The sequence below is a fragment of the Phacochoerus africanus genome, chromosome 4 (assembly GCF_016906955.1).
Source record: "Phacochoerus africanus isolate WHEZ1 chromosome 4, ROS_Pafr_v1, whole genome shotgun sequence".
NCBI classification, from domain to species: Eukaryota; Metazoa; Chordata; class Mammalia; order Artiodactyla; family Suidae; genus Phacochoerus; species Phacochoerus africanus.
The window spans coordinates 147,117,719-147,388,217 of NC_062547.1; the positions used below are offsets into that span (position 1 = coordinate 147,117,719).

The window sequence follows — 270,499 nt, forward strand, 5'->3', positions numbered from 1 at the left end:
CCCTCCCTCCAAGTTTAGGGACTGTTCTCTATGACCCTCCTCCGTGTTGGGAGTTTCAAGTGACAAAGGCCCATGACTGCATTACTCACAGGACCGGGCAGCTGCCTCTGAGGTTTAGGTTAGGTCTCAAGGACTTAAAAATTGGCTGTATCTGCACGTGCCTCCGTAAGGCAATGCCTATGCCCATTAAACACGATGGCGTTAAACACGATGGAGCAAGGAAAAAAGGGCTACGAAAGGGATTTTGAGTGTGCTTCACTCCACTGCACAGATTTTACAAGAGGAAGCGAGTGAATCCGTTAATCCGATACCTTCTTTAACATATTATTTCCTGAGCACCTCCTCTGTGTCAAGCACTCTGCTGGATTGACAGGCTCTGGATCCAGCAGTAAGCAAAGCACAGTCTCTGTTGTCGTGCAGGATGGATGAGCCAGATGATTAAACACCCGATACACACAAATAGGAGGAGAAGCAGGATAACAGGTCAAAGTTATAGGTGGCATGATTTTCGCTAGGATGAAGAGGAAGTCTCCGGGGTGGTGGTTTTGACATTTGTAATTTCGTAATCTCACTTACCCTGACACACAGTCATACCTGGCTGGCAAAACCCTAGCCTTAGATGCAGCTAGTTCTCCACTTACTGCCTTACCTAAGCCCCTGAACAAGCCTGGAGGCAAACTGATAGTTTAGGCCTCTCTTTACATTCATAATCACTAACCTCAAGGGGCCTTTTTAATGGTGCTTAGACAAAAACACTGCATTTCTCTAATCCACTTACTGTCCCAAGCTCTTCTCACTTCAAATCTCCAACACCTTCTCCCCAGCCTTATCCTCACTGGTAAATAGGAAACCTCTCTATACCACATCTGTCTGCCCACCTGTCAAATGCCCTGCCTTCTCTCCTGTTCTCGTGGATGAACTGTTAGCACTTAATTTGGTCCACCAAGTCCAGTTGTGGGCTGCAGCTGGTTAGCAAATACCTCTCCTTCAAAAAAAAAAAAAAGGAGTTCTCATCGTGGCTCAGCGAAAACAAATCCAACTAGTATCCATGAGGATGCGGGTTCCATCCCTGGCTTTGCTCAGTCAGTAAGGATCTGACATTGCCGTGAGCTGTGGTGTAGGCCAGCAGCTACAGCTCCAATTCGACCCCTAGCCTGAGAACCTCCATATGCCACGGGTGCAGCCCTAAAAAGACAACTAAGTAATTAATTATAACTAGTTTAAGAGTAAATTTACATAATTTAATGTTTAATAACAGCCGTGTTTAATAACCACCTGATGGGTTTCAGAACACAATATCCCAAAACAGGGCACCTTAGCACATAGGATATTTCAAGCTGAAGAAGTTTCCCAAAACAGCAGAAGCAGGAAAATCTCTCCGGCTTCTCCTCACCCTTCGCCCCTGAGGCAGGTCAGTCGGAAGCTCCTCCCAGGCCCAGCGGCGCCCACTCTACACCTGGAGGGAAGGGGCATGTTCCTGTCCAGGATGAAGGGTCACCAGGAAGAGTCTGAACAAACAGGCCGTGCCGAGTTTCCCCGGATTTACCTAATTTTCCTCTTTTACCCTTCGTCTTATCCCTTTTCTCCACAACTGCCCACTCTTCAGCAAACCCAGGATAAAAACACTTAGATTTACCATTTCTTCAGGTCTTCATTTCCGTGTCACTTACAAAACTCAGAGTAAACAAGTGTGTATCCTTTTCTCCCATTAATCTGTTTTCGTTTGGGTTTGGGTTGGGGTGGGTTTTTTTGTTTTTTTGTTTGGTTGGTTTTGGTCGGTTTACTTTTCACATCCAGCCGGGACCCTAAGAGGGTCAAGGAAAACTCTTCCCTCCTCCACAGCTCCACCACTTTCCTAAAAGTTTCTTTCCTCTTTCTGGTTCCAGGACGTCTCTTAAGCCATAGCTACTCCCTCTTTCATATATTGTCAGTTTCGCCTCTACTCAGTCATTACAACCAGCATACAAGTATTTTGCGATTTCATTCCTCTTCAAAAAAATCCACCTTTAGGAGTTCCCACTGTGGCTCTGTGGAAATGAATCTGACTAATATCCTTGAGCACGCAGGTTCCATCCCTGGCCTTGCTCAGTGGGTTAAGGATCTGACGTTGCTGTGAGCTGTGGTGTCGGTTGCAGACACGGCTTGGATCTGGCATTGCTGTGGCTGTGGGGTAGGCTGGCAGCTACAGCTCTGATTCGACCCCTAGCCTGGAAACCTCCATATGCTGAGGGTGCAGGCCCCTGCCCAAAAAAAGTTCACCCTTAACCCCTTATCTTCTTCCAGCCCCAGCCCCGTGTCAATTCCCTGCTCCATTTTTGCTCCTATAATCTCTTGAACCTGTTCCAACAAGTTCAGGCCTCTGAACCTACTGTTATCAAGGTCAGTCATGACCAAATTGCTAAACCTATTAGTTAATTCTTGATTCCCACCTTAGTAAACATATGGGCTGCATTATCCAGGAATACTGAATGAGGAATGGGGTGGGGGTTAAGTGCCAAAGCTATTACCTGTGTAAAGGGACCCTACACCACCACCCTCTCCTTCTTACAGGAAAAACAAACAAACAAACAAACACCGGTGTCCCTAGGGGATCACACAGAAATAATCACTTACTTGTGGAGATTATGGGGTCCCTTACCTGCCTCTGCTGCCAGACAGCAGCTGGAGACAGAGTATGAAACAGAAGCCCAGCTCCAGGATGGGCCCTGTGCCTCTGCTCTTCCCTAACCCCCGATTTCTTCTAGAATGTGTCTTGGACAGCTGCCCACCCACTCCTGATTAACTGGGCAAAGATTAAAGGACCCAGCACTGTGCTTGGGCAGGTTGGCTGAGTGACTCATGGAAGAACAAATGCCACCTGCCCATTCCAAAGACACCAGGGCTCTCCGAAGGTGAAAACGGGGAGGCCACTGCCGAGCAGTCTTGTGCCGAGACTCTCAGCCAGTTGTTGTGTCCCCAAAGAAGAGAGAAGCGCTGAGAAACAAATTCCCTTTTCTTTGAAACTGGGAGGTTTGACCAGTCAGGGACTGGAGTTTGCAAATTTGCTGGCCAACCTCACATGTCCATGACTTTATTTGGTCTTTAAGATACCAAACTCATCTTGGGATCTTCAAGGCGAAGTCCAGTAGTTGGAAGCCAGCAGGCATCTAACACTGTTTGATGGAGTGAATGGACGACTGACCCTTTATGAATGCTCTGAGGTTTAAGGAGCTGAAGAGTTTCGGCCCTGACCCTCTCCCTCCCCTCTGACCTCTTTGCTTTTCTCACCCCCCTCATGCTGCTTCAGTTCCCTCTTCCGACCAGCTCTCTTTCACTGATCTTTTTTTATCCAATCTCACACTCGTCTCTTGGCGTGAACGCGCCACTGAACTGTGAGGCTGTCCAGACTGGAGAGAAATGTGTGTTACCCACGCCTCCCTCTACAGCAATACAGCACCAAGTACGAAAAACCTCCGTCGTCCTCTCGGTTTGTTTGTCTTCCTTTCTTCTCACGCCACTACCACACTCACAACACTTCTGACACCAAATGTGTGGGAGTTTCTCTGTCACCCCGTTGAGCGTCCTCCAATTTAGCTCACTTCTGACACTATCTGTCTGGGGATAGCATCGGACGCCATAGGTTAAGGGCTCAGGCCCACAAGACTGTCCCTCCCTTCACGGGCCAATCACAAGTCCAGGTAGGCACCCCTACTTCAGATGGATGGGCAGAGCTTCCCACGACCCCCGCCTTGGCTCAGTTTGCTAGAGCAGCTCACAGAACTCAGGGAAACAGTTTACTTACTACTCCCTGGTTTATTATAAAAGAACATGATAGGAGTTCCCACTGTGGCCCAGTGGGTTAAGAACCCAACTAGTATCCATGAGGATATGGGTTCGATCCCTGGCCTCGCTCAGTGGGTTAAGGATCAGCATTGCCACAAGCTGCAGAGCTGCGGTGTTGGTCTCAGATACAGCTCCCATCTGGCATTGCTGTGGCTGTGGTGTAAGCCGGCAGCTGCAGCTTCAATTTAACCCCTAGCCTGAGAACTTCCATATGCCACAGATGTGGCCTTAAAAAGGAAAAAAAAAAAAAAAAGGGCGTGATACAGGATCGAGATGAACACCCAGATGGAAGAGATGCAGAGGACTAGGCGGGTGGAAGGGGCACCAAGCTTGCCTGGCACTTTCTCAGGGCGGGCGGCTCCCCCAGCACCTCCACGCTTCACCAACCTGGAAGCTCTCCAAACCCCACACTTGGGGGATGTTTATGGAGGCTTCATCCTGCCTGGAGGTAGGATCGACCATTAACTCCATTTTCAGTCCCTCTCCCTCCTCTGGAGAGTGGGAGGTGGAGCTGAAAATGTCAAGCTTCGCATCCTGGTTTGGTCTCTCCGGTGATGGGCTCCCATCCAGGAGCCCACCCAGAGTTGCCTCATTAGAAGAAAAGATGCTCCTATCACCCAGGAAATTCCAAGGGATTGAGGAGCTAGGTGTCAGGAACAGAGTCAAAGACCCAATATTAGGACACAACGTGTTCCCAGTGCTCTGATCACTTAGGATATTACAAGGGTTTTAGGAATCGGTGCCAGGAGGAGGTTAAGGTGAGGAGGAGGGGATACGGGGCGGGGGAGGGGGCAGAGAGAGTTTTTTTCTGTTATTTCACAAGGGCCGAGTAAAAATGTGTGGCACATAGTACATGGTGAATTAACTCATGAATACTTAACCTGGACTAGGACCTTGAGCAGTTTCCTTCCTGTCCCTGCCCCTCAGTTTCACCATCAACAAAATGACCGAGTGGGTCAAGATTATCTCTAAATTCCCTTCTGCCCCCTGAGATTTCCGAGCGGGATTAGAGAGAGACTCAGGATACCGGGATGCAAAGCAGCAATTTGCAGGGATAAGAAGGCAAAATCTCAGAACAGGTTCGTGATGTCAGGGTAGGGTACACCCATGGCATCAGTGAACCAGGCTTCTTTTCCCCTAGTTAAGGATGCGATTGATTCTCCAGTGAAGTGTACGATCAGGGCCACCCACCGTGGCTGTTCTCTTGCTCCCTGTCCATCCCCTGCTCAACCAGTTCCTGCTTCACCTACACCCCGCTCACCTGGCTAATCTTCCCTCGAAATCATAGAGCCTCATCAGAAAATACCTACACACTTGCCCCCTGACTCAGCTGGTGACTGTTCTAATCTTTAGATCTGAACTCCCTGCGCTCTGCCTGTTCGTCAAAGGGGCGTGACTTTCTGCCGGTTTCCCTGGTACCCTGACATCCATTCCCTCTACCCTTACCCTCTGTAATAGGTAGTGCACCCTGCCACCATGGCCTGCCCTCTGTGTGCCGCACCCAGTGGGGTGTCACCCTGAGACCTGATTCAGACGCGCAAGTCCTCCTGTCCATTAAAGCCCTGATGACTCTGTCCCTGACTCCAGGCTCTCTCTTCAGTCCTGAGGCTGGGCTGGGAGGCCTGCAAGGTGCAACCCGACACAAAGGAAGTTCCTGAATTTTAATCAGGCAGAGAGGAAACATTTCAGGGCAAGGAGTCAGCAAGTTAGACGCGTTAGAGAGGAGCTTAGAGGTCTGTCAAATCCCAACGCTGAGCAAAAGAAACATGTATAATGTCCAGTCTTACACAAGCAGGTGTGCCAAGGAGGAAAACTCAAGCGGGGAAGAAGGGTGAGAAATGAGGGTAGGGCAGAAGGGAAGAGCTCCCAGGGAAGGACACTCTGAAATAAAAGACTGGGAAGAAGAGAGGGAGCAAGTCAAGCTCAGGTTGGGGGGATGACGGGTCCAGGCGGAGGGAGTAGCCTTGAGACAGCCTTCCTTTGCCTGCTGTTTTGAGCACCAAGGCCAGGGAACCTGGAGCAGGGTCCTGGGAGCTATGATCAGCAAAGCCAAAAGGTCACAGAGGGTCTTCTAGGCCACTGGGAAGGTGGCTTTGTCTCTGAGTGAAACAGGCAGCTGCTGAGAACTTTGAGCCAGGGAGGGGCAGGACCTGAACTACAGCCACCATGAAAATCCTTGTGGGTGGGTTTTTATCAGCATGTTTTATTGCTTTTTCAGAACAGAGTCCTTAAGGGTAGTCATTGAGTAAAAAGATAGGACCATTTTTGAGGAGTATTTTAACCCTGTCAGCACCTTGATCTTAGACTTCCAGGCACTGGAACTGTGAGGAAATGAATTTCTGTTGTTTAAGCTGCTCGGTCATAACTCATCCTTTGTTATGGCGGCTGCAGCAAACTCATACATCATCTTAACTCACCCCTCTGCTAAAATCCTCTTTCCAAATGAGGTTGCATTCACATGCACTGGGTGTTAAGGCTTCAACCCCTTCTGGAGGACAAATTCAACCTGCAGCAGCAGACAAGAACAAGGTGAAATATGAAAAAAATCTGGTGGAACCAGATCTCCAGGTCTAGTCTTCAAATCCCACCTGTTTCCCATAGCTGAGTTTCTGGAGACTCCTTCCAATAAATCTCCTTTTATGCTTAAGTTCTCCATCGCTTTCAACTGAGACTCCTACCTCATATGACATGGAAAAAAATTAGCTGTTATGAGGTCCTATGCCAGGAAAAAAAGAAAGAAAAAAAAAATCACTCTTTCTTGGCTGCCAGGCTTCCTTCCTTCTGCAAATCAGCCCAACTCCTGAGACGCTTGAAAGTTGGGCTGCCTTTCACATCTATATTTTCAATTCTGTTTTTACGTTTTCCACCTTGGTTGTTTAGAAATCCAGTAAGAATTTTATTCATTTGTCTGGTAAAATTGTCTCCTTTAAGACCAATTCACCTTACGATATTAGTACAAAAGGGGGAATTTTCTTTGCAACAGCAGTCGCAACGAATGGCATGCCTTCTAAAAGAATCTATTTAAGGTATTTCCTGTCTGGGAAGACTGATTTTAAAAGATTGATCTCGACCAGACTGAAGACCAGAAATTGCTGAAGGGCAGCTGTGGTCACAACAGAGAGAACATAGTAAGAAAACCAAAGGCCCACAGAGAGAGTTTCAAAAGAAGTGTAACTTAGAAAGTGAAGGGGTAACATATTCGGCCTCGATGCAAGTAAGTTTACCGGGTCTTTCCCCTGCCCGTCTTTTATTCCAGGGGAAGTAGGTGTGAGCAGTTAGGGATGGAAGAGCTGGAATGGCCAGAGGGGCGACCAGGAAGAGCCCGAAGCAAAGAAAGAGCAAGTCTGGGGACAGATCACGACCTTAACACAACCCAACTCTGCCTTGAGCTAGTTCCTACTTTCCCCAAAGGACTCTCTGATGGATGAGATCAGGCAGAAATGAGAAGACAGGAGGTTTGGGGGTGCTTCGGGGAGACACAGCCATCAGGCAGTGAGGAATGCAGGATTGGGATTGGGCCCCCAAATATGGTTCCACCTGAGGCTCAGCCAACCCTACAGGAAGCTCTGGTGCTGGGTGACAGGTGAGGCAATCCCTCTGCAGTGGAAGCCAGTTCCCAGGAAGGAGCATGGCTGTGGGGGTGGGAGCTGGGGGAGCACAGGCCCTGAAGAGGGGGTCCGGGTAGAGTACCACATCCATGAACTTTATCCACAGGTTACAGATGAATAAACTGAAGCTTGGAGAGGTTAATTAATCCATCCAAAAGAAGTAGAATCCAGGAGTTCCCGTCGTGGTGCAGTGGTTAATGAATCCGACTAGGAACCATGACGTTGAGGGTTCAATCCCTAGCCTTGCTCTGTGGGTTAAGGATCTGGCGTTGCCGTGAGCTGTGGCATAGGTCGCAGACACAGCTCAGATCCTGCGTTGCTGTGGCTCTGGTGTAGGCCAGCGGCTACAGCTCCAGTTGGACCCCTAGCCTGGGAACCTCCATATGCCACGGAAGCGACCCTAGAAAAGGCAAAAAAAAAAAGTAGAATCCAGAGTTCCCTGGTGGCCCAGTGGGTTAAGGATCCTGTGCTGTCACTGCTGTGGCGCAGGTTTGATCCCTGGTCCAGGAACTTCCACATGTTGCAGGTGCAGCCAATGCGGGGGGATAGCGGGGAAAAGAATCCAGTCTCCCCAAATTTTTACTAATAGGTCAACTAATAGACACAAATTAGCTGGAAGAAAACTGAAATGATTTGAAGACAGAACACACAAGAGTGTTCATATTAAAGGCACTGATAGCTCTAAAGAAAAAAATAAACCAATCAAAAGATCTACCAGTGACTTATAAAAGCATGAGAAAATAAAATTAAAGAGGTAAATACAGGTTTTGGAGAAATTACCCCTAAAAATAGAGAATTCGTACAAGGACCTTGAATAAATTCTTTCCTTATTGGAAAAAAATTTGTTTCCTAAAATAATCACATCAAAATTAACCTAAGCCAGGAGTTCTCGTTGTGGCTCAGTGGTAACAAACCCGACTAGGATCCATGAGGATGCAGGTTCGATCCCTTGCCTCACTCAGTGGGTTAAGGATCCAGCCTTGCCGTGAGCTGTGGTGTAGGTCGCAGATGTAGTTTCCACTCAAGCCTTAGCCTGGGAACGTCCATATGCTGTGGGTACAGCCCAAAAAACAGAAAAAATAAAATTAACCTAAGCCATCAAGCAACTGCCTATGTTTTCTCACCAAGCCAGCTAATCTTATCAGTAAGAGCATATCCAATTAGGGTGGTAGTGATGTCTCAGAATCAAGTGGTTTCTGACCTTGCTGTTAACTTCCCAATGGCTTCTGTGACTACTGAGGATGATATTATGCGGTGGTTGCGTGTACTTGGTGACCCCAAGTCTACCCCTAAGACTTGCATCTTCTCTTAGAGATGATGTAACATAGATGCAGAGCATGCCAGTCAGAGGGTTAATTCCACGGATGGAACTATGACACATGCATGCACCTAACCTGATCCTAACTTGAGACCAAGTGTAACAGACTTGCTTTTTTTTTTTTTTTGCTACATTGTCATTATACATGGTGACCAGAGGGCTAGGCCAGCCTGTTGTTTCTACATGAAATAACATTCCAGTGAAGCTCTCAGAGTCTCCCTAGGACAACCAATTAAACAACAGTTAAAGGATGGGGTGACCATTCCTAGACCTCCTGAGATGCTAACTAGTCCAACAACATCTGCTTCCCTGACCTCAGAGCTGGAGTAAAGAGGAAGCTTCAAGGGCAATTTCTCTGGGCACAAATCTTTAAAGACCGACTCATCTACCACCACAGATGATATCAACCAGCCAAAAGATGCCCCATGACCTGGGAATGAATGAGGAACAGCGCGGCTTATAATTAATCAATGATGGGGTTCCAGAAGAAAGGGACAATCCATGCTTCCCCTCCAGCGCCTCTGGGACTAGATGGGGTTGGTGGCAGGTGGCCAAGGGAGAAGGCAATTAAGCGAGAAAGAACTGGTCAGGCTGGTTCCTTGGACAAACATTTCTAGGACTCTGGAGGCCTATGTAAGGGGAATAAATAATTCTTCCTGGGTCTATTCATTCCTTCTACCAGCATCTATTAAGCATCATCTGTGCAGCTGGTACAGAAATGTTAGAACATAAAGAAAAGGAGGAGTTGGTTCTCTCCGCAAAGCATGGGCTGGGGATGATTGGTCGTTTACTCTGCATTCCTTCTGTCCTCTGTCTTCAAATGAGAACCCTGTTTTCCTTTGGGTTTTCACTGCCTTTGCCAGCTTTGGTACTGGGCCTTACTGGCCTGGGAATGACCTGCATTGCCAGTGATTAGCCATAGAATGGGTATCTGACCAGTTTGGACCAATGAGACATGAAAAAAGTGGACTTTGGCCTTCTGTTAATTAACTCCTCCTCCTCTGGATATGAATAAGGACGGGTCCCTCCCTAACTCTGGCTAGCAGACATCCTATACGGACTCAGCCTTGGTGAAGACAGAAACCAACAGGGGGAAAATCTGGGCCTTCAGTGAACACCCTGGAGCCCCTGATCAATGACTCCCAAATTCCACACTCTTTTCATCGCCCCATAACATAAGCAAACAAGCCCGCTCAAGCCAGTTTGAGCTGGATTCTTTTACCTGCAACCTGGAAAATCCTAACTGGTAAAAAGCGAACCATCTCAAGTTAGCTCCCCTGGAGAGGTATCTTCTAAAATCAAGCCATTGGATAAAGTACTTTGCTGGAACTCGATTGCAAATTTCTCAAAGATGGGACTGGGTCTAACATTTCTTTGTATTTCTGGCACCCTGCAAACACTTAGTGCTGAATCTTTCATGCAATTCAGATACAATAATGTATAAATAAGTGCTCTGGTAGGGGAAATTGCTACTTAAATAAAATAATAAAGGAAAAAAGCACTCATACAATCTGTTTGTAATAACAGGTAACATTTCTTGGGCACTTAATATGAGCAGGGCACTGTTCTTTGTGTAATTGCTTTGGGTAATTTGCATGTGTTAACTTATTTCTTCCTCATCACGAAAGCCAGGTACTATTATTATCCACCGTTTACAGATGAAGTTGAGACCCAGTATGTTTACTCAGATACTAGAAGAAAGTTTGCTTAAGACAAAAATTCTCAGAAGTTAAACAACTAATGACTAATAAAGGTAAAATCTTAAAACTCTGCATACTTCAATCAATAGGACCGATCTCAGCCAGTTCATACCAGGATTATGTTTCACCTAGACAGAAGGAGAGTATGAAAAGTATAGATGTATTTATGTGGGTTTTTTTGTTTGTTTTTTGTTTTTTCCTTTTTAGGGCCACGCCCTTGGCATACAGAGGTGCCCAGGCTAGGGGTCTAATCAGAGCTACAGCTGCCGGCCTCCACCACAGCCACGCCAGATCCTTACCCATTTATCGAGGCCGGGGATCGAACCCACAACCTCATGGTTCCTAGTCAGATTCGTTTCCCCTGCGCCACGATGGGAACTCCTATTTAGGGTTTTTTTACATTTTAATATGCTATGATGATTTATAGATTTTTGGAAAGTTGTTTTTTCACTTTGCTGCAGTCCAAAGTTTATTGTAGGGAGTTTCTGTTGTGGTTCAGCAAGTTAAGAAGCCAACTAGTATCCATGGGACACAGGTTCGATCCCTGGCCTCACATGGTGGGTTAAGGATCCAGTGATGCCTCGAGCTGTGGTATAGGTTGCAGACTCAGCTCAGATCTGGTGTCACTGTGGCTGTGGTGTAGGCAGAAGCTGCAGCTCCATTTCGACCCCTAACCTGGGAACTTCCATATGCCACATGTGTGGGCCTAAAAAGAATGAAAAAATAAAATAAAAAACAAACTTTATTGTAGAGGCATTTGATAATCCACACTGTTATCCAATCTATTCCCTGTTCTGTCTTTTACTAAAATGAGACGTACCAGGCCATCCAACTTTGAGCCAAAATTCCCCAAATTCTGTCCCACGTTTTTATCTTAAAATCTGTAAGTACCCAATGGGTAGTATTTGATGTTATTTCTTTTAATAAATAAATTTTGGGAGCCACCTTGTGCTGGGCAGTTTTCCAGATACTAAGGAAACATCAATAAACAAAATAGATAGACAGTTGACCCTTGAACAACATAGGTTTGAACTGCTCAGGTCTACTTATAGGCCAATTTTTTAAATAAATTAATACTTGCATTTTCATTTTACAGCTCTTTAAATTAACTAAGTGTGGCAGAAAGTTTGTGTTCCTTTAAAGATCACAATATGGGGAATAATAATAAAAAAAAAAAACCTAAAATTTGAGTCTATCCAAATCATTTCACCTGCCTGCCCTTGGGTGAGTTATTTATTAATTCCTTCGTGGGTTGTTTTTTTTTTTTTTTTTTGGCAGAACTGGCAGTGTGCCGATTTGCAACTGTGTGGGGTCCGCACCCTGAACCTCACGTTCTCCAAGGGTCAAATGTCATTCCTGCCCTCAAGGAGCTTACCTTCTAGTAAGGGAAATAGACATCAAACAAATCACCACGCAAATAAATACAAAATTACATCTTCTTCCTTGAAAGATAAGTAAAGGGGCTGCTGGGAGATAACAAAAGAGGTATCTCGTTCAGTTGGTGTGTGCACCAAAGAAAGCCCTCCCAAGAGAGGGACATTAAACATGAGAGCAGAAAGAAAAGAGTCATGGATATATCTTTTGCTATTTTCTTAGCCAGCATCATTTCAATTCTTCTATAACCATCATCCAAGTCTCTCTCCAGAATATTTGCACACTCTTTCCACACTCACTGCAGTGGTGCTTTGGAGAAATTTCTGCCACCTGTCGATGCTGGGATGGGGCCGAGACGTGGACAGTGTATGCCACCTTCCTGGCCAGTTATGCATTCAGGTGGTTCAAGGACGGCAACCTGGTCTCTGTGAGGCCAAGCACAGCAGCAAGGCTCCATCCATCCAAGGCCTTCAGTTTAAGCTGCCTTATCCATTGCATTGAGTGTGGTGAAGACATGACCTTGCAACTCTAGGAGGGAGATGACATATACCTGAGAGACAAATATCGAGAAATGGATCCCCTTGTCATTACCGGAGATCTAGGTTTTTTGTTTTGGTTTGTTTTTTCAAGCCACACCTGCGGCATATGGAAGTTCCCAGGCTAGGGGTCCAATCAGAGCTACAGCTGCAGGCCTACGCCACAGTCACAGCAACACGAGATCTGTGACACATCTGCGACCTACACCACAGCTCACGGCATCGAGCTCCAGTTTAGACTATGCCTGACTATATCCACCCATGAACTGCTCAGTTATGTGAAACACAGCACACTCCTCTCTGGCGAGAGCTGGTGGGATAGGCACAAGTGTTAGTCTTTTTTTTTTTCCTGGACCTGCTCCTCCTGGACATATGGTAGGACTGCATTTCTCACCCCTTTAAGTTAGAAACAAGACTTGATTCGGCCATTATAATGTGAGCAGACTTAATGTGTGCCATTTCCAGGCAGAAGTCGCTTTCTTTCCTTTTTTTTTTTTTTTCTTTTTATGGCCACATCTGCAGCATATGGAAATTCCTGGGCTTGGGGTCAAACTGGAACTACAGCTGCAGGGTACACTACAGCAACACTGGATCCAAGCTGCCTCTTCGACCTAGGCTGCAGCTTGCAGCAACACCAGATCCTTATCCCACTGAGCAAGGCCAGGGATCGAACCTGCATTGATATAGAAACAACACCAGGTCCTTAACCCACTGAGCCACAAAGGGAACTCCTAGGCAGAAGTCGTTAAGAGCTGGTATACACCGCCCACGTTTTCTCCCCCAGCCAATCAAATACATCCAAATGGTGGAGACTCTGTCAACCCAAGATCCTGGCTGAGCGTCACTGAGGGCAGAGCTCCCATCAACCAAGACAGAGAAATGACAGCTTGGACGTCTCGGAGTTGTTCCTTATTGCAGCGTAACTCGGCCCCAACTGACTTATACCCATCACTTGAATTGTGGTTTTCTGTCTTTTGCAATAGAAATATGATGAGTACAAGGAAGGTGGTAAAAATAAATAAATAGATAAAAGATAAAGCATTCCAGTGAACGTGTCAGGTGAAGGGAAGAAACTGAACTGGAGGCTGAGAAGGGGAGGATTTGTTTTGAGGCTAATGCAGTGATTCAAGCAGGAAGTGGTGTTGATTGGACTGTGGTGAAGGTACGGACTGTGGAAAATGATAGAGAGATTCAAAATGGATTTTAGGGGTAGAAAATGACAGGAAATAATTTTTCACTGCCAAGACCCATTGCTTCCTCATTTTGACTTTAAAAGGCCCATGGGGAGTTCCCATTGTGGTTCAGCAGGTTAAGAACTCATTGTAGTCTTCTTGAGAATGTGGGTTCCATCCCTGGCCTTGCTCAGTGGGTTAAGGATCCGATGTTGCCACAAGCCACAGTGTATTTTGCAGATGCAGCTTGGATCCAGTGTTGCTATGGCTGTGGTGTAGACCGCAGCTGCAGTTCCATCTTGACCCCTAGCCCAAGAACTTCCATATGCTGGAGGTGTGGCCATAAAAAGAAAAAAATAATAAAAGTAAAACAAACAAAAAAATTATTAAAAGGCCCAGGGGCAGCATTAAAAATTAATAAGCTGAGAGTCAGGTGCCCTCCATTCTGGGGTTAAGCCCGTCAAGTGGGACGTGACCTTGGGCGAGTCCGTTCCTTTTCAGACCTTTGCTTCTCATCTTTATAAAAGAAGCAGGGGGAGTTAAGAATGTCTCTACTTCTTCCTGTAAGCACTGCCATTCTACAGAGCTTGATCATAGGACGTTCCCCTATCAAGATATTTGACTGTGATAAGCATCTCTGACTCGACTCAGGAAATGAAGAATTGAAAACTCGTAAGACTTTGCCTGAGGACAGGAATTTGGTTTGTAAAATGAGGGCAAGATATCACCCAGTGGCATTAAAAGGGCTGGAAGCCTCTGATGATGATGCCCATTTATTTAACACAAGTGTCTGAAAAGTGGCCCCGATGGTGTATGTGGGACCCTGTCGCTATGACTCACTCTGACTTGGATGCAGACTCTTGTACATTAAACCTGTTCCTCCAAAGATAACAAATAAATCGAGATGCAGAAAAGGTACCCAAGCCGTGCTGGACACCGTGACCTTCACAGGCTCTTCATCCCAACACTGGTCACGATGGTGGGGTTTCCCAAAAGGGGCACTTAGATGCTTTGACTTGATATATGGACAAGCAAGTATTTTGAGCAGTTATCTCCCCTCTATTTATTTACAGAAGTCTCCATCAGCTTACTGATGCTGCCCCCTCTCTCACTTCTGCCCGGATGGCGAGTTTGGAGGACAAACTAAGTTGAGCAGCTCAGGCTTCCTCTCCCTACCTTTCTGAATCTGCCTCCTGCTGGGAGTACTTGTGTGCTGTCCTTGGCTGTGAGGGAAATGGGGCCGTGAAAATTCCAGCACTCATACCTCCATCCTAATGGATGCTGGAAAAATACGGCCCCTTGATGAAACCCTATGTTTCTACTGATTTTTTTTTTTTTTTTTGGCTTTTTAGGGCTGCGCCCATGGCATATGGAGGTTCACAGGCTAGGGGTCCAATCAGAGCTACAGCTGCTGGCCTACACCACAGCCACAGCAATGCCCGATCTGAGCTGTGTCTGTGACCTACACCACAGCTCCTGCCAACGCTGGCTTCTCAACCCCACTGAGTGAGGCCAGGGATCGAACCTGCATCCTCATGGATCCTAGTTGGGTTCAATAAACGCTGAGCCATGACGGGAACTCCTCTACAGATACTATTGCTTAGTATGAATATAATTCTTTATGGGGTTCAGTTTAATGTGGATTAGATAAAAATAGTAAGAAAACAATAATATAACTAGTACAAAATTATGAACTTATTGGCGTATGTGCAGAAAAAAATTATGAATTATATGACCTGCAGAAGTTTGGAAATTTTTGTACCAAAGAGCAGACTGTGATATGAAAGCATGTCTTGGCCCCATCCAGGAGCTTCATCATACTGAAAAGATTGTCAATTCAGGAGAACGGGTGGTTGTGGATGAAATCTTCGATAATACAGGAAACATATTGACTAGCACTATTGTAAGTTACATTGGAACTACCGGTGTGAAATGATAAGCTTAACAAGTGTGGTTCCAGCTCTCAGTGATGCGACGCAACAGCAGCGCCCTCGTGCTCACCACCCACTCCCACCTGCATCGTGGGGCTCGGACCCCGCTCTTTGGAGTCATTTCCCATTTTAAAAAATCCATTTAAAAAAAACCCCAAACAACAACAACCAAAACCAGAATCCTTTGGAAGGTAGCTAATCTCATGATATAGGACAGAAGAGACAGTTCAGAACTTCTCTCCAACATCCTATTGTCTCGAAAAAGTAAAACTGCTTCAAGAAGGTCCAGGGCAGTGTATGAAGGACAAAGGAGTGAGTCTAAAAGGCCCCCCACTGACCATATGGTGACAGGGGTTTTTTAATTCTTATTATAAAAATAAAGCAGATACAACACACACACACCCACACGCACACGCACACATCAAATGTATGCTGCCCAGGTGAAAAAAAAGAACTTTGCCTCCCATCCCATAAACTCCTTCCAGGAACCTCAGTCGGATCAACCCCCTTCCCCTTCTGCACATGCGCACTTTTATAAGAAGGGCTTTCATGTATTTTTTGTGTTTTATCACCCAAATATGCATCCCTAAACCCTACAGTTTACTCTTGCCCATGTGAAAAAAGATATGTCTCTTGAGATAAAATTAAAATTTGAGCGTCAAAATCACTGTCCCCAACGCCACCGCTGCCACTACCATGCTCGACAGGACAGGATGAGTTTAGTGAAATTCAGTCTGTGAACTCCAAAATGGCTCAAAACAGAGAAGGTCACATGAAGTTGGCCCCCAAAGAGTACTTTAATAGAAAATGGTGGCTCTCCTAGATCACATTTATTTTTTATTGATTTTAATAATCAGAGGTTTGCTATTTCTCCTATTAATCATACGTTTATGCCAACGTTATCCATTAAGAAGAATAAACATGGGAAACCGTAAGTCAAATAGCCCCAGGAAAAGCAGATGCCGAGAACAGAAAGGACTCTGTGGTTTGGGGGAGCACCCACAACAACCAACCAGAAAGATGGTTCCACGGTGTTTGCCAGACGACCTGCAGAAGAACACTGACTGTGCAGACTTACTCTCTCGAGTCCTAGCATGTTACATTTTGGTGCTAATAAGGGAGATGTAACCCTTTAATGCTAGGGGACAACATCAATATTTGACTAGGACAAGATAATAGGTTAGATGACGATGGCCAAGTGATAATTTTTTAAAAATTGGAGATAGATGTTAGGTTGCAAAATTAAAACCCTAGGCATAAGATAAGGACGGAAATAGTCTCATGGATATTAACAGATATAATTTAAGTATAACAAAGCCTACTATAAAAAGGTGGTTTGGGTTGGAATCACCTTGGGAGAAACAAACAACAATGACCACGAATTAATCAGTCAATAAGTCAAGTCCTGTCATCTAGGCTGCTCTGATAAAGTAATCTTTTCTTCAGGATCTGCTAAGGATTTTGTGACCCAAGGAAAGCAATAAAAAGAACAATGCTGAAAGCCTGAGGATATATCAAAATATACACAGAAAAACAGGAGAGAAAAAGAAAGGCATTAAACCCATGATACTGGTGCTTTCAAGTAAATTTACAATGAGCTCTACAGGCTCTGTTTTATATGTTTGTGAATCAAGGTTTTGAAGTGTTTAAAGAGATAAGCCGTTCCAGATATATAACTGAAGTTAGTTTCCATTGCTTAAAATGCCATGCTTAATAAATTTGTAATCACTCTTTTAAAGGCCCCAAGAAAAACTGGTTTTCATTTTTGGGTATTAGATTCATGAGTTTACTAAATGGAGCATTAAACAAAGAACAAATGATTATGTGTAATTCCACTCCAAGGGAAAACCCTTTGGATTGAAATGATCTCTCAATAAGGACCGAGACAGAGGTGGTCTTACCTTATGGTAATTATCTCTTCCTACGTAACTAGTGGCCCCCAAACTTACTGGCTTAAAACAACATTTATTATCTCAAAGTTTACCATCCCACAGGCCAGGGATGTGAGCAGGGCTTAGCTGAATGGTTCTGGCTCCAAGCCTCTCACAGGCTGCTTTTACGACCTCAGCCATGGCTGAGTCTCAGGCTCACTTAGGAAAGGAGTGTCTTCCAAGCTCACGTGCACAGCTGTCTCCAGGATTCAGTTCCTGGCGGGTTGTGGACTGAGGGCCACCTTTCCTCCCTGGCTGTTGGCCAGAAGCCACCCTCTGTCCCTGGCCGTGTGGCCTCTCCACAAGGCAGCTGACAACACAGCAGCTGCTGCATTAGTTAAGGAGGCAAGAAAGACCAGAGAAAGAGTGATAGTCTTTTTTTTTCTTTTTTAAAGACCTATCAGTTTTTTTGTTTTTTGTTTTTTGTTTTTTTTCTTTTTCCGGCCACACCTGTGGCATAGGAAGTTCCCAGGCTAGGGATTGAACCGGGGCTGCAGCTGCTGGCCTAGCACACCAGAGTCATCGCATGTTATAACACGGTGGACCTAAAAGCAGACCCAGTCAAGACTCCACTAGCCATTCACATCTTAGTGTGAATTAATGGCCCCAATCTTCTGAGAAATAATCATTACTAGGGAAAGAAGGGCTTGGGAGCTGGACAGACGTGCTGCTGAGGGGCCTGAACAAAAGGAATTTCGGAGTTTCCACTGCTTGCAGCTCTGCAGGTTGATCACCCACCTAGTATCCATGATAATGCAGGTTGGATCCCTGGCCTTGCTCGGTGGGTTAAGGATCCTGTGTCGCCACAAGCTACAGTGTATGTCACGGATGCAGCTCAGATCTGGCATTGCTGTGGCTGTGGTGCAGGCCGGCAGCTGCAGCTCTGATTCAACCCCTAGCCTGGGAACTTTCATGTGCTGCAGGTGCAGCTCTGAAAAGAAAAGGGAAAAAAGAGAGAGAGAGAGGAATCTTATGGTGTTAGAAGAGGTAAAAGCAGTTTTGTCAAGGCCTGATTTAACTGCCCTCTCCCTACCTCTGCCCCCACTATCCCACCCTCCAGCAATGGGGAAGTTCCGCCAAATGATGGTTCTAAGTCTTTCCCTCCCCACATGTTCTTTAAGGCAGGCAGTCATTACCTGCCTCATTCTGACACTGCCACAACTCCCTTTCTCCCCCTGACGACTGCATGAATGTGAACTCTCTATAATTACTGGGTTTCATTAGAAAATGAGGAGAGGCAACTAATGAGGACAGGTGATAAAAACAAGTGCGAACATTCCTGTCAAATTTACCTTTATCGTAAAACTCCGTCACGTGACGCTCTAGTGAACCACAGGAGTTTTTCCTAAGTGTCACTGGCGCAGGTCTAAATGAGTATCTTACCGCAGTGATTCATATTTTCAGAAGACTTAAGGTAAGAACATCATCTTCTCTATAAAGGTAAGCTCAACTGATGTCTTTGGAAAGGTAAATTATGTGGATTTCAAAATAAATACTTTAAACATGCAACACTCTCTTCAAAAAGGATCTTATCTCAGAGGGAGGGAGGGAGGGTGCAGGGGAGAGGAAGCCAAATAAAAAGAGAAAAAAGTGGGAGCCCCTACTGTCACGCAGTGGAAATGAAAGCAACTAGTATCCATGAGGACGCAGGTTCAATGCCTGGCCTCGCTCAGTGGGTCAAGGATCCAGCATTGCCTTGCACTGTGGTGTAGGTCACAGAAGTGGCTCGGATCCCTCGTTGCTGTGGCTGTGGTGTAGGGCAGCAGCTGCAGCTCCGATTCAACCCCTAGCCTGGGAACTTCCATATGCTGCAGGTGCACACTTAGAAAGCAACAAGACAACAAAACAAAACACCAGAAAAAGTAGTTGTTCTATGCCCTCCTCACCCCACAGAACCCCCTGGACAGGAAAGGACAGGAAGATAAGCCATTTCACACGTCCAACCACAAGTGTCTTCCGAGAAAGGACACCACTGGCTGTACAGATCTTTGTGGGGGGCAGACAGGCTCTGAGGCTAAGACACATTTGGGAACAGGGGCGGTGAAGATGAGTTATCCCAGCTAACAAATTAATAAAAACAGACGGTAAACCAGGATGGAAAGGCAGAAAAGAAAGGAAGAACCAACGAGGTGGTTGTACGTGGCTGGCAAGTCAGCAGAAGGAGTCTGGCTAAGTCAGGTGTCTCAAGACTATAACACAGCATCGGCCCCCATTTTCATCCTGTCTGTGACTTTCGCAAAGGCCTAGTAAGGCAAGGTGTTTCTAAGGAGCACAGAAACGGGCTGGGTGGATGTGGCAGTCAGTGGAAGGAACACCCTGTGGCAATTACGAGGTGATCCCTAAACTGAATTAATTCAGTTGTTAGGACGATGCAAGGTGTTAGTGAGTGTGGCGAGTTTAGAACTGTGTCCTGCATAAAGTACAGTCGATAGGCGCGTGTTAAAATAAATAATTGAGTAATCAAATTCTGCAATTCAGCCCCACGCTGGCCCAGCTGGCCTTGCAGAGCAGAGGAATTGAGTCACTGGTGAAAGATCAAAGGTGGGTTCCTCCCTCCCCGCCCCCGCCCAAGGTACAAGGCCAGGATCATTCATTACGCTGGTTATAATCTCATCAATGATAAGTAATCAGACTATTTTCACCTTCAGATCCTGAGGATTTAGTCCAAAGGCCTGAAACACAGGTGAGAGCCAGTGAAAAAAATGCTTGATCAATAAATGGATGGATAGATGTGTCTTTTGAAAACATATATTCATTTAAATTTTTTCAGCTTTCTGGAGTTCCTGTCGTGGCTCAGTGGTTAACAAATCTGACTAGCATCCATGAGGATGCAGGTTCAATCCCTGGTCCTGCTCAGTGGGTTAAGGATCCAGTGTTGCCATGAGCTGTAGTATAGGTCACAGACAAGGCTCAGATCCTGCATTACTGTGGCTGTGGTGCAGGCCAGCAGCTACAGCTGAGATTTGACCTCTAGCCTGGGAACCTCCATATGTCACAAGTGAAGCCCTAAAAAGCAAAAAAATAAAATAAAATAAATAAAAAATTTATAAAATGAAATTATTTGTTTCTGGCTCTGAAAGAAGTCTTGGAGTCTTAGGAGTCTTAGTTGGCTAACTTCCCACTATACTTACTCACCCCTGACCTGCCAAGCCCACTGGTGATGCTTGTAGAACATACATCAGAAAGTGGATTTTTTTTTAAGCAAACTTATGTCCACTAGTAGGCAAAAAATTCAGACATGTTTTGCAGGCAGGTGGCCATAAGCAATATTTCTGGGTACAAAGGACCGGAGGTAAACCTCATAGCATTACCTTCAAAATACATGCACAGTCCCACCACTCTGACCCCTTCCTGGGAACTACGCTGGCCCGGGCCACCCTTAGCTGTCACCAGGCTTACGGCAGTGGCCTCCCTCTGGCCTCCCACCTCTACCTTTGCCCCCACAGCGTCTTCTCTCAACACAGCAACGGGAGTGACTTAATACACAAATCGGGGAGTTCCCTGGTGGTCCAGTGGTTAGGATTCAGTGCTTTCACCACTGCAGCCTGGGTCTAATCCCTAGTCTGGGAACAAGATCGCCCGTCAAGCACTGTGCACCTCAGCCAATAAAAGCAAAAACAAACAAAAACCACACGAATCAGAGGGCGAGCCTCCTCTGCTCAAAACATTTACATCAATTGGCATCTAGTCGAGAAACCGGAAACCACTCTAGGTGTCTGTCTCAAGGAGGGGGAACATATAAGGAACTGGGTGACATGGAGGCGTAACGGCAGGAAGCCACCCTCCCGCTCCCCATCGGCTGAAGGAACCCAGCTGTACAGTGTGACAGCAAATCTGCAATCAGAGCTGCTGAAGGGACTCCGCACGGGAAAGGCTGCCAGGATGCTCAGCTGGGAATAGAGGAAGCCTGTTCCTTCCACCCTTCTCCCAGCCCCGCTGGCCAGTCCCTCCCGGTGCAGACCCTCACAGGACACCAGGGGACAGGAGCTCTGGGAAGGGTGTTTACCAGCCTCCAGCCCCAGCGGTAAGGAGGGAATTGAAGGAGAGGGTGAGGGGGTCAGAAAGCCATCCAGAGCAGCACCTGGCCAGGTAACGCCCGAGTTCCTACAGTGGGTTCACGAGAAGGTGCCCACTGCTCCCAACAGACATGCACCTTCCTTTCTGATCGCTACTCGCCGTCTTGCTCACCGCTCCAGCCACACTGACTCAAACACGCCACGCTCTCCTTCTTGTGCTGTTTCCTCTGCCTGGAAGACTCCTACCCCAGACACCTTCACAGCTCACTCTCTCATCTCCTTTAAGCCTTTACTGAAAGGACACCTTCTCCAGGATGCCTCCTGAAAACTCATTTACAATTGCAACCCCTCTCAACTCACCATCCCCCCCCCCGTTGTTTTATTTTTCATCAAAGGATTTCTCCTTTTCTAACACACTCTATATTAAATATGTACATTTATAGCTTCATCAGATACATAAATATATTTTAATTCTATATTATATACTTTTGGTTGTCTCTAAATACAGACATCTTAGTTGCCAATATCCCCCCACCAAAACATAAGCCCCCTGGGGAGTCGGGCCTGCTTTGTCTGCTGATAGGTCCCCAGTGCTCCATAAATATTTGCTGACTGAGTAAATAAGTGTGATATATTTATTATGAGATGAAAAGCGTTAAAGGCTCTTGAGAGCACAGGGCAAGGAAAAGCAGACCAACCTCACCCCTCTTCCTACGGGTGGCCTCTCTAACTCCACTCGGGCTACCTTAGGTGTCCCATCGCTGGGTTCCAAACGCTCCCTAGAATTCCCCTTTCCTGGAACTTGTCGCACTACAGCATAATAATCTGTTTACATCCCTTCTCGGCTGAAACCTTAAGTCCCAGGAGATCCCATCTGAGGAACGCTGCCCAGCAAGCGCCTGGCGGTACCATCCTGCATGCCCAGCAGACAATGTCTGTGTCCATGGCTCCTGCCAAAACTCGGAAGAATAGCCCTAAAAGGTCTTGAAGTCTTGCGATATCACTCCTTCCTCTGGTATTCTGGAAAAACAGAAGAACCAATAGCTCAGAGAAAGGATAAACAGAGTCGGGAAAGAGTTAAGAAATTTGGTAAGTCACAATTCCATCATTTTGGCTGGAAAAGAACAGGAAAAACTACCATGGTTTCAAAAAATATTTTAATGTTTTTATGGGAAGTATTTATATTGTTTGAAAAGCACCCCACTGCTGAATTATTTGAATAGCTGACTACGCGAGAATAACAAACAAAACTTGAAAAAAAATAATTTATGAAAATCAAAACAATTACCATCGAAAAGCGTGTCTCAGTAGATAACAGATCTTGCAAGGTTATTCGCAAGGGGGAAGGGGAGTGGCTGTTAGAGCCACACAAAAAAGTTCTCTGTCAAATTTTACAACCACCTTGACGAGGAATACACCTCCTTAGTATGTGTATGCATAGGCAGTAGAAACATAATTGCTAAAACTCAGGCTTGGGTGGGTTTTCTTTTAGACGTTTACGGTCGATACCTATAAAACATTCAAAGTCTTTTAGGAAGAGATCATGGCTCTGTCTTAGCCTTAAAATAAACATATTTTGTGGTAATAATTTGGGGGCTGGAAGAAGTCATATCACACACTCACACATTTAAGCACCAAATTTATCATATTTAGTTTTCACTTGGCTCATAACCTCAGCAGTTTAGAGGCACACAGAAATGTCTTATCTTGTCCTAAGAAGTAGCAGTGCTCGTTGCACATCACCCAAGCACATCACACAGGAAAGACTCAGGACTTTGAAAAAAAGACCTCCTTGGTTTGCCCATCTTCAGCAAAAAGCACACGCGTCCTGCTTTGTTCTCAGTGGCCTGCTGGTGCATATTCAGCATTGTGCATTCCTTTCCTCTTCTGCTTAATTAAAAACTCAGTTGACCAATAACGATTGGAAACGCAACAGGAATTCTGTTCATCAGAAGCCTGCCTTTGATATTCCTCTCTCACCGCATACGTTTGCAAAGTAACCTCCAACCAGAAAATGACTTCAGCCTGCCACCTAAATTGTGTATTTATTTGTTCACTAGTGCAGGGAGAAAACTGAGTGAAGTCGAGTGAGATACACGCACACAGGCCTGGAAGGATCATCCGAGAACAAAGCAGACTCTAATTCACAAAGGCCTCTGCCACTTAGGCCTCACAAAATGTCATCAAGTCACTGAGTTTCGCCAGGGGTGGAAGGGATCGCAGCCACTGTGGCTTCCTTGCTGGGAGAGGAGGAGGAGGTGGAAGAGGGGCAGTTTATTAGCAATAACTTCAGGGAGGGTGCCGTAAAAGCGGATGCACAAAGCCACAGGCTCTACTGATTGCAAATCTGGCAAGGCTGCAGGCCATTCTCATTGCAGGCAGGGCACCGCAGGGCCCGATAGGACTCCTTAAATCTGTTAGCCAGCATGGAGAACTTGCTGCCGTGGCACAGAGAGCAGGTGGCACTGCCTGACCCTCGGCAGTGAAAACAGTTGTCCTCCGGAAGCTCCCCTTCCTGCAAGAGACAGGCCAGGGTTACATTAGAGCAGCATCTGAAGTCCACTGTTCACACCACACACATCAAAAGAGCACGGGGCGGCCACGAAGGCCGGGCAGAGCTAGAGAAAAATGCTTCCGACAAATGCCACCGGAGGAACCGGAGGGAGGCAAGGAGTAGGGGCAGCATCTTATCAGAGCCTTCCCCGATGGCGCTCTCGAAGACAGCAGTTCCTGCCGCCAGGCTGGGCATTCTGCTGCCTGACCTTTTCCACTGCTCTTGTCACCTAGGAGGTAGCAGGTGTTGTTTTAAGAGCTTTCTCTGGAGTTCCCATTGCGGCTCAGTGGGTTAAGAACTTAGTGTCTGTGAGGGTGTGGGTTTGTTCCCTGGCCTCCCTCAGTGGGTTAAGGATCCGGCGTTGCTACAAGCTACAGCATAGGTCACAGATGCAGCTCGGATCTGGCATTGCTGTGGCTGGGGTGTAGGCCGGCAGCTGCAGCTCCGATTCCACCCCTGGCCTGGGAACCTCCGTATGCCACGGGTGCAGCCCTAAAAAGGAAAAAACGAGAGCTTTCTTGGTATCCATCCATCTCATCCCCACCGCACGCAGTGAGGTGGCAGAAACAGCACCATCCGTAGGTTACGGTGAGATGTGCAGTTCTGTGTGCAGGGGTCACAGAGCTTGAGGAGGAGGAGCCATGCTTGGACCCCAGGGAGTCGGGCACCAGAGCTCACATGCAGCCCCGCATGGCAGCCGTTCCAGAGCAGGCGCTCCAGGAAGACTGCTCGGCGTAATGAGAGCCTGAGTGATGAAAGAGTGGGTGCCACAATGCCTTTGAAGCTTAGCTCTGCCTTCCTGCAGTGTGTGTCTTTCCGCTCTTTGAGAACTTTGACGAGAGGCAGTGAGTGAGAGCTCTGCTCTGGAGTCAGCAGCCTGGAGCACAGGCTGGCCTCCGACTGGCACCAGCTGTGCACGTGGACAGTTCCCTTAATGCCCCCTAAACCTCAGCTTTGGTACCTGGGATCTGGGAGGGACATCTGGGAATATTAAGTGAGAGAGTAAGCACCTTAATATAGGATCTGGCATATTACAGGTGCTCTACTTCAAAGGTTTATGTCTAAGTCTTGCCCATAAATCTCTACTCTAGTCCTGACTCCCAGCTTCCCCGGGACACCAGAATATGCCCCTTGGCTGCTGTCCTGCTCTTCCTCATTTTTTTTTTTTTTTTTGGCTTTTTAGGGCTTCACCTGTGGCTTATGGAAGTTCCCAGGCTAGGGGCTGAATCGGAGCTGCAGCTGCTGGCTTACACCACAGCCACAGCAGCGCTCCAAACCACATCTGCGACCTACACCACAGCTCGTGGCAACACTGGATCCTTAACCCACTGAGCAAGGCCAGGGACCGAACCCGCATCCTCCTGGATACTAGCTGGAAGCATTTCCACTGCAGCACAACAGGAACTCCTGCTCTTCTTCTAAGTCAATCTTTGTGCTCGTGTGCAGTGACCAGGCGTAGCTGTGAACCTTCTAAGAACAAAGGGGGGGCAACACATTGATTAACTTTGCTGCTATGTCAATTAGTACAAAAAGATTCATTACTGTTATATTTCACTATGGCCGCAGTATTTTCTATTTAGTCTATTTTTGCTTTGAATTCAACTTTATCTGACAATAAGCTCGCTCTCTCTCTCTCTCTCTCTTTTTTTTTTTTTTTGGCTTTTTAGGGCCGCACCCACAGCACACGGAGGTTCCCAGGCTAGGGGTTGAATCAGAGCTGCAGCCACAGGCCTACACCACAGCCATGGCAACACAAGATACAAGCCACGTCTGCAACCTAAACCATGGCTCACAGCAATACTGGAAGCTTAACCCACTGACCGAGGCCAGGGATGGAACCTGCATCCTTGTGGATACTACTCAGATTCATTTCCGCTGAGCCACGATGGGAACTCCCTGACAATAATCTCTTAACCCTGATTTTTTGTTTGTTCACAGGCCTAGCACTTATTTTCCCATCTTTGCATTTTCCACTTTTCAGAGTCAGTATGTTGTTAAATTGTCTCAAATAAAAAACCCATTTGATGTTATTTAAAAAAAAAAAAAAAAGGAGTGATACCAGATTGATAGACTCAGCACCAAATCCGGTCCATTTCACCTTTTGAATCTCTCTCGAATCCATCCAGTTTTCCCCATCTCACAGCCACAATCCCAGGCTAGACACCTACCAATTCTGGCATGAATTCAGCATAGCCCTTGCTTTTGGTCTTATGAGCTGTTCTCCCATGGATGCCAGTCCCATCAAGTTACCTCAATTTTGACTGCCACATAGAAAGCACCTAAGGAACCTTTAAATAAACACCCGCCCACCAGAAAACTCCAGATTAAAACCCAGGGTCCTTAGCTGAATCTTGTGTTCAGTTACTTCTCTCATCATGCTCCCCTCCTTAGACCTCGCTCCAGCTAGCCTCCAGGGAACTTTCCCCACTTCCAGCCCAGCCAGCTCCTACCAGTTCTTAGATGTCAGCTCAGCAGCACTTCCTCCAGGAAGCTTTGCCCACCCACACCTCTGGACCAGAAGTCCCACCCCACTTCGACTGCCCCTTGCAGGGCAGGTCTCACACACCCATGAATGCTCCTGCTGTCTAGACAGGAAGTGCTCTGGGCTAGTTCCTTTCCTCGTCACTTCCTGACATCTAGCTGCAGTGCCTGGAACAATATTTGCTGTTCACATACTTGCTGAATGAATAAACAAACAAAATAATAATGTCTAGAGAACACACACTGTTCTTAATTTCTAGGAACTAACAAGACAGCTGGAGTCCCTGGGAGGCTCAACAAGTGGATACGGCTTTCCTTTGTGACCTAAGAATAAAAATCATCTCTGAAAAGGGAGGCCTAAGTTCTGAAAATAGTCCCATCATGCTACAAAGTGCCTAGGGATGTGTTAGATTTTATTTATTCTGGATGTATGGAATAGGAGTGATTATCTAGCTGACAAAATCCCACATGTGGACTTACTAACAATGGCCATTCTGACTGGTGTGAGGTGGTATCTCATGGTAGTTTTGATTTGCATTTCTCTAATAATCAGAGATGTTGAGTATTTTTTCATGTGTTTCTTGGCCATCTGTATATCTTCCTTGGAGAAATGTCTATTCAGGTCTTTTGCCCATTTTTCCATTGGGTTGTTGGCTTTTTTGCTGTTGAGTTGTATAAGTTGCTTGTATATTCTAGAGACTAAGCCCTTCTCAGTTGCATCATTTGAAATTATTTTCTCCCATTCTGTAAGTTGTCTTTTCATTTTCTTTTTGGTTTCCTTTGCTTCGCAAAAGCTTATCAGTTTGATTAGGTCCCATTGGTGTATTTTTGCTTTTATTTCTGTTGCTTTGGGAGACTGACCTGAGAAAACACTTGTAAGGTTGATGTCAGAGAATGTTTTGCCTGTGTTCTCTTCCAGGAGTTTGATGCTGTCTTGTCTTACGTTTAAGTCTTTAAGCCATTTTGAGTTTATTTTTGTGCATGGTGTAAGGGTGTGTTCTAGTTTCAAATGCTGGAGGGGGTGTGGAGAGAAGGGAACCCTCCTGCACTGTTGGTGGGAATGCAAGCTGGTACAACCACTATGGAGAACGGTGTGAGGGTACCTTAGAAAACTGTGCATAGAACTATCATATGACCCAGCAATCCCCTCTTGGGCATATATCCGGACAAAACTTTCCTTAAAAAAGACACATGCACACACGTGTTCATTGTAGCTCTATTCACAATAGTAAGACATGGAAACAACCCAAATATCCATCAACACATGATTGGATTAAGATGATGTGGTATATATACACAATGGAATACTACTCAGCCATAAAAATGAACAAAATCATGCCATTTGCAGCAGCAGGGATGGAACTAGAGACTCTCATCCTCAGTGAAGTAAGTCAGAAAGAGAAAGACAAATACCATATGATATCACTTATATCTGGAACCTAATACACGGCACAAATGAACCTTTCCACAAAAAAGAAAATAATGGACTTAGAGAACAGACTTGTAGTTGCCAAGGGGGAGGGGAGGGAGTGGGATGGATTGGGATCTTGGGGTTAATAGATGCAAATTATTGCTTTTGGAATGGATTAGCAATGAGATCCTGCTGTGTGGCACTGGGAACTATGTCTAGTCACTTATGATGGAGCATGATAATGTAAGAAAAAGAGTGTATACATGTATGTGTGACTGGGTCACCTTGCTGTACAGTAGGAAAAAAACTGTATTGGGGAAATAACAATAAAAAAAACCCACATGATGTCCATGCACCCTTTCATTAATATTTTATTGATTGTCGCCATATTCTAACCCATTAACAAGAGGGAAATTTGTTTTCTTCCCTTAAAGTATGCAAAATAAAAATATTTGCCAAAATATTCTTAAAGCAAATTGCCACTTTTCTGCCAAATTCGTCATATTTTTTGTTTTGCACTTGATCCCACTGTGACGTAAATAAGTCAAGGTTGCAAAGAAAACACACTAAAATGCAACCATAAGGCTATGCTTGTGATTCAAAAATTCATTTGCATAGAATGCCAGGTCAGATATTGAAAGATTAATGAAAAGACCTGGTGAGACTGCCATAAAGAGCAAGAACAAATCGCCAGTCAAATTTCACCCCATGCCACACCTTGGGTTCCACCCTTTTTCCAACCGTTTGCTCTCAACCTGCAAATTAAGTCAACAGGTATTTATTGAGTCTCTACTCTGTACAAGGCAGGCATGATAGAAGCATCTGTTTACCATTCTCAATATTTTATTTATTTGTTTTGTTTTGTTTTTTGTTTTGTTTTGTTTGTTTTAAAGGAGTTATTTATTTTACAAAAGAACTGTATCTAAAAATATGGAACGCTTCACGAATTTGCGTGTCATCCTTGCGCAGGGGCCATGCTAATCTTCTCAGTATCGTTCCAATTTTAGTATATGCGCTGCCAAAGCGAGCACTATTCTCAATATTTTAAAAAAATTCCCCTCAGAAACATTGAGTAAGAGGTCATAGAACACAGTTGCACAGCATAACCTCGATTTTAGAACCCAACCACTATCATGAAAAGGAGCCTCAGCTTCCATCACGGACTCAAAGATGTGTGTAGCCCTGAAGAGGGTAGCCAGCACCAATCTAGGGGCCCGTTGGCAGAGCAGATAAGATCCAGAGAGTGGTGGCCAGATGGCCCTGGGTTTGACTGTGACCCTGGGACTGCAACTTCTCTGAGCCTGAGTTTCCCCAGCTGCAGAGCGAGACATGTGATAACACCCCGCTCGCAGAGTCCCTAGGGGAGTGAAACGGACTGTTGCCTGGAAAGCACTGGGCATGGTGCCTGGCTATCATGAACCCTCAAAAAAATGGCAGCTATTATTATTATTTTTTTCAAAGGTAGGATCACATAAAGCATAAAGAAGCCCAGATGACGTATGGTCTCAAATCCACTGAACAAAGCCCAGATTCTTCCTCTTGTACTTTTCACCATGGCTCAATTCAATTATTCCCCTTCTTTTCTTTTAAGAGTTGACACAGAGGTTCAAGCACAGCCTGGCTTTTAGCCTTGCCCTGCTCGTTCATCAAAGTCCTACCGTTTCCCTGTTCCATATAACACACCAAAGAGTCACTTGGTCAGAATGGGCCCCTTGATGTTCTCTGACCCTCTGCTTTAGAATCAAAGTTGTCTGGGCATTTGCTGCATGAAGGATGGGGCACACAGACAGCAATTTAAAACAGAGCTTAAAGGACAGGCGAGAGAATATAACCTCTCACGGCAACTTGGTGCCGCACACCTCTGTCTTAGTTTATGGCAATATAGCTAAAAAACACAATTCTCTCCAAACTGAATGTAAAAGTAATTGTCGTAGCAGGCCTGCTGCTTTCTCATTCAGGCCCTCAGCATGACCTGCATTTCTGGGCCTCTTTTGAAAAAAAAATATGCTCCTTCAAGTTACAGTCTGGTATGGAAAAGCATAGAATTAATGAATTTTAAAGTGCGAAAGTAATGCTTTGGGCCACAGTGTTGAGGTGTCTGCCTGGCAGCTAGGCTGGGTTCCAAATGGTGCTGTGTAGACGGCAAGAGAAGCGGAGGCAGAATATTTCCTACCAGCTGGCACCTTGGTTCCAAATTTCAAAAAAGTATTCCTTTTTTTCTGAGACATTTTAAAATTTTTATTTTACTATTTTATTTTATATTTTGGCCATGCCAGTGGCATGCGGAAGTTCCCAGGCCAGGGATCCAACAGAGCCACAACAGCAATGACGCTGAATCTTCAACCTCCAGGCCACCAGGGAACTCCCTCCAGTATTCTTTCCACAAACATTTAACTAATATTTACTGAGCACCGGAGTTCCCATTGTGGCTCGGCGGGGGGGGGGGGGGGGGTTAAGGACCCGATTTTGTCTGTAAGGATCCAGCATTGCCACATGCTATAGCTCAGGTCACAGATGCAGCTCAGATCTGGCGTTGCCATGGCTGTGGCATAGGCCTGCTGCTGCAGTTCTGATTCGACCCCTGGTCTGGGAACTTTCATATGTTGCAGGTGCAGCTATAAAAAGAAAAAAAAAATTAGCATAGACAGAACATTGTAAATGAACTGTAATAAAAATTAAAATATTATATGTTAGGCTCTATTTTTTTAGTGCCTGGTCTAGTGGATTTACAGATGATATAGCCTAGTTTTTTGTTTTTTGTTTTTTTTTTTTCTTTTTACAGCTCCACCCACAGCATATGGAAGATCCTAGGCTAGGGGTCAAATCAGAACTGCAGCTGCCAGCCTACACCACAGCCACAGCAACAATGGATCCGAGCCACATCTGCGACCTATACCACAGCTCACGGGAACCCTGGATCCTTAAACCACTGAGCGAGGCCAGGGACTGAACCTACATCCTCGTGGATACTAGTTGGGTTCTTAACCCACTGAGCCACAGTGGGAACTCTGATATTGTCTCGTTTTAACTAATATCCATGAAATCCAAAGACAAAGAGCTTTATTCGATTTCTTCAAGAAAACTGCGGATTGAGGATTTCCACCAATGACAGAAGCACAGCAAACCCATGAGAAAAGGACAGGGCTATTTTTTTCCCTCTCGAAGACAAGCTGTTCCAAGCCACGATGCAATGTGAAAACAATAAATACCAACTCAGGTCTTAAAGGAAACCATTCAAAACAATTCAAAGTATGAGTGTTTGAAATACGGACTTATAACTATGATTGCTAGCGATAAAATATGACAAACCACTAAAATAAACTTAAAATTCCTCAACCTCTTTAACATTGAGATGCATGAAGAATCATAGCGAAACGTTCTTACTTAAACAGTTCCCAATCAAAACACTTTGGAGACCCCTGCCACGGGGCCCGCTCTGCCCAGCGCAGGGGGCATCCCACTCACCTGTGGGTACCGGTTATGCGGGAAAGTGCCTTTGGCCTCCGGCAAAGGCCCATCGTTCCGGTCTCGATAGCTGTCGCCTTTTCTCATCAGAGACTCTTCCTCAGCCTCGTCTTCCTTCCGCATCATTTTCCGCATGAACTCTCGCTTATCCACGGGAGTTCGGATGATTTTCAGGTTATTCGTGTAGATGATTATCTTTCCAAAATCTATAATAGGCGCGGACTAGAGGAATGAAGAATGAGCACGGTGATTCACCACCAGCGACCAAATACAGGGCTGATGGACCTGTTCACCATCCCAGGAAAAGAGAGAGACCGGCCCCCACCTGAGAACCCATCACACCCAAAGCCACTGTTCCTTCCCTGGCATCTTTGCGCTCTCTGAAAATCTTTTTTTTTTTGTCTTTTTTTTGCTATTTCTTGGGCCGCTCCCAAGGCATATGGAGGTTCCCAGGCTAGGGGTCGAATCGGAGCTGTAGCCACCGGCCTACGCCAGAGCCACAGCACCGCGGGATCCGAGCCGCGTCTGCAACCTACACCACAGCTCACGGCAACGCCGGATCCTTAACCCACTGAGCAAGGGCAGGGACCGAACCCGCAACCTCATGGTTCCTAGTCGGATTCGTTAACCACTGCGCCACGACGGGAACTCCTGAAAATCTTAAACACCAGCTTCTTTCTTCCTGTCGATGGTAACCAACCAAAGCTGGACTGACCATAAAACTAGAAAGTAGGACCCTACAGGATGGGGTCCAGAGTGCTTGCTCCTACTCCCTGCCTTGGGAGCTGGGGAAGGCTGGGCACGTGAGTGTTTGATGAATACAGTGGGATGCTTTTAAAAAAAAAAAAAAAAAAAACCCTTCCAAAATTTTTATGCACAAGTAACAATAGTAGGTACAATTTATGGAGTTATTATTATTATTATTATAGTGGATAGGACTTTTTCTGGCCACACCGGCAGCATATGAAAGTTCCCAGGCCAGGGGTGGAACCAGCAGCCATCCACGCCACTGCAGGGACGACACCAGATCCTTAACCTGCTGCACCACAGGGGACTCCACAGTGGAGAGCATTCATTGTGTGCCAGGCATCCACACTAAGCATTTTACAAGCACTGCCCCACTTTCCTCCCAAACACCCCTGTGAAGCAGATGCTGTGATTCATACAATTTTCATATGAGGAGACTGAATCTCAGTAGCGTTAAGAGCCTTCCAAGGTTACAGAACTACTCAGGGTTCGTGGCTGGGATTCAAACCCAAGTCTGTCTCACTCTAAAGTTCGTATTCTTTTTCTTTGCGGGGTGCGGGGGGCATACACGTGGCATGTGGTAGTTCCCAGGCTGGGGATCAAACCCATACCAAGCAGTGACAACATCAAATCCTTAACCACTAGGCCACTAGGAAACTCCTAAAAGTTCATATTCTTAACACCAATAACGCACTATTCATAAACAGCCCCCCTTCCAAAATAAGATTGTTATATATATTCTGTTTTGTTTTTCATTATTCATATGATATGCAAATATTTTATATCAACAAATATACCTCTGTAGCATCATTATTAATAGCTTATGTTCCCGTGTATGGATTTATCACGTGCCATTTAATCATTTGCTGAGAAGCAATTTGGGCAATACTACAATGCAGTAGAAAAGCATGGGGAATAAACATTCAGATATTACTTAGGAATGCATATCTCTTCCAGAGCTAGAATAGCCTACGGGGGGACAGTGCTGGGTCCCAATTCCACTGTTCACCAGCCGTGACACAGGAGAGCCACGCGGCCTCTCTGAACCTCAGTCTGCCCGTCCAAATGAACTGACATCTAATTTCTAGGCACCACCACAAACTAGTTATTAAAATATACAAATAAAGAGTTCCCGCTGTGGCTCAGCAGTAAGGAACCCAACTAGTATCCCTGAGGACATGGGTTCAATTCCTGGCCTTGCTCAGTGGGTTAAGGATCCAGTGATGCCGTGAGATGTGTAGGTCACAGATGCAGCTCGGATCCCGCATCTGTGACCTACAGGCAGCTGTAGCTCTGATTGGACCCCTAGCCTGGGAACCTCCATATGCCACAGGTGCGGCCCTAAAAAGACAAATATATATATATGTGTGTGTATATATATATACATATATATATATATGTATATATATATATATATTTCCACTGAGGTTTTTTGTTTGTTTGAGCTGTGCCCGTGGGCTTACAAAGTTCCTGAGCCAAGGATTGAATTGGAGCCACAGCAGTGATGATGCAGAATCTTTAACCACCAGGCCACCAGGGAACTCCCAAATATCTTCACACTGGGTAGTACACAGGTGCTGTCCTGAGACTCCCGAGGGCCTTCCTGTTACCCCGGCGTCTCTACAGGGAGCCTCCAGCACCCCGAGCCCAGCAATGTATAAGTCAATGCTTAGGACCCAAGTCTCAGGACCTCGCCCCAAAACCCTGCTGGTTTCTGTGCTCAACTAGCCATGTTCCTGCAGTAAAATATTCTGAGTCTTGTCAATGAGGCTAATATATCACCTGGTGGGGGGCGGGAGGAGAAGAATACCCAAGACAGAGTTTGCCAAAGCAGAAGACACTAAGCAGGTGTTGGGCACTGTCGCTGCCGCTAGTATTAAAAGTGGTTCTTGAGCAGGGCATGTACCACCGAGCTACACAACCACATTCCCCAGCATGAAATACTTTGCCCCACTTTCACAGAACTGGATTAAGCCAAATCTGTTGAGATGCCACAGTTAAGCGGCCTCCTCTGTAAAGCCCTCTTGCATTCAGTCAAAACCTGACTTGAGCAGGACTTCAATTCTTAGGTCCTCTTCCTTGAAAGACCCACGGAGTCTTGGATCATTTTTTACGAAGCCACAAGCTTCCACCTGGCCCTGTTTGCTCTCCCTCTCTTCAAGGGATCAGGTGGCAGGTTCCATTTCCTACTGTTTGATGCCTGCCGGGTTCCTGTTTCACACTCTGGACTATTAGTTTCTGAGCATCAGAAGATAAAGACAGCGGCACTTTTGGAAGGTTCCATTTCCAGTAATAGCCGAAGAGATTCAGTTACGAGGAAGCTTTTTTCACATGTAGGGCTGGCTTTTTCAAGGCAAAATTCTCAGTATACAAAAAAAAAAAAAAATTCTGTCATCCTCTGGTCCAACCTCCTGCCTCTAGGCTGGCCCATATCTCAGACACCCAGGAAAGTAAATTTATTTTTAATGCGCTCCACAGATGGAGGGTCCCAAATCACCTTTAAGGTGTGTTTAAGTTTCAGGCACCCTGACAGCCAAGTTCTTCCTTGTGTCTAAGGAAACTCTGGGTGTAACTAAAGTTCACATTATCCGGTTACACACAACCGCCCACAAGGAACACCCTCTGTTACATTATAGAGGAGAGGATGGAGCCAGCAATTTTTTCTTTCCTCCCATAGTGCCCAGAATGGCAACTTAGGTGACTGATCATTAAAAAATATTCTGATATCAAAAGCAGTAGGACTGGGGATTGCTCTTCATGGACCGAGAAACCTTTGCACAACTCTGTACTTAAACGCAGTCACGGGGAGTTCCCTTGTGGTTCAGTGGGCTAAGGATCCCGTGTTGTCACTGCAGCAGCTCAGGTCACTTCCGTGGTGCAGGTCCCATCCCTGGCCAGGGGAACTTTCATATGCCGTGGGCATGGCCCCCTGAAAAAATAAAATAAAATAAATGGTATTAGAAACTTGGTGGGCTTTGGAGGTGGGCAGGGTAGACGGAGTTCAAATTTTATTCCAATGTGATTTGACAGCTGTGCGAGAGCTGCAAGTTATTTAACCCCTGTCACCTTCTGTGTTTCCAATCTGTAGCTCTCTCTTCTCACAGACTCACTGTGAAGATGAAGGTGCATCCTACGCATGAAGCACACGTTCAGTAAATGTTACTTTCTTCCTCTTTCCCTTTCATTTTTTAAACGAACCTTATAAAATTCCGTCTTTTAATTCCTTAAAATAGCTCAGTGATTAAAACCTATCTCCATCACATAAAATTGTTAAAGTCTCCATGTTTCCTTAATAAGAACTTGGCCATGAGCACAGGTAGCATTGACTGAGCATATACCATGTGCCAAGCACAATGCTAAGTACTTCTTAGGTTTTATATATATATAAAAAAAATCGATGTAATTTTTTTGGGTGGCACCTGCAACATATGGAAGTTCCCAGACTAGGGGTCTAATCAGAGCTGCAGCTGCCAGTCACAGCTGCAGCCACGCCAAATCCGAGCCACGTCTGTGACCTACACCACAGCTCATGGCAACACCGAATCCTTAACCTACTGAGTGAGGCCAGGGATCGAAGCCACATCTGCATGGTTACTAGTCGGATTCCTTTCCACTGCGTCACGATGGGAAGTTCCAGGTATTACATATTTTTTAATCACCACAATAGTCTTTGCACGTAGATGCTTTTATTATCAAGGTGAGTGGCTTGCAGAGTAAGTGGGTAGGCAGGACATCAAGCCCAGGTTTAGCTGCCCTCTGGACCTTGCCTTTTATTGTTATAATTTTATTGTGATAAAATAGACATAACATAAAATTTACCACTTTAACCTTGTGTGAGGCTCAGTTCAAGGGCATCGGTACATCCACATTGCTGGGCAACCACCTCCTGAACTTTTTCTTATTCCTGAGCTGAAACTCTAGATGCATTAACTCCGCTTTCTCCCTCCCCCACCCCTACTTTCTGTCTCTACAAACTCGACTATGATAATACTTTGTATAAGTGGAATCATTCAGTTATCTTTAAAAAAAATGATTTTTTTTTTCCATTTTGTGTGTGTGTGTGTGTGTCTTTCTAGGGCCGCACCTGCGGCATATGGAGGTTCCCAGGCTAGGGGTCAATCACAGCTGTGGCCACTGGCCAACACCACAGCCACGCCAGGTCCAAGCTGAGTCTGCGACCTACACCACAGCTCCTGACAATGCCGGATCCCCAAACCACTGAAGGAGGCCAGGGATCAAACCTGCGTCCTCGTGGATGCTGGTCAGATTTGCTGCCACTGAGCCACGACAGAACTCCCAGTTATCTCTGTGTAACTGGCTTATTTCACTTAGGATAATGTTTTCAAGGTTCATCCACGTCGTAACATGTATCTGAATCTCCTCCCTTTTAAGGCTGAATAATATTCTATTGTATGTATGCGCCCTATTCAGTGTGCCATTCACCTGCTGATGGACACTTGGGCTGTTTTCCACCTGTGGGCAGTTGTGCTGCAATCAACACTGTTGTGCAAATATCCACTCAAGTTCAGAGGCCTTAATGTTCATTGTTGTGCTTAACTGCTGCTCAGTGTTGCTGCAACGCCAGTATTTGCTAAGGATTATTTTATGGTTGGATTCACTATTGAAAAATCATGCCTTCCCAGCTTTCATTTCCTTATTTTCCTGAGCAGCCCACTGGAGGAGGGGCGTGAATCCATCCTGACCACTCTTACCCCCAGGGGTTTGCTCGCAGGGTTTTGTGGCGTTGGTTCAGGCCGTACAGATCAAGGATAACCGGATCCAGCAGACATCAAACCCCGAACCCGGTCTCTAGAGTACCGTGTTTAAACCTGTGTGGTGCTGCTATGAAGACTGGGTTATTTGGTTTTACTAAGGCCGTGCCTCATCATGACTTTACAGAAATGCCAAGTGTGACAAGTGACTTATGAAGGTCACGCAGTCCAGTGTTACAAACCACGGCCTTGTATGGGATTTGCGTAAATGATGACTTTGTAAATCCTGAACCTACAGGTGAGGTCTAGTTAAAAAGCGATACTCCGAGGATACGACGTACGCGAGGTCCTAGGACGTCACAAGCACTCAGTAAATGGGGACCCACTGTCACCATCACCATCCGGATTAATGGGCCTCTTCTCTGAAAAGAAACACTGCATTGGGCCAACCGCATGGGAATCGGAAGACCCGCGCTCTTGTTCTGACTCCGCCCCTAGTGACCCTAAGGGTTGGGAGGGTCCTTTATCACGTAGCTGTCAACCTTCCCCATCTCCAAGATGGAAGTGACCAGACGCTGCCTCGTGGTGCAGTGGGTTAAGGACCCGGCATGGCCGCAGCGGTGGCGCAAGTCACAGCGAGTTCAATACCTGGCCCAGGGACATCCCTATGCTGCAGGGCACACCCCCTTCACCCTCCACCAAAAAATAAGTCAATTTAAAAAATGGAAACGACCCTACTCCGCCTTTCTCCTCAAGGTTATGCAAAAATCCCAATGCGAGAGAATGTGGCAGCGCTTGGCGATGCGTAAGTCACTCCACTAACAGGAGGGGAGTGTTTACTCCAGCCCCCTTCCATAGCATAAAGAAACCTAGCATTATCTTTGATAAATGTGGACATGCTCATAATTACACTTTTACCAGCGCCAGCAAGGCCAGTACATTTGTCTGCTATAGAGGTATAATCTGTTCCCTTAGGAAGCGAACAATGAAAATGATTAGAGAGTAATTACCTGCATCTCACAATTTAAACATGAAAACATATTTTGGTGGGCTATTGATTAAAACCTAGCACATTATATCACTGTATTGGATCTCTTTTTTAGGGCACTCATGTTCCTGCGGACTGAGACCATACACACCTCTCCTGTTAGTTTGTGGAAACTGGTGGATATTTTCCAGGTTCTTCTAGCTTTAAAGAAAATCATGTATGGGCTTTTGATTATCCATGGTACTGGGGAAGATAAATGAAATTCGCAGATAAAATACAATGTTTCCAACGACCCATCAGCTCAAACATGTCCTCTGGGTGATTTGCTTCTCACCATTTCTCCCCAGGACTCCAGCTACCCCACGTTCATGCTAATGAGCAATGGAAAGGCAAAATAAATAAATCAGCACATATTTTTTTTTTAAAGCTGGCAGCAGGAGGGAGATAAGAAATAAAACAAGACACGGATAAACCACAAACTGAATAACTGGCTGGAGTAAAATGAGCACCTTCAAACTCTACGCTCTTTCAAGAAACAAAACAACCCCCTGGCCCCACAATTCTCTAAAACAGCAGCCTGCATCTCTATTTCATGTATTTACCGAGATGACCCCAAGGAAGGGCCAATTACCATTTGTTACCCTGGATGGACTTGGAATACTATCTATGCGTACGGCCCTTGCCAGTAAGTAGTTAGGAAGAATGCTATTTTTGCCCCAGAAATAATATTCTGATCGCAGCCTTGCATCTGCAGCACCTATAACTCTGGTTGGTCCCCGAGATACAAGTCGGAACCATTGCAGGATTTCTCCAAACGCATTTCAGTCCTGAGAGCTCAGACACCTTGTGTTATACCAACCTTGTGGTCATTCGCCTTGTAATCATTGAAGAAAGGCTGGCTGCCCGCCAACGTGTAGGCACTGCCCTCTCTAAACACGCTGATCCTTTGAGCCGTCAGCTTAGGGGAGCACGGCCGGGGTTTCGGGGCGTCCCCAGACCCGTACACGCCATCCACTGGTTCGAGGGACTCCTGGAGAAAACTGTGCGGGTATTCCTCCTTTGGCGACTCTAACTCCTGCCCATCCTCAAAGACCTGCTTCAACACCCGGCCACTGTAGGAGGAAGAGATTTTAAATCGGACCTTCCGGGGCTTGCCGTCACTCTTCTGCTCTAGCTTCTTGTCGGGGTCCTCCATCAGCAGAAACGGCACCCCGTGGGTTCCAGGCTGCAGTGTAGCCAGTACAACTTGGGGCTCTGACGCAAAGGCATTTTTATTTTCTCTCCTCCTGCGTATAATTAATTCAGGTTGACGCTGGGGTAGGCTCAGTTTACAGCAACCGACACCCACCCATTAAATATGGATAGGACCTCAGGCAAAGGCAGGGGATTGCAGGTCTATGGAATGGATGGAGCAGCGGACAAGATTGGGTCCCCTCTCCATTCCAAACCCACCCGTCCCTTCACCCCAACCCTGGCTGTTCTTAACCTGAGCATGAGTAGGTTTATTGAGACTGAACAAGTAACAAGCTCAATAAGGATCCATTCAATAAGGATCAATAAGTCTTGCTATTCTTAACTACTAGGAGCTCGTGATCGTGGAATGGGTGCCAGGGATTTTTATAGGCATTATTTTACTTTGTCCTCACAATAAACCGACCATGAAAGTGTTATGGTCCCTGTTGTACGGAGGGGGACGTGAGGCTCAGAGCAGCGTCTCCATTTGTCCACTTACAGCTAAGTAAGCAGCAGAGCAGGGATTCCAACGCGGTTCCAACACCCAAACTCACGACCGGTCCACCAAGCCCAAAGTTTTCACACAGCGTCTCCTGGAGCCCTAGACAGGAGGGCGTCACGGGTCCTGGATTCCGAGGCTTCTACCCCTGTATTAACCAGAGCGCCTGCACTTTAATCTCTGTCATAGTTAGATTTCACCTGCAAGCACTAGGCCCCGCTCCCTACTGCAGACAGTACCTTGTAAAGGTTCAACACAGTGAGGCGGTCTCGGGGTGAGTGTCAGAGAAGCAAGAGTGACAGGCCTACGATCTAGTGCAGGAAGCAGACCGAACACACAGGAAATATCAGCCTCCTGCTTCAAGAGCCAACTGTCCCCTGCCGACAGCCAGAAAAGCTATTCTGGGAAGAGAGGAGTCCCCCAGGAGGCCAGGATGGAAGAAGAAGGCTGGGGAAGGAAGGGCCCTGGGGTTGAGTCTAAAAGGAGGAGTTGGATTGGAGGGGCCGAAGTGGTGGGGTTAAGCCTCTCTGTCTCTGCCAACGACTTCGCCTTCGACGTGGTTGCCCAGACTGGCTCCCCTCGTACTCCTGCAGCCGCTCCCACGGATTCTATCACCACTGCCTTCTTCCACCCACCTCCGCCTCCCCGGCGCTAGCTCAGGCCTCATCACTTCGGCCTGCAGCGCTGTAGCAGCCTCCTGGCGACCTCCCCGCTCGCCCGCTAGTCCCTTCTCTGCACAAATGCCAGAGCCATGCTTCCAAAGAACAACTCTGTGGATGTCAGTGTCCTGCATAAAACCCCCTAACTCTTCATGCAGCAGGCCAGGTTTCTCGAACTCTGACCCTGCCTTCCCTTCCAGACAGGTCCCCTGTCACCCGTCCAAGGGCCGCCTGGAATCTGTGTGCCAGGCATACCGACAGGCTCACCTATTTCTCAAAACCATGGGTTTCTGTCTCCTATCCAGTATGTATCCTGTTTCCCGGCTGAGCTGCCAAACTTTCACTCAGCTTTCAGGTCACACCTCACATGTCACAGCTCCTGGGAGGCCTCGCCGCCTGCCTCAGGGGAGGGCCATGGGAGGGGGGACCGGCCACTATTCACTGCATCTTGCTTTCTCTAACCATTCCCATGTCCCCCTCCAGGGAACTCTGAACACCTTAGAGTCGTGAGCTGTCTCAGTCATCTTTCTATCCCTCGGATTTATCGAGGTGTCTGGTGTTTAATCAAGCTCAGTCAATAACTGTTGAAGGAATGACTTCCAGGTGAGAGAAATCAAATAAACTTTTGGAGCAGGAGTTGAGTGCATTTGTGGAGGACAGTCAAGAGGGAGGATCAGAACGTTGTCAAGAAAAACATCTGCATGTCTACTAAGGAGGTTTTCCATAGGTCTCTGTGTAATCAGTGCAAGGAATAGGTTGCACACACGCACACAGGGGGGGCGGGGGGAGAACATTTAAAAATAAGAAAGAAAACAGATATTCCTTTCTCATATCAGAAGCCACACCCCTGTAGTTCCCTAGGAGGCAGAGCTGGCCATGCTGTGCCATGGATGGATGGCAGGAGGCTGGAACATGGGGCCCTCAGCCCTCAGGACAGCCAGGTGGGCCCCAGACTCCCGGTGGTGACACCTGAATACATCAGCCTCCCTCACTTCCTCCAGTTCAAAGAAGAGATACCATTATTTCCTACGTTTGTCACATGCCATGGAAAAGACCAGGAAGCCCTAACCAGGAGAAGGTTTTCTTCCGTTCATCCACGTGAATGACAGATAGCCTATCTTCATGGAAGGACCAGTGAGCAGACTTCCCTGCACTTGTTAAGCAGGCATTTTCCTCTGCCCACAGAAAAAACGCCACTAACAAAGGGAGCCTTTCAAAAGGCTTCCACCAGAGTGTATACATTGATGCATTTTGTACATCTTAAAAATTTGTACTTTTGCCATCTTGAAAATTTGTTAAGCTTAAATTAAGTTAGAATTACAGGAGCAATTGAATTGGATCCTGACTAGGGAAAAAAAATCCTTTAGTTATATGAGGCAATCAAGAGCTGGCAACGGAGTTCCCATGTGGCTCAGTGGATTAAGGATCCAACATTGTCACTGCTGTGGCTCAGGTCATTGCTGTGCTGTGGGTTCGATCCCCAGCCTGGGAACTTCCACGTGCGGCGGCCAGGACCAAAAAAAGTGGCAATGAGGTTTCCAAGTTACATTTGTTTTGTACTATTTCTGCATGTTCACAAACAGACTTGCATGAGCCAGAGCAAAATCATGGAAGTTTTGAAACCATCATGCTTACTGGGTAATTTTTAGACATTAGAATTTTCAGAATAGTCATAACTTACACACTTCCAGAAGGAGGATACATGGGTGACGCAAAAGCAATTTTAACACCCAAAGCCTTAAAAATGCTCACACACTTGAATCTTCCTAAAAGAGAAAATGACTGCATAAATCAGAAGAAATAATGTTAAAACATGAACATGAGTTGCCCCTGGGTGCAAAACTCTGAATGGCTGTTTCTTCCTTCCCAGTTTCATTATATTTTACTTGACTGTGATAAACTTATCTTACTTTGATAATCAGGGGGAAAAGAAATGGGAAAAAAAATCATTACTTTCAACCCAATAATTTCTCTGAAGGAGATAATTTTTTCTTTTTTAATTTTAAGGGCTTATTTGAGCAAAATTGATTTGAATCAGTCAGCACCAATCCAGAAGGACCAGGGGAGAGACTTTCACAGGGAAAAGGCAGGAGCAAAATAGAGAAATCATTGACTTTCATGCTAATTGGCTGTTTGTGACTGGTTGTCCTTAGCATTTTGATTTTCTAAGTGTGGGGCATTTCCAGACTCTGATTTGCTTACATAGGTCACCATGGCATTAAAGCCACATCAATTTAATGGCCTCCTTGTTTTTTTGGTTTAATAAATCCTCCCTTTGTGCCCTCTTCTCATACATGAGAGGCCAACCAAACATTTGGTATTAAAGCCACACTCAGTCCCCACCCAAGGTAAGTTGTTTTGCCTCATTATGAAACTCGTAGATAGTGACGTCAGATCCACAGAAGAACTGCTTTTGTGGTTTATTCCATCATTCATCTTGTTTCTGTTTCTCCAAGTGCAGCAAGACCATTTGATGTACTGCTGATGGCTGCAAACATGCATTTAAGACTTTTGATAGAAAACAGCACACCCCGGAGTTCCCGTCGTGGCGCAGTGGTTAACGAATCCGACTAGGAACCATGAGGTTGCGGGTTCGGTCCCTGCCCTTGCTCAGTGGGTTAAGGATCCGGCGTTGCCGTGAGCTGTGGTGTAGGTTGCAGAAACGGCTCGGATCCCGCGTTGCTGTGGCTGTGGTGTAGACCGGCGGCTACAGCTCCGATTCGACCCCTAGCCTGGGAACCTCCATGTGCCACAGGTGCAGCCCTAGAAGAGACAAAAAAAAAAAAAAAAAAACCAGCACACCCCGGAGACTAGAATGATAACTGTTAGGAGGAAAATACCAAGAGACAGAAGTGTGCTCCGTAGCCAGGGCCCCCGTGAACCAAACCAGTTGGTGTCAAATAAATCAAAGAATGTACCTGAAAAGGCACCACCCCATTTTAGTCAAGTGGCTTATTTGCTAATTTCTTGCATTTGCTACAATACCAGAGGTGTTGGCCCAGGTACAAGAAGAGGTATTTGCTATTGGCACTGTTTCCTTGTTCAACCAACACAAGAAATCCAAAGCAATTCTACTACCTAAAACCGCCCTCGTGAGAAAGTCTAGGGACTTGTGCTGTGCAGCTATGGCCTTATTGGCAGATTCCAGGAGAGGCGAGAGGGTGGAGGAACATGGCCTTCTCGGGCATTAACAGAGAGACAAAGCAAGCAGTGAAAAAGAAAAAGGAACAAAGTTTTCGCAGTGGAGGTGAAGGTCCTGATCCACCGTCTCGGAAGAGCTATCCGCTCGAACATGACCTCTGCTTCTGGGAAGGAACTTCCCTAGAAGTTGCAGTAGGAGATCTCCAGGCGGTGTACGGTCCTAAGAGCCTGGAGGAGCCCTTTTGAACTGTGAGACGTAGACCCAGGGTTCAAATCCTTGAAGTCTGGCTGCCGTCTGGGTAATGAGGAGCACGCGGTATGGTCCCTTCTAAGGAAGTTCAAAGCAGTCTCTGCTTTTAGTGACTCCAGATCAGAAGGATGGAAGAAAACGGGAAACAATACTTTGGAGAGTTGTAGCCAGATGTTTGAGGAAACTAGAGTTCAGGATCCAATTGGTTTCCAGGTATATCACAAACATCAAAGACAATGAACAAGACTAGGTCTGATATCCACAAGGCTGCATTGTAATTTTCAATGACACACACTTACTTCCTCTAAAATCACCCTCATTTCAGCCATATGGATGGCCAACGGGTACATGAAAAAATGCTCAACATCACTAATTATTAGAGAAATGCAAATCAAAACTACAATGAGGTGCCATTTCACACAGGTCAGAATGGCCGTCAACAGTAAGTCCACAAATAACAAATGTTGGAGGGGGTGTGTGGAAAAGGGAACCCTCCGACAGTGTTGGTGGGAATATAAATGGGTACAACCACTATGGAAAACAGCATGGAGGTTCCTCAGAAAACTAAATATAGAACGACCATATGACCCAGCAATCCCACTCCTGGGCACATATCCGGGCAAAACTATTTTCATTCAGAAAGATACCTGCATCCCCCTATGTTCACTGCAGCACTATTCACAATAGCCAAGACCTGAAAACAACCTATATGTCCATTCACGGATGAATGGATTAAGAAGATATGGTACATATATACAATGGATTATTACTCAGCCATAAAAAGAACAAAATAATGCCACTTGCAGCAACATGGATACAACTCAAGATTCTCATAGTAAGTGAAGTCAGAAAGAGAAAAACAAATACCATATGATGTCACTTACATCTGGAATCTAATATATGGCACAAATGAACCTATCTAAAGAAAAGAAACAAACTCATGGACTTGGAGAACAGACGTGTGGTTGCCCAGAGGGAGGGGGTTGGAGTGGGGTGACCTGGGAGTTTGGGGTTAGCAGACGTAAACTGCTGCACTTGGAATGGATAAGCAATGAGCTCCTGCCATGTAGCACAGGGCACTATACCCAAATGCTCATGATGGAACATGATGGAATATAACGTGAGAAAAAGAATGTACATATGTGTATAACTGGGGCATTTTGCTGTATGGCAGAAATTGACAGAACACTGTAAATCAAGTATAATAAAAAATTTTTAAATAAAATAACCCTCATTTCTAGCAAAAATAATCATAAAACACATTTGTTTGCAAGTGTAGTCTCACGAGACTTGGCCTGATTATTTACATAAAGGCAGCAAGAACAGTGATTGACAATACCGGCTTTCTTTAAATCTCCTTTGCTAGAACTTTTCATAAAGAATCTTCGATTGGACTTTTCAAAGCCTCTCCAGGCTAAGAAACCAAGCCAAGAACTCTAACACTAGACTTGGCCTGGAACACCTACAGAAGTAGGTCAGTTCTCTCCTGTTGAGGAAAGAACTGTCTGGTCAGATCTGATTTTATGCTTAGTCTGAAATATGGCATTCTAGCCAAAGCTTTGGTTTCCAATTGTGCCCTATTATAAGGCGAACAGTTTCTTATTGAAGTTACGCAAATAATGATCGCCATGAAATTAAGAATACTCAACACATTTCCGAATTGGGGAGGGATTGAAAGAAGAAGTCTGTTTATAAAGGTATACTTTAAAAATTATTCTAGGAGTTCCCGTCACGGCGCAGTGCTTAACGGATCTGACTAGGAACCATGAGGTTGCGGGTTCGATCCCTGGCCTTGCTCAGTGGGTTAAGGATCCGGCGTTGCTGTGAGCTCAGATTCCGAGCTGCTGTGGCTCTGGCATAGGCCAGGGGCTACAGCTCCGATTAGACCCCTAGCCTAGGAACCTCCATATGCCACGGGGGCAGCCCTAGAAAAGGCAAAAAGACAAAAAAAAAAATGATTCTAAGTCATAGGTAGCTTAAGGGAAGAGAGAAAAAGTATTCCTTAAATCCCCAGGGGCTGGGGGTGGGGGAGGTGGAAAGAGCATCAAAGATCCAGTAATATTTCAAAGGGAAAGTTGTAAAAAAAAAAAAATTATAATCATCCTCATCAGTTCATTCGGCCTAGGTTTTTAGTTCTTCTGCGAAATACAGTTTTTCCATTCTTCCTGGAAATTCTTACCCAATTCAGTTTTATAGTCTTTATCAAAAACCAACATTAGGGAATTCCTTCTGTGTTGTGGTGGGTTAAGAATCTGACTGCAGTGGCTTGGATCGCTGCTGAGGTGCAGGTTCAATCCCCAGTCTGGCACAGTGAGTTGAAAGATCCAGTGTAGGATATAGCTTCAGGATTTGATCCCTGGCCCAGGAACTTCCATATGCCTCAGGTGCAGCCACAAAAAAGAAAAAAAACAAACCTGTATTCTTTAGTACTTCTCAAAGTCCTTCCCATAAATCTTACTAAAGATCAAACACTGTTGCAAAAGCATCACAGTAAGATAGTAACTGTTTGTAAATGATTTAAAAAAAACTTTTTAGGAGTTCCCGTCGTGGCTCAGTGGTTAACGAATCCAACTGGGAAGCATGAGGTTGCGGGTTCGATCCCTGGCTTTGCTCAGTGGGTTAAGGATCCGGCGTTGCCGTGAGCTGTGGTGTGGGTCACAGATGTGGCTCAGATCCCGCGTTGCTGTGGCTCTGGTGTAGGCCGGTGGCTACAATTCTGATTCGACCCCTGGCCTGGGAACCTCCATATGCCGAGGGAGCGGCCCTAGAAAAGGCAAAAAAAAAAGAAAAAACTTTAAAAAAATGGCCATGGTTAAAGATCCGGTGAGAGTTCATTTGATATGGGAATGTAATTCATTCTATAGTATACAATAATTTAGGATAATAACTGGACAATTAGACTGTTGATAAACTTCTGGAAATAAACTTCTGGAACACCTATGTTAGTAACATATACCCCCAAACATATAACCTAAGAATACTTATCCACATTATTTGGCAATGCCTCCCACATAATTTAACATACCAAATTAACATAATTAGTTTAACATTTCTCTTTTCCAAGGTGAGAGACAAATTCTTTGAGATTTTTCAGGGGTCCTCTGGGAAATGTCAAAGTTACTTTGAGGTCAAAAAAGTCTGCACTTATGGTGTGATTTTGCAAAGTTGTCAAATGACAAAAGATCTGAATGTTTGACTAAACAGGATCTCAGATCATTATAAAATAATTCTTACTTTTTAATTTTTAATTTAATTCAATTAAAAAAATATTTTTGGTTGCACTTGCAGCATGTGGAAGTTCCTGGGCAAGGGATCAAATCCAAGCCACAGCAGTAACAATAGTGAGTCCTTAACCACGAGGCCACCAGGGAACTCCTTAGAAGATATTTTTAAGTAGACATCCTTAAAGCATTATTATTGTTGAAAAGTTTATTTATAAGCTTTAACCTTACTTATGTCTATTTAATTTCCTTGTTCTTAACAATTATGTTTAAATTACTCATGAAAATTTCATGAGACGTTAAACAGCTAACCATCATCTTAAGTTACCTTTCTTGCTGACAAAATCTCTAAGACATAAAATGGACATATTTGAATTTTAGTAAACTAGGTAGAATGGAAATATCATATTTAATGCTATAACTCTAAAGACAAGCCTGTTTTAAGTAAATATGCTTAAGCTAGCTTTATTTGCCAAAGATTATACTAAATGACATGAACTTGAAAAATATTTGGGTTGGCTTCCACATTTGTGAGTATATTTAAAATGTATAAGTGTTTGTCTTTAAATCAATCCATACAGCTCTTTACAAATTAATTTTGGAAATAACATTAGGAGGTAGGAAAATATCACACATTTATAACATACATGAATAGACATAAACATACAGAGAAATGCACAGATCTTTTAATTTTAGCCATGAGACAGGTACAATAATACAAAACTCACTACTCTGTAAAAGAACAAATGGGTCAAAATTGTGTTTCCGGAAGTTCCCGCTGTGGTGCAATAGGAACAGCAGTGTTTCTGCAGCACCAGGACACAGGTTCGATCCCGGGCCCGGCACAGTGGGTTAAAGGATCCAGCACTGCCACCACTGCGGTGTAGGCACGCATAGGTCACAGCTGTGGCTCAAATCGGATCCCTAACTCAGGAACTCCATATGTCCCTGGGACAGCCAAAAAGGGAAAACCAAAAACAAACTGTGCTTCTGGTGGATAGTACAAGTTAAGCTTACCTCTCAGAGGGCTAAGGCAATTTCTAACATCCGTGGAAAAGACGTCATGATTTTTTATTCATCTAATTTCCAAATATCCTTTTCAATTTTCTGCATCAGAATTACCTCCTTGAAGTCTGCATTTCAAGACATGGCTGTAGGTTCCTAGAAAAGGCCAGGGAGAAAGGATGTAAGTATCTCCAAGAAGGGATTTTTTCCCACCCCCCCAAATCCAGATCTTCTACAACATCTGCAAGACTTTTGAGAGGAACAGGGGAGATTGCGGAATTAGTAAAAAAAAAAAAAAAAAAAAAAGTGGCTTTGAATTGTTTATAGAGCCCAAGTTTTGTTCTTGTAAAAACTCAATTTATAAAATAAGTACAGTTGGTTTTAATTCTTGGAAGCATAGGATTGCAAACTGAATTGAAGCAAACATCAGGAGGCTGAGACAGCCATCCAACTGCATTATCCTCAGTTTGCTACTTTATAAAATTCCTAGGTTCTAGATTTGGACCAGTGTGTCTGGAATGCTTTAATAAATCCTTCCACAAAGGCTTCGGGATGTTTTTCTTCCCTCTGGATACATGTTTCATTTTACTTTAAGGAAGAAGATCTTTTAAAAAAAAAAAATCCCTACCGGGGGAATATAAACTGGCAAAACCACTATGGAAAACAGCATGGATGTTCCTCAGAAAACTGAATACAGAACTACCGTATGATTCAGCAATCCCGCTCCTGGGCAAATTCCCAGACAAAACTACAGTTCAAAAGATACCTGCATCCCTATGTTCACTGCAGCACTGTTTACAATAGCCAAGACATGGAAACAAGCTGTATGTCCATCCACAGATGAGTGGATCAAGAAGGTATGGTACCTATACACAGCGGATGATTACTCAGCCATATGCCATTTGTGGCACCATGGATGCAGCTAGAGATTCTCGTAGTAAGTGAGGTCAGTCAGAAAGAGAAAGACAAATGCCACGTGACATCACTTACATGTGGAATCTAAAATTTGGCACAAATGAGCCTACCTACACAACAGAAGCACAGACTCACAGACACAGAGAACAGAACTGGAGTTGCCAAAGGGGGCGGGGAGGGAGTGAGATGGGCGGGAGTCTGGGGTTAGTACACGCAAATGATTACATTTAGAAAGCGTAAATAACGAGGTCCTACTGGAACAAGGGGATTATGCCCAATCTTGGGATAGAATATTGTGGAACATAATATGAGCAAAAGAGTGTGCATATATATGTGCATGACGGGGTCACTTTGCTGTATGGCAAAAATTGGCACAACATTGTAAATCAACTATACTTACATTAAAAAAAAAATTTTTTTAAGTCCCTACCAGGCTCTGAATGTCAGCCTCCAATCTGGCCAACTTCTAACCATAGAGTTACTTAAAAAAAAACAAAACAAAACAAAACAAAACAAAACAAAAACAACCAAAAACCTTCCCAATATCCTTCTAGGCTTCAGCCGGGACAAACAGCAAATGTCTCTGGCAGTACTGAACACCCCCTCGGATGAAGAGACATCATCAAAGAAGGTGCAAAAGGCACTACCCTCCCAAGACCCAGAGCCACTCCCAAAGATAAGCAAAAGAAAGAAAGACAGAAAATTCCCTTGAGAGCTGACAATGGTCGTAGGACCCTAGCTGCAAATGGAGCTCAACTCACAGCTCTGTCCGGCCATATTTTGGGGGCCTCCCACCCTGACAGCTGTCAAGCCAAGTTCTCAGGACCCAAAATGAGATGAATAACAAAGCAACAGATGTCCCTGGAAGAGAAGGGATTGATAACTTTTTCCCTGCCGAGCTGAATTTGGAAAAGAAGGGATATAGGGAATTTTATCTTCCCCTCTCGTCCAGGCACCATAGACAGAGATCTGGGCCAGCCAACCATGGTAAGGATACTAACCCTTTGGGGGCTCCTGCCAGTTTTCCCAGGGTGCCATCTGCAGGCTCCAGAGAGAGTGGGGGTGCCCCAGTAGGTCTCATCCTGATCACCAGAAACAGGTTGTCTCATACCAGACCCAGTTCAGACTAAGTCAGACCCAGTCCAACCCTGGACCCAGCCTAGTTTCTAAAGTAGACCCAGTCCAACCCCAGCAATTTCCAGAAAGACATGTTCAAGTAAAGTCTGGAGGCTTCTAACACACAAGCTGTGGATGGAGGACCGAGGGACCTTACCCACCACCTCCAGAGGCAGCCAGAGAGCAGCGACTCAAGGGCTCTTCAGGTACCTTTGCTGCTGCTGCTCCTCACTCCTGAGGGCTGTCGGGGGGCGGCTTGGGGTCCTCCTCTGTCACTAGACCCAGGAAAACATAAACTGAGGCATATTAAAAACTTTGAGAGTTATGCACAAACGTACAGAACAGACTTGTGGTTGCCAAGGGGAAGGGAGGAAGATGGATTTGGGGGTTGGCAGATGGAGTGGATAAGCAATGAGATCCTGCTGTAGAGCAATGGGAACTCTATCTAGTCCCTCGTGATGGAGCACGATGGAGGATAATGTGAGAAGAAGGATGTATTGTGTGTGTGTGTGTGTGTGTGTGTGTGTGTGTGTGTGTATATATATATATATATGGGTCACTTTGCTGCATGGCAGAAACTGGCACGACATTGTAGATCAACTATAATTTTTTAATGTAATAAATAAATAAGATAAAAACTTTAAGAGTCTATTTGAACAAAAATCAAATCAACCAGTGCTAAACCAGAAGTGGCTAGAAGCACTCCTAAGGAGATACTTTCAAGTAGAGTAAAATATTTATATAGATAAATGTTTTCTATAACATTATTCACAGCAGGAGAAAAAAACTGCAAACAACTTAAATGTTCAACAGTAGGAATTCCATAAAATGAAAGACTTACAAAGTTTGAAATAATATAGAAACATACTTACAAGTTAAGTGGGAAAAGGTGTAACACAAAATTTTTTGTTCTGTGATATAGAATTTACCATGTAAAAGTTTGTAGGAGGAGACTCAAAGCAAATCCATTAAAATGGTAAAAATGATTTTAGGAAGATAATTGGGGTGATTTTTGTTTTCTTTTTTATATTTTATGTATTTTTCTAAATTTCCCATATTAGCTAATGCTAATATTGATCTCAATTTTAGAGGAAAAAAAAGCTCTATTTTTTTTTCTTTTCTTGGCCATGCCTGCAGCATGCAGAAGTTCCCAGGCCGTGGACTGAAGCCAAGCCACATCAGTGACTCAAGCCACAGCAGTGACAGCACCAGATCCTTTACCTGCTGAACCACCTGGAAACGCCAAAAAACTTTTTTTTTTTCTTTTTAGGGCCATACCTGGGGCATATGGAGGTTCTCAGGCTAGGGGTTGAATGGAGCTGCAGCTTCCGGTCGAAGCCACAGCCACAGCAATGTGGGATCCAAGCCATGTCTGCAACCTACACCACAACTCACAGCAACAGCAGATCCTTAACTCACTGAGCAAAGCCAGGGATTGAATGTACATCTTCACGGATTCTAGTCAGGTTCTCCCAAAAATATTTTTAAGTAAACCATGCCTAACATTTTTTTTAAAAGATGAATTTATACAATTGACTGGAGAAAATTAATTTTCAACCTCCACCATTTTTCCTCTAAACGAATTCAAATAATAGGAAATCATATCACATTATATTGCAAAAAAAGTATTTTTTTCATACCATTTTAATACAAAAAGAAATGACTTTAAGTCAAACTTAAGGTTAGACTCACTTAGGACTGTAACTAGTTGCAAAAAAAATCTGATCCGTTTATGAAAGTAGAAATGAATTACATAACAAAATTGATCAATTTATAATCTCATTATGAGGCTCATTATTTTTTGAATTTTTAAAAATTTTATCTAAGTGTAATTGATTTATAAAATTGTGTTAATTTCTGCTGTGTAGCAAAGTCATTCAGATACACACACACACACACACACACACACACACACACACACACACATATCCATCCCCATATAGGTTATCACAGGATATTGAGTAGAGCTCCCTGTGCTATAGAGCAGGTTCCCACTGAGCATCCAATCCATATGCCACATTGTGCACAGGCCAGTCCCAAACCCTCATTCTATCCCTCTCCCCCACATTTCTAATTGGGTAACCATAAGTTTGTTTTATGATGGTTGTTTTTCTCTGTCTGACTGACCTCACTTAGTGTGATAATTTCTAGGTCCATCCATACTGCTGCAAATGGCATTGCTTAATTCTTTTTTGTGGCTGAGTAATATTCCACTGTATATATGTACCACATCTTATTTATCCATTCATCTGTCAATGAACATATAGGTTGCTTCTATGTCTTATCTATTGTAAATAGTGCTGCAGTGAACATTGGGGTGCATGTACCTTTTCAAATTATTTGTTTTAATTTTTCATTTAATTATTACTTTAGCCAGAAATGTTTAATATTTATGTAATCAAGACTTTAGACTTAACTTTTGGTTTACAAGAAGCACAGGAGATAGAAGAATGAGCTAAATGGAGTCCCCGTTGTGGCTCAGTGGTTAGCAAACCCGACTAGAATCCATGAGGATGTGGGTTTGACCCCCGGCCTTGCTCAGTGGGTTGAGGATCCAGCATTGCCATGAGCTGTGGGGTAGGTTGCAGATGTGGCTTGGATCCCGCATTGCTGTGGTGTACGCCAGCAGCTTCAGCTCCAATTCACCCCCTAGCCTGGGAACCTCCATATGCCATGGGTGTGACCCTAAAAAAAAGGAAAAAAAAGAGACAGAATGAGCCAAATGATCCCAAGAGGAAAGAGATGGACAAAGCCATCATGTGGGACATCCTATAAGGCGGGTGGTCCCACTAAAAAGTCAATATATGGGGGAAAATTGGGGGATGAGCAGGACATTCTAGATTTAAGGAGATAATAGCAAATGTAATATATGAACCTTGACTGTACCTGGAGAAACTTGACACTGGAGTCTGGATCGGACAGAACTAAAGAATTATTGTTCATTTCCTCAGGCAGGAAAATACTGTGTGATTATGTGCGAGAATGTCCTTTTTGTAGGAGATACACGCTAAAATATTTAAGGCGAGATGTCATGATGTCTGCAATTTATTATGAAAAGGTATATCCCCTCGGCATGTATGCATATTTAAATATATATGCATATAGATGAAGTTTAAAAATGTAAAAAGTATTAGCAAGGCTTAATGGTTGCTTATTGTACTATTCTTCTGATTTTGCAATGTGTGAAACGTTTATCACAAAAATTGGGGGCCAGTAAAGCTCTTATAAAGATATTCGCAAACATCTAGGTTACTTCTGTGCATTTTAATTTAGACCTGTGTATATTTTGAAGGGTCTTAGAGTAGAATTATCCTATCCTGTCTGATGTCATTTACTGGGATTTATTTTTATGTGTACTTTGGGATTTGGGAGATTGTGTTAGCCATGTGTCTTGATGAAAGAAGTGTGCGATTATTGCAAATGAGTATGAACGTTGGTTTCCTTTAGCCATCTTTCCACGTCTACCTTCTCTAATCAGAGCAGGGCTTATAAATTAAACATATCTTTTTAATCTGCTCATACATTGCTACACGGTGTGTATATATGTGTGTGTGTGTGTGTTTGTTTAAACCCGTCTCACGTTTCCTTTTGAAATATTGTTATGATAGAAGATTATTATAATTACTGAGTTGTGATAGTTCATACAACTTTATAACAAACATGAAACACAAAATCTAAGTTGACAGCCCCACCCCCCCGCTCTATGACCAACCAAAACAGAAATTTCCAAAGCAAGCCTTCAAGACACTATCACATTTCACATCCACCATTTTTTTAAAAATTTACAAGGTTGTCTAAGGTCCCTCAGGAACGTGTGTTTCCTCAAGGACCTAGGCGACATGGAATAGCATCTGGTGGCTTGTCCACCTTGGCTAGCCCATCACAGGACAGGGTGACAAGGAGACCAGCCCATCCCAAGTGTGGGGTCAAGGTCTCTGATGAGAAAGAAAGACATTTTCTTCCCTGCCATCATTTCTCACAGAAAGAACTGTTATTTCTTGAAAAAAAAAATCCTAATAGGCAATTCTAGATGAAGCCAAGCTACATTGATTTTGTCACTGTAGGACTTTCCAGAATGTTAAATATACTAGTACACTTTGTCAGCCTCCACCATGTCCAAGACGTAGGCCCCACAAAGCTCGTTCTACTGCTGCAATTCTCTTTCATGAAACCAGTGTCCTGAGGAGAAAAACCTCCGAGATCCTGTTTGAAGATGTTTTCCTGCCAAAAAAATTCTCCCCTCTTCTGACGCTCACTCTCTTTAGCGTGAAAAACCGTTACAGCTTATTAAGCCTGTGCCATGTATGAGCGAGGTACTCCACAGACAAGAAAACTGGAAACTGAAGCTCAGAGAGGTTACGTTATCTGCCAGGGTCCCACAGCCACGAAACATCAATTCAACAACTTCTCCCCAAAGATCATGTTGCTCTCACACCATCAACCTGCCCACCTGGGAGAAAGGCCAGTTCTTTACAAGTGGGACAGAAAGGGATTTTAACAAGCCTCATTGTAATCTGAAACCATAACAGGAGTTCCCACTGTGACTCAGGGGGCTAAGAACATGACACAGCCTCGAGGCGGATGCCATCTGTGGCCTCGCTCAGTGGGTTAAAGATCTGGCGTTGCCACAAGCTCTGGCTCAGATCCTGTGTTTCTGTGGCTGCAGCATAGGTCTCAGCTGCAGCTCCAATTTGACCCCCTAGCCTGGGAACTTTCATATGCCACAGTTGCGGCTGTAAAGAGAATAAAACAATAAAATAAAACCCCAACAGGAGTTCCTGCTGTGGCGCAACGGGATCAGCTGCATCTCTGGAGCACTGGGTCTCAGGTTTGATCCCAGGTACAATGGGTTAAGGAGCCACCATTGCTACAGCTGCGGCATAGGTTACGAATGCGGCTTGGATCTGATCCCTGGGCTGGGAACGCCATATGTCATAGGGCAGCCAAAAAAAAAAAAAAGAAAAATAACATAACAGACTGGAATACATGATCAGTGAGGCCCTTCTGTGGCTGGGATATAACTTAGCTCCTGGTGAGGTTGGTCCTCTAGGCTCTGCCTCGGGGAAGACCCCACAGCGTGCTTTGAAATGCAACCTGCATTACCTCTTCGTCGATGGAGTGGGGCGACAGGCCGTCTGCCTCCTCCTTTGAAATGGCATTGCCTCTGAGCAGAGCTGGCACCAGTCCTCGCATCACAGAATGTCAGAATGTTCAGGGAAGGTGCCCAGAGGACCGAGCAGAGGGTATGTGTGGTGGAAAAACACCAACCCTGCCAGAAACCACAGGCCAAAATCTGGGACGTCCTTAAAAAACAATAACCACGTGGGATTACCCTACCATTGCAAAGACCCTGTACCTGCAGCCCCCGGTTGGCCAGCGAGAGACTACGGAACTCATTTTTCTAACTCCTCTCTCACGTCTGACTTCGTGCGTTCCTATCAGACAGAAAGAAGGATGAGCTCTCGGAGGCTGCAAATGGTCCTAGATTTCCCCTGTCTTAGCACTTTCCAGTAGAAACAAACATATGTAGGTAATGTAACCCACAGACATATTTTTTAATTTTCCAGGAGCAACATTTGAAAAGTACAAAGAAACAAGTGAAATGCTAGAAAGATTTTTATCGGTATTCAGATCTCATAAAATTGATGCTTGACGCAGCAGATGCACATACCTGAGTTGTTCCGATCACACTTAAAAAGTTATCCAATAACTGAATAGAGCATCAGTTTCAAGGTATATGTGTACATGGAATTAAATTAAAAGTTTAGGCTCTTTAGCTCCACCAGCCACATTTCAAAAGCTCACTGGCCACATGTGACTTGCCCTATCAGACAGCACAGCCTTCATGGGGCCAGTGGTGCCCCCTAACGGGCACTGCGAAAATGTATGGACACGTTTCTTTTTTGGGACTATACTCACAGCAAATGAACACCGCAGTCGGTGGGTGGGAGGCCCCGGATGCAGACATCCTGCGGTATAAAGGGCTTCTGCACAGCAAAATACTGTCCTGCTGCCCAGACTCACGCATCGGAAAAACACCTGTTTATCATCATCTGAGCCTAGAATCTGTTTTTCTGTTTTTAGGTATAAAGTTTATTGTTATTTTTGTTTGGTTTTTGTTTTTGCTTTTTTAGGGACACACCCACAGCATATGGAAGTTCCCAGGCTAGGTGTGAAGTTGGAGCTGCAGCGGCCGGTCTAAACCACAGCCACAGCAACGAAGGATCCCCAACCCACTGAGCGAGGCCAGGGATCGAACCCGCACCCTCATGGATGCTGGTCAGATTCACTTCAGCTGCGCCACAATGGGAACTCCTGTTTGTTTTGGTGAGAGCAGGAACCTTGGCTTTAATACATAATATATCTGGGGAAACTGAAAATGCATATAAATTAAGAGAAGTTTGTACTTTGTTTTATTCAGAGTGCTACCATGTGGAAAAACTGCTTCACAGACGGAAAGGCGGCTCCTATATCAGACAGCGTCTGTAGCTGTGGCATTCACTGGGGTCCTGGACGTAGGTAAAGCATCAGACTATCTCATGCTATCTTCTAGGGAAAATCACACCCAAACCTTTGCTATTAAAATGCAGTGTTTTATGACCGGTTACTTTCCTTTTATTTTTATTAGAGCAAGGGCGATGTATTGGTTATTGAAGTACATTTGTGGGAGGATTATTTAACCCATTAATTGCGTTCCAGAATAGTAATGGGGTGTTAGGAAACGTGTTACCGAAAGCGCGGACAGTGCGGGATGGATGGAGAAGTCTTGCTCTAGAAGAAGCGTGGCCAGCGCAAACTGATGGAGACTGCCATCTACTGGGAGGAGAGTGAACTGACGCTGCATCCCAGAACGCGGCTGGACCGACGTGGCTGAAGGACCTCAGGGGACAGGAAGGAGCTGCCTCAATGAAACAAACATGTACCTCGTCCCCTCCAAAGGCCAAGGCCCTGTGCTAGAAGACCGGGCTACGGCGGTGACCCATCACGGCCCTGCTCCCAAGGAGCTCGCCGTCCAATGCGGAAAGGATGTGAGTCTGGGGGCGGGGGTCAGGTCCCGGGGCGCAAGAACAGTCAGCTGGTCAGAGATACCCCCTATCCATCCCATCCGTTTCATACCTCTCCCTGAGCAGCTTGTGCACACAGAAGATGTTAGGTGATGAAAGAAAATGTGACAAAAGCTGCTGCTACATTTTTGGCACATATATTCCATATTTTTTCAGCATTTACATCAATTTAGAAAAACTACACAACTAATATATGAATACAGCCTTTTGTAGGATAAATTTTTAAAATTAGAGAGGAATGTAGAACAAAGGGTCTCCTTCACTCTTCCCAAAAAGTAACTTATGTTAAAAAAAATAAAAAAATCTGGAGTTCCCATCGTGGCGCAGTGGTTAATGAATCCGACTAGGAACCATGAGGTTGCGGGTTCGGTCCCTGCCCTTGCTCAGTGGGTTAACGATCCGGCATTGCCGTGAGCTGTGGTGTAGGTTGCAGACGCGGCTCGGACCCTGCGTTGCTGTGGCTCTGGTGTAGGCCGGAGGCTACAGCTCCGATTGGACCCCTAGCCTGGGAACCTCCATATGCCGCGGGAGCGGCCCAAAGACATAGCAAAAAGACAAAAAAAAATCTATTTGTATCTGTATACACATGTGTATAAAAGCTGCATAAGATGTTGGGAAAGCCACATTCTAGATGTGCATTAACGGTTAAACATTTATGTTTAAATATATATTAATAGTTTTAGAACTTGATTTTGTTATTTAAAAATACATCTTGGCAATCTTTCCACGGCAATGCAGATAGATCCCCCTCACTGGTTGTTGGGTTTTGTTTGTTTTTGTTTGTTTGTTTTTTGTCTTTTTGTCTTTTTGCCATTTCTTGGGCCACTCCCACCACATATGGAGGTTCCCAGGCTAGGGGTCCAATCGGAACTGCAGCCACCAGCCTACACCAGAGCCACAGCAACAAGGGATCCAAGCCACATCTGCAACCTACACCACAGCTCACGACAACACTGGATCCTTAACCTACCGAACAAGGCCAGGGATCGAACCCTCAACCTCATGGTTCCTAGTTGGAGTCATTAACCACTTAGCCACGATGGGAACTCCTGCCCTCTCACTGTTTTTAAGATTCCACACTAATTCATTGGGGTTTGGGGGGGTTGGTTTTGGCCACAGCCCTGGCATATGGAAGTTCCCAGGCCAGGGATGAAATCTGAGCCACAGCAGTGACAATGCTGATACCTCAACCACTAACTACACCACCAGGAAAATCCCATACTAACTCACTGTAAAGAATTCATTCTCTCTTCAGCAAATATTTGTTAAGCACCTACTACATGCTTGAAATTATTCTAGGTGCTAAGGATGTAACAGTAAACAGCAAAAGCAAAAAGTGGGGGGTATCCTTGCTTTCATGGAGCTTACATTCCAGTGGAGAGAAAGACACCATACACTGAATAAATAACTTAATAATATACTGCATATGAAAAAGCAATAATTGCTATGGAAAAAAAAATAGAGCAGGACAAAGGAGACTGAGAGTACTAAACTCAGAGTGGGATGGATTGCAATTAAAAACAGGCTTGAGTAGATGAGATAGGGAGATATGAGGATATTTGGGGAAACGGTTTTCCAGGCAGCAGGAATAGCCTGTGCAAAGGTCCTGCGGTAGCACTGTAACTAATAGGTTCGAGCAACACCAAGGAGGCTACTACAGCTGGAAAGGGCCAAAGTGGAAGCAGGAAGACCAGGTCAAAGGCGACTACAAAAATCTATGAGAGAGATGATAATGGTTTAAGGTCAGGGTGGGAGCAGGCAATGCAGGCAGTGAGAACTGGTCAGATTCTGCATATATTTTGAAGGTAGAGTCAACAGGATTTACTGATGGGATTCACATGGGGCGTGAGAGGAGAAAGGAAGGAATAGAGATGATTTATCATGAGCACGTGGAAGTACAGCGCTGCATTAATGTGATGTACCTTCGCTGATAGATCTTTTTCTTTATAAGCTACCATTTAGGTTATTTCTGGTTTTTTTCTATTACAAATGATCTTGCAAAGATTATCCTCTTACATGTATCTTTATGCACATGCAGTCGGGTTTCCCAGGGAACAGTTTCACGCCTCTCTCACCTTTGCCATGAGCAGATCCAACCTAATCCACCAGGGAGGACAGGTGTGTGCTTAGGACGTGCAAAGGAATCAGCCTGTGGAGCCAAATTCAGCATGAAGAAACGGTCAGCTTTTCTCTTTTCCATTTTCCCTCCTTGCATCACCTCATTCCCCAATTAATAAAATCAAATAACAGCTCACATTTTTGAGCCCTTATGGGCCACGCGTGGTGTTCAGTGATTGACAGGCATTATCTCCTTTTTACCCTCAGGATGATACCATGAAATAAATGTTTAAATTATGTCTATTGTACAGATAAGAAGTAAAAGAAGACCTTAGAGGGGTCAGATGCACCCTTAGGGTCACACTGGCGTAAGGGATGGAACTTGAATTTTCACCGGGACAGTCTGGCCCTGGAGCTCACATCCTCAACCACCTGCACTGGGCAGCATTTCATACACTTTCCTACATTATTCCTGAGATTTTTCTCCTTGGGACAAAATACCTTTGATTCCATTTCCAGTAAGGACTATGCCACGCAGGGCACAGGCTATGGCGTTGGCTCCTTCTGGCTGTGTGATGTTGGGTAAATTGCTTCACCCCTCAGAACCTCAGAGAGGTGGGTCAGGACCCTGAGAAAACAAAACACAGCACAGCAAATGTTCAGTGGGGACTCATCAGTATTTAAAAAAAAAAAAAAAATCTTTGAAGGATTTGAGATGCCAGTGTCCTGGTTGTGACCGAGGACTGGCCGTGAAGTCCCCAGTCTCTACTGGAGACATCTAGAGGGGTCTCCCCACTCCCTGTGGTCCCCCTGTTATAAACCAGTTTCCTTGGGAACTCAGCATGCCCCTGTCTCCCTTCATCATGACCTACTCTCTATGCTGCCACGGAAGCCACCAAAAGCCTTCAGGGCTGTGAAAAGACGATTCGCCTCAGACTCGAGAGGTGAGAATGGAATCCCAACCCTACCCACAGAATGGCTGTGGGACTGGAACTAGCCCTTCGCCCTCTCTGAGCCCCTTTCCGCATCTGTAAAATCACCAGTTGACCAAAGAAACTCCACATTCTCCCTCAGAATGAACATCCTACAGCTCTGTCTCCAGCGGGGACAGGAGGGGCAAGAACGAGGGACACAGAAAAGACAAAGACCCCTGCCTCTTCCCTCTATTGACCGATCCGTCAGAGGCCACAGCTGATTGCTCTCCTCTGGAGCAGACGCTCAACCGCTGCTCACGCAGCAAAAGCCATTTTTTTTTGCCTGGGGAAACAAAATGTTCCGGGAAATTTCACAAAAAAATTGATCTTAAATTGTCTTAAGAGCCACAAATTCACATCGAGGAGGGTATTACATGAAGCCCGAGGTCCCGAATGTTGTCTGCAAGAACATCTCCCCTATGGAAATTTTACAGCACCTTGGAGACGCGTCCTGGGCTGCCTGGTTTAACCATCAGCGTGTCTGGAAAGGCAGAGTTAGGTCGGACTCAGGCCAAATCCTGGCCAGAGGGGCCCTGGATGCTGAACTCAGGGCTCTGAGAGGATTAAATCTCCCCCCACAAGGCCTCCAGCCCAAGGGCCCTCCGGCCACCCCAGGTCGAGTCCAGGAAACACACACAGCAGCCCCACCTCTAGCCCATACTCGCCAACTCCCACCGCTGAGGAAAGCTGGCATGATGCAAAGAGGCCCAGAGAAGGAGCTGGGCTACCGGGCTTCTGGCCTGACGATTGGTGTGTCTTGCTTCTAGAAGTGGTTTGCGCTGGACCTTAATTGCATTATTTGCAACATGAAAGAACCAGGCTTGCACTTGTTAGCTCTCACAATCCACGATTCCACAATTCCACGCTGCGAGGAAGCTCCGCCTGCCCCTGCCGGGAGCTGTGGTGGCTTTCTGCAGTCTCTGCCAGGCCCTGGAAGCTACACTTTTTGTCTGTTCCACACAACTGCCCAGACCCCTTCTGCAAGGCTCTCTACCCCTGCTCCCTGTGGTCCTCAGGGAGGCACGAGGCCCCATGGACCCTGGCCCTGGTGATGGGTTCAGGGCTGGGCAGGCAAGCTCAGAATAAATCAGATGCTTGCCTGATGCTTCTGTTACCTCTTGGCAAAGGCCAAGCTGCCCTGAAACTTACTCGCTGTCAGTGACAACCATGTGGCTGGAATTGCAATCAGTGGGAGGCTGGACCGTCTGGGATACTCCTTGCACCCCGCAGACTCACTCACACTGGCTGTGGGTGCTGGGTGGCTGCTGAGGGCCCATCTGGGCTGCTAACTGAAGCATGTTGCTTCTTCTCCCCCCAGTCTCTCTGAGGGGCTTTGGGTTTTTAGGGCACGTCAGTCGGGTTCTAAGAAGGAACTTTCCAAGCAGGCAAGTCCCAACTGGCCAGCAATTTATCAAAAGCCTGTTTACATCATATGCCTCCTAAAATCCCATCAGCCAAGATGTGTCACATGCCCAAGCTCAGAGTCACTGAGAGACAACCCTACGCAACAATTTGAGTCAAAAAGCATGGTTCCTTGAGGGCCACCAATTAACCAACAAATTTCCTATTGTGCTAAAACTGGTGTGACTTGCTCTAACTTGTTGCCAACATACTCATGACTAACACAGAGTCAAAGATTTGAATTTAGTTCTTGTCCCTACCACTGTGTAGCTAAAAAAGGTCCCTGACCTGAGATGCCTTTTCTTCATTCTTAAAACAAAGATAATATTCAGTTCCGAATAGCATTATAAAAAGTAAATGAGATGAAAAGTCCCCCAAGCATTTTAAAAATCCAAACACGCGGAGTTCCCGTCGCGGCCCAGTAGTTAACGAATCCAACTAGGAACCATGAGGTTGCGGGTTCGGCCCCAGCCCTTGCTCAGTGGGTTAACGATCCGGCGTTGCCATGAGCTGTGGTGTAGGTTGCAGATGCGGCTCGGATCCTGCATTGCTGTGGCTCTGGCGTAGGCCGGTGGCTACAGCTCCGATTCGACCCCTAGCCTGGGAACCTCCATATGCCATGGGAGCGGCCCAAAGAAATAGCAAAAAGACAAAAAAAAAAAAAAAATCCAAACATGCTATACAAATAAATGCCCTGGACAAATAAACATAGCAGGGTAATGATAAAGCAGCAGCAACAAAGTTTCTGAAAAAAACATTTCAGTTTTGCATTCATTCACTTCACACAGTTCTTAGATACCTACACTATAACTGGCTGGCTGTATAGCAGGAGGCGACTCCAGGTCCTCAAAGAATTCAGAGTCCAATAGGGAAAATAGGGGTGTGTGTGTGTGTGTGTGTGTGTGACATTAACACAAGGCTAAAAAATACTGCCTCAAGAGAGGACTACCTTTTTCTCTGGGGAAAGATGGAGGGACTAAGTCAATCTGAGCTACATGGTGGGTAAGGGACTTGGGGACGGTAAGAGAATATCGTAGAAAATAATGGCACTCAACCTGAACCATGAAGAATGTGTTGACTTTTATATACAGAGAGGATGCAAAAGGCATTCAGGAGAATGGTCACCGAAAGAACAAAGTCTGGGGGGGAGATAGATACTTACACACACACACACACATATGCATCTACATAGAGATAAGCGAACAAATGCTGTTCCAAGGACAGCACAGGGTCCAGGGTTTCTGCAGCCCTGGGAATATGGGAAGGAATGGTGAGACACAAAACTGGAGGAATAGGCGTTCCCATTGTGGCGCAGTGGTTAACGAATCCAACTAGGAACCATGAGGTTGAAGGTTCGATCCCTGGCCTTGTTCGGTGGGTTAAGGATCCGGTGTTGTCGTGAGCTGTGGTGTAGGCTGCAGACGCGGCTCTGATCCCGAGTTGCTGTGGCTCTGGTGTAGGCTGGTGGCTACAGCTCCGATTCGACCCCTAGCCTGGGAACCTCCATATGCTGCAGGAGCGGCCCTAGAAAAGGCAAAAAGACTGTCCTGGAGCACAGTAACAAGGTCAGAACCACGTTTTGCAAAGATGAGTCTGGGCACCATGAGGGAGGAGGTCCCCCTTCCGTCTCAGCCCGTGGGGTGTGGCTGGGCCTGGGAGCCCCCCTCTCTCGTCCTACCCCAGGAGAGGTCAGATGACTCAGACCGACAATGGCAGCGTTGTGGCCCAGTGACTGGTTCTGGTTCTGGGAGAGGCCTCGGCGTCAAGCTAATTCAGCGAGACTGTCCCTGAGCCTTGGGATGGAAGCGTGGGAAGGACGAGCTCGTTCTTCCCCACTGGTTTTGCTGACATAGATTTGCGTAAGGCTGAAGTTGGTGGTGACCAAGAAAGCCTGACTGAGGATGAAGCTAACAGGGAAGAAAAAGAGACAATAGACAGAGGAAGCCAGTGACTAATGGCTTCGTTCGCGTGCCTGGATAGAGCCGCCCTGAAAGTAATGTACCCCTGAATTTTCATCACGTGGGGAGTGATCCAATCACACTCTATTTGGATTGCTTTTCTTTTTTGGGTGGGTTTTTTTGGTTTTGTTTTTTTTGGGGGGGGGGTTCTTTTTGTCCTCTCTCCGTGACACGCAAAGTCCCCAGGCCAGGGATCGAATCTGCACCACAGCAGCAACCCAAGCCACAGCAGTGTCACACTAGATCCTCAACCTGCAAAGGCACCAGCGAACTCCGGGTTTCTTTTTGTAATGAAATGATTAGGTACTCAAGGAATCAGGTACTATGTTAATCTATCAATAGTCATCCATTTATTGAAGAATTATGTTCAGGGAGTTCCCTTGTGGCCCAGTGGGTAAAGGATCTGGTGTTGTCACCGCTGTGGCTTGGGTCGCAGCTGTGGGGCAGGTTTGATCCCTGCCCTGGGAATGTACCTTGCCATGGGCACAGTCAAAAAGGACAATAAAAAAAGAATGTATTAAGTGCCAGGTACTGCTCTAGGCACTGGAAATAGAGTGGGGAAAAAAACAGACGAATCTCCCTGCCCTCATGGAACTTACATTGTAGAGCGAACTGGATGAGAGGGTAGATTAAATGAGATTAGGACAACAGTGGGGAAGGGGCAGGATCCCGGGGAGCTTTATTAGCCATTTTGAGGATTTAACGTTTGCTCAAGGACAGGAAGTCCTTGGGGAGCAGGGGAGGCGGGTGCTGTGATGCAGATTTCAAAGGCTCACTGAGGAGGAAGGGCTTGAGTGAACACTCAAGGCCAGTGAGGAGGCTGCAGAAATCAGGGAGGAGAGGCTGGGGGCTCGGTCCACAGCGGCGGCATCTGAATCTAGTGTCAAGGTGAAGGCCAACTGATCAGACACGGTGCTGATCAGACACGGGACCTGGAAGAGGGAGAGATGTACTGAGGACACGCCCGCATCTTCCCCGAGCCCCTCGAAGGAGCCAGAGTTGTTATTAAGAGATGTGGGGGGAGACGGAGAGAGGAGCAAGCCTGGGGTGGAAGCCAGGCATTTGCTGTTATCATGTGAGACTGGAGCTGCCCGTTAGGCTTTCAAGTGGAAAGTCAGAAAAAGATCAAGAGGAAAGACGCTTGGGCTGCCTGACTTTCCCTCTCTAACTGTAACTGCCTGGCCAGGCACTGAGTTCAAGGGAGCTGTCTTCCAGTTTCTGAGAATCTTCTGTATGCTAACAACCCAATCCAAGAAGCCTTCTTTTCCTTAAGGTTTTCAAGAGGCAAGTTCAGCTCTCAAGCTCCAAGAGGCTAGGCATGACCATGTGCAAAAAGCCAAGAACAAATTCACCAGGAACAAGGAAATCTGGAATTCCTGGGATGGACACCAGGAGGGGCAAGGCAGACACGGGGAGCAACGCCTGCACGACAGCCCACAGAGGAGGCAGAAGTTCAGAACCCTGCTGGGTTTTATCAGCTGATGAATACTGAAATGCTCAGAGGGGTTTTTAGCTTAAAATAGGAACAATGAATATGGAGGGATCTTTTTTAAATGTTAATAGAAACGGTATTAAGGAAGAAAATTGAACCTATTGTTTGGCAAACAGCTGGCTCAACTCAGGTAAATGCTGTGTGGATTTCTGAGGGTTCCTTTCAAAATATGCTTCATCGTCATAAGCAAAAACCCCGGGGAGGCACACCCTGAGGAAAGGACCTGGGGACTGGGAATCTGAAGATCTACCCTAACCTCATGCCAGGTCATTACCTCAGAGTGTCATGGTCTAAAACATGGGGAGTTCCCTTGTGGTGCAATGGGTTAAGGACCTGGTATTGTGGCTGCAGTGGCTCAAGTCATGGGTGTAGCACGGGTTCCACCCCCGGCCCAGGAACTTCCTCATGCCTTGGGTGCAGCCCCCCCCCCAAAATGTCATTAATTAATTAAACTTAATGCAGCTTCTGGTGTTGCAACATGGAAGAAAGACTCTAGTCGTAACGGAACTAGGAGCCATGAGAGCTACCACTGCTGGCACCATGCTAGGCACCTGACGGGTGCTGTTCTAAGGCAGCTGCCTCTGGAAGATACGGGAGGGTAAGGCCAAGGGCTCTGGAAGAGGCACACTTGGAATCCGACGCCCAGCCTGCCCCTCACTGCCTGGGTGACCTTGAGACGGTCCCTCTCCCTCTCTGCACTCGGTTTCCTCATCTGCAAAAGAAGGGTCACATCAGCCTCCAAGCTTAGGGAGAAGGTCAGCAAGAAGAGAAAATGAGCTTGGAGAAAGGAAACCCTTCGCACGGTGCCTCGCAGGTAGCAAGCCCTCGGTAATTCTGGGCATTTACATAACATGTAAATCTCAGAACAAGGCCAGGTGGGGTGCCGTCACGACTGCCAGCGATAACTGTCAAACTAAAGTAACAAAGAGCTTGTCTAAGGTCACAGTGCACTGCTAGTAAGTAGTAAGTATCACCAGGAGACGGTAACGAAGGCGGAAAAGCTCATGATTTGCATGTTGGTATTTTTGATTCTTTTCCCTGAAGAATTTCAGGCTCGAGCCGTCCCCATTCCGGTGCTCAGCTGAGATGCTCTGACTTTGCATCTCTACACAGCTGCCTCCATCCAGACATGCACTTTTCAATCCCAGGTCACAGATTCAGACAAGTCTTTGCTGATCACCAACATAAAACAGTCCCTACCACCCGCATCAGACCACCTGCCTATAACACGACCCTCTTTACTTTTCTCCCCTCGAGTTATTGATTAACTTGTTCACTTGGTGGTTGTCTTTCTCTTCCCAGCAGAACAGAAGCTCCTTGAGGGCAAGGACTTCCACTGGCTTCTTCCCACTCGATCCACTTGGCCTTGAATAGATGCTCAATAAACGAAAGATGAGCAACTGACATTCTCTGCCCGCACCTGCACCTTCGGAGCACGACTTTCTTTTATTCTCCTGTAAATCTTTCTCAATTAACTTTCCATCTTGGGTTCGTCAGCAAATGATGAAGAAGATGAGATAAATACTCCTGTTCTCTTTACTGCCCCCCAGTAATTCCTCTCTCCCACACATTTGAAGACTAATAGGACAGTGGGATGGGAGGTGATTTTCTCCTCTCCCCGAGGCTGGCGCTAAATCGTGACGATTAACGATTAACGAGATTCCCATCACTCTCCTTCATTCCAAGTGTCACGTGGTGGCTGAACCAATATCGAGACGCATATAGTACAGGGGAGTTCATTTCGTTCCTTTGCTGTGATACCTATAAGCACGGTCTCTGCCAAGTCTGTTTTAATAACAGGGTTCCAGAGGGAAAATGCCAACTGAATTCATTACTAAAATAAATTGAAGCTACATGAGCAGCTGGAGGGGAAGAGGCATCCCAGAAACTTTATCTGTGCAAACTCGGGGGCCCGTCATAAATTGACAATCAGAAAAACACACGCCTCCTCTTCTTGGGAAATAAATTTTCTTGGCCAGCACCCCCAGACCACAGCTTGACCTCTGTGAATCTAAATTCCTCTCTCCATTAACCAAGCAAAGAGGACCCTGTGGCCCAGAGATTTCCTTTTGCCTTCTTTTCAACAATTCCCCACCATCCATAAAAATAATGTGAGTATAAATAATGGCATAATAATGAAGCAGCTCCATACTCTCTACTGTTGCAACGTCTGGGATACAGTGGTGCCAAGGGCCTGCGCTGCCGACCTGCACTCTCATGGGGACACAACACAGAGCCCATGCAAATCAGCTCATTATAGACGGTGCTGTGGCCGAGGCCAAGGGAACCGCTTTACATAAAGCTGGTCAGAACTAAGCTAAGACTGAAAGGATGAGAAGATCAGCTGTGTGTGTGTGTGTGTGTGTGTGTGTGTGTGTGTGTGTCCATCAACAGCCAACATACCCATTCTGAGGATGAGGAAGTCGAGGCTCTGGAGGTTACCTTTCCTACCCAAGGTCACGCACTCACGACAAGACAAGGCTTTGAAACCCACTTAACCTGACTTTCCGTGGTTGTGCGTTTTTCTTGCAGAAATCAGAGAAGACGGAGGGCTGATACGTCATCGGGGGAGGAGGCTAAGTTCCTTCCGCTGCACGTTGTGCTGAGGTGGAGGGGGCTGCGGGGCCTCTGGGGCTGCCGTTTGGAAGAGACTGTGGTGGAGCAGCACAGAGGAGGAGGATGGAGGGAAGCGAGACTGAGACGAATGCAAGAGAGGACAAGAGAGGAAAAGCCTCCCTGGACGAAGGGTGGCTGATAAGGACCCCAGGAGACACACAGAAGATAAAACACAGGGAGAACGGACCTGAGGCCAAGACGGAAGGAGGTGAGGCCTCAGTTCTTCCCCCTGTGGACCTGCTGTGAGTAGTCCAGAGACACAGGTCCCACAGCCAGATGGCTTTTTCCCACCTGCCCCATTATTCACCAAAAAGCGTGTACTGAGTGCACTCCTAACACGGGGCACTGACAGTCCAGAGAGGAATGAAGTGGTCAGTGACTGGTCTTGTCTAAAATAGGGTTCACCTCTAAGTTCACCTCCAAGCCAGCCAGGAGTGTCCAAGCCAGAGAGCCTGCTGAATTCCATCGCTGCTGAGAGCCAGCTTCGCCACAGGCCGGGGGCCATCTCCAGGAGCCCAGAGGTGAACAGCCTCCTTCTACCCACCAGCGCCCAGGGCTCGTGCAGGGGACAGAGGGGCCATGGGGTCCCAACCCGGTGGGGCAAGAGCTTCGGGAGAGAGAAGAGCAGGAAGCCAAGGGAGCAGACAGAAGGATTCTTTTCTCTGGCCAGCGGTCAGGGAGGCTTCTGGCCGAACTGCCCCTTCTTCCGTGCCTTCAGCAAATAACCAGAGAGCCCCTGGTATGTGCTGGACACCACTCTAGGTGCTGGGGACTCAGTGGTGAACAGCAACCCCCTGTCCTCATGAAGCTGACATCCAAAGGGGAGCAGAGGCATGGACGTGGAGAACAGACGTGTGGTTCTCAAGGGGGAGGGGGAGGAAGGGGGTCGGACTGGGAGTTTGGGATTAGGAGATGCAAACTATTGCATTTAGAGTGGATGAGCAATGAGATCCTGCTCTATAGCAGTGGGAACTATATCCAGCCACTTGTGATGGAGCACAATGGAGGATAATGTGAGAAAAAGAATGTATATAAATGCATGACTGGGGAGTTCCCGTCGTGGCTCAGTGGGTTAAGGAGCTCCACCATGAGCTGTGGTGGAGGTCGCAGACGTGGCTCAGATCTGACGTTGCTGTGGCTGCAGGGTAGGCCGGCAGCTGCAGCTCCAATTAGACCCCTAGCCTGGGAACCTCCATATGCCGCAGGTGCAGCCCTAAAAGGACGAAAAAGATGTATGACTGGGCCACTTCGCTGTATAGCAGAAATTGACACAACACGGTAAGTCAACTGTAATAAATAAAGAAAAAAAAAAAAAAACAAAGGGGCAGGGAAGACAATAGACCAATCAGTAACCTGCAGATCAACGCTGTTAAGTCATCGGATAGACAGTGGTAAGTGTGGTGAAGAGCGCGAAGCAGGGTGAGGTGAAGGAGGGTGACAGCTGGGGACAGCGGGTGCTGGAGAGGAGCCCTCGGTATCCAGACGAGCCAGCCAGCCAGCCGTGCGCGGGTCTGGAGGAAGAGGGTTCCAGACGGAGGCGGGCGCAAGGCCGGAGGTGGGAACAAGCGCAGCCTGGTCTGGAAGCTGCAGGGAGGCCAGTGTCATTGGCGTGATTGAAGGGCGAGTGGACAGACCGGAGGCGAGGTGGGAGCCACAGGCTGGGCCGGGTTCCGAGTCCTGGCGGGATGTGGGATCTTACTCTCAGGGCAGTAGCAAGCCCTTAACAGACTTTAGGAAATACCAATACGCTCAGATTTACACTGTCAAAAGGGAGCTCTGGGCAAGCGGATTTCTGAGCACATAGATCACAAGCACGTTTGTTTTGTCGTTGTGTCGTTGTTGTTGTTGTCGTTTTTGTTGTTATGGCCACGCCCATGGCCTATGGATGTTCCCCGGCCAGGAACTGAATCTGAGCCACTGCAGCCATAGCTGCAACCTACACCACACGTGCAGCAACACCGGATCCTTTAACCCACTGCACCAGGCCAGGGATCCAACCCACGCCTCTGCCTCATGACCTGAGCCCCTGCAGTCAGATTTTTAAGCCTCTGTGCCACAGCAGGAACTCCACAAGCATGTTTTTAAATAAACATTTTACTTTGGAATAATTTCAGATTCTTGGAAAAGCTACAAAAATAGCACAGGGACTTCCTATCGCCCCCTGAGTTTCCTCTAATGCTAACGTCTTACATAACTGTTAGGTAGGTTAGGATAGGGACTCAGACCTGGGCGATTCAAACCAGGCCTGGTTACCAAAGACAGGAGGCCTGCCATCAACAACGCAGACGCAGGCAGGCACCAGAGGACAGCTCTTCGGAGCATCTCCCTGTAAGCTTTTTCCCATGCAGATAAGGCATCCTCGCCTGGAACCAATCAGAGGATCTAAATGTGCCTCCTTACACACGCTGGGGGCAGGGGGGTTGGGACAGGAAATTAGTGGGCCTTGGGGCAAGAGAAGAGGGGTCCCCAAACGGCTCCACAATATAGGAATAGACGGAGAGACCCAGTTGCAGCCAGCTCCAGTCCTTACCCAGGGCGACCCGCTCTCAGAGGGCGTAAGTAAAACTTGCTGTATGCTGCTCCCTGTCTCTTGATTGCAACCCGAGAGGCAACCAGCAGGAGCCAGGAATGGCTCATTAAAAGAGCCCAGGTCAGAGCTGTTACACTAAGGTGTCCTTGAGGGGAAATTCTCTTGACCCAGAGCTATTCCTGTCCTGAGCTGACTGCTCCTACCTGGAGAGACCCCCCCCCCCCCCCGCCTCCTTCCCTGCGGGGCAGGACCCCTGGGTCTATCCTGGCACTGCGGCAGCACCTCCCGGCTGCAACAACCTCCTGCCAGACCACCTGCCTCCACCCGTGCACAACCCAGCCCGCTGGCTCTATCCCAGGAATGCTGCTGCGTGTCTCGGCCTGCACCTCCAAATCCTCGTGTGTAGGCAGGGACCAAGGGAGACAGCGCAGGGCAGACAAACCTGACATAACCGTGGTGTGATCAGCAGCCCGAAGACCCCAACAAGGACAGATCAGCATTAACTAAACCACCAACTTTACCTGGATTTTACCAGTTTTTCCACTAATATCCCTTTCCTCTTCCAAGATTCAACACGGGAAGGCACAATACCTTTAGGTCACCGTCTTCTAAATAGCCTTTTTTCCTCTTTGAGGAAATACCCAGGTCAACTCGAATCAGCTTCTCTGGATTGTAACTGAAAGTCTTGACAGATAAGAGGGGGCAAGTGGACTCAGGCAGGCTGCTGCTTTTTTGTTGTTTTTCTTTTTCTTAATGGCTGCACCCAAGGCATACAGATGTTCCCCAGCCAGGGGCTGAGCCCACCCCACGCCTCTGCAGCAACCCGAGTCTCTGCAGTCAAATTCCTAACCCAATGCCCCAGAGCAGGAAGTCCCTCAGGCAGGCTAGTTCTAGAGGCTATGTCCCTTGTCAAAGAAAGAAATGAGGGACCCTACCCAAAACAGTGGGGTCAGGAGTCAGCTGAGTCAATATAGCCACATCTTCTACTGTCACCTCATAGAATAAAGATAATGTTAATATCCCCATTAGGAAGACATAGTCTCAGGAGAGACAGTCCTTTAAATTTAGCTTTATGCTATGGCTAGGACTTCCAATGCTATGTTGAATAACAGTGGTGAACGTGGGCATTCTTGTCTTGGTCCAGACTTGAGTGGGAAGGCTTTCAGCTTTTCTTCAATGAGTATTTTATTTGCTATGGGCTTGTCATAAGTGGCTTTTATTATGTGAAGGTATGTTCCCTCTATGCCCACTTTGGTAAGACTTTTTATCATCAATGGATGTTGGACTTTGTCAAGTGCTTTTTCTGCATCTATTGAGATGATCATGTGGTTTTTGACTCTTCTTTTCTTAATGTGGTGTGTGATGTTGATTGATTTGCCTATGTTGAACCATCCTTGTGCACCTGGAATGAATCCCACTTGGTCATGGTATAGGATCTTTTTTGTATGTTGTTGGATTCGGTTGGATGAAATTTTGTTGAGAATTTTTGCATCTATATTCATCAAAGATATTGGCCTGTAGTTTTCTTTTTTGGTGGTATCCTTGTCTGGTTTTGGAATGAGGGTGATGGTGGTGTCATAGAATGTCTTTGGGAGTGTTCCTTCTTCTTCAACCTTTTGAAAAAGTTTAAGGAGGATGGGCACCAGTTCCTCTTTGTATGTTTGGTAGAATTTGCCTGTGAAGTCCTCTGGTCCTGGACTTTTATTTGTAGGGAGTGTTTTTATGACATATTCAATTTCATTTTTAGTGATTGGTCTGTTCAGTTGATCTATTTCTTCTTGATTCAGTTTTGGCAGGCTGTACATCTCTAGAAAGTTATCCTTTTCTTCTAGTTGTCAAATTTGTTGGCACATAATTGTTCATAGTATTCTCTCATGGTTTTTTGTATTTCTGCAGTATCCGTTGTGATTTCTCCTTTTTCATGTCTTATTTTGCTTATTTAGGTTTTCCTCTCTTCTTCTTGGTGAGTCTGGCCATAGGTTTTTTTCAGTTTTATTGATTTTTTTATTGTTTTTTGAATCTCTATTGTAATGATTTCCTCTCTGATTTTTTTTTTTTTCTTTTTAGGGCCACACCTGCGGGATATGGAAGTTCCCAGGCTAGGCATCTAATCAGAGCTGCAGCTGCCAACCTATGCCACAGCCACAGCCATGCCAGATCCTTAACCCACTGAGCAAGGCCAGGGATCAAACCTGCAACCTTATGGTTCCATGTTGGATTCATTTTGGCTGAGCCACGACGGGAACTCTGTCCTCTCTGATATTTATGATTTCCTTCCTTCTGCTAACTTAAGGCTTTTTGTTGTTGTTGTTGTTTGTTTTTGTTTTGTTTTGTTTTGTTTTGTCTTTTTGCCTTTTCTAGGGCTGCTTCTGCGGCACATGGAGATTCCCAGGCTAGGGGTTGAATTGGAGCCATAGCCACCGGCTTACACCAGAGCCACAGCAACGCGGGATCTGAGCCACCTCTGCAACCTACACCACAGCTCACGGCAACGCCAGATCGTTAACCCGCTGTGCAAGGCCAGGGATTGAACCTGAAACCTCATGGTTCCTAGCTGGATTCGTTAACCACTGCACCACGACGAGAACTCCATGACTTTAGGTTTTGTCTGTTCTTTTTCTAGTTCATTTAGGTGGTAAGTTAAGTTGTCGATTTGAAATTTTTCTTCTTTTTTTGAGGAAGGCTTGTATCGCTATGAATTGCCCTCTAAGCATTGCTTTTGTGGCATCCCATAGATTTTGAGTGGTTGTGTCTTCAATATCATTTGTCTTGAGGTATTTTTTAATTTCCTTCTTGATTTTCTCATTGACCCATTGTTTTTTTAGTAGCATGTAGTTTAGTCTCCATGTAGTAAGTTTTTCTCATTTCTGTTCCTGTGGTTGATTTCTAGTTTCATGCCATTGTGGTCAGAGAAGATACTTGAAATAATGTCTATACTCTTAAATTTGTTGAGGTTAGCTTTGTGCCCCAGCATGTGATCAATCCTTGAACATGTTCCATGTGTACTTGAGAAGAATGTATATTCTGATTTTTTTGGATGTAATGTCCTGAAAATGTCAATTACGCCTAACTTTTTATTGTGTCCTTTAGGATCTCTGTTGTCTTGTTGATTTTCTGTCTAGAGGATCTGTCCATTGATGTGAGTAGGGTGTTAAAGTCTCCTACTATGATTGTATTCCCATCAATTTCTCCTTTTATGACTGTTAGTATTTGTTGGAGGTATCTGGGTGCCCCTATATTAGGGGCATATATATTGAGGATTGTAATATCCTCTTCTTGAATGGATCCTTTAACCATTAAATAGTGTCCTTCTTTGTCTTTCTTTATGGCCTTCGTTATAAAGTCTATCTTGTCTGACTTTGTTTGTCCTGCTTTCCTGTCTTGTCCACTGGCATGAAATATCTTTTCCCATCCCCTCATTTTCAATCTATATGTGTCCTCTGCCCTAAGGTGAGTCTCTTGTAGAGAGCAGATTGGTAGATTTTTGCTTTTTTATCCAATCTGCCCCTCTGTGTCTTTTGATTGGAGCATTCAGTCCATTGACATTTCAGGTGATAATTGATAGATGTTTATTTATTGCCATTTTAAACCTTGTTTCCCAGTTGATTCTATGTTTCTCCTTTCTTCCTTTCTTTTTTTAGTTGGATGATTTTCATTTATTTTATGCTCGTACACTTTTCTTTTTAGTTTTTGGGAATGTAATGTCTGGTTTTGATTTGTGGTTGCCCTGTGTTTTCAGTATGTTAGCCCCTTTCTGGATCTGCTTGCCTCATAGTCATATAGGCTCAAACACATTATTTTTTTTCAAAGAGTCTATATTTTCTTACTTTCCTTCCCCACATTTTATGACTTTGAAATTCTTTTTTAACATCTTCATGTTTGTCCTTTTGCCCTTCCTTGTGTTTATTATTGCTTTTACAGTAGTTTTTGTTTTGTTCTGTTTTTTCCTCTTTTAGATCTGTATGCTGGCTTATTTAAGTGATTGCTTTCTAACTGTGGTTTCCTCCATCCTATTTCTTCTTACTTCTTTTTTTTTATTTAGAGAAGGCCTTTCACTATTTCTTTTAGAAGGGGTTTAGTATTTCTGTACTTTTAGCTTCTGTTTGTTGGAAAAATGCTCTATTTCCCCTTCTATTTTAAATGATATTCTTGCTGGATAGAGTATTCTAGGCTGCAAATTTTTTCCTTTCAGAACTTTGAATATAACTTTCCACTCTCTTCTGGCCTGTAGTATTTCGGTAGAGAAATCAGCCGATAGCCTTATGTGGGTTCCCTCATAATCAACACTTTGTTTTTCTCTTGCTGCCTTTAGAATCATCTCTTTAACTTTTGCCATTTTTATTATAATATGTCTTGGTGTGGGCCTGTTTGGTTTCAGCTTGTTTGAGGCCCTCTGTGCTTCCTGTATCTTGATATCAATTTCCTTTAGTATTGGAAGTACTAGCCATAGCAATCAGACAAAAGAAATAAAATTATTTCTTCCAAGAAATAATTGGAAGAGAAGAGGTAATATTGTCACCGTATGCAGATGACATAATACTATACACAGAAAACCCTAAGGACTCAACCCAAAGACTACTCGAACTGACCAACAAATTCAGTAAAGTAGCAGGATATAAGATTAACATTCAGAAATCATTCGCATTTCTGTATACTAAGAACAAAACATTAAGAAAGGAATACAAAAATACAATACCTTTTAAAATTTCACCCAAAAAAATCAGTACCTGGGAATACACCTGACCAAGGAGGGGAAAGACATATGCTGAGAACTATAAAACATTAATCAAGGAAATTAAAGAGGAGTCAAAGAAAAGGAAAGATATTCCATGCTCTTGGGTTGGAAAAATTAATATTGTAAAAATGACCATACTACCCAAAGCAAACTAGAGATTCAATGCACTCCATATCAAATTACCCAGGACATTTTTCACAGAACTAGAACAAACAATCCAAAAATTTATATGGAACCACAAAAGACCCAGAATTGCCAAAGCAATCCTGAGGAACAAAAGCCAAGCAGGAGGCATAACTCTCCCAGACTTCAGGCAATATTACAAAGCCGCAGACATCAAGACAGTGTGGTAGTGGTACCAAAACAGACATACAGACCAATGGAATAGAATGGAGAACCCAGAAATAAACCCAGAAACCTAAGGTCAATTAATCTTTGACAAGGGAGGCAAGAACATAAACTGGGAAAAAGAAAGTCTTTTCAGCAAGTGGTACTGGGAAAACTGGACAGCCGCATGCAAATCAACGAAACTGGAACACACGCTCACACTATGAACAAAAATGCACATATGTACTCAAAATGGTTTAAAGACTGAAACGTAAGACAAGACATCATCAAACGCCTAGAACAGAACAGAGCAGAACATTCTCTGACATCAACCTTACAAAGGTTTTCTCAGGTCAGTCTCCCAAGGCAACAGAAAATAGAAGCAAAAATAAACCAGTGGGACCTAATCAAACTGACAAGCTTTCACATAGCAAAGGAAACCATAAAACAACACAAAAAGACAACTTACATAATGGGAGAAAATAGTTTCAAATGATGCAACCGGCAAGTGCTTAATCTCTAAAATACACAAACAACTCATACAACTCAACAACAAAAAAGCCAACAACCCAATGGAAAAATGGGCAAAAGATCTGAATAGACATTTCTCCAAAGAAGATATACAGATGGCCAACAAACACATGAAAAAATGCTCAACATCCCTGATTATTAGAGAAAGCAAATCAAAACTACCATGAGGTACCACCTCACACCTATCAGAATGGCCATCACTAATAAGTCCACAAATAACAAATGCTGGAGAGGATGTGGAGAAAAGGGAACCCTCCTGCACTGTTGGTAGGAATGTAAATTGGTACAACCACTATGGAAAACTATACATAGAACTACCGTATGACCCAGCAATCCCACTCCTGGGCATATATACAGACAAAACCTTCCTTGAAAAAGACACATGCACCCCTATGTTCAGGGCAGCACTATTCACAATAGCCAAGACATGGAAACAACCCAAATATCCATCGACAGATGAATGGTTTAAGATGTGGTATATATACACAATGGAATACTACTCAGCCATAAAAATGAATGAAATAATGCCATTTGCAGCAACATGGATGGAACTAGAGATTCTCGTACTAAGTGAAGTCAGTCAGAAGAAGACAAATACCATATGATATCACATATCTGGAATTTAATATATGGCACAAATGAACATTTCCACAGAAAAGAAATGTATGGACTTGGAGAACAGACTTGTGGTTGCCACGGAGGAGGGGGAGGGAGTGGGATGGACTGGGAATCTGGGGTTAATAGATGCAAACTGTTGCATTTGGAGTGGATAAGCAATGAGATTCTGCTGTATAGTACTGGGAACTGTATCTAGTCACTTATGATGGAGCATGATAACTGAGAAAAAAGAATGTATATGTGTGTGTGTGACTGGGTCACCTTGCTGTACAGTAGAAAATTGACAGAACACGGTAAACCAGCTACGATGGAAAAAAATAAAAATCATCAAAAGAAAAAAAATAAATCAACTTTATGAAAAACTTAACACACTGCCCTACGTTTTCTCATTTTTGTCTGAGGAGAGCAAAATTTTACATGGACGTATACTGGTCCACCCACAGTCTCATCTGAGGACGGCTGACCCCTCCCAAACTGTGGGTCCACAGAATTAGTCACTTAATCAACGAGTATTTACAGAGCACCTTCGATGTTTCAGGCACAAAGCTGGTCTCTCAAGATCAATGTGTTTGCTGTCCCAGCAGAATCTCTTGCCTCTGTGGACATCGGCAAAGTTCTGCTTTTGGAAGCACTTTATGGACCAAAGAAAACCAAATAACTCACTGCAGAATGAGGTTTATTACTAACCCGATGGAGCAAGTGATTACAGGCACTTGACATTGATGGATTGGCTGTAAATTGAGCATAACAATGGGAGTGACTTGCAGGAGATTATATCTGGGATGGGACCTCTGGCCGCTCCTCTTCTTGGGAAAAAAAAGCCTCCTGTGGGAGGTGGGGCCTTCAGCACAACCTAAAGGCAAAACCATCCGGGGCCACTTCAGCTGTGTCTACACCTAAATAAGCTGCTGGCTTTGCAAGCAGTCTCTAGGGCCGTAACTCTTCCTGACTCTCACCATTCCCGTGGGTCCAAATGGGGACTCAACGGTTAGGGAATCCCTTGGCAGGAGAACTTGATCCTAGCTAAGATGATTAAAAAATAATAACTATTACTGAGCTCCTAGAATAAGCAGAGCAGATGCAAAGGAACAGCTCCTCAGCCGCTTCCTCTTCCGCAAGAGGTGACAGGTGAAGGGCAGAGAGTGAGGGCGACCAAGTGATGCTGGACCCACAGATTCCGGGGGGGGGGGTCTTGCTTCCTTGTCCCAATGCTACAGTCCAAGAAGCCGTGCTTACTTATTTATTTCTTTCTTTGGCCTAGCCCGCGGCAAAGGGAAGTTTCCAAGCCAGGGATCGAACCCACACCACAGCAGCGACCCAAGATGCTTCAGTGAAAATGCCAGGTCCTTAACTCGCCACACCACAAGGGAACTCCACGCAGTGGTGACGTTTAAATAGTGGCTTGGAGTTGTCTTTCTTGCCTGAGAATCACCAGAGGTACTTGGCAAAAACGAAAACTCTAGGTTCCTTGTAGGGGCCCTGAATGAGAATTTTCCGAATCTGTATCTTAGAGAAGCCCCCAAGTGAGCCAGAGCCACCTGAAAGCTGAAGCACTGTTGTCCTAAGGGTTCTCTTCCTGTCTAGGGATGGCTGCGATGACAGCACGCGTGGGGACCACGAACGTGACCGGGAGGAGGTCAGACAGGATGTGTTGGATGGAGGCAGGCGTGAGGCGGGGTGGGGCGTGAGGGGTGGTGGAGGCAGGTGCGGGGGCTCTTTCTCACGACCACTCCTGTGCTCTCCTTCCAGGGAGGGCGTGGCCAGCTTGTGGTCACCTTAACCTTGGTGGGTGTTCTCTAGTGACTGTCACTGCTTGGCTTGACTTTTCCAAGGTCTTGTTTGGGGTTTTGTTTTGGTTTGGTTTTTGGTTTTTGGTTTTTGGGTTTTGGTTTTTCAGAGTCGCACCCAAGGCATGTAGAAGTTCCCGGGCTAGGGGTCTAATCGGAGCTGCAAGCCACAGCCACAGCAACACCAGATCCGAGCCACGTCTGTGACCTACACCACAGCTCACAGCAGTGCCAGATCCTTACCCTACCGAGCGAGGCCAGGGATGGAACCTTTGTCCTCAAGGATACTAGTCAGGTTCGTTTCTGCTGAGCCACGACGGGAACTCCGATGTTTCCAAGGTTTCTGTTCACCTTGATGGTCTAGGGCCCTGCATTCCAAAACCAGAGGTGACTCTCCAGGCTCACACAGAAGTTTCCAGAACAAAACCCAGGCTGGTGAGTCCTGCCGATGAGAAGACAGGCTCTAGGCTCCAGACCCTAGGGAGCTGTGTGTCCTTGGACGCCTCCTCATTGGTGCAGCCGGCTTACCACCAGGACCCAGCCCAGCTGGGGGTCGTGAGCAGCAAACGAGACAATCCGTTCCAAGTTCTCATCCTGTGCCTGAAACAGGCATGACAATCTTAGCTTGAAGATACAGCCTGTCAGAAAGAGCTGGCCCCATGGGGAAGGGCACATCCAGTGACAAGTGTCACCATGGAGGGGTGGGTGCCGGGGGAGAAAGACAAGCTTATTCGTGGGAACTCACAGAGCTGCGCCCCACTGTGTGGGAGCTGAGGTCGGGGGATGGGGGGACCGCTGTTCAGAGCCCCTGTTCGTGCCGGGGCGGGGATCCTGTGTGCTGGGAAAGGAAAAGAAAAGAAAGGAAGTGACAATCTCACTGTGTATGCGTCTATCATCCTGGGGGCGCAATAGAGATGCTAAGAATCCTCCAGACCAGGCTCCATCATTAAATGAAGAGAAAAAAAAAAGCTTATCACTAGGGAAGATGGATGCTCTGGGAAACCAATGCTTTTAGGACAAAGAGAAGCAGCCTGACACCTTGTGAGGCGGGGGAGGCCTGTTTCCTTCATGACTGGTTACAGGCCTTGGGGCCTTTTGTGTTCTTTCATTGTCTTCTTGTCCCATTTTCTCCCCCCAGGCCCCAAGCTGAACTCGGGGCGGGGGTGAGGGCAGTGAGGGGTGTCTGTGAACAAACCCTTGTTGGGAGGTGATGGGAGGGGGCGGATTTCCTGGCAGGGAAAGGCGCACCGTCTCTATTCAAAGGGCTTTATTTTCTCACACGGCAGAGGCAAGTCTGTACAATCTCATCACAACCTCAACCTAACACGTGTCGAAGCCTCAGGGGGTGCAGGGGGCATGGATGGAGCTCTTAGGTCTAGCTGGCTCAAATTAAACAAATAGAGTTCAAATTAAAGTCGCTGGCTGTGTTGCCTTGGGGACATCACTTGACCTCCCTGAGCCTCTGTTTCCTCATCTGTAAAATGGGGTCAAGATACTTACTCTTACAGCGTTGCTGTGATTAATTAGACGGGGTGGTGCAGAACAAGCCCTCAGAGAAAGGACACTGCCCACATGGATGCCACTGTCACCACCACTTACAAGATGTTAGGAGAGCGACGACGGAAACCAGCATAACATCAAAATGTTCCCTGGTTTAGAATCACAGCCGCATTCAGGCATCGCACAGACTGCCTGTTTCACGACCCTAAGAGCAATGGCAGCCGTTGCTCAATTTATTTTGTAAGCTCCCTGTCCTTTTTGAGAAAACACTTATTTCCAGGGCCGAAAACCTCCGGAGTCCCCATCTCTTTTGAATCACAGAGCAGTATCATTGACAGACAAATTCTCCATGAAAAATGCCTGCTGCCTCCCCCATCTCACCACCAGCAACCAACTTCCAAATCCGCCTTCTTTCTCAACATGGGTCCCCAAGGCACATGTCACCCAGAAAGGAAAGCAATTGCTATTGCTCCAGCTCGGGTTTCCCCGGGTGTTTTTAGACCCACAAATTTGTGTTGCCATGTTCCTGTATTCCCAGAGCTGTGGATTACTTTAAGAACAATTGAGAAAGCAAAGAGGTGTGAGAATGAAAATCCATGTATAGAATATAGACAAGGACTAGGACCCAGAAAAGCAAAAACACAACCTCCCGAAGTGGTGGGCGGAGCTGTTCCGCAAACCCTGATGGAATCCCCACCGTGTGGCAGGGGCTGTGCCAGGGGCTGTGCCAGGGACTGGACATCGAACAGAAGAGGACACAGTCCAGGACCTAGACGCTCACAGCCTGGAAGGGAGACGGGGATAAATGCCACAGCCGGGGAGAGGAAGCATAGCCATGGGTGCTGTGGCATCCTTGGGATTGGCTGGCCCAGTGACAGACACCTTCTGATAAGCTTCCTCTGGTCTGGTCTTGTCTGAGGGACCAGTCTCAGGAGTAGGTCATGAACACCCAGGGACATCCCAAAATACCTCCCCATCCCTCACCGGTCTCCAGGCCTGAACTCCCGCGCAGGACTTCCTTTTGGCATAAGGGACCACCCCTTGGTTAAATGCCAGCAGCTCTAGGAGCTGTCATCGTCAGCCACCCCAAAACCACTTTCCTTAATTCTCTTAGCAGAACTGTACAGTTCACAAAAACATTTTAGGATTTATTATCTGGCGGTAGGGCAGGCAGTTGTGTCCCCACTTTGCAGATGAGGAAATTAAATAATTAGCCTATGGCCTCAAAGCTCAAAGGTCCCAGATCTGGGGCCCAAAACCAGGTCTTCTGACTCCAAGTCTAGGGCCCAGCAAAGCCAGCCAGGACCGTCATTAAAGCCAGACAGGACTGTCATTAAAGCCAGCCAGGACTGTCATTGTTCCCTAGCACCTAAGGTTTAAGGGACTCTGGCCTCTCAAAAGTAGACACTTTGTGGTCCTGATGGAGAAGGCTGAGTTAGTATAGACGAGTATCCTTAGTCTGCCTTCTTCCAGTTCTCACATCCTTCGATGCTCAGACCCCGCTCGCCCAGCCCCACGGGCAAGGGGCAAGGCAGTGGCAGGGCGGGGAAAGGCTAGTAAGAGTGACCAGTTCCTGGTGGTTACCGTGGGCCTACACCACCCCAAATGTCCCTACACCCTCGTGCTCCCACCTGTGTCACTGCAGTCCCTCCCACCCCCATTCTTTAGGGATTTCACACACACACCCCCCCACACACACACACACCACACACACACGAAGAACCTCCTGGGACCTCAGACCCTTGAGAGGTGCAACAGACTCGGATGCCCTTGTGTTTCCACTGGATCCCTGACCCCGACTCCGCCCTGTGTGACCTTGGCTCCGAGTGGCCAACATCACCTGGGGAGCTCAGACCCTGCAGCATGTGGCCCTCCCCCGGAGGTCACTTGCTGAGGTCGCACTATCCCAGCCAGAATGTGAAGAGATGGGCCCCGTGTATCTGACCCCAGAACTAAACTCTTAACCCTAATGCAACACTGAGGGTCGCCCCCGACAGCCGGCTGTGTCTGAAGGGTTTGCAGGTCCTGACTGCTCTGAGAAGCAGTGACATAGGCCAGCTTAAGTCCGGGGTGGGGGTGGGGGTGGAGCAGAAGCTGTTAATCTCAGATCTGGCATTCACAGTGCTCATTAGTGGCGGAAGTGTCACCGTGCCCCTTATCTTCCCATCCACCTTCTACAGTCAGAGAGCCGGGGCCTGTGATTTCCTCAGTGGGAAGGTCCCCATCTTCGGGGACCAACAAACCCTGGGAGTGACGGCGGTTTTTACACATCACCAAAAGAGACTCTGACCTAAGCAAGCCTCCTGGCATTTTTCCCAATTTCCCTAAAACGTGCCCTCAACGCCTGGGAGAGAATCTTGTGCAAGAGGAGAATGTTCCAGAAATGTGGTTTTCATCCAGACCTGCCCCCCAGGGGGCCAGGCTGATAAAACGTATCGGCACCTAGTCAGTCCAGACCCCTCATTCCTGCGCCTGGGTCGCACAGATGTCCTCAGCAGCAAAGGCGGACCTAAGCCCCTGGAACACCAAATTCCTCCTCCTCACGGCTTATGTTAGTTTCACGTAAGTTGAAAATCGAGCAATTACATGTCATGGCCAAAATAAGGATCTTAAAATTGCAATTACAGCCAAGCGATGGTAACCACCTTAGGACCCCAACTCAAAAAAACAAAGGGTGGCAGTAGGTCACATCTGTCTGGTGCTGATGGCCTGTCCTGTTGTCAGTGTGTGGCCTGGGACCACCACATCAGCACTGCCTGGGAACTGGTCAGAAACGCAAATTCTCAGCCGCCCCCAAGACTTCCTGAATCAGAACCCCTGAGCACGGAGCCCAGCAATATGTTTAACAAGCTGTCTAGGTGATTCTTTTTTTTTTTTTTTAAACATTCTGGCGACACCCGTGGCATATGGACATTCCCAGGCCAGGGACTGAATCTGAGCCGGAGCTGTGACCTATGCCAGAGCTGCAGCAACACCAAATTCTTTCCGCTCCTGGGCTGGGAATCGAACCTGCACATCTGCAGCCACCTGAGCCAGTGCTGTTGCATTCTTTACTCACTGTGCCACAGCAGGAACTCCTGATGCTAAGGCCCCGAAGTTCGGAAACCCTGCCTTACTTCACGGAGTCCTCACAATGACTGCGGAAGATGTAGTGACCATTGGGCATCACTGTTGCCATTTTACAGAAAAGAAACTGAAGTACCAAAAATGTTGAGTCACTTGTCCAAAGTGAGTAATAACAGCAGGATTGGGATTCAAGGCCTTCTGCTCCCCTGCTTCTCCCAACGTAAAAAGTAAGCAGAACAGAGAGTCAAGGAAACAAATGATTATTCCTGGGGAAAGCAACTAAAAGTAGCTTCAGTGCAGGGTCCAGAAAGGAATCAACATCTATCGAACAGCAGTTACCTGCCAGTCACTGCATATAAGCATCTTGTCTCATTTAATTCTCACGGAAGCCCAAGCCAGGTGGCATTCTGAAATCTGATCAGGTAGCGTAAGCAACTTTTTCCCAGGCTCTCCCAGTAAGTAAGCTGCAGAGTAGAACCCGAATCTTGCCTGCTCTGCTTCTGAGATCGTCCCAGGCTCCCCGGGGCACACTTAGACATCCAGCCCATGCATGCGTCCTCATGGCAAAAAGACCAGAAAGCCAGGGATGACTGCAGAGGCAGCAGCATGAGATCACCCCGCTCCAGGGCCGAAAAGCCACCTCGACAGCAATTGTGGGGCTTTCACAGCCTCGCCAGTGACCTCAATCTTCTCCTTCCGCCCCTCCCTTCTTTCCCTCTCAAAAACCACCGACTTTTCCCTTTCACCTTGTGAGACAAGGAAATCAAGTTCTTACCAAATGAAACATGTTTGTTCTCTTCCTGTTAATTGAACATTCACCTTCCTTTCCAGGGAAGCAAGGCCTCTCATGGGTGATGAGGCCAGAAATGGGGTGATCTGCCGGGGGAAATCCCAGCCATATTCAAGGAGGATTATCATAATGTTATGGATGCTTTTAACCAGCTCCCCACACAGAACACAGACACACACACCCTCGAAACTGGCCTGGAATTTACCAGCAACCTTCCAAGTCCATGGCTTAATTAACTTGCAGGCAATGCATAACATGTCAGGAAATGTCTAAAATCAAGCAGCACAGGAGGGTGTACAACTGAAAGCCACAGTTGCTCAGCCCTCATTTTGAAGAGGTTTTTTGTTTGTTTTTAATCATCAAGTTGCGTATTTCTTTTCGCTTAAAAAAAAAAAAAAAAGTATTCCCCCACCTTCTGTTCACAGAATCAAGGGAACACAAAATGAAAACTCTGGGTGAAAATATTTGTTGACATACATACATAAAACCCACCCCAAAACTCCCTAGCTTATTACCAGCGATTGGCTGTCAGGTGCTTTCAGGATGGAGCTATTTTATCAAGGGCTTGTGATCACTCCCGTTCTGAAGCCTGACATCTCCTGTCCCAAAGTCAGCGCTCAGGGTCTGCAGAGCACAGGCTGTTCCCAGGAGGTCCCCCGTCCTCTCCTGCCTTCATGCCTTGAAACCTGTGGGTCTCTCAACCTGGACTCCCCCCTCCATTTCTTTTATTATTTATTTTTTGATCTTCATACTTTATTACAGCTGCACCTGCAGCATATGCAAGTTCCCAGGCCAGGAGTCGAATCAGAGCTGCAGCTAAAGCCTACACCACAGCCACAGCAACACGGGATCCAAGCTGCATATGTGACATACACCCCAGCTTGTGGCAATGCCTAATCCTTAACCCACTGAGCAAGGCCAGGGATCGAACCCACATCCTCATGGAGACAATGTCGGTTCTTAACCCACTGACCAGATGGGAACTCCCACCTCCTCCGTTTCTAACTCCTTCTGCTCATCTCTCCAAAGCCAGCCCTGGTGCCAACTTTCAGAGACGTCTTCTCTCGCCTCCACTGGAGTTTCCCAAGGTCCCACGTGCTGGCCCTCATCACACTACTTTTCACGTGATTTTATGACAGTCTCTTTTTGTTTGTTTGTTTTTGTCTTTTTGCCATTTTCTTGGGCTGCTCCCGCAGCATATGGAGGTTCCCAGGCTAGGGGTCTAAATGGAGCTGCAGCCGCCAGCCTACGCCACAGCCACAGCAACACAGGATCCGAGCCGAGTCTGCAACCTACACCACAGCTCATGGCAGTGCCTGATCCTTAACCCACTGAACAAGACCAGGGATTGAACCCGCAACCTTATGGTTCCTAGTCGGATTCCCTAGCCACTGAGCTGTGACGGGAACTCCTATGACTGTCTATTTCATTGGGGGCCACCTCCAAAGCTGGGAACTCCACGAAAACATCTCACTGTCACTGGGGCCAAAAGAGGGTCAGACACACAGTGAGGATCCAGGGCAGCTGAATGACTGAGTGAATGAGTGAGTGAGCGGATGAATGAGTGAATGAGTGAATGATGAGTTAATGGGTGAGGGAATGAGTGAATCAGTGAGGGAGGGAAGGAGTGAGGGGGGGAGGGATGATCACACAGATGTTCATTTTCCCAGCAGCTCTGGGTTCACCGCGCGGAGGAAAAAGATGCGGTCACTCCCTCCCAACAACCTTACAACTCTGCTTCCCCCCCAGGGACTCATTCGGTCCAACTTGGCCACAAGTGTCTCCAGGCTGCAGAAACCCTAGTCCAAAGCAGGGTCTAGATGAGCCCATCATCATTCTCTAGAGGAACCCAGGGGTATCACCAAATTCTTACCATCCGTCACAAAAGCAAAGCTAGGCCAAAATCCGGGAACGGGCTCCACTCTGAAACGGTCCGGAAATTCACTTTGGCTCAGGCCTGCCTAGCATAAGGCCAGTGTAAGAAGGTCTGTGGATCTGTATTTATCAGAAAAGCAGTAGATAGAAAAGAAAGGCCCACTGCTCTAAAGCTCAGCTGATGGGAAGGTGCTGGTGTGTAGAGCTATGAGCTTGAGAGCAACCTGGAGCCCTAGGCAGGCCTGCCCCCCCTCCCCCGCCCCCCTCGACACGGGACCATGGGAACCCCAAAGCCTCAGATCCTACCCTGGCTGCTGTGGCAGCTGGACCTGGAGCAGTTGGAGGGCGTGGTCCGGGTGGACCAGAGCTGCAGGCACCTCCACATCCCTTGGAAGGACATTTTGCAGCTGGATGCCCAGCATCCGCATCTCCCAGCCTGCGCCAAGGTCACCCCTGGGAAAGACAGGCCCCACCTGCTGACCCATAAGAGGAACTTCCGGTCCTCCCTGCACGCAAAGAAGTGTTGCATTCAGCAGAGGGCAGACCAAGGGCCTCCAGGACCTGCACGAGAGCTACGAGTTGGTGACCTCCGGGGTTGGAGACTTTCCTGAGGCAGAAATCTCTCTAGACCCAAAGGCTGATGCGGGGGTTCTGATACCCAGGAGGAGTTCCAGAGGGACATGGGCTTGGCCCTGGCTGTGGGACCCTGGAGCCTGGCTGTGGCCCCTGAGCACGCTTCTGGGCTCTTGCTGAGCTCCACCTTGGACCTGCCTGCTCCCTGCCCAAATTCAGACTCTCAATCCCACCCCCCCCCCATATCCACTGTTGGTCCCTGAAGAAGATGAGTGCCGGCTGTGGCATGGGAAGAGCTGGGATGGAGGAGTCTCTCTCTCCTTCACATGGCTGCTACTCCTGCTCCAAGGTAGAGTTTGAGAGCATCACCTTCCATCTGGGTGCCGAGCCTTCCAGCAGACTCTCTTCTGCCTGAGGGGCTGGTGGGGACAGGATACTGCCTGGGAAGCCCATAAGAAGGTCAGACCCCAGAGTGCAACAGGCTACCTGAGGTTGTGCTATGCTGCCTTAGGGGTATGGTACAGGAGGGGTGGTTAGCTCCGTAGGGAGCCTGGCAGCCACTCTGGGCCCAGAGGCTGGGGCACTGCACTGGACCTGGGCCCTGGGCAAGAGCTCCTCCCCAGGGATGGTCACCAGCTTGATGGTGAGGTCCCCAAGGACGAGGAGGGGGGGGCACATTCAACCTGGGACCTGTTGTGGCCGATCTGATCATCTTCATGGAAGGAAGTGGACGCTTAGCATCTACACACTGTGGTTCTGTGGGGGGAGTCATGGTCCCAGTGCCAGCTGTCAATCAAGAGGCTCCTGAAGGTCAAGGTTGTTCCCATGTGCCTCAGCACCTGCCAGATATGGCCCAGTTAGGGGGTACCTCCTCCCTGGAGCATAGCATGTGCCTGCACATTGCCAACAGCCACCCACTCTTCCTCACCTTGGGCCAGTACAAGGCTTACCTTTACCAAGACCTGGTCAAGGACATGGATTTCTAGGTCACTAGGGAAGCCTGAGCCCTTGGCTCCTCACAGATATGGGCCCTTCCCGCGTCATCTCAACCAGTAAACGAATTCTTGCAGCAGTCCCAAAAGACCCTCAAACAAAAAGCAATGTATAGAGAGTAGAAAACCATACTTTGATCCTGGCCCATAAAATGATTCTCAGAGAAAGCCATTGCTAAGAGTATTTTAGAGGTTGCCCTGCCATGAGCCTGTAAGACAAATCTGGTGTACAAATGACCACGTGCAATATTTTCTAAAATATTTCCACTAGTTGCCACGACATAAAAATCATGTAGCCGAGATATTTTCCTGGAGTTTTCAGGGTGGCAGAGAAAGAACTAGACTATCACAAGATAACATGAAAAGTACCTGGTTTACAGCTTTCCTTGGAAAATGCGAAGACTCACCATCCCCTTAGCAACGACTAGCCGAAGCCGAGTGGCGCCGGTTGCTTTCGCCAAGGGTGTGCTCTCGAAGGTGTCACGGTCCTCACCTGCCCCATTTATAAACCCATTCTGGCCCCCACATGCATTTGAGTTTGCAATCATTGGTGTCTATCCTTACGAAATCCATCTGCAACATGAATATTACAAGCACTGCCTACAGTTTTCTTCGTTTTATCACATCCATGTCGATACACACAACTCCAATATAACCAATATATAACCAATTCGGGTTAGCTCCATTGATCTTTAATCACAAGGCTATAACAGCACATACCCTTGCATTGCCCATTTGAGCATTCCTCTTGAATAAACTTTTGGGGTTTTTTGTTTGTTTGTTTGTTTGTTTTGTCTTTTTGCTATTTCTTTGGGCCGCTCCTGCGGCATATGGAGGTTCCCAGGCTAGGGGTTGAATCGGAGCTGTAGCCACCGGCCTACGCCAGAGCCACAACAACGCAGGATCCGAGCCGCGTCTGTGACCTACACCACAGCTCACGGCAAGGCCGGATCGTTAACCCACTGAGCAAGGGCAGGGATCGAACCCGCAACCTCATGGTTCCTAGTCGGATTCGTTAACCACTGCGCCACGATGGGAACTCCTGAATAAACTTCTAAAGGTGACATTCCTGAGTGAAAGGGAACACACACTGAACATCTGAAATGTCAAAATGCTGAAGTTGGTTTAGAACCCAAGCCATTTTTAGCCCCAAGCAAGGGCCAAGGAGGTTGGATAGTGGCATCAAGAGATGAACTATCCAGGGTGTTCTTGGGTGGCACAGTGGGTTAAGGATCCAGTGTTGTCAGTGCAGAGGCTTGGGTTTGATCTCTGGCCCAGGAACTTCCATATGCCACGGGCGCAGCCAAAAAAAAAAAAAAAAAAGGATGAACTATCCAACATGTGAACCCTCTTCTTTAATAACCACACTCCTACCCTCCTCATTTGCCCAGAGAGGATCCCACAAAGACAACATGGCAAATGCAAGAGGCAGTCGCAGCAGGACAAATATATTTTAGAGTTCTAGCTGAAAAGTTATTTCACATTCATAAAACAGGCATGAAATCAAAATGAGAAAATAATTCAGAATTATTATTGTGGTTGAAAACCAGAGGAATTTTTATTCAAATATTGACGAGTTTTTCTTTTGTTCTTTGGCACTTCTCATTATTTTATTTAAAAAAAAATACCCTATGTTATGTTTCAGGCGTCTTTCCCTTTCTGTTCCCTGTAGATTCACTAGATGTGACTATGTGAAGGATGCCTATGTTTCCAAGGTTTGGACTCTACTGAGTGGAACTAAAGATAAAAATCCGGCATCGAAATTATAATAAGAAGGGAGTTCCCACTGTGGCATCGTGGGCTAAGAATACGACTGCAGTGGCTTGGGTCACTGCCGAGGCCATGTGTGAGCTGCAATGTAGATCACGGCTGTGGCTCGGATTCAGTCACTGGCCCAGTAACTTCCATATGCTGCAGGTCCAGGCATTAAAAAAATTACAGTAAGAAATTGAGGAGTTCCCGTCGTGGCGCAGTGGTTAACGAATCCGACTAGGAACCATGAGGTTGCGAGTTCGGTCCCTGCCCTTGCTCAGTGGGTTAACGATCCGGCATTGCCGTGAGCTGTGGTGTAGGTTGCAGACGCGGCTCGGATCCCGAGTTGCTGTGGCTCTGGCGTAGGCCGGTGGCTACAGCTCCGAATCAACCCCTAGCCTGGGAACCTCCATATGCCGCGGGAGCGGCCCAAGAAATAGCAACAACAACAACAACAACAACAAAAAAGACAAAAGACCAAAAAAAAAAAAAAGAAATTGACTAAAATCGGAGTTCCCCTCATGGCACAGTGGTTAACGAATCCGACTAGGAACCATGAGGTTGCGGGTTCGGTCCCTGCCCTTGCTCAGTGGGTTAACGATCCGGCCTTGCCTTGACCTATGGTGTAGGTTGCAGACGCGGCTCTGATCCCGCATTGCTCTGGCTCTGGCGTAGACCAGCAGCTACAGCTCTGATTAGACCCCTAGCCTGTGAACCTCCTTATGCCACAGGAGCAGCCCCAGAAAAGTCAAAAAGAAATTGACTAAAATTGCCCCTTTTTAATATGGTAAACATAGTGAATGCTATGACTTGAAGGTGAAGAGTGGAAACGGCCTGAGCCTAAGGCCTGACTTGCCCGAAGCACGAGCTGGGGCAAAACCTTAACTCCAGAAGCCTGTCCCTCATCTGTTAAGATATGGGCAATACTAGGGTTGTAGCTCTCTGCATAGATCGGGGCATAAAATAACACTAATTGTTATTATTTATTCTAACATAATAGCCAACCCCACCCCTCTTCCTAAAGCTCCATAAGGTGCTATAATGGCCCAGACCTCCAAAGCCGCTGAGCAGCTACTCTGCGAGCTGACAATCATGTAATGGCCAAATCAGACCGACTCCTTCAGGAAAAGGAGCCAGAGGCTGAGCTCAGTTTTAACCTGTACTTTGGTTGTAACGCGACAGATAATAAGAGGCCTGGTAAGAGGATAATGGCCAGCCTTCACTTAGCACTTACTCTGTGTCACCCTCTTTGAAGCGTTTTATAAGCATCTTCTCAGTGGATGCTTACAACGACCCTGTGGGGTAAGTGCTATTATTATCATGCCCATTTTACAGATGAGAAAACCAAGTACAGAGTGTTTAATCAACTCGCTCCAGGTCATCCTCTTAATGAATTCGATGGCCTAGGCCTTCTGACTTCAGAGCCCTCAAACTATAGTAAGGTAGAGACAGTGGCAGAAAGAGGTCAACTACAGTAAGACAAAGAGAGGAATTAAGGACTTCCCATCGTGGCTCAGTGGAAACGAATCTGACTAGTATCCATGAGGACGCAAGTTCCATTCCTGGCCTCGCCCAGTGGGTTAAAGATCCCGAGTTGCCACAAACTGTGGTGTAGGTCGCAGACATAGCTCAGATCTGGCATTGCTGTGGCTGTGGGGTAGGCCGGCAGCTACGGCTCCAATTTGAACCCTAGCTGGGCAGTTTCATACGCCGCAGGCATGGCCCTAAAAAGACAAAAGAAAAAAGTGGGGGGGGAGGCGGAATTCAGGTATTCTCAACTGATATCTTTCAAACAACATTTATGCACCGGACACTGTTCTAAGTGCCACCCACACACACTAGGAAGTTTATTCCTTTTTGTCATGCCTGAGAATTACGTGCCGCAGATAGCGCTTTTATGGATGGGGTCACAGAGCTGTTGGCGGCAGAGGTGTAGGTCTGCAGATGTCAGGTCCCAAGCATTCTTCCTCGGAATGCAGAAAGAATTCCAAGCACACACTGAGTCATCCTCACCAGGCAGCAAATATTTGTGAAGCACTTAACTTGTGTCAGGCACGAACAAACAACAAACATGATTCCTACGCCATGGAACAGAGATCTCAGGCAAGAATGACCCTTGATAGAGACAAGTGAATAAATAGCATTCTATACGATGAATACCTAACCAGTACCATCACAGCCCCCCCCCCCAAAAAAGGTCTAATTGATTTGACAAATATTTGCAATCATTTATAGGAAGATAATTCTAATTCTCATTTTTTTTTAAATGAAAAAAAGGGGAAAGACATTTGTGTATGAGCTATTTTCCCTTTATCCTAGAAGACCTACCTATGGAGAGAGTCATCTATGACTAATCGGGGCATTTAGGGAATTACTAAGGTTTGCAACTTTCCCACCTGCGATCAAAAGTACATGACTGTGGTTACCCAATAGCCTAGGCAAATAGTCAGCTTTTGCACAGACTTGCCCTGAGTTTAATAAGAATTAAAGGTGCAACCAGCTCAGGGTTTTGAATCAAAACATTTACTGATTTCATCAGAAGGGAAACAGTAAAGGAAGAGGAGGAAGACTGGTTAGGAGTGAAGTAACTGATCACAGCCCTTTTCTTTGGCAAAGCATAGTATCTGCTGTGGATTAACATCCACTTAGAGCAGTTTCGGGGCTTTGTGATTTATTTTCCTTCTCAATAGCTGTCTTAACAATTGTAATGCATAGACTGGTGGTTAGTGTCACAGGATTTAATTCCATCGGTTATAAATGCTTTGCTAAATCTATAATGATTTAAGCCATTTTTATTGGTTTGGAAGCATTTATTACACTAGTAACATATATGTTCATCAGAAGAAGACTGCAAGTATATGTGAACAAAATGAAAAACTTAAAATCAACTAAAAAATTCAATGGCAAAAAAATAACTATTGCTGACGTTTTGAAATACATTCTTGTAGTCTCGATATTTATGTGGGTATGTATCATTCTTAAATCACCTGGGCTCATACGGTTTGCAAGTTTCTGTATTCACTTACTTGTGACTGTCCTTTATGTTATTAGATATACAGTTCCACTATCATTTTCAATAGTTATATTATCTATCTATGCTACTATTTATTGACTCATTTAGCCATTCCCCTATTGTTGGACAGTATGCATGGTTTTAATTACCATAAGCAACTACATGAGGAACACAGCTGGGTATATATCTGTTGCATTAGTATTATTTTCTAGAAGTGGTATTTCAGGGTTCATAAGACTTTGGCTGATCTTTTACTAGTTTCTTTCTTTCTTTCTTTTTGAAATAATTACAGACTCACAAGAAGTTGCAAAATGGGAAGGTGATCCAGAGAAATCCCTTGCACCTGTCACCAATCTTCCCCCAGTGATAACATCATATATGACAATAATGCAATATAAAAACTAGGATATTGGCATAATACAATAACTAGACTACAGAATTTACTTGGGTTGAACCAGCTGAATTCTTTTATATTAACAGAATAGTAATATACATTCTCACATTCCTACTTTTCCCTCTAACACAGCTGCCCTTAGACCTCCCTTCTAATCCTCTGTAGGGGAAAGAAGACAAATAAGTTTAGTCAACTATTGCATTTTTTTCTTTTTTTGGCCATGCCCAAGGCACGCGGAAGTTCCCAGGCTGGGAACTGAAGACGCACCACAAGAGTGACCCAAGCCATAGCAGTAGCAACACCACATCCTTAACTGGCTGAGCCACAAGAGAACTCTACCTGGGGCTAGTCTTTAATACCTCTCTAACGCTTGCTAATTCTCCCTTTTTAACAAACTGCTCAATAATTCCCTGGTGGGACAGCAGATTAAGGCTCCTGCATGGTCACCGCTGTGGAGGGGTTTCAATCCCTGGCCCCAGAACTTCCACATGCATTGGGTGAGACCAAAAAAACAAAAACAAAACAAAACAAGAAATGAAATCTAAATTGCTCAGGCCTCAAGTTCAGATGTAAGTAGGCAATGACATTTAGCTGAAATTCAATGACATTCTATGGTTTTAATTGAATGTATTTTTGCCTTCAAATTGCAGCAGATGAAACTGGTTTTCCACGTACAGGAGTATTTTTCAAGTTTCCTTTTAAAATAAATTTATTTCAACAAAAAAGTAATTTGATGTAAAAAAAACATATGTGATTATGGCAAAAAGCAAAGAGATGGAATGCAAAGGACTGAGCCTAGGAATACACTGTGTTAGGGCCTCTGGTCAATAAAGAACTGACCAGCCACATGGCCTGGCATTCTCTTCTTTGGCCACCTGGCTCCTTGTTCTCTTATGGTATCTGCTTACAAAAACGGCTCAGATTAAAAGATCACCTCATCTATTAAGTTTGTATTGGAAGCAAAGACCCCTCAGAACAGGCCAGTGAGATAGGTTTCGTTAATTCTCTCATTTCAATTTTTTATGTATTTTTGTTTGTGTGTGGTTTTTTTGTTTTGTTTTTTGGGTTTTTTTGTTTTTGTTTTTGTTTTTGTTTTTGTCTTTTTAGGGCCGCACCTGTGGCATATGGAGGTTCCCAAGCTAGGGATCCAGTTGGAGCTGTAACTGCCAGCCTACACCACAGCTCACGGCAACGCCAGATCCTTAACTCATTGAGAAAGGCCAGGGATTGAACCTGTGTCTTCATGGATGCTAATCAGATTTGTTAACTGCTTAGCCATGATGGGAACTCCAGTGACCTCATTTTAAACATGAGGAATCCAAGGTCTAGAGGAATGAGAAATTAGCCCAAGTCACCCAGCTAGTAACTGGCCCGGCTAAGATTCAGACCAGGTAACTGCTGATTCATACTGCTTCTCGTTAAACTCAAGGACCTTAGTGTCTCTAAAAAATTTGCGATAACTCTTTATCCTTGCCAGGACTTTGGGTCACTTACTGTGAGTCTGGTGATTGTATAGGAATTCCCTAAAGTACACTCCTGACCTGCAGACATCCTCCTGATTAGATTAGAAAGGAAATCTCATTCCGGGCCTGCATCTTTCAAGGAAAGAACATCTAACAGCCATTCAACGTCTGCCATTCTACCTTCCTAGATGTTTCCACCATTGGAAAGCTACCCACTTTGCTCTAGTCATTCCTCTCCTTGAACAGTTCCAAAGGTTTCCTGATATTATTTGAAAACCAAATCACTGGGGAAAATTCAGCATTGTGGAAACAGATAATACAGCTCCCCTGAAATATTTAAAACATACATACAAATTTATACTAGGCACTGAAGACAGAGGGCAAAGAACTATAAATAAAACATGGCCTCTGCCAACAAGAGTCCAGTGACAGTCAAGAGAGTCTTCATGACCCTTTCCGTTATAATGCCTTAAATTTCTAGTGACCCAAACCCCTTTGATGGACGTATGGATTGCTTTACAAATGATTAAGTTTATGGCCAAGCTCCTGAGTCCATCATAGGGTTAAGAGCAGGTCAAATGAAAATCGCGTGCCTCCAAAATTATAACTCCAATAAGCAAGGAAATTTGATTAACAAAAATTGTGTGCACATTGGTTTTGTGATTTAATTTTAAATGTGAAGGAAACTATCTTAGCCTGAGACAGAGGCTTGCTTGCTTGATGGTAATTTATTTGGGAACAAAGGTCAGGGATGAAAGAAGGACACAGGGGATGAGCGAGATGATACAGGAAGCGTTTTTGCATTAGCCACTCAATAGATGAGTGGTACTCATCTCACAGAACCTTCTGAAGAGCCTGATGAAATCTCAGGACTGCCCACCCCTCAGGATGAAAGGAGGAAGCATTTATCCATAGATTCCCCATTAGTGAAAGCTGATCCACACTTTTCGGATCACGCACTTGGGATAGGAGAGCCAGTTCCCAGCGGTGTCCCATGTTGCAACATCAGAGAAGATCTGGGGCAGACGGCAAGAGGCGCATGGCGGGGTCCTGACACCACCAGGGAGATCCACCTGAATCCAGAAGACCTTCTTAGCATAAGAGGTGAGGCTGAGAATATACAAAGTAGCATCCAAAGACGTATCCGATATAAAACCTTTATCCATAGATTGATGTACATCCACTCAGTCACAACCTTTTAAGGACATCATTCGTTCATTCATTCACTCATAAACCCACTGGACAAACATCTGTTAAGTATCAACCACATGCCAGTGACTATGTTAAGTCAGGGAGAGAGCAGTTTATCCCTCATAAGTGCTTTGTCCTCTTGGAGCTTGGCGGGGGGGGGGGGGGGGGGACTTGGGCATTAACTAAATCACTATAACGATCACAAATTATGGTTGTGATAATTGTTATCCATGGCAAGAGAGCAGGATGATAACCTTTTCTAGTCATGAGACTCAAAGAAGGTTTCCCTGAGCAAGTGTCATTTAAGCTGAAACTTGCAGAGGAGGAGGTGAAGGAAGCAAAGATGGGACAGACACAGACTCTCAGACATAGAGAGTAGACTTGTGGTTGCCGAGGGGGAGAGGGAGGGAGTGGGATGGACGGGGAGGTTGAGGTTAGTAGATGAAAACTATTCCATTTAGGATGGATGGACAGTTAGATCCTACTGTACAGCACAGAGAACTATATCCAATTTCCTGGAATAGACCATGATGGAAAATATCATTTTAAAAAAGAATGTGTGTGTATGTGTATGACTGAGTCATTTTGCTTTACAGCAGAAATTGGCACAACATTATAAATCAACTATACTTTAATAAAATTTTTTTTAAAAAAGCAAAGGTGAAGAGAGTAACTAAAAAGAGAGAAACTAGAAAGGGTGTTGCAGGCAGAAAGAACACGAACAAATACCCCATGGCAGAAAAACTGAAACTGTCCGCAGTAAAGAGAAGAGCCAGGGGGGCTGGAGGGGGTGAGAGAGGAGATATAGGGGTAAGTTGAGGCAGGGGGGAGGGGGGGGCAGGTCATGTCCCGCCTGAGAGGTCGGGAAGAGGTTCTGGATTTTATCCAGAACGAATGATGTTCTTAAGAGGTTGTGACTGAGTAGATGTACATCAATCTATGGATAAAGGTTTTATATTGGATACGTCTTTGGATGCTGCTTTGTATATTCTCAAAATATCAAAGGATCATGAGCAGGGAAACACATGATCAGATTCCCTTTTTTTTTTAACATAAATCAAGATACGCTTATAAATATAAGCAGCAGAAGCTCATAAATATCACACAGGTATTTAAAAAGAGCACAGTCTGTAATCACCACGCAATCGTACAAATATGAACAGGAGTGCTGACGGAGTGGGAGCAGTGGGGGCAGTGGCCCCAGCTTGGGGTCGGGGAAGCCTGCGGAGTTCACCTTTCTGTTTGTTTTTGAGGACTAGATGTTCATCTGATTTGACGCCAAGGTTGTATTTGGGTAAAAGCCGGGATGAAATCCCCATTGGAAACCCTCCCTCTTCTTCAAAAGCTTCAAAAGAACATTTCTCATCGTGTTTCCACCAAGACTAACCTCACACGCCGGGGGTTAGAGGCCACCGACAAGGTGTGATTTGAAAGGTGCAGTTGAGTGTAAACTGTCAGCCCTCCACCAGCGTCTATAACTCTCCCATCACCCTTCTATTCTGATGAATTTTCAGTTGTCGAATATGCCAGCCCTGGATGGATCCTGCCTTCCTGGGATGGAGCCAGTTTTTTGTGTTTTCTGAGGCTTGGGAGGATTTGAAGCTTTTTGAGACCATTGGCCACACAGAGGCGGGAGCCTGGGTAGGTTACAGAGAGCAAGCGTGAAAGGAGTGTGGGCTCTTTGTGTGTAAAAGGTGCATACGTGATGCACAATGTTGTGTGAGTTCACATATGTGAACTCATGTAAACATACGCAGGCATACTTACGGCATATCCATGACTTTATAACACAGGGGCCAAAAAAAGGAACACAGGCCCTGCGTTAGACCAAGCTGGGCTCAGATCACAACTTTTGTAACTCTAGGAAAATTACAGCACGTGACTAAAAGAGCTGTTGCCAGCATTCGATGAGACCCTCTGTCTAACGTCTTAGCGCTGGGTCAGCGGCATAAAAGATGACGCGTATGTTTGTCCTTGTGCAAAAGCTGGCGTGTGCCTGTGCGTGTGAGTGCAGATGTGCGTACAGAAGGGGGAGTATGTTTAAGAACAGGCCAGGGGAGGGGCGAGACCGCTGCCCACCCCTGCAGGAGGAGCTCGGCCCTGGAGGGGCCCTTTCTGGAAGGTGAGGGGACTGAGGGGCAGCTCATGGGGGAGGCAGCTCGGCTTTACCAAGCGGAAACGGAGGGGGGGACAGCCAGGGGTCTCGAACCCCTGATAAGCACAGAGTCTAAGGTGGAGCTTAACTGAAGGAGACAGGCAAGCATGGGGTGTGATACTGCTGAAGTTCAAAACACCCTCCCCTAACAGGGAAATGGAAAAAACATTGAAAATGGTCTCTGAAATTGACACATATCCAAATGAGGCCCCTGGGCCGGGAGGACATGGGATTAAATCCGGTCCATCCTCAAGTGCTCCCCTGTGCGGAGCTTCATTGTGTGTGCTTTTGCAGAAGGGACATGGCAGAACCTTGAAAAACACGTCCTCCACCACAGTCTGTTCTCAGACCTCTTGGGTCCCTCTGCCATTTCCCCACAGTAGTATCTAAGGGCTTTCTGCATAATGCAGAATTGTCACCCCTACGTTTGAGAAAGAAGATGCAGTAAAAGCAGAACAGTCAGCATCTAGTCCCAGCTCTGCCCCTAACTCACGGGGCAACTTCAAGGAATCTCTCAGCCTCTCTGGGCACAGCTGCCTCTTCTGCCAAAGAAGGTGATTGGTCACTTTGGGTCCTTGTTGCTTGATGTCCTGCCAGATGAGGTTTGCGCCCTCAACCACCTCTCCTCCGCTGAAAGCTGTATCACACTACACCACACGGCAGTCAAGGTCACAGACCACCCGCCCCTTGCTAGCTGTGATTCCTGGAATGTGTTATTTCACATCTCCGTGCCTCTGTTTCCTTGTTTGCCAAATGAGGATAAAGAGCATCGTGTATCATCAGGTTGCTCAAAGGATTAACTGAGTTACTACAGGTTAAGTATTTACAAGAGTGCTTGGCACAGCCAAGGGCTACTCTGATGTTAAGTAATAATAATAATATTATTATTTTAGGGGGTACCTTAGTAGTATCACAACATATTATTGGTAAATCAAGAAATAGAGGTATAAGCATTATTTGGGGGCTATGATAAGGCTCCAGTGGGGCGGCGCAGGGGGACTGGGACATCGCTTTTCCTTTTTTGAAAGCCCCCCTGTGCTTTGATTTTTCAAGGAGGTATATCTGGACTACCACAACATTGCTTTTTATTTTTTTAATTTAAAAAGAGCCAGCCAAGGGATCACTCAAAGCCTTCTCAAATCTCAAAAATTCAAGGATTGACTGACTTTTCGGGAGCGGGACTTTTTAGGGGGCTGGTGTATCTTCGTTCTCAGAGCCTCCATTCATACGGGTGACCTTTCCAGGAAATCTTCATAAAGGTTTAAAATAAACACAATCACCCAGGCATGTTTATAACCCAGCGTGTTTCCTGCTCCTGGATCGGGGAGAGGACGCGAAGGGGAAGAGAAACTTTGTAACTGCTTGGCCTTCCGGGCTGGCTTGTATTTTGCCCTTTGTAATCTTTCCGCCGAAGTCACAACCAGGCAAGAATCCGCAGCGGAGAGCTCCTGAGGGCGCGGCCGCGCTGGCGGTGAAAGTGTTAACAGGGCTGGGCAAGGCGATCGGAGGAGAGTCCGACTCCAGTTGGTAAAGTTTTCAAAGCGGCGGCAGGAGCGGCTCCCGGCGGCCAAACGGCAGCAGCGGGCTGGACGGAGCCCGCCGGAGCCGAGACCGTGCGGAGCGGAGCTCAGCCCGGGTTACAAGCTCAAGGTTAGTGGCCCCCGCACACGTCCCCGCGCTGACATCTCGGGAAGGCCAGGCGCCACCTCTCAGCCCGGTGTGTCCCGTCTGCTTTTCTCACCAGTGGGGCCACCGGCCCTCGTGCCAAACCTCCCGCGGCTGGTTCCTGGCGCTGGGAGGGACCGGGACCTCTTGCCAGGAGACTTTCCTAAACGGGAGGCTTCTTTTCAGATCTCTGAAAGGAAGCTGTTTCTGGAACAAGGATGAGTTTCAGAGCACACACGGCTATGGTGCCCCATCTTGGTTTCTGCAGGCAGTGACCGCAATCCAGAATTCCTATCTGCTTCAGTTGAAACTGGGAGCAATTGCCAAAGTAACAGAACAGGCTGTGCGACTTTATCTTATGGGAGGAATAGTGTCTCTGAGGCTAAGATAATCGAGGTGAGAAGGCGGAAAAAAAGAAATACAGAGGGAAAGGAAAGGAAGGCAAGAAAGAAAAACCTTCCAAACTGCATGGCTTGTAACTGAGACAAAACAATGTTTGAAAATCAGTTTCTAGTGGAAATGTTTCTGGGACATTGGTAGAAGGAAATAACGGGGGAAGATGTGGAAGAAATAGTTCGGAGAGTTGCTGTTGTGGCTCAGCGGTAATGAACCCGACTAGGATCCATGAGGTTGTGGGTTTGATCCCTGGCCTCTCTCAGTGGGTTAAGGATCCAGCATTGCCATGAGCTGTGGTGTGGGTCGCAGGTGAGGCTCAGATCCAGCTTTGCTGTGGCTGTGGTGTAGGCCGGCAGCTGTAGCTCTGATTCAACCCCTGACCTGGTAACTTCCATATGCCATGGGTGCAGCCCTAAAAAAGCAAAAAGCAACCCCTCCCCTCCGCCGCCTCCCCAAAAAAAGAGTCAGTAGCTTCACAGAAATGGTGTCCTGAGGAGCCTGTCATTTGAGAACCAGGACTGGTTGAAGGCTTCACCCCTCGGAGCCCTGGCTGGGAACAGGGGCTGGCTCTGCCCCCTAAAGAGGCCAGCCTTGCCCCCCCCCAACCCCACTCCCACCTTGCACATGGAGAGGCAGGGCATGAGTAGGCAGGGGCTGTCTCGCTGCCCCCTCCATCCTGCGGCAGGCAGGAGCCGAGGTGTATACCCGCTCGTACCGAATCAGAATGAGTCATCTGAAACGGGTGCTGGAACAAAGTCCTTGCAAACTGCCTTATGAGACACTGCCTCCGTGTAGGTGGGTACACCTTCTCAGAGCAGTCACAAGTCTTCTCGTCTCTTCTTCCTCCCCCCTTCAAACAGGCAGGCCTCCCGACACTCTCGGGACTGCGCCTGTGGCTCAGCCAGGCCACCATGCAGACTCTGCCCCCCCAGGTCAAGACTGGAGTTTTAAAATAAAATGGATGATGCGACGTTACTTGATCTTCTGGAGTGCCCCGTGTGCCTTGAAAAGCTCGATGTCACCGCCAAAGTCCTGCCCTGCCAGCACACCTTCTGCAGACCATGTCTCCAGAGGATTTTCAAGGCCCACAAGGAGCTGCGGTGCCCCGAATGCCGGACCCTGGCCTTCTGCAGCATCGAGGCGCTGCCGGCCAACCTGCTGCTCGTGCGTCTTCTGGACGGCGTGCGCTCGGGACGGGGCTCGGGGACCAGGGGCTCCTTCCGAAGGCCTGGCGTGCTGACCTCGCAGGACGGCAAGAAAAGCAGGACTCACCCCAGGGGTCTGCCGTGCAGCCCTTTCCGGCTGGTGCCTAACGTCAGAATCCACATGGATGGGGTAAGAGCGACCTCATTTGTGCTGTCTTGTCCGCTGGGAGGCTGGGTTTGGGCGCTCCAGCAGTTGGGGTGCTGTCCTTTTAGTTACGTTTCAAAGAGCTGCCGAGGATTCCCCGGGGATACGTTTCTGGAGGCGGTGATCCTTTTGCTGCAACTTGGTGGAATCCTGAGCTTCGCTAACCCACCAGGAATTCTTAGGATTCTTAAAGCTCCCCGGGTTCTCCCTTCCCCCAGCCTGGAAGGTCGCAGGACAAGGAAAGCCTTCTCGATGGCAGTTTTGGGTCTTTGACTTTTGGGGTTCTGAAGTTAAACCAGGGCACAGGAAATGCACAGAGGATGGGGAGAAGGAAAACACATCTCGTTGCTGGTTGCTTTTGAGATCTCTGAGGCGTTTCGAAATGTCAGGCTGTTTTGCATTTCACTCACATCTGTCTTCGCACTCCTGGTCATAAAGTGCCAGGATATCACTGAATAATGCGTTTGGTGTTGGGATAATGTGAATCATGGCTCTGTCCAGCCCTGGGAGCACAGCCTGAGGACTTTATCTGACCTGGCTGTGAGCCTTGTTGTGGGACATTGGGTAAGGGGACGTTGACAGTGCTCATTCATAATCGTTCAGAGTTATCGAGACACCTGACCCCCCAAATTCGTGTGCGGAAGGGAGGCTTCCAGGTGGGTCCAGGCTGGGCCATGAAATACTGCATACGTGTACAGGAGCCCCGCAGATGTGTCTTAGTTTGTAAGATGAACAAAACCTGCACAAAACGCACACTTGGGGCTATAATAAAAAGAGCCCCAGGGATAAACTCATTTGAGTAATAGAAAAAAAAAAAAAAAAAAGAGCCCCGGGGAGTTCCCGTTGTGGCTCAGTGGTTAACGAATCCGACTAGGAACCATGAGGTTGTGGGTTCGATCCCTGCCCTTGCTCAGTGGGTTAAGGATCCGGCGTTGCCGTGAGCTGTAGTGTGTGTTGCAGACGCAGCTCGGATCCCACGTTGCTGTGGCTGTGGTGTAGGCTGGCAGCTACAGCTCCGATTCAACCCCTAGCCTGGGAACCTCCACATGCCGCAGGAGCAGCCCTAGAAATGGCAAAAAAGACAAAAAAAAAAAAAGAGCCCCAGGATATCACTGAATAATGCGTTTGGTGTTGGGATAATATGAATCATGGCTCTGTCCAGCCCTGGGAGCACAGCCTGAGGACTTTATCTGACCTGGCTGTGAGCCTTGTTGTGGGACATTGGGTAAGGGGACGTTGAAGAGGAGGGCGTGGTCCTTGTGGCTCCAGGAGGATCACTTGCTATCAGTCCTAGAGTCAGTATGTCCAGGTGGCCATGGCGAGCCGTGGCCGGGGTGGTTGGCATCCTTTGAAAGCCTCTGCGGCATTCTGTGAAGTCCCATCTAAGTAACACAGGCGACACAGGCTTACAACTGCCTGCTGTGAAGCGTGGCAGAGGGTGGGCGAGTCTTCTCTGACCCCTTCCCAGTGAAAGAAAGCAGGCTGAGGTGTCTTCAGAGCTTCCCAAACATTCCTTCCAACAGCGCACCCCTCCCTGGGTTCCCTGCACCTTGAAGGTGGGTGGGGGGGTGTGTGGGAACGTCCACAGGGAGGGCAGGAAGAAGCAGGGCACTGCTGCCACTTCCTCCCGGCACACCTTTTATTGCCTTTGGGCTGATGCGTGAGAGCACATTCCAGGAAAGGGCTTGGCGCCCTGCTTTGAGGCTTCTTATTAGCCCAGGGTCTAGTCATCAATCAGAATCCACAGGCTTGCAACAGGCGGGGTGGGGAAGAGAGCAACCTTTCTCAGGCAGGCTGTGTTTATAGAGAATCAGGCTCTGCCTCTGAATTCCTGAGACCCAGCAACCTCTCCCTCCCCCACTCGGCAGAAGACTTGCCTCCCTGCAGGGCGGAGTGTCATCTCAGAAAGTGTTGCCAGATGGGAAGGAGGCAGTGACCTCTCACCCTCGCATATCTGGGTTCATACTTGCATCCTTTTTGCTGTGGCTACGTGGCTGAGAAAAGGTAGCCAGGGAGGGATTCCTGACTCGCTACTTTGGGAACCATAGAGGCGTCCCAGGCCCCTCCCGACACGGGGCGCTGTTGGAAGGGACAGCTGGTAAGATGCAGCGCAGGCCCAGAACTCCTTCGAGGGGACCTGTAACTTCAGACCGAGGGACCAGCGAGGGGTTGCACCCACCCTCCACGCTGCACTAGACCCGAGTCCTGTCAGGATGCTGAAATCCAGAACCAAACCACGCAGGGCTCCTGCTTTCAGGCAGGACTTGGTTTAGTGACGAGGTTCTGCAGGAGAGCAGGGCTGGCAGCCACCCCCCACCCCACCCAGGGCCCATTCCCTTCACTTGCTTCTCCAAGGGCCTCCTCCCATCCCTCTCCCCCCTCTCAGCGGGGATATGCAGGGGTCATTCCTGGATGTCACTCTGGCTTTCGTTCTGCACGCCACCTGTTCCACTCTCTCAAATGTAGCTACCTTTTCCTGAAAGCAGCTGTGCAGCTTTTGGTTCAGGAAATTGCCGACCATCTGGGGGACCACGGACGGTTCTGACAGGCAGAGGCGAGGCCTTGCCACCTGTGCCAAACCCTCACAGGCTGCCTGCCCTCTCAGCCTTGGTTTACCCCATCCAGTCCACACTTAATACTGGCTACCCCCCTCCCTCCAGAAGAGCACAAAGATTGTCTCTGCAGCATCTTTGGATCACCCCAGAAAACCCACGCCGCGTCAGTGCAGGGCACTGTCATTATCCTGAAACTTGCCATACGACTGGGGGCAAAACCCCTTCAGGTTGCTGGGTCTCCATTTAAAATTCGGTAAATTGGCAAAATGTAGTATAAAAACGGAGAGCCGTTGTGACGCTGAACTAATGAGTGTTTGCAAAGCACTTTGAGAGCCTTAGATGAAAGGCATTCGGGAGATGAGGATCATGCTAAACATTATTCTTGACGGTGTGTGGTGCCCCGCCGGGCATGCGGCATTCTGCAAAACCCCGCAGGAGTGAGAGCCCTTGCAGGAGAGCGTAATAAGAGTCATTACTGAACCTGAATCTATGATGAGGCCAGGCCAGGATAACACCAAGTGTAAAGTACCCCTCTAGGAGGGCAGAAATAACCTGTTGTCTCAGGGTAGCATTTTGTAAAACACCTCTTCCAGAGGGCTCGATGTTAAGGCAGCCCTCTGAAAGACTTCATTTAACTTCCTGTCCGTGAGCTTTTTAAGCCCAGAGTTTGTTCTGCTCGCCTAGACGCAACTAAAAAATAAGCGTATCGAGATCTTTCTGTGGGCTCAAAGAAGCCTGGTACTTTGTGTGCCAGCTAGGGTGGAACTGCTGTCACACTTCATGGTGCCAGCCCGAGAGAGAGAAAAAAATAGTCCATGATGCCTGTGTGTCTAAAACCCTCCCAAGCCGATTGTGTAAAAAGAAGCCTTGAGACATGGCTTGAGTGTGTACAGCACGCAGTTAATTTCAAATTTCATCAGGTAAGAGCAGCAGACTCCAGGGGGCCTGTGGCCATACAAATCTCCCCAGTTTTTATTCCTTCCCACGCTGCGGCCAAGCCAAAGGATCTGTGCAAGCCTTGGAGATGGTTCTGGGCTTCTGCATGGCTGATCTCTCTTTCTCCTCTCTCTGTTGCCCTTTAATAATATTTTCTTTTTTAATTTTTTTATGTTTTGACCACACCGCAGCGTGGGATCAAACCCAAGCCACTGCGACAATGCTGGATCCCTAACCCTTGAGGCCACCAGGGAACTCCTGATAGCATTGAGGAATCAGAACAGGCAGGAAAACAGTAGAGCTAAACATCCACAGACCTAGGTTTGAAAAACACCAGAATTCCAATCCTGATGCTGCCCCTCTATCCATCGCTCTGTGCTTTGGATGAGTCAGTTAAGCCGCAGGGCCTCTGGTTCATCTTCTGTAAACTGGAGATAATAGTAGACCTACCTCAGAGCGTGGCTGGGAGGAAATAAGTGGGACGATTCAGGTCACTGAGCGCAATGAGGCTCCTGTCACGTGCTCAATAAATGTTAGCTGTTGTTGTTTGTTAAGGCGGCTCAAGATGCGCCGCTTGAAATTAGATACGATCTCCCACCCCCTTATGAATCAAGCATCATCCAGAATAGGAATCGCGACCCCGATTTTTGGCTTGTTTGGCTGTCAAATGATGTGTGACCATGATTCAGGTGTGTGAGTCCTCCTAGCCTGTGGGGGCTTGGCAGCTCGCTGCCAAGCCCCTTGAGGAGCAAGGAGTGGATTCTAGGAGAAAATGTGCCAGCCAGATTCACTCCCCCCGTTGGCAAGCTCAGCGGAACGCCCTACGCAGGGCACAGCCTGGTCCACTTCCCCAGCATTGCCAGCGCCTCGGTGACGTCTCCCTCCCCTCTCCCCTGCGTCTCTCTATCCCCACCCACGACACAGACGGTGCCACCCTGGGCCTTGCAGGGCTGGACGTTCCCCCTTTTCTTCGTTGCACATCATGCCAACCACACACATTCCTGCCTCGCTCGCCCTGCCTCGGCGAGAACACACCTGCCACCTCCGGCACACAGCCCAGGTGGCTGTGTCCTAGAAACTTCTTCAGCTGCTGTGGCAAAGCAGCTGAGGGGGAAAAATGAGGTTGGAAGGCACATAAGGGAATGATTCTAGGAGAAAATGTGCTGCGAAGAAACCAGAAGGCGTCCAAGCCCCTTTCCTGGGTCTCAGCTGTTGTGCCCTGCCGCAGGGCTGTGACACAGATGGTGGTTTCTGCTGAACGTGCAAGGGAGCTAAAGCCACCCCAAGACCCTGAAAACAGCAGGCAGGTGCCACGGGGTCCACGAGGGTCGGATGTGGCAAGTGGAGGAAGACATAAATGTAGGAGCTGAGGTTGCGACATCAGAAGACCTAGATGGGTCTCCAGCTCCACCCACATTTGCAAACCTTTAAAAGACCCACGTGGCCCCAAGCTGGCTCTGCCCCGGCCTCTCTCCACATACCTCCTTCCCAGGGGCAGTCCTCTCCCTTCGACTGACTACGGGAGTGTGTAAGGACTGTGGTCTTATGGAGCTGGGTTTGTGCTGAGATTCAGTTATTTATTAGCTGTGAGGCCTTAGGCAAGTCGCTGAACCTCCCTGAGCCCCAGTTTCCATATTTACGTAAAGGAGTACACCTATCATAGGCTATTTTGTGATTAAAATGAGATACTGCATGTCAAAAGCTTGGTATAGTAGCGTCCGTAATAGATGCTAATAAATATTAGCAACAGTAAATGACAAAACAATAACAATCGAAGAAAAAGTTTGAGGCATTAGATTTGGAGTTCTTTGCACCCACAAAGGAACATGCAGAAACTTCTGTGAAAAAATGAAGCAAATAGGACAGCAAAAGGAAGGGGAGCTCTCGAAAAATGGTCACAATAGTCAAAAATAATTACAATCTTCTCCCGGGCTTAGGGGTTGGGAGAAGATGTAATTATAAAAGGATACATGAGGGGAAGTTCCTGTTGTGGTTCAGTGGGTTAAGAACCTGACATAGCATCCGTGAGGATGCAGGTTCGATCCCCGGCCTTGCTCAATGGGTTAAAGATCCAGCGTTGCCAGGAGCTGTGGTGTAGGCTGGCAGCTGTAGCTCCAATTCGACCGCTAGCCTGGGAACTTCCACATGCTGTAGGTGTGGCCCTAAAAAGAAAAAAAAAAAAAAAGGATGCATGAGGAAATGTTATGGGGTGAAGGAACTGTCCTGTATCCTGATTGCGGTGCAGTTAAATGAATCTATAGATGTGTCAGCATCCACAGGAATATATACCAAGAGGAAAAAAAGAGTCCGTTTTACTGCATGATGATATTTACAATAATATTTTTAACTATTTTATTTATTTTTGGCTGCGCCCTGGGCATGCAGAAGTTCCTGGGCCAGGGATTGAACACAAGCCACAGCACTGACACTGTTCCTTAACCACTAGGCCACCAGGGAACCCCCTAAAATAATATTTTTAAAATTAGGCGTTCCTGTTGTGGCTCAACGGTAATGAACCTGACTAGTATCCATGAGGATGAGGGTTCGATCCCCGACCTCACTCAGTGGGATAAGGATCCGGTGTTGTCGTGAGCTGTGGTGTAGGTTGCAGACACGGCTCAGATCTTTGTGGCTGTGGCTGTGAGGTAGGCTGGCAGCTGCAGCTCTGATTCAACCCCTAGCCTGGGAACTTCCCCATGCCATATAGGTGTGGCCCTAAAAACCAAAAAATAAAAATAAAAATAAAAAAATTAAAGGGACCTCTTGTACATTTCTTCAAGGCTCTGCCTGATTTCACCAGGCACACTCTGATTTCCTTTCATCTCTGTCTGTACCGACACAGTGCTATTTCAGAGAAGGATTTTGCCATCATTAAATGAGCAGAGTAGTTCCTGCAGGTGGGCTTCTCTCTGTTTTAGCAAACCATTCTGTTACCTCCTTCAGTTTTCTCCTCGGGTGCAGGTATGTGGCCAGGGGACTCACACAGTAGCTCACCCGTGTGGACGGCCGCCGCAGACGGTGGGGCAGCGGGTTCGGCCTCCTCAGCCTCAATTATCCACCACATGCACTGGGGCGTGTCACCTAAGGGATGAGTCAGGGCCTATTTCTGAGTTGTTTTCGTTGCCTCTTAGGAAAGGGTACCTGCCCAGATGTCCCTTCATCCCATAGAGAGATTGTGGAATGAGGAAAGTGCCTGTTCAGCCCTGAACTCACAACCCCATTCCAGACGCCACCCACCCCTACATAGCTGTGGGCTTAGCTGGGGCCACTCAGATACAGCTCTCATCAAGCTCTTTCTCTTCTCCCTTTCTTTCTCATTTTTTAATTCGTGCTTCTGATTTAGGCCAGTCTTCCTCAAAGTGTACTCTTTAAGCTATTACTGGATGTTCCATAAAGCTCCAGGGTCAAACGAACCTGAGGTTAAAACAGCACTCGACATATTTTCTTTGCCATAGGACTTTTCCGTACTTTTCGCTTGCTGATGAATTGTGAATCTCTGAGTGGTGGATAATAATAAAAAATGTGGCCCAAATTTCTGTGACAGTGGTCCCCCATCTCCCCCCTTTTGTAAGTACCTTGGGTCGTATTAATTGTCCATGGAACAGATTTTGGGAAATGTTGTGTCATTCTAATGCAGAGATAGCTGAGCTCCCAAAGAGAAGCCCTGTTGTAGTTAGAGACCACTGACTCTTCCAGGAAGAGTTTTAGGCAAGTTCCCATCATTAGAAGGTATTTTTGTAAGCGGCGAGGCCCTCCTGTATACAGGAGAATATGTCCAATCTCCTGGGATAGACCATGACAGAAAAGAATATAAAAAAATGAATATATATATATATATATACACATATATACATATCTAAGCACTGCCTCGTGAAAAAACCAACTAGTTAGATACATATATCTTAAGTGTATACACGCACAAACACACACATATCACGTGCATATAGTATATATATATATATATATATATATATATATATATCGTCCATTTAAAAAGGTATTATCTAAGATGTATTATTTAGTTATAGCTCTTAGGGGGGAGAAAAAGAAACACTACCATGTTCGATGTTCTCTGTAAGATACATCCAACTCTGGAAATGTTAAGATAGGAAAAAAGGAATGTCTTATCCAAGGGTACATATTGTCTGATTCCATTTATATAAAATTCTAGAAATGGCAAACATATAAACCGTAGTGGTTTTCTAGGTAATGCAAAATGTTTTATGTGGTGGCATAGAGGTGTGTCTAAATTCATCAAACTGTACACTTAAAAAGAGTGCTTTTTTGGAGTTCCTGCTGTGGCGCAGTGGGTTAAAAATCCAACAGCCTGTGTCGCTGAGGAGCTACGGGTTCCATCCTCTGCCCAGTTCAGTGGGTTAAAGGATCCAGCGTTGCTGCACTTTCCATTTGGATCAATCCCTGGCCCAGGAACTTCCACGTGCTGTGGGTGTGGCCTCCCCAAAAGTGCATTTTTGGTGTGTAAATTATCACCCAATACAGGGATTAAGACAAAGACATCTTAGGCTCAAAAAAAGGATGGTTTATGAAAATGTCAGATGATGGGTGTTGTTCAGTTTAAGGAAAATGAAGTTTGGCCAATAAAAAGAAACTTCCAAGAAAAAAAAAGGACGTGATTTAACGGTCAGCAAAGTCTTGATCAAGGGATGAAAAGGCAGGGCATGTGGGTGCCCGGAAAGCGGGGGACGGGACAGCGAATGGGAGGGAATGGGAGCTGAAAGAGGAGGAGGAAGTGGATGGAGAGGACAAGGGGGGGAGGGCGGGGGGGGTTGGTTTCCTGCGTCAAAACCATCGCTAGGAAGGCATGTGTCAGTTGCTGTCTGTAATGAAATCTCCAAATCTCCGTAGCCAAACTGGTTACTCGTTACTGGTTACTGTATCTCCCTAATGGGTTCAGTGCAGCCAGATAAAACATCTCTGCTCCAAGCAGATGGCTGACTTACCAGGGAACCGAGGAGCGGTCTCCACTTCACTGGCAGACAGAGCCACTCTTTTCCATGGCGATGGTCAGGTTCCCTGACAACCCTAGCACGCAGGAACACGAGCCAGCACACCCAAAGCAAGTGGTCAAACAGGGCAAGGAAGACGCCTCCATTCGCCGTGAGCTGCTTCCTGCAGCCCAGGTCTGTGCCAGCCCCCGAGCCACACAGCATTCCAGGTTCCCAGCTCAGAAGCCAGGACATTTGATGGACTGCTTCTAAGTGCCTGCTGCGTGCCAGGCTCTGTCTTGAAAGCTCACACCAGGGATACGCATAGGCTCAGACCCCGGGACTCAAAGAGTAAGTAGCTGAGCGCATCTCAGATCTCTCACATTTTTTCAGTCTGTCTTCCCAGCACCAGCAGAACAGGCAACTTGTCCTGTCTCTCAGTATTGTGCTTGGAGCACCCAGCCGAGAGCCTGGCCCAGATGAGGAGCCCCCAAATGGTCCCCGAATGGATGACTGTATAAATGCACATATTCACATCTCTGGTAGACGTCATGGGATCAGGGAATAACTTCTCATGATGCAGAAGTGACCTCTTTGCGAACTGTGCCATGACAAAGCCAGGTGAGGACTCAGCAGCCTATGACCTCAGGCACAGTCATGCGGTCTGCATGGGAACTAGTCTACGTGGGAATCACTTTAGTAAATACGTTTGTGGTGACATACACAGCTGTCCATAAAACATAGTGGGCCAGGTTCAAAATCACTTAGCTCATGAATTGCTAACCCTAAAAAGACAGGAAATGCCCCTTGCACATACGGCCAAATTCTGGTATCAGACATCACAGATTTTACGTGCTCCTTTGATCCTGGGGAAACACCTCAAGTTGAGTCCATTTGCACTTAGTTCCAGGAATGCAGTGACAGAAAAGCAGAGGCACTAGGAGAATGTACCATGAGTTACGAGCTGAATTGACCTGACCTTCTGTATGAAGGCAAGACAGCATATTTCAGGTAGGAGCAGCCCCTGCACCGCTCATGCTCACAGATCTATGTCACGTGTGCATATAGTTTATCTAACATAAAATGTGCCATTTTAGCCAACTTTGAATGCACAGTTCCCTGGCATTAAGCATATATACATTGTTGTGCAACAAACCAACAAACACACTCCATCTCCAGAACTTTTCATCATCCCCTACTGAAACTCTGTACCAGTTAAACAATCGCTCCCCATTGTGCCCTGGGGGGTGTGTGTGTGTGTGTGTACGTGTATGTACATATGTATTTCTTTAAACTTCTGAGTAAGAGGAATCAGTGTTTTAGTGTCATTTTAAAATGTGTATTCCAATTTTCTGCTGCTTCTGACTTTGGACTTCCCATGAGATAAGTGAATAAACTAGTGCTATGATTCAGAACAAAGGCTCTTCTTTCTGGTGTACCGGCTGTGTGCTTCTGGCCAGTTACTTGGGGCCTCTGAGCATCGCTGCTCCAAAATGAAAACGGGAGACCTAGCTCATAGGGTTCTTGGGGGGATTTAATGAGGTGCTTCCTGTAAAGTGCTCAGCACAGGGTCCGGACAGAGTCAGCTCCTTGTAAAGGCTAACTGCCTGCACTCCCCCAGGTCGGTTAATCTTGCAAAGGACCACCACGCTCACTGTGGCCGACCTGCTGTTTCACTGCATTTGTAGGCAGCAGAGATCAAGCCATACTTGGAGGATAAGTCAAGACAATGCTTGTAAAGTTGTTAGCACAGGGCGTGATACTTCGTCCTCTGTGACAGTAAGTGTGTGGCATTATTGTCATTTCCTCTGCCCCATTCGTTCAACAGGCTTAGACAGGATGCCTGTAATGAGTAAGACCCTTTGCGGGGCTCCAGTGCAGAACAAAAGCAAACAAGATCGGATCCTTAATAAGCTGTATCCATGGAAGAGGCCCAGGAAAACTGGGTAACTCACCAAAACGGCTGAAAGGCTCACCTGAAGGAGCTCATAGTCTTTTGGGAGACAGCCACGCAAACTAATGATGACAGTGCAGTTAATAAGGCTTAAAACAAAGGACTTACTGTGTCAGGCGCTGGGAACATGCGCTTTTCCCTACAGAATCTCACCGAACTCTTTCTACGACCCACTGAGATGGATGCGACTTTTTAACTTCATGCATAAGAGGTCTGTGCTCACTCCATGTTGCTGTGAGAACACACAACGGGAGAAAATGGCTACAGGTCACAATGTAGCCTTCCTGAATTTGTGTTCGGGGCAGTTACTGAGGTTGCGTTTTTGAAAACTGCGGATGCCCTGATTCCGAACCACCCGGCGTTCACAGAAAGCCATGACACCAGGGACTGCAAACCTCACAATTCACGGAGAGGCATGAAGGGGAGGGTGAGTCCCTGCCTCCTTGGTCCCCCTGCTGCGGGTTTTGGAAAACGTGCGTTTCGGCTCTGTTCACCTGCAAGGTGGCGTGAACACCAGCAGGAGAGGTGAGAGCGCCCAGATCACTCCCTCCTACCCTCCTCTGAAAGGCTGCTGGGAACACTTCAGCCTGGAGACAGGAGACATAAGACAGAGATTCCCGGGGTGCCTGAAGCAAACCACTCTAGCCGAGCGGGTCAGCTAACCGCCAGGGTCAGTGAGGGTACGTCTGGAGCCATCTGCCAAACTGGGAGACCAGCCCCCAGGGGCCTGCAGCCCACCCTCAGGTCTCAGTGTAGCCTTCACTCCTGCAGAAGTCAGCAGCCCTTGGAGTTCCTGTCGTGGCTCAGTGGTTAACGAACCCGACTAGGAACCATGAGGTTGCGGGTTCGATCCCTGGCCTGGCTCAGTGGGTTAAGGATCCGGCGTTGACGTGACCTGTGGTGTAGGTCGCAGACGCAGCTCAGATCCCACGTTGCTGTGGCTCTGGTGCAGGCCGGTGCCTACAGCTCTGGCCTGGGAACCTCCATATGCTGCGGGAGCAGCTCTAGAAAAGGCAAAAAGACAACAAAAAAAAAAGAAGAAGAAGAAGTCAGCAGCCCTCTGTCCCACATCCCCAGCCAGCCTGCTGTAGATTCCTCCTCAGGTTTGCAGAGTCCCCCTGCAACCCCCTGGCCTCACCGCACACATAAGCTCCATGAGCTTAAAGAGCTATCTTGTCTCCTCTGTACCCAGCACGGTGCCTGAAATCAACCAACATTCAACAGATACCGAACTGCATACTGTTAGATTACGTATTAGATTCAGCATCTTCATGGCCGCGGAGCCCGAGGCGGGAGGGAAGGAGGCATCCCAGCCATTTTGTCCCCAGGAGCCCTTCCAGCCCCTGTCTGGTTGACAAGGGTGTTTCTTGACTTCAGCCCCAGGTGTGTTAGGAATGGCATGTAGGTGCTTGCAGGGGATTCAGAGGGAACTGAGAGGTGAAAAAAGAAGTCAGACCAGAACGGAGGCAGATAGAGAGGAGAACACCAACTGACTGGCAGGCCCAGCCCTCTGAGCGGGTTGTCCTGGTTTTGCAGAATTCGGGGTGATGTTGCCGCGCACACAGAGGTATTTTAATTGGTTGCCAAGGCAATGCCGCAGAGTCAGTGGGCATGGAGCAGGAATAGATCCCTGCGGAACTGCGTTCAGGAGGGTATCTGGCTGTGACATTAACGAACTGCCTGGACGGCACGGCTACAATCCATCTTATTTGGGACTTTTGCTTAATAAACAGGGATGGCAGGGGGGTGGAGGGCAGAGGAGAGAACATCTCCTCCTGGCCCTCTGGAGAAGCGGGAGAGAGAGTCGTCTGAGTTTCCAGCTTCTCCGTGGAGTGGTGAATCCCTAAGGAGGAAAGAAACCTCGGTAGGTTGGTTCCATGCTCGAGGGAAGGAGGACTAGGCGACTGAAGAACAGAGGGCGATGACAGTGTCTTTTCCTCCTCTTGAGAGATTAGAAGCAGGACCCAGGAGCCTGCGTTTCCACAAAAAGAACATTGTCCATCTCCTCTTTTACTTCCCGTTATGTGAGAAAGGAAAAGAATTTGCTACTAAACATGGCTCCTTTTATTCTGTTTTTGTCGTCTTAAGTTTTTGAAACACTGAGATGTTTTTGTTTTTCGTTTTTTGTTTTCCCCACAATCATAAAACTGTGTGGTCGAGACAGGTCCTGTGTTTTCTAACTCTTCCATTCTACTTGCTGACCCAGGACCTAGAGGATCAGGCAACCCTCATCACACAGAGCACCTGTCCTGATGTTTTGGGCAGGGAGGGAGGGACCAGGAAAGAGAGAAGCTGGAGGGAAGGTGGCTGTTATTAGGCAGCACCTTAATGGAGCGACCTAAATGTCCATCGACAGAGGAACGGATAAAGAGGTGGTAGTACGTGTATACAATGGAATATTACTCAGCCGTAAAAAGGAATGAAATAGTGCCATTTGCAGCAATAAGACTGGACCTAAAGACTCTCATACTGAGTGAAGTAAGTCAGAAAGAGAAAGACAAATACCGTATGATATTACTTTTATGTGGAATCTAAAAAATGGATGCAAATGAACTTTTTTACAAAACAGAAACAGACTCACAGACTTGGAAGACAAACTTACGGTTACCAAAGAGGAAAGTGAGGGGGAGAGCTAAATTAGGAGTTTGGGATGAACAGACACATACTACTGTCTATAAAATAGATAATCAACAAGGACCTACTGCACAGCACAGAGAATTCTACTCAATATCCCGCAATAAACTATACGGGAAAAGAATCTGAAAAAGAATGGATATGTGTATATATATAACTGATTCCCTTTGCTGTACACCTGAAACTTACACACCTTTGTAAATCAACTATATGCTAGGATAAAATAAAAATCAATAAAATAATTGACCATCACTTAGCACACACTGTGCCAGGCATCGTGTGAAGGAGCATGGATTTCTTGAACCCTCTCAACACACCTTGGCGGTCCACGGTGTTTTCTCATTTGGCAGGTGAAGCTAGGAAATGGCAGAACCAGGACTTGAACCAAGTTGGCCTGCATCCAAGGACGGGGCCCTTACGAGGTCCGTGAGCGTGGCCAAGACAAGCACAGTGTTCCCTGGGAGCCCCGTGGGGCCCTGCCCCACCTGCCACTGCTGGGAGGGTCCTGGTGGCACCACCATCACCATTCTGACATTGCTGATTAACTCCAGAGCATGACGCAACCCTGAGCCAACCCAGCTCTGTGTTCACTACACGCTGTGTCTTAACTGGATGCCGCTTGGCCATAAACGTGGGGGTAAAAGTGGTGGAAATGAGTCTGGGGGGACCGAGAGGGAGACCAGAGGTGGGGGAATCAGAGGAGAGAGGAGGGGAGGGGTGGAGAAGGGCAGAAAAGATACATGGGAGATGGAGACGGCTCGCAACCGGGGCAGGGTGGAGGAGGAAGGGGAGCAGCTGATGGAGGAACCCAGCATGCAGGGGAGGGAGGCTGGGGAGAGAGGCTATCAGGAGACACGGCAGGCTCTGACCCGGAGCTGGTCTGCTTTTCCTGAAATGGAAACAGGCTTAGAACAAAACGTTGACGCTCCGTTCCTTTCGGAAACCTGTCTCCAGGAAAGGCAAAGTGGTCTGTGATGGGTGGGGGAAGAATAGAACCTGAAATTCAGGAAAGTCAGCTTCTGATCCTGTCTTAGCTGAGAACCAGCCCTGTGACATGGAATGTACCTAAGTCCTTAATAAATATGAGCAACCAGGATGGTTAAAGAGAAGGTCTCAGCTTCCCCGAGGCTTAGGATGCCACCATCGCAAATTTAAAATTCGCCCTCTTCGTAGTTTACAGAATAGAGGAATGATAAGAAGTATTTGCATTTATTTTTCAAGTATACATCAAAGTGATTCAGTTGTATTTTTTTCAGATTCTTTTCCATTGTAGGTTATTACAAGATACTGGGTATAGTTCCCTGTGCTTTACAGTAAATCCTTGTTGATGATCTATTTTATATATAATAGTGCATATCTGCTAATCCCATACCCCTCATTTATCACCTCCACCCACCCACCCCACCCCCGCATCCCTTTTGGTAACCATGTTTGTTTTCTATGTCTGTTTTGTAAATAAGTTCATTTGGGAGTCTCTGTGGTGGCACAACAGGATTGGTGGTGTCTTAGGAGCACTGGGACCCAGGTTCGATCCCCGCCCTGGCACAGTGGGTTAGGGATCAGGCATTGCCACAGCTGCAGCTTAGGTCGTGCCTGTGGCTCCGATCTAATCCCTGGCCTGGGAACTCCATATGCCAAAGGGTGGCCAAAAGAAAAAACATTCATTTGTGTTATTTTATTGTATTTTGTTTTTTGTCTTTTGGGGGCCGCATATGGAGGTTCCCAGGCTAAGGGTCGAATTGGAGCTGTAGCCACTGGCTGACACCACAGCCACAGCAACGCCAGATCCGAGCCACATCTTCGACCTACACCACAGCGCAGGGCAATGCCAGATCCTTAACCCACTGAGCAAGGCCAGGGATCGAACCCGCAACCTCACGGTTCCTAGTCAGATCCATTTCCCCTGCGCCACGACAGGAACTCCTGTGCTATTCTTTAGATTCCACATGTAAGTGGTATCATGTGGTACTTGCCCTTCTCTTTCTGATTGACTGAGCGTGATCATCTCTTGCTCTATTAGCCATGCTGCTGAAAGTGGCATTATTGTTTTTTATGTAGTTATTTTCTTCTCAAGTTTAGCAGTGGCTGAAATTGGAAGGGAAGTGGGGCCAATAAGAGGAGAAATCCGAATAAGGCTCAGTGGCATCTGTCAGGGTCGGGGGCTGAAGGTGACCCGAGCGACACAGTTTCCCTTGCCCCTTCCTTCATCAACAGCGACCGTCATGGGAGGGGCCCAAGGGCGGCGGCTGCGTTGGTGGCGTTTCTCTCTGCCAGCATCCTCTGCTTCCGTTTTGCCAGGCACTTCCCAGCAGACCAGTGGGCTTCCATGATCCTCTGCCCGGTCATGACAGTGGGGCTGGCAGGCCCAGGCCGCCCGGGCGAGTGGCTCCAGCGCCTTGGCACGGTCCTGCCTGTAGCGCTGCCTCCCCTCTGCTGACCGGCCTTCGGCCTCCCTGGATGATGCCGACGACCTCGTGGTGACTTTGTAGCCTCTGCCCCGTGGCATTTCTGCTCCAAACATCCACGGGATGTCCTTTTCCTTGCACGGGGAAGTCCGCCCCGAGGCAGACCTCGCGGGGTTGGTAGTAGCAGGTGTTCTCTGTGTGCTGCTGCTCTGGACTCTGTCGTGAGGGTCACAAGCTGCTCCATGAGGAGGTCGAAGGCCTTTGTAAAGCAGGTCCTAGGGTTGGGTGGAAACGTCTGCCAGTGAGGCCAGTTGTGCGGCGTGGGGGCTCAGGGTACACGTCCTTGGCCCAGCCATCCTGGCCTCTGCCTCGGGTCCCCTGCCCTATGTGCCCACACAGAGGGCCAAATGGCATTATTTCGTTCTTTTTCACGGCTGAGAAATATTCCATTGTGTATATACATCACATCTTCTTTATCCGTTCATCTGTCGATGGACATTTGGGTTGTTTCCACATCTTGGCTATTGTGACTAGAGCTGCAGTGAACATAGGGGTGCATGTATCTTTCCAATAGCGTTTTCTTCTTTTCTGGATAGATGCCCAGGAATGGGACTGCAGAATGATATAGGATAGTTTTCTTTCTAGTTTTTGAAGGGCGCGCCAGGCTGGTCTCCATAGTAAATTGGTTGTGCCAATTTATGTTCCCACCAACAGTGAAGGAGGGTCCCTTTCTCCACAAGCCCGCATTCTTCACCATCGCTCCATGCAGCCTGAGCCCGTAGAACCGTGGCCCTGCCTTCCCTGTGCAAAGCGTACACGAGCACACATTGCTTTTCTTCATTAACACGGCATTAGCAAGTTCCCCTCAAGTTGTGTTACGTGTGTAAATCTCGTCACTCCAGAACGCCATCGTACCAACCACATGTGCAGGGACTCGGGGAGCCTTCTAATTCCTTCATAGTCCAGAATCTCACACCTGAAAGAGATCTTGCTGGCCCTCCGAGCCAGCCAGCCGCCTCCCCTCTGCTTCCGTCCTCTTTGACTCCCACAGAGATGCCCACGTGACTGTGGCTTCGAATCTCCCGTGTGGGGGACTCTTCTAAGCCTGAACCCCCCTCTTCCCTCCGCCTCCAGACAGCAGCCTTCGAATAGTTGTGCTGAGACTGAGCACACAGCACACACCTGCTCCCTCTTTCCACGGGAGCCTGCAGGTCTCCGAGGGCAGTTCTGGAGGGTTGCAGCTTACTTTGCATTCCACTTTCCCCAGGCTCAAGTACTTCTCTTAGTCCATCTGGTGAGCTGGTTTAATCACTCCTAACCCAGGGGCTCTCAAGTCATGATAACCGATTTCAAATCCCAGTTGTACCTCTTGTTCGCTGTGTGGACCTGGGTAAGTCACCGAACCTCTCTGAGCCTGTCTCTCTTCACTGGAGGCTGGGGTAACTTGCCACCTACCTCCCACACTGGTTCTGAGGTGTAAACGAGGTGACACACGTGACACACTCAAGGCCTGGCCTCTGCGTGCACTGATTCCGTGGTGATGACGTCTGTTATTCTACGGAGTTATTATAGCCACGCTCCCTTCAGAGGGGTCTGTCTTTTTCCACTGGGAGCACCTGCTCTAAGGTCCAGTTGCTTTCGGCTCAGACCGCCCACAGATAAGCAGAACGGGGTTCTGCCCATAAAAGATCGATGAAGTATTTCCACACTGGGATTTCAGGAAGAAATGCCACCGTCCTAGAGACTCTCGTGGGATCTCTTCCCTCTAAAGAGCCTCTAGCCACAACAGACCTTTGCAAAAACAGTCCTTTAAAGGAATGCTACTCTTGAAAGTGCTACAGAAAACAAACTTATCTCTTCCTCACCCTGTACCTTTTGGAGGGCACATGTAACATTCTGTGGGTGCATGTGATAGGCTACGGGTATAAACTAACCTCAGTAAAAAGAAGAAATGCTGCCCTGTGAAAATCATACCAAGCGTGGGTACCATCACGCAAATCTGCATCACACAGACAGACACCATGTACCAGCCAGGAAACGAAGCACCAGGATACAACCGTGAGCAAGAGAGACAGAAAGTGGGCACTCTCCTGGGATGGATAAAAAGAACAAAAAAGCCACGGTCTTGGTTAGCTTGCCCCTAGAATCAGACTCTGACGTGAGGACTGAGTGCCCGCAGATCATCTGAGAGGGATGAGGACAGTGGTAGGAAAAGGGACCATGTCACACCTCCATCCGTGGGAGATGGTTCAGGGGCCTTGACTCTGAGCACTCAGAGGGACCGGTTCCTTCAAAGGGGAAATTCACCCACCAAATTCCTCCCAGGACTCTGCCCGAGGCCTGACCTAGGCTGGGTGTTGCATCGGGGCACTCCTAACTCAAGCTCGCCTCAGGCTTGCTTTAAAAATGCTGCCTTGTAAGGAGTCTTAAAACACAGGTGCGTAGAGCTGAAAAGGACCATAAAAAAGCCCATCTGGCCCAGTGTCTCATGATACAAACGTGGAGTCCGAGGCTTCCCAGCAGAAGGGACTGTCTGAGGCTGTTCGTTTGCCAGCGGCGTTCTGAATCTTGGCTGGAGCACTTTGGATCTAAAGAGCCCTGCGTCTCGCTCAGGCCACTGGAATGAGTTTGCTGGGCTTGGGTCAGAGGCCTCCAAACCAGATTTTAGCCTAAAGAATTCCTCTGGAAACTGAACACCTTCACCTGGTCTGCTGAGGGCACTTTCAGACCTCTGGCGCTCAGCTGCAATTTGGGCTGAAAAGCATCAAAGTGTTTATGGGGTCTCCGAGTTTTATGCCAATTGTGAGCATCAAAAGGCAGTTTCTGAAGACTCTGGGGAGAAAGGATAAGGGACAAGCTCTGGAGAAAGACACAGAATGAAACTGAGATGACAACGAAAGAAAACCCTTTCAAACGTAAAACCAAAGACGTGAAGGAGGTGAGCCCGCACCTGGCTCCAGGTGGCTCCACCTGCATGGATACTCTCTTCCCTAGAAGCACTTTCTTATGCAGCCATTTGCCCAATCCCACCATTTTGGTTGTGTCTTTGAAACATTTTAAATTATGTCCCAAGCATAGACAAGTTATTACTGGCTCAGAGGGAGATGGATGTTTTTGGCTCCCCAAATATATACATCATATTGATTTGCTTTCATCCGTGTTGGCCACGCCTCTTTTACTTGCCAGTCCCAGACCCCCACCCCAGATGAGTTCCAGCAACGGTGGGAATTCATTAGGTCATGAAGCGGGAAGTTTAGAGAGGGAGCGGGTCCCAGAGCCTCGAAGGACCCAGATGGTCTTGCCAGCTGGCTCTCCTCTCTCTTCTCCACTTCTTTCCACTTACTGGCATTATCCTCCCCAATGGCAAGTAACATTCTCCATGACGTGGCTTAAAGAACATGCATCCCTCAGGGTTCTTCATTGCAAACAACAGGAGCCGCCACAAATTTAATAACGATACTGTAATTAAGGAGAGGCGGGATTATACATTCACAGAATTTCAGGGAGGGCTGCAAAGCCTGACTGGAGGCCGCTTCACCAGGAACAATGCCTCAAATGACAACGTGTTGGCTTCCAGAGCTGACCGGGCAGGCACTGAACCCTGAGGCCTCTGCTGGCCGCCCTCCTGTCATTGCACTTGGAGGTCCCCTTGGCACACGCTCCACTACTTTCCCACAGGGGCAGAGACCTGTCTTCCCTGGGTCACCTCTTTGTGTCACTGATGCTCAATTTGGAGTGCAAGGCCGATCTCTGTTGCTGGCAAAGCCTCGACTCCTGGCTGGGAGCAATGCTGACAAAGCTGCCATTTCCAGCTTCTGCGTATTGAGGCTGCCTCCACTGCCCACTGAAGTTCATAAGGTGGGTGAGGTCCCACACACAGAATGGGGGTTCAGATGCATGGCCTTCAAAAGAATCACCAAGACATCCTACAAGACACATGGCCACAGAAGGCTAAGATTCACATCACCCCGGCTCCACAACCCTAGAAAAAAAGAAAGACTCTTTCAACACCACCTGTTTCAGTACCTGGAACGTAGTAAACACCTATCGGACTGAAATGATCCAGAAGCTTTAGCAAATAAGACCTGATTCCAAATGCCAAGACTCCTTTGTGTCTGATACTGACAAAATTAAGATGAAATTAAAGTCCTGTGCCCCCCTAGTTTCTTTATATCTAAAATAGTTTTCCCCTGAACATTTTTTTTTTTGGCCTCATCTGCAGCATGTGGAAATTCCCAGGCCAGGGATTGAACCCACACCACAGCAGTGATAACACTGGGTCCTTAACCCACTGAGCCACCAGGCAACTCCTCTTCCCTGAAATTTTGTTTCAAGATGGGCAGGCTGACCTGCCTCACTTGTGTCTGACTTTTAATGGCTGTCTCGTTTCTTTTTGTGAAGGGAAAAAGGGGGATGTGACATTTCTGATAAATGGAAACCTGGCATTTTTACCAATGAACGTTTACTGAAATAGAAAATGAGATTCTTATCTAGGAAGAATATTAACAGCAGGCAAAATTGCTGTGGGCACTTAAAGATGCATTAGCAGGGTCAAAACTGGCATTGAAAAGAACCCAGTAGGCAAGGCAGATGGCAAAGACAATTCTCCGTTTCGCTGAAGACAGGGACGGAACTTACAACGCAACCCTCAAAGAGCTATCACACAGGTAGTGTGATATGTGATAGCAGCAAGCAACTGATGGAAATTTTTGTACTGATGCTGAAAGTAGCTTGGCTAACACATACTCCTACAGCGAGCACCACCCAGCCTTGACTCTTGGCAAGTTGCCTGTGGAGAGAAAAATGAAGAGGGCAGACTGGTATCATTTTTGAAGACAGTGCGGTTTTTCAGGAGCCACTGCAGTCATGCATCCCTCTCTCTCTTTCTCTCTGGTTTTTTTTTTTTTTTTTTTTTTTTTGGTGCCTCAGGTCAATTTAAAAGAGTGGGTAATAGAGAAAAATCCTGAAAGGGTCATCTTGAGTTGTCACATATGTTTCCCTAATTTGGTGGTAGAAACACGGACATGGTGAGTCTTTAGAATTTTCTCATTTCTCAAGAAAGCACATTGACTCTTCTCCAGACGATTCTGCCTCTGGGGAGGGAGGCCGCCAGCCAGAGAGAGAGAGAACCTTTCAGAGATGGATGTAGGAATACTCAGAATCCTAGGTGCAGATAGGGAGCTATTTCAGGATTGTTTGGAATGAAAAGACTCAGATACCTAAAATAAATGAAATAGTCATGGTGGTTCGTGGTTAAGAGGATTGTGATCTAAAAAATCTGAGGTCTGGGCATCTGCTTGGCGATGTGCGGTAACCACAGTGGTTTTACCGTCTGACCTGCAGTTGCTGATGAAGGACGTTGATTCAAGACACAACACTGCACCCCGAGGCCGGCCGAGTTGGCCAAGCTGGATGTTAACTTGAAATGTTGATTTTTATTCATACTATTCAGAGCAGCTTATCCAAGAAAATTTCCCTTGTGTCAACACAGTCCAGCAACTCTATGTGTGAGGACGTTTTCCGCTGTCATTTGTCAAATTCCTTGCCAAACTAATATAAGCAAAAAAAAGGAAGAGGGGAACTAAAGAGTTGGTGGTTTCATGGCGACGTGAAGGGCAGGTCTTAGCCGTGGTGGGATCTGTGGGTTCACAGGACCGTGATTTCTGCATTTCGCTGTCCCTCCACTCTGCCTGCTACTGCTTTCTTCATTCTCAGCAAAGAACATAGAAAAGAACTCTCAGGAGAAACTCTACATCGTTCTTAAGGCTCTTAATCTTAAAGAAACTGAGGGCACACTTCATGACAGCTCTGCTAGAGATGCTAATTGGCTTGCCTTGGGTCCTATGGGCATCTTTGAGCAATTGCTGTGGATGGGAGGTAGGGAACACTCCGATTGGTCAGGACTGGGTCATGTGGCCACCCTGAAGCCCGAGGGCAGGGCAGTGTCTGCCCATCAGCACCACAGGGACTGGGCAGAGTTGCCAGAGGATACAGGAAAGGTGATTCACCAAAAAAAAAAAAAAGAACCTGTGCAGACAAATGTCTTAGCTAAAATACAATGAAATCCTGTGCACTTTTTAAGAATTACTTAGGATAGGGAGTTCCCGTCGTGGCTCAGTGGTTAACGAATCCGACTAGGAACCATGAGGTTGCGGGTTCGATCCCTGGTCTTGCTCAGTGGGTTAAGGATCCAGCATTGCCGTGCTTGTGGTGTAGGTTGCAGACGCGGCTCAGATCCCATGTTGCTGTGGCTCTGGCGTAGGCCGGTGGCTACAGCTCCGATTGGACCCCTAGCCTGGGAACCTCCATATGCCGCGGGAGCGATCCAAGAAATGGCAAAAAGCCAAAAAAAAAAAAAAAGAATTACTTAGGATTAACTGCCATGCACAGCAGTTGAAAGCAAAAACGAACCAAAATACCGAGAATCTGCCAAGGCCTTATTATTTTCCTGAACTGTCTGACTTTCCATCCATTCTTTTCACCATCCCAAGGTTCAGTCTATCAAAATTCTGTCTATGCTTTTTAAGGTCCTGTTCAAATGCTGTTTTTTTTTTCTTTTTTTTTTTAGTTGAAGTATGGTTGATTTACAGTGTTTCGGGCGGAGAGCAAAGTGATATACATACATCTCTATATATAGCTTATAATGTATATTCTTTTTCAGATATATAGCTTATAATATATATGTTCTTTTTCAGATTGTTTTCTATTATAGGTTATTACAAGATAGTGAATACACTTCCCTGTGCATATATAGTAGGTCCTTATATCTTACTGATCTTATATATAGTAGTAGGTTTTAGGCATGGTATATCTGCTAATCTGTTATTCCTCACCCCCTTTACACCTGGGTAACCGTAAGTTTGATGTCTGTGAGTCTATTTCTATTTTTTTGTTTTGTTTTTCTGGCCGCACCTATAGCATGTGGAAGTTCCCAGGTCGGGGACTGAACCTTCACCATAGCAGTGACAATGATGGATCCTTAACCCACTGAGCCACCAAGGAAATCCCACATGTTTCTTTTTATAAAAAGGTCCTTTTGTATCATTTTTTTAAAAATTACATGCAAAAGTGATATCATGTGATATTTGTCTTTGTCTGACTTATTTCTCTTAATATGGTAATCTCTAGGTCCATTCACGTTGCTGCAGATGGCACTATTCCACTCTTTTTTATGGCTGAGTAATATTCCATCGTGTGTGTGGATACATACATACACACACATACACACACTCGTATGCATACACCACATCTTCTTTATCCATTCATCATTCATCTGTCGATGGACAGTTAGGTTGCTTCCATGTCTTGACTATTGTGAATAGGGCTGCTAGGAGTGCATATATCTTTTCTTTTTTTAAGGTTTTATTGAAGTATAGTTAATTTGCAAGGCTGTGATCATTTTTGCTATACAGCAAGGTGACCCGGTCATACACACACACCTACCCATCCTATCTGATTCTTTTCCCACATTGACTATCACGGAATACTCGGTAGAGTCCTCTGTGCTATAGAGCAGATCCTCGCAGCCAGTTGTTCCATGTACGTCAGTGTGCATATGCCAATCCCACACCCCCGGTCCATCCCTCCCACCTCCCCACCTGTCCCCTTTGCATTTATGTTTTCAAATTAGAGTTTTTATCATTTGCAGGTTTATGTCCAGGAGTGGGATGGCTAGATCATATGGTAGTTCTATTTTTAGCTGGTTTTTTTAAGGGAACCTCCATGCTCTCTTCCCCGAGGCTGCACCAATTTATATTCCTATCAAAAGTGTAGGTGGGTTCCCTTTGCGCCACACCCTCTGCAGCATTTATTACTTGTCAACTTTTTTTTTGTCTTTTGTCCTTTTAGGGCTGCACCCGTCGCACATGGAGGTTCCCAGGCTAGGGTCTAATTGGAGCTGTCGCTGCAGGCCTACACCACAGCCACAACAACAGAGGATCCGAGCCGCGTCTTCGACCTACATGACAGCTCATGGCAATGCCAGATCCTTAACCCACTGCGCAAGGCCAGGGACCGAACCCACGTCCTCATGGATGCTAGTTGGGTTTGTGAACTGCTGAGCCACGACGGGAGCTCCCTGAATTTCTTTCTGTGTCTCCATATCATTAGAAAGTCCAAAAATAAGGAGCATGTTGTGGGCGCATGGATCAGTTTTGACTGTGGACCCTTATGGGATCCGCTCCAAGGCTCCATTTGGTTCTCACCAAAAATGCTCCAGCAGAAAGACATTTTCTTATATGTCCTGAGAAGAACTAAGTAAGTGAAGTGGCCAACTCATTTTTGAGGCTTTTGTTCTTTCCGACAAGGTTGTTCAAAAGGCAGAAACTACAAGAGCCCTATCTCAGCCAATGGCAGTTTTCAGTTGTTCTCCCACCAAAGGCCATGCTCAGTTTTATGGCTGGTGTTTACCTTCCGGCTACATCTGATTCACAGGTGGCCATCAAGTGAAGAGTGATGTGAGTTTACTTGTTTGTTTCTAATTTTAATGATTTTTATTTTTTTTCCATTATACTTGGTTTACAGTGTCCTGTCAATTTTCTACTGTACAGCATGGTGACCCAGACACACAGACATATATACATTCTTTTTTCTCACACCATCAGGCTCCATCACAAGTGACTAGATACAGTTCCCAGGGCTCCACAGCAGGATCTCATTGCTTCCCCATTCCAAAGGCAATAGTTTGCATCTCTTAACCCCCAGTTCCCAGTCCACCCTACTCCCTCCCCCTGATGTGAGTTTACTGGTTTATCTGGAGCTGTATTAGCCCGATAGTTGGCGGTCAGTTGACATGCTGTGTTACAAATCATCATAAAACAGAGTTCCCGTCGTGGCTCAGTGGTTGACGAATCCAACTAGGAACCATGGTTCGATCCCTGGCCTTGCTCAGTGGGTTAACGATCTGGAGTTGCCGTGAGCTGTGGTGAATGTTGCAGACACGGCTTGGATCCCACATGGCTGTGGCTCTGGTGTAGGCCGGTGGCTGCAGCTCTGATTCGACCCCTAGCCTGGGAACCTCCAGATGCCGCGGGAGCGGCCCAAGAAAATAGCAAAAATACAAAAAAAAAAAAATCATCATAAAACTGTCCCAAAGCAACCTTCATTTTGCTGTCTAGAGCCATCACTGTTTGGGACCAGGAAGATGGCCGGCCTCTGTTAAACTACCAGAAGGAAAAGAAAGTTGAAGTTCACTTGTATTCATTTCCGCAAACAATGCCTTTTGCACAGAGAGCAACAGATGAGGCACTGCAGCGTTTACAGAGTGGAAAAGAGCTAAGATGGTCCGCGTTTACATTAACTATCATCCATCCTTTGAACCAATATTTATTTATCCGCCACCACATGCCAGACATACCGCTAGGCTGTGGCAGGGGCGCCGTGGAGAAAAATACAGATGCAGCTTCCCTTCTTACAGAGCGTGCTGTCTCATCATAGAGATGGAAAGGAGTGAAATACGCACCTATGTAGAAAACGTTAAGCTGTGACTGATAATAAAAGAAAAAAGCCCAAAAGCTCTGTCGGCACGGGATCCGACTCTCGCCACAGCAGTGACAATGCTGGATCCTTAACCTGCTGAGCCAGCAGGGAACTCCTGGCCGATTCTTCAGGAGGGTTATTTTAGACGAGAGATAAAATAAGAAATTTTTTAAAAGGTACTTCCTGAGGGAGCGAAGGACGTGTTGGGATGAGACAACCAAAGAGTTGGGTAGGAAGATCTGAGGCGAGGGAGAGGCTTGTACGGAAGTCCCGCAGAGGAGGAAGCGAACCATGAGAGAAGTACCCTGGGGCCTTGTGAAGAAGAGCGGGGAGCAGAGGGAGGAGGCAGGGACCCAATCAGACTTCAAGGGACATGGCGGGAGTTCATGCTGTGGCTCCGTGGGATCAGCAGAGTCTCTGCAGCACTGGGACGCAGGTTCGATCCCCAGCTCGGCACAGTGGGTTAAGGATCCCGAGTGGCAGCAGCTGTGGCCTAGGTTCCAACTGCTGCTCAGATCTGATCCCTAGTCTGGGAACTTCCATATGCCATGGGGGCAGCCAAAAAAAAAAAGTTTTATTTATTTTTAATTTTTTTTATTGTTATTTCCCCAATACAATTTTTTCCCTACTGTATAGCATGGTGACCCAGTCACACATACATGTATACATTCTTTTTTCTCCCATTATCATGCTCCATCATAAGTGACTAGACATAGTTCTCAGTGCTACACAGCAGGATCTCATTGCTAATCCATTCCAAAGGCCATAGTTTGCATTTTTTTTTTTGTCTTTTGTCCTTTTTAGGGCCACACCCTTGGCATATGAGGTTCCCAGGCTAGGGGTCTAATCAGAGCTGGAGCCACCAGTCTACACCACAGCCATGGCAACGCAGGATCCGAGCTGCATCTGTGACCTACACCACAGCTCACGGCAACACCAGATCCTTAACCCACTGAATGAGGCCAGGGATCAAACCCGCAACCTCACGGTTCCTAGTCGGATTCATTTCCGAGACACCACAACGGAAATTCCAAAAGTTTGCATCTATTAACCCCAGCTCCCCCAAAAAAGTTTTAGATGAGAGGGAAGTAACCTCCTTTATAGTTTCTAAGGATCATCCTGGCTGCACAGTGAGAAGGACTGGATGGGGGGGTAAAGGGGAAACAGACAGACTGAGGAGAGCAGGGCAGAGGCGGGGAGAGAAAAGGGACCTATTTTGGAGACTCGATGCCCTCAACTGTGCAGTGAAATCAGCAATGGCTATGCCTCCCGGTTACGAGAAAAAAGGAAGGCCATGGTTTATAACAATGCTTGACACGTTGTAAGAGCTCAATAAATGTGAGCTATTACTGCTGCCATAGTCTTCAGACCAGTTTTCATAACGACTGGCATAAAACTCTCTTCTGCACTGAGAACCTCTGGAACGTGGTTGGAGTTCACAAGAACCACAAGGCGCATTCTACATCCAGCGCTGTCTCAGATGCTGAGCGAAACACAAGAGAGGGTGAGAGGTGGTTCTGACCCTCCCAACAGTCCAGATTTGATGGGTGGGAATGAAGAGGTAAGACGGGTGCTCTTGAAACACACAAAAGTGAAAAATTCACCAATAGGGACCCAAGACCCTTCAAAGGAATAAGAACTCCTTAGCTTTTATCCTTTAGGTGAAAATCTGCCAGTTGGAGCCATGCTAATTGGGACAGAAGCCCTGGTATGAGTTGAGCTCAGGATCTTTCTCTTCTGCCCCCTTGGCTGATGCTCCATGAAGTGAATACGGTTTAAAAGGTTCCTGTTTGGGGAACCACCTCAACACACTAGCTTCGTCTGGAGAAAAGGCATCCGTTGTTTAAGTAAATGCTGCACAGGTTTCATTTCACTCTTCTAATTCAACCTTTTATGACACCTGCCCGAGTCAGTCGCTGCCCAGTGACTGAGCACTGAAGGCTGTCTGTTCACTCTGTCAAGGGAACAAAGATGCCTCCAGATGAAGTCATTCAGCAGAAGTGCCAAGAAAGAAGAATTATTTATTTAGTACCTGCCATGTGTCAGACATCATGAGGGGGCTAGTAGGGTGTCCAAAGGGGGCTCTGAACCCAGGTCTGTAAGAGACCAGGGTGTGGTGTCTTGTCCACTGTGTGGGACTGTCTCTCTCTTTTAGTCAACAGTCGGGACACTTAGAAGCTGAACTGATGGTGCGTTGTCTCCCTAGAAACGGACTTCTTAATTCTGATTTCAGGAGGTGCATGAATTTCTGACCCCCTATGGAAAACTGAATGGATCTTTGCCTGTGGGCAGTTTCCTGGCCGGGGTGGGGTGGGGGGTCCATAGCCTTCATCAGATTCCCAAGAGAGGTCATGACACCTAAAGTGTTAAAACTTGGTTTAATCTATCAATATTTAAGAAGTATGTACTTATTAATTGAATAATCTCACTTGTGAAATACTAGTGAAGTGCTTATTAACACGTGTACACAGATGCTCAAACACGACACCATTGTTTATAAAACACTTGAAACACCCTCTTTGTCAGAGGGACCTCATTAAATAAGAGTATAGGTATGCAACAGTCTATTACTGCCATTTTTAAAAAGAAAGGTAAGGAGTTCCCGTCGTGGCACAGTGGTTAACGAACCCAACTAGGAACCATGAGGTTGTGGGTTCGATCCCTGCCCTTGCTCAGTGGGTTAACGATCCGGTGTTGCCGAGAGCTGTGGTGTAGGTTGCAGACGCGGCTTGGATCCTGCGTTGCTGTGGCTCTGGCTTAGGCTGGGGGCTACAGCTCCGATTAGACCCCTAGCCTGGGAACCTCCATATCCCACGGGAGTGGCCCAAGAAATGGCAAAAAGACAAAAAGAAAGGTAAGCTCTACTTACATTAACAAAACGTGTCTGCAAAGTACAACTAAATGAAAAGAGCAAGATGCAGAACGTGTCTCCATTGCTATACACACATTCTATTAAAAATTATGTTTATATATGTGTCTGTGCCTGTATGTAGGTATGTATATGCACAGAAAAAACCTAGAACATTATTCTCCAAAGTAAACATAATGTGAGCCACATACATAATTTAACTTTTTTGTGGCCACACGACATAAAGAGAAAGATAGAATTTTAATAATATATTTTACTTAATCCGGTTTATCAAAATGTCCTGTCAACAGTGCTGACATTTCAATCAGTATAAAAATTATGGAGACATTTTACAATTTTTTCATATTAAGTCTTTGAAATCCAGTGTGTATCTCTCATTTGCAGCATATTCAATTTGACAAGCCGCATTTTAAGCGCTCAACAGCAGCGTGTGGCTAGTGGCTACCGTATGGGACAGTGCACAGCCAGAAGCATTTACATTAACCTGAAGACAGTGACTGCCTTGCCCAGGAAGTAAAACAGAGGAGAGAGCAAAAAAAGGGAGCTGTATTTTCTTTACACATTTTTATTATCCAAATCTCTTTAGAGAAGATATATTTCTTTTTTACTTCTTCATTATATGTCTTTTAAAGAACTGTTAAAATTGCTTCACAGGTCCAGCCAGAGAATCCTCAATGTTAAGGGTTCATGGCCAAGAGTGTGTGAATATACATACGTGCTGCTGCCAAGCAGATAAATCAAGCCATCAAGTGTTTATTCGAAAGGTACAGTGTGCTGTCGGAATGGCTGTCCTCAAAGAGAACACAAACAGGAGTTTCTGCAGTGGCACAGTGGGTTGAGAACCCGCTGCAGTGGCTTGGGTCACTGCAGAGGTGTGGGTTCAGTCCCCGGCCTGGCACAGTGGGCTAAAGAAACCAGCCCTGCTGCAGGTCGGATTCAATCCCTGGACCAGGAACTTCCATATGCCACAAATGTGGCCATAAACTCTCTCTCGCTCTCTCTCTCACACACACACACACACACACACACACACACACACACGTAAAAGTTGGCAAGGATGTAGAGAAAAGGGAACCCTTGTATACTGTTGGTGGGAATGTAAGTTGGCACAGCCACTGTGGAAAGCAGTACGGTAGTTATATTTTTAGTTGTCTCAGAAAACTAAAAATACAACCACCACGTGATCCAGCAATCCCACACCAGGGCATATGACTGAAAAAAAGGGAAACACCAATTCGAAAAGATACAGGCACCCCAGAGTTTACAGCAGCATTATTTTACAATTGCCAAGATGTAGAAGTAACCTAACTGTCCATCAGCAGACGAATGGATACAGAAGATGTGTACATATACACAGTGGACTACTACTCAGCCATAAAAAAGAACAACAAAATTTGTCATTTGTAGCAACATGGATGGACTTGGAGGGCATTATGCTAAGTGAAATAAGTCAGACAGATAAAGACAAATCCTGTATAATACGACTTATAAGCAGAATCTAAAAAAACATAACAAATGAGTAAATATAACAAAAAAAAAAGCAGACTCACAGATGTAGAGAAGGAGCTAGTGGTGAGCAGGAAAGAGAGGGAAGGGGGGAGGGGCAATGGAGGGGAAGGGAATTAAGAGATACAAACTCCTGTATGTAAAAGAAAGAAGCTACAAAGATGTATAACCGGGAATATAGCCAATACTTTATAATAACTATAAATGAAATACAACCTTTAAATATTATGAATAACTCTATGATACATCTGTAATTTACAGAATGTTATACATCAACTATTGTTCAATTTAAAAAAATGTACGGTGTAAAAAAAGAAAACACAGTGAAAGCTAGACCCCATGGAGGTTAAGAAGAAGCAGGAGGCACACTTCCTGCTCTTGAATTTAGAATTTTTCTGGAAGAAAAGCCTTGTTTATGGAAAAAATAGAGGAAAAATGCCAAGGCTGAATGGCATCAAGTAGGTGGTGTGGGACGGACAATGCGATCGGAATTCAAAAAAATGGGAGTTGGTGGGAGGTGGGAGGGAAGGAAGGACAGGAGGGAAATGAAAGATGCCCCTCTGGGCAGACCGACTTCTGCTGTGTCCCTGAGTGGTGACGGAAAGGGGTGGAGGGCAGATTCCAGCAGCCCCCGATTCTCTACCTAGTTTGTGTAGAAGCTACCGAGGTGAGAGGGTAAAGCAGGTTAGAGAAAAGGAGAGCCCTGGCCAAGAGCGGGCAGAGGATATCCGGCAGTGGAATGGCAGTGGGTAGGGGTGGTCGGTGTACGCTCTAATATCGGGGAGGATTGCCAGGATTCTGGATGACCGAGGTCAGGCTGCAGCATTGCCTCTCAGAACTCTGCGTGTAGTCTCTCCCCATCCCTTTAATCTGAAAACGCTCTGCTTGTCAAGAAAGAAGGGATTCAGGTGCAAAAGAACCTACCCATGCTGCCTAATAACAGTCGTGGCCAATCACGACCAAGCCCTTATGCAGCTCAGCTTTACCTGCATGCACTCATGGAATCCCCACAAAAGCCTTTGGCTGCAGTACCATCACCATCCCATTTTAGACACTGGACACTGAGACTCAGGAACATTAAGTGTCTGGTCTGCCCAGATGTTTGCTGCCAGTAAGCTTTGCTGCTGACACTGGATAGCATCTAAACCCAAATCAGCCTTCTCCCGCCATCCCCCAGGGGGTTGGTTTTTGAGGTAATGCTGATTTATAGCATCGCCCAAGCTTCATGTGTACCATATTCTGGTTCTACTTCTGTGTACCCTGCAATGTGCTCATCACCAAGCATTTATTTTCCACCTGTCACCAAACAGTGAGACATTCTGCCCTGGACCCATTCTGCCCTCGTCTCCCATCGCTTGCCTCGTCCCTCTCTGGTAACCACCATTCTGTTCTCTTTATCTATATGTTTGTTTTTGTTCGATTTGGTTTGTTCGTTGACTTTGATTATTTTTTTATATTCCACATAGGAGTGAAATCATACAGTATTTTCTTTATCCATCCGACTTTTTTCACTTTACATAATGCCCTCAAGTTCCCTCCATGTTGTTGCAAATGGCAAGATTTCACCTTTTTATAGCTGAGTAGTATTATGTGTACACACACACACCCCCACACACCCCATATTTTTTCTTTATCCATTCATCCATTGATGGGCATTTAGGTTGTTTCCATATCTTGGAAATTGTAGATAATGCCACAGTGAACTGGGGGTGCAGGTATCTTTTTGGATTACGATTTTCGTATTCTTTGGATAAATACCAGAAGTGGAGTAGCTGGATTAATGGTAGTTCTCTTTTTAATGATTTGAGGAATCTCCACACTGTCCTGCATAACGGTGGCACAAACTGACATTCCCACCAATAGGGTAGGAGGGTTCCCTTTCTCCACACCCTCACCGACACGTGTCATCTGCTGTCTTTCTGACACAGCCACTCTGACTGAGTCACTATCTCATTGTAGTTCTGAATTGCGCTTCCCAGATGAGGAGCAGTGTTGAGCATCTCTTCATGTGCCTGTTGGGCATCTGCATTTCCTCTTTGGAAAAATGTCTCTTCAGCTGCTCTGCACATTTTTAATCAGGTTGTCAAACCACTACTCTTGACCCCTGCGCTGTATCTGCCTTCCTTCTTATTGGGTGTTGACTGAGCCCCAACTGGATAGATGAAACGAAAGTCAGTATGAGAAAAATATTCTTTCAGTTTTCCCAACTTCCTGGGAATTGAGAGCTTTGAGAATTTTTTAAAAGAGGGAAGTGAACTTTACAGATTTGATGGAAATCAGACGTTCTGACAATTAATGAATATGTAATTTTCACTGACATGGTTAGAAATGCAATTTGAGCTACACATTATTCTGAGAACATTTGAAAAGAAGTAGGAAATCAATCTTTTTATGAAACTTTGAATCACCTTTGAGTCATAAGGAATATTAATGGGAACGCAGTTCCAAGGCCTTCCAACCCTATCTCTAGTTCTGAGGTTTCCTTTGCACTGGGCTGGTTCTCCTTGGGCCAGGGCTCTGCTTTCTCTTGCAACAACTTAGAATTCAGCCCCAAATAACCTGTGTATCTTACTTGCATGGCTGCATCTGGGCTTGGGAACTCTGCGAGAAGCCATATTTGTTTCCTCCACCAACTGAGCCCTTGGGCCTGGAAACTTCCTACCAGTGAAAAGCTGACAAGCAGGCTTTATTGGTTTGTAAGTAAATGAAGCAACAAGCCAATAAACAGCCGGCCCCCTCCTTCCCTCTGGATTCCAGCAAGAGAAGATGACTGTTCTTGTTACAAGAGCTACTTGAGGGAAGAGGAGAAGGGACCAGCACCTGTGGGGCCCTTACCTGGGTTACTTCACCTTTACAGTGACTTACAAGGTGGGGATTATTCTTTCCACTTGACTGATTGGAAAGTGGGGACTAGAACAGGCAGGCTATCTTACCAAAGCCTCCCAGCTGGAAAAGGGCTCTAAATGCCATGCTGTTTTCTCAGATGGGGAAGGCAAGCATTCAGGCGCGAATGAATGATGAGGACGCCTACCAGGGCCAGCCATGTGCTCAGTGTCACGGTGGGTGCTGAAGAAGAAAATTACACGGTCTTCGCTGGCCTCCGCCGTGTTGATAAACAAGATGGTCAATCTGGATGGCCAGGCTGAGGTCAGGGCCCAAAGTTAAGAGTTAAGACAAAACACGAGGCTTGGAACAGCCAGGAAGTGACCATGCTAACGGCTCGCAGTTGTGACCATGTACAGAGCTCTAGGCATCGAATATGGACGGTCTCCTTGGGTCCCCCAACGACTGTATGAGGTTGGTGGTATCATCATCCTCGCTCTAAAGAGGGAGAGAGAGACTGGGCCACAGTCACTCAGCTAGGAGTGGAAAGGCTGGGATGTGAGCCCATTTTCTAACTTCAGTGAATATACTTCTTGGGATTTGGAGCCAGAGAGACTTTGTTTGAATCCTTCATCCGGTGACCTTGAGTATGTTCACTTACCTCGCCTGCATCAATTCAACTATAAAATAAACTAAGTAAAATGGATAATACCAAAAGAGGGAGGGAGGGAAGGAGGGAGAGAGGAAGGAAGGGAGGGCAGGAGGGGAGGAGGAGAGAGGTCAGGCTCTTAGCCACCGTAGGTAGAGCGGACAGGGAGTATTCCAGCATCCTGCCAGAAGAGCAAAGGCTCCATGTCTACTCTTCAGGACAGACTTGTTTCCTGCCTCCTCAGGGAGTGCGTACAGAAGCAAAGGCATCAGGAGGAGGGCTCCCGCCCACCTGGCAGCACCACTGCTTTATCCAAAGTACTCGACCGGCTCCCTGCAGCTCAGGCTCCAGGTGCCCAAAGCTAGAAGGGGCAATGGACCCGATGTGAGGTCCTCCCACTAACTGAGCTCTGCCTCATCATGTCACAGCAAGTGCATGATTCTGCTAGGCCACGTGACCCCAGACGTAGACCTCTGCTCTGCGAGAGCTCCTGCGTCCCCTGCATCCTGCCAGGAGAGACAGGGGCTGCATAAGTTATGTTTGCCTTGGACAATCTACCGCCATGGCAGGCACTTGGCTACTTGGTGGAGGGATTTTGAGGGTAACTGGGACCGAAGTGTGGCTGGGGCTGGCAATGTCCATCACCCTGATGTGAGTCTGAGCTCCATGGCGGTGGGACTTTGTCCTGTTTGCTGCTTTATTCACAGTGGTAAGCACACAGCAAAGCATGAGGGCTTCAAGAGGAATCAAGGTATGGACCCTGCCTTTAAGGATCTTAGGGTCTACTGGAGTGAGAGAGGTGTGTGAACGTGCAATTAAAATGTAGTGTGATAAGGGCTGGGGCTGAGAAGTAAAGGTGCCCCGGACAAACACCTGACTTGTGCTAGAGTCACGAAAGGCTTTCGGGTGTGAGTACCATCCCATCTGGGACTTGGAAGATGGATAAGAGTTAGTCTGGTAAAGAATATGGCAAAGAGGGTTCAGAGCAGGGAAACAACATATATTCCTCCAGTAGAAAGATTCTGAAACAAGAGAGGTCTGGGACCATCCGAGGGAGAAAGAGAAGCGAACGCTGAAGAAGTTGACAGTAGCCTTTGGGCCACATTAAAGGTCTGAGTCAGGACTTTCTCTTGGGGCCAATGGAGAGACTGCTGAAGAATTCTGAGCGAAAAAGTGGTATGATCATTTAGGAGCCGGGTGTGTTCAATATTACCTTCTGTGTCATTCAAGGAGGACGGTGGATCTGAAAGCAATTGTGCTTCTTTCCATAAGACGTCTTTTGAGTCCCTTTCATTCTTTTAAACTTTTTGTCATATATGTGTAGTTGTTGAAATGTCCAAAAATAGATTCATCCTTTTAAGAAGGATGAGAAGTAGCAGTGATCTCTATTGATCCAGGTAGGAGGAGAGAGATGCTGCTTTTTTTATGCCATAAAAATAACTGCGTCTTCCCTAGGTCTTACTCCCAGGATACATAGGCCCATTCAACCCAGCTCAATTTGTTCTTTTTTCTTTGCTGTTTGTTTGTTTTTGTTTTCAACCTTAAGACAAAATTGTCTTCTAAATAGTTTAGCAGGGGATATATGGATATGGTTCTGTGGCATTTTCTACTTAAAACATAGATGTGGCAACTATGAAAGTCATAAATTAGTGAAAAGGCGAGAGGAATAATTGGGAAAGAAGGATGTATCTATGCTGTGTGACAAACTCCCACAAACTTAGAGGCATAAAACAACACGCACTTATAATCCAGTTTTAGTGGGTGTGGAGTTAAGGCACAACCAGCTGGATCCTCCATGAGCAAGGCTTCGACCAGGGCTGGGTTTTCATCTGGAGGTTCAGCTGAGGGAGGATCTACTTCCAGGCTCACTGGGGCTGTTATCAGAATTAATTTCCCTGTGGCTGTAAGACTGAGGGCACAGGCTTCTTGCTGGTGTTCAGCTGAAGGCCACCTTCAGCTCCTAGAGACCGCCCTCAGCCCCTTGCCACACGGACCTCCTAACATGACCATGACTTCTGCAAAGCCAGCAAGGGAGAGAAGCACTAGCAAGACGGAGTCTTATACGGCATGAAGGAATTACCACCTTACACGGGCCAGAATGATCATCATCAAAAAGTCTACAAACAACAAGTGCAGGAGAGGGTGTGGAGAAAAAGGAACCTTCTTACACTGTTGATGGGAATGTAAATTGGTGCAACCACTATGGAAAACAGTATGGAGATGCCTCAGAAAACTAAAAATAGAATTACCATTTGATCCAGCAATCCCACTCCTGGGCATCTACCCAGAGAAAACCATGACTCGAAAAGGTACATGCACTCCAATGTTCATCGCAACACGATATACAGTAGCCAAGACGTGGAGACAACCTAAATGCCCATCGACAGAGGAGTGGATAAAGATGTGGTACATGTACACGACGGAATATGACTCAACCATTAAAAGGAAAGAAATAACAGCAGTTGCAGTAACATGGATGGACCTAGAAATTATCATGCTAAGTGAGGTCAGACAGTGAGACACCAACATCAAATGCTTTCACTGACATGTAGAATCTAACGAAAGGACACAATGAACTTCTTTGCAGAACAGATACTGACTCACAGACTTTGAAATACCTATGGTTTCCAAAGGAGACAGGCTGGGGGTGGGGGGGGGGTGAGCTGGGGGTTTGGGATGGAAATGCTCTAAAAGTGGGTTGTGACGATCGTTGTGTGACTATAAATGTAATAAAATTCATTGAGTAATAAAAAAGGGGGGGAAAGAGGAATTACAGTAGTGCCGTCTCATCACCTGTGGCATCCTCTGTTGATAGAAACAAGTCACAGGTCCCACCTACACTCAAGGGGAGGGAATTAAACGAAGGCATGAACAACCTGGGTCATGATAGGGGGTCATGAGGGTTGCCTTAGAGTCTGCCTGTCACAGAAGGACAGGGAAGGGAAGGACAAGAAAAGAGCAAGGAGGGGAAAAGAAAAAGGGAAGGGGAGCAAAACTCTCTGCATATATATAATATAATGCTCAGTAACCATGAATTGGGTGCAAGGTCCTGGGCCAGGTATCGTCACAATCATTTTATCACTTAATCTTCCATCCTCCAAACCTTGTGTAGCAGGGTTCCAAATGTCCCCACTGTGCAGAAGAGAAAAGGAGGGTTCAGAGAAGTAAAGTATGTTTCTCGAGTTTACATAAACAGTAAGACCAGAATCCACCGTCATGTCTACTAGATTCCCCTGTCCAAGCTTATACCTGCTGTTCTGTGTTTTAAGAGAGCAGAGGAGGAGAGAGAAGGAGAATAAAAGAGACAATGGAAAAATAAGAGAGAACAGTGTCCAAACGAATGCAGCTCTGCTCCTAAGAGAGCTGGCCATCAGTAAGGAAATCTGAAGTCTCCCGTGTATTGGATTGGTTTCAGTGGGAAGCAGCCAACTAGACAAACATGATCTTGAATAAAAACCAGTGGGACCATTGATGAGTCTCATGCTTCTGAACCCTTCTCTGGCCCACCTGGGTTTTCCAGAACCTTTGAGCGAGGCACTATAGCCAAGCCATGCCCAGGACCTTGGAGACACTGGCTCACCCAGGCAGCATCCAGCCCCCACGTTCTGCCAGGTTTCTGCGGGAGCACATCTGGGCCCAGGCAGCTGGGCCAGAGCCTGGGCTTGTTTTTCACGGCTCATTTGCAATGTCCCGTTCTATTCCTGGACGCTCCGTTCTTCCCAGCTGACAGCAGAGCTCAGTTTCCCAGCAGCCACTTGAACACAGTGTCTTGAAGTACTGAGCAGCATCAGTCCTTGGAACGAGCATTTTCCCTGAGAAGGAGGGCTGAACACAGCACAGCCCTGCCTCCCGTCTCACTCTCTGAGAGGGGCTGCTGCAGGCAGCCCAGGAGGCCTCCCCCTGCAGAAAGAAGTTGACTCCCAGCAAGCAGTGTGGTGCAAGGAAAGGTTTAGAAACAGGCCGCCCTGTATCGATTTGGGGCAGGCCATCTGGCAGGTCCCAGCCCCCACCCCTGCTGACTGCACTGCCTGGCTTGACAAAGCCCCAGCTTGTCCTCACCTGCCCAGAGGGAGGGAGGAGTAAAACCATTGATCTGATGGTTCCTGGTCAACCCTGCTGCAGTCGAACCAAGCAGTACACTTGAACTGAGCTCAGACTTTATGCAGGGGCACTGGACCCTTGGCAGAGACTCCAAGGAAACAGAGGACCTCATGTCCTCATACCTGGCCCTGCCACTTACAAGCTGCGGGGCTGCAGGCAAATCCCTGCCCTGTGCCTCACGTCCCTCATCTGAAGGCTGGGACAATATGAGGACTTAGCTTGTGGGCTACTGTGAGGCCTCAGTGAGATGCTGCCTTAGGACATAGCACTAATTGGCCAATACACGTAACTGACAGAAGGCACTCAGTAAGAAATCACTGGTGTGGACTTTTTTGAAAAAATGACATCTGCCGTGAACAGCATAGACAAAATGCTTGATTGTGAGGCCTAAGTAAGACAGTGACACATGACATCAACACCAAGAAAGAATCATCCTTTACACGTGATGGGTTTTTAGTAAGTATTTGGAATTCTTTGACCTGGAATTTTAAGCAACTACAACAGAGAAGCTACTCCCATAACGCTACAGAGAGAAGGACGTTAATAAATGCAGGATGTGCTGCAGAGGAAAGAGGCTGGGCTTCATCCTCAGACCCGACCAGTCACTTAGCAGCTGTCTGACCTCAGGCAGGTTACTCCATCTCCCTGAGCTTCAAATTTCTTTGCCTATAAAATAACAATAATACCTGCCTCCTAGTTGTAAAGACTGAATGAGTGCTGCATCTAAATCTACTGTAGCTCAGTTCCTGAGCCACAGCAAACACTCAATAATAAGCAGTTGAACCAAGCAGTGACTCTCATTTGCTGTCTTACAGACTAATGGCATTGAGAAGGGAAAACAAAAAGGGATTTTCAGTTGAAATGCATTTGCCTAAAGACTAAAATCACTAACAGCTCATAAATCACCTTGCTGTGTTTTCACTCCCTCAACTGAGAGAAGGAGTGTCTCTTTCATGCCTGACTGGGAGTTTGAAGAGTCTTGTTCTAACCAGAAAAGTCAATGAGAAGTGAAAGGTATTAGTCACTGACTGATAAAATATCTCAGCTGGATAGACTCTTAGACCAAATTGTTCAGAAGTGATTTCGCCACTGTAACCCAGTGAGCGCAAGCAATCCTTAAACATGAAAGAGACTCTCCCGTGCTAAGCCATCTGGTTGACAGCTAGGCTCTCCAGCCAGTGCGCCCCATGGTTCTCCAAGTCCAGGCCATTTGCAACCACCTTGAGCTGACCCCACTGTGTGAGCCTGGGCAAGTCCTATCCTCTCAGTCAGTGTGTTACAATACAGCATGTCGGACCAGAAAGTCACCCCAGGACTCACTCAGCCACTCACCTCCTTCCAAATTCTGGCTCATAGCCTTTTGTCTGTACACACATATTGGGCAAAGCAAGAACTTGTTACCGTGACGTGCATTCGTGTCATCATACTAAACCCACACCCTCGTCTCCGTTCCAGACGAAAACACTGAGGCTTGGTGAACGTCACCTGGACAGTTAGAAGCAAGCAGTGGGTGTGTGGGGGCCAGAACCCAAGTCTTCCGATTGTTGCCCAGAGCGCTTATTCTTAGGTCAGACCAACTCCTGCATCTGCTATAACAAAGGAGAAGACAAGGTATGGAGAGTGCGCGCATCATCTTTGTGCCGACATGGACTGCTTTTCCGCAGACTGAGAGGAATGGAACACCATCTATATTCCATAGATGCCCTGCTTGTATTCGATTCTTAGCATATCCCTACAGTAATAAAAGACAGCACTTAGTGATTAAAGGCAACCAGGTGCTGGTCCAGGTGGTCTTCATGGCTTTGCACATGGCCCCCAGCCAAGCAGGTGTAGTGGGGCTGCATCCATCCTCCGCTTACCAAGCCCTGAAATGGGACCACATCAGCGCCTTGGTACGAGTGCCTCTTTGTGAAAATCGTCTGCCCGGATATACACAAAGCACACATGCATGTGTAATGGAGAGCTTGACAGCGTTCTCAAACGGCCGGTTCTGCGAGCCTTTGCTTGCTGAGAGGTCACAGCTGAGATCACGGTGGAGGCAGGATTTGAACCCAGGTACACTGACCCTTCTTACCTCATATATAGCCTTCCTGAGAGGCAGGTTGAGGTAGGGGCTCTAATATTACATTGGACCTTGAGGGCAGAAATCCTTACAGCTTTGCCGATGTAACCCTAGGGCCCAAAACTGTGTCGGCACCCACAGGCACCCAGAGATTCCATGGATCGATTTGTTCCCATTTTATAGATGAAGAAGACGAATTTCAGAGAGGTTGAATGACTTGGTTAAAGTCACACAGAAAGTAGGAGATATAGTTGGGATTTGAATGCAAATTGTTCTGACTCTAAAGCCCCTGTTCTTTCCACAGTAACATTCTGTCATTCTTAAGCATTTTCTGAGTTTATTCAAATCTAATTCTGCGCTCAGGAATACAGAGCTACAAAGATGAATGAGATTTAGTTCCTACTCTTAAGACTGGGATTCCAGTTGCCTGCAAGAATTCATTTTCCTGGAATCATATTCCCTGATTTACTCAACCACAGTAAGTCTACATGGTACACTCTGAAGCAAGAGGCAGAGCCCCTGTTGTGGCGCAGTGGAGAAGGATCCAACTAGGATCCATGAGGACATGGGTTCAATCCCTGGCCTCGCTCAGCGGGTTAAGGATCCAGCGTTGCTGTGAGCTGTGGTGTAGTTCAAAGATGTGGCTCGGATCCCGAGTTGCTATGTCTGTGGCGTAGGCTGGCAACTGTGGCTCTGCTTCGACTCCTAGGCTGGAAACTTCCGTACGTCATGGGTGCAGCCCTGAAAAGCAAAGAAATTTTTAAAAATAAAAAATAAAATAAAACAAGAAGGCCTGCACCATCTCCCAAACCCAGGATTATAACAGTAGCTCACCAAGGCCCACTGGCCTTCTATACACCATTGGCTGGTGTGTTCATAGAATACTGTTGCAGGGAGAATGAATTAAATCTGTGCAAACTTGGGATAGCCAAATTCCCATCCTAGCTTCCCTAGATTCCTTTGAAGTGATGGCCACAGGTGCGTTTTTCCAGGTACTTCCACACTTACCCCACCATTTACAAAAAAAATGAGATACTTAATTACTGTGGAAGAGGTGCTTTTCTAAAAGCACCAATCGTGGGGTTTTTTTGTGTTTTGGCCATTACCCACAGCATGTGGACGTGCCCAAGCCAGGGATCAGACTTGCGCCACAGCAGTGACCCAAGCCACTGCAGTGACAATGCCAGATCCTTAACCCACTGAGCCACAAGGGAACTCCACACCAATCATGTTTTGATTAGGAACATTAATTCAGGATCTACCTCAATTCCTTCCTAGTTTTGTTTCCTATACTATTTAAGAGGCAAGAAGTGGATAGAAGAGAAGGGTGGTTTTAAAAAACTCTCTAAATTCATTAGCTGAATTCCACAGGGCTGCATGAGCAATCACTTAATAATCCTACATCAATGTGAGAGAAGTTATAACTAGTTCACTTAGTGTAATTATAGGGGAGCGCTCTGCCAGGCTTTAAAGATAGACATTGAAATGTTTCTTTTTTATTTGCTTCCTGCTGTGTGGGGTGCAGCTCAGGCTCCTGGGATATTGGCAAGCGCTAAATGGGGGCCAGCTGCAGAGAGAGGCACTAAGATTTGGTTCCTGTTTTCCTGTGTGCAAAGTGCTGGGAACACGGATACTTTACCAAAATGCTGTCCCATAGAAAGCTCATAGTTCTATACTAACTAACTCCTCCCATCCTTAGATCCTTAGTTGGCAAAGCCAGTAAGATTATGGCAAGATGTACAGCACAAAGCTTCAGAGTTTGCTCTGGAATAATAGTTCCCCAGGTGTGGTCCCCAGACCAGCAGTGTCAGCATCACCTGGGAAGTGGTTAGAAATGCAGGTTATGGAGCCTCACCCAAAAATGCATAAGAAATTCTGAGAGTAGAGCCCAGCAATCTGTGTTTCAACAAGTCCCTCAGGTGACTCTGACATGCCCTAAAATTTGAGAGCCACATTTCCAGGGACTTGATACTGAAGAACATAATCCTACGAGCCTTGTTCAGGAGATGAGAATTCCAACTTGTAAAGAGAGATTTATTCAAACAAGGCGTATCTAAACATTAAGTTCTTTGGAGTTGAGTAGGATGAGGCTCAAATCCAGGCTCTGCCACTCCCCAGACATGGCACTCAGACAGTTTACTTAACTGCTCTAAGCAATAGTGTTCTGGTAACTGTTTAGAAAACAGCTCTGGGCCATGTGGTGTTTGCCAGTTTCCATGGTGTAAATACTCCCATCTCAGCTAATTTCACGCCATCAACATGACAGTCAACCAACTCCAAAAATTCATGAAAATTTAACATTGATTCTCATAAAGCCACGCAAGGTGGTGTCAGCACACCGTCTCTGAGACTCAGTTTTCTAATCTGTCAAATGGATGAACTTAGTATTTGCCTCATAAGGTTGTTGGAATGTTGAAGTGAGAAAATAATGAGAGTAATTCTAAGTTCAGGGCACTTATTATGTATTATCTCATTGAATTCTCAGAACCATGATCTGGGTACTATTATTCCTTCCACTTGATATGGGAGGAAACAGCTGAAGGAACTAGTCGACGGTCACACAGCTGGCAAGTGGGAGAATCTGAGTTTGACCTCAGAGCCTGTGGGTGAGAGACATGGCCTTAGCACCATACTGGCCCAGGGAGTTGCTCAGTGATGGGGAGCTATTATCATGATAGAAATGAACTTCTCATATGCCTCCCCACGTTGCAAGGAGGGATCAACAGTTTGCGCTGAAAGAAACTTCTCCACCACAGAAACTCCATTCATTTTCTTCTGGAAGGAAGGGCAGGTAACAGTCCATTCAGGCTGCACTACCAAATACCCCAGACCGGGTGGCTGATACACAACAGAAATTTATTTCTCACAGTTCTGGAAGTTGGGAAATCCAACATCAAGACACCAGGCTGGTCTCGTTCTGGTGAGGGCCCTCTGCCTGGTTCATGGTCCATGTCTTCTCAGTGTGTCCTCCTATGGGAGATGAGCTCGGGAGCTCTGTGGGGTCTTTTTACAAAAATGCAAATCCTGTTCATAAAGGTTCTATCCTCATGACCTAAGCTAAGGCCCCATTTCCTAATATAATCATCATTGGAGGGGTTAGGATTTCAGTACATGAATTTGCAGGGGACACGGTATTCAGACCAGAGCAGCCAGGTTGCCTGATGAAAGAGCCAGCTGTTCATTATTCATGGAACAGATGTAAGCTCCTCCCCCTTCCCAGTTTGCTCTACTTTTTCCCCAGGTTTTCTCTGTGCTTATACACTGATACAGGGATACACACACTTACAGAATTTCCTGTTGGATCATAGCACACATATTTTTTTGCAACTTTCTTTTCTGTTTAAAGGAAGAATGTATCATAAGCATCTATCTGATGACAGTCCCTACCAATACATTTCATTCTCTCTCAAGCCGTTGAGTGGTCCACAATGGCTACATGCCAGCATTTATCTAATCAGTTCATTATCGAAGGACATGTAGGCTATTTTCAATGCCTCACTCTTATCCACGATCCCTCACTCCACAGTCTTTTGTAGACTCTTGCACATGTGTGAAGGAGAAATTCCCAAAACAAGGATTTCTGGGTCTAAAAGAACATATCATCTAAATCTTAATCAGAGTACCCAAACTGACTTCTCTGTGAAATTTTAAGCTCCCAGCTTTCAAGATGGGAGGTGCCTATTTGCTCATACTCTGACAGTCCTCTTATTTTTAAAAACTTTTATTATGACATTTTCTCTTTTTTTAAATTAATTTTTGTTTTTTCCATCATAGTTGGTTTACAGTGTTCTGTCAATTTTCTACTGTACAGCAAAGGGACCCAGTCACACACATATATATACATTCTTTTTCTCATATTATCCTCCATCATGTTCCATCACAAGTGACTAGATATAGTTCCCTGGGCTGTACAGTAGGATCTCATTGCTTATCCACTCCAAATGCAACAGTTTGCATCTGTTAACCCCAGATTCCCAGTCCATCCCACCCCCTCCCCCTCCTCCTTGGCAACCACAAGTCTGTTCTCCAAGTCCATACATTTCTTTTCTGTGGAAAGGTTCATTTGTGCCATATATTAGATTCCAGATATAAGTGAAATCATATGGTATTTGTCTTTCTCTTTCTGACTGACTTCACTTAGTACGAGAGTCTCTAGTTCCATCCATGTTGCTGCAAATGGCATTCTTTTGTTCTTTTTATAGCTGAGTGGTATTCCATTGTGTATATGTAGCACATCTTCTTAATCCATTCATCTGTCGATGGATATTTGGGTTGATTCCATGTCTTGGCTATTGTGAATAGTGCTGCCCTGAACATAGGGGTGCATGTGTCTTTTTCAAGGAAGGTTTTGTCTGTATATATGCCCAAGAGTGGGATTGCTGGGTCATATGGTAGTTCTATATCTAATTTTCTGAGGTACCTCCATACTGTTTTTCATAGAGGTTATACCAGTTTATATTCCCACCACCAGTGTAGGAGGGTTCCCTTTTCTCCACACCATCTGTAGCATTTGTTATTTGTAGACTTATTAATGATGGCCATTCTAACAGGTGTGATGTGGTACCTCATAGTAGTTTTGATTTGCATTTCTCTAGTAATTAGTGATGTTGAGCATTTTTTCATGTGCTGTTGGCCATCTGTTTATCTTTGGAGAAATGTCTATTCAGGTCTTTTGCCTATTTTGTCACTGGGTTGTTTGGGATTTTTTTGCTGTTAAGTTGTATGAATTGTTTGTATATTTTAGAGATTAAGCTCTTGTCAGTTGCATCATTTGAAACTATTTTCTCCCATTCTGCAAGTTGTCTTTTTGTTTTTTGGGTTTTTTTTATGGTTTCCTTCACTAGTGCAAAAGCTTGCCAGTGATTTGATTAGTTCCCATCAGTTTATTTTTGCTTTTATTTCTGTTGCCTTGGGGGACTGACCTAAGAAAACATTTGTACGGTTGATGTCAGAGAAGGTTCCAGACACCTATGGTCAATTAATCTTCGACAAAGGAGGCAAGGATATAAAATGGGAAAAAGACAGTCTTTTCAGAAAGTGGTACTAGGAAAACTGGACAGATGCCTGCAAATCAGTGAAAGTGGAACACACCTTCACATCATGCACAAAAATAAACTCAAAATGGCTTAAAGATTTAAACATAAGACAAGACAACATTTTCTTAATATAAAAACAAAATAATACTGAAATGCTATGTTGCAGCTATCACTTGGCTTTGTCAATTATCAACAGTCTTATTTCATTTATACTCCACTTTCTCCCTCCACTAGATTAAGTTGAGAGAAAGTTCATATATCATCTTTTATCTGTAAACAAGAAATAGCTTTAAAAGATAAGGACTCTATTTTTTTTTGTCTTTTTGCCCTTTCTGGGGCTGCTCCCTTGGCATATGGAGGTTCCCAGGCTAGGGGTCCAATAGGAGCTGTAGCCGCCAGCCTATGCCAGAGCCATGGCAATGCAGGATCCGAGCTGCATCTGCAACCTACACCACAGCTCATGGCAACGCCAGATCCTTAACCCACTGAGCAAGGCCAGGGACCGAACCTGCAACCTCATGGTTCCTAGTCAGATTCGTTAACCACTGTGCCACGACGGGAACTCCAGGACTCTATTTTTAAAAACATAGCTTCAATACCGCTGTCATGTCTAAAAATTCCTTGATATTGTCAAATATGCATTCAGTGTTGAAATCTGCCCAGTTGTCTCAGAATGTTTTAATAATTGGCTTGCTGGAATCAGGACTCACCACTGTCCACGTTTCACTTGATTGATATGCTTCTTCAGTGTCTTTTAATGTTTCACTTTCTCTCTCCCTCTCTCTTTCTGTCTCACACACACACACTCACTTCCTTGTCTTTTACTCCTTGCAATGTATTCATTAGAGGAATTGAGTCACTTGTCTTACAATTTCCTGCTTTCTGAATTTTTCTTATTACAGCTCTGTTGTGTCATTTAGTATGTTCTTCAGTGCTCTGTGTTTCTTATAACTGTTAGATCTGGAGCTGGGCTGTCCAGCCACTAGCCACCGGTGGCTATCTACATTACATTAACTGAAAATAAATAAAATCTTAAAATCCAGTTCCTGCATTGCATTGCTCACATAGCAGGTGCTCAGCATGTGTGGCTGATGGCTACTGTATCAGACGGTCCAGAAGAGCACCTTTCTACCATCACAGACAGTTCCTTGGAGGCAATGCTTCCTGAGGCATCATGAGATCCTCTATGACTGTTACATTGTTTTCTCCTCATGTATGCCCAAGAACAAAGATGAACATCCTGAGGTTTGTGCTCCTGGGCAGGCCCATGTAATAACAGGGAAGCCACTCACATGTGCGAGACCACCCCCACCTGCTGTCAGTGGCAGCCACCGTCATTTACAGAGAATGATTAATGCTTGAGATGAGTACCACAGGTATGTATGAGGCTCTGTGACGCAAAAAGGTCAGCAGGTCCCAGCATGCACGCAGCCCTGGCCCTTTCCTGCCTCTCAGAGGGAAATCGAGGGAATCAATGCTAATCCAGAAGGCTTAGTCTTGCAATTATAGGACAGGCTGGTTCCAGAATATTCCTCAACATTCCTCCTTTCCCAGAGCTGCAGGTGCTTCTGGCTGGAGCCCCCTTCCTGTCTGTGTCTTTGTCTCGGCATGTGTGTAATGAGCACATTTCCGAGCACACCAAACAGGTTTCTCAGCTTGCTTCTGTGACACTCAGCAAAGCCTGGAGGGGCCATGGCAAGGCAGGGGAGGGAGCAGCTGCCACTGGCACGGCAATGGGGTCGTTGTCTGGCTGTGCATTCTAGCAGAAACCTCTCCGGGGTCCTGAGAAAATCTCAACCAACCTATGAGGAAATGGATTCTTGGGGGTCCTGATAGGAAACTGTGTAGAAAACAAAGCATTCTGTGAATTTGAGGAGACCATTGTTCATGGATTCATTCAACCTGGGGCAGACACGTGTTTGGCACTCAGATCAGTGGTGAGCTAGATACAAATTTCTACCCTCACCAAGTGGACAGTCTGGTGGAGGAAGCAGACCCATAAATAGGCCATTTCAACACCATGTGACAAATATCACAATGGGGGTGGTACTAGAGAGTGTCATAAAAAAAAGTACATGGGGTGGATCCCTGACCTTGACCTGACATTCAAGGACATAAGACAAGTAGCGATTGGGCATGAAAGGAAGAGGGCAGAAGGCTGAAAGGGCATTCTAGAGGAACATAAGGATTAAGCAAGCATAAGGCATTGGTGGGCTGCTGTGCCCAGTGTGGGAGGAGAACGAGGAGGGCTAAGAGTAGAGAGATAGGGACTGAGCAAACACCAGTTCTCTGAGCTGGGGCACATCCTAGCTTCCTGTGCCTCCACATCTTCTTCCCCAAATAGACATAATAATTCCTACTATCCAGTGTTGAGGTTAGATGCCAACAACCCAAAAGACGCAGAGATACTTCATACACCATATCCTAGGTCCCAGCTGTCAAAAGACAGCTGTCCTGGTCTGGAGCAACCCCTCACCTCTGGTAAAGTAGACAGGGAGCTGTGTGGTGGTGTCGGACCCGGCCCCAAGGGACCCATGAAAGGCAATAATGCCTTCCTCACTCCATATTTGGAAATGTCACTGTGGTAGCCCAGGTAGCAGTATTTACACTAGGGAAATTGGCAAACACTACAACTCAGAGCCTTTTTTATTCCTTTGATGGGAAGCTGGTTAACCACTAAGGGAGGATGAAAAGAATGGGGAGAGGAGGAAGCTTCGGGCAGCAATGATGAAGGAATGTCAATCCACAACAAAAAAGCTTTTTCACAGAGTGAGAAACAGGCCCACCCAAAGCCAGCCCTCAGGAAAGAGAACAGGAGAGCCACTCTTTCCTGCCAAGCCATCCCCAGACATGCCTGAGGAGTGCCAGTGACACCCAGAACACAGACATGGGATTGGAGCGTCTCAGACCTCAGCTGTTGGGAGCTGCTTTCTTTGGCTCGTGTGGCCAGCAATAAATTGGATTTCCATGCTCTGAATAGGCAGAAAAAGATACCTCCTTGCTTCCTTCTGTTCCCTTTCTTGGCACTGCCAGCTGGCATTTTTTGTCACTCATCATGGCTTCCTAAAGTAGAGATTATACACTTGATGAAGAGGACATGTGGGTAAGCAAAAGTCTTCAACAGCAGGCGTCTCCAAAGCAGGTACCACTGGCAAAATGGTTATAGAGACATAGCTCAGAGCACATTTCAAGGAACAGGGCCTTTTTAAGGGATGACCTAGAAAAATACATTTTTTATCTGTGGCTAGCATGCTTGGATACTCCCCAATCCTGGAAAAACAACTAGTTGGGCCTGATAGAATTTTATGTGAGGAGCAGAAGTGGCAAAATATCAAAGTTGGGATTGGCTTTAAGTGGCATGGTGTGGTTTAATATTCACTCATTCATTCATACATTCAATAAATACTTATTGAGTGCTTAGGAGATGCTGCTAGAATATAAGTCCCATAAAGGCAGAGATTGTGTCTGTCTGATGTACTGTAGGCGTTCATTACATTTTGTTGCATGAGCGAGTAGACAGCATTGCTTTGCCAGGTGTGGATGGTATAAAGATGGACTGTTCATAGCCCTGTGGCTGCAGAGTTCAAGCCTGGTGGACAAGCAGGTAAGTATATGAGCAACTGTGATACTAGGTGATGAGCACTGTGTCAGGGGAAGTGCAGGGTTCAGTGGCTCACCAAAAAGGAGGCTCAGTCAACCTTGTGGGGGATGCAGCAAAGGCTTCTGAGGACAATGATGCAGAAGACACAGAGGCAATGCCAAAGATACTGACATATAGCTGGATAAGACTTTATGGAAAAAGCTGTCCAAATATTCTAGTAATATCTCATATTCCTAGGGGGACTGCTGGCTTTGTCTTAGTGTGGAATGTGATTGCAAACAGCTGATGGGACACTTTGATGGCTTAATTCTGGGAAATGGTTTCCATTTCTCAGGGACTTTCAGAGGGTTTCTCAAAATTCAAGCTTTCCACTGCAATGATCTTATGCCCAGTGTGACAGGTGACCTGTGGGTCTTTGGCATCTCTCTGATGTAGAACCACTCACTCCTAACACGGGATCCAGCTCCATAGGCGGGCAGGGTACTTCTCCACTAAGGTGGCATCTGTTCCATATGGTGGAAAGGAGAGGGATGCTCTGAGTCATGATTTCAAAGAGGTAAACACAACTGCGTATTTGCAGGGGATTCTGGTGGTGAGAGTCCCATCTCAAGGACAGCCACGGGAAGAATTCTAACTTGCCAGGACTTTCGGTCTCCAGCAAGGGTCGTGCAGACCTTTTCTGTGGGTATCACCAAATGCAAGCACAAACACGAAGTCTGGGAGGAAGGGGCCTAATGAAGATGTAAAGCATTTGAAATCCAGATGTAACTCTTGGCCACTAGGACTTCTCTCTCCTGAGTCCCTTTTCCCTTGGGTGTGGAGCACGCATGTCCCTTCTCCTTACCACAGCCTGTCCTGTGGTGGCACCTCCACTCATCAGCCACTCTAAGGAAAGCCACATACACAGGAGCAGAGAAGTGGAATAAACTGCCCTCTACCCACAACTCCAATGTCAACATTTATCGACATTTTGCCAATTCGATTTTTGTCTCATTCATCACTCTTATTTCAGGCATATTGTAAAGCTATTCCTGGAGCTTTGATCATCGACTTCATATCCCATTATCATTAACATAGAAAGGAATGGTAAAACCTATCTTTGCTTTGCAGCTGACAAAACTGAGGCCCAGAGAGGTTCAGTGCCTCAGGGACCCAAATCTGTATGTCATATGCCACCTCCAGGCCCCAGGCCCAACAGCCCCATCATTAGAAAAGTTCTGCAGTTTGCCTGGGTCATGTTGTCACTGATCATTCCTCCTTCGGCTCCAGAAATCTCCACATGGAGGTAAAAAAGAGAAATGATTTGGGGGAGAAAGCCAGCGTGTATGTGACCAGAGCTTTTTTTTTCCCCTAAAGCAGCAGAGGTTTGGGTGGTGGGAGGGTCATTTGACTCATCTCTCCTCCCTCTGCATGGTGGATTTGGCCGTTTCTCAAACCTTATGGAAAGAGACTCATCCAACACGTGCCACGCCTGTAGGAAAGGCTCATTCTGGTGGTGGAGAAAGTGGAAGGGAGCAGAACCACCCCCCAGGATGAGTGAGACGGCCCCTCCCTCTGTCCCTCAGGCTCCCACACAGCTCCAGCCCACTCACAGGGGCCCTGTGCTCTCCTGGGGGAACAGATGGCAAACAAAATCTTTGGCTCCCTGCAGAATTCAGTGCACTCCCATTAAACATTTCTGAGACCCAGCCCCCTACTCTTCTCAAAAGCAACCCCAAGCTATGCATTAAAAAGCAGTTAGGAGTTCCCATTGTGGTGGAGAGGAAATGTATCCATGAGGATGAGGGCTCAATCCCTGGCCTCACTCAGTGGGTTAAGGATCTGGCATTGCCATGAGCTGTGGTGTAGGCTGGCAGCTGCAGCTCTGATTTGACCCCTAGCCTTAAAACTTCCATTTTCTGCAGATGCAGCCATAAATAAACAAACAAATAAACAAACAAACAAACCAGCTTATGTCAGGAGCCTGGGATGTGGCTACAACCATGCCTGGGATCACTTCCTATGATAAGGAAATAATACAACTCCAAAGTAATCTCAGAGAAATGTCTGGAAGGAAAAACAAAAGCACATTGATGGTGACCCTGGAAACGGGCTGCTGGTCATGAGTGGTTCTTTCTCTGCCCCCTGGTATAAATTGCTGCTTCTTCACCCTTTTTCCTGCTACAAGACCCCTGAGAACTCAGGAAGGAGGCAGGAAACACCAAGGGAAAGAAGCATGGTGTATTTCGGGTGCCTGATTGATATTTGATTAAGGGAGAGAGGAAGGAATGCTGGGCCCACTGACTCAGGTGGCAGGAGCTGGATAAAGAAGGAAAACGTGCTGTTTCAGCTCTCTGGCCTGGGCTAGAAGAGGAGAGGTGGAGACAGAGGCTGAGGGAGAGAAGGAGGAGGACCACGTGTGATGAAGGTCATGAAAGCTTTTGGATGCAGATAAAGGGCCAGTAGTAAGAACCTTCCTTACAGTGCGTTTCCTCCCAGCACTCAGTGTCTCTCCCCTCCCTGGTGCCCTCCAACTTGTAATTTTATATATATAGATATATGGATAGATATATCATTTTTGTATATTATATTTATTTAAAATTTTTATATAATTGTAACATATATTTTTATATAAATTCAATATGTTTACTTTTTGTATCCCCCCCCCCAACTAGACAATGCCTGGCATGGTTGAAACTCAAAAATACTTATGGAAAGAAAGAGCGAATAACAAGTAGGGCTGGAAAAGTCAGTTTAGGAGGTAAAACAGCAAACTCATTACTCCCTTCTCCTCTCCTTTGGGCCAAATCACTAAGCATCCTTATTTATTTAATACTTACTATTTTTCAAGAGTTTTACTAAGTGTTCTGTGTGATTTATCTCATTAGTCCTATGAACAAACCCATGAGACAGTGTGTTCAGAAGTCCCCGGAACACAGAACGCAGCAAAGCTCTTAGACTCACAGTTACGGTTTATTACAGTGAAAGGATACAGGTTAAAGTCAGAAATGGTCAGAGACCAAAATTCCACTGTATCTGCAGGGTTTGGATAATATGGGCTTGCTGAGTTCACCACACAAATAAATGCTAGTATTAGCCCCGATTTGTGGGTGATCCAAATCAAGAATCTGGAAGACTAAGTATGACCGAGCCAAAGTTACAAAAGCCAGAATGCAAACCAATACTCTGTGCAGAGACTCTGTGCTCTGCTGCACACTGGCACCATCACTGAACAAGTAACGTTCTCTAGGAAGAAAAGAAACTCACGTAGTACATACCATAAGCCTGGCCTCAAATTTGGATGCCCAGATGCAGGTGTTTCCATTTAAGAAGATCACAGTACCCTGAACCTCCTGGTGATCTCAAGCCCCCAAGTGGCAGGTGGTCCAGGATTTGTCAAAGCCAGACAGATCTGACCCTGTTCAGTGGATGCCAGGGGGGTTCTCCCTGCTCATTAGAGAAATGTGCACAAGGGCCAGCCAGCACGTTCTAACATATGCTCCCTTGCCCCCAGTAACTGCTCCTAAAGGACTGTCACCATGAGGGAGAGAGGCAAGATGGCTCAGTTGGCTGAGCAGAGACCAGAATTTAGGAACCAGGACAGTTAGTGGACCCTTTGTCTCACGAGGAGATCACAGGGAAAGTCACATTTATCTCATCCAGCCTCCCCAAGGCCTGATCTGCTAATCCTGCAAAGTGTCCAGAGGCAGATACAAAGTCACATTAGCGCAGTAAAGCTTCTGAGGAACCTGTCAGAGGAGAAACTTGTGACTTGGCTCAATGCAGTGCTTCCTGAGCTTATTTGAGTAGGGAACCCTTTTTGAGTATGTGTAGCATCAAACCATTAAAGTTCAGGGCAATTTGGAAAATATGACCCAAATTCTCCTTTTTAATTTTCCAGCTTATGCCAATAGCTCTGCTTTCAAATAATTCATATCAGTCATAGTTCATATTTATTAATATTATATGCATTCTTTTTCCCAAAAATGGCAATTCTTGAATGTTTCTTGATTGATTCACAAATTCCTTCATTCACTGAGCATTTATTAAACACCTGCTTGTATCCAGGTCTCAGAGATAGAGCTACAGAGGTGTTTCAGACACAAATCCTAAATTCTCTAGCCATGAATTCATAGCTTGGTGGGTGATAACCTGAGCCAAAGGCCAGGCTATTCTCTCTTGGCTCTATGCTCCTGTGATCAACCATCTCATGAGCAGCTCAGGGAGGTAAGCAGTGTGCTCAGCATGTTGGTTTTGGCCCTATCTGATGCTGGAATAGAGGACCAGGCTAACCTCTTTATAAACAAGTGGGAAATCTCATTCATGCAGAGGGAAGAGCTCACTACACAGGAGCAGGCTGAACACTCACCCCGGCACAGCCTTTTCCCCTGTCTGCTTGACTGAGGGGACTCTGCTCCACCTGGGTCCTCTTCTCTTACCCTGTTATTAGCCCACCTGCCTCCTTCTTTATTTTCCAATTGGAAATAAGCTCAGAACTCATTGGCAGCGAGATCTCCTGCTGTTTCTGAATTTGGCTATTTGGATATTTTGCTGTTATGCAGTTTTGTTGTTTCTGGGTTTTTAATATGTATTAATGAGGACGTTTTCAGTTTTAGGGGTCAGAAAATAACTCCAAGCAGTTTAGGGAATAAAGAACACATTGAGAATATGATCTCATTTAACAGTGTATCTTTTTGGCACAGCTATATGCAGGCATTCAAATTTTATTGCCAAGGTTCTGCCTATTTACCTTAGTGATCTCATGATATCACTAGTTCTGCTGTCTTCTGCAGCTTCACTCAGGAAAGTGGGTCTACTGGCTGGGAAACAGGACTGCTGGTAATCCAAGGTTTACCACCTCAAGGCTTATGGTCCAAAAGAAACACTCTCTTACTGTGTCCACATATCAAACATCAAAGAAATTGTAACTGGCTCTATTTGGGGCACATGCCTGCTCTGTACCAGGCACTCTGCCAGGAGGATTTAGGCACTCTCTTACTGAGCCAGATGTGGGTCCACTCACCCACACACAGTAAAGCCAATCTACTGACCTCAGGTTGTGGTGAAGGAAAGTGCAGCATTTATCCCAAGGTGAAGCAAGAAGAACGGGCAGCTGATGCTCAAAAGACTCAGACTTCCTGGTGGACTTCAGGGAAAGGTTTTTAAAGGCAAGGTGAGGGGGAAGGCTACAGGGTGCCTGATCAGCTCATGAACATTTTTCTGACTGGTTGTTGGAGATGAGCCAGCTGGAATTTTGGAGTTAACATTAGCAACATTTTGGTTTTAGCTGATCTGGGACTTACTTATATGTGGTCAGCATGCAGTAAACTTTTTCACCTGGTGCAGGTTTTAGTATCTGTAAAACAACTCAAGGATATGGCTCAGAATATTATCTTTTTTTTGTCTTTTTTTTTTCTGGCTTTTAAGGCCCACACTCGCGGAATATAGAGGTTCCCAGGCTAGGGGTCCAATTGAAGCTACAGCTGCTGGCCCAGCCCACAGCCACAGCAACTTCAAAACCAAGCTGAGTCTGCAACCTACACCACAACTCACGGCAACGCTAGATCCTTAACCCACTGAGCGAGGCCAGGGATCTAACCCGCATCCTCATGGATCCTAGTCAAGTCTGCTACCCACTGAGCCACGATGGGAACTCCTCAGAATATTAACTATGTAATAGATACTGTAGCCATTGGCGAGGAACTAAAGGTCATAGACTTTGTATTATGACTAAATTATTATTTTACCTTGTTTGGTTTTGTTTCTGCATTTTCTCATGTTTTTCTTTTAAAGTTGTTTTAATTACTCAATGAATTTATTACATTTATAGTTGTGCAATGATCATCACAATCCAATTTTATAGGATTTCAATCCCACACCCCCAGTGCATTCCCCCCCCCACAAACTGTCTCCTTTGACAGTGAGTCAGTGTCTGTTCTGCAAAGAAGTTCATTGTGTACTTTTTTTAGATTCCACATGTCAGTGATAGCATTTGATGTTAGTGTCTCATTGACTGACTTCACGTAGCATGATAACTTCTAGGTCCATTCATGTTGCTAAAAATGCCATTATTTTGTTCCTTTTAATTGCTGAGTAATATTCCATTGTGTATATGTACCACATCTTCTTGATCCACTACTCTGTTGATGGATATTTAGGTTGTTTCCTTGTCTTGGCTATTGCAAATAGTGCTGCAGTGGACATTGGAGTACATGTGTCTTTTCGAGTCATGGCTTTCTCTGGATAGATGCCCAGGAGTGGCACTGCTGGGTCAAATGGTAGTTCTAGTTTTAGTTTTCTGAGGCATCTCCATACTGTTTTCCACAGTGGTTGCACCGATTTACAATCCCACCAACAGGATAATAGGGTTCCTTTTTCTCCACACCCTCTCCAGCACTTACTGTTTGTAGACATTTTGATGATGGCCATTCTGGCTAGTGTAAGGTGGTACCACAGAGTGGTTTTGATTTGCATTTCTCTAATGATGAGTGATGTTGAACATCTTTTCATGTGGTTCCTGGCCATCTGTTATGTCTTCTTGGGAGAACTGTCTGTTTAGATCTTCTGCCTGTTTTTTGATGGGGATGTTCGTTTTTTTGGTATTGAGCAGTAGGAGGTGTTTATAGATTTTGGAGATTAATCCCTTGTCAGTTGATTCATTTGCAAATATTTTCTTCCATTCTGTGTGTTGTCTTTCGTTTTGTTTAGGGTTTCCTTTGCTGTGCAGAAACTTTTTGGTTTGATTAGGTCCCATTTGTTTAGTTTTGTTTTTACTGTCATTACTCTAAGAGGTGGCTCTGAGAAGATGTTGCTATCATTTATGTCAGAGAGTGGCCTATGTTTTCCTCTAGAGTGTTATAGTATCTGGTCTTATGTCTAGGTCTTTAATCCATTTTGAGTTTCTCTTTGTGTATGGTGTTTAGGGAGTGTTCTAATTTCATTCTTTTGCATGTGGCTGTCCAGTTTTCCCAGCACCACTTGTTGAACAGGCTGTCTTTTCTCTATTGTATACTCCTGCCTCCTTTGTCATAGATGAGTTGGCTGTAGGTGCGTGGTTTAATTCTGGGCTTTCTATCCTGTTCCACTGATCTATGTGTCTGTCTTTGTGCCAGTACCATATGGTTTTGATGACTGTTGCTTTGTAGCATAGTCTGAAGTTGGGGAGCCTGGTTCCTCCAGCTCCATTTTTCTTTTTTAGGATGTCTTTGGCTATTCTGGGTCTTATGTGCTTCCAAACAAACTTTAAAATATTTTGTTCTGCTTCTGTGAAAAATGTCCTCTTAATTTGAAGGAGATTGCACTGAATCTGTCGATTGCCTTGGGTAGTAGAGTCATTTTGATAATATTGACTCTTCCAGTCCAAGAGCATGGTATGTCTTTCCATCTCTTTGTGTCATCTTTGATTTCTTTCATCAGTGTCTTATAGTTTTCAGAGGACAGGGCTTTTGTCTCTTTAGGTAGGTTTATTCCTAGGTATTTTATTCTTTTGGATGTGATGGTAAATGGGATTGCTTCCCTAATTTCTCTTTCTGATCTTTTGTTAGTATATAGAAATGCAGTTGATTTCTGTGTATGAATTTTGTATCCTGCAACTTTGCCAAATTCATGGATGAGCTCTAACAGGTTTCTGGTAGAGTCTTTAGGATTCTCTACATATAGTATCATGTCATCTGCAAATAGGGATAGTTTTACTTCTTCCTTTCCAATTTGGATTCCTTTCATCTCTTTTACTTCTCTGATTGCTGTGGCTAGGACTTCTGAAACTATGTTGAAGAGTAGTGGCGAGAGCAGACATCCTTGTCTTGCTCCTGATCTCAGCAGGAATTCTTTCAGCTTTTCACCATTGCAAATGATGTTAGCTCTGGGTTTGTCATATATGGCCTTTATTATGTTGAGGTAGTTTCCGTCTATGCCCATTTTCTGAAGGGTTTTTATCAGAAATGGGTGTTGGATTTTGTCAAAGGCTTTTTCGGTGTCTATTGAGAGGATATTATGGTTTTTATTCTTCAGTTTGTTCATGTGTATCACACTGATGGATTTGTGGATATTGAAGAACCCCTGCATCCCTGGGATAAATCCCACTTGATCATGATCTACAATCCTTTTAATGTATTGTTGGATTCGGTTTGATAGTATTTTGTTGAGGATTTTTGCATCTATGTTCATCAGTGAAACTGGCCTGTAGTTTTCTTTTTTTGTGTGGTATCTTTGTCTGGTTTTGGTAACAGGGTGGTGGTGGCCTCATAGAATGAGTTTGGGAGTGTCCCTTCCTCTGCAATTTTTTGGAATAGTTTCAGAAGGGTAGGTGTTAGCTCTTCTCTAAATGTTTGACAGAATTTGCCTGTGAAGCCATCTGGTCCTGGACTTTTGCATGTTGGAAGTTTTTTAATCAGTTTCAATTTCAATACTTGTGATTGGTCCATTCATCTTTTCTATTTCATCTTAGTTCAGTCTTGGAAGATTGTACTTTTCTAAGAATTCATGTTTTTTAAATTAAATTTGTTCTCTGGCACTCAGGGAAGGCTTAAGAGTCTAATGTTTTTCTGCAAAGAAGAGACAGGGAACATGGCAGGGAGGAGGTGTCTGTCCCCAGAAAGGCCCTCACAGGGTCCTGCTCAGTCATATAACTGGCCAGTCTGGGCCTCATACCAAGGTGTATGTGGTGTGATCAGAGGGGATGGCTCACCGTGAGGAGATGGTGAGCAAACAGGTGAATCCTCAGAGAAAGGATGCCTGTCATTTTACTACCAACACACACAACTAATACAACAGAATTGTCCTCCTAATGTGTCTGCATGCCCCTCTTCCCTTATTGCTGGGTTCTCTGCTTTATCCCCCATCAAAGGCATGGCCCTCATGGCTTTCGACCCCCACTGAATTGACAAATCAATGGAGAAATTACAAAAGCATAGCAGTATTAACCCTTTTGAATCTCAGAAAAAAAAAGAAAGCTTTTTATGTGAACACACAAGCTTCCACTGGATTAGCTGGCTTTCTGAAAAACACCAGGAAAAAATTTTGTCATGACCTGGCTGTGAGACCTCCACACCCACTTTATCCCCCACTCCCCCTCCCGCCTGCACCTGTCGAGACAGAATCCAGGTGTGGGTGGTAAAAGCTGTTTCCAACAATACAAGGGGTGATGGCTGATGTTGAATTTGAAGTCACTGTCCCGAGAGACCCACTGAGGACTGGATAGAATCAGCCATCTGAGTCTCTTCAGGTGCTGAACTTTTGTGTGAGGGCTCCGGAGTTCAATAATTCATGCTAATGCATCAAGCAGCAAGCAGATTGCATTCACCCTCTGTTCAGATGCTGATTAGAAAGCATCAACCCAATTGAGTTTTATGATGGAAAAATATACTAGGTGACATGGGGGGGGGATGAAAGAGAAGGAGGGCAGGAGAAGAATCAGGGCTTTGAGGTCAAATGAGCAGAAGTCAGTCTCGGGGCCACTGTCCATGGGCTGTGCAACCTTGCCTGGTGACACTAAACATCTCAGACCTTCTGCTTCTTCATCAATAAAATGGGAAAACACCATCTACTTCACAGGGCTTTGAGATCATATGAATGACACAGTTCATAGAAAGTGCCGCCGTGCAGTAATATCAGACAAATTTCTATGGCTTATACCATGTGAATGCTAATTTCCTTCCCCTCTTCAGACTCTCTCCTTCCCCACCTTCACACCCACTTCCTTTACAGTACAGAAGCCAGTGTTTCCTATAAGGATGAATGTAGAACTGAGAAGAAAAGGGGAAAATGAAGAGAAAATGATGAAAAGAATCTTCATGTTAAAAACAGAATTTACCAGTCACTTCCTCAATACTTATTTTCTACTGGGGCAAGATGGAGAAGAGAGAAGATTGTCAGGCAACTGGTACCATTTTGGGGTTTCCAAGTGCCTCTTCAAAGAGATTTAAGCATTTTGTGCAGTTTTAGTTTAATATATTTGTCCCGTAGTCATTAACATACATAAGGGAATGTCCCAGAAAAGAAAGGAGAGAAGCAGCTTAGCCATTTACAAAATCTACATCAGAATTCCATCACTCCCATTTTAGTTAGAGTAAGATATGACTTAGACCAGGGGCCTCAAACTGGACAGATGAGAGAGCCTGATGAAAATGCGGCTTCCTGGAGTTCCCGTCGTGGCGCAGTGGTTAACGAATCCGACTAGGAACCATGAGGTTGTGGGTTCGGTCCCTGCCCTTGCTCAGTGGGTTAACAATCCAGCGTTGCCATGAGCTGCGGTGTAGATGGCAGACGCAGCTCGGATCCCACATTGCTGTGGCTCTGGTGTAGGCCGGTGGCTACAGCTCTGATTAGACCCCTAGCCTGGGAACCTCCATATGCCACAGGAGCGGCCCAAGAAATAGCAAAAAGACAAAAAAAAAGAAAGAAAAAGAAAATGCGGCTGCCTGAGCTGCCCTCTGAGAGATGCTGTCAAATAGGTCAGGGATGGGGTCCAGGAATCCACATTTTTAACATCTCCTGGGATTTCAACATAAGTAAATTACAGCCTTCATTTTGAGAAACACTGGTTGAGTGCTTAAGAGCTGGAGCTTAAAGATGGTCAGACTTGAGCTCAAATCCTAAAATCTATCACTTTATAGTTTTGTGAACCTAGGCAACTTTTTAACCTCTCTGATCGCCAGTCTTCTAATCACAAGTTGTTGTGAGAATTAAAATATATTGTGGTATCCTTAGCATAGTACCAGTGCATAGGAAGAAGCACTCAGTAAATACTAGCTACCAATATTATCATTAGTAGGCAAAGTCAAAAGGGCTTCAACTCTCCTTTTTCCTAATTTTTCATTCTTCATTATTTTTCTTTCTTTTCCTTTTATAAATCCAGAATAATAGGGTATTTGGCAAGATGGTAGTTTATTTAGCTTTCAGACAAAAGTCTGGAAGTAAAGTAATCCAGGACTTGCCTGGCAGCTCTGCAACCCAGACTGCCTTTTCCCCTTTTTAGATGTAACCCTCAACCTTATTGTTCAAGACGGCAGCTAGAGCTCCAGCAATCACATCTGCATTCCACACAGCGAAATGGAGGAAAGAAAGAGAAACTCAATCTCTCTCAGTAAGGACACTTCCTAAAACTGGCATATATCCCATTGGCCAGATGCAGTTGCCAAAGAGGCTGGTAAAACTGTCACCAGTGTGTGACGGGCTCTTGTACCCAGAAAAAAAAATGATTTATATCAAAATGTAAAATTTGGAGAAGGAAGAGGGGGAGGGACAGCTATTCTTCCCTGACACATCTAACCTGGGGAGTCTAATAGATTCAGATCATCCCCCAGAAACCCTCTGCCCTCATTCTGCTTCTGCCAGCTTATTTCTCAGATAAGGGAGCAGCTTCTCTCAAAGTAATTCCATGGTTTGTTGATCCTACTCAGTTGGCTTATTTTCTTCCTAAATTCCTCCCATATCTTTCACTTCTCATCCCTTGGCTCCATTTATTTTAACTATTCAATTTTAATAGATAACACCATTACTTCACTGCAGAAAAGTTAGAAAATATGCAAAGCGCATAGGGAAACAATTTTTAACATTCAAAAATCTCACCACTTAGAAATAACCTCTCTTGACATGTTAGTGTATAGGCATCTAACATTTTCCAGGTTAAAAATATATATGTGTATATTTATAATGAAAGCCTGGTCTATACAACTTTTTACCTTCTTCTACTTGACAGCATACAGCGAGTAACTCTCAGTGTTATTTATTATAGATCAACACCATCAATTTTAATGACTGCCAGATTTTCCATTGTACAGGTGTATCATAATTTATTCAACCCATTCCATTTATTCACAATAGCGTGTCAAACCTCCTACCGCATACATCCCAGCTCACTTTCCCACCAGTTTCCAGAGGATGGGCTGTGTTGCTGTGGTTTCCTAACTCCTGGGGTTCTCCTTGCTGTATCCAGGGACCAGCAGAAAAACACTGCTCTACTGCCCCATCAGCAATAGGGTGCTGTTTAGGTCTCGTTTCGACCCCTAAGCTGCTTGAGATTGCTTTTCAAATTAGTACCGCAGATGCAGAAGGTCCTTGAAGAACTGAATTCATGTCTCCTTGACATGCCCTTAGACATATCATCCCCCAGAAAAAGGGACTCTGTCACCCTATGACTGAGGAAAGCACAAAACACAGTACCTTTGCAGGTGACACTGAAGGGCTTTCTATAAAACCTACATTACTAGAACTTCCCATCTGCCAAACCAACTTCAAGTAAGACCAGTATGAGGCCATTTCTCTCTGAAGAAACCCTTTTCAATTAGGGGAAAAAAAAAAAAAACACATTTGACTGAAATAATTACCTAGACAACTGATTTGACAAATGATGATTCTTTAGCTGATTTTTTAAAGTGATGCTTGATTTCTGTCTCTTCGTCTCCGTTGTGTTTCCTAAGGACACAAACGCTCGTGGGGTTTACACTTTCTAGACAAGGCTCAGGACAAACTATGCGGCATCGCTCTCACCTAGCACTTTGTATTTTCAGTGGGTTTTCACCTCCATTTTCTCCCTGTTAACACTGAGGAGTAGGTAAAATATCAGTAGCCCGATGTTACAGATAATGATTATAAGAGATGTCATTTACTGAGCACATACTGTGTATCAAGGATACACAAAATGCATTAGGAATATTCTGTAGTCCTCACAACAAGCCTGATGAGCTAGATATCATATTAGTACCCATTTTATAAATGCATGTGGTCTAAGAGATGAAATAATTTGAGCGTGGTTGCACAAAAGGGAAGAGGTGGAGCCAGAATGCAGAATCAGTATTCAGGGCCCGGAAAGAGTCATGGACTCACTCAAATTCACAGTTGGAGTCAAGTCCAAGATCCTTTTCCCTGCATAGTGATTAAGAACAGGGGCTCTAAGATCAGATTGTCTGAGTTCAAATCTCCTATCTGCCATTTCTCCGCTGTGTCACCTTAGGTGAGTTACCCAGCCACTCTGCGCCTTGGTCATTGCATCTTAGAATTGAAGATAGTAAGAGAGCTGGTTAAATAAGATGATCACATCTCAACAGTTAACTAAGTTGACGCACATACAGCACTCAACACACAGGAAGTGTCTATAATTCGTTATTAATATGACCCCTTCCTTCCTCCCGCCTCTAAGCCAAGTACATGCTGGTCTGTGCCACTGCAGGTGCCTCGAGCGAAGGCCGTGTGCAACTACCGAGGGCAGAATCCCGGCGACCTGAGGTTCAATAAGGGAGATGTCATCCTTCTCCGGAGGCAGCTGGACGAGAACTGGTACCAGGGGGAGATCAACGGAGTCAGCGGGGTCTTCCCCGCCAGCTCCGTGGAAGTCATCAAGCAGCTGCCCCAGCCACCCCCTCTCTGCCGGGCCCTCTACAACTTCGACCTACGCGACAGGGACAAGAGCGAGAACCAGGACTGCCTGACCTTCCTCAAGGTGAGATTTGGGGCAGGCACCCAAGTCTCCAGTGACCACGTAAAGACTGGCCAGACCTGGAGTGTTTGTTGAGCGTGTGCTAACGTTTAAAAATTAGAGTTTACATATAAATTATAAATGTATGCATCTATATGGCATGTGTATGGACCGTTCAGATTATATGGAAGTGAAGTCACCGGAGAAATCAAATAGGAGTGTGATAGAAATCATCAAACCTTTTCCACGGCGATGAGAAAAATAAGCATCCACACCCTCACGCATTCATTCCACAGGCATTTTGAGCTTCACTGGGGACACAGCAGGCACGAGTCACAGCACCTGCCCGCAGGCAGAGTAGTGGGAGAAACAGATACATGGACAGACGATTACACCCACAGGGGAACAGCATCCTATGCAGAAGGACGGCTCCTATCTTTCCAGTGGGTATCCGGAAGGGTTCCCTTGCTGACCAAGGTCTGATTCCCTCATTCTGCATATTGACAGTTTGTTGTAAACATTGCATTCAAAATACACCAAACACTCTAGTTTGTTGTAAATATTGCATTCAAGACACACAATAACCAGATTACATCTCCACCCATAAATAATCACAAGTTATATTTTCCGAGCACATCAGTTACCCTGAAATGTTTTCCCCTCTCTTTTTTATTGGAGGATTCTTCACCATGTGCAAGTAATAACAAGTCTGCTGAAGTCTAGGCTGCAACCATCCCACGATATCCAAGGGCGACTGGTTCCAGGACCCTCTGGATGCCGAGGATGCAGAACCCCAGGACACAGAGGGTCGACTCTGTCTCTGTATTCAGTGTTTATTATTCCCTGAACATTCACATTCTCTCATAGAAACAAAAGCTGGGGTGATTTTCATTCTTTGCTACTTGCAATACAAGTGGCACTGCTACAAAAGCTCAGGAAAGGTCTCTTGTTTGGTAAAACATTTTTATTCCATCGCTGCTGAAAACAAGATTTACTTCAGATTCCCTGGCTGTCCTCGGTATTTTGCAAGACTCACCTTTGTTATTGTCTCGGCAGCTCAGAATGAGGCCCCTCCAGCTGAACGGCAGATTCTCTTTGTTTACTGATTTGGGCTGCACTCGAAGCTTGTGGATATTCCCAGGCCAGGGACTGAACCTGTGCCACGGCAGTGACCCAAGGCACTGCAGTGACAATGTCAGATCCTTAACCTGTTGCACCACAGGGGAAATGCCTGAACTGCAAATTTTATACTTTGACTACAGCTGGAGGAGGGCAGTTCAATCCCACGAACATGTATTGAGTGTCTGCTCTGTGCCAGGCATTGGACACTGGGCTCTAAGGATGCAGCAGGAGGAGGACACAGGCAGGAAAAGCATTATCTGCCTTTCAGCTCCTCTCTGGGAATCTGCACGCTGAGACACTTACCCCACCTGCTTGTTCATCCACTGAATCCAGCCACGTGCCAGGCCAGCCACTGTGGACACAGTGATGAGTCATTGCCACTTTCCTCACGGAGCCAGCAGTCTAGGGGGTGGGACAGACACAAATAGGAAATTACGATAAAGGACCCAGAAGAGAGGATTTGATCCCTGGCGGGGGGGTGGAGGGGGGGGCTGTAGAAGGCCGAGCCTGGACTAGGAGATCTCCGGGTCTTCCTAACCTCAGCACATCCAAAGAAAATTCAAGCTCTCCCGTCTCCAAGCTGCCCTTTTCCTAATATTTTCTATCTCAGTCAGTTTTAGAGTTTTCTACACAGTTTATAGTTTTCTGCATGGTCAGTTTCACACCTTCATTTATTCATTCATGCGTGAATGGATTCAAGAAATATTAACTCCTTAAAAATTGTGAATCAAAGAGTTCCCATAGTGGCTCAGTGATAACAAACCCAACTATGATCCATGAGGACACAGGCTCGATCCCTGGTCTCGCTCAGTGGGTTAAAGATCTAGCACTGCCATGAGCTGTGGTGTAGGTTGCAGACGCAGCTCAGATCTGGCGTTGATGTGGCTGTGGTGTAGGCCAGCAGCTGCAGCTCTGATTCGACCCCTAGCCTGGGAACCTCCATTCGCCACGAGTGCGGCCCCGAAGACCAAAAAAAAAAAAATTGTGACTCCCTATGTCATACACCTGAAACATACATTATGAGCTATATCTCAATAAAAAATATATATATAAAAGAGCACAAGGGACTCGACTCAGTATCTTGTAATAACCTGCAAGGGAAAATAATCCAAAAAAGAATATCTATATATGGAGATGAGTCACTGTGCTACACACCTGAAATTAACACTACAATGTATGTCCACATCAACTATACTTGAGTTAAAAATAAAGGTGTGTCTGTATACCGATGAGTGAGAGAAAGGAAGGAAGGAAAGAAGGAAGGCAGATTGATTGGGTGGCTACTAAAGGAGAGCTGTTGTTTAAGGTGTTAGGGACACGCCAATGAGCAAAACAGATGCAGCCCTGCACACGCAGTGTTTGGGGTCTAAAGGGGTGGCGGGCATTAAGGAAACAATCACCTATCCAGGTGCAACTGCAGGCTGTTATAAGGTCAAGAAAGCCAAGGAAAGGTGTGGGTGCAGTAGTGGATTTCGATCTGGGTTCATCTCCATCACTGAGGGGCAGAGATCAGAGCTGAGCCCTCAGGTGCAGAGGGCCAAACAGGTATGGACATGGAACTGTGTCACTGATATGATACTAAGTGAAAGATGTGTGTCCCTGCATGATTTTCCTTGTATAAAATACCAAATAGGCCCAATGAAAGTAGACAGTGAAGTCAGAGCCGTGGTGACCTCTCACCAGCTGGTAGGAAAGAACACAGAAAAGCCACCTGGGTGCTGGAAATTTCTTTTCTTTTCTTTTTTTGTCGTCTCTTTGCCATTTCTAGGGCCGCTCCACGGCATATGGAGGTTCCCAGGCTAGGGGTCTAATCAGAACTGTGGCCACCAGCCTACGCCAGAGCCACAGCAACGCAGGATCCAAGACGCCACGTCTGCGACCTACACCACAGCTCGCGGCAACGCCAGATCCTTAACCCACTGAGCAAGGCCAGGGATCGAACCTGCAACCTCATGGTTCCTAGTTGGATTCGTTAACCACTGAGCCACGACGAGAACTCCTGGAAATGTTTTCTATTTCTTGCTTCAGATAGGGGTTTTGTAGATATACTGAATTTTAAAAATTCATCAAGCTTTACATCTAAAATGTATGTACTTTATTGTATGCCTATGTATTTTTTTGGAAAAATTTTTAAAAATTAGTGTGTTTCTGTCTACGACTATTTCATTCTCATAGAAAAAAATTTGGGGAAAAAAACATATTAACCAAGGTGTTAACAGTAGTTGATCTATATTGTGATAGAATCCTTTGTTTTGCTTATCTGTATTTCCAAATGTTTCTAAAAATCTACATTTAACCTTTCATAATAAGAAAAACATGCATGAAAAGCCACCTTTTTGATACATTCAAAACTGAATAGGTTCTGAAAGGTGTTCAAAATCAGAATGCAGCCAAGCGTCTCTGTCCCTGTGGCTTCCACCTTGATTTCTCCATCAGATTGATTTAAATGCAAAGCCCAGATTCTGCTGGTGATGGGAAACTGGAGACATTTCCATGCTTTCCTGTTGGATTCTATGATGCTCCAGATTATTTCTACGCCTCTTTAGGTCTTGGCGACCCAAATACTGCCCTTTATGGAGAGAGATCGTTTTAGTGGGAGATTTTGTACATAACTCATGAGAGAGTCACCTCCCTTGCCCTTTCCCCATCTGCACTACAAGCTGATGCCCACCGAGCGTACCTGAGAACTGAGAATCACGGCTGACCAGGAGACTTTCTGTCTTCCAGGACGATATCATCACTGTGATCAGCCGAGTGGATGAGAACTGGGCGGAAGGCAAGATAGGAGATAAAGTCGGCATTTTCCCCATCCTGTTTGTAGAGGTACGTGAGCACCAAGCCCACATCTGACTCGCGCTTCCTCAGAATTAGACATGTGCTCCAGGGATGCCTGAGAACAGTTCCTGTGGGAGATGAAGCTTGTTTTAGAATAAACTAAAGTCTTGGGAGAGGAGATGCTAGAAAATAACACCCATCTGTGGTAAGAGTGTGGGAAGCTGGGCCTGTTCATTCTGCTGACCCATCAGATTGAGGCTGTCTCTCATCCCCAACCCCAAGCTCTTATCAAGGATGTTGAAAATGCGCATCTCCTTTGAGTCATTAATTCCACACCTGAGAGTTCATTAGAAGGAAATAGTAAAACAACTACGCAAGGGGGATGGACTGGGAGTTTGGGGTTAGTAGATGCAAACTATAGCACTGACGTGAATAAGCAATGAGATCCTGCTGTGTAGCCCAGGGAACTGTATCCAGTCACTTGTGATGGACCATGAAGGAGAAAAAGAATGTGTGTGTGTGTGTGTATACACGCACATATGTATATGACTGGGTCACTTTGCTGTACAGCAGAAATCGACAGAACATTATAAATCAGTTATAACAGAAAAAATAAAAATCAAAACAAAATAAAAAGATAGAAAACCAAGTGTGCAAAGATATATATACAAAATAAGCAAAAATGTTCACCATAGCATTATGCACAGCGGTGAAAAATCAAATCTTAAATATCCAGCAATAAGGGTTTTGGTTTTTCAAAACTTTGGTATTGGAAATATGCCTAACCATTAAAAATAATGTTAAAGGGAAATACTCCATTTCAGGGGGTATCTGGTGTCATGGAAAGAGGTCTGTGATTGATTATTTAGGAAAACAAATGTAATGCGTGTAGAGTTTCAGACTTAGAAGATGAAGTGCTGCTTCTCAAGCATGTGAATATAATCAACACTACCGAACTGTACACTTAAAAATGGTTAATACAGTCAGTTGTGTTACGTGTTTTCTACCAGTTTTTCAAAAACAAATTAAATGTCTGATGAAGTTCTCGTGTGGCACAGCGGGTTAAGGATTTGACATGATCACTGCAGCGGCTTGGGTTGTCGCGGTGGCACAGGGTGGATACCTGGCCTGGGAGCTTCTATCTGCCACAAGCTCAGCCCCCCTCCCCCCAAAAGTTAACTGCTTGAAAATAGCTTTATGAATGCATGTGTGTATATATAAATGCATAAAGAACTAGAAGAATAGATACCAAAATATTAACAGTAATGATCACCAGATGGTGACATGATTTTCACTTTCTTCTGCAGACTCATATTTTCTAAATCTTCAGAGCTTTCCACATACTACTCCTATTGTTAATTTTCAGTCTAATTTTTTAAAAAAGAAAGAACACATGCTAGGCTATCTACCTATTTCTCCAGCGTAATAACATAACCCATAGCCCCTAAATTCTGTAGCTGTTAGCCTCACCCTGCTTTGAAGCAGGTCATCACAAATTTAAAAGAGAGGTTTCATCGTTTAACTCTATTTATTGGGCAGGCATACAGCTCCATCTTCCAGCTATTTGAAATAGAAGCGCCATCTTACCAGGCATAGAGCATTAAAAGTGAGCAGTGCCAGCCTATAAGAGAGGCAAAAAGTATGCTCCTTGCCCTCCAGGAGTTGAGGTGAAACAGGACGGAAGCATAGTTGGAAAGAAGGAACTAGTTTTTCCATTCTAAGAGCAAAAGCACGCTGAAGTTGATGGTTTGACCAGAACACGGCCCAGCTCTCAGGGTTCCCTGTAACCGTTTACTCAGCTGTATGGGAGGGACGAAAAATGCAAGAAGAAAAAGAGGGTGAAGCCAGAGAGGCTGGTCTTCCTACTATGTCTCCTAAATAATAGTGCTTTTTCTCTTGCTGAAGCCCGTTCCAGGTACACTCACCTAAACTCTCTACTTCTTCAACTGCACTCATTTTATGAAGCTTAGCTAGAAATTTACTTTTTCCATAAAATTCCAGCAACCAGTTAAACACTGAGTTGTCTCTCTTCTCTGGACATAATGATGGCTGTGTGGCTTGTACTTCATAAGTTAGCCCAATACAGAGCAGGTACTTTGTTTAAAATGAGCTTGAGTGTCTGCTTTGCACAGCACAGAACTCTACCCAATATCCTATGATCATCTATATGGAAAGAGAATCTGAAAAAGAATGGATGTGCGTAGATGTATCACTGAATCACTGTGTTGTAGAGCAGGAATTATCACAACATTGTAAATCAACTCTACTTCAATAAGACTTTTTAAAAAATTATCTTGACAAGCAAATGAATGAAAAACTATTTGGGACATCCTCAGGCTAACTAGGAAAAAATTCAGAGAACAAACCTTTCGAAGTGACCCTGTCCTCAATATATATTCATTGATGCAACTAATTTTTTCACTGAGGGCCTGCCGTGTCAGGTCTTGCACTAAGTTCTAAAGCTGCAAGACAGATAAGGGTCCCAACTTTCAAAGATTGTAAGATGACATTAAGAAGTAATTATAGGGGTTCCCGTTGTGGCTCAGTGGTTAATGAACCCGACTAGGAACCATGAGGTTGCAGGTTTGATCCCTGGCCTTGCTCAGTGAGTTAAGGATCCGATGTTGCCATGAGCTGTGGTGTAGGTCAAAGACGCAGCTCAGATCCTGCGTTGCTGTGGCTCTAGCGTAGGCTGGTGGCTACAGCTCTGATTCGACCCCTAGCCTGGGAACTTCCATATGCTGCGGGTGCGGCCCTAAAAAAAGACAAAAAAAAAAGAAGTAGTAATTATATGTGTGACAAAAATGATGCAAAGAGCAAAGGAGAGGCAACTGTTGGGGGCAGGGAGGGTATGATGTGCCACCTACCTAGGTAGAATGTTGGCAAGTGCATTTTAAGCCAACATCCGACGAATGATCAGGAGTTAGGTAAGCATGGAGGGAAGAGTGTTTTAGGGAAGAGAAGTAAAATGTGTGCAAAAGACCAGCAAGATGAGGAAATGTGCTGCACCCAGAGGACCAAAGACTATTAGAGCTGGAGCTTAGAGAGTAAAGCCAAGGAAGCAAATGGAACATGGACCACAGAGCACTTGCAAACCCTCCTGCATTAGTCAGGATGAGCTAGGTTATGCTGTGGTAACAAACAGCCCCCAAGTTTCAGTGGTTTCATCAAGAAAAAGTTTCCTTCCTTCCTTTCTCTTTTTCTTTCTTTTGCTTTTCAGCGCCACACCTGCAGCCATATGGAAGTTCCGAGGCTAGGGGTCAAATCTAAGCTCCAGCTACTAGCCTACACCACAGCCACAGCAACTTGGGATCCAAGCCTTGTTTGTGACCTACACCACGGCTCACAGCAACGCCAGATCCTTAACCCACTGAGCGAGGCCAGGGATTGCACCTGCATCCTCACAGATATCAGTTGGATTTGTAACCTGCTGAGCTACAAAGGGAACTCCCAAAAAGTTACTTCTCACCCGTATTACATGTTCAGCACAGAATGCTGAGAGGCTGTGCTCACATAGTCACCAAGAAACCAGACAACTGAGGCCAGGCCATCCGGAACACAGGGACTTCCTAGGCTTCTTCCAAGAGGAAGAGTGAGGTGCATATCAGCCAAGGCCTCAGCTCAGTGACACTTGTCACTCATAGCTCATTGGCCTGAACCAGTCCAACAGTCCCACCTGCCTTGAAGTCAGCTGAGAAGTATGGGAAACTACATGGACGATTTGCTTTCATCGTTTCTGCCATATCATAAGTTCAAACTTGACCCGGGAATCAACAGAAGCAACTGAAAGATTTAAAATGAGGCAGTGGCTCCATGAGCTTTGGGATTCTTAAAGATTGCTCTGGCTACAGCGAGAAGAATAATGTGGGGGGCAGGGAGGAGCAGAAAGACCAATGAGAAGGCTACTGCCTGGCTCAGTTAGAGGATGCTTGTGACTTCGACTAGAAACAAGTGGACAGATTCCAGAACCTTTTAGGAGGTGGATCCATAGGACTTGTAGGTTTACAGAAGTAGGAGACAAGGGAGAGGGTGTGGCCAAGAATCATGCCCCACTTTCTGATTTGTGTGCCTAGGTCAATAGCAGGGCTGCTTGCCAGATCAAGCAAATTTGCTGAAGAACAATTATGATGATTGGGAGACAATGGTTCAGTCTCCAAGGACAGAGATCAAGTACAATTAATCCATGGTGGGATCCACAGGAGCTGCTTAAATGTGTGCAGTTAGAGCTTGCATGGTCTTATGCATTATTTCAAGAAGCTTCTGCATAGCTCTGGTGGGGGGAAGGCACCCCTGATTTTATTATGCCTTTCTGAAATCCTTTTTTCCAAAACTTCTATATTGAATGATTATTCCTGTGAGTCCTCTCCCCACCACTCAGCCTCTAACATTCGTGATTACAAGAGCCCTCAAGGTCATCATCGAACTAGCCATCGCGTCATTTGCTCTCCTAATTGCTAGGAGGGCGAAAGATAATCAAGTGGTTGCTCGAGTCTAGAACCTGATTTTCAAAAATGACTTGAACTCCAAACTGAGCCTGTGAAAGCAGCCCTTAAATTTTGAGTCCAATCATTTCATTAAGACCTGCACTTGCTCAGAGCTCTTTAAGTAAGTTTTGAATTAACAGCGCCATGCAAAGCAATAGGAAGGAAGGAGAGCTGTCTGCTGAGAGTGAGGTGGGTTGGGTTTTGGCATAAACAGGATTTTTCTTGTTAATGTATCATTGGACTTCCTGAGTTGCACCTGGACAAAAGGTGGTTAAAAACCAACGCTGAGCCTACGTGCCCCCGTTCTTGTCAGGGCTTTTCCAGTGGGGCCTGCCTGGTTTATATGAACCTCACTTAGCCCAGGGAACCTCAAGGATACTGTTTCAAATGAGTGGGTACAAACTGAAGAGCTCCGTGTTCCTTCCCCAACGGAGCTGTTAACCACTCTGGCAGAGCACGGAGGAGACCTGGAGTCCCACGGGGCCTTTGCCTGTGTTGCTGGTGGCAACACCCACGGTGGGGCTTACCTGGGGCCAGAACAGTCAGGTGGAGGCAGAAACAAATTAGCCGACGTCACGGTCTCTGGGAATGACCGTGATGAACTTGACTCATTCAATCAGAGAGTGTATACTGTCCTCTTAGTGGGTGAACAAAGGCAGGATGGGTGCTCTGGGGAGCATATGACATTATCCCTAATCCAGGCTTCCAGCAGAACGGGCCTAAACTATGTAGAGAACAGACCTGTGGCTGCCAAGCTGGGAGAAGGTGGATTGGGAGTCTGGGATTAGCAGATGCGAACTGTCAAATGGATAAACAGCAAGGTCCTACTGCACAGCGTAGAGCATAACTGCCTTCAGCATCTTATGATAAACCACAGTGGGAAAGAATATTTTTAAAAAAAGAATATGTGTGTGTGTATCTGAATCACTTTGTGGTTCAGCAGAAATTAACATGACATTATAAATCAACTACCCCCAATACAAAATAAAATAAATTACTTTTTAAAGACTCCACGATTTGACTAATTTCCCACTTGATCTGCCTCCTTCCAGTCTGGTCCTTCTGAACAGCAGACAAAATGAGCATTGCATGTATTTACTTCTATTAACAGACGGTAAAATCTGCTCCTTTTGGTGTCTCTACATTCGGATAAATGCAGACAGTATAACCACGCCACCATCAAGATAGAAAACAGTTCTGACACCACCCCCTCAAGCTGCAGGGAAGGCTGCCCTGCTGAAGTCCGCTCCTTCCTGACCCGCAGCCCGTGGCCACCACTCCTGCATCTTCCCTCCTGCAGGTTTCCTTTCCTGGAATGTCGCAGAAGCGGAGTCACACAGGCTGGAGCCATGGGGGTCTGGCTCCCTTCACTCAGCCAGTGCCTCTGAGAGTCATCTGTGCTGTCGCGTGTCACTGTAGTGTCCATTTTTATTGTTGACTCACATTCCCCTGTGCGGAGGTGCCAGCTGGGTGGTCTGCTCCCCAACTGAAAGACACTGCGGTTGTTGCCTGGTGTTGGCGACTCCCGGAATAAAGCAGCTATAAACCTTTGCACGCCAATTTTTAAGTGAGCCTGAGTTTTCATTTCTCTTACCTAGGAGTGGGATTGCTGGGTTAGACAGTAAGTCTGTGTTTAACTTTGAAAGAAACTGCCAAGCTGTAGCTTGAGCTGTTAAAAGCATCCATCGGGTCGTGTCTCTCCTCCCTAAACCCTGCCAAAGGCTTCCTGTTACACTTAGAATAAACCTGAAGCCTCCCAGCCTTTTGCAAGCCAGCTCCTGCCTGCCCCCCAGTCTCCTCTTTACCTCCTGCTCCTCCCTCGCTCTGTTCCACCCTTCTTTCTGATCTTTCTCATCTTCTTCTCGAACAGGCTGAGCTTTCCCCCTCTTCAGGATCTTTCCACCAGCTTAGAGTTGCTCTGCCTAGCGTGTTCTTATCCCCATCTTCACGTGGCTGGCTCCTTCTTGGCATCGGTGCCCCAGCTTAAATGTCACCCTCTCAGCAGCTCATCTTTGACGCTCCTCCCCCCACCCGTGCTGATCTGAAGTAGCCACCTCCCCTGGTCACTCTGACACACTGCTGCCGGATATTTTCTTCTTTGGCTGTTCACCTGCTGGCTCTGCCACTTATAAGTCACCCCCTCTGGGCTTCAGCTCTCTTATCTTTAAAGTGGACATAATAATACCCCTTTCTTTTCACAGTACTATGAGTTTCTTTAGGCAGAAACATCGTCTGTAGAATTTTCTGGCTAAACTATATTAATCATCTTAATCGTCCTCACATTGTCACTAAAAAATTCTTACTGACCAATGAATGGATAAAGAAGACATGGTATTTGTGTGTGTGTGTGAGAGAGAGAGAGAGAGAGAGTGAGAGAGAGATGGAATATTACTCAGCCATTAAAAAGACTGAAATCGTGCCATTTGCAGCAACATGGATGGACCTAGACATTATCATGCTAAGTGAAGTCAGCCAGACAGAGACAAACACCGTGTCATAGCACTTATATCACTAAAAAGTTCTTACTGACCAATGAATGGATAAAGAAGACATAGTATTTGTGTGTGTGTGTGTGTGTGTGAGAGAGAGAGTGAGAGAGAGATGGAATATTACTCAGCCATTAAAAAGACTGAAATCGTGCCATTTGCAGCAACATGGATGGACCTAGAGATTACCATGCTAAGTGAAGTCAGCCAGACAGAGACAAACACCGTGTCATAGCACTTATATGTGGGGTCTGAAGTATGGCTTAAATCAGCACCTCTGCAAAACAAAAATAAACTCACATAGAGAACAGACTTGTGGTTGCCAACAGGAAAGTGGGGGAGGGAAGAACTGGGAGTTCGGGGTTAGCAGAGGCAATCTATTACGCAGAACAGATGAACAGCACGGTCCTACTGTATAGCACAGGGAACTATAGTCAGTATCCTGCGATCAACCATAATGGAAAAGGATATGAAAAAGGACATCCATCTATGTATCCCTGAGTCACGCTGCTGTACAGTAGAAATTAACACACTGTAAATCAACTATTTTGAAAAATTCGTACCTCTCTAGCTGACTCTCCAGATTAGAACGAGACGCAGTTTGAAAGGGCAACTGGGGACAGTCATAACGAGGGAAATTTTAGAAATTGTCCTGGAGGTTTATTCACACAAACCCTCTTGTCAACGTACGTCCCACTTCTGAGGACATTGAACTTGCCGGGCCTTTGGTGGGTAGGGTATTCAGAAGTCAGTGCCGTCAGTGGTTGTGCTGGAACTCGATGGCAGGAGATGGCTGCAGTGGTGTCAGGAATCTTGCTAGCCAGCTGTTAAACCATTGGTAGATATTTACCACCCAGAGATTGGTAAACTCCACAAATGGGGTGGGCGGTTTGTTTGTTTTTCTGATGCACTGGCACACCACTGAGGTACAGGACAAGAGAAAATGGTGATGAGCTAGAAGTATTTAAAGGAAGTCACCAGAGGTCCCGTCGTGGCTCAGTGGTTAATGAATCCGACTAGGAACCATGAGGTTGCAGGTTTGATCCCTGGCCTCGCTCAGTGGATCTGGCATTGCTGGCATTGCTGTGGCTGTGGTGTAGGCCAGCAGCTGTAGCTCCGATTGGACCCCTAACCTGGGAACCTCCATATGCCACGGGTGAAGCCCTGAAAAAAAACCACAAAAGACAAAATAAATAAATAAAAAATAAAAGAAGTAATCAAAGACGGTCTTAGCATATAGATGCAGGATCCTGCATGGATTTATATTCTGGCTCCAAGGCTCTGGGGTACAGCAGAGAGGAGGTGTAAGCAGGTGGACTGTCAGGCAGCTAACAGTCCAGCGGAGGCACAGACAGGAAACGCTGCCAGTGAGGAGTGGGAAAACACAGGGGCTGCAGGCACACTGAGAAGGGCAAGGAGTCACCCCAGGGGCGATTCAGGGGTGGCTAAAGGAGGAGGGGAGGGCCCCCAGGTAAAGAAGGTGGGAGAGGTGAGAGAAACAGGCCAAGGAAGACTCCAGTCAGCTGGGGAAGAGCATCACAGCGCGCTTTAACTTCCTTGGACCTCAGCACAAAAGTGGTACCGACGTTGCAATCTAGTGTGAGGATTGATTGAGCTTGCAAAGGACTGAGGACCTACTGATAAAAGAGGGAAGCTGACCGCGAAGTGGCGCCTGAGGTGGTGGCATCTGAGCTGGCTTAAGACGAGCCCGGGTAGGACTTAGCGGCTCACATGAGACCAGAATGACCTCAAGTCTCATCAGACCTTTTGTCTTTTCAGCCAAACGTTACGGCAAGACTGCTCCTAGAGAAGAACAAAGGCCGTCAGTCGTCCCACAGGAAAAGCCTGTCCCTGGTGTCCTCACCCTCCGGAGGCAAAGCAACCCACGCGCCTGCGCTCCGGAGGGGCCCGGGCTCGGGGAGGAAGGGGCCCGGCCAGTTCTCCATCACGACAGCCTTGAACACCCTCAACAGGATGGTGCACTCTCCGTCCGGGCGCCACATGGTGGAAATCAGCACCCCGGTGTTGATCAGCTCCAGCAACCCCTCTGTGATCACCCAGCACATGGAGAAAGCCGATGCTTCTGCCAGCTCTGTGGGACAGGTACGGAACCAGCCCCCGGGGAGGGGCACGGGCAGTTGGGGAAATGACCCACACCTCTGGGCGCTCACAGTGCGTTGATAATGACTCCTGTCACCGTGTGCCAGAGCTGCCTCTATGTGATCTCATGTTGTCCTTGAAAAACCCCGTGAGCAAGGTGTCATTGGTGGTGGGGGGGGTGTTACCCCCATTTTATAGATGAGAAAGCTGAGGCTTGGAGGAGGGGCGCTCCTATGCTGAGAGCCATGGCAGAGTTCGCATCCCCCAGAGAACCCCCTCCAAAGAAATAATGGCATTGTGTTCTGGGATCCCCGTTGGACATGCGTGTGGCATCCTCTGACAGTGTATTAGGCATCTCACGGAAGGGAAGGAAAAGAAACTGTGGGTCACTGGCTGTTTTCAGGACTAGCTGCCTACTTTGCGAGGCCCAGCGAAAAATGAAAAGGCAGGTCGAAAGTGATTAAGAATTTCTAGACGGCCGCAGTGGAGCATCCACCCAATTGAAGGGCCCTTCTGAGCACAGAGCCCTGTGTGACTACACATGTCACACGTGCGTGAAGCCAGCTGTGGGTGTTCTTGTACGTAGCATTTAATAAGACAATGGATATAAAGTGCTTAGCACAATGCCCGGCATATACGAAGTACCCGCTAAGCACTAGCTCTTAATACTATTATTATGAATGCGACTGTTACTATTATGAAACCCGGCCACTGCGTTGTCAAGCCAAGGGACAGCTGCAGCGGTCCAGGAGCAGAAGTGCTTCTAACAGCAGGAGGCTATTTAGGCTGAAGGGTACTTGCAGAGATGAAGGGTGGGCGGTACGAGGCAACGTAATTAAGAAGAGCGTGTCGGGTATTCTGCTGAAAAACACTCTTTGGAACCGTGCAGGTGGCAGCTTGAAAGGACAGACCTCAACGTGCACTGAGGTCATTTTTTTTTAAGCTGTGAATCTTGTTTTTCAACATGTGTCTCTACCTTGGGATTAAATGACTTAATTGGACTCTAATCCCTTTTTAACAAGACAAGGAGGAGGAGAAAGTCAAGGGCTCCTCAAAGACCCATGTGCTGCTCTGAAAGGAAAACAGTCACCTGCAGCACTGTATACCTTATCCCACTGTCTGCGGCTCCAGGAGGCTGCTGCTGATGCAATTCTGCCCGCCACTTGCACTGCACACACACACACACACACAATTATGCTCTCCCCTCCATATACACTCTCCTTGCATTAAAAAAAACCATGTAATTCCCTTCCTGCACACACACTCCAAGTGCTTTTTTTTTTTTTTTTCCTTTGGCCACAGTGTGCACTGGCTTGATAGGGGATCTCAGTTCCCAGACCAGGGACTAAACCCAGGCCACGGCGGTAAAAGCGCCAAATCCTAACCACTAAACCAGCAGGGACCTCCCCAAACACTTTTTTACAAGCGTGCACCCACTCTGGGCCCAAAGTTCTACACCCCCTACGCACACATGTACATGCACACCCTCCAAACCTAGTGACTCACAGTTGAGCGAAAGGCTAGCAGAAATTTTCCGAAACCATCGTCTCTGTATAGACGTACATCTCTCAAGTACAGCCCACATGCAGCACCCCGAGCCTAGCTCGCTCGCTGTACGTTGGTTCCCCAAAGGATCTAGCCCAGAGTCGCCTTCCATGTCCCTTTCTACTTCACGCTGATCACTGGCCTCATCACCAGAGAGGCTGGACCGAGTGGATCATCGTAACAGGATTCACAACAAGTAGTGTTCCTTCCTGGTTTTCACAAGTGCTGAGAACTGAACATCTTGTGCATCGTACTCTACAGAACCCCTGCTCAGTACTGAGAGCCCCTTCTCGATTGAGATGGGTGTGGATCCTAAGTATTTCCACATGCTTGCCCAGATGTTGTCAAAAACACACTCTTCACATGTCCCACTTAGAAGCTACATCTAAAGATGAGCGGCAAGTTGAACAAATGACTATTTCTCCTGCATCCTTTTTTCTAGCATCCTGGAGAGTTGTGGTTGGGTCCAGCTTAACAAGCTCCCCCTTCCTCCCCATCCGAGACCTTCCACAGTACACAGTCCCTAGTAGGTGTTCAGTGAATCAGGGAATCACGACCTCTGACTAAACCTCTGGGCAGATGGTGGTGACATACACACAGGCATGGGAGATGGGAGGAGGAAGCGTTTCCTACGGAAAGACCACAGGGCATGGTAGTTCTTTCCACCAAGAGACACCTGTTGGGTGCTTACAATGCACACGTGAACAGGGCATCCTGGGGCTTCTAATACTAAACAATAAGAAGAGCAATAATAATCTCAAACTTCTGCTGACCATAAAAGGATGGGTGGGTGGGTGGGCGGATGGATGGATGGATGGGTGGATGGGTGGGTGGATGGATGGGTGGGTGGATGGATGGATGGGTGGATGGATGGATGGGTGGATGGATGGATGGGTGGATGGGTGGATGGGTGGATGGGTGGATGGGTGGATGGATGGATGGATGGATGGATGGATGGGTGGATGGGTGGATGGGTGGATGGGTGGGTGGGTGGATGGGTGGGTGGATGGATGGATGGATGGATGGATGGATGGATGGATGGGTGGATGGATGGATGGGTGGTTGGGTGGATGGGTGGGTGGATGGATGGATGGGTGGATGGGTGGATGGACGAGTAAACAGAAATGAAGGAAGGAATTCTTCTCTGTTGCCAGTTTCCTAGTCCTGCCCTTCATCCTAAAATATGATAAGAGACTTGGGAGGGGAGGTAGTCTCACCACTTTACAGCAAGGTCATTAAGGCCCCCAAAGAAAAATGATTTAGCCAGAGTTCATGTAACCCATGAACAGCGCGAGCCCACCTGATCCTAGAACTGTGTGATGCTGCAGTATAAGCTCTTGTCACTACACTCTGCCATCGAGTGCGTCGTCATGAGGTAACACTGTCTTATCAGTGTGGCTTATCTTGACTGTTTTCCTTTTCTTGCATGTCTTCGCCTGACTGCCTTTAGACCCAAGGCCCTTCAGCTTTCTCTTCCTTGCCCACCCCCTCAGGAAAGAATCTGCCTAAGTCTTGGCACCTCAGGAAGGTTTTCACATACTATCCCTTTGTTCCTTTATGAACCTCTGGCTGTGTCCAAACACTGTGCCTGGTACTCAAGGCACCAGGAGTCAGCCTGGCTCCCGAGGAACTCCCAGTCTGGCAGGGAGGTAAAAAGAAAGGACTGGCTGTAGTGTGTAGGGGGGGGAGGATTCCTAGAGGGAGACGCGGACCCTGATGGCAACTACGGTGACTTTGGTGGTGTCCACACTTGGAATTTATGACACAGAACTGCCGACAGAGACAGTTATTCCCTCTCCAGTCTTCTCCAGGCCTCTCGGTGACATGGGGAAGACCTCCGTTTGGTGCTCATCTGTCTCTTACACCCTCTATCAGTGAGCGAGGGCAAAAGGCATCAGGCTCAGAGCTGTGGGCAGGCAGCTACCCATCTCTGATTCTCCGAACACTGTATGTTTTCTTCATGTTCTCTGATGGTTATGGGCCATATCGTAGTAGGTTTTGGTTTGTTTTTTTTTTTTTTTTTTTTTTTTTAATCTTTTTAGGGCCGCACCCATGGCATATGGAAGTTCCCAGGCTAGGGGTTGAATTGGAGCTGTAGCTGCCAGCCTACATACACCACAGCCACAGCAATGCAGGATCCGAGCCACATCAGCAACCTACACCACAGCTCATGGCAACGCCGGATCCTTAACCCACTGAATGAAGCCAGGGATCAAACCCACGTCCTCATGGATACTAGTCGGGTTCATTTCTGCTGAGCCACGACAGGAACCTATCCATATCTTACTAGTATTATGTTCACAGAGGTACAACGAAAAAATTTGTAACACGTGATTAAAATTTTAGAGCTTTTTCTCTAAGGACAGTACCTTAATACAGGTACTAGTGGTATGTGGATCTGGCAAAAACTCTGAAGGTGGGAGGCAGTGCAGCTCAGAAGCACTGGCCCCGGGTAGACATCCTAACCAGGGCATGTGTGGGGCATGTGAAGGGCTGTGGCAGCAGGGAAGAGAGCAGTCCTTAGCTTTGCCTCACGTTCCCTGGAAGACGGATATTTGAATATTTGGGTGTTAGTCTTTCTGTGACTGAGGTGGGAAACGTTCAGAAACATTTTTTAGGGAAGAGCCCCTTTAGAGCCTGTTCAGGCCCCACCAACTAGACAGAGGGCTGTAGAGACTGAGTAAGGAGTCGGTTTTGTGCAAACATCTCTAAAGAAAGGCTGATGAGGGCAGCTGTCCTTGGGGTCTTAAAAGGGGGAACAAGGAACTTGGTTTTCCTGATGTCACGGGCTTGTGGGAAACCACCTGCCCCATCTGGCTGGAAGGTCAGGGAGCGACCTCAAAGATGACCTCTGGGCTCAAAACAGCTCAGGGTTGGACCCAAAGACTGTGAGTCAGCTCCGAGGAAAGTGAGCTGGAGGAGGTCAGGGGAGGGGACCAGAGGCAATGCAATTGGCCCTTCCGGGCGTCCTGAGATGATCCCTTGGCCTCCGTTGAGAAGGGATGCTCAGGAGGAGAAGGACAGCCAGCTGCATGAGACACAGCTAGAAGCCCCTCCGCGGTGCCTTCCAAGGGAAGGTGCGGTGGCCAGGCCCACCCTGGACTGGCCACTGTCGCCCACACACATGGAATTGCGAGGCACCCTTGTTTTCTGGAGCACTAGCCCTCCTAAGACATTCTGTTCCCCCCCTCCCCCGTGCATTCCCCCCTCCCGGGGACTCAGCTCTTCCTTCCCTTCCCCTGGGGCTTCCCCCGGCCGCCCTCCTGCATCGAGACCCAGGGGAGGGACCCGCCACGCAGCCCAGCACCGCCCGACCCTGGCCAGCGCAGTTGGCCACCCGAGGGCCACTGCTTCCATCCATCCCGTCCCCGCTGCCCCAGCCGTGTCCCCGTCACTGCCCCGGCCTCCTCCTGGTCTCCCAGAGCCCTGCTCAGTCTCTGCTCCTTGCCCTGCAGCCCCTCACGCCCCCCATCCTCCGAACCGTGGCCTCCACAACAGCCTCTTAAAAACCCAATCATCTCTTCCCCACACCGCCAGCGGTTCCCCCGGTCCTCAGAAGCAGAGAGACCTGGCGTTTCTAGAGCAGTCACCAAAAGCCCCCAGACTGTAAGAGATGATTTAAGACATCACAGCTGTTCGGCGCAAGCGTCCTTATGCCCATTTTACCAAAGGGGACACACTGGGACAGAAAAATCAGGCAACGCATCCAAAGTTCCAGACCTAGCGAGAGACCCAGGACTTGAGAGCAGATCTGTGCCTCCTTCCCTCAGTGACTTAAGGCAGTTTGGACCCTCCTGGATCTGGCTACCATCCCCCTTCCAGCCCTGCCCCCCATGCACACATGAGCGTACACACACACACACACACACACACACACACACACATACACGCTGCAGCAATCTGCTTGACATCGTGTGCACAGTATATTCCAGGCCACCTCTTGGCTTTTTGTGCCCATTCCCAGCATAGGAGCTGCCTTATTCTCGGCAAGGAACTCTGGTGGGTGGAATAAACAATGCTGGTCCTCCTGGAATCTCTTTTTGGTGGGTTTGCCTGTCACAGTCACACCCAGAACCCAAAGCCCTGTGTGCACACCACTTCTTCAAGGCAACTGCTGCCCCTCCTTTCTGCAGAGTTAACACCTGTGCCGTGTCCACACCACCTGGTTTACACTTGGGATGTGTGTCCTGTGCGCACTGGACGTGTATCTTTCCCCCAAGCTCAGAGATTGAAAACCTATTAAGGGCAGGGGTGGCTCTTTGTTCATTGATCTTGCTGTTGACTTTCCAAGAGAAATGTTTACATGTTTTGCCTCGAGAATCAAAAACAGAGGCTTCTGATTCACTTAAATCATTACCAAGGCCTTTCCCCGCCTCCGATTACCCAGAAAGCAGAAGAGGTGAGATGGAAGGGGAAGGGCAGGTCCCTGAAGTCACTCCTTACCATGCAGGCCCCCCTTCCCCAGGCCGCCTCCTCCATCCCAGATGATAACGGCAAGTCCAGGCATCTTTCTCAGGCTCCTGGGAAGATGAGCCGTCACACGCCGTAGGGAGTTCTGAGGTCTAGAAAGCCAACTCTCCTTTGAAATATTTTGCATAAAGGAATTTCTAGGAGCTTCAGCTCCCAGTCCGTTCCCCTTCCAGGCTGCCCCTTTAACTCCATCTTCTGTCAAGTCTCCCACCCCGACTTTCCGGTACCCAGGACCACCACGAGAGACGGTTTTTAACTGAGAAATGCGGTCTTTTTCCCCGCTTTGGGTATACTCTCAGTGCTAATTTACATTTAAGAGTCTGAGCTAATCTTCTCTCTAAGGTAATTTATAGACATAAACGTATCCTACGCTCATCTTATTTTGATATCTCCCAATATAAATGTCTTTTATCTTCACAATTTTCACGCAACAAATCCCTGCTCACAGATGAGATTGTCAGAGCTTTCTTGAAAATGACCAGATTGGCAACCCAGACGGCTGAGGGTGGAAAGTGGGGAGGCTCCATCATATGGACACCTGTCCCCTAGAAGTTGTCTGTTCCACGTCATTGGTATTTGCCCCCAAAGTACCTTCTATGGGGCCTAACAGGGGCTTGCAATATGTTTATCAGATTTTCAAGAATGTACCTCCTGGATGGAGACAGCCCCTTGCACTGTCTCATAATCAGTTAATGCTACAGCAGAAGTTCCCTGCAGACACCTGAAAGGGAAATAAGTGAACAGAAGCACAGGATAGAGCCAGAGGGCCTGTGCCAGGCGCTGCTCAGCCAGATGCCCTGGGGAAGGCACTGTCAGGAGCCGCCCAGAGAAGCAGTATCGCCTGCAGGAGAAACCACCCCAGCCTTAGACTCCCCTCCCTCTTCCCCAACCCAGTGGTGAGGCTTCAGACAAGTCAAGTCGGTAGCCACTCTAAGCCTCAGTTTCCACTAAAAAATAAAAATAAAAAGGCGAGAATAATCCCCGCCTCCTAAGGTCGTTAGGAAAATCGAAAGATGTAGAGTGTGCGGCTTTCGCTTTTATTACTGTTGTTACTATGAAAGATGTTGGCAGGCAAAGTTTCTCAGGAGTCCGTTGCAGGATTTCTCTGTGGTCATTCTCCTGTAAGTTGTTTGAGCTTTTTTAGGCAAGAAATGTTCAGACATCCCTAAGAGTTAAGAGGGGAGCCTAACAAACCCTCCTGTACCTGCCGCCCCGTCTCAGCAGTTGCCTACTCGTGGGCCAGTCTGATCTCAGTTACATCGCCCTCGTGAGCCTGCCCCCAGCTGAGTTGTTTTAAAACAAAGCTCAGACATTATACCATGTCATCCATACACCTCTCAGTCTCTCTTTAGAAAGTTCAGTGAGCGTTTTCTTCTATAAGAGTTTAACCTAAGCATCATACCATTATCTCACGTTAGAAAATGGACCATACGGTCTTAACGACCCTACAATCCAGTGTTCAGATGTCCATATTTGCCTTAGAAATGTTGTTGACAAGATGATTGGTTTGAATGGCGTCCAAATGAGATGAAACACCTTGCGCTGGGTTGAGATGTCTATTAGATTTCCTTTATGCTGCGGGTCCTCTCGCTTGTGCTTTCATCCTTATTCTCTCGCTGCCTCCCTCCCTCCCTCGTCCCGGACATGTAAAAGAGAAGCCCCGTGGTCTGTCTCACTGAACTGTCCACATCCTGGGTGTTACTGGCTGCATCTCTGCCGCGATAACACATTCCTGTCTACCACCCACGCGGTGCCAATCGTGAGCATTCATGTGAAGCTGCAGCATGCCCTCCTTCCCGATCTGTCACTCCTCCTGAAGTTTTTGAAGCTGCAAAGATTCTCTAAGATGGAATACCGCTTTCCAAGAGCTGATGATGAGTTAAGATCCTCTCCTGTGAGTTTTAACGAAATTATTTCACAGTGATCTCCCCACCTTCATATCAAAGGCCCTCGGCATCCCAGGTTCATGCCTCACCCTCTCTATGTCCATTCGCTCTCCGTCCCTCCCTCCCTCCCTCCGTGCCTTCTCTCCTGGCCTGTCTGCCATCACCGATCTGCTACCCCTTTTTCCACTGGCTCATCTCCCTGCCTGTCTGAGCCCATCTCCTTGGTTATGGCCTCATCAGTGCCCTCAGGCCGGCCTCTCAGCTGTGTTCCCCCTCCCACCCTCCCCAGGACCAGTTCCCCACAGCTGGGCTGAGACCAGGAGGAAAATACCTGGTCTCTCCAGCCTGGAGAAGACTGGGCTTCAGGGTTACTGTGGGATAGGAGATGAGTTTATTTCTCCAAACTGGGGTTTATGGATTGCGTCTGTGTTCCCATGTCCAGAAGAGGAAAGGAACATAAATCCGCACGCGAGGGATTTGATGAGGTTGAACCATCACAAAGATGGTTAGAAACTACTGAAAATGCTGCGGGAACCCATGAGAGCTGCTGTTGGATTTCCTTGCAGAGGAAAAAGAAATGGAAGGTCTTAGGAGTTCCCGTCGTGGCTCAGTGATTAACGAACCTGACTAGTATCCACGAGGACGTGGGTTTGATCTCTGGCCTCGATCAGTGGGTTAAGGATCTGGCATCACCATGAGCTGTGGCCTAGGCCGACAGCTACAGCTCTGATTCAGCCCCTAACCTGGGCACCTCCATATGCCGTGGGTGCAGCCCTAAAAAAACAAAAAGACAAAAAAAAAAAAAGGAAAGAGGAAATGGAAGGTCTTCGAGTCAGGCAGAGCTTCACACCATGGCTTTGCCACCTAGTAACTGAGTGACAAGGAACAAAGTTCCTTACCTCCCTGAGCCTCGGTGTCCTCGCCTGCAAAGCGGGCACGTCCCTCTAGGCGGCCGCGAGGCCTTCCTGAGCCCTCACACACAAGCTGCAGCCACTGCTCATACCTGCTTGCCTCCAAGCAGAGCTTCCAGAATGTACCATCACGGTGTCACGGAGGAGAGGCCCTGGCCTAAACCAGGCAACGAGCCAGATACCTTCCAGGATTTAGATGGCCCTTCCGGTCTGAGCACCCTGAGGTGTGTTTTTCACAACTACTAGCAGATACAGGGCTGGTCTTGGCCCGCTGTGTGTGTAAAAGGCAGGAGGCAGGAAGAGGTTATCTCATAACAGTTAGCACTTCCCCTCAAATAAACGAATCGCAACTCGGAGTCACCTCACTCCATCACTCGATGCCTCCTCCCGGAGCCGCAGGGCCCCAGGGAGCGGCAGCGATGATCAGATCAAGGCAGGTGCCATCTCCACCTGGCGGGTGGCGCTCACCGGGTGGGCTCAGAATCGGGTCCCTGATCCCAGCATGATGCTGGGGGAGGCGCCTGGCCTCTCCCAGTCCCACTTGTCTCATGTATGGACTGATAAAATGGACCTAGTGGGGCATTATGCTCCCCCGTTACTGACGAGCACATTCTGAAGGTACGTGACCCCAGAACTGTTTCTCTCATCTCGTGACGGGCGGTGCGAGCACACAGACGGTTTCCTCTCGGGTCACCGCAAAGCTTGCTCAGCCCCAGCAGGGGTCAGGCAGAGCTCGCATCTAAGAGCCTTTTAGCAAAGAGGTTCTCATCTCTCGAGGGAGAAGCAGTGTAGTGGAGGATGACAAGGGCTTGGGGGGTAGCCAGCTCTGGGTGAGACGCTCTGAGAAGTGCAACATCGGGCAAGTTACTTAATCTCTCTCGGCCTCTGTTCTTCCATCTGTGAAATGGAACAGATGGGGTGATGTGTTTTTTTTTTAACCTCCTAAGATGGCTGTGAGGATAAAATGAGGTGACATGTGTACATGGAATAATGGCTGGGCTTCGGCAACAGGAAACGGCCCAAGAAATGCCCACTCTGTGATGACCGCTGGGTCAAGTCAGGAAGCTCTAACCATCCCCTGTGTCCACTTGCGGACAACGACGCCCACCTCAGAGGGTGCTGGCAGAGTCTGCCTGGAAGTGCAGACTTCCAGAAGCCCCCTGGCTCACGTGATCAGCGCTGACGGTTCTGGAAACAGGGCAGATAGGGCTTTGGGCTCATTTCTAGGGGCAACGGTACTTGCTCAGTTCAGGCCCTCAACTGCAGCCCCAAGGGGAATTCGCAGGAGGGAAGCCAAGAAAAAAGACTTTGGACAAAGGAGGAAACCCTAGGAGGAGACCGAGGGAGGCCATGTTTCGACCATCTTCTGTGGGTACCTTCCAGGTTTTTCTGTCAGTCGCTTTTTCACCTGGTTTAGGTGCCCCTGCCCCGCACAGCTCACCAGTGAAGCAACCAACAAAGGTTGCTGGGGGCCCCCGGGCACCAGGCGCAGGCCCCAGAGTAGCCAAGACAGACATGGTTCCTATGCTCATGGAACCTCCAGACCAGCAGGGAAAACAAATACTCAACTAAGTTGTGTAGAGAGCGGACTGCAAAATCAGAGCCGTGCAAAGTGAGGCCGAAGGAAGGGGGATGACGGGAGTCTGGGGAAGATCAGGGAAGCCTGCCTGGAGGAAGGGACCTTCGGGTGGAGACCTGAAGGGTACAGGAAGCCAGAAGGTGAAAAAAGGAGGCCAAGCGAGACCCTCTCCCCATCCCCAGCCGTCTCTGTTCCGGCGTTATGCCGGCAAACCCCAGCACGCCTGCTGCACGGCGAGGCAGGCGGTCCCAAGGTCCCAGCCCTGCCCGAGCTCCCTGAGCTCCTCTGGGGAAAAGCCTGTCTGGTTTCTGGTGACCAGAGAAGTTCTGCAGGTTCTGTCATTCCCCCTGCTGCTTGGCTGGCATCCTTAATTCAGCATTTCTCCAACGAGAAGCTCAACTTTGCATCATCGTTCTGCCCAATTAATGCTGGTGTGAGAGAGCCACTCAGGAGCCCCCGCCCTGTCCGGGTGAAAAAAGGAGTGGCCTGGCCTACACCTCAGACATTCAACAGGACTCTTTAGCCCTAGGGCTAGGAACCGGGGTAACGGATACCCAAGGCCACTGGGGCCTGCAACACACACGCCCGCACACACGGAGAACTCAGCAAGAAGGAAAAACTGGAGAAGCAAAATCAAATGGAAGGGCAAGAGAAAAAGAGAAGAGGTGTCCAGGGCAGCAGAGAGCAGACAGAAAGCGGGGGGGGGGCAGTGGAGAGAAATGTGGGGCCACAGGCATTCCTCAGTGGCACCGGGACCCTGTCCCTGTGGCTCAGCGTGGCAAGGACTCGCTAACAGCGTCTTTCACACAGACCTGTTAGGAAGTGGGATGAGAGATTCACGCACACAGGTTTCTCATCCTCAGCACATCTGGGGCCCGGGAGCGCCTCGTTGTGGGGGCTGTCCTGTGCACTGCAGGATGTTTGTCAGTATCCCCGACCTCCATCCACTAGATGCCAGGAACACCCACCGCCAGTTGTGGCAGCAAAAAAAAAAGTCTCCAGCTATCGTCAGATGTCCCCCAGGGTCAAAGTCAGCCCCAGGTGGGGACCACGGACATGCAGGATGCAGCGGGAGCCGGGCCTGGCGGGCCGTAGAGGCAGAACAAACGGCAGTCAGTCTAAGGTCTGTGCAAGGCAAATGCCCTTTCTGAAGAGCAGGGCCTGCTTCCCAAACACATGCTGAGAATATAAGGGCTTTGGAGAAAACCGCAACTTCCCAAAGACAGGACGGGTAGACTTGCCAGGGCCGTCACTGGAAATGTGCAGAGACGCATATGCCCAGGCTGGAGAGGCAGATCTGTCCATCGGCTGGATTGCTGGACCAGGTCCACTTTCCACTCGGCTCAGGTCAAGGGAAGAGGAGCTGGTTTTGCGGCATGGGTAGCAGGTGCCAGGCCTAGTGCCAAGGTCTTACATACAAACCAGCCTCTGTGAGTTCTGTGTGAAGATGGTATTATTTCCATGTTAGATGGAGGAACTTTGACCCCAAGAGGTCAAGTAACTGGCTCCATGTTACTTAGCAAGTACTTTTCAGGATTTGGGTCAGAACCTGGGTCTGACCCTCTTCTAGGCCGACGCTCTTTCGCCATCCAAAGGGCAGGAGGGGGGCTTCTCATATGCTAACTTGATAGTTCACCGTGGGAGTTTAGGAGCAGTTTGGGGGCAGCAACCAGGCTTGGTGGGAAAGAATGATGGATTGATTAGCAATGTCTGTCTGGGTACAGGAGTACAAAATGGAGGCACGTGTGCTATTTGTTTGCCATCCCCAGGAAGACCCATAATCCAAGATTCAGTGATTCTGTATCATCCTAGGGAATGCTGTCTGGGGGCTACACTAGACGAGGGGTACGTCTGGGGTTTTTTCAGCAGATTAGCTGCTTTCATACTTTCGTGGGGCATAGCTGAAAATCTGGTCTTCTCCATAGGTGAGGGTTCCTACAAAGGGCACAAAGAGCGTGTCCTTAAACTGTTCTCATGGAAAGAAAAGATACAAGCCCCTATCCCAACCCTTTGCTAATACTTCAGGAATTTTATTTTAGGCGAGAAATGATGTTCTCAAGAAAGAAAAGGCAAGAAAAACTTGCAGGGAAATGGAATGGGTACCGTATTTGCAAAGCACAGCTTCTCCGTCTCTGCCCACTCCAAAACCATCAAGCCCTGGTGGAAAGATGCGTCATGAAACCTGCTTACATGTGCAAAGGACAATGCAGACACCAGTTTTTGTCCAGACATTGCAGCTAGGGAAGACATGCTTTCTCGTGGCTGAGTCTAGGGCAACGCTGAGGACAGGGCAGAGAGAGAGCGCAGAGTCAGAAATGCAAACAAATTCTTCCCTCTCGCGGGGCTCAGTTCAAGGTGCCTAACTGAGCGCGTGGGCTCCACCCACCGCCTTGGCCTTGACTTTGACCCTCGCTGGCACTGACTAGGATGCTGCAGACCGCCTTCACTGTCCTGACCAAGAACATAGTGTGCCACTCAGTCAGTGAGGATTTACTGAGTCCTCTTACATGCCAACTTCTGGGCAAGCACAGGGAAGACCAACCCTAAACACATGTGATGCAGCTCCTAGAGATGGTTCATGGTTTTCGTCTTTTTTTTTTTTTTTTTTTTTTTTTTTTAGGGCAGCTGCTGCAGCCTATGGAAGTTCCCAGGCTAGGGGTTGAATCGCAGCCACAGCTGCTCGCCTACACCACAGCCACAGCAACGCTGGATCTGAGCCTCATCTGCGACCTACCCCGCAGCTCACAGCAATGCTGGATCTTTAACCCACTGAGCGAGGTCAGGGATCAAAGCCGTGTCCTTATGCATACTAGTCTGGTTTGTTACTGCTGAGACCCAGTGGAACTCGCGAGAGCATTCGGGATTTTAATCATTCCCCTGCATCTGCTTCAGCCAGGCAGGATGTGAATGAAACTGGAGAATGTCTACCCGTGAAGTTCAAAGTCACGTGCCCTCGGCCTGGGGTTAGGCCCTCCCCAGGCTCCCAGCTCTCCACGTTAGCAGAGGAAGCAGTCAGCGGGGAAGGACTATTCGTCCCAGACTACTTCCACTGTTGGCACCTGGAAATTACCCATTATTCATGTATTCAGGCGTGGGGGGGGGGGCTAACGCAGGATTGGCACCCTAGAGCCCACCAGCCAGATGCAGCCCTCAGTTGTACGGGGCACAGCTAAGAAGGTTTTTACAGGTTTGACGGGCTGAGGGTGGAAGAGAGTCAACAGAAGAGTATTCCATGACGTGCGAAAATTACATGAAATTCCATTTTCAGTCTTGGTGGCACCATTCTTTGCCGTATCATCTGTGGCCGCGTTCACCGTGTGGGGACTGTGACAGAGGATGGGAGTCCAACAATGCCTAGTGTTTGCAGTCCGATCCTTTACAGAAAAAGGTTGCCAGCCCGGGCTGAAAACTTTGCCACGGTGCCCCCAAGCCCGGCCTCTTCCTTCACAATGCAGCTATCTACTGGTAGTTGCAAGTGACTTCTGAGGTCCTGAATGGCTGGATGAGAACATGTGTGCTGGTCGCTTGCAGTCACTCAGCAGAGAAGCAGCTCCCGATGTCTGGGAGACACCAGCGGAAGCCAGACAGCCACTCCTCTCTGCCTCCAGTGCACACCTGTCAACTCACCCCCTGTCCTGGCATCTGCCTTGTTCCCCTGACCTCTGGGAGGATAAGGGAGCTGAGCCCGGAGCCCTCCAGCCTGAATCCCGGTTGTGCCTGGCCCGGGGAAATGTCTAGTCAATGTGAGTTGATGTGAGAATGAGGAAATGCGTGACACCCAGGGAGGGGACCAAGGTGTGAGTCAGTAAACAAGCAGGAGACTGAAGAAATGGATGGATGGCCAGTCCGGGAACTTTTGCACGCCTGCTCTGCCTTCTTCTTCTCAGCCTCGCCCAGCCTCACCATGGCGGATGCCTTCGTGGGCATCTGGAAGCTAGTGGGCAGCAAGAATTTCGACTGCATGAAGTCAACTGGTGTGGGTTTTGCCACCAGGCAGGTGGCCAGCATGACCCAGCCTACCACAGTCATCGAAGTGAATGCAGACACAATCACCATCAAAACACAAAGCACCTTCAAGAGCGCAGAGGTCAGCTTCCAGTCCGGAGTGGCGTCTGATGAGACCACAGCAGATGACAGGAAGGTCAAGTCCATTGCGACACTGGATGGAGGCAAACGTGTCCACATGCAGAAGTGGAATGGACAAGAGACAATGCTTGTTCAGGAACTAGGTGACGGGCAACTCCTCCCGACACCCACGGCAGTGCAGGTGGCACTTGCACTTACGAGAGAGGGGCATGACCTCCCCGTGCTTCATCAACTGCTCCTGGACTCCGCACCAGATCGCCTCATTTCTTCCTCAGGCATTTTCTAAAATTTCACTTTGGGGGTATTCTCTTGGGGTCAGGTGGCACCAGCCTGCGTACAGTTCTGGTTCTTATTGTGTATGTTTGTTTGTTTGTTTGTTTTTTAACTGCATCCGAAGGGTGCTCTGAGGTCAATAAAACAGCCAAGGCAGGAAAAAAAAAGAAAGAAATGGAAGCAAGGCTGAATGATCAAGTGACCGAGCGGCTTGATGAAAGAAAGGCAACGGGAAGGAGTGGGTAGTGAGGGAAGGCGTGTAAGAGTGAGGAGCTGAATGAAGAAACTGTGAATAAAGAACGGGGATCTGGAGTTCCTGTCGTGGCGCAGCGGAAACGAATCCGGCTAGGAACGATGAGGTTGCGAGTTCGATTCCTGGCCTCGCTTGGTAGGTTAAGGATCCAGCGTTGCCGTGAGCTGTGGTGTAGTTTGCAGACATGGCTTGGATGCCGCATGGCTGTGGCTGTGGTGCAGGCAGGCAGCTACAGCTCCAATTCAACCCCTAGCCTGGGAACCTCCATATGCCACGAGTGCGACCCTAAAAAAAGCGAAAAGGAAAAGAGAAGGGGGCTCGAGAAGGTGGATAAGCGTGCACATGAGGGGGCGGTGGGCTCTCTCCAGAGGCCATATCAAGGACATGAAGGGTGTCACTGCCACGCCCTGCTGATCTCATTTTTTTGCCTGCTTGCTCTTGCCTGCCAGCCTGGGGACTTTGCGCTTAATCAGCACCCTCCCTGGCTCCGGGTGTGCCCACGCTTTAGTGCCTTAGAATCTAGGGCTTCTGTCAGAGGACAAAAGCACCTGCACCCCTGGGCACCAGGCCAGCCAGCGGTGCCTCCGAGACTGTGGCCTCCCATACATGGAAAACCATGCCTTCAGCTGGTGCGTTCTCGGCCCCGTCCCTTCTGTGTGCTGCTGGGGATCAGGACCTACCCCAAAGCTGAGGGCCCCACAGAGGCACCCTTCCCAGGGCAAGGGATGGGCGGCATGTTGGCCTGGATTACGTTCACAGCCAAGGTCACCAAACCAGGCGGGAGGGCGGGGAATCAAACACACTCTCCAGAGGTCCTGGTGGCCGAGGGGTTACAGGCTCTGCAGCATCGCTGCTCTGCCACAGGGTCGATCCCTGGCCCCCGAACTTCCACGTGCCATGGGCGTGGCCAAAAAAAACCCATAAATACTATCTACGAAGCCAGCCCCTCCTGTTAGTCTCTTTCCTTGTTTTCTCTTTCGTGTGTATCGTTTCACCGGCTCCCTCACTAGAATACGTTCCCTGAGGACTGAGCCAGGCATACGGAAGTCTCAGGAAATATCTGCTGAAAAGGAGTGAAACACAGTCCAGAAAACAGGTCACGTCAACCAGGCGCTTGGACGGGCTACCACGGCGGGAGGGCATCTCCCAGCGGGGACCTGACCTGACTCTGCCACCAAATCCCGCATGTCCCATAAGCGTATCATTTCCCCTCTCGGAGGCTCAGAAGACGCCAGGAGCCTATCTTCAAAGTGGCTTCTAGCTCCCATCCCAGAGTTCTGGAGGCAAGGGGGGAAGCCGTCACAGTTTTCAAAGCTCACCTATCGTTACTATGATGTTTAGGCCCCGAGCCCAACTCTAAGACAAAAGAAAAACTTCGACTATTACCTAAGGACAGCCATTCCATCAGGGCCATGTTGGGGTAAACTGACACTGGGTGTGGTGACATTGCTGTTTTGGCCAGTGGCCCGCTGAGCATCAAGTGTAACTATCCAAATGCAGCTGCTCCTCTCTCTCAGGCTTTGCCAAGCCTCTGCACAGAGCCAAAGCCCAGTCTGGCTGCAGTTACCCTGCCTGTGCCTTAGCAAAGCCATAACAGTGCACCGTGAACCCCCCAGGAGACAAAGGACTAGAAATCTCTCATCAGGCGTCTCTACCAGCTCCCAGAAACCAGGCAGACTGTCCTGGCTCAACCTGGCAAATACGGTTCCGAGAGCTGGAGAGGGCTTGTCTGAAGGTTCCAACCTTCTCTGACTCCTGGGCTGAGAAGCCTCCAGCCCCTGCAGCCTCTCCATCCAACCTCCAAAATGCACCTGCTGCTTTACATACCAGAGGGAGCTCTGAAAGGGCCAGCTCTCAAGTTAGGAGGTTTAGGTTCGAACCCCAGCTCTGCTTACTTGCCAGCTCTATGACCTCGGGCAAATTACTTCAGTAGGTTTGGCCTTGATTTTCTCATCTGTAAAATGGGAATGGTGATGCTAATTAATAGTATTTAGCCCTGTGATGCGTTGTGAAGATGATCTGAGCTGAGAGGGTGCCTCCGAATGGGTGGTCCCTCGTAGCAGGCTGTAAGTTTTAGCGCTTTTGTGGTGGCTGAGATCTCCAAAATCTGTTCTGGTGTCCCCCGTCTTATCTCAGTGGGATTATACCCTTTTTAAGGGCAGGGTCTCTGCCTTCCTTTCAACCTCATCCTCACAGTGCCTCACCCAAGGCTGGGAACATTCAGAACGCTTGTCAATCAAAAGGCATCAGGCATGCATTCCCAAATCCTTGCTCTCCAAATGGCACAGGAGGTCTGCTAGATAAAATGCATGGACAGCGGCACGTAGCCTTCTTTCCATAAAAATGACACCCACAGTTGGTGGGAATCCACAGGCTGGAAGAAGAGGCTGAGCTAGGGAACATCAAGAGAAGGGGAAGGAGTTCCGTCGTGGCTCAGTGGAAACGAATCTAACTAGTATCCATGAGGACGTGGGTTCGATTCCTGGCCTCACTCAGTGGGTTAAGGATCCAGCGTTGCTGTGGGCTGTGGTGTGGGCTGCAGACTCGGCTCGGATCTGGGATTGCTTTGGCTGTGGTGTAGGCCAGCAGCTGCAGCTCCCATTACACCCCTAGCCTGGGAACTTCCATATGCTGCGGGCATGGCCCTAAAAAGCAAAAAAAGAAAGAAAGAGAGAAATGTGAGGACAGACTCTTCACATCTGTCCCACATGGTTCAGACGCCAGCCTTCCTGGAAGGAGACACAATGGACATTTATTGAGGGCTGAGCTATCGTTTGCAAGGCTGAGAAAACAAGGAATAAGATTCTAGTTTTTCTAAGGATGGGCCAGAATCAGGGAGCCCCCTCTTAACGCAAGTGCTTGGTTTCTTTCTTTCTGAGCACAATGAGATGAAAATATCCCGACCCAGGACGCCGAGACTGCCTGGAAGGCTGTGCTCTCCCTTTATTTCCTGTCAGGTGCAGTGCCCTGAAAGGTGAGATGCATCAGTGGTGCCAGCCGCCTGGGGCCGCAAGCTGATGGCGCTGCACTCGGTGCCAGGAGAAAGCTGTAGAGGGCTTGCTCCAAGGGCAGCTGAACCTTCGGGCACCAAAGACTGAGCCCTCTGGGCAGCGACTGAAACTATTGAAATCTAATTTGAGACAGTAGTGGACAAAGTTCTCCTGATTTCTGCAGCATCTCAGAAAGCCCGCGAGCACACTATGCAGAAAAGGGGCTGTGGGCCCCAGCTTTGGGAATGTCACCGTTCCTTTCACTCACTGTAGATCCCTGCGCCCGTCTCGAGAAAGGACCCTCGGATCTCAGGGGACGTGAGGGCCACATCCTGTTAACCCCATGAGAAGGAAAAACCGTCAGGTGACCAACCACATCAGGGGTCTCTGCCTCGGTGTGGAATATTCTCCCAAGGGTCTCCCAGAACAAAACCCAGAAGAGGAAGGCAGACTTGTCAACAGAAGTATCAGGCAGTGTTCCCAGATGCCATGACAGCTCCAGACCCCATGGCTTCTCAGACGGTAAATCCTTCATTTATTAAGGGGACTTAATAATTCAAAAGCAGTAAAGACAGGCAACTGCTTTGACAATGTGGAGGGAGGGTGAGTGATTATCTTTTTTTCTTTGTTTTTATTTTTAATTTTATGGCTGCACCTGTGGCATGCGGAGGTTCCCAGGTCAGAGACTGAACCCAAGCTCTAGCTGCAACCTAGGCCACAACTGTGGGGACGCCAGATCCTTTAAGCCAGTGTGCCAGGCCCAGCATTGAACCCATGCCTCCGTAGTTACCCAAGCCACTGCAGTCGGGTTCTTAACTCCACTTGCCACAGCGGGAACTCCTTCATCGCTTTTTAAGAATGTCCCTTGGGGTTGATACGTTCTCCTTTGAGAAATTTTAAAAATGATGACACAACAAAAATAGGCAGGAAGTTAACTTTCTGAGGATGCCAAGTATTTGACATTGTCACATAATTTCTGGGCTCCTCAAATTCTTTTTTTTTTTTTTTTTTTTTTTTTTGTCTTTTTTAGGGCCACACCTGCGGCATATGGAAGTTCCCAGGCTAGGGGTTGAATCATAGCTATAGCCACCAGCCTACACCACAGCCACAGCAACGCTGGATCTGAGCTGCGTCTGCAACCCACACTGGACCCATAACCCACTGAGCGAGGCCAGGGATCAAACCCGCAACCTCATGGTTCCTCGTCAGATTCGTTTCCTCTCCACCACGATGGGAACTCCTAGAAGGGATTTTTTTTTTTTTTAAGTTAACTTTCCTTTAAGTCCTGCTTCGACTTGCTCCTGCAGCTATCTCCCCCAAAGTGAAACTCACAGAAAAATTAACAGTTCTTAGAGAAAAACCTAGTAAACCTCACATAAAACAGATAAAGGAGTTTAGGGCCAGACAGGTTCAATTACTTCCCCAGGCTTACATGGTGACAGGAATAAAGGGAGGAGCCACACCTAGGAAAATCTGAATTCCGAACCCAAGTTGTTAACGACGATGCCATACTGTCTCTTGACTAGTGTTGGTCTGCCACTTCCCCCATCCAACCCTGCGCACGGGTCCATTTTCCGCAGTCCAGGAAACAACTGTCCTGGGAGCCCCACTCTCTCCACCATAAAAAGCCATCTTCTAAGACATGGAGTCTGTATCAGGCCAGCAGAGCATGCAAATCTCCAGATGGCCAGAAACTGCTCCTCTCTGCGATGCCCTGGTCTGGAAATGATGAGGGCAGGATGCTGACGGAGGACAGAGAGTGGGTCCTGTATGGTCTGCGCTATCCTGGCGAGCAGTGGCCCTTGCCCTCAGTCCCCAGGACCCAGCACGGTGCTCGGGACTCAGTAGCTGCATGGCAGGCATCCTCTGTGAATACGTGCCATGAGAGGACCCACAGCGGACTTAAGAGCAACTTTGCTTGTTTAGATTTTGATGGCCTCTAATGAAGCCCAGTGAGAGGATTTAATTATGATTATTGCCAAGCAGTTACTTCTTCAAATGGACTGTTATGACTAGGAGGACAAGGGTTATAATTAAGGTTTCCGTGCCCCCTGGCATTTCAGAAAGCACTGAGAGCACTCAACCCATCAGATCTTGCCTTGGTGCTAAAATCCTGCCCTGCAGGCAACAGGCTCTTGGGCTCAGGAGGGCATGAGGACATAATGGAAAGGGGAGCAGTGGGGCTGGGGACATGCTGTGCCCAACCAGAGGAGACCCAACTTAAGAGAATTTTGCCTTTCTGATTTGGGGTGTGGGTTTTTTCTGCATTTTCCAAGAAGCCAACGCAGAGCACAGCTATAGCAAGGCACCAGACCTCACCCTTTGCTGGAAACCTCAAGGGGCATGAGACTAGCCCAGGTCCATGTTAGGAAAGAGTTCTGGATGCATGTCCCTTAAGCACAGGGCTAGTCACCCATCACTGGTCTTTCTCACGGGGAATCTGGACTATGAGGCTGGCCCTTCTGTCCAAGAGAATGAATAGTTCCTTCTTCAAATCCAGTCTCGTTAAGGAAGTCCTGTTTTCCACCTGTTCTCACACATCTGCTGGGTGTGTCTGCCATCTCACAGTGGCATCAGCGTTACAGTCCGGGGAGTACTTCATGTGAGCAGGACATCCTGCAGAGTTCGTTGCATATGTGGTCTGACTGAATTCTCATAAGAATTCCATGAGGTCGCTACAGTTATTGTCCAAAGGGACAATAGCTTAGGAGACAGAGGCTCAGAGGAATCAAGTCTAGGGCCAGATCTCAGACTCAGTTCAGATGGCCCCAAAAGTCCATCCTCTTAGCCATGCCTGCGGAGTGTCTCAAGGAATTAGAGAAATCCACCGAATCAGTGACTGCCCCCATGGGGTGCTTCTTGAGTAATGCAGTGGGACCCCGGAGATGCTGAGAACTTGACCCGACAGTGTGGGAATCCCTGTCAGCTGGGGCTTCCCACGCTTCTAGGCAGATGCTCCGAGCACCAGCTTTTCTCCCCAACAGAGGCCATGGGACAAATAAACCAATCAGGCATTTATTTTCGGCAGACAGGGTTTGTGAGAAACACTGTACGCCTGGTAAACAGCTCTTGGTAACCCTTTAGAATCGTCTTACGACCACGAGAGAAATCTAGAATCTTCCCCCAAGGGAAACCCCACACCCAGACAGGTTTACCGGTGAGTCTTTCACACTTTCAAGGAGCGGATGATTTCACTTCTTTTAAACGCTTCTAAAGAATGGCAGCAAAGAAAACATTCCCCAACTCATGTCATGAGGCCAAGATGTTCTTAATACCAAAAGCCAGGAAACTACAAAATAAGAAGGAAATGTTTGGGTTTGTCCTCGTTTGTAAACAGAGACACAAAACTCCTCAAGTGTATGTGAGCCCAAACCCAAAAATGTATGAAAATAGAACACACCATGATTAAGTTAGGGTTTTCCCAAGACTGAAAGGTCTAACAGTATGAAATGAGTTGCTGTAATCTATTGCATTGACAACTGAAAGGGGGCAAAAAAAAACAAATTAAAGGAAGAACGATCTGAAGTTCTTATTGTGGCCCAGGGGTAACAAACCCAACTAGTATCTATGAGGACACAGGTTCGATCCCTGGCCTCGTTCAGTGGGTTAAGGAACCGGCATTGTCATGAGCTGTGGTGTAGGTTGCAGCTGTGGCTCAGATCCTGTGTTGCTGTGGTGTAGGCCGGCAGCCACAGCTCCAATTCAACCCCTAGCCTGGGAACTTCCATATGCCACACACAGATGTGGCCCTAAAAATAAAAAGGAAAAAATATCTTTTCAATAAATATAGGTAAAAAGTTTGATAAAAGTCTGTACCTACTCATTATACATATGTTTTAAATCTTAGCAAACTAGGAGTAAAAGGGAACTTCTTTTGCATGGTAAATGGAATCTACATAAAATCTACAGCAAGCATCATACGTCATGGCGAAATGCTGACGGCATTCCCTTAAGATTAGGAAAGAAAACAAAATGTTTTTTATGTTTCTACTTAACACCATCCCTGCCAGAGCAGGTGGCCAGGAGAGTAAGAGGGGAAAAAGAAGCAAAACGTTCAGTGTTTGAAAGAAGAAACATAGCTGTCATTATTTGCAGATGGTATTATTGCAATAGTATCAACACTTCCATAACGTCAACTAGTTCATCCACACAGAGAACCTGAAAGACTCTAGAAAAATCTATTAGGAATAAATATGAACTTAGCAAGGTTACGGCATACAAATCAATACAAGAAAGTGCACTGCATTTTTGTACCTTAAAAGGAAACACAGAACAATATTTTCTTTAAAGATACCATTTACAACAGCGCGTCAGTTACAATCCAATAAAAGACATGCTTTATGGAGAAAATGTCTAAAATTTTTCTGAAAGATACTAGAGAAGGCCTAGAAGGAAGAACGATGCCATGCTCTTGGGTAGGGAGACACCAGCCTGAGGATGCTGATCCTCCCCAAGCTTATTTATAAATTCAAATCCCAGTGGGTTGTTTGGAACGCAGGTGGAAGGGCCAAAAGCCAATGGCCAAGGTGCTTCTAAAAAAAGAAGATGGGATTTGGTTGGGGTGGAGAGTGGGAGCTACCCTATCAGACATCAGACTTTCTTTTAAAGCTTTAGTAACTCAGATGGCATGGATTTACCAAAGGGATTCTATTAAACTAACGGAACATACAGGAGAACCCAGAAACAGGCACGACACAGAGACCTGATTTATGACAGAGCAGGCTTTGCACATCAGAAGGGAAGGACGAGCCATGGTGTTGGGGCTAATTGGGTATCCATGTGGAAGAAGATGAAACTGGATTCCTGCCTTGTCAAAAATCAATTCCAGGTGGATTAAAGACTTAAGTGTGAAAGGCACCACTATGAAACTTTTAGAAGACAGTATCGAAGGACAGCTTTATGATCTTGGGATGAAAAAAGATCATATTCAAGATTTTCCAAAAAGAATAAACCTTAAGGGAGCATATTATAAATGTACCTCTATTAAACATAAGAACTTCAGTTCATCCAAAGACACCACAGAATAAAAAGACACGCTACAAAAAATTCATATGCAAAATATTAGAACTCTGTCACTTAATTAGAAAATAAGCCAAGACGGGGCGGGGGGAGGTGGTGATAATCAGACAAAGGAAGTGAACCAGTGTTTCATCTAAGAAACACGAATGACCCAGTAACATTTGAAAAGAAACCCAAGCCCATTCGTACTCAGAGAAATTCATTTAAAACCACAGTGAAATATCATTCCTCATCCACCACAGTCAAGTCTTAAAAAGCTTGCGTGACCACACACGGCAAGATGGTCAGCTTAACAGGAATTGTCATTCTCCGCTGGTGGAAGTGTTCAGTGTTAGAGCCACTCCGGGAATCGGTGTGTTACTGCCTCATAAATCTGAGCAGGCTCCTACCCTGTGGCCCCTCCATTCGCGTGGCAGGTGCAGGTTCTGGGGGATGCTGGTACACGGGCAGGGGGGCATATGCGGGACTGCTCAGAGCAACATCGCTCAGGACTGCCCCAGACGGAAAGGCACTCCGGTAACACGTAAGGTTATAATGCTTGCATGCGGGCAGATGCATGTCGTGAAACACCGAACAGAAGCAGAAACCACCACAAAAGACTTAGTGTTGAGGGGACCACGGGAGTCACAGAAGAAGAACACACCCCGTATGGATCTGTCCACACTGTGTTCAGCAACAGGCCAACTGCAGCATCCTCTCGTTTAAGGATGGATACCAACCTGGGGAAAATTACACAGAGAGGCACTGGAACGATTAATTAAATTTCAGCGTTGTAGCTATTTCTGGGAGAACGGAGGAGAGCTGATTTTTACAGGAAGGGCCTCTAAGGACAGATTTCTCTTTTTATTCTGCTTCTGAAGTTGGGTGGTATCTATGCTGGTGTTAGGTTTGGGGGGGGTTGTTTTTGCAGGTGTTTTATTATTCTTTAATACAAAAATACTTATATACTTATTTCTATGCTAATATGTTTATCATTTAAAATATCAATAGAAAAAAGGACAGAGGTAGGGGAGAGGGCGTGCAAAGGTCAGGGTGACAGAAACATATGATCTGCTCAACTGACAAAAGACCCCACGGCTGAAGGAAGGGAAATGGGAGGGGGAGTGGAGGAAGATGAGGCTGGAGAGGAGGCAGGTGCCAGGTCACAGAGAACATTCTAAGCTCCAGTGACTACCTGGAGATGAAACGTACAGGTCTTCACTGCGTCAAATGTTATTACCCTGCTGACAGCACTATCAGACTTTTTGGGGTTTTTGTTGTTGGTTTTTGGGTTTTTTTTTTAGCTTTTTTTAGGGCTGCACCTGTGGCACATGGAGGTTCCCAGGCTAGGGGTCTAATTGGAGCTACAGCTGCCGGCCTACGCCACGGCCACAGCAACACCAGATCTGAGCCTCATCTGTAACCTACACCACAGCTCACGGCAATGCCAGATCCTTAACCCACTGAGCAAAGCCAGGGATCGAACCCGCAACCTCATGCTTCCTAGTCAGATTCATTTTTGCTGCGTCACAACGGGAACTCCTTAGGAGACATTTTTTGAGGTGGACCTAAAGGGACCTGCTGCCAGCCCATGAATGCTCTTTCTCAGGCAGTGCTTTTACTCTCGGGCCAAATAACAGCACCGGGCAGCCGCTTCCTGCTCCTCAAACAGGCAGGGCTTGCAGGCTGGGCTGGCTCCCAGGCAGGCTTAGATGGGGCAGGCAAGAGAGCTCCCAGGCAGGCACAAGGAGCTCATTCTGCTGGGCCCCCGCTTCTATCAGGGAAGGCAGAGGAAACACAAACAATACAACTTCACCTTCCCCCTGCCTCCGGATCTACTGTAAATGACAGGGGACACTGGCCAGGGGCAATGGTCGTCATGAACTTGACGTGTCCCTAGAGCGTGGCGTCTGGCTCAGTGGCTTTTTTCTGGGATGCGCAAACACACCTCACATGCACGACTGTCTCCAGCCACCTGCCGTCAAGTGCTAACCCCGGGGATCTACAGAAAGGGCTTCGGGCCAAGGTCCTCGCTTCCGGTATCACCTTAAATACCCATTTGCTGACCACTTCCTGAAAATCGAGTCATCTTCTCATCTCAGCTTTCTCTTCTGCAGAAACGGTGATGTTGATAGTGCGGCCCGGAGGTAACACGTTCGTGTTGGAATTGTAGGGTGAGAGTAAAACAGCCCTTGGAGATAAGGTCAACCTCTCCCAGCGGTGCCCAGAGACGCATGTTCGTGTACCTGTGGACTTAGATGCCATCCCTGGGATGCAGGACGAGGTCCCCATGAGGAAGGAGCTCCATGTGTCTTGTTTGCTGCATTCAGTCCAGCGCCCAGGACCAGATAGGACATGGACAATCACTGAATGCAGCTCTTAAGTCGCTTTTAACAACAGACAGCAATGAGTTTTTAACTTTACATAAAGTCCTACGATCAACTCTAGAATAGTGGCCGTATAGAAACTACTGTGTACTACTTAATTTTCTGTCTCTAAAGGCAGCCCTTCTCCCAATGCTGCGTGAGCACTGAGCAGGTTCAGCCCTTGTTAGCCCCTGGGAGTGCTGAGGTGCAGGAGCACAATGGCTGTGGAGTAGTTTGGACTCACTTGAGGAAGGCGGTACCGATGCCCACCAAGCTGAGCCCTGGAGGAGAGAGCTGAGTGCCACGGCGTGGGTGGGCAGGGGGATGGCGGCCAACCTACATGTTAGAAAAAGCCGGGGACTTGAAAACTCCTCTACAAGAGGGTTGCTTATTCCCATCCCCACCACATTCTTGGGTCCTGCTCTCAGCCCCAGACCTTGCAGGGCTGTCGCACCAAAGGAGGTGCTGTGCCCCACCCCCCCAACTCCCACCCTGCACAGTAGCTCATCTCTCAGTAGACGAAAATAAGTCATATTTACCGCGCATGCACAATGTGCAAAATAACTTACATGGATAGTTTTTTTAAAGCTCATACGTCTAGGAGACAAATACCGTCATTGCCCCATTTTACAGATGACGAAATGGAGGAGCCACTGAGGTCAGGACATGCCCAGGATCGCACACCCCAGCCAAGGCTGGAGCTGCACTCCTGAGTGCCAGGCTGGACAGGGCTCTGGATGGCGGGAGGAGCTGTGCTGGCTCTGCCCACGTGACTGCTGAGGCCAGCCCAGGGCCGGGGCACATTGCAGCAACTCTGTGCTAGGGTCCCGTGCCACTCTCTCCTTTAACACCTCCAGCTGAAAAGGCCCAGAGGCCACCCAAGCCGTGGATTCTTCTGTGCCTGATAAAGACTTCTTTTAAATGAGGCATTTCCTTCAAAAAGGAGGAACACGTGTGTTGCGATCGCAGCAGAAATACCTCCCACTCTCAGCACACACCCTTTCCCAGATCCCCAAATCCTACTCCAGGAAGCCCCAGTTGCCAGAGGACCGGATGCAGCCTCACAAAGCCTTTGTGGCTGGGAGCCTGAGGTCACAAGTGGCCCCAGAGAACCACCCACCAAAGGCCGGTTCACTCAGAAAGGCTGGGCCTCTGGCTTGGATCCCAGTGACAAAAAGACTTGCCTCCGCAGCAGCTGGCCATCCCCCCACCTGTCTTCATATACTGGGTAGGGTCTTGGTTTAAGTCTCATTCTGTGTGCCCTCCATCTCTCTTCTCTGCCCTTAGCTATCTGGCTGTCTTTTCCTGTCATTCCAATCATCCATTCATCCATTTCTGCTTACACCTGCTGAGCCTCTGTCTGATGCACAGGCTTCCACCTTTGGTCTCCCTCCACGCAGGTGGGCTCCTGCCAGGAGCGTCACTTGCTAGCTGCCCACTATTAAGCTGAGCCGTCATCCCTCTTGCCTTCCTGACCAATCCCAGAGCACGTGCTGGGTCAGGCTAAGGCCGCTTGGATGTTTCTTGCCCACTAGATAATATTTTTGTATTCTCTAACAGCTTTATGGAACAATAGTTAACATACAATAAAGTTCCACAATTTTAAGTATGCAGTTCAGTGAATTGGCAGATGTATAAAGGCAGGTAATGACAACCAAAAATCAAGATACTGAACATTTCCGTCAGCTCAGAACGTTTTCTTGTGCCCCTGGGTGATCACTGATCTCTCCCCATCCCTGGCTCTTGGCAATCCTTACTGTTTTGTTTTGTTTTGTTTTTTTGTTTTTCAGGGCAGCCCCTGCGTCATATGGAAGTTCCCAGGCTAGGGCTCAAATCGGAGCTACAGCTGCCAGCCACAGTTGAGCTGCATCTGTGACCTACACCACAGCTCACGGCAAGGCCAGATCCCCGACCCAGTGAGCGAGGCCAGGGATCAAACCCGCATCCTCATGGATACTAGTTGTATCCGTTTCTGCTGCACCACGACGGGAGCTTCTTACAATCCTGAATCGTTCTGTCATAACCGTTTTGGCTTTTTTAGAGTGTCGGATACATAGCATCAGAGAATATGCAGTTTTGCATCTCCTGCTTCTCTTCCTTGGGATGATAAGATTCATCCACGTCGTTGCCTGCCTGGCTGAGGAGTATCCCGCTGTGAGCACACCACAGTTTGCTCGTTCTCCAGCCGATTGGCGTTTGGGTTGTTTCCAGTTTCTGGCTAAAATGAAAAAAGCTGCTCCGAACACACATGTACTTGTATGGACACACGTTTGCACTTCTCTTAGGTAAAAACTAGGGTAGGTGTAGGACTGCTGATGGCTGTCAGTCTTTTTCCTTTTAGCCATTCTCCCAGGTGCGTGGTGGTACCTCAGGGGAGTTTTCATTTGTACTTTTCCTGATCATTGGTGATGGTGAGCCTTTTTTTCAAGTGCTTGTTGGCCACTCAAGAGTGTTTTGTGATGCCTTCTGCCCATCTTTAAAATGCGCCGTCTTCTCAGAGGTCCTAAGAGTTGGCCCAGGCTCCTCATCTCGTCTTCTTCCTGCCTCCCCCCCAGCCCCAGGTCTCGCTCCCTCTCCCAGGGTGTCGCGTCCCAGTGTCCCACGCCCCCCGCTCTCAGGGCTGTCTGCTGTCTCCTCGCGCCTCCTTCTCCACTGAAGCTCGCCCTTCTCCTCCCAGACACCCCAAAACCTGCGAGGCTGGCTTCCTCCCATTCCGTATTAGAAAGAACCCCATCGCAAGCCCACTCATTTCCACTCTGGCAGGGTTCCACGTTCACACTGGGGGAAAGAGCCCTGTCCAGTTGAAGACCTAGAGAAGTCAGCAGAGCGAGCCTGGGGTGGTGGAGGGTGGCTTCCTTTGCATGTTGGCATTCTCCTCCTCCCTAATGAGTAACAGTGTGTGTGGACAGAAGGGCTTTTTCCTCAAACATGACATGGGAACGTCTTGGGAGTTAAGTGAGGTTCATCCTGCTTCATCAGAGCTCCAGCAGTCTCCACAAATCTAAGATTAGCTGTTCACGTAACAAGATGCTCCCTCGGCAGATCTCCCAGTCCCAGGAGGGTCTCACCTTGCCCGCACAGGGAAGCGGCAGCACTTGTTTGAGGGAACCCGTGTGACAGTGTTTGACTGCAAAGCTCAGAGGACTGTGTGCAGTATTAGACAGCTTCAGATGGATGACCGTGGAATGGGTTTTGATTTTTTTTTTTTCTTTTCTAGGGCCACTTCCGCAGCTTATGGAGGTTCCCAGGCTAGGGGTCTAATCGGAGCTGTAGCCACTGGCCTACACCAGAGCCACAGCAACATGGGATCCGAGCCGCATCTGCGGCCTACACCACAGCCCACGGCAACGCTGGATCCTTAACCCACTGAGCAAGGCCAGGGATGGAATCTGCAACCCCATGGTTCCTAGTCGGATTTGTTATCCCCTGTGCCACGACGGGAACTCCAGGTTTTGATTTTTTTAATACAGCTTTTTTTTTTTTTTTTTTTTTGGTCTTTCTAGGGCCACACACTTGGCGTATGGAGGCTTCCAGGCTAGGGGTCGAATTGGAGCTGTAGCTGTTGGCCTACACCACAGCCATAGCAAGGCAGGATCTGAGACGCATCTGCAACCTACACCACAGCTCACAGCAACACTGGATCCTTAACCCACTGAGCAAGGCCAGGGAGAGAACCCATGTTCTCAGGGATGCTACTTAGGTTTGGTAACCGCTGAGCCACAACGGGAACTCCCTTTAATGCACGTTAAAGGTAACATTCCATTTACAGTCACCACAAAATATTGGCTATATTCCTCACGTTGTGCGACACATCCTTGTGATCTCACACCCGGTAGTTTGTACCTTCCACTCCCCCACCGGTAACCACTAGCTTGTTCTCTGTGAGACGACTTCTCTTCTGTTATATTCACCACGTCGTTGTATTTCTTAAATAAGTGATATCATACAGTGTTTGTCTTTCTGTATGACTTATTTCACTGAGCGTAATGCCTTCTAAGCCCATTCATGTTGTGGCAAGTGGTACAATTTCATTCTTTTTTATGGCTGAGGAGTATTCCATTATATATATACATATATGTGTACATACACACACACACACACACACACACACACACACACACACACACACCCCTTTATCTATTCATCCATCGAAGGACACTTAGGTTGGTTCCATTCTTGGCAACTGTAAATAAGGCTGCTGGGAACATCTCTCTTCAAATTACTGGGGTTTTTTTTTAATACACGCAGGAGTCAAAGTGCTGGGTCATACGGTAGTTCTACTTTTAGTTTTCTGAGAAACCTCCACACTGTTTGCCACAGTAGTTGCACCAGTTTACATTCCCACCAACAGGGTATGAGGGTTCCCTTTTTTCCACATACTCACCGACATTTGTTCTCTGTGTTCGTTTTGATAATAGACATTCTGACAAGTGCGTGGTGATATCTCATTGAATTTCCCTGAGGATTAGCAATGCAGAGCATCTTTTCATGTGCCTGTGGGCCGTCTACATTTCCTCTTTGGAAAAATGTTCAGTTCTTCCAGTTTTTATATCAGATTTTTTTTTTTTTGATGATGAGTTGTATGAGCTATTTGGATATGCTGGATGTTAATCCCTTATCATATTATTTGCAAATATTTTCTCCCATTCAGTAAGTTGTCTTCTCATTTTGTTGGCTTTCTTTGCTATGCAAAAGCTTTTAAGTTTGATTAGGTCTCATTTGTTTATTTTTGCTTTTATTTCTTTCAAGAGAGAGATCCAAAAAAAATATTGTTGCAATTTATGTCAAAAGTTGTTATGCCTGTTTTCTTCTAGAAGTTTTAAAGTATCTGGTCTTCAATTTAGGTCTTTTCTTTTTTTTTTCCCAATTTAGGTCTTTAATCCATTTTGAGTTTATTTTTTATAAGGTATCAGAAATGTTCTAATTTAACTGTGTTACATTCAGCTGTCCAGTTTTCCCAGCACAAATTATTGAAGAGACTGTCTTCATTGTATATTCTCTTTTTCTTTTTTCTTTTTATGGCCACACTTGCAACATGTGGAAGTTCCCAGGCTAGGGGTTGAACTGGAGCTAAAGCTGCTGGCCACAGCCACAGCCACACGGGATCCAGGCCGCACCTGTCACCTACACCACAGCTCACAGCAATGTCGGATCCTTAACCCACTAAGCAAGGCCAGGGATCAAACCTGCGTCTTCATGGTTGCTAGTGAGATTCATTTCCACTGAGCCACAATAGGAACTCCCTTCATTGTACATTCTTCCCTCTTTTGTCATAGATTAATTGGCCATAAGTGTATGGTTTATTTCTGGGCTCTCTGTGCTGTTGCATTAATCTATGTGTCTGTTTTTGTGCCAGTACCATATTGATTTGATGACTGTAGCTCTGTAGTATAGTCTGAGGTCAGGGAGCATGATTCCTTCAGCTCTTTTCTCCTTTCTCAAGATTATTTCAGCTATTTAGGGTCTTTTGTGTCTCCATGCAAATGTTGAAATTATTCATTCTAGTTCTGTGAATAACACTGTTGGTATTTTGACAGAGATTGCATCTAATCTGTAGATTGTTTTATGTAATATGGTCATGTTGACAATATTGATTCTTCCAATCCAAGAACACAGTATATCTTTCCATCTGTGTCATCTTCAATTTCTTTCATCACTGTCTTGTAGTTTTTGGAGTACAGGTCTTTTGCCTCCTTGGGTTTATTCCCAGGTGTTTTATTCTTTTTTGTGTGATGGTAAATGGGACGGTTTCCTTAATTTCTCTGATACTTCATTGTTAGTATACAGAAATGCAGCAGATTTCTATATATTATTTTGTATCCTGCAACTTTACTGAATTCAGCGATGAGTTCCCATAATTTTCTGGTGGTGTCTTGAAGACTTTCTATGTATACTATCATGTTATCTGCAAACAGTCAGAGTTTTACTACTTCCTTTCCAATATGGATTCCCTTTATTTCCTTTTCTTCTCTAATTTCTATGGCTAGAACTTCCAAAACGATGTCAAATAAAAGTGCTGAGAGTGGGCATCCTTGTCTTATTCCTGATCTTAGCAGAAACGCTTTCAGCTTTTTACCATTGAATATTGTTAGGTGTGGATGTGTCATATATGACCTTTATTATGTAGAGGTATGTTTCCCCATGCCTGTTTTCTGAAGAGTTTTTATCATAAATGGATGTTGGATTTTATCAAAATTTTTTTCTGCACCTACTGAGATGGTCACATCACTTTTGGTTTTTTGTTTTGTTTTGTTTTGTTTTTTGTCTTTTTGCCATTTCTTGGGCCACTCCCATGGCATATGGAGGTTCCCAGGCTAGGGGTCTAATAGGAGCTGTAGCCGCCAGCCTATGCCAGAGCCACAGCAACTCGGGATCCGAGCCACGTCTGCAACCTACACCACAGCTCACGGCAACGCCGGATCGTTAACCCACTGAGCAAGGGCAGGGAGCGAACCCGCAACCTCATGGTTCCTAGTCGGATTCGTTAACCACTGTGCCACGACGGGAACGCCTGGAATTTTTTTTTTTGTCTTTTTGTTGTTGTTATTGTTGTTGTTGTTGTTGCTGCTATTTCTTGGGCTGCTCCCGCGGCATATGGAGGTTCCCAGGCTAGGGGTTGAATCGGAGCTGTAGCCACCGGCCTACGCCAGAGCCACAGCAATGCGGGATCCGAGCCACATCTGCAACCTACACCACAGCTCACGGCAACACCGGATCGTTAACCCACTGAGCAAGGGCAGGGACCGAACCCGCAACCTCGTGGTTCCTAGTCGGATTCGTTAACCACTGCGCCACGACGGGAACTCCTGGAATTTTTTTTAAAGCTAATTGAAATATAATTCACATACCATACATTTAACCCATTTAAGGTACACAATTCAGTGGTTTTTAACAGAGTCACAAATATGTGCAACCACTGCCATCACAATTTTACAATATTTCGCCACCTCGAAAAGAAACCCCTTACCCTTTAACTGTCACAACCATAGTCTCCTATGTCACTTAGAAGCCACTAGTCGACTTTCCGCACAGATTTGCCTGTTCTGGTAATTTCATATAAAGTGAATTACATAATGTCTTTTGTGTCTGGCTTCTTTAAATTAGTGTAATGTTTTCAAAGTTTATTCATGTTCTGGCATATATCAATACTTCATTCCCTTTTTTGGTTGAATAATATTCCATTGTATGGATATACCACATTTTGTTTATTCATCCAGCAGCTAATGGACATTTGGGTTATTTCTGCCTTTTGTTTATTATGAATACTGCTGCTGTAAAATTCATGTACAGCTTTAGTTTGGACATATGTTTTCATTTCTCTGGATATGTACTAGCAGTGGACTTACTGGGTCATTTGGTAATTCTGTTTAATCATTTGAAGAACTACAAGACTATTTTCCAAAGGGCCTGTACTATTTTACATTCCCCCCTCTAGGACTCTATGAGGGTTTTGCTTTCTTTGCATTCTTTCCAACACTTCTTACCACCTGACTGGAATGGCTTTAGGATACAGTAAATGGACTGAAATGTCCCACATACACACACAACCACACGCACATTTACACAATCATACACAACCACACACATTTACACAGTCATTCTCACTCATACTTATCTGCACACTGTATAGATCTATTGCTGCTTACATTTACACAATCATTGACACAGACATGCACAAAACTATACCCATGGATACTTGCATGTACCTCAAGAGTTCACATACATGTACACACAATTTCAGAGAGATGTTTACAATCATATAAGCAACCATATATGCATATAATCACACAGCATTTCAATCCCCAGCAGACCCACAGGCATGAACGTAATCAGACATGCAGTAGATCATGCTACCATACACAAACACAGTTTCATGGGTTCTGAACAAACATACATGATTTTAACAAAAAGACAGAGATACATGTACTCAGTAATGGATTCACAACTGCCCAAACTCACATATGCAACTAATAGTTGTACCCATGAAAGCAGAGTTCCCAAAAGACACATATATGTAGTTGGCACCATGTAGGGATGGGTAGCTAAGGACACATTAAATGTATTTACTCCAGATGGCAAGGAGATGGCTGAGGTTTCATTCATCTTTGGTGTACTTGGTAGAAAGATCTTTTCCTTCATTTGTTCATTCTTTAAGCTACAGGTACATATTGAGCACGTAAGAAATACAGTGATGAACAAGACACAGTCCCTGCCCTGATGGAACTTATGGTCTAGTGATGGAGGAGAGTCAGTGAATAAACAAGGAAACGGGGGAGGAGGGAGTGGGAGGACGAGGAGTTTGGGTTTGGTAGATACGAGCTATTACATTTAGAATGGAGAAGCAATGAGGTCCGCTGTACGGTATAGGGACCTACATCCAATCTCTTGAGATAGACCGTAATGGAAGATAAGAGAAAAAAATGTGTGTGTGTGTGTGTATAAAATATGACTGGGTCACTTTCCTGTACAGCAGAAATTGGCACAACACCGTAAATCAATTACATTTCAATTTAAAAAGAGCAAACATTAAAAAAAAAAAAAGAAAGAACAAGGAAGCAATCAGTGTCTGTGATATGTGCTAGGAAGGAAGGAAGCAAGGTGAGATGTTAGATAACAGGCAATGTCTCAGGGTAACAGGCAGCTTCCAGATGCCTTAACACTGTTGCTCCCTAGCTCATCCTGGTAAAGTGAAAAGGATGCAGAATCACCTTCCTTAAGTCACTGGATAAACTGGTGGGTGGCTGGGTGTGTCTGTGTGGGTACTAGCATTAGTAAGAGTGTGGGTGCAGGACCTAGACTTCCTGGTTTTAAATTTTGTTTCATTCCAGCATTCTAGTTGGGTGACTTTTCCTTCCCTCAGCTTCTCACCCAAAAATGGGGATGACGGTAGTACCTTTAATAAAGATTAAATGATCTGACACTTATAAAGCATTTAAAACTGCCTGGTGAGTGTTAAATTCTAGAAGTGAGGGGTGTGCCTTGAAAGGTGGGCAGGTGGGGGCATGGAGAACCGATCGAAGAGCCTGGCCGGGCTCTGTTGACTGCTAGCTCAGAGGGTCTTCCCCCTGTGCCCTGTCTGAGCAGTCTTTTGGAATGTGACCCTGACATGCCACCCCAGCAGACCATAAACCAATCCACACCCACCCTGCTCTGCCCGCAGCCACAAACCACAGAGAAGACATGCTGGGTGGTGCCGGGTATGGCTCCCGGTTTTCAGGTGCGTCAGGCTAAAGCAGATCTGCTGTGGGCTCGGCTTGCGGCATTCACTACTCTGCTTGGCTCTTCTGTCTGTGCAGGTCAGCACGTACCACCCTGCCCCTGCCTCTCCAGGACATTCCACGGCCATCGTCAGTCTGCCCAGCTCCCAGCAACACCTCTCAGCTAACATGTGAGTCAAAAGCCCCACCTTGGGTCCTGGCACAGAGAGGTTACCTTCGCCATCCCTCTGCCTCGGGCATCCGCCATCCCCCTCCAGCTCATCCAAAAGACCAGCAGCTCCCCTTCCTTTACACCCTCCGGAGGAAACACGGTGAAAAACACAGCCTGGTAAACCACATCGCCCTGGCTTATGAGTGTACAAATGTACAGAGTATCCAGAAACACTGCAGGGAGGGTGGGTATTGAGCAAGTTCTGCTGTTTTCCTTTAGAATCACAGTGCTAGGGCATCAAGAGATGCTGCTGCAGCAATCAGAGGAAAATCAATCTAGCATTTTAGAGGGAAAAGAAAGCCCGCAGATGCGAACACTCTCCGAGCCCCTTTGAGAAAACCTTTCCGTGTCTCACAGTCCTTAGCAAGTAGACGGACTTTCTGAATCTGGCCCATGGCCATACCCTGGTAATTCCGAACCTGGCAAGCCTAAGTGGGTTATTTCTAGTGCCTGTTAGTCTGGCAGCCCTTCCCCTCCCACAGCCTCACTATTCTGCAGCGTCTTCACCCCCACCTGCACGTTACTGCCCAACTCTTGTGTGGACCTCAGAGTGGAAAGTCACTGCTCTGACCCCAGAACCCTGCTACCACGTTTCAAGCCCATCCGGCTGCATCCCGCCACACAGCCAGCCTTCCGCTGTGTGCCAGAAAGCTGAAATGAACCCCGGCCTCCCCCTTCCCGATGTCCGCCTCCATGCTACCTTAAACTACCCCTCAGGCCATTCCTGGGGACCTGTCCAAAACCTCCAGAAAGGAGTGGATCAAAGGGGCTTTGACCTGATGGCTGCGACCATTTTCTCGGGTGATACTCTAGGTGGCGTGAAAAGGCATCCTAGGGAGAACCATCACTTCCAGGTTGGAGACCCAGCCCTGCCTCTAAGTCCTGGTCACCAACTTCCTTCCCTGTGCTAGACCATTTCCCGCATCCTCGAAATGCTGATGTGACTGAAATGAGTGACTTGGGGCACTGTGGGGCACTCTACGGAAGGGCGGGGAGACGGAGGGGGCAGGGACCTGGGTCCCTCCGCTGCTCCTTGAGCCCGCTTCTACCACTCTCACCTGCCCCGCATACTGAGATTTCAATTTTTAAAGAGTTGTTCCAGCTCACCACTGCGTTTCCGTCTCCCTCTCCCCTTCGCCAGCTCCCCGCCCTCCACTGAGCCCTCCCCCTGTCCCTTGACCAGTTCCCTTGTCCCCCCAGGTTTGTAGCCCTGCACCCCTACTCAGCCCATGGACCCGAGGAGCTGGACCTGCAGAAGGGAGAAGGCGTCAGGGTCCTGGGGAAATACCAGGACGGCTGGCTCAGGGGCGTCTCCTTGGTGACGGGGCGAGTGGGCATCTTCCCCAACAACTATGTCATCCCCGTTTTCAGGTGCGTCCTCCCCCAAGTCCGGCATCAGAGGTTGGGTCACCTGGGCCGGGGGCCATCTGTGGGCTGAATCGCTGAAGGGTTCAACAAAGGCCCCTTCAGAGTGTGGGCCGAGAAACAGCTTTTCACTCTAGTGCCCTCCTAACAATTTTAAAAGAGAAAGGGCCAAAATCATTATCTTTTAAATAGCTCGTCACATTTTGAAGTGCGTCTGCATCTCTGAACTCACTGGCTGTGCTCAAGGATCCTGGGAGGCAGATGCTGTTCTGCAGATGAGGAAAGGCGATGTGCAGAGGGAACCCACCTGCCTGAGAACTAGATTCAGGTCTCCTAGGTACATACGCCCCAAGTCGCACTTCACGCCCTGCCCCGGACGCTCCACAACCACGCACAATAGGAAAAGCGCAGGGATCCCACGGGTGACCTTGGAGCACCTTGAGGAATTCCCCAGAATTCATCGGGCAGGGTTTTCGGCAGGGTTTTGGTGACTCACCTGTCCACACCCCAGGCCACATGATCTTTGCCCTGCAGGTCTTCTTCCCCAAAAGCTTTCCCAGCTCTTTCTTCCTCTGGTTCACTTATCAATGTCACTGGCCTACAGTTTGTCCAACCACCTCGTATGACCACAAATGCACACAGACCCAAAACTACCCATGACACCTCCTCCCTGCGCCCCCCGCCCCTGTAAGCCCAGGCAGAGCCCATCACAGGACAGCAATGCCATCACCACACATATACACTCCCTCTGTGACATACCAGAGATTCACACCTCCAAAGAAAGTGGTGACCCCATCGTACTCTACAGGGACCAGACCTGGAGTCATGTCCGGCCAGTCTGGGGGACCTTCCTGTAGGGCACTGTGTCTGGAGGAGGGTGGCAGTGCTGAACGGACTCCAACTCCATGTCCAGAGAAACACGAAAGCAGCTAGGGTTGTTTGAGCTGCGCAAGACAAGGGTCAGAGGGACCGTGACAGGCTGTGTAGACCAGGAAGTAGATCTGTTCCATGAGGAAGCAGTAAACCAGTGGATACAACTTGGCAGGTTCGGGTTCCAAAGACTCTACTCCCTAACCCATGGGTTTTTCCCGTCAGGCTGGCTCCAGGTGGTAGATGCCCATTCTGCAAAGAGTACAGGCAGAGGGTGGGTCCCGGTGGTCCAGGCAAAAAGATTTCCTCACCTGACAGCAAGGTGAAGCAGGAGACCACACTTTCTTCCTCAGAAGAAGGTTCTTGATCTCTGTTCGAAAGCTGCAAAATCTCCACAGGCAAACTAAGGATGCCTCTACCTGATTCATTTATTAACTTTTTTTTTCCTTTTTTTTTTCCTTTTTTTTTTTTTAGGGCCACACCTGCGGCATAGGGAGGTTCCCAGGCTAGGGGTCGAATCGGAGCTACAGCTGCCGGCCTATGCCACAGCCGCAGCCACGCCAGATGCAAGCCGCATCTGAGACCTACACCGCAGCTCACGGCAATGCCAGATCCTTAACCCACTGAGCGAGGCCAGGGGTCCAACCTACCACCTCATGGTTCCTAGTTGGATTCATTTCCGCTGTGCCACAGCGGGAACTCCATGAATAAATACTGATTGAGTGCTGTATGTCAGGCACCTTTCTAGACACTGGAGAAACACCAGTGAATAAAATACACAAAATCCCTGCCCCCTGGAGCTTACGTCCTGGGGGGAGAGACAGCCAGTAAACAAGGCCGAGGAGGAGGACACGTGGTGTGCTAAAGATAAGGTTTCAGAAGATGGAGTGAGTCAGGACGGGGGGACAGGACTGTCAAGGGGTGATTACAACATAAACAAGTTGATCAAGGAGCCTTACTGAGCACAAAGAAGGCAATGGGGGAGGTGTGTTCCAGGCCCAAGGAATACACCTCCCAGTACAGAACACAGGCCCTGGGGTAGGACTCCGCCTACAGGAAGGCCAACAGGACTGGACTGCGGATGTGAGAGGGAGGCCGGTGGTGGGTGAGGTCGGGCTGGTGACAGGGAACCAGGTCGCAGTGAGGAGGCATTTGGCTTTCCTTGTATTAGAGGGCTTTGAGCACAGCAGTGACTTGACCTAACTTGTCTTCGGAAGCCTCCAGAGGTGGGTGGCCAGTAAACGGTAGACGGGAGAGTGGACGCAGAGAGACTAGCCGAGTGTGATACGGTCGTCACTGGAGGCGGGGGGGTGATGGCGAAACGAACCAAGTCCTGAGCCCCGGAGGTCGGCAGCAGGGGTCAGGTGCTGGGTACACGCCAAGGTCAAGACCCCAGGCTTTTCTGATCAATCGGATGTGGGTGTCAAAGAGGAGAGGGTTCGAGGTGAGTCCGTGGGGTGTTTCTGCCCTGAGAAACTGCAAGAGCGATAGATGCCTTTTGCTGAGTTGGGGCTGAAAACCGAAGAAGGAGCAAACAGGTGTTGAGGTGCCGGGAGGAACCAACAGCTCGGTTTCCAGCCGACCAACCCTGGGCTGCCTGTTACGGATCCTAGCAAAGACCGCGGTAAAGAGGTGAGGACACGAGTCTAGAATTTAAGAAAGAGGTCCAGGCTTGAGATGGTATTTAAAGCCCTAAGCCCAGGTGAGGTCATCGTGGTAGGATCTGTTGTGTCGGAGACAATGACAGTGACCCAGAAGCTCAGTGCCTCGAGCAATGAGGTGGGGAGGCTGGTAAGGAGATGATGCCCGCAGCCCTGCAGGGTGGTGGCTGGCGGGGTCTGAGCACGTGAGGCCAGGCTGGGAAGTACTGAGGAGGCGACAGAGAAGGGCACGGAGGACCTCGTCCGAACCCACGAACAGTCCCTTCCACGGACTCTGTCATCCACTCTCCGGGGGCCCAGTGCTGCTATGGGGGCATTTGCTTATGCATCGGGCCTTAGCCCAAAGTCCTAGTTACTCCATGAAGGGACCCTGAGAGGAGTTCCTGCAGTGGCACAACAGGATTGATGGCTTCTCTGCAGCGCCAGGATGTAGGTTGGATCCCTGGCTCAGCACAGTGGGTTAAAGGATCCAGCGTTGCAACTGCAGCTCAGATTTGATCCCTGGCCCAAGAACTCCAAAAAAAAAAAAAAAAAAAGAACCATTAGCAAAAGAGTGACTGTACAATTTATCGTCCAAACTAGGACACTTCAGGGATGAAGGAGGAACACTCTTACTGCACCAGGAGAGCAGGTGTAAACAGACGGTCCTGGAAAAACCTGACTTAAGGCCCCCCCTAACTAGAACCCCATTCCAGTGTAATGGGGATTCTAGAGTCCAGCTTCCCTCTCTCTTTCTTGGCTTTTCTCTGAGGGAGGTCTGCTGAGTTCTTGGCCAAGTCATGAGCATCTAGACTCACCCACTCCGAGAGGGCCGTTGTGTCAGGCAGTGGATGGAGTTTCAGCATCCTAGGTGGCTACTGAATCCATCCCCCCACCCCACCCCAGCTCATAGAATCCTGAATATCTGCCTGCCTTGGGATGCTGCTTAGGCTGATGGGTGTTTCTGCTTCTGGGAGTCAGCATTTCCAAGAAGGAAAGTCGCTACCAGAGTGAGGTGTCCTGAGGGCTCTCAGGTGATGGTGCATCAGAGCCTTCCGTGTATGTTTTCCGTGACGGCCTCCCAGGACGCAGAAATTCCCATCCCCACTAATCCTGGCCAGAGATGAGACACGCAGTTTGCCCATCAGGGTCAGCTCACCCTTGTTCTTAATAACCCTTCCCACTGTGGGAGGTTTAGTTCCTGTCACTTCTCGGGGCTGAATGATGCGGCCTTTGGCAGCTCTGAGTCTACTCCCCTTAGCAGGTTGCGTTAGGACTCAGTAGGTTGGACCACATGCACGAGGCCCTGTTCTGCTCTTTGGTTCTGTGTGAGAGGTTTCCCCCCCCGTTTGGTTGTCTCTTTGCAGCGATGGCTCTGCACTGCCACTGGCCCCCTCTGTGCACAAAGCTGCCTTTAATAAAACAGCCAGACCTCCAAGGTAGGAGGTGCCCCCTGAGCATTTGAACTGTTGCTCTTATTAGCATCATCTCCTGATGACCTGAGCCAGCCAATGTGTGGGCATCAATTAGAGCCCAGAGTTGACCACAATGCCAGGGTTTCAATTTATGACTCAGCAAGTGAGCCTTTTAATCCCCAAGAGGGGAAAGGCTGCTCCACTGTGCAGAGCTGCAGCTGCCCTTGATGGTGACACCAGCCTGTCCAGCTGCGCTGACCACAGCTAGGCCTCGGCCACCACGACCTAGTTCCTAGATCCCAGAGGCACCCCTGGCTCAGGTGGTCCCCGACACCTGTCGCCTCTTCATCCAAGCCCTTCGTAACAGCACCTACATCCTTTTGGGCTTCCTCCTCCACGAAATCTCGGTGGAGGCCAGAGTTCCTTCCCTTTTCAGAGCCTGCATAAACCAACCCCCCCCCCCTCCTCCTCCAGGAGGAGGGACAGGCTCAGCCTCTTGGGAGCAAGGAAGGAACGCGGGAGGAAAGAATGTGGGCAGCGAGGAGGGCCCTTCATGGCAAGATCTCAAGCAGCAGCAGCTCATCAGACTCCTCCTGCCTCCGATTCCTGCCACCCAGCTCTCGGCAGCCTCCTCAGATCCTGTTTCCAAGCTCCTTCCGCTCGCTCCTGTCCTCCCGATAAGTGCCCTTCTGCCCAATAAGCCAGAACAGTCCCCTTTTATGCAACTTGCACTGGACACATACGCCATCCTGGTGCCTAAGGGGTGACAAAAGCAACACGTGGGCCCTACTCGTGTTCCTTTAACTTTTGACACAGAACCATACAAACATGATCACAGTCCAAGCTTTTGCCTTACCTGGGGGTTACTGCCAGCCCCGAGCCCGGCAGGGCTGCTGCGCTGAATGGCCCTTTGCAAATACGGAGCAAGGGCTTAAGGGCTCATATTGCAGTCAGAAAAGGGGCTGCAGGGACCGGCACATTCACAGCAGAGCAGGGGAGCACATCAAAGGCAACAGGCACACCTCCCACTCAAACCCAGCCCATCTTCAGTCGCTCCATCTGGAAAACAGGGACCATGATGTCTCCAGGTCTGGGTCGTCGTGGAGATGAATGAACAAACGTCATCAGAGCCGTGAGGTCAGAAACACGGGCTCGGTGAGTGCTGAGCTTTTTGCCAGAAGACTCAGTGGTGGCTGGGGGACTTGAGGTTGAGGAGTCGGGGGAATCTGGCCTCATGCTGGGCTCAGAAAAATGAGGTTGCGCCTCCGTCTGTAAACAGCCATCCAAAGACTGGTGGAATAAGGCTGCTGAGGGCTGAACTGACTGTATCTTGTCCTCGCTGCTGCTGCTGCGGGCAGCAATTTTGGAACCTGTCTGTCCTGCTGCCGGTCCGTTTTGCATCATCCAGCGCTGCGAGGCCTTTGTTCAAAACGAGGGCAGATTCAGACTCCGCCAGGCCAGGGCTGGGGGAGTTTTCATTCCAGCCGGCCCTCATTTCCAGAAAGCCGTCTGAGCTCTTACGGGGGGACAGCTCACTCCGCCTCACTGACTGCACCTCGAGGGCCCAGGGGCAGGTGGAAGGGTCCCCTCCCTGCAAGCATCGGTTCCTGGCCCATTTGACCACATACGCTTCCTGGGCATGTGGCCGCAGTAAATGCTTTCCCATCTTAGACAACACGGGCTGGCTTAAATGCAACTGCGTGCACTTTTTTAAGCCGAAGAAGGAGAGACGTGGAGGGACAGATGGGTAGGGAACCACATCGAAGGGCATGACTGGACCGGGGCCTGGTGTGTCAGCAGAGGTTAATTACTCAACAGAGTGGCAAGGCGACTTTCAGACGACTCAGTAGAGGCCGTGATGCTGGGGCGGGTAAAAGAGCAAGAAGGGCAGGTATCTCCCCGGGGGGTTCGGAGAGGTGCGGGCTAGAAGCAACGGCCAAGAGATTGCAGTTTTACGGCATTTCATTACTATTCTTCAAAATCAGAGCCTACATCTGAAGAATTAGGGTTTGAGGGAGGCATATGTGGGGCCTACCAGCCCCTTCAGTTTGTTTATTTCAGGCAGGATGCCGGGATTTCCCTGCTACCAAATGATGAGAGCTCCAGCTAGCCAGAAGGCAGTGTGGTGCAGGGCTAAGAGCACAGGTGACACAGCTCAGGGGCAGAGCCAAGGGCCGGCCTGGACCTGGGTCCAGATCTCGGGTCTATTAATTGCTTGGGCAAATACCTATAAATCTCTATTTATTTTACTCTACAAAACAGTAGTCCTGAAAGGCCTCACTTCAGAAGCCTGTGGTGAAGCACCCATGAGATAACGTGGGCAAAGACCTTGGCCAGTGCCGGGCACACAGTAAATGCTCAACATGCATGAGCTACCACGACCGGCTTCGGTGCTAAAAGCATTAGGCAGCCATGCAAGGAACATGTCTTAATAAACAATATAAGCAGAGCACTGAGCACCTAAGGTAAGTCATAACATCTCTGCCTGCAAAGCGTTCAGAATCTATTGGAAGAGTCACTGAACAAGCGAGAGATTGCACCTGCAGAGTGAGACAGACACATACACACAAGACGAGACTCGAGCCCTCTGGTCCTCCCGGCCTCAGGGGGAGACCCTCTCCCCGCCCTCAGCGTGCCCACACGGTCATCACGGCGTGAAGGTGAGGCCTCCGCAGAGAAGGCTGTGTGGTTACACGAGACAGTGTGTTCAGGCAGGAAGAGGCAGAGGAGAGGCCCCCCCGTGGTCCACGTGGGAGCGGATCATTTTTTAAAACAGGACTCTTGACTGAACGTTTCCTTTGTCTGTTTCTTCTCTTTCAAAAACATGCTCACAACCAGAAAGACGTCCAGCTTCCCGGATGCCCGGGGCCCTGGTCTCTGCACCGCTTGCACATTATCCACCTCCTCCGTGTCCTCCCAAGGCAGCCTTTCAGAAGGTGACCCCCGGCAGGGCCGTGCCTTCAAGTCCGTCTTCGTGCCCACGGCCATCGTCAGCCCCGTGCGGAGCCCGGCCGGCCTGGGGGCTGCGGGGCAGGGCTCCCTCCGCAAAGCCCGGGGCAGCATCAGGAAGAGTAAGTGGCGGCGGAGGGTCTGCGCCTGGAGCGCAGGGACGGGGAACTGACTTCGGGGAAACCGACCGCGTTTTCTCAAAGCAAGGACCGTGGCTTTAGAACAGGCCTCCGGGAAGGCTGCTTTGCAGTCCCAAATGCTGAGGTGTTTTACTGGATGAAGCCAGGCCGGCTCAAGGTCACTGCCCTTAGTCCCTTCCTACGCGCCCGCTGATGGGCTGGGCTGATACCAGCCCTGAGGGCCAACATGTAATTAGATCACGGCCAAGGTGGGGCATTCCCACCTTGGTGGTGGCTCAGAGGTAAGGAACCTGACTGGTATCCCTGAGGAGGCAGGTTCAATCCCCAGCCTCGCTCAGTGGATTAAGGATCCGGTGTTGTGTGAGCTGTGACGTGGGTCGCAGAGGCGGCTCGGATCTGGCGTTGCTGTGGCTGTGGCGTAGGCCGGCGGCTACAGCTCTGATTGGACCCCTAGCCTGGGAACCTCCATAGGCCGCGGGTGCAGCCCTGAAGAACATGGCCAAGGTGGGTGCTGACTCTTAAGACAGAACCACCAAAGTGCTTAGTGGATGGGTGCTTCTCAAACGGTGCTCCACGGAACCCCAGGGGGCTGCCAAGAGGGAAGCAAGGGGAGGATACAGGGGAGGAGGAAAGAGTTGTCCACACTAAGAGCCCCAGAATCCCACTTTATGTAGCTAACATAGGCACAGGGTAAAAATATTGCACCATACAAAAGCACCTTATACAGTGCAAATGCCTCCTGCACAGCCTTCGCCTCCAACGCCAAGGTCTCATCCATGTACATACACGCTGCTCTGCTCCACAGTTTTATCTTTACAGAACGTCCCTGCTGCACACATGACAACTACATACCTGGCTCTCCTTCCTCTTGGAAGCCACGCTCCCATCTCCTCATGCATTCCTGAGACTTCATTTGCAGGGGTTCTAGAAAGGGTCTGAAAGCCCTTGCTCTACAGAACATCAAGCTTCTATATTCATCCGTCTCTCCAGAGAAAGAGAGTCAGCCGAGCAAAGTCCATTTGTTTCATAGCCCCTGACTGACAGTGGGCTCTGCGGTCTCTCCTGCTATCTTAAAAAACGATTAAAGGCGAAAATGCAACACTGGTCAGAGCAAAAGAGCCAGAGATGGAACACTATGCCACACAGGAAAATGCCCCAAGAAAACGAAAGCAAAGGTCTTAGCTCCCCCCTTTCTCAGGGCTTTCCCATCGCCTGCTTGACCACCAGTCCCACCACTCTGGCCTCCTTGATTCCAGCCAACCGTGCCTCTGCCCAGCACCATCTGGTATTGCCCTCCACCTTTGCTCCCGACGCACACACGCATGTGTGCACACACACGCACGCGTGTGCACACACACCCACACGCAGACGCACAGAGTAACCCACCGCAACAGCCTCAGGCACGTGACTGACCTCTCAGTCTTCCGTTTTCTCACTTGCCAAATGGAAATTAATACTGTGCCCACCTCATCAGAGATTCTGTATGGATTTAATAAGATAATCCACTGATGGCACAGTGCCTGGCACATAACAAGCCCTCAAGACATGTTGGCTATTTCTATAGTCTTAGTATCTTATCAGCATCATCCCTGCTACTACCACTAAGCAGATAGCGTCTGGTCCATCTAGAACATGAATTCACTCTGTGCTGCAAGGTTCGCTTGCGGTCTAGACGACGCAGGAAGGCTAAGAAAAGCATCCCCTTGGCAGGGCCAAACTCCCTTTCAGACACCCCCTCTCTTCCTTTGCATAGATCTTGATTGGCTTAGACTTTTGACCCCAAGCACATGTAATAAGAAAGGCTTAAATCTCCTGGGAATTAGGAACCAACAAGAGCAATAGATAAAGCAGTAAACGGATGTTTCACCCATTTCCGGGATCCTACGGACAGGACTGGCCAGTGCAGCTTTGAGTCTCTCAGGCCCCAGAGGCATTTTCTCTCTCCCTTTTCCCAGGGTGAGGCTGGTCAAGCTATTCACCTCCCCAAAGTGGAGAGAAATGACAGACAATTGACCGTCTGCACCTCACAGGGCCATCAGTGGAAAAATAAATGTCGACATTGAAAGGTCAGACCTGCGGGGGCGGCGGGGGCTGGCTGGCGGCCACTGAGGACGCCCACAGTGCCAGTGAGCATCTGCCCTCAGGTTCACCCTCGGCCTGCCCAAGAGTCACGGCACAGACACTGCGCCGGACGCAAATGCCTTTGCTGCAAACACGTGACCTTCGAGAGTCACAAAGGACTCACGTCCCTGCTGGACATCAGCTGTGGCTCTGGATGCAGGGAGACCCTTGTAGAGAAGGGTCCCTAACACTGCTCAGGGAGTCTCCCCCACTGACCCCCCCCAGCCCAGTGATTCCCCAGGTCACTCACACGACATGTGCTCAAAGGAGGGGGCTCACCTGTCTTCCAGAGGATTTAAGGGGAAGGGACGGCTTCCTTTTATTTTGATGGAGGACCATCTCTGTTTAAGAAAAAAGTGCAGGGAGGAAGCACAACCAAATTCCTGGACCCTGCATTTTTACAGTTTGCCCTCCTTTACCCCCAAAACCGATTGTGAACAAACATGGGGCATTTATTATGTTCCGGGCGCTATCCTAACACTTGGCACACGTCGGAAAGTGTAGTCCTCACCCTGGCCTCCGAGGTCCTGCTACCAGCTGCCGTTGAGAAGGAGGGACGAGACGCGGGGAAGTGACTGGTTGGTCCCCAGCCCCCGGGGAGGAGGTCTGACTCCAGAGCCGGTGTCACGGGGCCTCACACCGCTTGTCCGCTCACGGCCCTAACTCTTCACTAACCTTTCCCGGTTAGCTTCAGGTTGCTGTCCCGCTAGCCCAGCGCGCACACACACACACACACACACACACACACTCACTCACTCTCTCTCTCTCTCTCTCTCCTAAATCCCAGCTACCCTGCTTCCCTGCAGACCTGCCCAAAACCACAAGTCCCTACACCACAAGCCTAAAGCTTCTGTTGGAATTGTCATCAAGCGGTGGTCAGAGTCCCCTCCCCGCTCTGCTGGCCTCTCTCCCTCCCGCTCACATCTCAGCTGTCTTTCTCTTATGTTTGAGGGCGGTCTTCATTTTCCACCTTCAAGGCCTGGGGGGGAAGAGTGAGTGAGTGTGTGTGTGAAGGCAAACGGAGGTGATATACCTTCTGACACACACACCTCCCCCCCCCAGCATTCACCCAGCCAGTCATCTGCTGCCAGCATCAGCAACCAGCACTAAAAAAAGACCGAGGTCACCTTTGAGAGACCCTGGGAGAATGTGGGCACAGTGGAATTGGCAAAGCACTGCACTATTCTGGGATATCAGGACTCACTGCCTCCCCAGCCCCCACCTGCTGCCATCAGCCACCACTGACACCTTCACTCTGTCATTCCCCAGATGGATCCCTGCAGAGACCCTGCCAGGCGGGGCCCCCCACCCTCGTGGTGGGCTCCCTCAGACGCAGCCCCACCATGGTCGTCCGGCCCCAGCAGTTCCCGTTCTACCAGCCACAGGCGGTCCCCTGCGCAGCCTCAGTGGCAGAGACAGGACCCAAGCCCACTCCTGCTGGGGAGCCTTCCGCCCTCACTGGCACCAGCAGGGGCGGCGACACCAGGATCCACTCTGCAGCCAGCTCCCTCATCATGGAAGGCAAAGAAATCCCCGTCAAGAGTGAGCCTCTGCCAAAGCCACCTGCATCCGCCCCGCCCTCGATCCTGGTGAAACCAGAAAACTCAAGAAATGGCAGTGAAAAGGTAGGAGGAGATGACGGGAGAGGGGCTGGTTCTTTAGACCCCCCCCCCCAGAAAAACGGCAGAGTTCCCGCTCCTAAGGTTTGAGGGGGCAAGGGATCAAACTCGCAGCCTCAAAAGAAGCCTCACCACCCCCCACATCCTCACACCACCCCCGTCCTCCCTAGACGTGGGCCTTTCTGCTCCCAGAATATTTTATACATCCTTCCTTCAAGGCCCAGAGGTGATGTGGAAAAAAAACACATGGCCTTGGCATCAGACACAATCTTGATTTGAATTCCAGCTCTGCTGCTTGCTAGCTGGTGACTCTGGTTAAAACACTTCACCTTTTGGAGACTCTTTTGCCTAATCTGCAAGATGGTGTGACGAAGACCAAGAGCAAGGAGTTCCCTGAGGGTCCAGCGGTTAGGACTGGACACTCTCACTGCGGCTGCCCAGGTTCAATCTCTGGTCTGGGAACTAAGATCCCATAACCAGCTGCAACATGTTGGGGGGAGGAAGGAAGGAAGGGAGGGAGGGAAGGAGGGAGAGAGAAAAGGAATAGCACCATGGGACTGGAGTAGAAATTCAGTGAGCCTTGAACTTGGTACATAACTACAGAAGAGGTGGCTGAGACACTGGGGATCTAAGTGACACATCCATCGAGGGCACATTAAGCTATAGGACACCGGGGATCTAAGTGACACATCAAGGGCACACTGAGCATAGGCCCTCCAGCACCTGTCCCTGAGCCTTTGGGGTTCTAGGGCTTTTCCCACTAGAAAACATAAAAGGTTCTGTTAAAGTGGTATATTTCCAACAATGTCCTTGAGGCAGGCAGGATGGTGGGATGGAGGAGGTGACATTAGGAACATTAGGTGACGTATCTGTTAGTTTCCTGAACATCACACTGTCCCCATCCCTCGCTCCCCTCCAAATGGAAAGATGACGGCGTTTCATCCTCTTTGGGACACATTCACGGAACGCAGACAACCAAGGAGCCGCTGAGCTTGCTGAGAACTTCCCGTGAAGTCCTCACTGACTTCTGACAACAGCCTCCTGAACTGGCTGTTCATACTACTGTCACTCTGTTTAAAAGTGAGGGCAAGAAGGCTCAGGGAGTTACGGAACATTACCCAGAGGCGCGCAGCCGACGCACGAGTGTCTAGAGCAGCATCCAGATCCGATCCCAAAACGCAAGCTCCCATGGCTGAGCTATATAAGCTTGCAGGGAAAGGCAGTGGGAAGAAGTTAATGCTCACGGATTTAAACGTTGAGAGTTCTTTTTCTGAATGACCATGTTCAAATAATTCAAAGGTTTCCAGGCCCCGCCTGGCCATTACCCCGAGCCATCAGATTCAGCCCTCAAGCTGTGTTTAGTAAGTGCCCAGACCTCTGCTAGATATGCTGAGAGTCAAAAGCATGGAGAAACCTGGCTTCTCAGTGGGGGACACGAGCATCGAATTTCATAGAAAAATGACATCCTTTCTAAGCAGTAGCGCACAATGCTTTATTAAGTCCCAAGACAGAGAATGGCTAAAGCAAATACCCACTGATACCAGACAGATACATAAGAGGCCAGGAAAGAAGAGAGAAGAAGGGCTTGTGCAAACAAGAGACTGTGCCTCCCCCACAAGCGGGCTGCTCATCAGGTCCAGCCGGTTGTTGCCAGAACGGGGCACAGCCCCAGTGTGCCAGGGGGACATGTCTTAAGGGACAGGTGAAACCCTGATTATAAATTTATATGCAGAGTTCCCCTTATGGCTCAGTGGAAATGAATCTGACTAGCACCCATGAGGATGCAGGTTCAATCCCTGGCCTCACTCAGTGGGTTAAGGATCCAGCATTGCCATGAGCTGTGGCGTAGCTCACAGACATGGCTCAGATCCCGTGTTGCTATGGCTGTGGTGTAAGCTGGCAGCTATGGCTCCAATTCGACCCCTGGCTTGGGAATCTCCATATGCTGTGGGTGCAGCCCTAAAAAAAAAAAAGACAAAAAAAATTTATATTCAATCTCCCAGTTTTTATGTATTGGCAACTGAAACTCTCAAACATCCTGCAGACTAAACTCAGTCAGCAGGTGTCTATGAACTCTGTTCTGAGGATTTGTAAGGTTTTGGCGGGACCTCTAGATGGAATCAACAGGGAGGCCATGAAAAAGGGGGAGGGAGGCCTCAAGGGCAGGTGCAAAGGAGAGAGGGAGGGTGAACTTCTTACACTTTCTCGAAGGGCTCATACGCTCTTGCCCCGGGCGCTATTCTCAGGTAGCTCGTTGTCCACCTTATTTCTTCCAGACAATTCCCCGTCATTCTTTGGCTCTGTCTCGAGGGAACACTGCCTGACCAGCCCCATTCCAGCGTCAGCGGCATGCCCCTCTGCATTCCTTTAGCATCTGACACTCTTCCCCCACCAGAGCACTTATTATAATTGTCGTTTATCAGGGTGGGTCCGTTCCCTCTTGGACTCTCAGCACCTGACCTTGGGTAGCCGCTCACGGCAGACACAAGTATTTGCTGCATGAGCACCTAAACGAGGCAATGCAAGAAGGGACACGCTTAGAGAAGCAGCAAGAATTAAATCCTGGGGCGGGGGGGGGGGGAAGAGCCCAGGTCGCCCACCTCACCCACGTGCCTCTACTCTCCTTTCTCGTACAGCAAGTCAAAACCGTGAGGTTTCAGAATTACAGCCCTCCTCCCACCAAACATCACACCTCCCACCCCGGCTCTGGGAAGCCTGAACAGCCGGCCTCGCCCAAGGGGCCCCAGCCTGAAGCAGCCGCCTCGGGCCCAGAGGTGACCGTCCTGTTCGCTCACCGAAGCGGCTGCCATTCTGGACAGCAAACGGACCTCCGGAGAAAGTCAGCTTTTAGCAAAACCACGATGCCAGCGCCCACCGCCTCAGCCACGCAGACTGTGTTTCCCAGCAAATGATCTACAAGTGGCTCTTCCCAGACCCCAAAGAGGTGATGTGCATTTAAATACAGTCTGCCTCCACGGAGGGCGTCCTGCCATTCTTTGGGGACTCGAGCCTGGGTCCTCATTCTGCCTCTCTTCCCTCCGGGAAAGGACAGGTGGGGGCGGGGATCCCTGCCCTGGCTGAGGGATAGGTTGGGTGGTCTTCCAAACATAATGACTGGAGCAGCAAGGCCAAGGAGTGGGAGATCACCCCACCCACTCTCCTTCCCCGTGGGGAGCATGCAGCCTCCCATCTCTGTGTTCTGTGCCGAATTTCTAGGACGTCCAAAAGGGGGTCCAGCCAGGGGGGCACAATGATGGGAGTGCTGGCATGGCTTCTCTGACCTCCACCTCTTAGAACAGCTTCTGCCATCTTTTGGGGCCTGGCCACTGGTAGCTACGCTATCTCCTTCCCTCCTTGGAGTCATAATCCTGGCTGCCATGGGAGAATTTCTGGGCAGGGTGTGAGACAGATGCTTCGAACATTCCGAGAACCCTCTGAAACCAGCGGGAGTCGGCTTCCCGGCTTTGCTCCCACAAGTCAGAGAGAAAGCTGACTACTGTCATTTTTCAAGCTCCTCCATCTGTTTTTCCATACGTAATCCTACATGACAGAGAAGCAGGAAGCACGTACCTATGAGAGGGTCCTGTGTGGAACTGAGGACCGCTCCTTCATCCCGGCTTATCAGACTTTCCCAGGAAAACTCAGCATGCTTAAACCCCACTTCGTGACGGGTGTGAGTTTAGAGAGAGATTCTGTTTGCACTGCAGCGTTCTTCACTTTCACTGATTCCTTCTATTTGGGGCAAACTAGCTGTTTCACCAGGTTGCAGGCTAAGGCACCTGTGTCACTGAGAAGATGCCAATTCACAGCTGGGAGGGGGTGCTTGCTAGAGCAAAGTCTGTACAAAGGGACTGGACGATAAAGGAGGAGAAAGCGAAAGTGAAAAAATAGGAAGAGAGAGCACAGAGAGGTGATGAGAGAGAAAGCCGATTGGGGAACGTGTCAGGGAAGAAGATTAAAGAGCACAAGAGTGGCCTTGACGTTCCTGACAGGTGGGGGAAGAAGGATGGAGTCTGTAAATCTAGGGGACCCCAAGAAGATGGGGCTGAAACGAGCAGGACCCGCCAGGTAGAGCCCTCTAAACAGGAGTAAAAGGGCTTTCCAGGGAGTCCAGGCCATGCTGTCAGACAAACCATTAATCCTCATTAAACTTAATTGTTGTGATTTAACATTTATTGCATGCCCATCAATGGTGGCACTTTAGTGCATAAATGCCATTTGCTACTAAGCCTGGATGTCATTTAAAAAAAAAAACCCAGCAGATCTAATGAGACCTTCTCCCTGGACAGTCCTTGAAGATCTTGGGATTAAAAACAGGTATCTTTCCCTGGTGGTCTAGTGGTTAGTATTCGGTGCTTTTATCACTGAGGCCCGGGCTCAGTCCCTGTTCTGGGAACTGAATTTCACAACCATCTGCTCTCCGCCATAAGGGAAAAATATCTTCTATTTTTTACATGCCTACCTTTTTTTTTTTTGTCTTTTGTTGTTGTTGTTATTGTTGTTGTTGTTGCTATTTCTTGGGCTGCTCCCGCAGCATATGGAGGTTCCCAGGCTAGGGGCTGAATCGGAGCTGTAGCCACCGGCCTACGCCAGAGCCACAGCAACACGGGATCCGAGCCGCGTCTGCAACCTACACCACAGCTCATGGCAACACCGGATCGTTAACCCACTGAGCAAGGGCAGGGACCGAACCCGCAACCTCATGGTTCCTAGTCGGATTCGTTAACCACTGCACCACGACGGGAACTCCATACATGCCTATCTTTTACATACCAACTACACATTTGGCAAATTGAGCCTTTTCCAGACCTTAATAAAACAAAACCATGATCCTGCCAAAGAATACTGCGCATGTGTCAGACCTTTGGGGTGAGCCAACGTGGTAACGTGTTCCAGGGGCTCTGTGAGATACAGAACTGTGTCCACTCCACAGAGTCATCAAGCCCAACTCCACGACTCACTGAGCTGAATAAATACTCTGGACGGAGAAACAGAGAAAAGTCACAAGGGCAGGCAGGCATCGTGCGATTTGTCAAAATAGGAGCACCCTCACCTCCTTGCCCAAAAAAGCGCTCTCATTGCACTCAGCAATGAGTTATTAATCCGCACCCACACCAGCAGGTGCCTGGCACACCAGCCAACCAGATGTGGAGCCTGTGCCTCAGCAGCGCAGATCCAGTTCATTTGTAACTGTTGTGGTTTAAAAGCAGGTTGTTGGGTGTCCTGGAGATATGCTCCGTGCCTTCCAAACGCAGCGGAACATTCTTCCCATTGTTCACAATTGCTATAGAGTAACCACTCTGAGAAACGGAATCACCTCCAAAGGCTGGAGTTGTCCCGCCGTCCAGCCAGCCTCCCAACCCCATGACCAGGATCAGAGTCAACTCGCTCCCAAACCAAATCCCATCTCGGTGGTGTCCTAGGAGGATTTGAAAGGGGCAAGGTCAGACTCACTGGCACTGCCCACCCTTTACTGCACCGGCACGCTTCAGACGCTTCTATGAGAGGGACACTGCAGTGACAACAGATACATCCTCTCCTAAAGCGTCCACCACAGCCTTATAAGCCAAGTAGAACTGTCCCCATTATAAAGCCGAGGAAACTGAGACTTGAAGGGTAACCACAGACAGAGCCACAGAGAGTCTGATAGCTGTCCATACCCCAAGTTCAAGCTATCTCACTTCATGAGCCCAACTCAGGGCTACGCTGTATAACCAAGAGACCATCTTTGACTCCAGGCCACTGACCAGACTGCAGGGAGGTGGCAGAGTCCAGTCGTTAGAACTGCAGGCTCTGCTGCACAGACTGGGCCCAAACCCTTATTTACCCCTTGCGAGCTGTGCGGTGCTGAGCAACTTACTTAAATAACCTCTCTGAGCCTCTTCACCTTAAGTAGGAATGATGGTCGTTCCACCCTCTTGGGGCTATTGTGAGGGTTCACCAGGATAATATTATAACTTGACTGAAGCCATGCTGGCACACAGTGAACACCTGAAAAATGTTGGCGCTGAATGCTTTGGAGGAAGCCGACCTCTGCAATTCCAGGTGAGAGAGTCTAAAACAAGAGCACGCCCAGGGCTATGGCGCTAAAGGAGGACCAGCAGCCGGGTCATGGCGGTGGGAACACGGACTACGCTGAGTCCTGAGAGAGAATCAGACAAAGGGGTGGGGAAGGGGGCCGGAGCAGGGCAGGAAGCATTTGGCAATGCGTTTAGATGGAGCGACCAAGCCAAGTTATCTTGTATGGAGACGAATCCACTCCTTGGCGGGACATTTCCAGGGATCCCAGGTGGAACTCGGGTACCTCCATCCTGTGAGCGCTCCATCCCCTCACCTAAGACTCAGTATCCCCAGGAAAAGGGCCCTTCCCCTTGAGATCAGACCTGGAGCCTCCGCGCCGAGGAAAGCGGGGGAGGTGGGCACATCTGAGAGGTGCTGGGGGGGCACGACCAGCTGGGGACAGAACCGTATCTACTCCGCCAAGATGCGCAGGGCACCCTGAAGGACAAGGGCTCTGGAAGCAGCACCAAGTCCTCACTCAGAACCTGCCCTCTCGCCTTCTCGGGTGGGACCCCCCTCCACCCCCCAGCCCGAGACAGGGCTTCTGAACAGGACAAGCGCAAAATTTAAAGCAGTGCCCACCTTGGCCTGGCGAGCTGCAGGAGGGACTCACTGACTTCCACCTTACCTTGAAGGTTCCGAAGGTCGGTCCACACCAGGCCTGCGTCCCCAATGCGCCGCCACTGCCTGGGGGGGTCCCGGGGAGGTGGGGGAGGCAGCGGCGTCCGGGCGGCTGTGTCAAGACCTCACTCTTCTTGGCACCGCCCGCCTGCCTGCCTCACTCATGCGCACAACCTGCGCCTGCGCTGGGCAGGGTGCCCTAGAGCGTGGGCTCGACTTGGCCTCTCGGCAGCATCATAAACCCCTTGAAAGTTAGGGCTGGATGCTCTGAGATCAGCTGAACCAGGCTGGAAAGCCTCAGGAGCATCGTGGGCCCCATAGGGCCCTGCAGGGCGTCGTTCTGTAGCTTTGAGGCGAGGGCTTAGGCATCTGTTTTTAACAAGCTACTGATTGAGTCTGAGGCACATCTAAGAGCAGCATTGGCTCCGCCTTTCTCATATTGGATTGCAGAGCTGACGTTTGGCTCTGCCCGTCAGCAGGAGTAAAAGGCCACACTGGTTGTCAACATGCTGAAATCGTCCTGTACTGAGAGGTGACTAGCAGATGCCCTGGGACCCCCTCCCCCCAAGACCTCTCCCCAATCCCGCCCCCAGCCCTTCCTCCAGGTGCTTCTCATCACCCTCCCATCCAACAGCTAAAAAAACTCAGGCCGGCTGCAGCTGAAACCCCATAAAGCCCTTCTTCACTCTGATTGGCTAGTGCCTGTGCCAGGCTGCTCATGCAGTATCTTGACTGTTAACCTATGGCACAGAATAAGGCCCAGAGAGGCCCCACAGAAGGTGAGAGCACTGCTGTCAAGTGGCACGCGACTCACCTGCTTCTTTCAGCTAATGGTTTCATGGGCGTAAGTAATACCCTGTGGCTTCGCAGCTCCTCTGGCCTCATTATGGCAGGAATTTGCCTCAATAGGATGAGCAGGCCTCCAGCTTCTCAGCCGCCTCTGTCCACACAGGCCAGCCCCACCGCCTCTGATTCCCTCCCCGGGGAAGGGAGCAGCTGCGGCAGATGGAATAACGAAGGCCCCTCAAGTCTTTCCAGCTGTGAGCAAGTGCTCAGCAAGCTGGGCTCTGCCAGGGCGGCAGCTGCTGCCGCTGATGCGTCTCTTGCTCGCGTCTTGAGCGTCAAGACCCCAGGTCCCCCTTGGGCTAAGCAAAGGGAGTGTTAGCCCTTGCAGAAACTTCTCAGGTGACCGTGGAAAGGTGGTCACTTGGGGACCAAACCAGAGGCGTTAATGCCAGAGTGCCTTGCCGCAGGTCGACAGCACTGAGAACACATTCTGCAAGGACGTTTTGCTTGAAATAGAGCAACGTTAAATGACCAAGCCATCTGCTGTTGGCCAGGCCAGAGTGCTATGTCCTGGACCAGAGGAGAAACATCATGTTCCAGAAAGCCCTGCTGCTGATTGACCTACACTTTGACAAATGGAACGCAGCAGAGCTGGGATCAGAGACAATGGCACGGGGCGGGGGGCGGGAGGGGGGCACAGAGAAGCATCACAGTCGCCCCCCCGCCCATCCGTCCATTCAGCACGCACTCTGACCAGCCTCTAGGAGAGGCAGAGGGGTACAGTAGTTAACAGAAACACATACAGCCCTCACAGGATGTTGTTGATTAATTTCTTCTGGATTTGGGGCTCCTTTCTGCCTTTCGCCCCTTATTGTAATTAAATGTTCTATTGACATAATTATATAGGCTCATAAAACAACTGTATACCTACCACCTAGCTTTTTAAGAGCTAATTATCCATGGCGTGGAAGCCTGCTGGGGGCTTCTCCCAGCCTCGTTGACTTTCTTCCCCATCTCCCCGCTTCCTCCGCAACCGCTATCCTGAACTCCATGCCTAGATCACTCCCTTTAAATTCCCCCCACATGCACCATATGGAAGTTTCAGTGCGGCTCACAGGGGTCCTTCGAAAATGCTAGTCAAAGCAAGGCTTGCAACCTGAGGCCGTAGGTATCCCGCCTGAACATTTGAACTCCCATCTGGCTTCTGTCACTGGGATTCCAAAGCTTTAATTCATTGCTGGGAATTGAGGTTTTGATGCACCAGCATGTCTGGTTTTGAGAAGTTTGAGTTTAAGGGGGTTTTTATGAGACTTGTTCCAAGTACAGCTGTCTTGGGAGATCTTGTTTCTCCTAAATAAGGAAGATATGAATTGTAGCTGTGCCCAAACTGTTTGAGTATAAGGTTTTCTAGGCAGTTCTCCTCTGGGCCTTGCCTGGAGCCTCTGGGTAGCCAGCTGTAGAAACCAGAAGTAGCTCCTCAGATTCTGAAACTAAAACGGATCTTGCAGCTGCTGCCAAATTCAACCCTGTGAAGTGTGCAGGGAAAAGCTGCTTTTGTCCCCAGACTACAGATCAAAACACTGAGACTCAGGATGTTTCAGTGCCTTGATCAAGGTCACATGATTAGCTTGAGACGGGAGAGAGTCCGCTGATGCTTCATCCAGCTGCAACTGACAGAATTTCCTGAGCAGCCACCGTGTACCGAGCCCTTGCTACGCATTACTCCAACCAACCCTACCCAACCCTTCTGCCATGATTCCATTTTAGAGGTTAGAGTTATAGCAACAAGGACTAGAACCCCGGCCTCCAAGCCCAAAGCTTAATTGTAAATCACCATACCCTCTTCTTCCGTTATAAACACATCACATGGTTGAGAGATGGCACAAATGTGTGTGTGCGCTGCTGAGATCCCAGCGAAGAGGATGGAGATGAGGGTAGGGGGATGGTTTAACTCAGAGAATAAGCACAAGGGTCTTGTCATCCAGGGAGCAGGGGTGGGAAGACAAGTGACTGAGGATCCTCTGGACAGAGAAATCTGCAAAACAAACCTATCCCTGCTGCAAGGACAGCCAGACACAGCCAAGCAACATGAAAGAGAACCAAAGCTTGCAGTGTGGTTCTGGATCATTGACACCAAAACACAGTGGTTATTTTGCATTCCCAGGTTTATTTCTGGGTTTGCCCGTCTTATTCTAAATCCTACAGAACCGAGTGCCAGAAGAAGGGGGTACAATTTCCAAAGTGACCCCCACTTTCATCTTCTCTGAGAACAAGAGGGCTCAGAGAGCTGACACCTCCCAGGGGTCCATGTTGGTCTTCATCCAAAGTTCAAAGGCAATTGCTTTGGGGGGTAAATACAAACCCAAGGATGCAAGCTAATTATGCAAATCAGGTCACTGCTGGATGGACCAGAGCTGCAGCCTGGTAAGAACTAAAAGGATGCCAGTCAAGACCCCGGGAGAAGGGCAAAACCCATTTGCAAAGGCCATTTTTGTGTCCTCGGTTAATGCTGTTAGAATCTGTGCTAGTGTCACCGACTTGACGATGGCCATTTGCAATATCAGAGTTTGATTGCTGTAGGTCCCACGTGTCCTGGAAGCCAGACCATCCTAATGTCCTTCCCATCAAAACAATGACTCCCTGGACTATCCGAGAGGATTGTGAGACTCATCTGCAGCCAGGAAACTCTCACAAATTAGCAAAAGCCAAAGCTTGAATCAAAACATAAAGAGACAGCAAAAGGCCTGGAGGACCAAAGAGGACTTGAAATACATTTCGCCTTCAAAGTTTTGTACCTGGAATCCTACCCCCACCCAGCTTCTAGGGAGTTGTTTTCCATCTCTGCATGGAAGAGAGCTGCAGGACTGTGTACCATGAGGGGGATGTGCCAGTCACAGCTCTAGAAAGATGGCACCAGCTTCCTTGACAAAGAGCAGAGCAGTCAGACCGTCAGAAGGGACCATTTGAAAGGGAAGGCTAATTTTAGACATCAGAGGCACATTTCCAAATATTCCACTGTGAAATTTATTCTATTTATAAATTGAAGTCTTTTATCTGCTTTTTTACTTGGTTTTTGTTTTTGCTTTTTAGGGCCACCCCCATGGCACATGGAAGTTCTCAGGCTAGGGGTGGAATGGGAGCTACAGCTGCCAGCCCACGGCACAGCCACAGCAACTTGGGTCGGAGCTGTGTCTGTGACCTACGCCACAGCTCACGGCAATGTCAAATCCCCGACCCACTGACTGGGGCCAAGGATTGAGCCCACATCCTCCTGGATACTAGTTGGATTTGTTTCCACTGCACCACAGCAGGAACTCCCTACATGCTTTTTAGCTGTTGGCAAATTCGATAGCTTAGACCTTCTACACGGAGACCTCCAGCAAAGACCTAGATTGTAGAACATCAATCAACAAGGATGCGGGATTAGCTATTTCAGCTCTATTCTCAATCCTCTAGAACCTTACAAAACATGGAGAAACAGCATAACAGGCAGGGTAATGGGTTTGGGAACCAAGTCATCTGGGGTTTTGTCCCGGCTTGTCATTTCCTAGTTATGTTTCCTCTGGCAAATGACTAAAGCAGCATGGCAAAGTGGCACTACCTCCCCAACCCTACTTTCTCACCTGTACAGTGGGACTCAGGACCGCCACCTCATAGGAGTCTCAGCAGGATTAAAGGAGATCAGGCCTGCACAGCTCTAACCATGACAGTGGGTACATCAAAGCATTCATAAATGGTAGCTATTACCCATCAATGGATATGGAGGCACAATTCAAAAAGAGAGTGTACCAGAAAGAGCTAAGTTCTACCGTACAGACAGAAGCGAGAGAGGGGAGCGAGGAGGAAGCGTTTCGGTTGTCGGGACTCCGTTGAAGAGGAGTGGGCTCTGAAAGATGGTAGCACACAGAAATGTCACATGAAGAGGAAAGTGCCTGGGCTCAGGAATCACACCTCCCTGGGTTCCAATCCTGTCCCTTCCACCTCTTGGCTGTCCGACCTTGGCCAAAGTGAACTAGCCTGAGACTTTCTTTACTCATCTGAAGAGCGAAGCCAATAATCAGCACTTCCTAGAGTCACTGGGAAGATGAGGTGAGAGGGACAGGCCACGTGCCAATGTGCAGAAGGGACCCTAGCCGTGGAGTCTGTAGGCATGACACAGGCTCGAAGGCCGGTGATCAGGAGAAATGCTAAACTGAGAAAAGAATCGTCTAGCTGTCGTGCATTACATGTGTACTAAATACCAGATCTGAGCTCATGCCTGAGAGGGTTAGTTATGGGGTGGTTAAAAGAACAGGGAGTCAGGTGATCTGGTTTCAAGTTTCCAGGCTCTGCCTTTCCTCCCTGTGTTACCATCATTAAATCTTCCCAACCTTTAGTCCCCTGGCTTGTAAAATACAGGTTCCAATCGTGCTTTCCTCAAGTGGCTGGGTAGGGGTTAAATGAGATAACGGGCGTGAAGTCCTTAGCCCAGTGCCCAGAAAATGCTCTGCAGTGTTAGCTGTCCTTACTGTTCACCTGCCTCTTCTCGTTTAACCCTCACCACAATCCCAGGAGGTGGGTGCTACTGTCCTCTATTTATAAGTCAAACTGAGGCTCCGAGGGTAAATCACTTGTCTAAGGTCCCAGAAAGGGAGCAGTGGGGCTGGCCCCGTCAGACTAGAAATCCTGACGTCTTTGTTCTCTTCACTTTCGGAGAAGCTGGTCAAAGGCACCAGGTTAAGTGCATCTCATGCCATGACGGTCTTCTTCTTGTCCCTATTACTGCACCTTCTCATCTGTTGAAGATTTGAGGTCTGGGGTCGTCTCTGACCCTGAATGCAGCTGGTGAGAGCATCGGTACTGCTCCTCTGGGGACCTGCAGCTTCACAGAGTAGACACGGTTTATGAAACGTCCATTCTGATTTGCAAATAGGTCTGACACGGACACACGTCCAGCTGGCCGGTGATTTCGATAACAACCCCTCCTCCTTGGTGCCAATTACCAGAAATTAAATGTCCCTGGCATACTTTGTGATTCGGAAGTTCATGTGCTGATTAGTTAAACCCCTGCTGGACATGCCATCATGACCAAGGGGCTCCCTGCCAACGTCCTAGCTCTCGCTCCATCTCCATCTAAAGTCACAGGATGCTTTCTCCCCGGGCAGCAAGCAGTGTCACCTCACTCACTGACTCATTCATTTTCATTCAACAAATACTGATTGGGCATCCACAGTTGGGATACAGCAGAGAACAAAGCAAGTCATGTTCCTGCCTTCGCGAAGGGGAATAAATAGGAAATGATTAAACACACAGGACTGTTTCTACATGACGTGTTAGGAAGGAAACAAAGAAGTGGGACAAAGAAACGGCTAGGGTACAAACGCGGCATTGGGTAGGGTGGCCAGGAAGGTGAGATTTCAACTGAGATTTGAAGACTGAGACCGAATCAGACATGCATTGTGCTGAGATGGTTAGGAATGAGCTCACCACGTCAAGGAAACTCATTCACTTTTCAAACATTTTTGATCATACCATCAATATGTGTTGAAAGAACAAGTGGGGAATAGATGAATCCTCTTTTTTTTTTTCTGCCAAGAAGGACCTTCACAGAAGATGTAACCAGCTTAGAGGCAAGTTTCTTCCCTTGGCGCCAGCCCCGTTTCCCACCTCTCAGGCCAGGGGCTGGGCTCAGGCACTAGCGTTCTAGGACTGGAGGACCTTCAGACCGCACCTTCCACAGAGACCGACCCTCACAGCTCTTTAGCCGTGACTCTGCAGCAAGCAGAAAGCAATCACATTTTCCTAAGCAGTCAAAATGGTTGTTTGGAATTGTGTAGACAAGGCGCGAAGTGTCAGCTGCTTTGTTGTCATCAGGATACATGTATTGAATTTCCATGCCCGCTTACTCAATTCGAGAGTCCTTATTAGCTGTGTCTCCCTCCCTTCCTCCCTCTCCTCCTCCCGCAGCTCCGTCACCCTCTTCTGCTCATCTTTCTCTGGCACAGCAGTGAAGAGCCTAGGCTACAGAATCAGAACACCGGGTTGTATCTCAAGTGGGACCCTCTGTGTGACTTTGGCCATGTCCATTCACCTCGCTGAGTCTCAATTTTCTCATCTATATAATAGGAATAATCGTAATAGAGGCCATCTTTTGGCAATCATATAAAGTACTTACTGAGTTATTATTATCCTCATTTTGTGGATTAGGATGCACAATTTAAAGAAGGAGATTGAGGTTTTGAAGGCAAGAGAAAGGAGTAATAGGTGTAACCTTGAGCCAGTTTAATGATCTGTATCTACCTATGGGGTTTTCCATTCGTTGAGATAATCAAGAAACAGGATCATAATAAATAGTCTCCTAATTTGTAATACTTTTGAGCCAACAGCGATAGAGAGAACCTGTGCCGTGTGCCAGATATTCTTCTATGTGCTTTACCTATATTGACTAACTTTTCAAATCTCACAACCATACAAAGTAAATACTATTCCTATGCCCATTTTACAGATAAGGAAACTAAGACCTAGAGAGATTACAACGTGTCCACAGGGTCACATAGCTGGGACTTGGTGGAGTTTGGGAATAAACCCGGGCAAACTGACTCCTGGGTCTGCTGCTTGCCACCTCATTTAACATGAGACACAAAAGCTTTCCTGCAAATATCAGAGTTTTCTACTTCAAATAGACCTGCCTTCTGAGTGCTCAGTAAACAAAGAATTATTACCCGCCTAATCCTGAAACCCCTGGCCTGTAGACACAGGACTGATGAGGGCAGTACCAGTACAGCAAAACACCAGCCATAGGTAAATTCACATCTCCTGGCACTGATGGGATTTCCGGGTGTCTATTAAAATGTCAGCAGATCTTAGAGGCCAAGTCCTTTCTACATCATTTAGCACAAGCTAGAAGGTCAGATTCAGGTGGCAGCCAGCCTTCCCTTGGCAATTTCTTCCTCATGACTACTCTGCCCCTACACCCACTCTCAGAAATGCTACAGCACGGAGTTCCCGTCGTGGCGCAGTGGTTCATGAATCCGACTAGGAACCATGAGGTTGCGGGTTCAATCCCTGACCTCGCTCAGTGGGTTAAGGATCCGACGTTGCCGTGAGCTGTGGTGTAGGCCGCAGACGCGGCTCGGATCCCGCATTGCTGTGGCTCTGGTGTAGGCCGGTACAGCTCCGATTGGACCCCTAGCCTGGGAATCTCTATATGCCACAGGAGTGGCCCAAGAAATAGCAAAAAGACCAAAAAAAAAAAAAAAGAAAGAAAGAAACGCTACAGCACAATAAACGTAGTTAAAGAGCTAACAAACCACCACTACCCTCTTGAGATCCAAAAGCAGTCGTCTCAAATCCCCTTGCCTCCAGTCTTAGAGGGATATGCCCCCAGCTGCTGACGCCAGGCCTGCTGTGTAGATCAAAGCAGCCATGTCTGGGCCCACTGTCATAGCAACAGTGGACCCATCTCCAAAGGCTCATGCCCAGCATCAGCCCTGGCACGAGAAAGAGAAGAAGACTATGCCTAACACAGGTGCCTTCCTTTTAAAGGGCTACAAGTTGTCAACAGCAGGCTGAAACTCCTGCCCGTGTTTGGGGTGTACAATGGAAGCAGCATGACTCCAAATCCTGCCTGACTTATTGTCTCAATGGGACGTAGAATGCATCCTAGTATTCGCAGACTTCGGGTTCATGCCTGCTTCTCCCGCTGAGCAGGAAGCTGCCACCTGGAGCCTCCGATGGCTCTACTTGCTGTTGCACTAAGTGGAGCACGTCAGCAAAGGAGTAAGTCCTGCTCAGCCCCGGCAGGCCCTGAGGTGTGGAGGAGCTCCCTTCTGAGCCCACATGTAGCTGTCTGCTTGAAAGGTCAGGCTCCTTCGTTATACTCAGGCTCTGTGGCACGAACCAAACGTCTGCCTTTGGAGAGTGGGGGTTCGGGTCAGACTCCCCACGGCAGTGCTTCCCAGAAACTTTACCCTCAAGATCCAACAGCCTCCATAAACGGGGCTGTGAAAGTCGTTAACGTTTCCCCAAAGAGAAAACTGACCTGGGAAATCAGCATGAGTCCTCAGATAGAAAAGAAATCAGGCTTCAAGTGAAAGAAAGTGGACAGAAGATGGAAAATTTCCTCTCCTACTTACTTCCTGTCTTACTGTTTGACTGGGAACTAGCTTGTGGACAAACTCAGAGACTGGTCTTTTCGAAGGCAAGTCTTTCTAAATGTTCCTGGACCAATTTCCCATCATCCTTTTAGTGTTCTCCTGTCCCCTTTCAGCATGGCCAGCTGGAATTCATTTGTACTCACAAGGGCCCAGAGCCAAGCCCTGGCAGCAAAGTCAGAGAGAGTAGCCAGCTCCTGTGGTGCCCATCCCAACCGCCTGCCCTCACCTGGACAAGAGGCAGCTGGAAATGCTGGCTGCACTTCTTTCTGAGCATCCTCAGCCTCGGGAGGAGAAGAGACGCCAGGGGCTGGGCAGGGAGGGAGGACTTTGGTTACACGTGTGGGGATGGTAGGGATGCAGGTCACGTTTGGAAATTAAAATATTTGAGGCCTTGGAGAAATTCTGGGGGCTTGTGAATTTTAACTTTATTTTTTAAATAATTTCAAACTTCCGGGAGTTCCTGCCATGGCTCAGTGGTTAATGAATCCGACTAGGAACCATGAGGTTGCAGGTTCGATCCCTGGCCTTGCTCAGTGGGTTAAGGATCCAGCGCTGCCGTGAGCTGTGGTGTAGGTCGCAGACGTGGCTCGGATCCCACGTTGCTGTGACTCCGGTGTAGGCCGGTGGCTACAGCTCTGATTAGACCCCTTGCCTGGGAACCTCCATGTGCCACAGGAGCAGCCCTAGAAAAGGCAAAGAGACAAAATAATAATAATAATAATTTCAAACTTCCAGAAATGTTGATAAAACTAGGTTCCTTAGATATTAATATTTTACTGTGTTCGTTTTGATCCCTTTATTTATATATGTGTATATAATGTTAAAATTTAGTATAAAAATATATATATAATTTTTCTGAACCATTTGAGACTAAGCTAAAAATAAAAGGCATGCTATTAACTAGCCTAAAAATGCTATCCAATGGCATGCTATTTTTTTCAGTCGTCCTATTCCTTTCCTTTATAGAGGAAAAAAGATGTAATGTCTTATCTAGATCCCATCCAGGACCATGTTCTGCAACTGTTATACCTCTTTGGTTTCTTTTAATGTGAAACAGTTCCTCAAGATTCACTATCTTCATGATCCTGGCACTTCAAAGGATATACAGGCCATTTACTTTATAGAATGTCTATTAGGGTTTCTCTTTAATTTCCTCACCACTAGATTCAGATTTTTCATTTGGGGCAGTAATGGATGAAATCGTTACCAATAACCAAATAGGAATCCCTAAGTCCATGCTCTATAAATGAAGAAATAGGGGAAAGGAAAATTTCTTCCTTATAGTAGAATGCCAACTAAAAAATGTGGATGGAATTATGGAATTTTTAAAAGTCACCATTGGGGAGTTCCCACTGTGGAGCAGTGGGTTAAGAATCCACCTGCAGCGGCTCAGGCCACAGCTGAAGCTCAGATTGAATCCTTGGCCCAGGAACTTCCATATGCTGTGGGTGTAGCCATAAAATTAAAACAAAAACAACAGTGGGTGAGGAGTTCCCTGGTGGTAGTTAAGGATCCCATGTTGTCACTGCTGTGCCTTGGGTCATTGCTATAGTGCAGGTTTGATCCCTGGCCAGGAACTTCTGAATGTCATTGGCATGGCCAAAAACAAAACTAGAGAGTGAGAGCTTGAAGAGCTCAGAGCGTCTCCTCTAAAGATACTTATTGATCACAAAGAGGGAAATGGCAATTTACAGTAGAGAAACCAGGTAGGCAAAAGACCAAAGTTGGCATCATGAGTAATGAGGATATAGTGTGTCCCACCCAATATGATGGACTGAGAACACCACACCTCTTCTGCGAAATAAAAGACAAAGTCCTGCCCAAAGGACTTAAGATTGTCAAGAGCTATCGTACTAATGAAGCTGCATTCACACACAACAGATTCTGGAATGCTTTTCACCTTCACAGACACCCCCACCACCACCCGGAAATCTTCCCAGGAGGCACGGGCAACAACCAAACACTGAAGAGAACAAATCAGATGCTTGGGATGAACACGCACAGTGCAGAGCTGTGTACTGGGTGAAACTCCTTGGACATTGGTGATGGTCCAGGAATACCAAAAGGCTAGCCTCCAAGTCAGAAGGGGCAATAGGAGAAGAAGCAAATCGGTCTTCCCACAGCATCAGTGCATGGGGTACCAGGTTGGAGAAAAGCACACGAGTCATGTGCTGTTACAGGTTACACCAGACCCTCAGCCATCCTGTTATTCTGTTCTGCTGTCAAAGCCGAACTTTATCCTGCCAATTTCTCACACCTTGGCACCTAACTGATAAATGCAGACTAGACATCAAACACCTCCCAGCCTCCCAGCACTGTGTCTGGTCCATCTCTCCAGCTCAAATTTAGAGCAGTGCAGGGGAGGGCATAATATCCTCCTCTCAGGTGTTCAGTGGAAGAGGCTGGAGCTCCTTAATAATGCCCACAGCCCTCACGCTCTCTCCCGATGTCCTCATGCTCTTTCCCGACGCCTTCATGCACCTTGTATCCCTCTGCCCTATCCATGTTCTTTTTCCTTCCAATTCCATTCCGTCTTTCTGCCCTGATGCTTTCTGATCCAGAGGGGTTTTGGTGGAATATACCGATCAAGGAAATAAGGACTTAGTACATAAAGAATCTCAGACCAAAAAAAAAAAAAAAGAATCTCAGACAAGAAAAATGTGTAGTGTTAGAAGAGGGACAACACAGACTGCAGTGCCATTTCAAGTCTAAAAATATAAAAATTGGTTATACCCATGCATGCATGCTTTTTTGTTCAAAAATAAGTCACTTTAAAGAAGTCATTAGAGAGGATGGGATTAAGATGGTGGAATAGAAGGACTGGAGCTGAACTTCTCTCCTAAAAAAACCAAAATTTACAACAAAATGCTGATTAATCTTCAACCAAATGGACCTTAAACTTTCTAAAAGATATTCTACCCCAGAAGACAAAGAAGAGGCCACATCAAGAGGTAGGAGGGGCGATTACATGATATAAGCAACCCCATACCTCCCAGGTGGGAAGCCCCACAGACTAGAAAGTAAATGTATCACAGAGACTCACCTACAGGAGTGAGAGTTCTGAGCCCTACATCAAACCCCCACACATGGGGATCTGGCACTGGGAGAAAGAGCCCCTGGAGCATCTGGCATTGAAGGACTGTGGGGCTTGTGCACAGGAGCTCCATGGCACTGGGGGAAGCAGAGACCCCATTCTTGGAAGGTGCATACAGACTTTCACACACACTGGGTCCCAGGGCAAAGCAGGGTCTCCAAGAGAATCTGTGTCAGACCTGGCTGTGGTTCTTGGAGGACTTCCTGGGAAAGCAGGGGTGAATGTGGCTTGTTGTGGGAGAAGGACATTGGAAGTAAAGCTCTTGGGAATCTTCATCAGCATGCGTTTCTCTGGAGGTGGCCATTTTGGGAAAATCTGGCCCCACCCACCAGCACTGAGAAGCCCCAGGCCAAATAACAATCCAGGTGGGATCACAACCCCGCCCATAAGTAAACAGGCTGCCTAAAGACTCCCCCAGGCACAAGGCTGCCTCTAATCTCACCCAGAGACAAAGCCCCTCCCACCAGAGGGATAGGAATCAGCTCCACCTACCAGTGGGCAGGCATCAGTCCCTCCCATTAAAGCCTACAGCAAGCCCTGTACCAACTTCAGCCACAAGGGGGGCAGGCTCCAGAAGTAAGAGAGGCTACAACTCTATTATCTGTAAAAAGGTCACCACACCAAAAACCCATAAAAATGAAAAGGCAGAGAACTATAACTCAGATAAGGGAGAAAGAAAAAACTCCAGAAAAACAGCTAAGTGATCAGGAGATTCTCAGCCTCCAGGAAAAAGACTTTAGACTGTTGATGCTGAGGATGATGCAAGACATTGGAAATCAACTGGAGGCAAAGAAGGATAATTTACAGGAAAGAGATACAAGATATAAAACAAGCAAGAAGAGATGCAAAATACAATGACTGAAATAAAAAATTCATTAGAAGCAGCCAACAGCAAAATATAGGACGCAGAACAATGAATAAGCAAGGTGGAGGACAGATTAGTGGACATCACTGATGTGGAACAGAAAAGAGAAAAAAGATTGAAAACAAATGAAGAGAGTCTCAGAGAACTCTGGGACAACGTTAAAAGCACAAACATCCGTATTATAGGGGTGCCAGATGGAGAAGAGAGAGAGAAGGAGACAGAAAAAATATTCCAAGAGATAATAGCCAAAAACTTCCCTAACATGGGAAAGGAACCTCTCACTCAAATCCAGGAACAAGTACTATAAACCCAAGGAGGAATACTCTGAGACACATATTAATCAAACTGACCAAAATTAAAGACAAAGAGAAAATAACAAAAGCAGCTAGGGAAAGAAACAAATAACACACAAGGGAACCCCAATAAGGTTACCAGCAGATTTTTCAGCAGAAATTCTGCAGGCCAGAAGGGAGTGGCATGATATACTTAACGTGGTGAAAGGAAAAAACCTCCAACCAAGATTACTTTACCCAGCAAGGCTCTCATTCAGATTTGAAGGAGAAATCAAAAGCTTCACAGATGAGCAAAAGCTAAGAGAATTCGGCAACACTAAACCAGCCTTACAACAAATACTAAAGGAACTTCTCTAGGCAGAAAAGAAAAGGCCACAACCAGAAACAAAAATACAACTGACAAGAAAAAGTATGTATGAAGTAAAGATACAAAATCATCCACACACAATTATGCCACCAAGATCAGAAATAATGAGAAGGAGTTCCTGTCGTGGTGCAGTGGTTAACGAATCCAACTAGGAACCATGAGGTTGCAGGTTTGATCCCTGCCCTTGCTCAGTGAGTTAATGATCCGGCATTGCCGTGAGCTGTGGTGTAGGTTGCAGATGTGGCTCGGATCCTGCATTGCTGTGGCTCTGGCGTAGGCTGGCAGCTACAGCTCCGATTGGACCCCTAGCCTGGGAACCTCCATATGCCACAGGAGCGGCCCAAGAAATGGCAAAAAGACAAAAAAAAAATAATGAGAAGAGGAGAGTACAAATGCAGGACACTGGAGATGCACTTGCAATTAAGAGACCTACAACTTAAAACTACCTTGTATATATATAGACTCATATCAAAACTTCAGAATAACTGCAAAACAAAAACCTACAACTGATACACAAACAAATAAGAAAAATCAACTCAAATACAACACTAAAGATAGTCATCAAATCACAAGAGAAGAAGGAAAGAAAACAGCAACAAAAACAAATCCAAAGCAATTAATAAAATTAATGAGCGTACATATAAATAATTACCTTAAATGTTAATGGACAAAATGCCCCAACTAAAAGACATAGACTGGCTGAATGGATACAAAAACAAGACCCATATATATGTTGGCTTCAAGAGACCCACTTCACTTCTAGGGACACATACAAATTGAAAGTGAAAGGATGGAAGAAAATATTCCATGCAAATGGGAATCAAAAGAAAGCTGGAGTAGCAATACTCATAACAGACAAAATAGACTTTAAAGTGAAGAATATTTTAAGAGACAATGAAGGATATTACAAAATGATCAAAGGATCAATCCAAGAAGAAGATATAACAATTTTAAATATCTACGAACCCAACATAGGATCACCACAATATATAAGGCAACTGCTAACAACCTTAAAAGGACAAATTGACAGTAACACAATAATAGTGGGGGACTTTAACACCCCACTTACAGCAATGGACAGATCATCCAGACAGAAAATAAATAAGGAAATACAGTCCCTGAATGATGCATTAAACCAGATGGACTTAATAGATATTTATAGGACATTCCATCCAAAAGCAACATGATACACATTCTTCTAAAGTGCACATGGAACATTCTCTAAGATGGATCACATCCTGGACTACAAATCCAACCTTGGTAGCCTTAAGAAAATTGAAATCATGTCAAGCATCTTATCTGACCACAACACTATACAACTGGAAATCAATAACAAGAAAAAAACTGCAAAAAACACAAACACGTGGAGACCAAACAACATGCTACTAAACAACCAATGGATCACTGAAGAAATCAAAGAAGAAATTAAAAAAATACCTAGAAGCAAATAAGATCAAAGATACGACACTCCAAAACCTATGGGATGCAGCAAAAGCCATTCTAAGAGGAAAGTTTATAGCAATACAAGCCCACCTCAGGAAACAAGAAAAAGCTCAAATAAACAAGCTAACTTTACATCTAAAGCAGCTCGAGAGAGGAGAACAGACAAGACCTAAGGTTAGTAGAAGGAAAGAAATCATACAGATCAGAGCAAAAATCAATGAAATAGAAACGAAGAAAACCATAGAAAAGATCAATGAAATGAAAAGCTGGTTCTTTGAAAAGATCAACAAAATGGATAAACCCTTAGCCAGACTTATCAAGAAAAAAAGAGAGAGGACTCAAATCAATAAAATTAGAAATGAAAAAGGAGAAGTAACAACGGACATCACAGAAATACAAAGCATCATGAGAGACTACTACATGCAACTATACGCCAATAAAACAGAAAACTTAGAAGAAATGGACAAATTCTTAGAAAAGTACAACCTTCTAAGACTGAACCAAGATGAAATAGAAGAGATGAAAGAACCAATCACAAATACCAAAATTGAAACTGTGATTAAAAAACTTCCAACACACAGGAGTTCCCATCGTGGTGCAGTGGTTAACGAATCTGACTAGGAACCATGAGGTTATGGGTTCGGTCCCTGACCTTGCTCAGTGGGTTAACGATCCGGCGTTGCCGTGAGCTGTGGTGTAGGTTGCAGACGCAGCTCAGATCCCGCATTGCTGTGGCTCTGGCGTAGGCTAGTGGCTACAGCTCCGATTCGACCCCTAGCCTGGGAACCTCCATATGCCGTGGGAGCGGCCTAAGAAATAGCAACAACAATAACAACAACAACAATAACCAAAAAAAAAAACAAAACAAAACAAAACAAAAAAAACCTCCAACACACAAAAGTCCAGGACCAGATGGCTTCACAGGTAAATTCTATCAAACATTTAGAGAAGAGCTAACACCTACCCTTCTGAAACTATTCCAAAAAATTGCAGAGGAAGGGACACTCCCAAACTCATTCTATGAGGCCACCAGCACCCTGTTACCAAAACCAGACAAAGATACCATACAAAAAAAGAAAACTACAGGCCAGTTTCACTGATGAACATAAATGCAAAAATGCTCAACAAAATACTATCAAACCAAATCCAACAATACATTAAAAGGATTGTAGATCATGATCAAGTAGGATTTACCCCAGGGATGCAAGGATTCTTCAATATCTGCAAATCCATCAGTGTGATACACCACATTAACAAACTGAAGAATAAAAACCACATAATCCTCTCAATAGACGCCGAAAAAGCCTTTGACAAAATCCAACACCCATTTCTGATAAAAACCCTTCAGAAAATGGGCATAGACGGAAACTACCTCAACATAATAAAGGCCATATATGACAAACCCAGAGCTAACATCATTTGCAATGGTGAAAAGCTGAAAGAATTCCCACTGAGATCAGGAGCAAGACAAGGATGTCCGCTCTCGCCACTACTCTTCAAGAAGTCCTAGTCACAGTAATCAGAGAAGTAAAAGAGATGAAAGGAATCCAAATTGGAAAGGAAGAAGTAAAACTATCACTATTTGCAGATGACATGATACTATACGCAGAGAATCCTAAAGACTCTACCAGAAACCTGTTAGAGCTCATCCATGAATTTGGCAAAGTTGCAGGATACAAAATTCATACACAGAAATCAACTGCATTTCTATATTCTAACAACAAAAGATCAGAAAGAGAAATTAGGGAAGCAATCCCATTTACCATCACATCCAAAAGAATAAAATACCTAGGAATAAACCTACCTAAAGAGACAAAAGCCCTGTCCTCTGAAAACTATAAGAACTGATGAAAGAAATCAAAGATGACACAAAGAGATGGAAAGACATACCATGCTCTTGGACTGGAAGAGTCAATATTATCAAAATGACTCTACTACCCAAGGCAATCGACAGATTCAGTGCAATCTCCCTCAAATTAAGAGGACATTTTTCACAGAAGCAGAACAAAATATTTTAAAGTTTGTTTGGAAGCACATAAGACCCAGAATAGCCAAAGACATCCTGAAAAAGAAAAATGGAGCTGGAGGAATCAGGCTCCCCGACTTCAGACTATGCTACAAAGCAACAGTCATCAAAACCATATGGTACTGGCACAAAGACAGACATCTAGATCAGTGGAACAGGATAGAAAGCCCAGAATTAAACCCATGCATCTACAGCCAAATAATCTATGACAAAGGAAGCAGGAATATACAATGAGAAAAGACAGCCTGTTCAACAAGTGGTGCTGGGAAAACTGGACAGCCACATGCAAAAGAATGAAATTAGAACACTCCTTGGAGTTCCCGTCGTGGCGTAGTGGTTAACGAATCCAAAGAACCATGAGGTTGCGGGTTCGGTCCCTGCCCTTGCTCAGTGGGTTAACGATCCGGTGTTGCCGTGAGCTGTGGTGTAGGTTGCAGAAACGGCTCAGATCCTGCGTTGCTGTGGCTCTGGTGTAGGCTAGTGGCTACAACTTCGATTCGACCCCTAGCCTGGGAACCTCCATATGCCGTGGGAGTGGCCCAAGAAATAGCAAAAAGACAAAAAATAAATAAATAAATAAAAAGGAAAAAAAAAAAAGAGCACTCCCTAACACCATACACGAAAAGAAACTCAAAATGGATTAAAGACCTAGACATAAGACCAGATACTATAACACTCTTAGACATAAACACTCTCTGACATAAATGACAGCAACATATTCTCAGAGCCACCTCTTAGAGTAATGACAGTAAAAACAAAAATAAGCAAATTGGACTTAATTAAACTGAAAAGTTTCTGCACAGCAAAGGAAACCCTAAACAAAACGAAAGACAACACACAGAATAGGAGAAAATCTTTACAAATGAATCAACTGACAAGGGATTAATCTCCAAAATCTATAAACACCTCCTACTGCTCCATACCAAAAAAAGAACATCCCCATCAAAAAATGGGCAGAAGATCTAAACAGACAATTCTCCCAAGAAGACATACGGATGGCCAAAAAACACATAAAAAGATGTTCAACATCACTCATCATTAGAGAAATGCAAATCAAAACCACTCCGAGGTACCACCTTACACCAGCCAGAATGGCCATCATCAGAATGTCTACAAACAATAAGTGCTAGAGAGGGTGTGGAGAAAAAGGAACCCTATTATCCTGTTGATGGGATTGTAAATCGGTGCAACCACTGTGGAAAACAGTATGGAGATGCCTCAGAAAACTAAAACTAGAACTACCATTTGACCCAGCAATCCCACTCCTGGGCATCTATCCAAAGAAAACCATGACTTGAAAAGACACATGTACATGTTCATTGCAGCACTATTTGCAATAGCCAAGACATGGAAACCACCTAAATGTCCATCAACAGAGTAATGGATCAAGAAGATGTGGTACATATACACAATGGAATATTACTCAGCCATTAAAGGGAAGGAAATAATGGCATTTTTAGCAACATGGGTGGACCTAGAAATTACCATGCTAAGTGAAGTCAGTCAGACAATGAGACACCAACATCAAATGCTATCATTGACATGTGGAATCTGAAAAAAAGACACAATGAACTTCTTGGCAGAACAGATACTGACTCACAGACTTTGAAAAACTTATGGCTTCCAAAAGAGACAGTTTGAGGGGTGGGAGGATGCGCTGGGGGTGTGGGATGAAAACCCTATAAAATTGGATTGTGATGATCATTGTACAACTATAAATGTAATAAATTCATTGAGTAATTTAAAAATGCTAAAAAAATAAAAATAAAAATAGATAAACAACAAGGCCCTACTCTATAACATAGGGAACTATATTCAATATCCTATAATAAACCATTATGGAAAAGAAAAAAAAGTCATTAGAATACATAATACCCCAGTTTTTTTAAAAAAACACTATATATCTTTTTATATTTATAATGATTTTTATTTTTTCCCTTATAGCTGACTTACAGTGTTCTGTCAATTTTCTACTGCACGACAAGGTGACTCAGTCACACATACATGTATAATTCTTTTTTCTCACATTATTATGCTCTATCACAAGTGACCAGATACAGTTCCCAGTGCTATACAGCAGGATCCCATTGCTTATCCATTCCAAAGGCAATAGTTTGCATCTATTGCCAAATTCCCAGTCCATCCCACTTCCTCCCTCTCCCTCTTGGCAACCACAAGTCTATTTTCCGAGTCTATGATTTTATTTTCTGTGGAAAGGTTCATTTGTGCCATATATTAGATTCCAGATATAAGTGAAATCATATGGTATTTTTCTTTCTCTTTCTGACGGACTTCACTTAGTATGAGTGTCTAGGTTCCATCCATGTTGCTGCAAATGGCATTAGTTTGTTCTTTTTTATGGCTGAGTAGTATTTCATTGTGTATATATACCACATCTTCTTAATCTAATCATCTGTCAATGGACATTTAGGTTGTTTCCGTGTCTTTGCTATTGAAAAAACACTGTAATTTAACATACAAATTTTAAATCATCTGTGCTCACTGGAGAAAGAGATGACATGGATAAAGAAAATGCACAAATACCCCAAGAGTGAGCTATAGGTTTTCATCTTCTCCCCCATCTTAAGATAGCAGTAAGAATTTCATTTTGAGAAGCACATGCCCCCCTGATTATCAAAGACAATAACAAGGATGTAGCATCATTTTGGATAAGTTAGGGGCCTTAAAGTTTAGGATCATGATTTTGCACTAAAGCATCTTTCATCTGGTCCTGCTAGTAAGCAGAAGCAAGCATCGGCCACATCATGAGCTGAGTAAGGACTGTATTTGTGGTTACAAAAATGTTCTCTTCTGGGTGAAGCAGTCACACGCAGAGCTCAATCTGGCACCCATCTCTTAATGGGATGACTAACTTGGACCCTTCAATCACATGCGTCCCTCGGTTAACCCCAGGGAAGGTGATAAAAAGCAACAAGAAGCCCCACAGCACTGGTTTATCTGCCAAGAGATGAATGAATGAGAAGGCAAGAGGTGTGATGAGACCATAGCAAGGCTAATGCAGTGATGACCACTCACAGAGAGCCCATGGGGGTCCTGCTAATTGTCCGTTATCCTCTTTCCCTGAACTCCTGTGATAAAGGCTGGTTTCATTTCCTCTGGGATGAATTCGGGTTGAGTTGGCTCCTCTTGAGCCTCCTCAGATAGATTCTGGAATCTCCTTGTTACCACCAAGAGACCTTAGAGTGCACCTATAAATAGGTTTCAATGACTTCACTTTCCAGGGCAAAGTCATGAATGCCAGAGCTGGAAGGAGTTTTTAGTTTTCTAGATGATGTACAGAAAGGTGAAATGTAGGCAGGGGGCCTGCACAAAAGCAAGTTGTATAAACTGGACAGGGTACCTGGGGGAAAAACACAACTTTCAATGCCCAGAAATCATTAGACCACATGGGCTAATGACACTGTCCCCAAGGTCCTCTTGCTCAGATTTTCTTCTTCGTAGACTGGCTTTTCCCTCTCACTTGTAGAACACCAGGAAACCACAACTCCTAACTGCTAGGTTTTGCTGGTTTTTTTTTTTTTTTTTTTCCAACTCTGGGAACTTTCCATGGCTTATTAGTTTCATGGAGGGTTTCGTGAAGGTTTAGCTTTTCATTGGAACCTACTTTGCCAGGGAACCAAATATCTCTTCTAAAGTGCAACACGAAGAATCTGATTTGTTCCCAGTGAAACTAAGAAGCTTAAGAAAAGCTCTCCCATATCCTCAAGATTTCAGCTCCAGCATACAGATCCCAAATTGTCATGGGTCAAACAGTGGTGGGGAGGCAGATGAGGACGAATTAGAATGATGAGAGTGAGGTCAGCCAAGAAATACACCCCAAAACAGTTTCTAACCACAAAGTCGGAGTTTCATCTCGTGGAATTATGGTTCTTATTACTACATGTTGGGTCAGGGGGAGAGGCTGTTGTTTAGGGGAAAAAAAGAAGACAGAGAAAATGGAAGAGGACAAAAATTCACTCCTCCATGGACATATCAGCAGAAAATCTATGGACTCTTGTTCTCTGCTTGCTTTTTCTGTTTTGTTTTGTTTGTCTTTTTGCCATTTCTGGGGCCGCTCCCTCGGCATATGGAGGTTCCCAGGCTAGGGGTCGAATCGGAGCTGTAGCCACTGGCCTACGCCAGAGCCTCAGCAATGCGGGATCCGAGCCGCATCTGCAACCTATACCACAGCTCACGGCAACGCCGGATCCTTAACCCACTGAGCAAAGCCAGGGACCGAACCCACAACCTCATGGTTCCTAGTCGGATTCATTAGCCACTGCGCCACGACGGGAACTCCTCTCTGCTTGTTTTTTTCAGTATGGCGTTTTTAAAAGACCAAAAGAGAACCTCGATGAGGTAATATGTGAATAACGTTTATAAAAGGGTATAATATGTGAATAATGTTTATAAAAGGGTATAAAAGGTTGCGGACTATTATATAAATAAGCCTTAGATATGTAAACTATATAAACATGTAAAAATTATTTTATAGGGCGGTGGACACTTTTCATATCCTTGTTCCAAAGACAGACAGTTCCCGTGTCTGGCAGCTTATTTCTTTCTTAGTATATTCCACTGTGAAGCCAAGTGGCTTGGTGGAGATTCACTTGTTTGTTTCCTGGGCTTGTAATTTATAATGATCTGAACGGATTCCTTTGAAGTGCCTGTTGCTTGTGTGTTAGCACTGTTTGCCCACACGGAGTCATCAGATATCCGTTCCACACTTGGCATCTTGGAAAATGAAAAGGGATTTTCTAGGGAGAAGAAAAACACACAGACGGCTTCGCTGTTGGGTGGCTCTCAGATCTGTTACCACAGACAGCGTCTTGTCAGTCTGAGGAAATGGGAAGTTTAAGATCAGAGGTGTTGTCTCTCCAGCATTCGGTGTCGGGTAACTTTCCTCCTGGGAAGGCAGCACACGTTCCTGTTGAGGTCTTTCATCATGGACTTGACATGTTCGAGAGGAAACCCGAAGTCCCGGCCCTTCAGGACTGCGCTCCACCATCTGCTTCAAAGAATGTATTAATTCTGTGTTACGTCCCGTGACTGGGTGGCAGACGTGACGCTTGTGTAGGCCAGGGTTTTACTTGTTTGGGTTTGGGTGTGAACTGTTGCATTTGCTCTACCGCCCAGACTGATCAGAAGCAGCAAAGGGGAAAGGAGGACTCCCTTGCTGGAGAGGGTCACTTCCACCTCTGACCACAGCCACAGAAGCACAGGGCCAGCAGCCAGGGCGTGAAATGCCGTCTGCTCTTCATGCAGGGGAGGGTCGTCATGGGAGAGCGGACATATCGCCCAAGCCTCCTTTGCCAAAAATGCATAGTGTTCCCAGCTGTAAGCTTGTGAATTGCAATGTGTTTTCACATGAAACAACAGAACAGGTTTATTCTCACTTAATAGAGTCGTCCCTCAGGCCTGGTTTTTTCAGTAGCTGGCTTGGAGAGGGCAGTACTTGATCAGGTATTACATGTGAACACTGAGCATTTTCCTGTTCCCAAAGGGCTTTGGCTGCTGGCAGCTGCTCAGGACATCCCAAAGGGAGGGCTGGGAGGAGAGGAGTCACTGTGTCAGACAAGAATTGCTTTGCTTTTGTGGGGCTGGTGGGGGGCAGTCCTTTCAGCACTCGCCAGGCTGACTTCCTCTCCCTACAACAAACTCTGGCTTGTACAACCACCAGGGCCCAAGAAAGCCTCTTGGCCAGAAACTTTCTCTGCTTGCTGAGTACAGAGGTTCAGAGCACAGCCTCGAGAGACGGACTGCCTGTCGCTTACCAGCTGTGTGGCCTTGGGCAAGTTACTTAACCTCTGTGGCTCAGGTTCTTTTCTGGAAAATGGGGCTGAATAGCACTTTCCTGAGGGATCATAAGGATTAAATGTCTTTAAACATGTAAAGTGCTTTGAACAGTGTGCGGCACATGCAAGCACCCAACACAATTCCCGTTTTACCACCTTCCCAAGGCTTTGCCATACCCATCAACCATTTATATTATTATTTACCTGATGCTCTTATTTAACTCAATTTTAATCTTAAACTTTATCGAAAATTCTATGTCCCAACAGCAAATGGAAGATTATATAATTTGTATGAATATAAGGCAACAGTAAGCAGTAACAATACCGCATCCGTGATGCTTGCAGGCAGCGTGCTAAGGGTTGTGACTTGTTAGGATCCCCACAACCCCATAAAGGCAGCATTGTCGTTTTACAGAGGAGGAAACCAAGGGGCTGAGAGATGAGCAGATTTGCCTGCAGTTATACAATTAGTAGGTGAAGGAGGCAGTGCAGCTTCAGACCCCAGGCTCCTCAGCACTGCACCCCAACAGAAACAAGTGTATTTTATTCCCATGGTAGATCCTGGGGAATTAGCTTCCCGGGGCTGCTGTAAAGATTCCACAAACTGGCTGGCTTCAAACAAGAGAAAAGTATTCTCTCACAGTGCTGGAGGCTGGGTCCAAAATCAAGATGCTGGCAGGTCCAAAACCTCTGGGAGAGGCTCTTCCTGCCTCTTGCAGCTTCTGGGAGCCCCAGGCGTTCCTTGGTTTGCAGCAGCACAACCTCCATCTTCACGTGGCGTCCACCCTCTGTGTCTCTTCTCTCTTTGTAAGGACAGCAGTCACGTTGGATTAGGGCCCCATATGACTCTAACGACTTCATCTTCATTACATCTGCAAGACCCTATTTCCAAATAGGGTCTCCTTCGCAGACACCAGGAGTTCAGACTTGAACATGACTTTGTTGGGAAGTGGGGGGGCACATTTCGGCCTGTAACTGCTGCCCGCCCAAGGCTCCGAGTCTGGGGCTGAGGAGGTACCAGGGCTGGAGAGCTGTGCGAGATCAGCAACACGCTGAGGCTTTTTCTTTATGCCGTCAGGACGAGGAAAGGACAGTGCCCCTGCACTGCAGGGACACTTAGTGTCCAGCCCAAGCGCTAACAGAAATTAAACTTCTGCCCCATCACTGGTATGTTGGGAAAAGTGGCGTAGCCGAAGAAGCCACATGAGAGTTCTTTCACTTTCCCAGCCATCCCTTGTGAAGGGGAAGATGCGGGGAAATACAGCCTTCCAAAACTCCAGGCAGGGGCGGGGAGGGCACAAAAATCACCTCTAGAAACCGCCTCATACAGTTGGGCTGGGATAGCAATTCAGACAAATAACAGTCTTCATTGAGAGTGCGTGTGAAAAAGGGACACCAGTATACGCAGTAGTGGGAAATCATTTATTTTCATAGCTATTTCAGTGAAAAGTGAGAAACAATCTCTCTATGAAGAGAGACTTGAGAGGAAGGGGCAGCGGGCTGAAGAGGAGGGGCTTTCTGGCTGTGTCAAATCAAGGTTTCCTTGGTTGAACGAGCCGCGTAGATTTCATAGGTTTGGGAGGTCCTCAGCTTGAGTTCCCTGGCCACCTGGCAGATGGAGAAAGGCCAACAGCAGTGCACAGCCAGCCAGTCCTCGCACAGTGTGCCCTAGGGGAGAGCCGGGTCTCTGTTCTGGCACAATCGCGGAGACGCCACAGTATTACCCGATGGCCCGTCCCATCCACTGCTTCCAAGATCCACCAACACCCTTGGCCATTGCCCAGGGACACAGCTCCACTGGGTCACGAGGTGCCAGGCAGCCCCCTGCTAGTCAGTCCCTGCCATTCAGAGACCCACCTGCAGAGCTCTGCTGCTGAAACCACTCTCACTGACAGAAAAAAAGTCTATGTCAATATCTTTTTTTTCCTCTTAGGACTTAATATTTACAATTATTTTATTGACTTCTTTGGAGTAAATAATAAGTACATATGGTCCAAAATTCCCACAGTAAGAAGAGAAAAGAAATAAAAATGAGATTCCCCTTCTATAGCTCTCCCCAGCCACCCAGTTACCTGTCAGGGGGCAACCACTGTTGGCAGTTCTTATATACACTTCCAGATAAATTCTATGTCTAGGCAACCATACGTACATATATGTATAGTCTTCTTATGTAAATAGTTGCATACTTTTATGCCTTGCTATTTCCCTTCAATTAATAACATATCTTAGGTGAGTTCCCGTGTGGCTCAGCAGGTTAAGAATCTGACATAGTGTCCATGAGGATATGGGGTCCATCCCTGGCCCCTCGCAGTGGGTTATGGGTCTGGCGTAGCCACAAAGCTGTGGTGTGGGTCACAACTGTGACTTGGCTCTGGGGTTGCTGTGGCTGTGGTATAGGCCTGCAGCTGCAGCTCCGATTCAACCCCCTAGCCTGGGAATTTCCATATGTATGCCACAGATGCGACCATTAAAAATAGATAGATAGATAGATAGATATAGCTTAGGGATCAATCCACATGAATATATAAAAGGACGCCTTTCTAAGAATTGGCCACATTTTAGTAGGTGTGCCATGTCTGTCCTCAAGCGCTCATTGTACCTCGGTCTTGGCTGTGCTGGAAGTTGTCCAGCTCTTTGAAGCATTCCCAGGGAACCCCCAAAGTGAGTTCTGTACATGCAGGAGAGGCTGCATGTTAAGTAAGATTTTTCCAAGTTTATTCTCCCGATTTGGTGCACTGCTGTCATTTTCTCTTGGTGTAATAAGAGGCAGAGAGACAGAAGTGGCCCATTGACCAATAATCTATGTTATAATAGGGTCTCCCTATTACAGATCACGGCGTGGCATTTTGGTTAGTATACATCCTACTAACATATGCAGTCAGAAATTTCTTTCCTTTGCTTTCCCAAAGTCTTCCACTAAGTGTGATGTTTTAATTTTCTCTTAATTTTTTATTTTCTTTTTTGGCTGTGCCAACGGTTTGTGGAAGTTCCTGGGCCAGGGATCAAACGCATGGCACAACAGCTACCCAAGCCGCTGCAGTGACCATGCCAGATCCTTAATCCGCTGCACCACAAGACCACTCCAAGTGTGGTGTTTTTAAGCATCTTTGCTCACATCTCGTTTTTTTTTTCAATCACAGGTTTGAAAGGCATCCTGGTTTTCATACGATCCAGCTTCACCCATACATCCAAACACACTTACCCGTATTTTATGTCTCTCTCTGGTGCCAGTTCTCAGTGCAAAGGTGGACCCAGGTAACAATGGCCAACAAAAACACTCTCCATAATGCCTGGCGATGTCACACTCAAGGCACAGGGGACAAAAGAGACCACAGAAACCTGTCAATGAGCACGCAAAAGCAAGGCAAGAGTTTCAGATGTCCCTGGACTGACTTTGTGTCTCAGAGAGCATCTACAACCCTATGCCACCAATTTAATGCTGCATTGTCCCCCTGTAATCAGGGACTGAGAATGAATAACCAACTCGCAAAACTCAGTGTATGAAAATTGCTGTAACTGAGCCACATCAAAATTGTCTTCTTTTGTTAAACACTGGCAAAGCTGAACTTGCTACAATTCCATTAGCATTCACCACAGTAATTGTTTTTCCTGTCAAGAGAAAAGCATTACATAATTTTTTAAAGTTGAAATATAACTGTTGCTTCTATTATGTTCATCTAATTTCAATATTTAAAATAGACACAGTATTGATATATTTGAATAGCAGGCATCTTTTTCTATAAAAATTCTTGAAAGCTCTTTCAGGTACACTGATTCTGCCTGTTATTCTTTCCTTTTCTTTTTTTTTTTTTTTTTTTTTGTCTTTGTGCCATTTCTTGGGCCGCTCCTGCGGCATATGGAGGTTCCCAGGTTAGGGGTCTAATTGGAGCTGTAGCCGCCGGCCTACGCCAGAGCCACAGCAACACAGGATCTGCAACACCGGATCGTTAACCCACTGAGCACGGGCAGGAATCGAACCCGCAACCTCATGGTTCCTAGTCGGATTCGTTAACCACTGCGCCATGACGGGAACTCCTCTTTTCTTTATTTTTTCCTTTCTTTCTTTCTTTGGCCATGCCCACAGCATGCAGGAGTTCCTGGGCCAGTGATCCAGTTCGCACAACAGTGGCAATGCCAGATCCTTGACAACAAGGACACCAGGGAACTCCCTGGTTTTCTTATCAAGACTTTATTCTGCTTCTCAGGCCAGAAGGTTACTCTAATGTTTCTCAGTTTCATGAAGCCACTGCCATCCACCAGTTTTAATCTGTAAACTAGTGGAGGCTTGGTTCCTTGAACATCAACTGTAAACACTCTGTCATTCATTCATTCATCTTTAACTACCGACATTGTTTAATACACATCCTGTACAAACCATCTAACACGGAAGTTCTGTTACAAGTACGTTTTGGGTCACAGATCCTTTTGAGAATATGGTAATAACTATGAACTTGCTCCCAAAGGGGAAAGAAAAACACAAATTTGTGCATGGATTTCACAGGGTTCAAGATCATTGGACTACAGGTTAAGAACCGCTGGTATGTGATAAGATGTTATGTTACTGCAAAAGATAACAACCTTGATGAACAGAAATAATTTGAACTCTGAAGTGGCAGAAAAAAATACCTAATCATAACCTTTAAAATGTACTCAACAAATATGTTATTGAGGGAGTTCCCATCATGGTGCAGTGGAAACGAATCCGACTAGGAACCACGAGATTGCAGGTTCGATCCCTGGCCTCACTCAGTGGGTCAAGGATCCGGTGTTGCCGTGAGCTGTGGTGTAGGTCGCAGACACAGCTTGGATCTGGCATTGCTACAGCTGTGGTGTAGACCGGTGGCTGCAGCTCCAATTCGACCCCTAGCCTGGGAACCTCCATATGCCATGGGTATGGCCCTAAAAAGACAAAATACATATGTATATATATATATATGTTATTGAGGCATAATATATATACAAGAAAATGCACTGATCATACATGCTTCATTGGATGAGTTTTGGCAATCATATCCACCCAAGTAACCAAACGCCTAAACACTGCCATCACCCCATGGAGTTCCCTGGCACCCCTTCCCAGACAATCCCAATCCTCCCCCCACCACACCAGACGCAGCCGCTATTCTGATTTCTATTCTCAAGATGAATTTTACCTGCTCTTGGACTTCACATAAATGGAGTCATGTTTACTTTGTAACTGACCTCTTCTGCTCAACATTGTTTCTTGAGAGTCATCTAAGTGGTTCCTGCAGTTTGTTTTTATTGATTAGCACTCCACTGTATAGATGCTCTACAAAGAGCTTATCCATGCTCCCATTGGTTATTCCACTTTTTGCTATAATGAATAAGTACTATGAACATTTGTACACAATTCTTTAGGTGGACAAACATTTTCATTTCACTTGAGTGGATTCCTGGAAGTAGAATTGCTACTTCCAGGTCATGGGGGGTAATGGTACGTTTAATTTTACCAGAAATTCATAAACAGTTGTCCAAAGGGCTTGTACCACTTTAGCCTCCCACCAGCAATGGATAAGAGTTTACCAGCATTTACTATTGTCAGTCTTCTGTCTTTCATCCATTCTAATGGGTGTGAAATGGGAGTGATTCTAGCCTCCTGGTGCACTAGACGTCAATCTCACCTACGGTGTCACCGATACACGAGACGAATTTCCTGTCAGGGACCTGTCTCTACCACCTCATCCCTCCCCCGTCCTCAGCAGGGAAGGGTGCAGAGTCCCGCTCCCAAAGTCAGCAACAAAGAGGTCAAAATCTGGGAGTGCTGACTTACCTTTGACCCTCGAAGGGACATGCCTGGACTCAGGACTTCCTCAGTTTCGCGAAGGCCCTGAGGACTGGAGGGGAGGACAAGGGGCAGCCTACCTGAAGGACAGAGTCCACTTTATCGGGAGTCACGATAAATGCTGAGTCAGGTACTGCAGACATCACCTGGCCCAGAGCAAACACTCAACTCAAACTGGAGTAAGTCTGGCATGTTTCGTCCCACATTTTTTTTCTTTTTATGGCCACACCTGTGGCATAAGGAAGTTCCCAGGCTAGGGGTGGAATTTCAGCTGCAGCTGAGCCCTATGTCACAGCCACGGCAACACCAGATCTGAGCTGCCATCTGCAACCTTCCCGCCAGATCCTTAACCTACTGAGTGAGGCCAGGGATTCAACCTGCATCCTCATGGAAACAATGCCAGGCCCTTAACCCACTGAGCCACAACGGGAACTCCTCGTCCCATCTTTTTAAAAAATCATTACTCCTAGCCAGATAAGCAGGTCCCACCCAGTACTGACAACTACTATGAATGGGTCAGAGGACAGCAAATGGCCCATGACCTTGCAGCAAGTGCATAGTGGTCAGCCTTGAATTAGAGGATTTTGAAATCATGGCACATAAAACTCAATCAAAACAGATTTTATGCATGAATTACAAAATACTGTAGTGTATACCCCTGAAAATAAAAAATTATTCAAACATTGCATAATTATAAAGCTGGCAAGCTAAGGGAAAAATAAATTGTGTTTACACAACTGCCTGAGCTACACCACTTCAACTGGCAAAGAAAAATGTACACCCTCCACAAAAAGTGTATCATAAAGAAGCTTTTGTTTTGGGCACCCGAACTCTGGTACCTTATTTTTATGACTCATATGTCTTTTTAAATAACACATGCTGTTAGCTTTATTTTTTTTAATTTTTTTATTTTTTTTTTGTCTTTTGTCTTTTTTGTTGTTGTTGTTGTTGTTGTTGCTATTTCTTGGGCCGCTCCCGTGGCATATGGAGGTTCCCAGGCTAGGGGTTGAATCGGAGCTGTAGCCACTGGCCCACGCCAGAGCCACAGCAACGCGGGATCCGAGCCGCGTCTGCGACCTACACCACAGCTCACGGCAACGCCGGATCGTTAACCCACTGAGCAAGGGCAGGGACCGAACCCGCAACCTCATGGTTCCTAGTCGGATTCGTTAACCACTGCGCCACGACGGGAACTCCCTATTAGCTTTATTTTTAATCCTTTCCATCATATATCCACGTTACCTAAGTGTTCATTATGAGACACTACTAGATACTGAAAGAAACATAACCAAAATTCAATTCCTCAGGACTCAGGTCAGATATGATTTAAAAAAAAAAATCATGAGAGCCAGTTTGATTATATAATAGCTAATATTTATACAGATACCACCACAAGCCAAGTCCTACTAAAAGTACTTTGCACTTATGAATTCATTTAATTCTCACAACAGTCCTATAAAACCAAGCCACATCAAAGAAATGTGGAAGTCTCCAGGCCAGAACTGGGACCCAGGCCACAGCAATGACCGGAGCCACTGCACTGACAATGCAATACTTAACCCACCATGCCACAAGGGAATTCCTAAAAAGTACTCTTATTAGGCCCCATTTGCAGATGAGCAAACTAATGGCCAGAGGATTTAAGCCATTTGCCCGAGTTCACACATGTATTAGTAAGAGGCAGAGGCCAGATGTAAACTTAAGTCATCTGGCTCCAAGGTCTTTATTGCATGTCACACAGATGCCCAAATGGTCTCCTGTTTCAGGTATTCATCTAGTAAGCAACTGTGGAGCTGTGTGTTCAAAGACACTGTCCTTACGACCCCTTGTTGGTACTTACTTCTGTGGGACAGTCCAAAATCATGCACCTTCTTTAAGAAAGATCCTTGGGTGAGGTGTCCTGGTGCAGGGGGAGAAACACCGCCGGCTCACAGCTCAACAAGAGACGCACAAGGGGAGATGATGGAACCCTTTGTCTTAGGGAGTCTCTAGGGGGAAATTTTGCTACATATATCACAGACCATGAGTAAGCATCCAGAATACACAACGAATTTGTAAAAATCAATACATAAAGGATTAAACAAAAGAAGAAAACAGGCATAAAACATGAACCGGTAATTCACTGAAGAAGAAATACAAATGGCCAGTAAAACATGAAAAGTTGCTCAGTGTCATTTGTTACCAGGAAAATGCACATTAAGACAATCAGAAACCACTTATTACTGATGAGAATGCCAAATCTTTCTAAGTTTTTAAATATCAAATATTGCAGGGTACCACAGGGAAATAGGTACTCCCTATACCGATGGAAGTGGAAATCGGCACAGTCACTTTGGAAAGCAACTTGGCTGAATCCAGTAAATTTTTAAATACTCTGGGATCCAGTAACTGCACTTATTAGTATCTATCCTAGAGTAATGCTTACACATGCACCTAATGAGCAGGTACAAGGACTTCCACTGCAGCATATTTGCAGCTTCAAAATTAAAACAAGTGTACATTAGTAGACGACGGTATAAATAAACCATAATGGTGTAAATCATACTCGGGAAAAACAAAGAACACAGTGAAGGACCAGTTAAGTACCAACAGAGCTAAGTCGCTTAAGACTCAATTTGAGTTAAAAAAATCAAACTGGGAGTTCCGGTTGTGGCTCATCAGAAATGAACCTGACTCGCATCCCTGAGGATGCAGGTTCCATCCCTGGCCTTGCTCGGTGGTTTAAGGATCTGGTGTTGCCATGAGCTGTGGTGTAGGTCACAGAGGTGGCTCAGATCCTGCGTTGTGGTGGCTATTGTAGGCCAGCAGCTACAGCTTTGATTTGACCCCTAGCCTGGGAACATACATATGCCATGGGTGTGGCCCTAAAAGGAAAAAAAAAATCAAATTGCATAATGATATGTACAGCATAATACCGTTTATGCTTTGTTCAAAGAGTTACAAAGCAATAGCTTATACTACAAATAGATACATATGTCAATATAGAGAAAAAAAATCTAGAAGAAAACTTTCCAACTTGATTTCATAAAAGAAGGACATGGTTCTCTTTCCTATGTTTCATTTTTTTAATAAAATGAACATATTCATGTTATTTTGAAGTAAAAAATATACATGCAAGTATAGGTAAATGTACATGTATACGCACATGTATTAATATATACTATAAAATAATACATATAAATATATCCATATATATACTATTTTTAAAAAAAAGATGCTCAGGCTCAAAAGGAATCTACGCCGTCAATTCAGCCTCTTCCTCTTACACCCACAGGCCAGGTGGTCATGTCACCCACACACTAAAAATTTCTGGCCTGTTATCCGAGGTAAGCTTCACCTTCACGCCTGGAATGGGGTTCATTATTCATCCCTCTAAGTCTCAGGGGAGTTGAGCTAAAAAGAAGAAGCCCACACAGCACGAGTGTGTGCAGCCTGGGAGCAGAAGTAGGAGAGGTGGGTGGAAACTGCGGTAAGGCACACTTCAGATCAATTATCGCAAGAAGGCAGGACCACCTAACAGTAAGAGAGGCTCAAAAAAGGAAGGGGGCAGGCTCCATAGCTGTGGATGGGAGTGTCAGTTGGTACAACTCCAAATGGAGAGCCACTTGGCCACCTCTATCAGGATTTAAATACTATCTGACCAGTAGGTTTACTCCTCAGCAATTATCCAACAGATAACTCAGGTACATGCCAAATGGCATCTACATGAGAATATTCACAAAGCACTGGTTTAAACAGCAAAGTCTAGAAACCTCATAAAAGTCTACTGATAAGAATGTTTAAAGAAATAAATTATGGTACATTAATAAAAAATAAATAAATTCCATTCACACAATGGAATCTATGCAGCAATTTAAAATATTAGCTCTGAGAGTTCCCTTATGGGCAGTGGGTTAAGGATCTGGCATTGTCACTGCAGCAGCTGGGGTCAGTCCTTGGCCTGGGAACTTCCACATGCTGTGAGTGCAACAACAACAACAAAAAACAAACAAACAAACAAACCCTTAAATATTAGCTCCAGAGGGAGTTCCCCTCGTGGCGCAGCGGAAACGAATCCGACGAGGAACCATGAGGTTGCAGGTTCAATACCTGGCCTCGCTCAGTGGGTTAGGGACCCGGCATTGCCACGAGCTGCGGTACAGGTCGCAGACACAGCTCGGATCTGGCATTGCTGTGGCTGTGGCATAGGCCGGCAGCAACAGCTCTGATTTGACCCCTAGCCTAGGAATCTCCATATGCCGCAGGTGCAGCCCGAAAAAAAGGGCAAAAGACAAAAAAATATATTAGCCCCAGAAATGCTGATATGGTCTGATCACCTATATTGTTAAACTGGAACAAAACAAAGATGCACAACTGTGTGTGTTTACAATTCTTTGTCAATTATATATATCACATATACAGCAAAAAATCTGGAGAAATAGATACCAAAATATTAACAATGGTTATTTCTGACATCTGGGATTACAGGATACTGCTTCTTCTTTTATAGCCTTCTGCATTTTTTTTTACAATGATTGATACTTTTACAATAAAAAGATTAATCTATTTTCATAATCTTTTATATCATTACAGACATATAGACTATATTGGGGCTCAGGTCAGAGTGGTAGCCTCCAGGGAGAACTGGGAGCAGGAGAGCAAAGATGGGGTTTCTGCTTTTTATGTACCAATGGTAGGTACTTTAGAATTTTGCATTACGGGCCTGGTAACCTATTCAAAACCACTGAGCTGGCTCCGAGGGAGAGGAGCCCTCTGGCCTGGAAATGTTCAAAAAGCCAAGGTTGTTAGGTCCTTGCCTGGCCTGCTGCAGAGGAGATTTAGACAAGCTGGTGAGGGGCCAGACCAGCTGCCCCCAGTAGCCCTTCTGACTCTGAGGCTTGGTAATTGCTTCACTGAAGTGCAGGAAGGAAGGAAGAATACAGGTTAAAATGTATTCATAGACATGTCATTCAGGAAACATCTGTAAGCACCTCCTATCTGTCAGGTGCTCTGCTGGGCAAGACCAGTGAGCATCACCAGTGGTCCGGGCTTTCAGACAGTTGACAGTTTACCCAAGACACAATTCAGGGACACAAATCCCCATCTGAGGCCTTTCCATGCCTCTTCCTCTTCCAGAAAACCACCGAAATTCCTGGCCTGCTTCACCCTACCCATCTTGGGCACCTGAGGGTCCCTCATCCACACCAAGCTTTTACTGCCCGGTGCTTGGACGCCTCACAGGGAAGGTGGCTGGTTCTTTTCCACCTTCCAGGTATCCGCTTCAGTTGGTTCCTCGGAGAGGCCGTCTTTACCCTGCCCCCGTCATTGCCTTTCAAAACTTCCTGCTTATTTCCTCCACGGCACTGACCACCACTGCGATTATTCTATTTGCTTATTGCCAATCTCCTCTCAGAAGCCCTCTCTGTCGTATTCACTATTGTGTCTGTGACACCTATCACACAGGTAGGAATTACAAACCAGTGTTGATGACAGCTTCCACATCAACCTGGTCATCGTCACAGACACCCCCAGCTGGAGCAACCAGCCTTTTGCCCACAAGGCCACTTCACAGCCACGTGTTTCACCTTGGCGTCACCTTCACACAGGAGCTTTCAGGAGCCACATCTTCAAAGGACTCAGAAGCACCCATTTTCTAATCCCAGCGCAGTGTGAATTCATATGAAAGAGCAGAGGTGGGAAGAGGGAGGCAGTTTTTAAAATAGAATTACAATTACATGAAGAAGCAAAATGTCAAAAATAAATGGAAATCACCGCTATTCATAATGTACCCTTTGCTTAATGGATGACAAATTGCAGCAATAATTCTCCACATTGAATGGAAAACTATCCCAGGATGGGAATTTAACATGAAACAGTCATCCGACATGAAATGAAGTTTTGTTTGCAAGTTTGTCACAACTATTGTCACACTGATTTGCTTGAAATGAAACTTTGTGGATGAAGTAGCCCTTTTAAACAAGGAAGGAAAAAACCCAAGACTCACAGCACTCATGCTCCAGCCGCGTCCTGGGAGTCAGGGCACAGATAATGAGTATAAAGTGATTTGGGGAGTTCCCGTCGTGGTGCACTGGAAACAAATCCAAGTAGGAACCATGAGGTGGCGGGTTCGATCCCTGGCCTCGCTCGGTGGGTTAAGGATCCGGCGTTGCCATGAGCTTTGGTGTAGGTCGCAGATGTGGCTCGGATCTGGCATTGCTGTGGCTCTGGCGTAGGCCGACAGCTATGGCTCTGATTCGACCCCTAGCCTGGGAACCTCCAAATGCTGCAGGTGCAGTTCTAAAAGGACAAAAAAGACAAAAAATGAAGAAATAAAAGTGATTTTGCCTTTACATTTTCTTCTGAGACAATTAGCTTAGAGATACTAAGAGCAGCCATAAAACAGAGGCCCGCCCAGGGGACAACAGTCAGGACTCAGGACACTTGAGATGACTGGTTCTGTACACCCCTGGCCTCTCCTCCAGGGCCCACGGCTGTGAGGCACACAAGTATTCTCCACTTGTTCTTCCTTCTTCCCTGGCCCAGAATGGGCTCCAGGTGGACAACCAGCGCATCCCCAGAAGACCCAGTGTGGCTGGTCTCCTGAACACTGACAGGGGTGGGCACAGAGCTAAGCAGAGCAACAGTGTCTAAGGCAGGGAGGTGGCAAGGAGTGGTCCTTTCTGTGATCAGCTTCTGAGGTACTCTTGGGATCGGGCAGTAGCCAGTCTGTCTCCCGACTCTACTCTTTGCTACTTGCTGAAAGATTAAAAATGATAACAACAAACATATTAATCCCTAAGATATATGAAGTGCACTGTTACATACCTGCCGGGGCTTTTGCGGTAAAACACCCCAACAGTAAATTTAGGAAATTATTCTTCCACTACTGTGGGCAAGACTGAGAGAACTGTCCTTCAAAACACCCTGGCCTGGCCAAGGAGCAGGCATGACCCAGGCTAGACAAATTGGGCTCCGCTGCTGAAACATCAGTTCTCAGACAGGAAAACAAAAGGATAAGCATATTTGGAGTTGACCAGATTGTCAGCTAGCTCCTAAAAATGCATCCTGTCCCTTCTAAGCTTAGCTTTTTCTTGATTTTGTGAGCTATCCCATAGCCTTCTAATGAAATCCAGTGTTTGCTGGCTTCTTAGTTTCCTAGGGCTGCCATAACAAAAAATACCCCAAACTGGGCATCTTAAAACAATAAAAAAAATGTTTTCTCACTGGGGAATTCTGGAGGCTAGAAGCCTGAAATCAATGTGTTGGTGGGGTTCCTCCTTCTGGAATCTCTAGGGGAATGTCTGTGCCATGTCTCTCCAAATCTTGGTGATTGCTGGCAATCCCTGCCATTTCTTGGCTTCTGGATGTGTTACTCTAATCTGTGCCTGTCTTCACATGGCCATCTTTTCTGTGTGTTTATGTCCGAATCTCCCTCTTCTGATAAGAACAACTGTAGCTTTCATAGTTCCCATATAGCTCAGTGGGTTAAGGATCTGGGGTTGCCACCAGCGGGGGCATAAGTCACAGATGTGGCTTGGGTCCACTGTGGCCCATGGCTGTGGAGTAGGCCTGCAGCTGCAGCTCTGACTTGACCCTGAGCCCAGGAAATTCCATATGCCACAGGTGCAGCCATACAGGCCATAAAAAGAAAAAAGGGAACAACATACGCTGGACTGGCCCATCCTAATCCAGTATAACCTCTTGTAACTTGACAACAATGCAAAGACCCTATTTCCAAATAAGGTCACCTTCAGAGGCTCCAGGTGGATGTGAATTTTGAGGGGACACTACTTAACCCAGTATATCATGCAACCAAAAAACGCTGATCCAATTATGTTCCAAACCAGTGTTTCAGAGTGGGCTCTGTGCATTTTCTGCTTTAATCACGACAATCCTTAAGGGGGGCACCTTTATTTACCCTCCTTTTAGAAGGGGAAAAGGAAGACTCTGAGCATTTGTTCAAGGGCAAATGGCCAGTAAGAGGCAGAGTTCAGATTCAAGGCAAGATCTATTTCCGACACACGTGTGTTCTCCTAAGCACCACGTCACATTCCAAGCCTTGTCCTACTTGGAATGCCTTGATGGCTACCCCCCAAGCCACAACTACAAGCTATGAAAGGAAATCTGTCCACTTCCCAACCTGGGCCCAGGTCTCCACATTCCCACGTGGCACTTCTGCCGTTTCTGTGCCTCAGTTCCGGGTGATAACCAAAGCCAGGGTCTCCAGAAGAGAACCAGGAAGAATCCTGAGGGAATCAGAGAACAGCCACCAAAACTGTCCGGTTAGAAGTCCACAGAGAAGGACTGGCAGGAGGAGACCTGCTGAGCTCTGGGTCACACAAGCCAAGGGATCGTGCTGGAGGGCAGGGTGTGACGCCGGGCAGTCTCTTCACTGGGAGGCCCAGGCAAACAGGGAAGGCCCAGGCATGGATGCTCCAAGCACCAAAAACTGTTGTCAGAGCTTTCGCCGCAGCAAGACTCCCAGCTGAATGAAGACTCGGATCAGGTAACAGCCCAGAGCCCTCTAGGTGATGCACACGACAAGGCTCTGGGACAAATTCGGATCTTCCCAGAGCCTCCAAAGGGGGGGAAAGCCATGTTCTTCCCAAATGTTAGAGCCAGGGTCCACTGAACCTCAGAGACTGGCCCTCATCCATCAAAAAGGACCCTCACACACCCACAAAAGATTCTGCGACAGAGGTGGTCCCCAGGGCAAGAACATCAGGTCCCGGAAGAGGATACGGACACGCGGCACCAGAGATGGGTCAGAATGTCCTAAGGTGAGAGCAGAATCGATGTGCTTCGAACGTCCGTCCCAGGAGACTATCATGCTGCTAGAGGGTGGGGAGGGGACCTCTTTATAGCCAAACCGGTGTCGGAAAATACTTCAGTCCGCAAAGGCGACATCCTTCTATGACTGGTCTTACCATTATACGAGTACTACACTTTCCTCACAGAAATACTACAGATAAGGAAAAAGAGAAATTATTCATTCACGTGCGATCTGGAGATAGCTGCTGTAAACATTTGTATTTGTAGCCTTCCAGGTATTTTTCTAAATATGCCCCCCTAGGTGGTGGCTAATGTGCATAGTTTCACAATCTGCTTCTCTTTTTTTGTCTTTTTCTGGGGCCACACCTGCACCATATGGAGGTTCCCAGGCTAAGGGTCTAACTGGAGCTACAGCCACCGGCCTACGCCACAGGCTCAGCAATGCGGGATCCGAGCCGCGTCTGCAACCTACACCACAGCTCATGGCAATGCTGGATCCTTAACCCACGGAGCGAGGCCAGGGATCGAAACCCGCAACCTCACGGTTCCTCGTCGGATTCGTTTCCACTGCGCCACGACAGGAACCCCCCACATCTGCTTCTTTAACTTCAAAATATATCTAGAACATATTTGCATCCCAGTAAGTATTACTCCACAGCATGACTTTTCATGACTGTATAATAATTCATTCTATACATGCCTCCACTGAACGTTAGGTTGTTCCAAACTGTTGCTATAATAACCAGTGCTGCAAAATTTAACGTTGCTGCTGATATTTGTACATGATTCATTTCCTCAGACTAAATGCCTACACACGTAATTACTAGGTCAAAAGCAACATAACACTTGAGGTTCTTTTTATGCATATTACTAACCATTCTCCAGGAATTTATACTCCCACCAGCTGCCAAGGGAGCCCGTGCTGGGCATCTTTGCCTACGGTGGATCATGGCATTAAAAAAAATCTTTGAAGTCACCACTTATTCTATAAAAACATCCACATCCCTGAAAAGCAAGATTCTTCTTGCCATTGAGTGCATTTAAGTCACTCAAGGATCAGGCGTCTTTGTTTTGTTTCATTTGTTTGTTTCTTTGTGGGGGTTTGTTTTTGGTTTTGTTTTTTTATTTTTGCTTTTTAGGGCTGCACCCACGGCATATGTAAGTTCCCAGGCTAGGGGTAGAATCGGAGCTTTAGCTACCAGCCTACTCCACAGCCACAGCAATGCCAGATCCCCCAAACCACTGAGCAAAGCCAGAGATCAAACCCACATCCTCATGGATACTAGTCAGATTTGTTTCCACTGCACCACAATGGGAACTCCCAGTCTAGTTATTTTGAAACCGTTTAATTTCTGTCCTTGTGCCTGATGTAGCTTTTCTACCCAGTGATGTCTTAGGAAAGAAAATGGCAAAAGAGAACTTAAAGGAAGAGAAAAACATACAAATTCTCCTATCTCTGCAGACACTGAAGAGGCCGGTGCTCCAGTCTCCGCCAGTCTGGACAACTGCTGTGATTGTGGTCCTGCCACTGGCTCCCCGGACAGGCTGCTTCACCACAGCCTGGGCTGAGGCATGGCTCCTAGGGAGTCAAGAATGGTGATTAACTTGGAAACAAAGAAGAGGATTCAGAAGGATAATCATGTAGCCAGCACAGACTGATAAAGAGATAGGGACCCAGTGATGCCAAGTGGTTCTTATATCATAGCCCAAGTTGACCTCACCATCTCCTTACTCCTCCATCGTAACTTCTCCTCTGATTTTTGTGCCCCATTTCTGTTAATGACATTATTATTCCAGGTCCTGTCACTCAAACTTAATGTCCAGGCTACTTCTCCAGTATTTTTTAGTGTTTCCTAATAGTTATGCTTACAAATTTGGAAGCAAGAGGCTGTGGTTCAAACCGGAGCATGCCACTTCCTGGATGCTTGACCTTGGTTAAGTAGCTTAATCTCGCTGCTGCGTTTATTCAAATCTAAGATGAAAAGACTACTTCACAGAGCTGTCACATCCACTGAAGGACATATAATTAGTTTACTGTGCCCAGAGCATGTGTAACAAGGTGATCTTGAATTAGGCTATTCCCCATGGATTTTGAACCTTTGTTGAAACGACAACTAAGGGATTGAATTGAGCAGGCAGATCTAAGTCTGGACGAGGCTACTGAAGTTGAACAAGCAGTGTAATATAAGTGAACAGCCCAGGCTTTAGAATATGTCTTAATATCCAACTACCAGTAGGATTGTCCTAGTGCAGATACAAAGCACAATTTTCATTTGATTTTTCCCTGAAGGGCATAGATATTCTACTTACCCATTCTGAAACAGAAATGCAGGCCCCGGGGACGGGCTTCAAAAGTGAAAGAGAAAAAACTTCCTTCTCTTTCTGGGGTTGAAAATTACTTCTGCCTGAACTCCTATCCTGGGGATCCCTGGAGTGAGTCCTCTAGTGAAGGGTTTGCTGTGATCTGGCTTTAGGGAAAGCACAGGCCAAGAGTAGGACAGAGGGGCCCCAGAGTGGGCCTACACACAGTAGTAGCTGTTCTGTTCTGTGCTTCTCTTTTAGCAAGCTTCATTAAGAGTCCGCATCTGATCTCTGGTGTGTTATGAAGAATTAGGAGCCTATCTCATACAAGAGAAAATAAACAAGAGACAGAAGAGTCTCTTCCTGTAACAGCTGCTGTTAGAGTAAGAATCACCAAAGTCCAGCATCCAGGATACAAAACCTAGAGGCCAGAGAAGACCACTCCTGAGTATCCTTAAGGAAACACTCTGGGGGCATCTCGGAAACAGCGTGGGAGCCCTTTGAGAATCTCTGGTTTGGGACAATAAATACAATGGGATTGCCTGTTATCATAATATGGGGTGCTCTGTTCTTAGTGCTAAGATCCATACTCCTCCTTCATTCACCAATACTGCCCAAGTCCACACCTTCCCAAGTTTGACGGCAGATTAGCTTGTTAAAAACACAAATTCTCAAATAGGAGGAGACAGGATGGTGGAGTAGAGGGACTCAAGTTCACCTCTCACAAAAACACCAAAATCACAACTAACTGCTGAATAGCCATCAACAAAAAAGTGTGGAACCTACCGAAAAAGATATTCTACATCCAAAGACAAAGAAGGAGCCACAACAAGACACTAGGAGGGGCACATTCACAATACAATCAAGTTTCCTACCCGTTAGGTGGGTGGCCCACAAACTGGAAAATAATTCTGTCACGGAGGTTTTCCCACAGGAGTGAGAGCTGTGAGTCCCTGGTCAGTCAGGTGCCCCAGCTGTAGTCGAGCATCAGATGGAGCCCCTGGAGCATCTGGCTTTGAAGGCCAGTGGGGCTTGAGGGCAGGAGCCCCATGGCACTGGGGAAACAGGAGCTCTTCTGGAGGCACACACAAGGCCTCATGTGCACTGGGGCCCAGGGAAGCAGCAGTGACTTCGCGGGGCAGAGCTACCTGCTGGTCTTGGAGGATCTCCTAGGGAGACGGGGGTGGGGCGGCTCACTGTGGGAATAAGGGCACTGATGGCAGAGGTACTGTGAAGGCATGAGTTCCCCTGAAGGCTGCCATTTCGACACCAAGACCTGGCCCCACCCAACACTCTGTAGGCTCCAGTGTTGGAACGTCTCAGACCAAACAACCAACAGGGTGAGAACACAGCTTCCTGAGCCCACAGAGACCTTGAAACACACACCTTGACACGGCCCTGCTCACCAGAGGGACCAAACCCAGCTCCACCCACCAGGGAGCCTACAAAAGCCCATAAACCAATCTCACCCACCAAGGGGCAGACATCTGAGGCAAAAGGAACTACAACCCTGCAGCCTGTAGAAAGGGGAACACATACACAGAAAGTCAGATGAAATGAGACAGCAGAGGAAATATGTTCCAGATGAAGAAACAAGATAAAATCCCAGAAGAACAACTAAGCGAAGACAGGCAATCTACCTTAAAAAGAATTCAAGGAGTTTCCCTTGTGGCTTAGCAGGAACAAACCTGACCGAAATCCATGAGGACACTGATTCAATCCCTGGCCCCACTCAGGGGGTTAAGGATCCTGCATTGCTGTGAGCTGTGGTATAGGTCACAGTTGTGGCTTGGATCTGGCGTTGCTGTGGCTGTGGCTGTGGCCCTAGCACAGGAATTTCCATATGCTGCAGGAGTGGCCCTAAAAAAAAAAAAAAAAGACTTCAGAGTAATGATAATAAACACAATCCAAGATCTCGGAAAAAAATGGAAGCACAGACTGGTAAGATACAAGAAATGTGTAACACAGAGCTAGAAGATTTAAAGAACAGAGTTGAACAACACAATAACTGAAATGAAAAATACACTAGAAGAAATCAATAGTAGAATAAATGAGGCAGAAGAATGGATAAGTGAGCTGGAAAAGAGAATAGTAGAAATCACTGCCATGGAACAGAATAAAGAAAAAAGAATGAAAAGAAATGAGGACAGTTTAAGAGACCTCTGGGACAACATTAAATGCCCCAATATTTGCATTATAGGGGTCCCAGAAGGAGAAGAGAGAAAGGGCCTAAGGAAATATTTGAAGAGAAGATAGCTGTAAACTTCCCTAAGATGGGAAAGGCAATAGTCACCCAAGTTCAGGAAGCTCGGAAAGCCCTGTGCAGGATAAAGCCAGGAAGGAACACACCAAGACACATAATAATCAAACTGACAAAAATAAAGACAGAGAGAAAATATTAAAAGCAACAAAGGAAAAGAAAAAACATACACAGTCCCCACTGGTTATCAGCTGATTTTTCAGCAGAAACTCTGCAGACCAGAAGAGAGTGGCACAACACATCTCGAGTGATGAAAGGGAAAAACCTACAACAACCAGCAATACTCTACCCAGCAAGGCGCTCATTCAGATTCAATGGAGCAATCGAAAGCTTTATAGACAGGCAAAGGCTAGGCAAATTCAGCACCTCCAAAGCAGCTTGACAACAAATGCTAAAGGAACTTCTCTAGGCGGAAAAGAAAAGGCCACAGCTAGAAACAAGAAAATTACAAATGGGAAAGCTCACTGGTAAAGGCAATTTTAGGTAGGAAATCATCCACACACAAATGTGATAGCCAAACAAGCGATCACGGAGAGCACAGATGCAGGATATCGGAAAGGCACTCGAAATTAAGAAACCAGCAACTTAACACAATTCTGTGTGTGTGTGTAAATACATATACATAGATATGTATATATGTGTGTGAGTATGTATATATATATATATATATATGTATATGTGTGTGTGTGTATAAAGGCTGCTATATCAAAACCTCATGGTAACCACAAACCAAAAATCTACACACACAAAAAAAAGGAATCCAAGTACAATACTAAAGATTGTCATCAAGGAGTTCCCACTGTGGCACAAGGGTTTATGATCCAGCTTATCTCTGTAGAGGCACCATTTTGATCCCTGGCTCAACAGAGTGGGTTAAGAAGATCTGGCACTGGAGTTTCCAGTGTGGTGCGACGGGATCGGAGGCATCTCTGAAGTCCTGGGCCACAGGTTCAATCCTCAACTGGCACAGTGGGTTAAGTATCCAGCATGGCCGTAACTTCAGCATAGG

The 270,499-nt window shown here is 47.0% G+C and overlaps 3 protein-coding genes, 1 long non-coding RNA gene, 1 other non-coding gene and 2 pseudogenes across 5 annotated transcripts in view; 3 read left to right on the forward strand and 4 right to left on the reverse strand.

Annotated features, from left to right (window-relative positions):
• Positions 1-22,553: 22,553 nt before the first annotated feature.
• On the reverse strand, positions 22,554-39,098 carry GRXCR2 (glutaredoxin and cysteine rich domain containing 2). Its single transcript, XM_047778948.1, has 3 exons — positions 38,626-39,098; positions 31,320-31,541; positions 22,554-23,923 (listed from the first exon to the last, which is right to left on the reverse strand). Exons 1-3 carry the CDS (start codon positions 38,959-38,961, stop codon positions 23,741-23,743), a joined length of 741 nt encoding a protein of 246 aa, XP_047634904.1. The 5' UTR covers positions 38,962-39,098; the 3' UTR covers positions 22,554-23,740.
• LOC125126634 (U6 spliceosomal RNA) lies at positions 28,779-28,885 on the reverse strand. Its single transcript, XR_007134729.1, has one exon. It is a non-coding gene; the product is annotated as a U6 spliceosomal RNA (small nuclear RNA).
• Positions 39,099-85,405: 46,307 nt separating the features above from the next.
• On the forward strand, positions 85,406-86,686 carry LOC125124741 (interferon regulatory factor 3-like; annotated as a pseudogene).
• An 11,345-nt stretch (positions 86,687-98,031) lies between these two features.
• SH3RF2 (SH3 domain containing ring finger 2) lies at positions 98,032-223,869 on the forward strand. The gene is made up of 10 exons (XM_047778949.1): positions 98,032-98,310; positions 99,582-100,056; positions 160,773-161,042; positions 164,868-164,963; positions 173,665-173,988; positions 208,639-208,730; positions 209,972-210,142; positions 216,900-217,132; positions 220,541-220,896; positions 223,527-223,869. Exons 2-10 carry the CDS (start codon positions 99,679-99,681, stop codon positions 223,800-223,802), a joined length of 2,196 nt encoding a protein of 731 aa, XP_047634905.1. The 5' UTR covers positions 98,032-98,310; positions 99,582-99,678; the 3' UTR covers positions 223,803-223,869.
• Positions 162,205-228,027, reverse strand: LOC125126485 (uncharacterized). Its single transcript, XR_007134645.1, has 3 exons — positions 227,579-228,027; positions 164,821-165,043; positions 162,205-162,542 (listed from the first exon to the last, which is right to left on the reverse strand). It is a non-coding gene; the product is annotated as an uncharacterized LOC125126485 (long non-coding RNA).
• On the forward strand, positions 187,634-188,741 carry LOC125126484 (fatty acid-binding protein, heart-like; annotated as a pseudogene).
• A 23,686-nt stretch (positions 228,028-251,713) lies between the features above and the next one.
• The window catches only part of PLAC8L1 (PLAC8 like 1), a 23,525-nt gene continuing 4,739 nt past the window's right edge, over positions 251,714-270,499 (reverse strand). Inside the window, exons 2-4 of the mRNA XM_047778951.1 lie at positions 266,372-266,508; positions 253,578-253,714; positions 251,714-252,043 (exon numbers count right to left, since the gene is read on the reverse strand). Coding sequence (XP_047634907.1) covers positions 251,903-252,043; positions 253,578-253,714; positions 266,372-266,508 — 415 coding nt within the window. The 3' untranslated portion in view covers positions 251,714-251,902. The remainder of the gene's footprint in view (positions 252,044-253,577; positions 253,715-266,371; positions 266,509-270,499) is intronic.

Coding starts and splice junctions, on each gene's coding strand:
- GRXCR2 (XM_047778948.1), bottom strand. CDS start 38,961: ATGGAGGACCCCGACAAGAAGCTAGAGCAGAAGAGTGACGGCAAGCCC. Junction 31,542..38,625: donor ACAAGGCGAATGACCACAAG/GTTGGTATAACA, acceptor TCATTCCTCTAG/TCCGCGCCTATTATAGATTT. Junction 23,924..31,319: donor CGCATAACCGGTACCCACAG/GTGAGTGGGATG, acceptor TGTCTCTTGCAG/GAAGGGGAGCTTCCGGAGGA.
- SH3RF2 (XM_047778949.1), top strand. CDS start 99,679: ATGGATGATGCGACGTTACTTGATCTTCTGGAGTGCCCCGTGTGCCTT. Junction 164,964..173,664: donor TCCCCATCCTGTTTGTAGAG/GTACGTGAGCAC, acceptor TTGTCTTTTCAG/CCAAACGTTACGGCAAGACT. Junction 210,143..216,899: donor TATGTCATCCCCGTTTTCAG/GTGCGTCCTCCC, acceptor GCTCACAACCAG/AAAGACGTCCAGCTTCCCGG.